Source organism: Aplidium turbinatum, chromosome 10 (assembly GCF_918807975.1).
Source record: "Aplidium turbinatum chromosome 10, kaAplTurb1.1, whole genome shotgun sequence".
Lineage (NCBI taxonomy): Eukaryota > Metazoa > Chordata > Ascidiacea > Aplousobranchia > Polyclinidae > Aplidium > Aplidium turbinatum.
In genome coordinates this window covers 26,801,032-27,089,389 of record NC_137481.1, presented here as the reverse complement: position 1 = coordinate 27,089,389, position 288,358 = coordinate 26,801,032, and the positions used below count along the sequence as shown (strand labels likewise).

Below are 288,358 nucleotides of genomic sequence, written 5' to 3'. Positions count from 1 at the left end.
TGTTTGAAACTAACGTCATTAAAAATTGTATAAGAAAGTTTTTTTACGTACTAAAAGTGAAAATTATTGAAAAAAATTTTCTTTTCAAGAAAAATTTTCAAAAATTTTTCTAAGACATTTCATACAGTGAAAAATAATTTTTTTTTGCGAAACTGTCTAATTCGTTTTGTTTGAAACTAACGTCATTAAAAATTGTCTAAGAAAGTTTTTTTAAGTACTAAACGTGAAAATTATTGAAAAAAAATTGTCTTTTCAAAAAAATTTTTCTAAGACATTTTATACAGTGAAAAATAATTTTTTTTTGCGAAACTGTCTAATTCGTTTTGTTTGAAACTAACGTCATTGCAAATTGTCTAAGAAAGTTTTTTTACTTACTAAAAGTGAAAATTATTGAAAAAAAATTGTCTTTTCAAAAAAATTTTTCTAAGACATTTCATACAGTGAAAAATAATTTTTGTTTGTGAAACTGTCTAATTCGTTTTGTTTGAAACTAACGTCATTAAAAATTGTCTAAGAAAGTTTTTTTACGTACTAAAAGTGAAAATTATTGAAAAAAAATTGTCTTTTCAAAAAAATTTTTCTAAGACATTTCATACAGTGAAAAATATTTTTTTTCTTGCGAAACTGTCTAATTCTTTTTGTTTGAAACTAACGTCATTACAAATTGTCTAAGAAAGTTTTTTTACGTACTAAAAGTGAAAATTATTGAAAAAAATTTTCTTTTCTAAAAAAATTTCAAAAATTTTTCAAAGACATTTCATACAGTCAAAAATAATTTTTTTTTTCGAAACTGTCTAATTCTTTTTGTTTGAAACTAACGTCATTACAAATTGTCTAAGAAAGTTTTTTTACGTACTAAAAGTGAAAATTATTGAAAAAAATTGTCTTTTCAAAAAAAATTTTCAAAAATTTTTCTAAGACATTTCATACAGTGAAAAATAATTTTTTTTTGCGAAACTGTCTAATTCTTTTTGTTTGAAACTAACGTCATTAAAAATTGTCTAAGAAAGCTTTTTTACGTACTAAAAGTGAAAATAATTGAAAAAAAATTTTCTTTTTAATAAAAATTTTCAAAACTTTTTTTAAGACATTTCATACTGTGAAAAATAATTTTTTTTTGCGAAACTGTCTAATTCTTTTTGTTTGAAACTAACGTCATTAAAAATTGTCTAAGAAAGTTTTTTTACGTACTAAAAGTGAAAATTATTGAAAAAAATTTTCTTTTCAAAAAAATTTTTCTAAGACATTTCATACAGTGAAAAATAATTTTTTTTTGCGAAACTGTCTAATTCTTTTTGTTTGAAACTAACGTCATTAAAAATTGTCTAAGAAAGTTTTTTTACGTACTAAAAGTGAAAATTATTGAAAAAAAATTATCTTTTCAAAAAAATTTTTCTAAGACATTTCATACAGTGAAAAATAATTTTTTTTTGCGAAACTGTCTAATTCTTTTTGTTTGAAACTAACGTCATTAAAAATTGTCTAAGAAAGTTTTTTTACGTACTAAAAGTGAAAATTATTGAAAAAAATTTTCTTTTCAAGAAAAATTTTCAAAAATTTTTCTAAGACATTTCATACAGTGAAAAATAATTTTTTTTTGCGAAACTGTCTAATTCTTTTTGTTTGAAACTAACGTCATTAAAAATTGTCTAAGAAAGTTTTTTTAAGTACTAAAAGTGAAAATTATTGAAAAAAAATTGTCTTTTCAAAAAAATTTTTCTAAGACATTTCATACAGTGAAAAATAATTTTTTTTTGCGAAACTGTCTAATTCTTTTTGTTTGAAACTAACGTCATTAAAAATTGTCTAAGAAAGTTCTTTTACGCACTAAAAGTGAAAATTATTGAAAAAAAATTGTCTTTTCAAAAAAATTTTTCTAAGACATTTCATACAGTGAAAAATAATTTTTTTTTGCGAAACTGTCTAATTCGTTTTGTTTGAAACTAACGTCATTAAAAATTGTCTAAGAAAGTTTTTTTACGTACTAAAAGTGAAAATTATTGAAAAAAAATTAACTTTTCAAAAAAATTTTTCTAAGACATTTCATACAGTGAAAAATAATTTTTTTTTGCGAAACTGTCTAATTCTTTTTGTTTGAAACTAACGTCATTAAAAATTGTCTAAGAAAGTTTTTTTACGTACTAAAAGTGAAAATTATTGAAAAAAAATTGTCTTTTCAAAAAAATTTTTCCAAGACATTTCATATAGTGAAAAATAATTTTTTTTTGCGAAACTGTCTAATTTTTTTTGTTTGAAACTAACGTCATTAAAAATTGTCTAAGAAAGTTTTTTTACGTACTAAAAGTGAAAATTATTGAAAAAAAATTGTCTTTTCAAAAAAATTTTTCTAAGACATTTCATACAGTGAAAAATAATTTTTTTCTTGCGAAACTGTCTAATTCTTTTTGTTTGAAACTAACGTCATTACAAATTGTCTAAGAAAGTTTTTTTACGTACTAAAAGTGAAAATTATTGAAAAAAATTTTCTTTTCTAAAAAAATTTCAAAAATTTTTCAAAGACATTTCATACAGTCAAAAATAATTTTTTTTTTCGAAACTGTCTAATTCTTTTTGTTTGAAACTAACGTCATTACAAATTGTCTAAGAAAGTTTTTTTACGTACTAAAAGTGAAAATTATTGAAAAAAATTGTCTTTTCAAAAAAAATTTTCAAAAATTTTTCTAAGACATTTCATACAGTGAAAAATAATTTTTTTTTGCGAAACTGTCTAATTCTTTTTGTTTGAAACTAACGTCATTAAAAATTGTCTAAGAAAGCTTTTTTACGTACTAAAAGTGAAAATAATTGAAAAAAAATTTTCTTTTTAATAAAAATTTTCAAAACTTTTTTTAAGACATTTCATACTGTGAAAAATAATTTTTTTTTGCGAAACTGTCTAATTCTTTTTGTTTGAAACTAACGTCATTAAAAATTGTCTAAGAAAGTTTTTTTACGTACTAAAAGTGAAAATTATTGAAAAAAAACTTTCTTTTCAAAAAAAATTTTCAAAGACATTTCATACAGTGAAAAATAATTTTTTTTTGCGAAACTGTCTAATTCTTTTTGTTTGAAACTAACGTCATTAAAAATTGTCTAAGAAAGTTTTTTTAAGTAATAAAAGTGAAAATTATTGAAAAAAAATTGTCTTTTCAAAAAAATTTTTCTAAGACATTTCATACAGTGAAAAATAATTTTTTTTTGCGAAACTGTCTAATTCGTTTTGTTTGAAACTAACGTCATTAAAAATTGTCTAAGAAAATTTTTTTACGTACTAAAAGTGAAAATTATTGAAAAAAAATTTTCTTTTCAAAAAAATTTTTCTAAGACATTTCATACAGTGAAAAATAATTTTTTTTTGCGAAACCGTCTAATTCTTTTTGTTTGAAACTAACGTCATTAAAAATTGTCTAAGAAAGTTTTTTTACGTACTAAAAGTGAAAATTATTGAAAACAAATTGTCTTTTCAAAAAAATTTTTCTAAGACATTTCATACAGTGAAAAATAATTTTTTTTTGCGAAACTGTCTAATTCTTTTTGTTTGAAACTAACGTCATTAAAAATTGTCTAAGAAAGTTTTTTTACGTACTAAAAGTGAAAATTATTGAAAAAAATTTTGTTTTCAAGAAAAATTTTCAAAAATTTTTCTAAGACATTTCATACAGTGAAAAATAATTTTTTTTTGAGAACCTGTCTAATTCTTTTTGTTTGAAACTAACGTCATTAAAAATTGTCTAAGAAAGTTTTTTTAAGTACTAAAAGTGAAAATTATTGAAAAAAAATTGTCTTTTCAAAAAAATTTTTCTAAGACATTTCATACAGTGAAAAATAATTTTTTTTTGAGAAACTGTCTAATTCTTTTTGTTTGAAACTAACGTCATTAAAAACTGTCTAAGAAAGTTTTTTTACGTACTAAAAGTGAAAATTATTGAAAAAAAATTGTCTTTTCAAAAAAATTTTTCCAAGACATTTCATACAGTGAAAAATAATTTTTTTTTGCGAAACTGTCTAATTCGTTTTGTTTGAAACTAACGTCATTAAAAATTGTCTAAGAAAGTTTTTTTACGTACTAAAAGTGAAAATTATTAAAAAAAAATTGTCTTTTCAAAAAAATTTTTCTAAGACATTTCATACAGTGAAAAATAATTTTTTTTTGCGAAACTGTCTAATTTTTTTTGTTTGAAACTAACGTCATTAAAAATTGTCTAAGAAAGTTTTTTTAAGTACTAAAAGTGAAAATTATTGAAAAAAAATTGTCTTTTCAAAAAAATTTTTCTAAGACATTTCATACAGTGAAAAATAATTTTTGTTTGTGAAACTGTCTAATTCGTTTTGTTTGAAACTAACGACATTAAAAATTGTCTAAGAAAGTTTTTTTACGTACTAAAAGTGAAAATTATTGAAAAAAAATTGTCTTTTCAAAAAAATTTTTCTAAGACATTTCATACAGTGAAAAATAATTTTTTTTTGCGAAACTGTCTAATTCTTTTTGTTTGAAACTAACGTCATTAAAAATTGTCTAAGAAAGTTTTTTTACGTACTAAAAGTGAAAATTATTGAAAAAAAATTGTCTTTTCAAAAAAATTTTTCTAAGACATTTCATACAGTGAAAAATAATTTTTTTTTGCGAAACTGTCTAATTCTTTTTGTTTGAAACTAACGTCATTAAAAATTGTCTAAGAAAGTTTTTTTACGTACTAAAAGTGAAAATTATTGAAAAAAATTTTCTTTTCAAGAAAAATTTTCAAAAATTTTTCTAAGACATTTCATACAGTGAAAAATAATTTTTTTTTGCGAAACTGTCTAATTCTTTTTGTTTGAAACTAACGTCATTAAAAATTGTCTAAGAATGTTTTTTTAAGTACTAAAAGTGAAAATTATTGAAAAAAAATTGTCTTTTCAAAAAAATTTTTCTAAGACATTTCATACAGTGAAAAATAATTTTTTTTTGCGAAACTGTCTAATTCGTTTTGTTTGAAACTAACGTCATTAAAAATTGTCTAAGAAAGTTTTTTTACGTACTAAAACTGAAAATTATTGAAAAAAAATTTTCTTTTCAAAAAAATTTTTCTAAGACATTTCATACAGTGAAAAATATTTTTTTTTTTGCGAAACTGTCTAATTCTTTTTGTTTGAAACTAACGTCATTACAAATTGTCTAAGAAAGTTTTTTTACGTACTAAAAGTGAAAATTATTGAAAAAAATTGTCTTTTCAAAAAAAATTTTCAAAAATTTTTCTAAGACATTTCATACAGTGAAAAATAATTTTTTTTTGCGAAACTGTCTAATTCTTTTTGTTTGAAACTAACGTCATTAAAAATTGTCTAAGAAAGTTTTTTTACGTACTAAAAGTGAAAATTATTGAAAAAAATTGTCTTTTCAAAAAAAATTTTCAAAAATTTTTCTAAGACATTTCATACAGTGAAAAATAATTTTTTTTTGCGAAACTGTCTAATTTTTTTTGTTTGAAACTAACGTCATTAAAAATTGTCTAAGAAAGTTTTTTTACTTACTAAGAGTGAAAATAATTGAAAAAAAATTTTCTTTTCAATAAAAACTTTCAAAACTTTTTTTAAGACATTTCACACAGTGAAAAAAAATTTTTTTTTGCGAAACTGTCTAATTCTTTTTGTTTGAAACTAACGTCATTAAAAATTGTCTAAGAAAGTTTTTTTACGTACTAAAAGTGAAAATTATTGAAAAAAAACTTTCTTTTCAAAAAAAATTTTCAAAGACATTTCATACAGTGAAAAATAATTTTTTTTTGCGAAACTGTCTAATTCTTTTTGTTTGAAACTAACGTCATTAAAAATTGTCTAAGAAAGTTTTTTTAAGTACTAAAAGTGAAAATTATTGAAAAAAAATTGTCTTTTCAAAAAAATTTTTCTAAGACATTTCATACAGTGAAAAATAATTTTTTTTTGCTAAACTGTCTAATTCGTTTTGTTTGAAACTAACGTCATTAAAAATTGTCTAAGAAAGTTTTTTTACGCACTAAAACTGAAAATTATTGAAAAAAAATTTTCTTTTCAAAAAAATTTTTCTAACACATTTCATACAGTGAAAAATAATTTTTTTTTGCGAAACTGTCTAATTCTTTTTGTTTGAAACTAACGTCATTAAAAATTGTCTAAGAAAGTTTTTTTACGTCGTAAAAGTGAAAATTATTGAAAAAAAAATGTCTTTTGAAAAAAATTTTTCTAAGACATTTCATACAGTGAAAAATAATTTTTTTTTGCGAAACTATCCAATTCTTTTTGTTTGAAACTAACGTCATTAAAAATTGTCTAAGAAAGTTTTTTTACGTACTAAAAGTGAAAATTATTGAAAAAAAATTTTCTTTTCAAAAAAATTTTTCTAAGACATTTCATACAGTGAAAAATAATTTTTTTTTGCGAAAGTGTCTAAATCTTTTTGTTTGAAACTAACGTCATTAAAAATTGTTTAAGAAAATTTTTTTACGTACTAAAAATGAAAATTATTGAAAAAAAAATGTCTTTTGAAAAAAATTTTTCTAAGACATTTCATACAGTGAAAAATAATTTTTTTTTGCGAAACTATCCAATTCTTTTTGTTTGAAACTAACGTCATTAAAAATTGTCTAAGAAAGTTTTTTTACGTACTAAAAGTGAAAATAATTGAAAAAAAATTTTCTTTTCAATAAAAACTTTCAAAACTTTTTTTAAGACATTTCATACAGTGAAAAAAAATTTTTTTTTGCGAAACTGTCTAATTCTTTTTGTTTGAAACTAACGTCATTAAAAATTGTCTAAGAAAGTTTTTTTACGTACTAAAACTGAAAATTATTGAAAAAAAATTTTCTTTTCAAAAAAATTTTTCTAACACATTTCATACAGTGAAAAATAATTTTTTTTTGCGAAACTGTCTAATTCTTTTTGTTTGAAACTAACGTCATTAAAAATTGTCTAAGAAAGTTTTTTTACGTACTAAAAGTGAAAATTATTGAAAAAAAATTTTCTTTTCAAAAAAATTTTTCTAAGACATTTCATACAGTGAAAAATAATTTTTTTTTGCGAAACTGTCTAATTCTTTTTGTTTGAAACTATCGTCATTAAAAATTGTCTAAGAAAGTTTTTTTACGTACTAAAAGTGAAAATTATTGAAAAAAATTTTCTTTTCAAGAAAAATTTTTCTAAGACATTTCATACAGTGAAAAATAATTTTTTTTGCGAAACTGTCTAATTCTGTTTGTTTGAAACTAACGTCATTAAAAATTGTCTAAGAAAGTTTTTTTAAGTACTAAAAGTGAAAATTATTGAAAAAAAATTGTCTTTTCAAAAAAATTTTTCTAAGACATTTCATACAGTGAAAAATAATTTTTGTTTGTGAAACTGTCTAATTCGTTTTGTTTGAAACTAACGTCATTAAAAATTGTCTAAGAAAGTTTTTTTACGTACTAAAAGTGAAAATTATTGAAAAATATTGTCTTTTCAAAAAAATTTTCAAAAATTTTTCTAAGACATTTCATACAGTGAAAAATAATTTTTTTTTGCGAAAGTGTCTAAATCTTTTTGTTTGAAACTAACGTCATTAAAAATTGTCTAAGAAAGTTTTTTTACGTCGTAAAAGTGAAAATTATTGAAAAAAAAATGTCTTTTGAAAAAAATTTTTCTAAGACATTTCATACAGTGAAAAATAATTTTTTTTTGCGAAACTATCCAATTCTTTTTGTTTGAAACTAACGTCATTAAAAATTGTCTAAGAAAGTTTTTTTACGTACTAAAAGTGAAAATTATTGAAAAAAAATTTTCTTTTCAAAAAAATTTTTCTAAGACATTTCATACAGTGAAAAATAATTTTTTTTTGCGAAAGTGTCTAAATCTTTTTGTTTGAAACTAACGTCATTAAAAATTGTTTAAGAAAGTTTTTTTACGTACTAAAAATGAAAATTATTGAAAAAAAAATGTCTTTTGAAAAAAATTTTTCTAAGACATTTCATACAGTGAAAAATAATTTTTTTTTGCGAAACTATCCAATTCTTTTTGTTTGAAACTAACGTCATTAAAAATTGTCTAAGAAAGTTTTTTTACGTACTAAAAGTGAAAATAATTGAAAAAAAATTTTCTTTTCAATAAAAACTTTCAAAACTTTTTTTAAGACATTTCATACAGTGAAAAAAAATTTTTTTTTGCGAAACTGTCTAATTCTTTTTGTTTGAAACTAACGTCATTAAAAATTGTCTAAGAAAGTTTTTTACGTACTAAAAGTGAAAATTATTGAAAAAAAATTGTCTTTTCAAAAAAATTTTTCTAAGACATTTTATACAGTGAAAAATAATTTTTTTTTGCGAAACTGTCTAATTCGTTTTGTTTGAAACTAACGTCATTAAAAATTGTCTAAGAAAGTTTTTTTACGTACTAAAAGTGAAAATTATTGAAAAAAAATTTTCTTTTTAAAAAAATTTTTCCAAGACATTTCATACAGTGAAAAATAATTTTTTTTTGCGAAACTGTCTAATTCTTTTTTTTTTAAACTAACGTCATTAAAAATTGTCTAAGAAATTTTTTTTACGTACTAAAAGTGAAAATTATTGAAAAAAAATTGTCTTTTCAAAAAAATTTTTCTAAGACATTTCATACAGTGAAAAATAATTTTTTTTTGCGAAACTGTCTAATTCGTTTTGTTTGAAACCAACGTCATTAAAAATTGTTTAAGAAAGTTTTTTTACGTACTAAAAGTGAAAATTATTGAAAAAAAATTTTCTTTTTAATAAATATTTTCCAAGACATTTCATACAGTGAAAAATAATTTTTTTTTGCGAAACTGTCTAATTCTTTTTGTTTGAAACTAACGTCATTAAAAATTGTCTAAGAAAGTTTTTTTACGTACTAAAAGTGAAAATTATTGAAAAAAAATTGTCTTTTCAAAAAAATTTTTCTAAGACATTTCATACAGTGAAAAATAATTTTTTTTTGCGAAACTGTCTAATTCTTTTTGTTTGAAACTAACGTCATTACAAATTGTCTAAGAAAGTTTTTTTACGTACTAAAAGTGAAAATTATTGAAAAAAATTGTCTTTTCAAAAGAATTTTCAAAAATTTTTCTAAGACATTTCATACAGTGAAAAATAATTTTTTTTTGCGAAAGTGTCTAAATCTTTTTGTTTGAAACTAACGTCATTAAAAATTGTCTAAGAAAGTTTTTTTACGTCGTAAAAGTGAAAATTATTGAAAAAAAAATGTCTTTTGAAAAAAATTTTTCTAAGACATTTCATACAGTGAAAAATAATTTTTTTTTGCGAAACTATCCAATTCTTTTTGTTTGAAACTAACGTCATTAAAAATTGTCTAAGAAAGTTTTTTTACGTACTAAAAGTGAAAATTATTGAAAGAAAATTTTCTTTTCAAAAAAATTTTTCTAAGACATTTCATACAGTGAAAAATAATTTTTTTTTGCGAAAGTGTCTAAATCTTTTTGTTTGAAACTAACGTCATTAAAAATTGTTTAAGAAAGTTTTTTTACGTACTAAAAGTGAAAATTATTGAAAAAAATTTTCTTTTCCAAAAAAATTTTCAAAAATTTTTTTAAGACATTTCATACAGTGAAAAATAATTTTTTTTTGCGAAACTGTCTAATTCTTTTTGTTTGAAACTAACGTCATTAAAAATTGTCTAAGAAAGTTTTTTTTACGTACTAAAAGTGAAAATTATTGAAAAAAAATTGTCTTTTTAAAAAAAATTTTCTAAGACATTTCATACAGTCAAAAATAATTTTTTTTTGCGAAACTGTCTAATTCTTTTTGTTTGAAACTAACGTCATTGCAAATTGTCTAAGAAAGTTTTTTTACGTACTAAAAGTGAAAATTATTGAAAAAAATTGTCTTTTCAAAAATAATTTTCAAAAATTTTTCTAAGACATTTCATACAGTGAAAAATAATTTTTTTTTGCGAAACTGTCTAATTCTTTTTGTTTGAAACTAACGTCATTACAAATTGTCTAAGAAAGTTTTTTTACGTACTAAAAGTGAAAATTATTGAAAAAAATTGTCTTTTCAAAAAAAATTTTCAAAAATTTTTCTAAGACATTTCATACAGTGAAAAATAATTTTTTTTTGCGAAACTGTCTAATTCTTTTTGTTTGAAACTAACGTCAATAAAAATTGTCTAAGAAAGTTTTTTTACGTACTAAAAGTGAAAATTATTGAAAAAAAATTGTCTTTTCAAAAAAATTTTTCTAAGACATTTCATACAGTGAAAAATATTTTTTTTTTGCGAAACTGTCTAATTCTTTTTGTTTGAAACTAACGTCATTAAAAATTGTCTAAGAAAGTTTTTTTACGTACTAAAAGTGAAAATTATTGAAAAAAAATTGTCTTCAAAAAAATTTTTCTAAGACATTTCATACAGTGAAAAATAATTTTTTTTTGCGAAACTGTCTAATTCTTTTTGTTTTAAACTATCGTCATTACAAATTGTCTAAGAAAGTTTTTTTACGTACTAAAAGTGAAAATTATTGAAAAAAAATTGTCTTTTAAAAAAAATTTTTCTAAGACATTTCATACAGTGAAAAATAATTTTTTTTTGCGAAACTGTCTAATTCTTTTTGTTTGAAACTAACGTCATTAAAAATTGTATAAGAAAGTTTTTTTACGTACTAAAAGTGAAAATTATTGAAAAAAATTTTCTTTTCAAGAAAAATTTTCAAAAATTTTTCTAAGACATTTCATACAGTGAAAAATAATTTTTTTTTGCGAAACTGTCTAATTCGTTTTGTTTGAAACTAACGTCATTAAAAATTGTCTAAGAAAGTTTTTTTAAGTACTAAACGTGAAAATTATTGAAAAAAAATTGTCTTTTCAAAAAAATTTTTCTAAGACATTTTATACAGTGAAAAATAATTTTTTTTTGCGAAACTGTCTAATTCGTTTTGTTTGAAACTAACGTCATTGCAAATTGTCTAAGAAAGTTTTTTTACTTACTAAAAGTGAAAATTATTGAAAAAAAATTGTCTTTTCAAAAAAATTTTTCTAAGACATTTCATACAGTGAAAAATAATTTTTGTTTGTGAAACTGTCTAATTCGTTTTGTTTGAAACTAACGTCATTAAAAATTGTCTAAGAAAGTTTTTTTACGTACTAAAAGTGAAAATTATTGAAAAAAAATTGTCTTTTCAAAAAAATTTTTCTAAGACATTTCATACAGTGAAAAATATTTTTTTTCTTGCGAAACTGTCTAATTCTTTTTGTTTGAAACTAACGTCATTACAAATTGTCTAAGAAAGTTTTTTTACGTACTAAAAGTGAAAATTATTGAAAAAAATTTTCTTTTCTAAAAAAATTTCAAAAATTTTTCAAAGACATTTCATACAGTCAAAAATAATTTTTTTTTTCGAAACTGTCTAATTCTTTTTGTTTGAAACTAACGTCATTACAAATTGTCTAAGAAAGTTTTTTTACGTACTAAAAGTGAAAATTATTGAAAAAAATTGTCTTTTCAAAAAAAATTTTCAAAAATTTTTCTAAGACATTTCATACAGTGAAAAATAATTTTTTTTTGCGAAACTGTCTAATTCTTTTTGTTTGAAACTAACGTCATTAAAAATTGTCTAAGAAAGCTTTTTTACGTACTAAAAGTGAAAATAATTGAAAAAAAATTTTCTTTTTAATAAAAATTTTCAAAACTTTTTTTAAGACATTTCATACTGTGAAAAATAATTTTTTTTTGCGAAACTGTCTAATTCTTTTTGTTTGAAACTAACGTCATTAAAAATTGTCTAAGAAAGTTTTTTTACGTACTAAAAGTGAAAATTATTGAAAAAAATTTTCTTTTCAAAAAAATTTTTCTAAGACATTTCATACAGTGAAAAATAATTTTTTTTTGCGAAACTGTCTAATTCTTTTTGTTTGAAACTAACGTCATTAAAAATTGTCTAAGAAAGTTTTTTTACGTACTAAAAGTGAAAATTATTGAAAAAAAATTATCTTTTCAAAAAAATTTTTCTAAGACATTTCATACAGTGAAAAATAATTTTTTTTTGCGAAACTGTCTAATTCTTTTTGTTTGAAACTAACGTCATTAAAAATTGTCTAAGAAAGTTTTTTTACGTACTAAAAGTGAAAATTATTGAAAAAAATTTTCTTTTCAAGAAAAATTTTCAAAAATTTTTCTAAGACATTTCATACAGTGAAAAATAATTTTTTTTTGCGAAACTGTCTAATTCTTTTTGTTTGAAACTAACGTCATTAAAAATTGTCTAAGAAAGTTTTTTTAAGTACTAAAAGTGAAAATTATTGAAAAAAAATTGTCTTTTCAAAAAAATTTTTCTAAGACATTTCATACAGTGAAAAATAATTTTTTTTTGCGAAACTGTCTAATTCTTTTTGTTTGAAACTAACGTCATTAAAAATTGTCTAAGAAAGTTCTTTTACGCACTAAAAGTGAAAATTATTGAAAAAAAATTGTCTTTTCAAAAAAATTTTTCTAAGACATTTCATACAGTGAAAAATAATTTTTTTTTGCGAAACTGTCTAATTCGTTTTGTTTGAAACTAACGTCATTAAAAATTGTCTAAGAAAGTTTTTTTACGTACTAAAAGTGAAAATTATTGAAAAAAAATTAACTTTTCAAAAAAATTTTTCTAAGACATTTCATACAGTGAAAAATAATTTTTTTTTGCGAAACTGTCTAATTCTTTTTGTTTGAAACTAACGTCATTAAAAATTGTCTAAGAAAGTTTTTTTACGTACTAAAAGTGAAAATTATTGAAAAAAAATTGTCTTTTCAAAAAAATTTTTCCAAGACATTTCATATAGTGAAAAATAATTTTTTTTTGCGAAACTGTCTAATTTTTTTTGTTTGAAACTAACGTCATTAAAAATTGTCTAAGAAAGTTTTTTTACGTACTAAGAGTGAAAATTATTGAAAAAAAATTGTCTTTTCAAAAAAATTTTTCTAAGACATTTCATACAGTGAAAAATAATTTTTTTTTGCGAAACTGTCTAATTCGTTTTGTTTGAAACCAACGTCATTAAAAATTGTCTAAGAAAGTTTTTTTACGTACTAAAAGTGAAAATTATTGAAAAAAATTTTCTTTTCTAAAAAAATTTCAAAAATTTTTCAAAGACATTTCATACAGTCAAAAATAATTTTTTTTTTCGAAACTGTCTAATTCTTTTTGTTTGAAACTAACGTCATTACAAATTGTCTAAGAAAGTTTTTTTACGTACTAAAAGTGAAAATTATTGAAAAAAAATTGTCTTTTCAAAAAAATTTTTCTAAGACATTTCATACAGTGAAAAATAATTTTTTTTTGCGAAACTGTCTAATTCTTTTTGTTTGAAACTAACGTCATTACAAATTGTCTAAGAAAGTTTTTTTACGTACTAAAAGTGAAAATTATTGAAAAAAATTGTCTTTTCAAAAAAATTTTCAAAAATTTTTCTAAGACATTTCATACAGTGAAAAATAATTTTTTTTTGCGAAAGTGTCTAAATCTTTTTGTTTGAAACTAACGTCATTAAAAATTGTCTAAGAAAGTTTTTTTACGTCGTAAAAGTGAAAATTATTGAAAAAAAAATGTCTTTTGAAAAAAATTTTTCTAAGACATTTCATACAGTGAAAAATAATTTTTTTTTGCGAAACTATCCAATTCTTTTTGTTTGAAACTAACGTCATTAAAAATTGTCTAAGAAAGTTTTTTTACGTACTAAAAGTGAAAATTATTGAAAAAAAATTTTCTTTTCAAAAAAATTTTTCTAAGACATTTCATACAGTGAAAAATAATTTTTTTTTGCGAAAGTGTCTAAATCTTTTTGTTTGAAACTAACGTCATTAAAAATTGTTTAAGAAAGTTTTTTTACGTACTAAAAGTGAAAATTATTGAAAAAAATTTTCTTTTCCAAAAAAATTTTCAAAAATTTTTTTAAGACATTTCATACAGTGAAAAATAATTTTTTTTTGCGAAACTGTCTAATTCTTTTTGTTTGAAACTAACGTCATTAAAAATTGTCTAAGAAAGTTTTTTTTACGTACTAAAAGTGAAAATTATTGAAAAAAAATTGTCTTTTTAAAAAAAATTTTCTAAGACATTTCATACAGTCAAAAATAATTTTTTTTTGCGAAACTGTCTAATTCTTTTTGTTTGAAACTAACGTCATTGCAAATTGTCTAAGAAAGTTTTTTTACGTACTAAAAGTGAAAATTATTGAAAAAAATTGTCTTTTCAAAAATAATTTTCAAAAATTTTTCTAAGACATTTCATACAGTGAAAAATAATTTTTTTTTGCGAAACTGTCTAATTCTTTTTGTTTGAAACTAACGTCATTACAAATTGTCTAAGAAAGTTTTTTTACGTACTAAAAGTGAAAATTATTGAAAAAAATTGTCTTTTCAAAAAAAATTTTCAAAAATTTTTCTAAGACATTTCATACAGTGAAAAATAATTTTTTTTTGCGAAACTGTCTAATTCTTTTTGTTTGAAACTAACGTCATTAAAAATTGTCTAAGAAAGTTTTTTTACGTACTAAAAGTGAAAATTATTGAAAAAAAATTGTCTTTTCAAAAAAATTTTTCTAAGACATTTCATACAGTGAAAAATAATTTTTTTTTGCGAAACTGTCTAATTCTTTTTGTTTGAAACTAACGTCATTAAAAATTGTCTAAGAAAGTTTTTTTACGTACTAAAAGTGAAAATTATTGAAAAAAAATTGTCTTCAAAAAAATTTTTCTAAGACATTTCATACAGTGAAAAATAATTTTTTTTTGCGAAACTGTCTAATTCTTTTTGTTTGAAACTATCGTCATTACAAATTGTCTAAGAAAGTTTTTTTACGTACTAAAAGTGAAAATTATTGAAAAAAAATTGTCTTTTAAAAAAAATTTTTCTAAGACATTTCATACAGTGAAAAATAATTTTTTTTTGCGAAACTGTCTAATTCTTTTTGTTTGAAACTAACGTCATTAAAAATTGTATAAGAAAGTTTTTTTACGTACTAAAAGTGAAAATTATTGAAAAAAATTTTCTTTTCAAGAAAAATTTTCAAAAATTTTTCTAAGACATTTCATACAGTGAAAAATAATTTTTTTTTGCGAAACTGTCTAATTCGTTTTGTTTGAAACTAACGTCATTAAAAATTGTCTAAGAAAGTTTTTTTAAGTACTAAACGTGAAAATTATTGAAAAAAAATTGTCTTTTCAAAAAAATTTTTCTAAGACATTTTATACAGTGAAAAATAATTTTTTTTTGCGAAACTGTCTAATTCGTTTTGTTTGAAACTAACGTCATTGCAAATTGTCTAAGAAAGTTTTTTTACTTACTAAAAGTGAAAATTATTGAAAAAAAATTTTCTTTTTAAAAAAATTTTTCCAAGACATTTCATACAGTGAAAAATAATTTTTTTTTGCGAAACTGTCTAATTCGTTTTGTTTGAAACTAACGTCATTAAAAATTGTATAAGAAAGTTTTTTTACGTACTAAAAGTGAAAATTATTGAAAAAAAATTTTCTTTTTAATAAATATTTTCCAAGACATTTCATACAGTGAAAAATAATTTTTTTTTGCGAAACTGTCTAATTCTGTTTGTTTGAAACTAACGTCATTAAAAATTGTCTAAGAAAGTTTTTTTAAGTACTAAAAGTGAAAATTATTGAAAAAAAATTGTCTTTTCAAAAAAATTTTTCTAAGACATTTCATACAGTGAAAAATAATTTTTGTTTGTGAAACTGTCTAATTCGTTTTGTTTGAAACTAACGTCATTAAAAATTGTCTAAGAAAGTTTTTTTACGTACTAAAAGTGAAAATTATTGAAAAAAAATTGTCTTTTCAAAAAAATTTTTCTAAGACATTTCATACAGTGAAAAATATTTTTTTTCTTGCGAAACTGTCTAATTCTTTTTGTTTGAAACTAACGTCATTACAAATTGTCTAAGAAAGTTTTTTTACGTACTAAAAGTGAAAATTATTGAAAAAAATTTTCTTTTCTAAAAAAATTTCAAAAATTTTTCAAAGACATTTCATACAGTCAAAAATAATTTTTTTTTTCGAAACTGTCTAATTCTTTTTGTTTGAAACTAACGTCATTACAAATTGTCTAAGAAAGTTTTTTTACGTACTAAAAGTGAAAATTATTGAAAAAAATTGTCTTTTCAAAAAAAATTTTCAAAAATTTTTCTAAGACATTTCATACAGTGAAAAATAATTTTTTTTTGCGAAACTGTCTAATTCTTTTTGTTTGAAACTAACGTCATTAAAAATTGTCTAAGAAAGCTTTTTTACGTACTAAAAGTGAAAATAATTGAAAAAAAATTTTCTTTTTAATAAAAATTTTCAAAACTTTTTTTAAGACATTTCATACTGTGAAAAATAATTTTTTTTTGCGAAACTGTCTAATTCTTTTTGTTTGAAACTAACGTCATTAAAAATTGTCTAAGAAAGTTTTTTTACGTACTAAAAGTGAAAATTATTGAAAAAAATTTTCTTTTCAAAAAAATTTTTCTAAGACATTTCATACAGTGAAAAATAATTTTTTTTTGCGAAACTGTCTAATTCTTTTTGTTTGAAACTAACGTCATTAAAAATTGTCTAAGAAAGTTTTTTTACGTACTAAAAGTGAAAATTATTGAAAAAAATTTTCTTTTCAAGAAAAATTTTCAAAAATTTTTCTAAGACATTTCATACAGTGAAAAATAATTTTTTTTTGCGAAACTGTCTAATTCTTTTTGTTTGAAACTAACGTCATTAAAAATTGTCTAAGAAAGTTTTTTTAAGTACTAAAAGTGAAAATTATTGAAAAAAAATTGTCTTTTCAAAAAAATTTTTCTAAGACATTTCATACAGTGAAAAATAATTTTTTTTTGCGAAACTGTCTAATTCTTTTTGTTTGAAACTAACGTCATTAAAAATTGTCTAAGAAAGTTTTTTTACTTACTAAAAGTGAAAATTATTGAAAAAAAATTGTCTTTTCAAAAAAATTTTTCTAAGACATTTCATACAGTGAAAAATAATTTTTTTTTGCGAAACTGTCTAATTCGTTTTGTTTGAAACTAACGTCATTAAAAATTGTCTAAGAAAGTTTTTTTACGTACTAAAAGTGAAAATTATTGAAAAAAAATTAACTTTTCAAAAAAATTTTTCTAAGACATTTCATACAGTGAAAAATAATTTTTTTTTGCGAAACTGTCTAATTCTTTTTGTTTGAAACTAACGTCATTAAAAATTGTCTAAGAAAGTTTTTTTACGTACTAAAAGTGAAAATTATTGAAAAAAAATTGTCTTTTCAAAAAAATTTTTCCAAGACATTTCATATAGTGAAAAATAATTTTTTTTTGCGAAACTGTCTAATTTTTTTTGTTTGAAACTAACGTCATTAAAAATTGTCTAAGAAAGTTTTTTTACGTACTAAAAGTGAAAATTATTGAAAAAAAATTGTCTTTTCAAAAAAATTTTTCTAAGACATTTCATACAGTGAAAAATATTTTTTTTCTTGCGAAACTGTCTAATTCTTTTTGTTTGAAACTAACGTCATTACAAATTGTCTAAGAAAGTTTTTTTACGTACTAAAAGTGAAAATTATTGAAAAAAATTTTCTTTTCTAAAAAAATTTCAAAAATTTTTCAAAGACATTTCATACAGTCAAAAATAATTTTTTTTTTCGAAACTGTCTAATTCTTTTTGTTTGAAACTAACGTCATTACAAATTGTCTAAGAAAGTTTTTTTACGTACTAAAAGTGAAAATTATTGAAAAAAATTGTCTTTTCAAAAAAAATTTTCAAAAATTTTTCTAAGACATTTCATACAGTGAAAAATAATTTTTTTTTGCGAAACTGTCTAATTCTTTTTGTTTGAAACTAACGTCATTAAAAATTGTCTAAGAAAGCTTTTTTACGTACTAAAAGTGAAAATAATTGAAAAAAAATTTTCTTTTTAATAAAAATTTTCAAAACTTTTTTTAAGACATTTCATACTGTGAAAAATAATTTTTTTTTGCGAAACTGTCTAATTCTTTTTGTTTGAAACTAACGTCATTAAAAATTGTCTAAGAAAGTTTTTTTACGTACTAAAAGTGAAAATTATTGAAAAAAAACTTTCTTTTCAAAAAAAATTTTCAAAGACATTTCATACAGTGAAAAATATTTTTTTTTTGCGAAACTGTCTAATTCTTTTTGTTTGAAACTAACGTCATTAAAAATTGTCTAAGAAAGTTTTTTTAAGTAATAAAAGTGAAAATTATTGAAAAAAAATTGTCTTTTCAAAAAAATTTTTCTAAGACATTTCATACAGTGAAAAATAATTTTTTTTTGCGAAACTGTCTAATTCGTTTTGTTTGAAACTAACGTCATTAAAAATTGTCTAAGAAAATTTTTTTACGTACTAAAAGTGAAAATTATTGAAAAAAAATTTTCTTTTCAAAAAAATTTTTCTAAGACATTTCATACAGTGAAAAATAATTTTTTTTTGCGAAACCGTCTAATTCTTTTTGTTTGAAACTAACGTCATTAAAAATTGTCTAAGAAAGTTTTTTTACGTACTAAAAGTGAAAATTATTGAAAACAAATTGTCTTTTCAAAAAAATTTTTCTAAGACATTTCATACAGTGAAAAATAATTTTTTTTTGCGAAACTGTCTAATTCTTTTTGTTTGAAACTAACGTCATTAAAAATTGTCTAAGAAAGTTTTTTTACGTACTAAAAGTGAAAATTATTGAAAAAAATTTTGTTTTCAAGAAAAATTTTCAAAAATTTTTCTAAGACATTTCATACAGTGAAAAATAATTTTTTTTTGAGAACCTGTCTAATTCTTTTTGTTTGAAACTAACGTCATTAAAAATTGTCTAAGAAAGTTTTTTTAAGTACTAAAAGTGAAAATTATTGAAAAAAAATTGTCCTTTCAAAAAAATTTTTCTAAGACATTTCATATACAGTGAAAAATAATTTTTTTTTGAGAAACTGTCTAATTCTTTTTGTTTGAAACTAACGTCATTAAAAACTGTCTAAGAAAGTTTTTTTACGTACTAAAAGTGAAAATTATTGAAAAAAAATTGTCTTTTCAAAAAAATTTTTCTAAGACATTTCATACAGTGAAAAATAATTTTTTTTTGCGAAACTGTCTAATTCGTTTTGTTTGAAACTAACGTCATTAAAAATTGTCTAAGAAAGTTTTTTTACGTACTAAAAGTGAAAATTATTAAAAAAAAATTGTCTTTTCAAAAAAATTTTTCTAAGACATTTCATACAGTGAAAAATAATTTTTTTTTGCGAAACTGTCTAATTTTTTTTGTTTGAAACTAACGTCATTAAAAATTGTCTAAGAAAGTTTTTTTAAGTACTAAAAGTGAAAATTATTGAAAAAAAATTGTCTTTTCAAAAAAATTTTTCTAAGACATTTCATACAGTGAAAAATAATTTTTGTTTGTGAAACTGTCTAATTCGTTTTGTTTGAAACTAACGACATTAAAAATTGTCTAAGAAAGTTTTTTTACGTACTAAAAGTGAAAATTATTGAAAAAAAATTGTCTTTTCAAAAAAATTTTTCTAAGACATTTCATACAGTGAAAAATAATTTTTTTTTGCGAAACTGTCTAATTCTTTTTGTTTGAAACTAACGTCATTAAAAATTGTCTAAGAAAGTTTTTTTACGTACTAAAAGTGAAAATTATTGAAAAAAAATTGTCTTTTCAAAAAAATTTTTCTAAGACATTTCATACAGTGAAAAATAATTTTTTTTTTCGAAACTGTCTAATTCTTTTTGTTTGAAACTAACGTCATTAAAAATTGTCTAAGAAAGTTTTTTTACGTACTAAAAGTGAAAATTATTGAAAAAAATTTTCTTTTCAAGAAAAATTTTCAAAAATTTTTCTAAGACATTTCATACAGTGAAAAATAATTTTTTTTTGCGAAACTGTCTAATTCTTTTTGTTTGAAACTAACGTCATTAAAAATTGTCTAAGAATGTTTTTTTAAGTACTAAAAGTGAAAATTATTGAAAAAAAATTGTCTTTTCAAAAAAATTTTTCTAAGACATTTCATACAGTGAAAAATAATTTTTTTTTGCGAAACTGTCTAATTCGTTTTGTTTGAAACTAACGTCATTAAAAATTGTCTAAGAAAGTTTTTTTACGTACTAAAACTGAAAATTATTGAAAAAAAATTTTCTTTTCAAAAAAATTTTTCTAAGACATTTCATACAGTGAAAAATATTTTTTTTTTTGCGAAACTGTCTAATTCTTTTTGTTTGAAACTAACGTCATTACAAATTGTCTAAGAAAGTTTTTTTACGTACTAAAAGTGAAAATTATTGAAAAAAATTGTCTTTTCAAAAAAAATTTTCAAAAATTTTTCTAAGACATTTCATACAGTGAAAAATTATTTTTTTTTGCGAAACTGTCTAATTCTTTTTGTTTGAAACTAACGTCATTAAAAATTGTCTAAGAAAGTTTTTTTACGTACTAAAAGTGAAAATTATTGAAAAAAATTGTCTTTTCAAAAAAAATTTTCAAAAATTTTTCTAAGACATTTCATACAGTGAAAAATAATTTTTTTTTGCGAAACTGTCTAATTTTTTTTGTTTGAAACTAACGTCATTAAAAATTGTCTAAGAAAGTTTTTTTACGTACTAAAAGTGAAAATAATTGAAAAAAAATTTTCTTTTCAATAAAAACTTTCAAAACTTTTTTTAAGACATTTCATACAGTGAAAAAAAATTTTTTTTTGCGAAACTGTCTAATTCTTTTTGTTTGAAACTAACGTCATTAAAAATTGTCTAAGAAAGTTTTTTTACGTACTAAAAGTGAAAATTATTGAAAAAAAACTTTCTTTTCAAAAAAAATTTTCAAAGACATTTCATACAGTGAAAAATAATTTTTTTTTGCGAAACTGTCTAATTCTTTTTGTTTGAAACTAACGTCATTAAAAATTGTCTAAGAAAGTTTTTTTAAGTACTAAAAGTGAAAATTATTGAAAAAAAATTGTCTTTTCAAAAAAATTTTTCTAAGACATTTCATACAGTGAAAAATAATTTTTTTTTGCTAAACTGTCTAATTCGTTTTGTTTGAAACTAACGTCATTAAAAATTGTCTAAGAAAGTTTTTTTACGTACTAAAACTGAAAATTATTGAAAAAAAATTTTCTTTTCAAAAAAATTTTTCTAACACATTTCATACAGTGAAAAATAATTTTTTTTTGCGAAACTGTCTAATTCTTTTTGTTTGAAACTAACGTCATTAAAAATTGTCTAAGAAAGTTTTTTTACGTACTAAAAGTGAAAATTATTGAAAAAAAATTTTCTTTTCAAAAAAATTTTTCTAAGACATTTCATACAGTGAAAAATAATTTTTTTTTGCGAAACTGTCTAATTCTTTTTGTTTGAAACTATCGTCATTAAAAATTGTCTAAGAAAGTTTTTTTACGTACTAAAAGTGAAAATTATTGAAAAAAATTTTCTTTTCAAGAAAAATTTTTCTAAGACATTTCATACAGTGAAAAATAATTTTTTTTGCGAAACTGTCTAATTCTGTTTGTTTGAAACTAACGTCATTAAAAATTGTCTAAGAAAGTTTTTTTAAGTACTAAAAGTGAAAATTATTGAAAAAAAATTGTCTTTTCAAAAAAATTTTTCTAAGACATTTCATACAGTGAAAAATAATTTTTGTTTGTGAAACTGTCTAATTCGTTTTGTTTGAAACTAACGTCATTAAAAATTGTCTAAGAAAGTTTTTTTACGTACTAAAAGTGAAAATTATTGAAAAATATTGTCTTTTCAAAAAAATTTTCAAAAATTTTTCTAAGACATTTCATACAGTGAAAAATAATTTTTTTTTGCGAAAGTGTCTAAATCTTTTTGTTTGAAACTAACGTCATTAAAAATTGTCTAAGAAAGTTTTTTTACGTCGTAAAAGTGAAAATTATTGAAGAAAAAATGTCTTTTGAAAAAAATTTTTCTAAGACATTTCATACAGTGAAAAATAATTTTTTTTTGCGAAACTATCCAATTCTTTTTGTTTGAAACTAACGTCATTAAAAATTGTCTAAGAAAGTTTTTTTACGTACTAAAAGTGAAAATTATTGAAAAAAAATTTTCTTTTCAAAAAAATTTTTCTAAGACATTTCATACAGTGAAAAATAATTTTTTTTTGCGAAAGTGTCTAAATCTTTTTGTTTGAAACTAACGTCATTAAAAATTGTTTAAGAAAATTTTTTTACGTACTAAAAATGAAAATTATTGAAAAAAAAATGTCTTTTGAAAAAAATTTTTCTAAGACATTTCATACAGTGAAAAATAATTTTTTTTTGCGAAACTATCCAATTCTTTTTGTTTGAAACTAACGTCATTAAAAATTGTCTAAGAAAGTTTTTTTACGCACTAAAACTGAAAATAATTGAAAAAAAATTTTCTTTTCAATAAAAACTTTCAAAACTTTTTTTAAGACATTTCATACAGTGAAAAAAAATTTTTTTTTGCGAAACTGTCTAATTCTTTTTGTTTGAAACTAACGTCATTAAAAATTGTCTAAGAAAGTTTTTTTACGTACTAAAACTGAAAATTATTGAAAAAAAATTTTCTTTTCAAAAAAATTTTTCTAACACATTTCATACAGTGAAAAATAATTTTTTTTTGCGAAACTGTCTAATTCTTTTTGTTTGAAACTAACGTCATTAAAAATTGTCTAAGAAAGTTTTTTTACGTACTAAAAGTGAAAATTATTGAAAAAAAATTTTCTTTTCAAAAAAATTTTTCTAAGACATTTCATACAGTGAAAAATAATTTTTTTTTGCGAAACTGTCTAATTCTTTTTGTTTGAAACTATCGTCATTAAAAATTGTCTAAGAAAGTTTTTTTACGTACTAAAAGTGAAAATTATTGAAAAAAATTTTCTTTTCAAGAAAAATTTTTCTAAGACATTTCATACAGTGAAAAATAATTTTTTTTGCGAAACTGTCTAATTCTGTTTGTTTGAAACTAACGTCATTAAAAATTGTCTAAGAAAGTTTTTTTAAGTACTAAAAGTGAAAATTATTGAAAAAAAATTGTCTTTTCAAAAAAATTTTTCTAAGACATTTCATACAGTGAAAAATAATTTTTGTTTGTGAAACTGTCTAATTCGTTTTGTTTGAAACTAACGTCATTAAAAATTGTCTAAGAAAGTTTTTTTACGTACTAAAAGTGAAAATTATTGAAAAATATTGTCTTTTCAAAAAAATTTTCAAAAATTTTTCTAAGACATTTCATACAGTGAAAAATAATTTTTTTTTGCGAAAGTGTCTAAATCTTTTTGTTTGAAACTAACGTCATTAAAAATTGTCTAAGAAAGTTTTTTTACGTCGTAAAAGTGAAAATTATTGAAAAAAAAATGTCTTTTGAAAAAAATTTTTCTAAGACATTTCATACAGTGAAAAATAATTTTTTTTTGCGAAACTATCCAATTCTTTTTGTTTGAAACTAACGTCATTAAAAATTGTCTAAGAAAGTTTTTTTACGTACTAAAAGTGAAAATTATTGAAAAAAAATTTTCTTTTCAAAAAAATTTTTCTAAGACATTTCATACAGTGAAAAATAATTTTTTTTTGCGAAAGTGTCTAAATCTTTTTGTTTGAAACTAACGTCATTAAAAATTGTTTAAGAAAGTTTTTTTACGTACTAAAAATGAAAATTATTGAAAAAAAAATGTCTTTTGAAAAAAATTTTTCTAAGACATTTCATACAGTGAAAAATAATTTTTTTTTGCGAAACTATCCAATTCATTTTGTTTGAAACTAACGTCATTAAAAATTGTCTAAGAAAGTTTTTTTACGTACTAAAAGTGAAAATAATTGAAAAAAAATTTTCTTTTCAATAAAAACTTTCAAAACTTTTTTTAAGACATTTCATACAGTGAAAAAAAATTTTTTTTTGCGAAACTGTCTAATTCTTTTTGTTTGAAACTAACGTCATTAAAAATTGTCTAAGAAAGTTTTTTACGTACTAAAAGTGAAAATTATTGAAAAAAAATTGTCTTTTCAAAAATATTTTTCTAAGACATTTTATACAGTGAAAAATAATTTTTTTTTGCGAAACTGTCTAATTCGTTTTGTTTGAAACTAACGTCATTAAAAATTGTCTAAGAAAGTTTTTTTACTTACTAAAAGTGAAAATTATTGAAAAAAAATTTTCTTTTTAAAAAAGTTTTTCCAAGACATTTCATACAGTGAAAAATAATTTTTTTTTGCGAAACTGTCTAATTCTTTTTTTTTTAAACTAACGTCATTAAAAATTGTCTAAGAAAGTTTTTTTACGTACTAAAAGTGAAAATTATTGAAAAAAAATTGTCTTTTCAAAAAAATTTTTCTAAGACATTTCATACAGTGAAAAATAATTTTTTTTTGCGAAACTGTCTAATTCGTTTTGTTTGAAACTAACGTCATTAAAAATTGTTTAAGAAAGTTTTTTTACGTACTAAAAGTGAAAATTATTGAAAAAAAATTTTCTTTTTAATAAATATTTTCCAAGACATTTCATACAGTGAAAAATAATTTTTTTTTGCGAAACTGTCTAATTCTTTTTGTTTGAAACTAACGTCATTAAAAATTGTCTAAGAAAGTTTTTTTACGTACTAAAAGTGAAAATTATTGAAAAAAAATTGTCTTTTCAAAAAAATTTTTCTAAGACATTTCATACAGTGAAAAATAATTTTTTTTTGCGAAACTGTCTAATTCTTTTTGTTTGAAACTAACGTCATTACAAATTGTCTAAGAAAGTTTTTTTACGTACTAAAAGTGAAAATTATTGAAAAAAATTGTCTTTTCAAAAAAATTTTCAAAAATTTTTCTAAGACATTTCATACAGTGAAAAATAATTTTTTTTTGCGAAAGTGTCTAAATCTTTTTGTTTGAAACTAACGTCATTAAAAATTGTCTAAGAAAGTTTTTTTACGTCGTAAAAGTGAAAATTATTGAAAAAAAAATGTCTTTTGAAAAAAATTTTTCTAAGACATTTCATACAGTGAAAAATAATTTTTTTTTGCGAAACTATCCAATTCTTTTTGTTTGAAACTAACGTCATTAAAAATTGTCTAAGAAAGTTTTTTTACGTACTAAAAGTGAAAATTATTGAAAGAAAATTTTCTTTTCAAAAAAATTTTTCTAAGACATTTCATACAGTGAAAAATAATTTTTTTTTGCGAAAGTGTCTAAATCTTTTTGTTTGAAACTAACGTCATTAAAAATTGTTTAAGAAAGTTTTTTTACGTACTAAAAGTGAAAATTATTGAAAAAAATTTTCTTTTCCAAAAAAATTTTCAAAAATTTTTTTAAGACATTTCATACAGTGAAAAATAATTTTTTTTTGCGAAACTGTCTAATTCTTTTTGTTTGAAACTAACGTCATTAAAAATTGTCTAAGAAAGTTTTTTTTACGTACTAAAAGTGAAAATTATTGAAAAAAAATTGTCTTTTTAAAAAAAATTTTCTAAGACATTTCATACAGTCAAAAATAATTTTTTTTTGCGAAACTGTCTAATTCTTTTTGTTTGAAACCAACGTCATTGCAAATTGTCTAAGAAAGTTTTTTTACGTACTAAAAGTGAAAATTATTGAAAAAAATTGTCTTTTCAAAAATAATTTTCAAAAATTTTTCTAAGACATTTCATACAGTGAAAAATAATTTTTTTTTGCGAAACTGTCTAATTCTTTTTGTTTGAAACTAACGTCATTACAAATTGTCTAAGAAAGTTTTTTTACGTACTAAAAGTGAAAATTATTGAAAAAAATTGTCTTTTCAAAAAAAATTTTCAAAAATTTTTCTAAGACATTTCATACAGTGAAAAATAATTTTTTTTTGCGAAACTGTCTAATTCTTTTTGTTTGAAACTAACGTCAATAAAAATTGTCTAAGAAAGTTTTTTTACGTACTAAAAGTGAAAATTATTGAAAAAAAATTGTCTTTTCAAAAAAATTTTTCTAAGACATTTCATACAGTGAAAAATATTTTTTTTTTGCGAAACTGTCTAATTCTTTTTGTTTGAAACTAACGTCATTAAAAATTGTCTAAGAAAGTTTTTTTACGTACTAAAAGTGAAAATTATTGAAAAAAAATTGTCTTCAAAAAAATTTTTCTAAGACATTTCATACAGTGAAAAATAATTTTTTTTTGCGAAACTGTCTAATTCTTTTTGTTTGAAACTATCGTCATTACAAATTGTCTAAGAAAGTTTTTTTACGTACTAAAAGTGAAAATTATTGAAAAAAAATTGTCTTTTAAAAAAAATTTTTCTAAGACATTTCATACAGTGAAAAATAATTTTTTTTTGCGAAACTGTCTAATTCTTTTTGTTTGAAACTAACGTCATTAAAAATTGTATAAGAAAGTTTTTTTACGTACTAAAAGTGAAAATTATTGAAAAAAATTTTCTTTTCAAGAAAAATTTTCAAAAATTTTTCTAAGACATTTCATACAGTGAAAAATAATTTTTTTTTGCGAAACTGTCTAATTCGTTTTGTTTGAAACTAACGTCATTAAAAATTGTCTAAGAAAGTTTTTTTAAGTACTAAACGTGAAAATTATTGAAAAAAAATTGTCTTTTCAAAAAAATTTTTCTAAGACATTTTATACAGTGAAAAATAATTTTTTTTTGCGAAACTGTCTAATTCGTTTTGTTTGAAACTAACGTCATTGCAAATTGTCTAAGAAAGTTTTTTTACTTACTAAAAGTGAAAATTATTGAAAAAAAATTGTCTTTTCAAAAAAATTTTTCTAAGACATTTCATACAGTGAAAAATAATTTTTGTTTGTGAAACTGTCTAATTCGTTTTGTTTGAAACTAACGTCATTAAAAATTGTCTAAGAAAGTTTTTTTACGTACTAAAAGTGAAAATTATTGAAAAAAAATTGTCTTTTCAAAAAAATTTTTCTAAGACATTTCATACAGTGAAAAATATTTTTTTTCTTGCGAAACTGTCTAATTCTTTTTGTTTGAAACTAACGTCATTACAAATTGTCTAAGAAAGTTTTTTTACGTACTAAAAGTGAAAATTATTGAAAAAAATTTTCTTTTCTAAAAAAATTTCAAAAATTTTTCAGACATTTCATACAGTCAAAAATAATTTTTTTTTTCGAAACTGTCTAATTCTTTTTGTTTGAAACTAACGTCATTACAAATTGTCTAAGAAAGTTTTTTTACGTACTAAAAGTGAAAATTATTGAAAAAAATTGTCTTTTCAAAAAAAATTTTCAAAAATTTTTCTAAGACATTTCATACAGTGAAAAATAATTTTTTTTTGCGAAACTGTCTAATTCTTTTTGTTTGAAACTAACGTCATTAAAAATTGTCTAAGAAAGCTTTTTTACGTACTAAAAGTGAAAATAATTGAAAAAAAATTTTCTTTTTAATAAAAATTTTCAAAACTTTTTTTAAGACATTTCATACAGTGAAAAATAATTTTTTTTTGCGAAACTGTCTAATTCTTTTTGTTTGAAACTAACGTCATTAAAAATTGTCTAAGAAAGTTTTTTTACGTACTAAAAGTGAAAATTATTGAAAAAAATTTTCTTTTCAAAAAAATTTTTCTAAGACATTTCATACAGTGAAAAATAATTTTTTTTTGCGAAACTGTCTAATTCTTTTTGTTTGAAACTAACGTCATTAAAAATTGTCTAAGAAAGTTTTTTTACGTACTAAAAGTGAAAATTATTGAAAAAAATTTTCTTTTCAAGAAAAATTTTCAAAAATTTTTCTAAGACATTTCATACAGTGAAAAATAATTTTTTTTTGCGAAACTGTCTAATTCTTTTTGTTTGAAACTAACGTCATTAAAAATTGTCTAAGAAAGTTTTTTTACGTACTAAAAGTGAAAATTATTGAAAAAAATTTTCTTTTCAAGAAAAATTTTCAAAAATTTTTCTAAGACATTTCATACAGTGAAAAATAATTTTTTTTTGCGAAACTGTCTAATTCTTTTTGTTTGAAACTAACGTCATTAAAAATTGTCTAAGAAAGTTTTTTTAAGTACTAAAAGTGAAAATTATTGAAAAAAAATTGTCTTTTCAAAAAAATTTTTCTAAGACATTTCATACAGTGAAAAATAATTTTTTTTTGCGAAACTGTCTAATTCTTTTTGTTTGAAACTAACGTCATTAAAAATTGTCTAAGAAAGTTGTTTTACGCACTAAAAGTGAAAATTATTGAAAAAAAATTGTCTTTTCAAAAAAATTTTTCTAAGACATTTCATACAGTGAAAAATAATTTTTTTTTGCGAAACTGTCTAATTCGTTTTGTTTGAAACTAACGTCATTAAAAATTGTCTAAGAAAGTTTTTTTACGTACTAAAAGTGAAAATTATTGAAAAAAAATTAACTTTTCAAAAAAATTTTTCTAAGACATTTCATACAGTGAAAAATAATTTTTTTTTGCGAAACTGTCTAATTCTTTTTGTTTGAAACTAACGTCATTAAAAATTGTCTAAGAAAGTTTTTTTACGTACTAAAAGTGAAAATTATTGAAAAAAAATTGTCTTTTCAAAAAAATTTTTCCAAGACATTTCATATAGTGAAAAATAATTTTTTTTTGCGAAACTGTCTAATTTTTTTTGTTTGAAACTAACGTCATTAAAAATTGTCTAAGAAAGTTTTTTTACGTACTAAAAGTGAAAATTATTGAAAAAAAATTGTCTTTTCAAAAAAATTTTTCTAAGACATTTCATACAGTGAAAAATATTTTTTTTCTTGCGAAACTGTCTAATTCTTTTTGTTTGAAACTAACGTCATTACAAATTGTCTAAGAAAGTTTTTTTACGTACTAAAAGTGAAAATTATTGAAAAAAATTTTCTTTTCTAAAAAAATTTCAAAAATTTTTCAAAGACATTTCATACAGTCAAAAATAATTTTTTTTTTCGAAACTGTCTAATTCTTTTTGTTTGAAACTAACGTCATTACAAATTGTCTAAGAAAGTTTTTTTACGTACTAAAAGTGAAAATTATTGAAAAAAATTGTCTTTTCAAAAAAAATTTTCAAAAATTTTTCTAAGACATTTCATACAGTGAAAAATAATTTTTTTTTGCGAAACTGTCTAATTCTTTTTGTTTGAAACTAACGTCATTAAAAATTGTCTAAGAAAGCTTTTTTACGTACTAAAAGTGAAAATAATTGAAAAAAAATTTTCTTTTTAATAAAAATTTTCAAAACTTTTTTTAAGACATTTCATACTGTGAAAAATAATTTTTTTTTGCGAAACTGTCTAATTCTTTTTGTTTGAAACTAACGTCATTAAAAATTGTCTAAGAAAGTTTTTTTACGTACTAAAAGTGAAAATTATTGAAAAAAAACTTTCTTTTCAAAAAAAATTTTCAAAGACATTTCATACAGTGAAAAATAATTTTTTTTTGCGAAACTGTCTAATTCTTTTTGTTTGAAACTAACGTCATTAAAAATTGTCTAAGAAAGTTTTTTTAAATAATAAAAGTGAAAATTATTGAAAAAAAATTGTCTTTTCAAAAAAATTTTTCTAAGACATTTCATACAGTGAAAAATAATTTTTTTTTGCGAAACTGTCTAATTCGTTTTGTTTGAAACTAACGTCATTAAAAATTGTCTAAGAAAATTTTTTTACGTACTAAAAGTGAAAATTATTGAAAAAAAATTTTCTTTTCAAAAAAATTTTTCTAAGACATTTCATACAGTGAAAAATAATTTTTTTTTGCGAAACCGTCTAATTCTTTTTGTTTGAAACTAACGTCATTAAAAATTGTCTAAGAAAGTTTTTTTACGTACTAAAAGTGAAAATTATTGAAAACAAATTGTCTTTTCAAAAAAATTTTTCTAAGACATTTCATACAGTGAAAAATAATTTTTTTTTGCGAAACTGTCTAATTCTTTTTGTTTGAAACTAACGTCATTAAAAATTGTCTAAGAAAGTTTTTTTACGTACTAAAAGTGAAAATTATTGAAAAAAATTTTGTTTTCAAGAAAAATTTTCAAAAATTTTTCTAAGACATTTCATACAGTGAAAAATAATTTTTTTTTGAGAACCTGTCTAATTCTTTTTGTTTGAAACTAACGTCATTAAAAATTGTCTAAGAAAGTTTTTTTAAGTACTAAAAGTGAAAATTATTGAAAAAAAATTGTCTTTTCAAAAAAATTTTTCTAAGACATTTCATACAGTGAAAAATAATTTTTTTTTGAGAAACTGTCTAATTCTTTTTGTTTGAAACTAACGTCATTAAAAACTGTCTAAGAAAGTTTTTTTACGTACTAAAAGTGAAAATTATTGAAAAAAAATTGTCTTTTCAAAAAAATTTTTCCAAGACATTTCATACAGTGAAAAATAATTTTTTTTTGCGAAACTGTCTAATTCGTTTTGTTTGAAACTAACGTCATTAAAAATTGTCTAAGAAAGTTTTTTTACGTACTAAAAGTGAAAATTATTAAAAAAAAATTGTCTTTTCAAAAAAATTTTTCTAAGACATTTCATACAGTGAAAAATAATTTTTTTTTGCGAAACTGTCTAATTTTTTTTGTTTGAAACTAACGTCATTAAAAATTGTCTAAGAAAGTTTTTTTAAGTACTAAAAGTGAAAATTATTGAAAAAAAATTGTCTTTTCAAAAAAATTTTTCTAAGACATTTCATACAGTGAAAAATAATTTTTGTTTGTGAAACTGTCTAATTCGTTTTGTTTGAAACTAACGACATTAAAAATTGTCTAAGAAAGTTTTTTTACGTACTAAAAGTGAAAATTATTGAAAAAAAATTGTCTTTTCAAAAAAATTTTTCTAAGACATTTCATACAGTGAAAAATAATTTTTTTTTGCGAAACTGTCTAATTCTTTTTGTTTGAAACTAACGTCATTAAAAATTGTCTAAGAAAGTTTTTTTACGTACTAAAAGTGAAAATTATTGAAAAAAAATTGTCTTTTCAAAAAAATTTTTCTAAGACATTTCATACAGTGAAAAATAATTTTTTTTTGCGAAACTGTCTAATTCTTTTTGTTTGAAACTAACGTCATTAAAAATTGTCTAAGAAAGTTTTTTTACGTACTAAAAGTGAAAATTATTGAAAAAAATTTTCTTTTCAAGAAAAATTTTCAAAAATTTTTCTAAGACATTTCATACAGTGAAAAATAATTTTTTTTTGCGAAACTGTCTAATTCTTTTTGTTTGAAACTAACGTCATTAAAAATTGTCTAAGAATGTTTTTTTAAGTACTAAAAGTGAAAATTATTGAAAAAAAATTGTCTTTTCAAAAAAATTTTTCTAAGACATTTCATACAGTGAAAAATAATTTTTTTTTGCGAAACTGTCTAATTCGTTTTGTTTGAAACTAACGTCATTAAAAATTGTCTAAGAAAGTTTTTTTACGTACTAAAACTGAAAATTATTGAAAAAAAATTTTCTTTTCAAAAAAATTTTTCTAAGACATTTCATACAGTGAAAAATATTTTTTTTTTTGCGAAACTGTCTAATTCTTTTTGTTTGAAACTAACGTCATTACAAATTGTCTAAGAAAGTTTTTTTACGTACTAAAAGTGAAAATTATTGAAAAAAATTGTCTTTTCAAAAAAAATTTTCAAAAATTTTTCTAAGACATTTCATACAGTGAAAAATTATTTTTTTTTGCGAAACTGTCTAATTCTTTTTGTTTGAAACTAACGTCATTAAAAATTGTCTAAGAAAGTTTTTTTACGTACTAAAAGTGAAAATTATTGAAAAAAATTGTCTTTTCAAAAAAAATTTTCAAAAATTTTTCTAAGACATTTCATACAGTGAAAAATAATTTTTTTTTGCGAAACTGTCTAATTTTTTTTGTTTGAAACTAACGTCATTAAAAATTGTCTAAGAAAGTTTTTTTACGTACTAAGAGTGAAAATAATTGAAAAAAAATTTTCTTTTCAATAAAAACTTTCAAAACTTTTTTTAAGACATTTCATACAGTGAAAAAAAATTTTTTTTTGCGAAACTGTCTAATTCTTTTTGTTTGAAACTAACGTCATTAAAAATTGTCTAAGAAAGTTTTTTTACGTACTAAAAGTGAAAATTATTGAAAAAAAACTTTCTTTTCAAAAAAAATTTTCAAAGACATTTCATACAGTGAAAAATAATTTTTTTTTGCGAAACTGTCTAATTCTTTTTGTTTGAAACTAACGTCATTAAAAATTGTCTAAGAAAGTTTTTTTAAGTACTAAAAGTGAAAATTATTGAAAAAAAATTGTCTTTTCAAAAAAATTTTTCTAAGACATTTCATACAGTGAAAAATAATTTTTTTTTGCTAAACTGTCTAATTCGTTTTGTTTGAAACTAACGTCATTAAAAATTGTCTAAGAAAGTTTTTTTACGCACTAAAACTGAAAATTATTGAAAAAAAATTTTCTTTTCAAAAAAATTTTTCTAACACATTTCATACAGTGAAAAATAATTTTTTTTTGCGAAACTGTCTAATTCTTTTTGTTTGAAACTAACGTCATTAAAAATTGTCTAAGAAAGTTTTTTTACGTACTAAAAGTGAAAATTATTGAAAAAAAATTTTCTTTTCAAAAAAATTTTTCTAAGACATTTCATACAGTGAAAAATAATTTTTTTTTGCGAAACTGTCTAATTCTTTTTGTTTGAAACTAACGTCATTAAAAATTGTCTAAGAAAGTTTTTTTACGTACTAAAAGTGAAAATTATTGAAAAAAATTTTCTTTTCAAGAAAAATTTTCAAAAATTTTTCTAAGACATTTCATACAGTGAAAAATAATTTTTTTTTGCGAAACTGTCTAATTCTTTTTGTTTGAAACTAACGTCATTAAAAATTGTCTAAGAAAGTTTTTTACGTACTAAAAGTGAAAATTATTGAAAAAAAATTGTCTTTTCAAAAAAATTTTTCTAAGACATTTTATACAGTGAAAAATAATTTTTTTTTGCGAAACTGTCTAATTCGTTTTGTTTGAAACTAACGTCATTAAAAATTGTCTAAGAAAGTTTTTTTACTTACTAAAAGTGAAAATTATTGAAAAAAAATTTTCTTTTTAAAAAAATTTTTCCAAGACATTTCATACAGTGAAAAATAATTTTTTTTTGCGAAACTGTCTAATTCTTTTTTTTTGAAACTAACGTCATTAAAAATTGTCTAAGAAAGTTTTTTTACGTACTAAAAGTGAAAATTATTGAAAAAAAATTGTCTTTTCAAAAAAATTTTTCTAAGACATTTCATACAGTGAAAAATATTTTTTTTTTGCGAAAATGTCTAATTCGTTTTGTTTGAAACTAACGTCATTAAAAATTGTTTAAGAAAGTTTTTTTACGTACTAAAAGTGAAAACTATTGAAAAAAAATTTTCTTTTTAATAAATATTTTCCAAGACATTTCATACAGTGAAAAATAATTTTTTTTTGCGAAACTGTCTAATTCTTTTTGTTTGAAACTAACGTCATTAAAAATTGTCTAAGAAAGTTTTTTTACGTACTAAAAGTGAAAATTATTGAAAAAAAATTGTCTTTTCAAAAAAATTTTTCTAAGACATTTCATACAGTGAAAAATAATTTTTTTTTGCGAAACTGTCTAATTCTTTTTGTTTGAAACTAACGTCATTACAAATTGTCTAAGAAAGTTTTTTTACGTACTAAAAGTGAAAATTATTGAAAAATATTGTCTTTTCAAAAAAATTTTCAAAAATTTTTCTAAGACATTTCATACAGTGAAAAATAATTTTTTTTTGCGAAAGTGTCTAAATCTTTTTGTTTGAAACTAACGTCATTAAAAATTGTCTAAGAAAGTTTTTTTACGTCGTAAAAGTGAAAATTATTGAAAAAAAAATGTCTTTTGAAAAAAATTTTTCTAAGACATTTCATACAGTGAAAAATAATTTTTTTTTGCGAAACTATCCAATTCTTTTTGTTTGAAACTAACGTCATTAAAAATTGTCTAAGAAAGTTTTTTTACGTACTAAAAGTGAAAATTATTGAAAAAAAATTTTCTTTTCAAAAAAATTTTTCTAAGACATTTCATACAGTGAAAAATAATTTTTTTTTGCGAAAGTGTCTAAATCTTTTTGTTTGAAACTAACGTCATTAAAAATTGTTTAAGAAAGTTCTTTTACGTACTAAAAATGAAAATTATTGAAAAAAAAATGTCTTTTGAAAAAAATTTTTCTAAGACATTTCATACAGTGAAAAATAATTTTTTTTTGCGAAACTATCCAATTCTTTTTGTTTGAAACTAACGTCATTAAAAATTGTCTAAGAAAGTTTTTTTACGTACTAAAAGTGAAAATAATTGAAAAAAAATTTTCTTTTCAATAAAAACTTTCAAAACTTTTTTTAAGACATTTCATACAGTGAAAAAAAATTTTTTTTTGCGAAACTGTCTAATTCTTTTTGTTTGAAACTAACGTCATTAAAAATTGTCTAAGAAAGTTTTTTACGTACTAAAAGTGAAAATTATTGAAAAAAAAAAATCTTTTCAAAAAAATTTTTCTAAGACGTTTCATACAGTGAAAAATTATTTTTTTTTGCGAAACTGTCTAATTCTTTTTGTTTGAAACTAACGTCATTGCAAATTGTCTAAGAAAGTTTTTTTACGTACTAAAAGTGAAAATTATTGAAAAAAATTGTCTTTTCAAAAATAATTTTCAAAAATTTTTCTAAGACATTTCATACAGTGAAAAATAATTTTTTTTTGCGAAACTGTCTAATTCTTTTTGTTTGAAACTAACGTCATTACAAATTGTCTAAGAAAGTTTTTTTACGTACTAAAAGTGAAAATTATTGAAAAAAATTGTCTTTTCAAAAAAAATTTTCAAAAATTTTTCTAAGACATTTCATACAGTGAAAAATAATTTTTTTTTGCGAAACTGTCTAATTCTTTTTGTTTGAAACTAACGTCATTAAAAATTGTCTAAGAAAGTTTTTTTACGTACTAAAAGTGAAAATTATTGAAAAAAAATTGTCTTTTCAAAAAAATTTTTCTAAGACATTTCATACAGTGAAAAATAATTTTTTTTTTCGAAACTGTCTAATTCTTTTTGTTTGAAACTAACGTCATTAAAAATTGTCTAAGAAAGTTTTTTTACGTACTAAAAGTGAAAATTATTGAAAAAAATTTTCTTTTCAAGAAAAATTTTCAAAAATTTTTCTAAGACATTTCATACAGTGAAAAATAATTTTTTTTTGCGAAACTGTCTAATTCTTTTTGTTTGAAACTAACGTCATTAAAAATTGTCTAAGAATGTTTTTTTAAGTACTAAAAGTAAAAATTATTGAAAAAAAATTGTCTTTTCAAAAAAATTTTTCTAAGACATTTCATACAGTGAAAAATAATTTTTTTTTGCGAAACTGTCTAATTCGTTTTGTTTGAAACTAACGTCATTAAAAATTGTCTAAGAAAGTTTTTTTACGTACTAAAAGTGAAAATTATTGAAAAAAAATTTTCTTTTCAAAAAAATTTTTCTAAGACATTTCATACAGTGAAAAATATTTTTTTTTTTGCGAAACTGTCTAATTCTTTTTGTTTGAAACTAACGTCATTACAAATTGTCTAAGAAAGTTTTTTTACGTACTAAAAGTGAAAATTATTGAAAAAAATTGTCTTTTCAAAAAAAATTTTCAAAAATTTTTCTAAGACATTTCATACAGTGAAAAATTATTTTTTTTTGCGAAACTGTCTAATTCTTTTTGTTTGAAACTAACGTCATTAAAAATTGTCTAAGAAAGTTTTTTTACGTACTAAAAGTGAAAATTATTGAAAAAAATTGTCTTTTCAAAAAAAATTTTCAAAAATTTTTCTAAGACATTTCATACAGTGAAAAATAATTTTTTTTTGCGAAACTGTCTAATTTTTTTTGTTTGAAACTAACGTCATTAAAAATTGTCTAAGAAAGTTTTTTTACGTACTAAAAGTGAAAATAATTGAAAAAAAATTTTCTTTTCAATAAAAACTTTCAAAACTTTTTTTAAGACATTTCATACAGTGAAAAAAAATTTTTTTTTGCGAAACTGTCTAATTCTTTTTGTTTGAAACTAACGTCATTAAAAATTGTCTAAGAAAGTTTTTTTACGTACTAAAAGTGAAAATTATTGAAAAAAAACTTTCTTTTCAAAAAAAATTTTCAAAGACATTTCATACAGTGAAAAATAATTTTTTTTTGCGAAACTGTCTAATTCTTTTTGTTTGAAACTAACGTCATTAAAAATTGTCTAAGAAAGTTTTTTTAAGTACTAAAAGTGAAAATTATTGAAAAAAAATTGTCTTTTCAAAAAAATTTTTCTAAGACATTTCATACAGTGAAAAATAATTTTTTTTTGCTAAACTGTCTAATTCGTTTTGTTTGAAACTAACGTCATTAAAAATTGTCTAAGAAAGTTTTTTTACGTACTAAAACTGAAAATTATTGAAAAAAAATTTTCTTTTCAAAAAAATTTTTCTAACACATTTCATACAGTGAAAAATAATTTTTTTTTGCGAAACTGTCTAATTCTTTTTGTTTGAAACTAACGTCATTAAAAATTGTCTAAGAAAGTTTTTTTACGTACTAAAAGTGAAAATTATTGAAAAAAAATTTTCTTTTCAAAAAAATTTTTCTAAGACATTTCATACAGTGAAAAATAATTTTTTTTTGCGAAACTGTCTAATTCTTTTTGTTTGAAACTATCGTCATTAAAAATTGTCTAAGAAAGTTTTTTTACGTACTAAAAGTGAAAATTATTGAAAAAAATTTTCTTTTCAAGAAAAATTTTTCTAAGACATTTCATACAGTGAAAAATAATTTTTTTTGCGAAACTGTCTAATTCTGTTTGTTTGAAACTAACGTCATTAAAAATTGTCTAAGAAAGTTTTTTTAAGTACTAAAAGTGAAAATTATTGAAAAAAAATTGTCTTTTCAAAAAAATTTTTCTAAGACATTTCATACAGTGAAAAATAATTTTTGTTTGTGAAACTGTCTAATTCGTTTTGTTTGAAACTAACGTCATTAAAAATTGTCTAAGAAAGTTTTTTTACGTACTAAAAGTGAAAATTATTGAAAAATATTGTCTTTTCAAAAAAATTTTCAAAAATTTTTCTAAGACATTTCATACAGTGAAAAATAATTTTTTTTTGCGAAAGTGTCTAAATCTTTTTGTTTGAAACTAACGTCATTAAAAATTGTCTAAGAAAGTTTTTTTACGTCGTAAAAGTGAAAATTATTGAAAAAAAAATGTCTTTTGAAAAAAATTTTTCTAAGACATTTCATACAGTGAAAAATAATTTTTTTTTGCGAAACTATCCAATTCTTTTTGTTTGAAACTAACGTCATTAAAAATTGTCTAAGAAAGTTTTTTTACGTACTAAAAGTGAAAATTATTGAAAAAAAATTTTCTTTTCAAAAAAATTTTTCTAAGACATTTCATACAGTGAAAAATAATTTTTTTTTGCGAAAGTGTCTAAATCTTTTTGTTTGAAACTAACGTCATTAAAAATTGTTTAAGAAAGTTTTTTTACGTACTAAAAATGAAAATTATTGAAAAAAAAATGTCTTTTGAAAAAAATTTTTCTAAGACATTTCATACAGTGAAAAATAATTTTTTTTTGCGAAACTATCCAATTCTTTTTGTTTGAAACTAACGTCATTAAAAATTGTCTAAGAAAGTTTTTTTACGTACTAAAAGTGAAAATAATTGAAAAAAAATTTTCTTTTCAATAAAAACTTTCAAAACTTTTTTTAACCCTTAACATACCAAGCCTAGCTCACCAACGTCGTTTACCAAGGTGGGGTCCTCCAAGGACCCCATCGTTTCTATTGCTTAATGTATACAGTATATATAGGGTCATCTATAATTAACGTTATAACTTCAAACAAATGTATTTAACGAATGGTAGATAATAATTGAGTAATAAACATATAATATTATTGTCAAATAATTAAATATTTAGGAAAAACAAGTTTTACTCAATGTGTCAGCCATTTGCGTCGATAACAAGTCGGAGACGCTTCAAAAAGGACCTGCAAGAGTCATGAATAACTTTTTGAGGTATTTTGGCTCATTCTTTTTTCAGACTATTCTTCACTGCTTCCAAACTTTGGTGGTATTTAGTCGAAACCCTGCTCTCCAGGTAAAACCAGATGCCAAAGTCTATGGGGTTCAGGTTTGTGGATGAAGGAGGCCATTCTTCCTTGAAAATGAAAAACGGCAAATTGGCTGAGCCAGTTTTGCGTTGTCTCACTATACATACAATCTGTATACCGGCACACCAAAGCACAAGCCAACTTGTTGTCTACTTTCTTCATCCTTAGGCTACTTAGATTAAAGTTTATACAGCTAATGTAACAAAGGAAGATTGCTGAAATTGTAAGTAAAGCAGATGCCATTTTTATGACACTGTAACAAACCCCTGTTGTTACCCCAAGTGTTATAAAAACTAAAATTTTAGTCTTAGCATCACATATAGTATAACACATGTGTTTCTACAAATTACTTAGACAAAAGATCTTATTCATAAACGCACAGTTCATCCACTGTCATCTTCACATTCTTTTGCACTTGTCACAGTTGGGTTGGTGACTCAGTGCTGTTCGCAAACGAAACGTTTGCATTTGGAGCATATAATGTTAACTTTTCTATCGTTGTTTCAAGGACATTGAAAACATCTTCCTCTCTTCCGTCACTGGCTGCCTTGACGTTGAGGATATATTTGAAGCTTCAGTGTTCCGACCTACAGAAACTCCCATAACTGCAATAGCTCTAACGATGTACAGCTGAAAACCAGATGGATTACATGCTCTGCGCAAGACATTAGGTTTCGTTAATTCTTTGCCTAACTCCATCAAGAAATATAATCCTCGATTAGATTTTCTACTGTTCCAGTCTCTGTTTATGAACATCCAAGTGATATAGGAATTCAGGGCTCCAATGTCAAGCACGTTCATAAAAAGTCGGAAAGGCCACCTTGACATTCGTCTGGCACAAGAATATTCACTCACCAACTTGTCTGCATCATCCACTCCGCCTTTTGTGCGGTTATATTCAAGTATCATGTTGAGTTTTTTGTGATCTTCATTAGACAGTGAATTATCAAGATGCTGAGAAGATAGTAAACGAACCGTCTTGTTTTTTTAGGCACATAGCTTACAACTGACAGTTCATCTGAAAAGATAAAGTTTGACGATAAAACATATCGTCCCTTCGCAACTTCCATAACTGCAGGAATATCTGATTTTTTGCTCAGTGTTCCTGTCTTGGTGATATTTTTCTGGAGCAAAAATTCTGCAGTTGGCACTGGTATAAAAAAAATATCTGTGGTAGCACTTCTTCTAGTTGCAAACAGTGATTTCATCATGTCACACAGTACACACAACCAGACGTCCTTGATTTTTCTCAGGTGCACTCCTAGGAAGTTTTCCAGTATAGACTTGAAGATTCTACAGGCGAGTGGTTTTCACGTCTTCAGCTGCCCACACTTTAATTCCATATCTTGCTGGTTTTGACTTCATATACTCTCTCATTGGACATTTCCCTCGGAAAGAGACTAATTGTTCATCTACCGTTACTTCTTCAAATGGCTTATAGAGTTTTTTGCAGTTTTCTATAAATCCATTCAAATTTCGCGAAAAGCTGCAAGTTTAGCATTTTCTTTTCTTTGACTACGTGTTGATTTGTCATCAAATTCTCAATCTCTGGCAAAATGTAAGGACATTTTTCGCGTGAAGTTAACTGGTTAACATTCAGCATTTGTAACGTAATATACCAAGGGGGGTCCCATCAGGACCCCAGGTAACGTTATGCTGTTTTTTGCATATGTTTCAAATAATTTTTTAATTTTTGTTGCACTATACCGAACTTGCTTAAATTTATGACACATACAAAGATAATGAGAAAAATTGTTGCTATAGGTAAGGCGGGAGATAAAAAAAATCACCTCTGGGGTCCCTACGAGACCCCGCTTGGTATGTTAAAGGTTAAGACATTTCATACAGTGAAAAAAAATTTTTTTTTGCGAAACTGTCTAATTCTTTTTGTTTGAAACTAACGTCATTACAAATTGTCTAAGAAAGTTTTTTTACGTACTAAAAGTGAAAATTATTGAAAAAAATTGTCTTTTCAAAAAAAATTTTCAAAAATTTTTCTAAGACATTTCATACAGTGAAAAATAATTTTTTTTGCGAAACTGTCTAATTCTGTTTGTTTGAAACTAACGTCATTAAAAATTGTCTAAGAAAGTTTTTTTAAGTACTAAAAGTGAAAATTATTGAAAAAAAATTGTCTTTTCAAAAAAATTTTTCTAAGACATTTCATACAGTGAAAAATAATTTTTGTTTGTGAAACTGTCTAATTCGTTTTGTTTGAAACTAACGTCATTAAAAATTGTCTAAGAAAGTTTTTTTACGTACTAAAAGTGAAAATTATTGAAAAATATTGTCTTTTCAAAAAAATTTTCAAAAATTTTTCTAAGACATTTCATACAGTGAAAAATAATTTTTTTTCGCGAAAGTGTCTAAATCTTTTTGTTTGAAACTAACGTCATTAAAAATTGTCTAAGAAAGTTTTTTTACGTCGTAAAAGTGAAAATTATTGAAAAAAAAATGTCTTTTGAAAAAAATTTTTCTAAGACATTTCATACAGTGAAAAATAATTTTTTTTTGCGAAACTATCCAATTCTTTTTGTTTGAAACTAACGTCATTAAAAATTGTCTAAGAAAGTTTTTTTACGTACTAAAAGTGAAAATTATTGAAAAAAAATTTTCTTTTCAAAAAAATTTTTCTAAGACATTTCATACAGTGAAAAATAATTTTTTTTTGCGAAAGTGTCTAAATCTTTTTGTTTGAAACTAACGTCATTAAAAATTGTTTAAGAAAGTTTTTTTACGTACTAAAAATGAAAATTATTGAAAAAAAAATGTCTTTTGAAAAAAATTTTTCTAAGACATTTCATACAGTGAAAAATAATTTTTTTTTGCGAAACTATCCAATTCTTTTTGTTTGAAACTAACGTCATTAAAAATTGTCTAAGAAAGTTTTTTTACGTACTAAAAGTGAAAATAATTGAAAAAAAATTTTCTTTTCAATAAAAACTTTCAAAACTTTTTTTAAGACATTTCATACAGTGAAAAAAAATTTTTTTTTGCGAAACTGTCTAATTCTTTTTGTTTGAAACTAACGTCATTAAAAATTGTCTAAGAAAGTTTTTTACGTACTAAAAGTGAAAATTATTGAAAAAAAATTGTCTTTTCAAAAAAATTCTTCTAAGACATTTTATACAGTGAAAAATAATTTTTTTTTGCGAAACTGTCTAATTCGTTTTGTTTGAAACTAACGTCATTAAAAATTGTCTAAGAAAGTTTTTTTACTTACTAAAAGTGAAAATTATTGAAAAAAAATTTTCTTTTTAAAAAAATTTTTCCAAGACATTTCATACAGTGAAAAATAATTTTTTTTTGCGAAACTGTCTAATTCTTTTTTTTTTAAACTAACGTCATTAAAAATTGTCTAAGAAAGTTTTTTTACGTACTAAAAGTGAAAATTATTGAAAAAAAATTGTCTTTTCAAAAAAATTTTTCTAAGACATTTCATACAGTGAAAAATAATTTTTTTTTGCGAAACTGTCTAATTCGTTTTGTTTGAAACTAACGTCATTAAAAATTGTTTAAGAAAGTTTTTTGACGTACTAAAAGTGAAAATTATTGAAAAAAAATTTTCTTTTTAATAAATATTTTCCAAGACATTTCATACAGTGAAAAATAATTTTTTTTTGCGAAACTGTCTAATTCTTTTTGTTTGAAACTAACGTCATTAAAAATTGTCTAAGAAAGTTTTTTTACGTACTAAAAGTGAAAATTATTGAAAAAAAATTGTCTTTTCAAAAAAATTTTTCTAAGACATTTCATACAGTGAAAAATAATTTTTTTTTGCGAAACTGTCTAATTCTTTTTGTTTGAAACTAACGTCATTACAAATTGTCTAAGAAAGTTTTTTTACGTACTAAAAGTGAAAATTATTGAAAAAAATTGTCTTTTCAAAAAAATTTTCAAAAATTTTTCTAAGACATTTCATACAGTGAAAAATAATTTTTTTTTGCGAAAGTGTCTAAATCTTTTTGTTTGAAACTAACGTCATTAAAAATTGTCTAAGAAAGTTTTTTTACGTCGTAAAAGTGAAAATTATTGAAAAAAAAATGTCTTTTGAAAAAAATTTTTCTAAGACATTTCATACAGTGAAAAATAATTTTTTTTTGCGAAACTATCCAATTCTTTTTGTTTGAAACTAACGTCATTAAAAATTGTCTAAGAAAGTTTTTTTACGTACTAAAAGTGAAAATTATTGAAAGAAAATTTTCTTTTCAAAAAAATTTTTCTAAGACATTTCATACAGTGAAAAATAATTTTTTTTTGCGAAAGTGTCTAAATCTTTTTGTTTGAAACTAACGTCATTAAAAATTGTTTAAGAAAGTTTTTTTACGTACTAAAAGTGAAAATTATTGAAAAAAATTTTCTTTTCCAAAAAAATTTTCAAAAATTTTTTTGAAAAGACATTTCATACAGTGAAAAATAATTTTTTTTTGCGAAACTGTCTAATTCTTTTTGTTTGAAACTAACGTCATTAAAAATTGTCTAAGAAAGTTTTTTTACGTACTAAAAGTGAAAATTATTGAAAAAAAATTGTCTTTTTAAAAAAAATTTTCTAAGACATTTCATACAGTCAAAAATAATTTTTTTTTGCGAAACTGTCTAATTCTTTTTGTTTGAAACTAACGTCATTGCAAATTGTCTAAGAAAGTTTTTTTACGTACTAAAAGTGAAAATTATTGAAAAAAATTGTCTTTTCAAAAATAATTTTCAAAAATTTTTCTAAGACATTTCATACAGTGAAAAATAATTTTTTTTTGCGAAACTGTCTAATTCTTTTTGTTTGAAACTAACGTCATTACAAATTGTCTAAGAAAGTTTTTTTACGTACTAAAAGTGAAAATTATTGAAAAAAATTGTCTTTTCAAAAAAAATTTTCAAAAATTTTTCTAAGACATTTCATACTGTGAAAAATAATTTTTTTTTGCGAAACTGTCTAATTCTTTTTGTTTGAAACTAACGTCAATAAAAATTGTCTAAGAAAGTTTTTTTACGTACTAAAAGTGAAAATTATTGAAAAAAAATTGTCTTTTCAAAAAAATTTTTCTAAGACATTTCATACAGTGAAAAATATTTTTTTTTTGCGAAACTGTCTAATTCTTTTTGTTTGAAACTAACGTCATTAAAAATTGTCTAAGAAAGTTTTTTTACGTACTAAAAGTGAAAATTATTGAAAAAAAATTGTCTTCAAAAAAATTTTTCTAAGACATTTCATACAGTGAAAAATAATTTTTTTTTGCGAAACTGTCTAATTCTTTTTGTTTGAAACTATCGTCATTACAAATTGTCTAAGAAAGTTTTTTTACGTACTAAAAGTGAAAATTATTGAAAAAAAATTGTCTTTTAAAAAAAATTTTTCTAAGACATTTCATACAGTGAAAAATAATTTTTTTTTGCGAAACTGTCTAATTCTTTTTGTTTGAAACTAACGTCATTAAAAATTGTATAAGAAAGTTTTTTTACGTACTAAAAGTGAAAATTATTGAAAAAAATTTTCTTTTCAAGAAAAATTTTCAAAAATTTTTCTAAGACATTTCATACAGTGAAAAATAATTTTTTTTTGCGAAACTGTCTAATTCGTTTTGTTTGAAACTAACGTCATTAAAAATTGTCTAAGAAAGTTTTTTTAAGTACTAAACGTGAAAATTATTGAAAAAAAATTGTCTTTTCAAAAAAATTTTTCTAAGACATTTTATACAGTGAAAAATAATTTTTTTTTGCGAAACTGTCTAATTCGTTTTGTTTGAAACTAACGTCATTGCAAATTGTCTAAGAAAGTTTTTTTACTTACTAAAAGTGAAAATTATTGAAAAAAAATTGTCTTTTCAAAAAAATTTTTCTAAGACATTTCATACAGTGAAAAATAATTTTTGTTTGTGAAACTGTCTAATTCGTTTTGTTTGAAACTAACGTCATTAAAAATTGTCTAAGAAAGTTTTTTTACGTACTAAAAGTGAAAATTATTGAAAAAAAATTGTCTTTTCAAAAAAATTTTTCTAAGACATTTCATACAGTGAAAAATATTTTTTTTCTTGCGAAACTGTCTAATTCTTTTTGTTTGAAACTAACGTCATTACAAATTGTCTAAGAAAGTTTTTTTACGTACTAAAAGTGAAAATTATTGAAAAAAATTTTCTTTTCTAAAAAAATTTCAAAAATTTTTCAAAGACATTTCATACAGTCAAAAATAATTTTTTTTTTCGAAACTGTCTAATTCTTTTTGTTTGAAACTAACGTCATTACAAATTGTCTAAGAAAGTTTTTTTACGTACTAAAAGTGAAAATTATTGAAAAAAATTGTCTTTTCAAAAAAAATTTTCAAAAATTTTTCTAAGACATTTCATACAGTGAAAAATAATTTTTTTTTGCGAAACTGTCTAATTCTTTTTGTTTGAAACTAACGTCATTAAAAATTGTCTAAGAAAGCTTTTTTACGTACTAAAAGTGAAAATAATTGAAAAAAAATTTTCTTTTTAATAAAAATTTTCAAAACTTTTTTTAAGACATTTCATACTGTGAAAAATAATTTTTTTTTGCGAAACTGTCTAATTCTTTTTGTTTGAAACTAACGTCATTAAAAATTGTCTAAGAAAGTTTTTTTACGTACTAAAAGTGAAAATTATTGAAAAAAATTTTCTTTTCAAAAAAATTTTTCTAAGACATTTCATACAGTGAAAAATAATTTTTTTTTGCGAAACTGTCTAATTCTTTTTGTTTGAAACTAACGTCATTAAAAATTGTCTAAGAAAGTTTTTTTACGTACTAAAAGTGAAAATTATTGAAAAAAAATTATCTTTTCAAAAAAATTTTTCTAAGACATTTCATACAGTGAAAAATAATTTTTTTTTGCGAAACTGTCTAATTCTTTTTGTTTGAAACTAACGTCATTAAAAATTGTCTAAGAAAGTTTTTTTACGTACTAAAAGTGAAAATTATTGAAAAAAATTTTCTTTTCAAGAAAAATTTTCAAAAATTTTTCTAAGACATTTCATACAGTGAAAAATAATTTTTTTTTGCGAAACTGTCTAATTCTTTTTGTTTGAAACTAACGTCATTAAAAATTGTCTAAGAAAGTTTTTTTAAGTACTAAAAGTGAAAATTATTGAAAAAAAATTGTCTTTTCAAAAAAATTTTTCTAAGACATTTCATACAGTGAAAAATAATTTTTTTTTGCGAAACTGTCTAATTCTTTTTGTTTGAAACTAACGTCATTAAAAATTGTCTAAGAAAGTTCTTTTACGCACTAAAAGTGAAAATTATTGAAAAAAAATTGTCTTTTCAAAAAAATTTTTCTAAGACATTTCATACAGTGAAAAATAATTTTTTTTTGCGAAACTGTCTAATTCGTTTTGTTTGAAACTAACGTCATTAAAAATTGTCTAAGAAAGTTTTTTTACGTACTAAAAGTGAAAATTATTGAAAAAAAATTAACTTTTCAAAAAAATTTTTCTAAGACATTTCATACAGTGAAAAATAATTTTTTTTTGCGAAACTGTCTAATTCTTTTTGTTTGAAACTAACGTCATTAAAAATTGTCTAAGAAAGTTTTTTTACGTACTAAAAGTGAAAATTATTGAAAAAAAATTGTCTTTTCAAAAAAATTTTTCCAAGACATTTCATATAGTGAAAAATAATTTTTTTTTGCGAAACTGTCTAATTTTTTTTGTTTGAAACTAACGTCATTAAAAATTGTCTAAGAAAGTTTTTTTACGTACTAAAAGTGAAAATTATTGAAAAAAAATTGTCTTTTCAAAAAAATTTTTCTAAGACATTTCATACAGTGAAAAATATTTTTTTTCTTGCGAAACTGTCTAATTCTTTTTGTTTGAAACTAACGTCATTACAAATTGTCTAAGAAAGTTTTTTTACGTACTAAAAGTGAAAATTATTGAAAAAAATTTTCTTTTCTAAAAAAATTTCAAAAATTTTTCAAAGACATTTCATACAGTCAAAAATAATTTTTTTTTTCGAAACTGTCTAATTCTTTTTGTTTGAAACTAACGTCATTACAAATTGTCTAAGAAAGTTTTTTTACGTACTAAAAGTGAAAATTATTGAAAAAAATTGTCTTTTCAAAAAAAATTTTCAAAAATTTTTCTAAGACATTTCATACAGTGAAAAATAATTTTTTTTTGCGAAACTGTCTAATTCTTTTTGTTTGAAACTAACGTCATTAAAAATTGTCTAAGAAAGCTTTTTTACGTACTAAAAGTGAAAATAATTGAAAAAAAATTTTCTTTTTAATAAAAATTTTCAAAACTTTTTTTAAGACATTTCATACTGTGAAAAATAATTTTTTTTTGCGAAACTGTCTAATTCTTTTTGTTTGAAACTAACGTCATTAAAAATTGTCTAAGAAAGTTTTTTTACGTACTAAAAGTGAAAATTATTGAAAAAAAACTTTCTTTTCAAAAAAAATTTTCAAAGACATTTCATACAGTGAAAAATAATTTTTTTTTGCGAAACTGTCTAATTCTTTTTGTTTGAAACTAACGTCATTAAAAATTGTCTAAGAAAGTTTTTTTAAGTAATAAAAGTGAAAATTATTGAAAAAAAATTGTCTTTTCAAAAAAATTTTTCTAAGACATTTCATACAGTGAAAAATAATTTTTTTTTGCGAAACTGTCTAATTCGTTTTGTTTGAAACTAACGTCATTAAAAATTGTCTAAGAAAATTTTTTTACGTACTAAAAGTGAAAATTATTGAAAAAAAATTTTCTTTTCAAAAAAATTTTTCTAAGACATTTCATACAGTGAAAAATAATTTTTTTTTGCGAAACCGTCTAATTCTTTTTGTTTGAAACTAACGTCATTAAAAATTGTCTAAGAAAGTTTTTTTACGTACTAAAAGTGAAAATTATTGAAAACAAATTGTCTTTTCAAAAAAATTTTTCTAAGACATTTCATACAGTGAAAAATAATTTTTTTTTGCGAAACTGTCTAATTCTTTTTGTTTGAAACTAACGTCATTAAAAATTGTCTAAGAAAGTTTTTTTACGTACTAAAAGTGAAAATTATTGAAAAAAATTTTGTTTTCAAGAAAAATTTTCAAAAATTTTTCTAAGACATTTCATACAGTGAAAAATAATTTTTTTTTGAGAACCTGTCTAATTCTTTTTGTTTGAAACTAACGTCATTAAAAATTGTCTAAGAAAGTTTTTTTAAGTACTAAAAGTGAAAATTATTGAAAAAAAATTGTCTTTTCAAAAAAATTTTTCTAAGACATTTCATAAAGTGAAAAATAATTTTTTTTTGAGAAACTGTCTAATTCTTTTTGTTTGAAACTAACGTCATTAAAAACTGTCTAAGAAAGTTTTTTTACGTACTAAAAGTGAAAATTATTGAAAAAAAATTGTCTTTTCAAAAAAATTTTTCCAAGACATTTCATACAGTGAAAAATAATTTTTTTTTGCGAAACTGTCTAATTCGTTTTGTTTGAAACTAACGTCATTAAAAATTGTCTAAGAAAGTTTTTTTACGTACTAAAAGTGAAAATTATTAAAAAAAAATTGTCTTTTCAAAAAAATTTTTCTAAGACATTTCATACAGTGAAAAATAATTTTTTTTTGCGAAACTGTCTAATTTTTTTTGTTTGAAACTAACGTCATTAAAAATTGTCTAAGAAAGTTTTTTTAAGTACTAAAAGTGAAAATTATTGAAAAAAAATTGTCTTTTCAAAAAAATTTTTCTAAGACATTTCATACAGTGAAAAATAATTTTTGTTTGTGAAACTGTCTAATTCGTTTTGTTTGAAACTAACGACATTAAAAATTGTCTAAGAAAGTTTTTTTACGTACTAAAAGTGAAAATTATTGAAAAAAAATTGTCTTTTCAAAAAAATTTTTCTAAGACATTTCATACAGTGAAAAATAATTTTTTTTTGCGAAACTGTCTAATTCTTTTTGTTTGAAACTAACGTCATTAAAAATTGTCTAAGAAAGTTTTTTTACGTACTAAAAGTGAAAATTATTGAAAAAAAATTGTCTTTTCAAAAAAATTTTTCTAAGACATTTCATACAGTGAAAAATAATTTTTTTTTGCGAAACTGTCTATTTCTTTTTGTTTGAAACTAACGTCATTAAAAATTGTCTAAGAAAGTTTTTTTACGTACTAAAAGTGAAAATTATTGAAAAAAATTTTCTTTTCAAGAAAAATTTTCAAAAATTTTTCTAAGACATTTCATACAGTGAAAAATAATTTTTTTTTGCGAAACTGTCTAATTCTTTTTGTTTGAAACTAACGTCATTAAAAATTGTCTAAGAATGTTTTTTTAAGTACTAAAAGTGAAAATTATTGAAAAAAAATTGTCTTTTCAAAAAAATTTTTCTAAGACATTTCATACAGTGAAAAATAATTTTTTTTTGCGAAACTGTCTAATTCGTTTTGTTTGAAACTAACGTCATTAAAAATTGTCTAAGAAAGTTTTTTTACGTACTAAAACTGAAAATTATTGAAAAAAAATTTTCTTTTCAAAAAAATTTTTCTAAGACATTTCATACAGTGAAAAATATTTTTTTTTTTGCGAAACTGTCTAATTCTTTTTGTTTGAAACTAACGTCATTACAAATTGTCTAAGAAAGTTTTTTTACGTACTAAAAGTGAAAATTATTGAAAAAAATTGTCTTTTCAAAAAAAATTTTCAAAAATTTTTCTAAGACATTTCATACAGTGAAAAATAATTTTTTTTTGCGAAACTGTCTAATTCTTTTTGTTTGAAACTAACGTCATTAAAAATTGTCTAAGAAAGTTTTTTTACGTACTAAAAGTGAAAATTATTGAAAAAAATTGTCTTTTCAAAAAAAATTTTCAAAAATTTTTCTAAGACATTTCATACAGTGAAAAATAATTTTTTTTTGCGAAACTGTCTAATTTTTTTTGTTTGAAACTAACGTCATTAAAAATTGTCTAAGAAAGTTTTTTTACTTACTAAGAGTGAAAATAATTGAAAAAAAATTTTCTTTTCAATAAAAACTTTCAAAACTTTTTTTAAGACATTTCATACAGTGAAAAAAAATTTTTTTTTGCGAAACTGTCTAATTCTTTTTGTTTGAAACTAACGTCATTAAAAATTGTCTAAGAAAGTTTTTTTACGTACTAAAAGTGAAAATTATTGAAAAAAAACTTTCTTTTCAAAAAAAATTTTCAAAGACATTTCATACAGTGAAAAATAATTTTTTTTTGCGAAACTGTCTAATTCTTTTTGTTTGAAACTAACGTCATTAAAAATTGTCTAAGAAAGTTTTTTTAAGTACTAAAAGTGAAAATTATTGAAAAAAAATTGTCTTTTCAAAAAAATTTTTCTAAGACATTTCATACAGTGAAAAATAATTTTTTTTTGCTAAACTGTCTAATTCGTTTTGTTTGAAACTAACGTCATTAAAAATTGTCTAAGAAAGTTTTTTTACGCACTAAAACTGAAAATTATTGAAAAAAAATTTTCTTTTCAAAAAAATTTTTCTAACACATTTCATACAGTGAAAAATAATTTTTTTTTGCGAAACTGTCTAATTCTTTTTGTTTGAAACTAACGTCATTAAAAATTGTCTAAGAAAGTTTTTTTACGTACTAAAAGTGAAAATTATTGAAAAAAAATTTTCTTTTCAAAAAAATTTTTCTAAGACATTTCATACAGTGAAAAATAATTTTTTTTTGCGAAACTGTCTAATTCTTTTTGTTTGAAACTAACGTCATTAAAAATTGTCTAAGAAAGTTTTTTTACGTACTAAAAGTGAAAATTATTGAAAAAAATTTTCTTTTCAAGAAAAATTTTCAAAAATTTTTCTAAGACATTTCATACAGTGAAAAATAATTTTTTTTTGCGAAACTGTCTAATTCTTTTTGTTTGAAACTAACGTCATTAAAAATTGTCTAAGAAAGTTTTTTACGTACTAAAAGTGAAAATTATTGAAAAAAAATTGTCTTTTCAAAAAAATTTTTCTAAGACATTTTATACAGTGAAAAATAATTTTTTTTTGCGAAACTGTCTAATTCGTTTTGTTTGAAACTAACGTCATTACAAATTGTCTAAGAAAGTTTTTTTACTTACTAAAAGTGAAAATTATTGAAAAAAAATTTTCTTTTTAAAAAAATTTTTCCAAGACATTTCATACAGTGAAAAATAATTTTTTTTTGCGAAACTGTCTAATTCTTTTTTTTTGAAACTAACGTCATTAAAAATTGTCTAAGAAAGTTTTTTTACGTACTAAAAGTGAAAATTATTGAAAAAAAATTGTCTTTTCAAAAAAATTTTTCTAAGACATTTCATACAGTGAAAAATATTTTTTTTTTGCGAAAATGTCTAATTCGTTTTGTTTGAAACTAACGTCATTAAAAATTGTTTAAGAAAGTTTTTTTACGTACTAAAAGTGAAAACTATTGAAAAAAAATTTTCTTTTTAATAAATATTTTCCAAGACATTTCATACAGTGAAAAATAATTTTTTTTTGCGAAACTGTCTAATTCTTTTTGTTTGAAACTAACGTCATTAAAAATTGTCTAAGAAAGTTTTTTTACGTACTAAAAGTGAAAATTATTGAAAAAAAATTGTCTTTTCAAAAAAATTTTTCTAAGACATTTCATACAGTGAAAAATAATTTTTTTTTGCGAAACTGTCTAATTCTTTTTGTTTGAAACTAACGTCATTACAAATTGTCTAAGAAAGTTTTTTTACGTACTAAAAGTGAAAATTATTGAAAAATATTGTCTTTTCAAAAAAATTTTCAAAAATTTTTCTAAGACATTTCATACAGTGAAAAATAATTTTTTTTTGCGAAAGTGTCTAAATCTTTTTGTTTGAAACTAACGTCATTAAAAATTGTCTAAGAAAGTTTTTTTACGTCGTAAAAGTGAAAATTATTGAAAAAAAAATGTCTTTTGAAAAAAATTTTTCTAAGACATTTCATACAGTGAAAAATAATTTTTTTTTGCGAAACTATCCAATTCTTTTTGTTTGAAACTAACGTCATTAAAAATTGTCTAAGAAAGTTTTTTTACGTACTAAAAGTGAAAATTATTGAAAAAAAATTTTCTTTTCAAAAAAATTTTTCTAAGACATTTCATACAGTGAAAAATAATTTTTTTTTGCGAAAGTGTCTAAATCTTTTTGTTTGAAACTAACGTCATTAAAAATTGTTTAAGAAAGTTTTTTTACGTACTAAAAATGAAAATTATTGAAAAAAAAATGTCTTTTGAAAAAAATTTTTCTAAGACATTTCATACAGTGAAAAATAATTTTTTTTTGCGAAACTATCCAATTCTTTTTGTTTGAAACTAACGTCATTAAAAATTGTCTAAGAAAGTTTTTTTACGTACTAAAAGTGAAAATAATTGAAAAAAAATTTTCTTTTCAATAAAAACTTTCAAAACTTTTTTTAAGACATTTCATACAGTGAAAAAAAATTTTTTTTTGCGAAACTGTCTAATTCTTTTTGTTTGAAACTAACGTCATTAAAAATTGTCTAAGAAAGTTTTTTACGTACTAAAAGTGAAAATTATTGAAAAAAAATTGTCTTTTCAAAAAAATTTTTCTAAGACGTTTCATACAGTGAAAAATTATTTTTTTTTGCGAAACTGTCTAATTCTTTTTGTTTGAAACTAACGTCATTAAAAATTGTCTAAGAAAGTTTTTTTACGTACTAAAAGTGAAAATTATTAAAAAAAAATTGTCTTTTCAAAAAAATTTTTCTAAGACATTTCATACAGTGAAAAATAATTTTTTTTTCCGAAACTATCCAATTCTTTTTGTTTGAAACTAACGTCATTAAAAATTGTCTAAAAAAGTTTTTTTACGTACTAAAAGTGAAAATTATTGAAAAAAATATTCTTTTAAAAAAAAATTTTCAAAAATGTATCTAAAACATTTCATACAGTGAAAAATAATTTTTTCTTGCGAAACTGTCTAATTCTTTTTGTTTGAAACTAACGTCATTAAAAATTGTCTAAGAAAGTTTTTTTACGTACTAAAAGTGAAAATTATTGAAAAAAATTTTCTTTTCAAAAAAAATTTTCAAAAATTTTTCTAAGACATTTCATACAGTAAAAAATAATTTTTTTTTGCGAAACTGTCTAATTCTTTTTGTTTGAAACTAACGTCATTGCAAATTGTCTAAGAAAGTTTTTTTACGTACTAAAAGTGAAAATTATTGAAAAAAATTGTCTTTTCAAAAATAATTTTCAAAAATTTTTCTAAGACATTTCATACAGTGAAAAATAATTTTTTTTTGCGAAACTGTCTAATTCTTTTTGTTTGAAACTAACGTCATTACAAATTGTCTAAGAAAGTTTTTTTACGTACTAAAAGTGAAAATTATTGAAAAAAATTGTCTTTTCAAAAAAAATTTTCAAAAATTTTTCTAAGACATTTCATACAGTGAAAAATAATTTTTTTTTGCGAAACTGTCTAATTCTTTTTTTTTTAAACTAACGTCATTAAAAATTGTCTAAGAAAGTTTTTTTACGTACTAAAAGTGAAAATTATTGAAAAAAAATTGTCTTTTCAAAAAAATTTTTCTAAGACATTTCATACAGTGAAAAATAATTTTTTTTTGCGAAACTGTCTAATTCGTTTTGTTTGAAACTAACGTCATTAAAAATTGTTTAAGAAAGTTTTTTTACGTACTAAAAGTGAAAATTATTGAAAAAAAATTTTCTTTTTAATAAATATTTTCCAAGACATTTCATACAGTGAAAAATAATTTTTTTTTGCGAAACTGTCTAATTCTTTTTGTTTGAAACTAACGTCATTAAAAATTGTCTAAGAAAGTTTTTTTACGTACTAAAAGTGAAAATTATTGAAAAAAAATTGTCTTTTCAAAAAAATTTTTCTAAGACATTTCATACAGTGAAAAATAATTTTTTTTTGCGAAACTGTCTAATTCTTTTTGTTTGAAACTAACGTCATTACAAATTGTCTAAGAAAGTTTTTTTACGTACTAAAAGTGAAAATTATTGAAAAAAATTGTCTTTTCAAAAAAATTTTCAAAAATTTTTCTAAGACATTTCATACAGTGAAAAATAATTTTTTTTTGCGAAAGTGTCTAAATCTTTTTGTTTGAAACTAACGTCATTAAAAATTGTCTAAGAAAGTTTTTTTACGTCGTAAAAGTGAAAATTATTGAAAAAAAAATGTCTTTTGAAAAAAATTTTTCTAAGACATTTCATACAGTGAAAAATAATTTTTTTTTGCGAAACTATCCAATTCTTTTTGTTTGAAACTAACGTCATTAAAAATTGTCTAAGAAAGTTTTTTTACGTACTAAAAGTGAAAATTATTGAAAGAAAATTTTCTTTTCAAAAAAATTTTTCTAAGACATTTCATACAGTGAAAAATAATTTTTTTTTGCGAAAGTGTCTAAATCTTTTTGTTTGAAACTAACGTCATTAAAAATTGTTTAAGAAAGTTTTTTTACGTACTAAAAGTGAAAATTATTGAAAAAAATTTTCTTTTCCAAAAAAATTTTCAAAAATTTTTTTAAGACATTTCATACAGTGAAAAATAATTTTTTTTTGCGAAACTGTCTAATTCTTTTTGTTTGAAACTAACGTCATTAAAAATTGTCTAAGAAAGTTTTTTTTACGTACTAAAAGTGAAAATTATTGAAAAAAAATTGTCTTTTTAAAAAAAATTTTCTAAGACATTTCATACAGTCAAAAATAATTTTTTTTTGCGAAACTGTCTAATTCTTTTTGTTTGAAACTAACGTCATTGCAAATTGTCTAAGAAAGTTTTTTTACGTACTAAAAGTGAAAATTATTGAAAAAAATTGTCTTTTCAAAAATAATTTTCAAAAATTTTTCTAAGACATTTCATACAGTGAAAAATAATTTTTTTTTGCGAAACTGTCTAATTCTTTTTGTTTGAAACTAACGTCATTACAAATTGTCTAAGAAAGTTTTTTTACGTACTAAAAGTGAAAATTATTGAAAAAAATTTTCTTTTCAAAAAAAATTTTCAAAAATTTTTCTAAGACATTTCATACAGTGAAAAATAATTTTTTTTTGCGAAACTGTCTAATTCTTTTTGTTTGAAACTAACGTCAATAAAAATTGTCTAAGAAAGTTTTTTTACGTACTAAAAGTGAAAATTATTGAAAAAAAATTGTCTTTTCAAAAAAATTTTTCTAAGACATTTCATACAGTGAAAAATATTTTTTTTTTGCGAAACTGTCTAATTCTTTTTGTTTGAAACTAACGTCATTAAAAATTGTCTAAGAAAGTTTTTTTACGTACTAAAAGTGAAAATTATTGAAAAAAAATTGTCTTCAAAAAAATTTTTCTAAGACATTTCATACAGTGAAAAATAATTTTTTTTTGCGAAACTGTCTAATTCTTTTTGTTTGAAACCATCGTCATTACAAATTGTCTAAGAAAGTTTTTTTACGTACTAAAAGTGAAAATTATTGAAGAAAAATTGTCTTTTAAAAAAAATTTTTCTAAGACATTTCATACAGTGAAAAATAATTTTTTTTTGCGAAACTGTCTAATTCTTTTTGTTTGAAACTAACGTCATTAAAAATTGTATAAGAAAGTTTTTTTACGTACTAAAAGTGAAAATCATTGAAAAAAATTTTCTTTTCAAGAAAAATTTTCAAAAATTTTTCTAAGACATTTCATACAGTGAAAAATAATTTTTTTTTGCGAAACTGTCTAATTCGTTTTGTTTGAAACTAACGTCATTAAAAATTGTCTAAGAAAGTTTTTTTAAGTACTAAACGTGAAAATTATTGAAAAAAAATTGTCTTTTCAAAAAAATTTTTCTAAGACATTTTATACAGTGAAAAATAATTTTTTTTTGCGAAACTGTCTAATTCGTTTTGTTTGAAACTAACGTCATTGCAAATTGTCTAAGAAAGTTTTTTTACTTACTAAAAGTGAAAATTATTGAAAAAAAATTGTCTTTTCAAAAAAATTTTTCTAAGACATTTCATACAGTGAAAAATAATTTTTGTTTGTGAAACTGTCTAATTCGTTTTGTTTGAAACTAACGTCATTAAAAATTGTCTAAGAAAGTTTTTTTACGTACTAAAAGTGAAAATTATTGAAAAAAAATTGTCTTTTCAAAAAAATTTTTCTAAGACATTTCATACAGTGAAAAATATTTTTTTTCTTGCGAAACTGTCTAATTCTTTTTGTTTGAAACTAACGTCATTACAAATTGTCTAAGAAAGTTTTTTTACGTACTAAAAGTGAAAATTATTGAAAAAAATTTTCTTTTCTAAAAAAATTTCAAAAATTTTTCAAAGACATTTCATACAGTCAAAAATAATTTTTTTTTTCGAAACTGTCTAATTCTTTTTGTTTGAAACTAACGTCATTACAAATTGTCTAAGAAAGTTTTTTTACGTACTAAAAGTGAAAATTATTGAAAAAAATTGTCTTTTCAAAAAAAATTTTCAAAAATTTTTCTAAGACATTTCATACAGTGAAAAATAATTTTTTTTTACGAAACTGTCTAATTCTTTTTGTTTGAAACTAACGTCATTAAAAATTGTCTAAGAAAGCTTTTTTACGTACTAAAAGTGAAAATAATTGAAAAAAAATTTTCTTTTTAATAAAAATTTTCAAAACTTTTTTTAAGACATTTCATACTGTGAAAAATAATTTTTTTTTGCGAAACTGTCTAATTCTTTTTGTTTGAAACTAACGTCATTAAAAATTGTCTAAGAAAGTTTTTTTACGTACTAAAAGTGAAAATTATTGAAAAAAATTTTCTTTTCAAAAAAATTTTTCTAAGACATTTCATACAGTGAAAAATAATTTTTTTTTGCGAAACTGTCTAATTCTTTTTGTTTGAAACTAACGTCATTAAAAATTGTCTAAGAAAGTTTTTTTACGTACTAAAAGTGAAAATTATTGAAAAAAAATTATCTTTTCAAAAAAATTTTTCTAAGACATTTCATACAGTGAAAAATAATTTTTTTTTGCGAAACTGTCTAATTCTTTTTGTTTGAAACTAACGTCATTAAAAATTGTCTAAGAAAGTTTTTTTACGTACTAAAAGTGAAAATTATTGAAAAAAATTTTCTTTTCAAGAAAAATTTTCAAAAATTTTTCTAAGACATTTCATACAGTGAAAAATAATTTTTTTTTGCGAAACTGTCTAATTCTTTTTGTTTGAAACTAACGTCATTAAAAATTGTCTAAGAAAGTTTTTTTAAGTACTAAAAGTGAAAATTATTGAAAAAAAATTGTCTTTTCAAAAAAATTTTTCTAAGACATTTCATACAGTGAAAAATAATTTTTTTTTGCGAAACTGTCTAATTCTTTTTGTTTGAAACTAACGTCATTAAAAATTGTCTAAGAAAGTTCTTTTACGCACTAAAAGTGAAAATTATTGAAAAAAAATTGTCTTTTCAAAAAAATTTTTCTAAGACATTTCATACAGTGAAAAATAATTTTTTTTTGCGAAACTGTCTAATTCGTTTTGTTTGAAACTAACGTCATTAAAAATTGTCTAAGAAAGTTTTTTTACGTACTAAAAGTGAAAATAATTGAAAAAAAATTAACTTTTCAAAAAAATTTTTCTAAGACATTTCATACAGTGAAAAATAATTTTTTTTTGCGAAACTGTCTAATTCTTTTTGTTTGAAACTAACGTCATTAAAAATTGTCTAAGAAAGTTTTTTTACGTACTAAAAGTGAAAATTATTGAAAAAAAATTGTCTTTTCAAAAAAATTTTTCCAAGACATTTCATATAGTGAAAAATAATTTTTTTTTGCGAAACTGTCTAATTTTTTTTGTTTGAAACTAACGTCATTAAAAATTGTCTAAGAAAGTTTTTTTACGTACTAAAAGTGAAAATTATTGAAAAAAAATTGTCTTTTCAAAAAAATTTTTCTAAGACATTTCATACAGTGAAAAATATTTTTTTTCTTGCGAAACTGTCTAATTCTTTTTGTTTGAAACTAACGTCATTACAAATTGTCTAAGAAAGTTTTTTTACGTACTAAAAGTGAAAATTATTGAAAAAAATTTTCTTTTCTAAAAAAATTTCAAAAATTTTTCAAAGACATTTCATACAGTCAAAAATAATTTTTTTTTTCGAAACTGTCTAATTCTTTTTGTTTGAAACTAACGTCATTACAAATTGTCTAAGAAAGTTTTTTTACGTACTAAAAGTGAAAATTATTGAAAAAAATTGTCTTTTCAAAAAAAATTTTCAAAAATTTTTCTAAGACATTTCATACAGTGAAAAATAATTTTTTTTTGCGAAACTGTCTAATTCTTTTTGTTTGAAACTAACGTCATTAAAAATTGTCTAAGAAAGCTTTTTTACGTACTAAAAGTGAAAATAATTGAAAAAAAATTTTCTTTTTAATAAAAATTTTCAAAACTTTTTTTAAGACATTTCATACTGTGAAAAATAATTTTTTTTTGCGAAACTGTCTAATCCCTTTTGTTTGAAACTAACGTCATTAAAAATTGTCTAAGAAAGTTTTTTTACGTACTAAAAGTGAAAATTATTGAAAAAAAACTTTCTTTTCAAAAAAAATTTTCAAAGACATTTCATACAGTGAAAAATAATTTTTTTTTGCGAAACTGTCTAATTCTTTTTGTTTGAAACTAACGTCATTAAAAATTGTCTAAGAAAGTTTTTTTAAGTAATAAAAGTGAAAATTATTGAAAAAAAATTGTCTTTTCAAAAAAATTTTTCTAAGACATTTCATACAGTGAAAAATAATTTTTTTTTGCGAAACTGTCTAATTCGTTTTGTTTGAAACTAACGTCATTAAAAATTGTCTAAGAAAATTTTTTTACGTACTAAAAGTGAAAATTATTGAAAAAAAATTTTCTTTTCAAAAAAATTTTTCTAAGACATTTCATACAGTGAAAAATAATTTTTTTTTGCGAAACCGTCTAATTCTTTTTGTTTGAAACTAACGTCATTAAAAATTGTCTAAGAAAGTTTTTTTACGTACTAAAAGTGAAAATTATTGAAAACAAATTGTCTTTTCAAAAAAATTTTTCTAAGACATTTCATACAGTGAAAAATAATTTTTTTTTGCGAAACTGTCTAATTCTTTTTGTTTGAAACTAACGTCATTAAAAATTGTCTAAGAAAGTTTTTTTACGTACTAAAAGTGAAAATTATTGAAAAAAATTTTGTTTTCAAGAAAAATTTTCAAAAATTTTTCTAAGACATTTCATACAGTGAAAAATAATTTTTTTTTGAGAACCTGTCTAATTCTTTAAAAACTGTCTAAGAAAGTTTTTTTACGTACTAAAAGTGAAAATTATTGAAAAAAAATTGTCTTTTCAAAAAAATTTTTCCAAGACATTTCATACAGTGAAAAATAATTTTTTTTTGCGAAACTGTCTAATTCGTTTTGTTTGAAACTAACGTCATTAAAAATTGTCTAAGAAAGTTTTTTTACGTACTAAAAGTGAAAATTATTAAAAAAAAATTGTCTTTTCAAAAAAATTTTTCTAAGACATTTCATACAGTGAAAAATAACTTTTTTTTGCGAAACTGTCTAATTTTTTTTGTTTGAAACTAACGTCATTAAAAATTGTCTAAGAAAGTTTTTTTAAGTACTAAAAGTGAAAATTATTGAAAAAAAATTGTCTTTTCAAAAAAATTTTTCTAAGACATTTCATACAGTGAAAAATAATTTTTGTTTGTGAAACTGTCTAATTCGTTTTGTTTGAAACTAACGACATTAAAAATTGTCTAAGAAAGTTTTTTTACGTACTAAAAGTGAAAATTATTGAAAAAAAATTGTCTTTTCAAAAAAATTTTTCTAAGACATTTCATACAGTGAAAAATAATTTTTTTTTGCGAAACTGTCTAATTCTTTTTGTTTGAAACTAACGTCATTAAAAATTGTCTAAGAAAGTTTTTTTACGTACTAAAAGTGAAAATTATTGAAAAAAAATTGTCTTTTCAAAAAAATTTTTCTAAGACATTTCATAAAGTGAAAAATAATTTTTTTTTGCGAAACTGTCTAATTCTTTTTGTTTGAAACTAACGTCATTAAAAATTGTCTAAGAAAGTTTTTTTACGTACTAAAAGTGAAAATTATTGAAAAAAATTTTCTTTTCAAGAAAAATTTTCAAAAATTTTTCTAAGACATTTCATACAGTGAAAAATAATTTTTTTTTGCGAAACTGTCTAATTCTTTTTGTTTGAAACTAACGTCATTAAAAATTGTCTAAGAATGTTTTTTTAAGTACTAAAAGTGAAAATTATTGAAAAAAAATTGTCTTTTCAAAAAAATTTTTCTAAGACATTTCATACAGTGAAAAATAATTTTTTTTTGCGAAACTGTCTAATTCGTTTTGTTTGAAACTAACGTCATTAAAAATTGTCTAAGAAAGTTTTTTTACGTACTAAAACTGAAAATTATTGAAAAAAAATTTTCTTTTCAAAAAAATTTTTCTAAGACATTTCATACAGTGAAAAATATTTTTTTTTTTGCGAAACTGTCTAATTCTTTTTGTTTGAAACTAACGTCATTACAAATTGTCTAAGAAAGTTTTTTTACGTACTAAAAGTGAAAATTATTGAAAAAAATTGTCTTTTCAAAAAAAATTTTCAAAAATTTTTCTAAGACATTTCATACAGTGAAAAATTATTTTTTTTTGCGAAACTGTCTAATTCTTTTTGTTTGAAACTAACGTCATTAAAAATTGTCTAAGAAAGTTTTTTTACGTACTAAAAGTGAAAATTATTGAAAAAAATTGTCTTTTCAAAAAAAATTTTCAAAAATTTTTCTAAGACATTTCATACAGTGAAAAATAATTTTTTTTTGCGAAACTGTCTAATTTTTTTTGTTTGAAACTAACGTCATTAAAAATTGTCTAAGAAAGTTTTTTTACGTACTAAGAGTGAAAATAATTGAAAAAAAATTTTCTTTTCAATAAAAACTTTCAAAACTTTTTTTAAGACATTTCATACAGTGAAAAAAAATTTTTTTTTGCGAAACTGTCTAATTCTTTTTGTTTGAAACTAACGTCATTAAAAATTGTCTAAGAAAGTTTTTTTACGTACTAAAAGTGAAAATTATTGAAAAAAAACTTTCTTTTCAAAAAAAATTTTCAAAGACATTTCATACAGTGAAAAATAATTTTTTTTTGCGAAACTGTCTAATTCTTTTTGTTTGAAACTAACGTCATTAAAAATTGTCTAAGAAAGTTTTTTTAAGTACTAAAAGTGAAAATTATTGAAAAAAAATTGTCTTTTCAAAAAAATTTTCTAAGACATTTCATACAGTGAAAAATAATTTTTTTTTGCTAAACTGTCTAATTCGTTTTGTTTGAAACTAACGTCATTAAAAATTGTCTAAGAAAGTTTTTTTACGCACTAAAACTGAAAATTATTGAAAAAAAATTTTCTTTTCAAAAAAATTTTTCTAACACATTTCATACAGTGAAAAATAATTTTTTTTTGCGAAACTGTCTAATTCTTTTTGTTTGAAACTAACGTCATTAAAAATTGTCTAAGAAAGTTTTTTTACGTACTAAAAGTGAAAATTATTGAAAAAAAATTTTCTTTTCAAAAAAATTTTTCTAAGACATTTCATACAGTGAAAAATAATTTTTTTTTGCGAAACTGTCTAATTCTTTTTGTTTGAAACTAACGTCATTAAAAATTGTCTAAGAAAGTTTTTTTACGTACTAAAAGTGAAAATTATTGAAAAAAATTTTCTTTTCAAGAAAAATTTTCAAAAATTTTTCTAAGACATTTCATACAGTGAAAAATAATTTTTTTTTGCGAAACTGTCTAATTCTTTTTGTTTGAAACTAACGTCATTAAAAATTGTCTAAGAAAGTTTTTTACGTACTAAAAGTGAAAATTATTGAAAAAAAATTGTCTTTTCAAAAAAATTTTTCTAAGACATTTTATACAGTGAAAAATAATTTTTTTTTGCGAAACTGTCTAATTCGTTTTGTTTGAAACTAACGTCATTAAAAATTGTCTAAGAAAGTTTTTTTACGTACTAAAAGTGAAAATTATTGAAAAAAAACTTTCTTTTCAAAAAAAATTTTCAAAGACATTTCATACAGTGAAAAATAATTTTTTTTTGCGAAACTGTCTAATTCTTTTTGTTTGAAACTAACGTCATTAAAAATTGTCTAAGAAAGTTTTTTTAAGTACTAAAAGTGAAAATTATTGAAAAAAAATTGTCTTTTCAAAAAAATTTTCTAAGACATTTCATACAGTGAAAAATAATTTTTTTTTGCTAAACTGTCTAATTCGTTTTGTTTGAAACTAACGTCATTAAAAATTGTCTAAGAAAGTTTTTTTACGCACTAAAACTGAAAATTATTGAAAAAAAATTTTCTTTTCAAAAAAATTTTTCTAACACATTTCATACAGTGAAAAATAATTTTTTTTTGCGAAACTGTCTAATTCTTTTTGTTTGAAACTAACGTCATTAAAAATTGTCTAAGAAAGTTTTTTTACGTACTAAAAGTGAAAATTATTGAAAAAAAATTTTCTTTTCAAAAAAATTTTTCTAAGACATTTCATACAGTGAAAAATAATTTTTTTTTGCGAAACTGTCTAATTCTTTTTGTTTGAAACTAACGTCATTAAAAATTGTCTAAGAAAGTTTTTTTACGTACTAAAAGTGAAAATTATTGAAAAAAATTTTCTTTTCAAGAAAAATTTTCAAAAATTTTTCTAAGACATTTCATACAGTGAAAAATAATTTTTTTTTGCGAAACTGTCTAATTCTTTTTGTTTGAAACTAACGTCATTAAAAATTGTCTAAGAAAGTTTTTTACGTACTAAAAGTGAAAATTATTGAAAAAAAATTGTCTTTTCAAAAAAATTTTTCTAAGACATTTTATACAGTGAAAAATAATTTTTTTTTGCGAAACTGTCTAATTCGTTTTGTTTGAAACTAACGTCATTAAAAATTGTCTAAGAAAGTTTTTTTACTTACTAAAAGTGAAAATTATTGAAAAAAAATTTTCTTTTTAAAAAAATTTTTCCAAGACATTTCATACAGTGAAAAATAATTTTTTTTTGCGAAACTGTCTAATTCTTTTTTTTTGAAACTAACGTCATTAAAAATTGTCTAAGAAAGTTTTTTTACGTACTAAAAGTGAAAATTATTGAAAAAAAATTGTCTTTTCAAAAAAATTTTTCTAAGACATTTCATACAGTGAAAAATATTTTTTTTTTGCGAAAATGTCTAATTCGTTTTGTTTGAAACTAACGTCATTAAAAATTGTTTAAGAAAGTTTTTTTACGTACTAAAAGTGAAAACTATTGAAAAAAAATTGTCTTTTTAATAAATATTTTCCAAGACATTTCATACAGTGAAAAATAATTTTTTTTTGCGAAACTGTCTAATTCTTTTTGTTTGAAACTAACGTCATTAAAAATTGTCTAAGAAAGTTTTTTTACGTACTAAAAGTGAAAATTATTGAAAAAAAATTGTCTTTTCAAAAAAATTTTTCTAAGACATTTCATACAGTGAAAAATAATTTTTTTTTGCGAAACTGTCTAATTCTTTTTGTTTGAAACTAACGTCATTACAAATTGTCTAAGAAAGTTTTTTTACGTACTAAAAGTGAAAATTATTGAAAAATATTGTCTTTTCCAAAAATTTTCAAAAATTTTTCTAAGACATTTCATACAGTGAAAAATAATTTTTTTTTGCGAAAGTGTTTAAATCTTTTTGTTTGAAACTAACGTCATTAAAAATTGTCTAAGAAAGTTTTTTTACGTCGTAAAAGTGAAAATTATTGAAAAAAAAATGTCTTTTGAAAAAAATTTTTCTAAGACATTTCATACAGTGAAAAATAATTTTTTTTTGCGAAACTATCCAATTCTTTTTGTTTGAAACTAACGTCATTAAAAATTGTCTAAGAAAGTTTTTTTACGTACTAAAAGTGAAAATTATTGAAAAAAAATTTTCTTTTCAAAAAAAATTTTCTAAGACATTTCATACAGTGAAAAATAATTTTTTTTTGCGAAAGTGTCTAAATCTTTTTGTTTGAAACTAACGTCATTAAAAATTGTCTAAGAAAGTTTTTTTACGTACTAAAAATGAAAATTATTGAAAAAAAAATGTCTTTTGAAAAAAATTTTTCTAAGACATTTCATACAGTGAAAAATAATTTTTTTTTGCGAAACTATCCAATTCTTTTTGTTTGAAACTAACGTCATTAAAAATTGTCTAAGAAAGTTTTTTTACGTACTAAAAGTGAAAATAATTGAAAAAAAATTTTCTTTTCAATAAAAACTTTCAAAACTTTTTTTAAGACATTTCATACAGTGAAAAAAAATTTTTTTTTGCGAAACTGTCTAATTCTTTTTGTTTGAAACTAACGTCATTAAAAATTGTCTAAGAAAGTTTTTTACGTACTAAAAGTGAAAATTATTGAAAAAAAATTGTCTTTTCAAAAAAATTTTTCTAAGACGTTTCATACAGTGAAAAATTATTTTTTTTTGCGAAACTGTCTAATTCTTTTTGTTTGAAACTAACGTCATTAAAAATTGTCTAAGAAAGTTTTTTTACGTACTAAAAGTGAAAATTATTGAAAAAAATTTTATTTTCAAAAAAATTTTTCCAAGACATTTCATACAGTGAAAAATAATTTTTTTTTCCGAAACTATCCAATTCTTTTTGTTTGAAACTAACGTCATTAAAAATTGTCTAAAAAAGTTTTTTTACGTACTAAAAGTGAAAATTATTGAAAAAAATATTCTTTTAAAAAAAAATTTTCAAAAATGTATCTAAAACATTTCATACAGTGAAAAATAATTTTTTCTTGCGAAACTGTCTAATTCTTTTTGTTTGAAACTAACGTCATTAAAAATTGTCTAAGAAAGTTTTTTTACGTACTAAAAGTGAAAATTATTGAAAAAAATTTTCTTTTCAAAAAAAATTTTCAAAAATTTTTCTAAGACATTTCATACAGTAAAAAATAATTTTTTTTTGCGAAACTGTCTAATTCTTTTTGTTTGAAACTAACGTCATTAAAAATTGTCTAAGAAAGTTTTTTTAAGTAATAAAAGTGAAAATTATTGAAAAAAAATTGTCTTTTCAAAAAAATTTTTCTAAGACATTTCATACAGTGAAAAATATTTTTTTTTTGCGAAACTGTCTAATTCTTTTTGTTTGAAACTAACGTCATTAAAAATTGTCTAAGAAAGTTTTTTTACGTACTAAAAGTGAAAATTATTGAAAAAAAATTGTCTTCAAAAAAATTTTTCTAAGACATTTCATACAGTGAAAAATAATTTTTTTTTGCGAAACTGTCTAATTCTTTTTGTTTGAAACTATCGTCATTACAAATTGTCTAAGAAAGTTTTTTTACGTACTAAAAGTGAAAATTATTGAAAAAAAATTGTCTTTTAAAAAAAATTTTTCTAAGACATTTCATACAGTGAAAAATAATTTTTTTTTGCGAAACTGTCTAATTCTTTTTGTTTGAAACTAACGTCATTAAAAATTGTATAAGAAAGTTTTTTTACGTACTAAAAGTGAAAATTATTGAAAAAAATTTTCTTTTCAAGAAAAATTTTCAAAAATTTTTCTAAGACATTTCATACAGTGAAAAATAATTTTTTTTTGCGAAACTGTCTAATTCGTTTTGTTTGAAACTAACGTCATTAAAAATTGTCTAAGAAAGTTTTTTTAAGTACTAAACGTGAAAATTATTGAAAAAAAATTGTCTTTTCAAAAAAATTTTTCTAAGACATTTTATACAGTGAAAAATAATTTTTTTTTGCGAAACTGTCTACTTCGTTTTGTTTGAAACTAACGTCATTGCAAATTGTCTAAGAAAGTTTTTTTACTTACTAAAAGTGAAAATTATTGAAAAAAAATTTTCTTTTTAAAAAAATTTTTCCAAGACATTTCATACAGTGAAAAATAATTTTTTTTTGCGAAACTGTCTAATTCGTTTTGTTTGAAACTAACGTCATTAAAAATTGTTTAAGAACGTTTTTTTACGTACTAAAAGTGAAAATTATTGAAAAAAAATTTTCTTTTTAATAAATATTTTCCAAGACATTTCATACAGTGAAAAATAATTTTTTTTTGCGAAACTGTCTAATTCTGTTTGTTTGAAACTAACGTCATTAAAAATTGTCTAAGAAAGTTTTTTTAAGTACTAAAAGTGAAAATTATTGAAAAAAAATTGTCTTTTCAAAAAAATTTTTCTAAGACATTTCATACAGTGAAAAATAATTTTTGTTTGTGAAACTGTCTAATTCGTTTTGTTTGAAACTAACGTCATTAAAAATTGTCTAAGAAAGTTTTTTTACGTACTAAAAGTGAAAATTATTGAAAAAAAATTGTCTTTTCAAAAAAATTTTTCTAAGACATTTCATACAGTGAAAAATATTTTTTTTCTTGCGAAACTGTCTAATTCTTTTTGTTTGAAACTAACGTCATTACAAATTGTCTAAGAAAGTTTTTTTACGTACTAAAAGTGAAAATTATTGAAAAAAATTTTCTTTTCTAAAAAAATTTCAAAAATTTTTCAAAGACATTTCATACAGTCAAAAATAATTTTTTTTTTCGAAACTGTCTAATTCTTTTTGTTTGAAACTAACGTCATTACAAATTGTCTAAGAAAGTTTTTTTACGTACTAAAAGTGAAAATTATTGAAAAAAATTGTCTTTTCAAAAAAAATTTTCAAAAATTTTTCTAAGACATTTCATACAGTGAAAAATAATTTTTTTTTGCGAAACTGTCTAATTCTTTTTGTTTGAAACTAACGTCATTAAAAATTGTCTAAGAAAGCTTTTTTACGTACTAAAAGTGAAAATAATTGAAAAAAAATTTTCTTTTTAATAAAAATTTTCAAAACTTTTTTTAAGACATTTCATACTGTGAAAAATAATTTTTTTTTGCGAAACTGTCTAATTCTTTTTGTTTGAAACTAACGTCATTAAAAATTGTCTAAGAAAGTTTTTTTACGTACTAAAAGTGAAAATTATTGAAAAAAATTTTCTTTTCAAAAAAATTTTTCTAAGACATTTCATACAGTGAAAAATAATTTTTTTTTGCGAAACTGTCTAATTCTTTTTGTTTGAAACTAACGTCATTAAAAATTGTCTAAGAAAGTTTTTTTACGTACTAAAAGTGAAAGTTATTGAAAAAAAATTATCTTTTCAAAAAAATTTTTCTAAGACATTTCATACAGTGAAAAATAATTTTTTTTTGCGAAACTGTCTAATTCTTTTTGTTTGAAACTAACGTCATTAAAAATTGTCTAAGAAAGTTTTTTTACGTACTAAAAGTGAAAATTATTGAAAAAAATTTTCTTTTCAAGAAAAATTTTCAAAAATTTTTCTAAGACATTTCATACAGTGAAAAATAATTTTTTTTTGCGAAACTGTCTAATTCTTTTTGTTTGAAACTAACGTCATTAAAAATTGTCTAAGAAAGTTTTTTTAAGTACTAAAAGTGAAAATTATTGAAAAAAAATTGTCTTTTCAAAAAAATTTTTCTAAGACATTTCATACAGTGAAAAATAATTTTTTTTTGCGAAACTGTCTAATTCTTTTTGTTTGAAACTAACGTCATTAAAAATTGTCTAAGAAAGCTTTTTTACTTACTAAAAGTGAAAATTATTGAAAAAAAATTGTCTTTTCAAAAAAATTTTTCTAAGACATTTCATACAGTGAAAAATAATTTTTTTTTGCGAAACTGTCTAATTCGTTTTGTTTGAAACTAACGTCATTAAAAATTGTCTAAGAAAGTTTTTTTACGTACTAAAAGTGAAAATTATTGAAAAAAAATTGTCTTTTCAAAAAAATTTTTCTAAGACATTTCATACAGTGAAAAATAATTTTTTTTTGCGAAACTGTCTAATTCTTTTTGTTTGAAACTAACGTCATTAAAAATTGTCTAAGAAAGTTTTTTTACGTACTAAAAGTGAAAATTATTGAAAAAAAATTGTCTTTTCAAAAAAATTTTTCCAAGACATTTCATATAGTGAAAAATAATTTTTTTTTGCGAAACTGTCTAATTTTTTTTGTTTGAAACTAACGTCATTAAAAATTGTCTAAGAAAGTTTTTTTACGTACTAAAAGTGAAAATTATTGAAAAAAAATTGTCTTTTCAAAAAAATTTTTCTAAGACATTTCATACAGTGAAAAATATTTTTTTTCTTGCGAAACTGTCTAATTCTTTTTGTTTGAAACTAACGTCATTACAAATTGTCTAAGAAAGTTTTTTTACGTACTAAAAGTGAAAATTATTGAAAAAAATTTTCTTTTCTAAAAAAATTTCAAAAATTTTTCAAAGACATTTCATACAGTCAAAAATAATTTTTTTTTTCGAAACTGTCTAATTCTTTTTGTTTGAAACTAACGTCATTACAAATTGTCTAAGAAAGTTTTTTTACGTACTAAAAGTGAAAATTATTGAAAAAAATTGTCTTTTCAAAAAAAATTTTCAAAAATTTTTCTAAGACATTTCATACAGTGAAAAATAATTTTTTTTTGCGAAACTGTCTAATTCTTTTTGTTTGAAACTAACGTCATTAAAAATTGTCTAAGAAAGCTTTTTTACGTACTAAAAGTGAAAATAATTGAAAAAAAATTTTCTTTTTAATAAAAATTTTCAAAACTTTTTTTAAGACATTTCATACTGTGAAAAATAATTTTTTTTTGCGAAACTGTCTAATTCTTTTTGTTTGAAACTAACGTCATTAAAAATTGTCTAAGAAAGTTTTTTTACGTACTAAAAGTGAAAATTATTGAAAAAAAACTTTCTTTTCAAAAAAAATTTTCAAAGACATTTCATACAGTGAAAAATAATTTTTTTTTGCGAAACTGTCTAATTCTTTTTGTTTGAAACTAACGTCATTAAAAATTGTCTAAGAAAGTTTTTTTAAGTAATAAAAGTGAAAATTATTGAAAAAAAATTGTCTTTTCAAAAAAATTTTTCTAAGACATTTCATACAGTGAAAAATAATTTTTTTTTGCGAAACTGTCTAATTCGTTTTGTTTGAAACTAACGTCATTAAAAATTGTCTAAGAAAATTTTTTTACGTACTAAAAGTGAAAATTATTGAAAAAAAATTTTCTTTTCAAAAAAATTTTTCTAAGACATTTCATACAGTGAAAAATAATTTTTTTTTGCGAAACCGTCTAATTCTTTTTGTTTGAAACTAACGTCATTAAAAATTGTCTAAGAAAGTTTTTTTACGTACTAAAAGTGAAAATTATTGAAAACAAATTGTCTTTTCAAAAAAATTTTTCTAAGACATTTCATACAGTGAAAAATAATTTTTTTTTGCGAAACTGTCTAATTCTTTTTGTTTGAAACTAACGTCATTAAAAATTGTCTAAGAAAGTTTTTTTACGTACTAAAAGTGAAAATTATTGAAAAAAATTTTGTTTTCAAGAAAAATTTTCAAAAATTTTTCTAAGACATTTCATACAGTGAAAAATAATTTTTTTTTGAGAACCTGTCTAATTCTTTTTGTTTGAAACTAACGTCATTAAAAATTGTCTAAGAAAGTTTTTTTAAGTACTAAAAGTGAAAATTATTGAAAAAAAATTGTCTTTTCAAAAAAATTTTTCTAAGACATTTCATACAGTGAAAAATAATTTTTTTTTGAGAAATTGTCTAATTCTTTTTGTTTGAAACTAACGTCATTAAAAACTGTCTAAGAAAGTTTTTTTACGTACTAAAAGTGAAAATTATTGAAAAAAAATTGTCTTTTCAAAAAAATTTTTGTAAGACATTTCATACAGTGAAAAATAATTTTTTTTTGCGAAACTGTCTAATTCGTTTTGTTTGAAACTAACGTCATTAAAAATTGTCTAAGAAAGTTTTTTTACGTACTAAAAGTGAAAATTATTAAAAAAAAATTGTCTTTTCAAAAAAATTTTTCTAAGACATTTCATACAGTGAAAAATAATTTTTTTTTGCGAAACTGTCTAATTTTTTTTGTTTGAAACTAACGTCATTAAAAATTGTCTAAGAAAGTTTTTTTAAGTACTAAAAGTGAAAATTATTGAAAAAAAATTGTCTTTTCAAAAAAATTTTTCTAAGACATTTCATACAGTGAAAAATAATTTTTGTTTGTGAAACTGTCTAATTCGTTTTGTTTGAAACTAACGACATTAAAAATTGTCTAAGAAAGTTTTTTTACGTACTAAAAGTGAAAATTATTGAAAAAAAATTGTCTTTTCAAAAAAATTTTTCTAAGACATTTCATACAGTGAAAAATAATTTTTTTTTGCGAAACTGTCTAATTCTTTTTGTTTGAAACTAACGTCATTAAAAATTGTCTAAGAAAGTTTTTTTACGTACTAAAAGTGAAAATTATTGAAAAAAAATTGTCTTTTCAAAAAAATTTTTCTAAGACATTTCATACAGTGAAAAATAATTTTTTTTTGCGAAACTGTCTAATTCTTTATGTTTGAAACTAACGTCATTAAAAATTGTCTAAGAAAGTTTTTTTACGTACTAAAAGTGAAAATTATTGAAAAAAATTTTCTTTTCAAGAAAAATTTTCAAAAATTTTTCTAAGACATTTCATACAGTGAAAAATAATTTTTTTTTGCGAAACTGTCTAATTCTTTTTGTTTGAAACTAACGTCATTAAAAATTGTCTAAGAATGTTTTTTTAAGTACTAAAAGTGAAAATTATTGAAAAAAAATTGTCTTTTCAAAAAAATTTTTCTAAGACATTTCATACAGTGAAAAATAATTTTTTTTTGCGAAACTGTCTAATTCGTTTTGTTTGAAACTAACGTCATTAAAAATTGTCTAAGAAAGTTTTTTTACGTACTAAAACTGAAAATTTCTGAAAAAAAATTTTCTTTTCAAAAAAATTTTTCTAAGACATTTCATACAGTGAAAAATATTTTTTTTTTTGCGAAACTGTCTAATTCTTTTTGTTTGAAACTAACGTCATTACAAATTGTCTAAGAAAGTTTTTTTACGTACTAAAAGTGAAAATTATTGAAAAAAATTGTCTTTTCAAAAAAAATTTTCAAAAATTTTTCTAAGACATTTCATACAGTGAAAAATTATTTTTTTTTGCGAAACTGTCTAATTCTTTTTGTTTGAAACTAACGTCATTAAAAATTGTCTAAGAAAGTTTTTTTACGTACTAAAAGTGAAAATTATTGAAAAAAATTGTCTTTTCAAAAAAAATTTTCAAAAATTTTTCTAAGACATTTCATACAGTGAAAAATAATTTTTTTTTGCGAAACTGTCTAATTTTTTTTGTTTGAAACTAACGTCATTAAAAATTGTCTAAGAAAGTTTTTTTACGTACTAAAAGTGAAAATAATTGAAAAAAAATTTTCTTTTCAATAAAAACTTTCAAAACTTTTTTTAAGACATTTCATACAGTGAAAAAAAATTTTTTTTTGCGAAACTGTCTAATTCTTTTTGTTTGAAACTAACGTCATTAAAAATTGTCTAAGAAAGTTTTTTTACGTACTAAAAGTGAAAATTATTGAAAAAAAACTTTCTTTTCAAAAAAAATTTTCAAAGACATTTCATACAGTGAAAAATAATTTTTTTTTGCGAAACTGTCTAATTCTTTTTGTTTGAAACTAACGTCATTAAAAATTGTCTAAGAAAGTTTTTTTAAGTACTAAAAGTGAAAATTATTGAAAAAAAATTGTCTTTTCAAAAAAATTTTTCTAAGTTATTTCATACAGTGAAAAATAATTTTTTTTTGCTAAACTGTCTAATTCGTTTTGTTTGAAACTAACGTCATTAAAAATTGTCTAAGAAAGTTTTTTTACGTACTAAAACTGAAAATTATTGAAAAAAAATTTTCTTTTCAAAAAAATTTTTCTAACACATTTCATATAGTGAAAAATAATTTTTTTTTGCGAAACTGTCTAATTCTTTTTGTTTGAAACTAACGTCATTAAAAATTGTCTAAGAAAGTTTTTTTACGTACTAAAAGTGAAAATTATTGAAAAAAAATTTTCTTTTCAAAAAAATTTTTCTAAGACATTTCATACAGTGAAAAATAATTTTTTTTTGCGAAACTGTCTAATTCTTTTTGTTTGAAACTATCGTCATTAAAAATTGTCTAAGAAAGTTTTTTTACGTACTAAAAGTGAAAATTATTGAAAAAAATTTTCTTTTCAAGAAAAATTTTTCTAAGACATTTCATACAGTGAAAAATAATTTTTTTTGCGAAACTGTCTAATTCTGTTTGTTTGAAACTAACGTCATTAAAAATTGTCTAAGAACGTTTTTTTAAGTACTAAAAGTGAAAATTATTGAAAAAAAATTGTCTTTTCAAAAAAATTTTTCTAAGACATTTCATACAGTGAAAAATAATTTTTGTTTGTGAAACTGTCTAATTCGTTTTGTTTGAAACTAACGTCATTAAAAATTGTCTAAGAAAGTTTTTTTACGTACTAAAAGTGAAAATTATTGAAAAATATTGTCTTTTCAAAAAAATTTTCAAAAATTTTTCTAAGACATTTCATACAGTGAAAAATAATTTTTTTTTGCGAAAGTGTCTAAATCTTTTTGTTTGAAACTAACGTCATTAAAAATTGTCTAAGAAAGTTTTTTTACGTCGTAAAAGTGAAAATTATTGAAAAAAAAATGTCTTTTGAAAAAAATTTTTCTAAGACATTTCATACAGTGAAAAATAATTTTTTTTTGCGAAACTATCCAATTCTTTTTGTTTGAAACTAACGTCATTAAAAATTGTCTAAGAAAGTTTTTTTACGTACTAAAAGTGAAAATTATTGAAAAAAAATTTTCTTTTCAAAAAAATTTTTCTAAGACATTTCATACAGTGAAAAATAATTTTTTTTTGCGAAAGTGTCTAAATCTTTTTGTTTGAAACTAACGTCATTAAAAATTGTTTAAGAAAGTTTTTTTACGTACTAAAAATGAAAATTATTGAAAAAAAAATGTCTTTTGAAAAAAATTTTTCTAAGACATTTCATACAGTGAAAAATAATTTTTTTTTGCGAAACTATCCAATTCTTTTTGTTTGAAACTAACGTCATTAAAAATTGTCTAAGAAAGTTTTTTTACGTACTAAAAGTGAAAATAATTGAAAAAAAATTTTCTTTTCAATAAAAACTTTCAAAACTTTTTTTAAGACATTTCATACAGTGAAAAAAAATTTTTTTTTGCGAAACTGTCTAATTCTTTTTGTTTGAAACTAACGTCATTAAAAATTGTCTAAGAAAGTTTTTTTACGTACTAAAACTGAAAATTATTGAAAAAAAATTTTCTTTTCAAAAAAATTTTTCTAACACATTTCATACAGTGAAAAATAATTTTTTTTTGCGAAACTGTCTAATTCTTTTTGTTTGAAACTAACGTCATTACAAATTGTCTAAGAAAGTTTTTTTACGTACTAAAAGTGAAAATTATTGAAAAAAATTGTCTTTTCAAAAAAATTTTCAAAAATTTTTCTAAGACATTTCATACAGTGAAAAATAATTTTTTTTTGTGAAAGTGTCTAAATCTTTTTGTTTGAAACTAACGTCATTAAAAATTGTCTAAGAAAGTTTTTTTACGTCGTAAAAGTGAAAATTATTGAAAAAAAAATGTCTTTTGAAAAAAATTTTTCTAAGACATTTCATACAGTGAAAATATAATTTTTTTTTGCGAAACTATCCAATTCTTTTTGTTTGAAACTAACGTCATTAAAAATTGTCTAAGAAAGTTTTTTTACGTACTAAAAGTGAAAATTATTGAAAGAAAATTTTCTTTTCAAAAAAATTTTTCTAAGACATTTCATACAGTGAAAAATAATTTTTTTTTGCGAAAGTGTCTAAATCTTTTTGTTTGAAACTAACGTCATTAAAAATTGTTTAAGAAAGTTTTTTTACGTACTAAAAGTGAAAATTATTGAAAAAAATTTTCTTTTCCAAAAAAATTTTCAAAAATTTTTTTAAGACATTTCATACAGTGAAAAATAATTTTTTTTTGCGAAACTGTCTAATTCTTTTTGTTTGAAACTAACGTCATTAAAAATTGTCTAAGAAAGTTTTTTTTACGTACTAAAAGTGAAAATTATTGAAAAAAATTGTCTTTTTAAAAAAAATTTTCTAAGACATTTCATACAGTCAAAAATAATTTTTTTTTGCGAAACTGTCTAATTCTTTTTGTTTGAAACTAACGTCATTGCAAATTGTCTAAGAAAGTTTTTTTACGTACTAAAAGTGAAAATTATTGAAAAAAATTGTCTTTTCAAAAATAATTTTCAAAAATTTTTCTAAGACATTTCATACAGTGAAAAATAATTTTTTTTTGCGAAACTGTCTAATTCTTTTTGTTTGAAACTAACGTCATTACAAATTGTCTAAGAAAGTTTTTTTACGTACTAAAAGTGAAAATTATTGAAAAAAATTGTCTTTTCAAAAAAAATTTTCAAAAATTTTTCTAAGACATTTCATACAGTGAAAAATAATTTTTTTTTGCGAAACTGTCTAATTCTTTTTGTTTGAAACTAACGTCAATAAAAATTGTCTAAGAAAGTTTTTTTACGTACTAAAAGTGAAAATTATTGAAAAAAAATTGTCTTTTCAAAAAAATTTTTCTAAGACATTTCATACAGTGAAAAATATTTTTTTTTTGCGAAACTGTCTAATTCTTTTTGTTTGAAACTAACGTCATTAAAAATTGTCTAAGAAAGTTTTTTTACGTACTAAAAGTGAAAATTATTGAAAAAAAATTGTCTTCAAAAAAATTTTTCTAAGACATTTCATACAGTGAAAAATAATTTTTTTTTGCGAAACTGTCTAATTCTTTTTGTTTGAAACTATCGTCATTACAAATTGTCTAAGAAAGTTTTTTTACGTACTAAAAGTGAAAATTATTGAAAAAAAATTGTCTTTTAAAAAAAATTTTTCTAAGACATTTCATACAGTGAAAAATAATTTTTTTTTGCGAAACTGTCTAATTCTTTTTGTTTGAAACTAACGTCATTAAAAATTGTATAAGAAAGTTTTTTTACGTACTAAAAGTGAAAATTATTGAAAAAAATTTTCTTTTCAAGAAAAATTTTCAAAAATTTTTCTAAGACATTTCATACAGTGAAAAATAATTTTTTTTTGCGAAACTGTCTAATTCGTTTTGTTTGAAACTAACGTCATTAAAAATTGTCTAAGAAAGTTTTTTTAAGTACTAAACGTGAAAATTATTGAAAAAAAATTGTCTTTTCAAAAAAATTTTTCTAAGACATTTTATACAGTGAAAAATAATTTTTTTTTGCGAAACTGTCTAATTCGTTTTGTTTGAAACTAACGTCATTGCAAATTGTCTAAGAAAGTTTTTTTACTTACTAAAAGTGAAAATTATTGAAAAAAAATTGTCTTTTCAAAAAAATTTTTCTAAGACATTTCATACAGTGAAAAATAATTTTTGTTTGTGAAACTGTCTAATTCGTTTTGTTTGAAACTAACGTCATTAAAAATTGTCTAAGAAAGTTTTTTTACGTACTAAAAGTGAAAATTATTGAAAAAAAATTGTCTTTTCAAAAAAATTTTTCTAAGACATTTCATACAGTGAAAAATATTTTTTTTCTTGCGAAACTGTCTAATTCTTTTTGTTTGAAACTAACGTCATTACAAATTGTCTAAGAAAGTTTTTTTACGTACTAAAAGTGAAAATTATTGAAAAAAATTTTCTTTTCTAAAAAAATTTCAAAAATTTTTCAAAGACATTTCATACAGTCAAAAATAATTTTTTTTTTCGAAACTGTCTAATTCTTTTTGTTTGAAACTAACGTCATTACAAATTGTCTAAGAAAGTTTTTTTACGTACTAAAAGTGAAAATTATTGAAAAAAATTTTCTTTTCAAGAAAAATTTTCAAAAATTTTTCTAAGACATTTCATACAGTGAAAAATAATTTTTTTTTGCGAAACTGTCTAATTCTTTTTGTTTGAAACTAACGTCATTAAAAATTGTCTAAGAAAGCTTTTTTACGTACTAAAAGTGAAAATAATTGAAAAAAAATTTTCTTTTTAATAAAAATTTTCAAAACTTTTTTTAAGACATTTCATACTGTGAAAAATAATTTTTTTTTGCGAAACTGTCTAATTCTTTTTGTTTGAAACTAACGTCATTAAAAATTGTCTAAGAAAGTTTTTTTACGTACTAAAAGTGAAAATTATTGAAAAAAATTTTCTTTTCAAAAAAATTTTTCTAAGACATTTCATACAGTGAAAAATAATTTTTTTTTGCGAAACTGTCTAATTCTTTTTGTTTGAAACTAACGTCATTAAAAATTGTCTAAGAAAGTTTTTTTACGTACTAAAAGTGAAAATTATTGAAAAAAAATTATCTTTTCAAAAAAATTTTTCTAAGACATTTCATACAGTGAAAAATAATTTTTTTTTGCGAAACTGTCTAATTCTTTTTGTTTGAAACTAACGTCATTAAAAATTGTCTAAGAAAGTTTTTTTACGTACTAAAAGTGAAAATTATTGAAAAAAATTTTCTTTTCAAGAAAAATTTTCAAAAATTTTTCTAAGACATTTCATACAGTGAAAAATAATTTTTTTTTGCGAAACTGTCTAATTCTTTTTGTTTGAAACTAACGTCATTAAAAATTGTCTAAGAAAGTTTTTTTAAGTACTAAAAGTGAAAGTTATTGAAAAAAAATTGTCTTTTCAAAAAAATTTTTCTAAGACATTTCATACAGTGAAAAATAATTTTTTTTTGCGAAACTGTCTAATTCTTTTTGTTTGAAACTAACGTCATTAAAAATTGTCTAAGAAAGTTCTTTTACGCACTAAAAGTGAAAATTATTGAAAAAAAATTGTCTTTTCAAAAAAATTTTTCTAAGACATTTCATACAGTGAAAAATAATTTTTTTTTGCGAAACTGTCTAATTCGTTTTGTTTGAAACTAACGTCATTAAAAATTGTCTAAGAAAGTTTTTTTACGTACTAAAAGTGAAAATTATTGAAAAAAAATTAACTTTTCAAAAAAATTTTTCTAAGACATTTCATACAGTGAAAAATAATTTTTTTTTGCGAAACTGTCTAATTCTTTTTGTTTGAAACTAACGTCATTAAAAATTGTCTAAGAAAGTTTTTTTACGTACTAAAAGTGAAAATTATTGAAAAAAAATTGTCTTTTCAAAAAAATTTTTCCAAGACATTTCATATAGTGAAAAATAATTTTTTTTTGCGAAACTGTCTAATTTTTTTTGTTTGAAACTAACGTCATTAAAAATTGTCTAAGAAAGTTTTTTTAAGTACTAAACGTGAAAATTATTGAAAAAAAATTGTCTTTTCAAAAAAATTTTTCTAAGACATTTTATACAGTGAAAAATAATTTTTTTTTGCGAAACTGTCTAATTCGTTTTGTTTGAAACTAACGTCATTGCAAATTGTCTAAGAAAGTTTTTTTACTTACTAAAAGTGAAAATTATTGAAAAAAAATTGTCTTTTCAAAAAAATTTTTCTAAGACATTTCATACAGTGAAAAATAATTTTTGTTTGTGAAACTGTCTAATTCGTTTTGTTTGAAACTAACGTCATTAAAAATTGTCTAAGAAAGTTTTTTTACGTACTAAAAGTGAAAATTATTGAAAAAAAATTGTCTTTTCAAAAAAATTTTTCTAAGACATTTCATACAGTGAAAAATATTTTTTTTCTTGCGAAACTGTCTAATTCTTTTTGTTTGAAACTAACGTCATTACAAATTGTCTAAGAAAGTTTTTTTACGTACTAAAAGTGAAAATTATTGAAAAAAATTTTCTTTTCTAAAAAAATTTCAAAAATTTTTCAAAGACATTTCATACAGTCAAAAATAATTTTTTTTTTCGAAACTGTCTAATTCTTTTTGTTTGAAACTAACGTCATTACAAATTGTCTAAGAAAGTTTTTTTACGTACTAAAAGTGAAAATTATTGAAAAAAATTGTCTTTTCAAAAAAAATTTCAAAAATTTTTCTAAGACATTTCATACAGTGAAAAATAATTTTTTTTTGCGAAACTGTCTAATTCTTTTTGTTTGAAACTAACGTCATTAAAAATTGTCTAAGAAAGCTTTTTTACGTACTAAAAGTGAAAATAATTGAAAAAAAATTTTCTTTTTAATAAAAATTTTCAAAACTTTTTTTAAGACATTTCATACTGTGAAAAATAATTTTTTTTTGCGAAACTGTCTAATTCTTTTTGTTTGAAACTAACGTCATTAAAAATTGTCTAAGAAAGTTTTTTTACGTACTAAAAGTGAAAATTATTGAAAAAAATTTTCTTTTCAAAAAAATTTTTCTAAGACATTTCATACAGTGAAAAATAATTTTTTTTTGCGAAACTGTCTAATTCTTTTTGTTTGAAACTAACGTCATTAAAAATTGTCTAAGAAAGTTTTTTTACGTACTAAAAGTGAAAATTATTGAAAAAAAATTATCTTTTCAAAAAAATTTTTCTAAGACATTTCATACAGTGAAAAATAATTTTTTTTTGCGAAACTGTCTAATTCTTTTTGTTTGAAACTAACGTCATTAAAAATTGTCTAAGAAAGTTTTTTTACGTACTAAAAGTGAAAATTATTGAAAAAAATTTTCTTTTCAAGAAAAATTTTCAAAAATTTTTCTAAGACATTTCATACAGTGAAAAATAATTTTTTTTGCGAAACTGTCTAATTCTTTTTGTTTGAAACTAACGTCATTAAAAATTGTCTAAGAAAGTTTTTTTAAGTACTAAAAGTGAAAATTATTGAAAAAAAATTGTCTTTTCAAAAAAATTTTTCTAAGACATTTCATACAGTGAAAAATAATTTTTTTTTGCGAAACTGTCTAATTCTTTTTGTTTGAAACTAACGTCATTAAAAATTGTCTAAGAAAGTTCTTTTACGCACTAAAAGTGAAAATTATTGAAAAAAAATTGTCTTTTCAAAAAAATTTTTCTAAGACATTTCATACAGTGAAAAATAATTTTTTTTTGCGAAACTGTCTAATTCGTTTTGTTTGAAACTAACGTCATTAAAAATTGTCTAAGAAAGTTTTTTTACGTACTAAAAGTGAAAATTATTGAAAAAAAATTAACTTTTCAAAAAAATTTTTCTAAGACATTTCATACAGTGAAAAATAATTTTTTTTTGCGAAACTGTCTAATTCTTTTTGTTTGAAACTAACGTCATTAAAAATTGTCTAAGAAAGTTTTTTTACGTACTAAAAGTGAAAATTATTGAAAAAAAATTGTCTTTTCAAAAAAATTTTTCCAAGACATTTCATATAGTGAAAAATAATTTTTTTTTGCGAAACTGTCTAATTTTTTTTGTTTGAAACTAACGTCATTAAAAATTGTCTAAGAAAGTTTTTTTACGTACTAAAAGTGAAAATTATTGAAAAAAAATTGTCTTTTCAAAAAAATTTTTCTAAGACATTTCATACAGTGAAAAATATTTTTTTTCTTGCGAAACTGTCTAATTCTTTTTGTTTGAAACTAACGTCATTACAAATTGTCTAAGAAAGTTTTTTTACGTACTAAAAGTGAAAATTATTGAAAAAAATTTTCTTTTCTAAAAAAATTTCAAAAATTTTTCAAAGACATTTCATACAGTCAAAAATAATTTTTTTTTTCGAAACTGTCTAATTCTTTTTGTTTGAAACTAACGTCATTACAAATTGTCTAAGAAAGATTTTTTACGTACTAAAAGTGAAAATTATTGAAAAAAATTGTCTTTTCAAAAAAAATTTTCAAAAATTTTTCTAAGACATTTCATACAGTGAAAAATAATTTTTTTTTGCGAAACTGTCTAATTCTTTTTGTTTGAAACTAACGTCATTAAAAATTGTCTAAGAAAGCTTTTTTACGTACTAAAAGTGAAAATAATTGAAAAAAAATTTTCTTTTTAATAAAAATTTTCAAAACTTTTTTTAAGACATTTCATACTGTGAAAAATAATTTTTTTTTTCGAAACTGTCTAATTCTTTTTGTTTGAAACTAACGTCATTAAAAATTGTCTAAGAAAGTTTTTTTACGTACTAAAAGTGAAAATTATTGAAAAAAAACTTTCTTTTCAAAAAAAATTTTCAAAGACATTTCATACAGTGAAAAATAATTTTTTTTTGCGAAACTGTCTAATTCTTTTTGTTTGAAACTAACGTCATTAAAAATTGTCTAAGAAAGTTTTTTTAAGTAATAAAAGTGAAAATTATTGAAAAAAAATTGTCTTTTCAAAAAAATTTTTCTAAGACATTTCATACAGTGAAAAATAATTTTTTTTTGCGAAACTGTCTAATTCGTTTTTTTTGAAACTAACGTCATTAAAAATTGTCTAAGAAAATTTTTTTACGTACTAAAAGTGAAAATTATTGAAAAAAAATTTTCTTTTCAAAAAAATTTTTCTAAGACATTTCATACAGTGAAAAATAATTTTTTTTTGCGAAACCGTCTAATTCTTTTTGTTTGAAACTAACGTCATTAAAAATTGTCTAAGAAAGTTTTTTTACGTACTAAAAGTGAAAATTATTGAAAAAAAATTGTCTTTTCAAAAAAATTTTTCTAAGACATTTCATACAGTGAAAAATAATTTTTTTTTGCGAAACTGTCTAATTCTTTTTGTTTGAAACTAACGTCATTAAAAATTGTCTAAGAAAGTTTTTTTACGTACTAAAAGTGAAAATTATTGAAAAAAATTTTGTTTGAAAGAAAAATTTTCAAAAATTTTTCTAAGACATTTCATACAGTGAAAAATAATTTTTTTTTGAGAACCTGTCTAATTCTTTTTGTTTGAAACTAACGTCATTAAAAATTGTCTAAGAAAGTTTTTTTAAGTACTAAAAGTGAAAATTATTGAAAAAAAATTGTCTTTTCAAAAAAATTTTTCTAAGACATTTCATACAGTGAAAAATAATTTTTTTTTGAGAAACTGTCTAATTCTTTTTGTTTGAAACTAACGTCATTAAAAATTGTCTAAGAAAGTTTTTTTACGTACTAAAAGTGAAAATTATTGAAAAAAAATTGTCTTTTCAAAAAAATTTTTCCAAGACATTTCATACAGTGAAAAATAATTTTTTTTTGCGAAACTGTCTAATTCGTTTTGTTTGAAACTAACGTCATTAAAAATTGTCTAAGAAAGTTTTTTTACGTACTAAAAGTGAAAATTATTAAAAAAAAATTGTCTTTTCAAAAAAATTTTTCTAAGACATTTCATACAGTGAAAAATAATTTTTTTTTGCGAAACTGTCTAATTTTTTTTGTTTGAAACTAACGTCATTAAAAATTGTCTAAGAAAGTTTTTTTAAGTACTAAAAGTGAAAATTATTGAAAAAAAATTGTCTTTTCAAAAAAATTTTTCTAAGACATTTCATACAGTGAAAAATAATTTTTGTTTGTGAAACTGTCTAATTCGTTTTGTTTGAAACTAACGACATTAAAAATTGTCTAAGAAAGTTTTTTTACGTACTAAAAGTGAAAATTATTGAAAAAAAATTGTCTTTTCAAAAAAATTTTTCTAAGACATTTCATACAGTGAAAAATAATTTTTTTTTGCGAAACTGTCTAATTCTTTTTGTTTGAAACTAACGTCATTAAAAATTGTCTAAGAAAGTTTTTTTACGTACTAAAAGTGAAAATTATTGAAAAAAAATTGTCTTTTCAAAAAAATTTTTCTAAGACATTTCATACAGTGAAAAATAATTTTTTTTTGCGAAACTGTCTAATTCTTTTTGTTTGAAACTAACGTCATTAAAAATTGTCTAAGAAAGTTTTTTTACGTACTAAAAGTGAAAATTATTGAAAAAAATTTTCTTTTCAAGAAAAATTTTCAAAAATTTTTCTAAGACATTTCATACAGTGAAAAATAATTTTTTTTTGCGAAACTGTCTAATTCTTTTTGTTTGAAACTAACGTCATTAAAAATTGTCTAAGAATGTTTTTTTAAGTACTAAAAGTGAAAATTATTGAAAAAAAATTGTCTTTTCAAAAAAATTTTTCTAAGACATTTCATACAGTGAAAAACAATTTTTTTTTGCGAAACTGTCTAATTCGTTTTGTTTGAAACTAACGTCATTAAAAATTGTCTAAGAAAGTTTTTTTACGTACTAAAACTGAAAATTATTGAAAAAAAATTTTCTTTTCAAAAAAATTTTTCTAAGACATTTCATACAGTGAAAAATATTTTTTTTTTTGCGAAACTGTCTAATTCTTTTTGTTTGAAACTAACGTCATTACAAATTGTCTAAGAAAGTTTTTTTACGTACTAAAAGTGAAAATTATTGAAAAAAATTGTCTTTTCAAAAAAAATTTTCAAAAATTTTTCTAAGACATTTCATACAGTGAAAAATTATTTTTTTTTGCGAAACTGTCTAATTCTTTTTGTTTGAAACTAACGTCATTAAAAATTGTCTAAGAAAGTTTTTTTACGTACTAAAAGTGAAAATTATTGAAAAAAATTGTCTTTTCAAAAAAAATTTTCAAAAATTTTTCTAAGACATTTCATACAGTGAAAAATAATTTTTTTTTGCGAAACTGTCTAATTTTTTTTGTTTGAAACTAACGTCATTAAAAATTGTCTAAGAAAGTTTTTTTACGTACTAAGAGTGAAAATAATTGAAAAAAAATTTTCTTTTCAATAAAAACTTTCAAAACTTTTTTTAAGACATTTCATACAGTGAAAAATAATTTTTTTTTGCGAAACTGTCTAATTCTTTTTGTTTGAAACTAACGTCATTAAAAATTGTCTAAGAAAGTTTTTTTACGTACTAAAAGTGAAAATTATTGAAAAAAAACTTTCTTTTCAAAAAAAATTTTCAAAGACATTTCATACAGTGAAAAATAATTTTTTTTTGCGAAACTGTCTAATTCTTTTTGTTTGAAACTAACGTCATTAAAAATTGTCTAAGAAAGTTTTTTTAAGTACTAAAAGTGAAAATTATTGAAAAAAAATTGTCTTTTCAAAAAAATTTTTCTAAGACATTTCATACAGTGAAAAATAATTTTTTTTTGCTAAACTGTCTAATTCGTTTTGTTTGAAACTAACGTCATTAAAAATTGTCTAAGAAAGTTTTTTTACGCACTAAAACTGAAAATTATTGAAAAAAGATTTTCTTTTCAAAAAAATTTTTCTAACACATTTCATACAGTGAAAAATAATTTTTTTTTGCGAAACTGTCTAATTCTTTTTGTTTGAAACTAACGTCATTAAAAATTGTCTAAGAAAGTTTTTTTACGTACTAAAAGTGAAAATTATTGAAAAAAAATTGTCTTTTCAAAAAAATTTTTCTAAGACATTTCATACAGTGAAAAATAATTTTTTTTTGCGAAACTGTCTAATTCTTTTTGTTTGAAACTAACGTCATTAAAAATTGTCAAAGAAAGTTTTTTTACGTACTAAAAGTGAAAATTATTGAAAAAAATTTTCTTTTCAAGAAAAATTTTCAAAAATTTTTCTAAGACATTTCATACAGTGAAAAATAATTTTTTTTTGCGAAACTGTCTAATTCTTTTTGTTTGAAACTAACGTCATTAAAAATTGTCTAAGAAAGTTTTTTACGTACTAAAAGTGAAAATTATTGAAAAAAAATTGTCTTTTCAAAAAAATTTTTCTAAGACATTTTATACAGTGAAAAATAATTTTTTTTTGCGAAACTGTCTAATTCGTTTTGTTTGAAACTAACGTCATTAAAAATTGTCTAAGAAAGTTTTTTTACTTACTAAAAGTGAAAATTATTGAAAAAAAATTTTCTTTTTAAAAAAATTTTTCCAAGACATTTCATACAGTGAAAAATAATTTTTTTTTGCGAAACTGTCTAATTCTTTTTTTTTGAAACTAACGTCATTAAAAATTGTCTAAGAAAGTTTTTTTACGTACTAAAAGTGAAAATTATTGAAAAAAAATTGTCTTTTCAAAAAAATTTTTCTAAGACATTTCATACAGTGAAAAATATTTTTTTTTTGCGAAAATGTCTAATTCGTTTTGTTTGAAACTAACGTCATTAAAAATTGTTTAAGAAAGTTTTTTTACGTACTAAAAGTGAAAACTATTGAAAAAAAATTTTCTTTTTAATAAATATTTTCCAAGACATTTCATACAGTGAAAAATAATTTTTTTTTGCGAAACTGTCTAATTCTTTTTGTTTGAAACTAACGTCATTAAAAATTGTCTAAGAAAGTTTTTTTACGTACTAAAAGTGAAAATTATTGAAAAAAAATTGTCTTTTCAAAAAAATTTTTCTAAGACATTTCATACAGTGAAAAATAATTTTTTTTTGCGAAACTGTCTAATTCTTTTTGTTTGAAACTAACGTCATTACAAATTGTCTAAGAAAGTTTTTTTACGTACTAAAAGTGAAAATTATTGAAAAATATTGTCTTTTCAAAAAAATTTTCAAAAATTTTTCTAAGACATTTCATACAGTGAAAAATAATTTTTTTTTGCGAAAGTGTCTAAATCTTTTTGTTTGAAACTAACGTCATTAAAAATTGTCTAAGAAAGTTTTTTTACGTCGTAAAAGTGAAAATTATTGAAAAAAAAATGTCTTTTGAAAAAATTTTTCTAAGACATTTCATACAGTGAAAAATAATTTTTTTTTGCGAAACTATCCAATTCTTTTTGTTTGAAACTAACGTCATTAAAAATTGTCTAAGAAAGTTTTTTTACGTACTAAAAGTGAAAATTATTGAAAAAAAATTTTCTTTTCAAAAAAATTTTTCTAAGACATTTCATACAGTGAAAAATAATTTTTTTTTGCGAAAGTGTCTAAATCTTTTTGTTTGAAACTAACGTCATTAAAAATTGTTTAAGAAAGTTTTTTTACGTACTAAAAATGAAAATTATTGAAAAAAAAATGTCTTTTGAAAAAAATTTTTCTAAGACATTTCATACAGTGAAAAATAATTTTTTTTTGCGAAACTATCCAATTCTTTTTGTTTGAAACTAACGTCATTAAAAATTGTCTAAGAAAGTTTTTTTACGTACTAAAAGTGAAAATAATTGAAAAAAAATTTTCTTTTCAATAAAAACTTTCAAAACTTTTTTTAAGACATTTCATACAGTGAAAAAAAATTTTTTTTTGCGAAACTGTCTAATTCTTTTTGTTTGAAACTAACGTCATTAAAAATTGTCTAAGAAAGTTTTTTACGTACTAAAAGTGAAAATTATTGAAAAAAAATTGTCTTTTCAAAAAAATTTTTCTAAGACGTTTCATACAGTGAAAAATTATTTTTTTTTGCGAAACTGTCTAATTCTTTTTGTTTGAAACTAACGTCATTAAAAATTGTCTAAGAAAGTTTTTTTACGTACTAAAAGTGAAAATTATTGAAAAAAATTTTCTTTTCAAAAAAATTTTTCCAAGACATTTCATACAGTGAAAAATAATTTTTTTTTCCGAAACTATCCAATTCTTTTTGTTTGAAACTAACGTCATTAAAAATTGTCTAAAAAAGTTTTTTTACGTACTAAAAGTGAAAATTATTGAAAAAAATATTCTTTTAAAAAAAAATTTTCAAAAATGTATCTAAAACATTTCATACAGTGAAAAATAATTTTTTCTTGCGAAACTGTCTAATTCTTTTTGTTTGAAACTAACGTCATTAAAAATTGTCTAAGAAAGTTTTTTTACGTACTAAAAGTGAAAATTATTGAAAAAAATTTTCTTTTCAAAAAAAATTTTCAAAAATTTTTCTAAGACATTTCATACAGTAAAAAATAATTTTTTTTTGCGAAACTGTCTAATTCTTTTTGTTTGAAACTAACGTCATTAAAAATTGTCTAAGAAAGTTTTTTTACGTACTAAAAGTGAAAATTATTGAAAAAAATTTTCTTTTCAAAACAAATTTTCAAAAATTTTTCTAAGACATTTCATACAGTGAAAAATATTTTTTTTTTGCGAAACTGTCTAATTCTTTTTGTTTGAAACTAACGTCATTAAAAATTGTCCAAAAAAGTGTTTTTACGTACTAAAAGTGAAAATTATTGCAAAAGATTTTCTTTTCAAAAAAAATTTTCAAAAAATTTTCTAAGACATTTCATACAGTGAAAAATAATTTTTTTTTGCGAAACTGTCTAATTCTTTTTGTTTGAAACTAACGTCATTAAAAATTGTCTAAGAAAGTTTTTTTACGTACTAAAAGTGAAAATTATTGAAAGAAATTTTCTTTTCAAAACAAATTTTCGAAAATTTTTCTAAGACATTTCATACAGTGAAAAATAATTTTTTTTTGCGAAACTGTCTAATACTTTTTGTTTGAAACTAACGTCATTAACAATTGTCCAAAAAAGTGTTTTTACGTACTAAAAGTGAAAATTATTGAAAAAGATTTTCTTTTCAAAAAAAATTTTCAAAAAATTTTCTATGACATTTCATACAGTGAAAAATAATTTTTTTTTGCGAAACTGTCTAATTCTTTTTGTTTGAAACTAACGTCATTAAAAATTGTCTAAGAAAGTTTTTTTACGTACTAAAAGTGAAAATTATTGAAAAAAATTTTCTTTTCAAAAAAAATTTTTTTAAATTTTTTTAAAACATTTCATACAGTAAAAAATAATTTTTTTTGCCAAATTATCCAATTCTTTTTATTTGAAACTAACGTCATTAAAAATTGTCTAAGAAAGTTTTTTACGTATTAAAAGTGAACATTATTGAAAAAATCAAAAATCGTTTCAAAAATTTTTCCATGACATTTCATAACTCATTGCATACATTGAACAAAAATTATTTTCAAATTTTTTGAAGTTTTTTTCATACTTCAAAACTTTATTTTTATGTTCAGTAATATTCTTTTATCATTCCAAAACATGTTAACAGCGCTAAAACTTGGTTTTAAGTTAAAAGTTGTCAATTAACAAAAGTCCATTCAACTGCATATACACGCATTGAGTGATGCGTAGCTGCTTTATTTAACGAGATATTGTAAGTTAAACTCGCAATCTAATTATTTTTTTTGACTACAGTCATTGTAAATTGCCTAAGAAATTTTATCCCACACAAAAAGTTTCGATTGACAACAAAAAAGTTTTATCAAAAATCTTTTTCAAAATTTTTTCACAAAAACAGTACATGTCACTTCATACAGCGAAAAAAAATTTTTTTTGCCAAACTTTCCAATTTTTTTGATTGAAACTAACGTCATTAAAAAAAATCTAAGAAAGTTTTTTTACCTACTAAAAGTGAACATTATTGAATAAAAATTGTCTTTTTAAAAAATTTTTTCAAAAACTATTCTAAGACATTTCATACAGTGAAAAATAATTTTTTTTGCCGAACTATCCAATTCCTTTTATTTGAAACTAACGTCATTAAAAATTGTCTAGGAAAGTTTTTTTACATACTAAAATTGAACATTATTGAAAAAAAATTGTCTTTTCAAAAAAAATTTTCAAAAATTTTTCCAAGACATTTCATACAATGAAAAATAATTTTTTTTTGCGAAACCATCCAATTCGTTTTTTTTTAAACTAACGTCATTAAAAATTGTCTAAGAAAGTTATTTTACGTACTAAAATTGAACATTATTGAAAAAAAATTGTCTTTTCAAAAAAAATTTTAAAAAATTTTTCCAAGACATTTCATACCAGTGAAAATATTTTTTTTTGCAAAACTAACAAATTCTTTTTATTTGAAACTAACGTCATTAAAAATTGTGTAAGAAAGTTTTTTTACGTACTAAAAGTGAACATTATTGAAAAAATCAAAAATCGTTTCAAAATTTTTTCTAAGACATTTCATCACTCATTGCATGCATTGAACAAAAATTTATTTACAAATTTTTTCAAAGCTTTTTTCATACTGCAAGACTGTGCATAAGTGCATATTATACACGCATTGAGAGCTGCATAGCTGCTTTATTTAACGAGATAGCGTGTATTTTATGTTAAAGTCGCAGTCTATTTTTTTTTACTACAGTCATTGTAAATTACCTACAAAATTTTATCCCATACAAAAAGTTTCGATTATCAAAAAAAAAAATTTTTTTTGAAAAATCATTTTCAAAAATTTTTCTAAGACATTACATGTCATTTCACACAGTAAAAAATAATTTTTTTTGTCAAACCTACCAATTCTTTTTGATTGAAACTAACGTCATTAAAAATTGTCTATGAAAGTTTTTTTACGTACTAAAAGTGATCATTATTGATAAAAAATTGTCTTTTCAAAAAAAATTTTCAAAAATTTTTCCAAGACATTTCATACAGTGAAAATAATTTTTTTTGCCAAACTATCCAATTCATTTTGTTTGAGACAAACGTCATTAAAAATTGTCTAAGAAAGTTGTTTTACGAACTAAAAGTGAAAATTATTGAAAAAATTTGTTTTTTCAAAAAAAATTTTCAAAAACTTTTCTAAGACATTTCATACAGTGAAAAATAATTTTTTTTGCGAAACTATCCAATTCATTTTGGTTGAAACTAACGTCATTAAAAATTGTCTAAAAAAGTTGTTTTACGTACTAAAAGTAAACATTATTGAAAAAAAATTGTCTCTTCAAAAAAATTTTCAAAAATTTTTCTAAGACATTTCACACAGGGAAAAATAATTTTTTTTGCGAAACTATCCAATTCATTTTGGTTGAAACTAACGTCATTAAAAATTGTCTAAGAAAGTTTTTTTACGTACTAAAAGTGAACATTATTGAAAAAAAATTGTCTTTTCAAAAAAAATTTTCAAAAATTTTTCTAAAACATTTCCTACGGTGCAAAATGATTTTTTTTTGCGAAACTATCCAATTCTTTTTGTTTGAAACTAACGTCATTAAAAATTGTCTAAGAAAGTTTTTTTACGTACTAAAAGTGAACATTATTGAAAAAAAATATTCTTTTCAGAAAAATTTTCCAAAAATTATTCGAAGACATTTCATACAGTGAAAAATAATTTTTTTTTGCGAAACTATCTAATTCTTTTTGCTTGAAACTAATGTCATTAAAAATTGTCTAAAAAAGTATTTTTATGTAATATAAGTGAACATTATTGAAGAAAATTTGTCTTTTCAAAAAACATTTTTCAAAAATTTTTCTAAGACATTTCATACAGTGAAAAATATTTTTTTTTTTGCGAAACTATCCAATTTTTTTTGCTTGAATCTTACGTCATTAAAAATTGTCTAAGAAAGTTATTTTACGTATTAAAAATGAACATTATTGCCTACGTAGTAAGCATACCATAGGCCTACGACTACGTAGTAAGCCTACCATAGTAGGCCTACGTAGTAAGTCATAGACCAAAGTAAGTCATGCGTTACCACCTCAACAAGCTAGTAATGCACTGCAAAGCGACGTTGCCAACATAATTTCCACAATATCTGCTATAGAGCTCTTATAGTTACCGTCTTCTTTTGTATTTCTTTGAAGAGAAACATGACAAAAAGTGCTTTGCATGCCTCTTCTTGTAACTGCCTCAATTTACTCTCAGCGCCCCCCGATCGCCCACTTTATAACCAGCGCCCCTTCATGGTCGCAAACGTCCCCTAGAGGGGCGCTGGTGCCCACTTTGGGAACCACTGGTCCAAAGTAATTTATTTCTGTATATTTATTTTATACGTTCCTGTTTAATTTGTTAAATTAAATATTAAGAAAACTAATAATAGAATATGTATTAGTTTACGTCACTTCCATTCACTCTCCACTTATTCAGTTCAGTTGTTTTTTTCAATTCAATTCAATTTATTTTTCTTTGTCAGAATGCAAAAGAAATGATATTTTAGTATAGCTTTGGTAGAGAGGTACTTTTTAAAAACCATAGACAGACAATCGATAACAACTTAATAACATTGAATTGCATAATTCAAAATTAATACAGAAATGAAACAGATACATAATTTCAAACGTTTTCGGCAAAACTTTCTGCCCTCTTCAGGAAAATATCTTAATTCATCTAAACAAAACAAAATTATTCGTGAAATGTTAATAATAAATGACTGAAATTCAATAAAACTGCACTGACCTGCGTACAAGCAACAACTGACGAACAAACACAAAAGGTGGTAGCAATCTGTCATAATTATGCCGGAGTGTGGTATTGTGGCAAATGATATTTTGAAAAAGAAATACAGTAGCAAAACCAACAAAAGGAAAAGGTGGCAAAACCTTAATGGTTTAAGACGTGCATGAAAGGATCTAATATTGCGGTATATGCATCAATAAATATAGTTAAGCATGGCCACCAAACCTGATAGCCTACTTTAAAATAAGTTGATGAATTGTTTTGTTTGTTTGTTTGTTTGTTTATCTTTATCCTGCATTGCGGGAAAGCGGACTTGAGCGCTATGCATCGGTATACGCCTTCCGACATACACCTGACCCACGCTGCAGCGTGGGTCAGGTGGGTCAACGCTGCAGCGTGGGTCGGCAATGTCTGTTTCCGGTTGTCTACTCTACTTATGACTTAAATTTGGTACTACCCATTACTCGAAATCGATCACTGGGTAGAGGCAATTATCGTTAAGTTTCTTGCCAAGAGAAACAACAGCAATTGCGGGTGGCTGGAGTCGAACATGCAGGCTCTCGACTGCGAGCCCAACGCGCTAACCACTCGGCCACTGCTGCCGACCGAATTAGTTAAGAATCAGTCGCCTCCTCGTTCCTGGAACAACTGGAGCGCCAATTCTTAAAGCAATGAGAACACGACTGAACCCAACAACATCACAAAAACAAACTAAGTTACAAAGTTACACAGTTACACACACATATTGAAATTACGTAACGGACTATCAAAACAAGGACTACTTACAGATTTTATACAGTTCAGTTGTTTTTATTTGTGACCATCATATCAAAACAATACACGTCAGCATAGCAAAGGTCGAGAAAAGGGTAGAAGCGACAAAACGCAAACGTTAAAACGTGCTTGAGACCGAAGTAAGTTATTGAGTTGAAAGAAATTTGTCACGGTCGCAACACCTTCAGAAAAATTTAAGATATAAAGGGAAAAGAAAAAGAAAAGAAAATGTTACAAAACAAAAACAACATATATTTAGGCTATAGCTTTATTAGCCCACATAGCTTTAGCTGATATGTTTAAGATTTGTATGGACAGTTGCTATGAAGATTGGCCATGGTGCGTTATCAAGAGTGCTGATGGTGGTAAGGCGAACACGTCTTGATGCGTTTAGCTCATAGCAAAGAAGAGCAAGGCAGGCAAAGAAAACCCCACAAAGAAATCCTACCACGGGCAAAGCCATTTCAAGCGCAACGCACCATAGGCCTTGCACGACTCACAAAATAGATAGGCTATAACTTGACAACATGAAAACAATGACAAAAACAAATAAAACAAACTAGCAAAAAAAACATCATCATTTTGCGGAAATTAAATTTTCCCCATGGAAGTTATGTCTTAAAGATATCAAGCGTGCTTTGATAAAAGTTGCGTTAATAAAGCGATAATTTTAGACCCCAGTCAGCTAAACTCGTCACCTCTATACTGATCCAACGTTAGCAAACGTTGAATTAATGCAAAAACGACAGGCATCGCCAGCTGGGATATAGTAGTGGCATGTCACAGTAATATGATAAATTTGGGATACCGTATGTTTTACACGTTAAACCATAACAAAAGTGAAAAAAAAAAATCCAATTCGGCATGTTAGAAAAATAGATAAACAATCAGACAATAGCATGACGATCCAGTCCAAGATATTGATATAAAACAACTGGTTGGAGCACATGGCCACCGCTTCACCGAAAGATGGCGATCGGTCGAAGAGGATGGAAAAACTTCTGCAGACTCTGTAGAACTTCTGTGGACAAAAAAACACAAGAACCAGAAGGCAAGTAGGAGTACTTACAACCTCACTATTTTGCTAATAAATCTACACACATTGGCCTATCATTTCTGGGCAAAAAAAATATTAGTAAGTTTGGTGCATGTAATAGTTAGATAGGATTATTTCAAGGAAGATTTAGCTTGTTCATTTTTGATTTAAAGCCTTTTACAGTTTTGCATTCATTTCTTAGTAGGGAGAAGCTTGTTCAGAAATAAAGTGTTATTAAGTAGCAACGATATTAGGTAGCCTATATATTGCAGAACAAATACATAATATGGCAGCTCATTATCAAGATAAAATAGTTAAAAAAGCTTTGTTTTTTTTAAATTAATTTCCTGCGCATGTAAGAGCATAAAAAGCATGATGATATAGCAGCGTGTTTTTGGTATTTCTAATAGGAGTTAAATCATCTTTTATAGCGTCAGTGAGGGATGGAGTGTTTTTGGTATCGCTAATGAGAGGTGGATTTTCTTTGGTAGTGCTGATGAAGGATGTAGTGTCTGACTTGTTTCAAGCATCTTTTCCAAACCAACTTAAACAATGATCTTACGAAAAGTCAAGCGATCCTCTGAACGAACATAATAGCTTGTAATAATAATCAGGGAGTAGTTAGATGCAAGCTGGTAGTAACTTAGTGATATATTCTTATCTGGCAAATATTAAAATTATGCAATATGGTATAGTAGCTTATTCATGGAAGAGTAAAGATAATAATCATCATCCTTATTTAGTCGGGTTTTGTTTGTTTGCTTGTTTATCTTTATCCTGCATTGCGGGAAAGCGGACTTGAGCGCTATGCATCGGTGTACGCCTTCCGACATACACCTGACCCACGCTGCAGCCGACTGCAATGTCTGTTTCCGGTTGTCTACTCTACTTATGACTTAAATTTAGTACTACCCATTACTCGAAATCGATCACTAAATAGAGGCAATTATCGTAAAGTTTCTTGCCCAGAGAAACAACAGCAAGTGCGGGTGGCTGGAGTCGAACATGCAGGCTCTCGACTGCGAGCCCAACGCGCTAACCACTCGGCCACGGCTGCCGGCCACGGCCACGGGTGTAATCAGGGCCTCTGAGAGAAATTTTCGCTAGGGGTACGAAGAGTCTTTCCGGGCCCCCTTCTCACTCCGGGCCCCCTTTGTCATGGGCTAAACGCCTGATGTGCGTATTGCACACCATACAACATTTTACTGCAGAATTGGACATCTGTGCGCAATAATAGTATCAGGCTGCAATAAAACTATTATTTAGTGTTTTGTGCATATCATGTGATCTGTCCCAAACCAATTTGTGTAGGCCTATCTTGCATTGAATTCGTGTGTTAGTATTGTTGTTGATGGTGCTGTTGAGATGTGTCGCTTGTACAGCTTTAATGAAAAATTTTCAAATTCATTTATTTATTTGTCTTAGATGTAGCCTACAATTGGATCGGAGTGTGTAGCCTCTACGAAATCGGAGTGTCTAGGGAGCTGACTTTGTTCAGCCCCCATCTCCATGGAGATGCCTCAACGCGGTGTAGACTAGAGGAAGTGCTGTGTTAATCCCTTTGTGGGCCCCAGGGCCGGAATAAATTTGGGCCCTTTTATCGTTAAGCAGACCTATAGTATTGTGTATATTTTTACAGCACCGTTATGGAAGTGTGGTTCAATTCAATAGACTTTCTCACCAGTTTAGAAAACAACACAAATGTAAGTAAACACAAACACAGGTCTATCATTTCTTAGCTGCACCTTTGCTCGGAATGAAAGCCAAAATGTTAACAATTTCTAATAAAAAAAAATACTAGCAATAGAGTACCGTATGGTTACGACGCGGTAATACCACCGTACTGCGCGGAATTTTGACTGTTTGAACTTTCTCGCATGGTACCACCCAGATAAAACCAAAACTGTAGAAAATATTAATTTTCATTCAGATTTAGTCATCTGGTAACATTATTGTTTTTCACAATTTTTATGGTTTATCTGGCAACAGTAGCCTACTTGTTCTGTCAACCAATGTAAAAACATAGTAAAAACATTGTGATTGTAATTCGTAAACACAAACACTGTGAAGCGTTTTGAGGATCAATTATTTTTATTCAACATTATTTCATTCCATGGCAAAGCTTTCATTCTTTTATGCAGGCATTCAAGTTAATTAAAGTTTTTAGAGTATGGTAGCCTAGGTTAGGTTAGTAACAAGAATAAACAGTTCACTTGTGATAAGAATGATTTTTGTTTTGGATCAATTCAAAGCATGGCGTACTTAACAGAGGCCAAACCAACGTGCGTGCTGGAGTCTAAACTGGAGGCGAACATTTTCATTGACATATTGCATTGCAAACACAGTATATTTAAACCTAAAACGATTATAATGAAAATTTTGCCTTTAAATTTTAAAATGTAAAATACATTTTCATCCATGGCATTTCATATGCTTGACATAGTCTATTCCAATGAATAGTTGTTCCCGTGTGTGTTACAATAATAAAAACAATTACAGTAGATGTGTAAGGTTTTAACTTTGAAGTTATTATTTTGTATAGAGCTGATTCACAAAAATACAATGTACCTACATGGTCAAAACTACTACATGAAAGGACTGTGGCCAGTAGCGCAACCAGGATTTTAGTAAAGTGGGGGGGGGGCTAAACCAAGCCCCCCTGGTTGCGCAACTAATGTGGTGCTACTTTAGTTCAGATAATGAACGAAAAAATTATCTGTTACGACAACTTTAAATAATATCAGTGCAAGGACTTCTCAGGAATGAAAATGGACATTTAAAGAAGTTCTATAACAGTCCTTACAGAAGTCTCAACAACAAAGAAAAACAAACAAAAAACAAGTTTTTAATGCACAAGTTTTAAAATCTTTTGTTTTACTTCCTTTTCTGATACAGGTAAAAATAGACAACAATAATTTTTAAACTTTAATATTGGCCAATGTAGCTGCATACTTTTTGTTCACAGATAACTGGTATTGATCTGATATAGAGTGAAAAACACGACATAACGAGGTTCTGCAACAGTGGTTAACAACTTCATGAAACATGATATAACCATAAAGTACCCATTGGCAAACTGTGTCACCTGATATATGTATAATTGTATATATATGGTATATTTCTTTTCAGGATTTCGAGGTAAACGAAAAGTTGTTTCTTTGTTTGCCTCATCATAATTTCCATGGCAATTAGTCACACAACATTTTCTACCCATCTTAATTAAATATCAAATAACCTCTTAACATACTTTGAAATATACATGAAAATGAAGATGTAATGAAAACTATGCCTGCACTAACTATAGGCTACACTTTGCAATGGCACAAGTTTGACAAAATTCACAAATGATGCTTTGAGACCGCATAAACTGACCAAATTCAACTTATCAAACTTTAAGCAGCAAAATTTAAATGCACAGTTTTTATAAGAACAATCTAAACATGTTAACGTTTTGCTTTTTTTTTAAAAACTTTGCTGGTCTCAAAATTGGAGACTAAATTTTTATTAATGCACACAAACTTAAACGCGTTTGTTAGACTATTCCTTCTTATACCACATTAGACTATTCCTATTTATACTACATGCACAGTATAGAACAATCGGGTATATTAGACTGCAACAAAATTTTAAAACCAGGTTCGAAAATGAAAGTGTCTCTTAATTCCTGGGTGCCTTCATGCCACATTTTTGCTGTACTGTTCTACAGTGTAGCAAAGTATTAGCCTGCACAAGTCTAGCCAGACTAAGCAATTATTTTTCTAAAGTAGAATTTCAAAATGCTGCATAGGATTTCTAGATTTGTCTGAGCCATGGCGACCTTGAAATACTGACCAGTGACCATGCAAGCAATTTTAGGCTTAAGAGCTGAAGGCTGACACTGCAATCATGCGTTTAATATACTACAGCTCTACTAAAAATAAAAACAGCTACACCAATTTGGAAAAAAAAAACAAAGCTAGCCTCAACAATTCCCATCATTCTCAAAGGTACCGTACAGTACCTACAGTACCGTAAGTTACTTTTCACACAATTTCATAACACTTCTGGGTGTGCCCTCAAGTAGCCTAACATTATTTTACCAAAACCGACGCGGCTACCGGCATTCGCTAGCTGGCCTTCAGCCTCGGTACTCAATATTTGTTTGCATGGCCAGTATTTCAATAAATCAACATTTCATTTATCCAAATATCCTACCCTAAATAACATTTCAACAGCAAGCACCTTAAAAACTACCGCAAAACCTAATTCAATTATTGAACACAATATCAGTGTTGCCAGAAGTTTAAAACAATTAACTTTTTAAAGGAAATGCCATGAAAAGAAGTGCAATTTTCAAAACAAAGCTGAGTAAAATTAAAAAAATTGCTCAATATATAAATTATAAAAACCGCAGATAAAGCTGCTAAATGAAACGTTTAGTAAAGTTTCATCACATAGGAATTATATTAAAATTGAAAGAAAAAAAAAGTATTTTAAAAACTAAGACTTTTCTGCGTTTTTGAAAAGTAAAGATAGTTCTTGTAGATTTTTCCTGTTCAAAGAAGGGTATGTTAAAACAATTGTGCAAATTCAATAACAGAACAACGGGACAGTACCGATTAAAGCACACAGATATCTGTTGGTGTTTTCACACCTGGCAACTCTGCATAGTTTTAGTATGCTTGCGCAAATGGCGAATGAATATACAATTAAAAATTGATTTTCTAGCAAACTTTTTCATGTAAGATAAATATTTAAGGTGAAAAACGTTCACTTCAACTTTTTATACATATCTTTTCAATATGGTATGTCAAAGTCATGAAAACATGTTCGCCTCCAGTTTAGACTCCAGCACGCACGATGACATGGCCTCTGTTGAGTACGTCATGATTCAAAGCAATTTCAATAGGCCACCGTACAACATGTGATATGCCAGGTCTATAAGGTATTTGAAGATAAGAGCAATTTCATGTGCATATGTTTAGAAAAAAGTAAATAGAGAAGAACGTTTCTGCTAAAAGTACCCAGCATTCAACAAAAGGCAACTCAGATGAGCTATCAAAGGTGGATAATAAGTGCTGCAAGTTATTCAATTGCCTAAATAGGCCTTAAATTTTTTCAAAAATTTACTTTTGTTTAATAGATTCCCTTGCATTTGCTCTGCACTTGCAAAAGTGCACTCTTATTTTTTGTGGTGCAGGGGCAGTGTGACATTTTGCATTGCAGTGTACCGGGAGACATGTGCAGTGCGGCAGCGGACAGGTTTTTCCTGCTCGCGACATCACTAGTCAAGGATATTTATAATTACGGTATTGTAAATGTTAAAAATGAAATGATAATTAAACTATCAGAAATGTCATTTTGCCTACACCTAACAATTTTATAAAACAAAACACTTTTATTAATGAAAATAAATTAAATATATATGTGAATTCACAAAGGGCCCAACTCTACTTTTTTTCATTTCACTTTTTGTGCTTTCTGATTTCTTTCAATGAAAAAATTGAATATGTGAATTCAAACTTAGGGGCCTCCAGTTTTTTTTCATTTCACTATTTGTGCTTTCCGATTTCTTCCAACGTCTTCTAAATAATATTTAAAAAACGGCCAGATTTTTCAAACATATTGGTCAACACATAAAAAATACCCTATCAATATTTCCATTGATTTTGAAATGGGCCCAATTACAGCAATTGCACTTCAACTTCTCCATAATTTCTCCACAGAATCTTCACCGAGTGAACGTTTTAGGTATGATGCTTCATACCAGTATGTATAAGCATGTAACATTATCGAAGTTTCACCACAAAAGTAAATGACCAAAATAATTAAAACGGTTGGGTAAAAACACTTTGTGGCAATTGGGCCCTTCTTGAATTCACATATTCAATTGCATCCCACCTATTACATGTTATATACATTTCTGCAGATCACGTTACTAACGTTGTCACATTTTAACTTTCCTTTAAGATAGTAATGGTGTTTTAGAGATGTTTCAGTGTAGTAAGGGCCCAAATTTAAGATGTTTTAGTATAAGTAGACCTAAATCATCTTCCTAATTGACAAGTACACGCAGTAAACTTCAGCAACTCAAAAAAAACTTTACTGAAACGCAAAAGTCTATTATTTGTGGGCCCCCTGAGATGGTGGGCCCGGGGGCCGGGCCCCTCTTGGCCCCCCCTTAACACAGCACTGACTAGAGGTGAACCCAGGCTAAAAACTAGGCTCATTTCTAGCAACTCCTGAGGCTAATAGACAGTAGACACACGTAAAAGTCCACAACGGCAACTTTTTTTGGCGGAAGAGGGCAGTGTCTGATGGGCAGGCATCCTGTAAGGCGGGCGTCGATGAACAGAGCACCCGGCAGCCCGTTGCAACCAGTTGCAACCAGTTTATTGGACCGCAGTAGACATGGAGCTGGCCAAGATTGTGTGGGTAGCCCTCGCGTAGGCTAGTCACGACCACCTTAAACAACCATACAAGCAAATGGCCCTTATTGTCTCAATTTGGACCTGGACCAAACAAATCCCAATGACGATGATATCACGGGTAACGGGGGCAGGCTTGATAGAGTTGGAAGCCCCCAGCCCGGTTTCACACATTGGCGGCGGATCTATGATGATTGTCTCCCAATGAACTGCGGTGACATTGGGTTCAGGTAGCAAGACCCGTGTCTGGGCTAGCCTATCAAGGATTTCCTGCCAGAGTTGGCAGGGACCATCGTATGTGTGTTACGGACAATTGTCATATTAAACGTCACATAGAACTGTTGTCTATTAAACCTGACGTCTTACGACATGGACTGTTGCTAGAAAAAAACAAAGATTACATCATCGTTAAACCTTGAATTGCACAACCGTTTGCAGCTGCAGCATAACATTACATCATCGTTAAATCTTTAATTACTTGAACAGGTGTAAGCCAAACTTGAGCAGGTGTGTGCCAGGCTTGAACAGGTGTGAGCCAAACTTGATCAGGTGTCTGAATAGCTTATCATTGCTTATCATTATTACGTCACAGTAGCTGCCTACGTGCGTTTGAAATATTGATATCTATTCTCGTGATTCTTAAAATTGTTACTTGAGAGTTGGTCGCATACTTAACTGTTTTGCTTAGTGCTTGCCAGTTGGACGAACTTTCCGTCTTTATCCAAGTAATTTGCATTGTAGTGACAAGTTTAGTGGTGCATAGCGTTGCACTCCAGTTTCGACGGCCAGTGGGCTATTTTTTACAGAAATACAATTCTTGAATAGACGTTTCAGAAGAGGTCATTACATACAGACGAACGGATCCGGGAATCTTGTGTTACAATTTTCCCACGAAGAGATTATGGTTTACCGCTGTGACCAATGTGGAAGGGTGTCATAGGCCATCACAGCATTGGGACATGTAATGCAAACGGAGAATGACGACGACAGTTATTCCTGATAAGGACACTATGTGGTGTCGAAAACGTTGGATTTAGTGTTGTTTTTCTTGTTTTTTTGTGTGTTTAATAAAACATGTTAAATCCGTTAACGTTACTGTTACATGTGTCTGGTACAAGCTTGTTAAAACATAACCAAATTAATCATCTGACCAATAACCTTTCGTCATTAACTTTTGCATTTACCACATGTCTAACAGAGGTGAATAAAGTCATTTTTGCTTTGCTCAGGCTCCGCCATTGCTCCAAAAGTATTGACTCCGGCTCCTGCTCCAACTCCTAAATTCATTATGAAGTGAAATAAGCGTGAAACTACCTTTTTCAAATAGTTTTTAAAAACACAAAAAAACTCAAAACCTCCCGGCTTTTTCTCAAACCTGCTTTTTCTACACTATGCCCCTCCCGGACAGGAGAATAACTAACTTTTATGACTTAATTTGGGGTGCTTTTGACAGAACATTTTTGCACGTAAAACATTAAATCACCACTTTGGGCCCCTAATTTGCTCGCAATGCACTCAATTACCTTTTCAGGCCCTTTTGCTACATTAAGGGCCCTCCAAGGCCAAAGAATAACAACTTTTATGCTTGAATTTAGTCGTTTAGGATGGTTTTAACCAAATATTTTTGCGCGTAAACTATAAAATCACATTTTCCGGCCCCCCAACAAACACAGGCCTGGGCCCTCAAGGGTACGCCGTACCCCCTCTCATAGGCCTTGGGTGTAATATATGATAAGATATACGTATAGTAAGATATGTTAATCTATAGCCGGCAGTCGGCAGCAGTGGCCGAGTGGTTAGCGCGTTGGGCTCGCAGTCGAGAGCCTGCATGTTCGACTCCAGCCACCCGCACTTGCTGTTGTTTCTCTTGGCAAGAAACTTAACGATAATTGCCTCTACCCAGTGATCGATTTCGAGTAATGGGTAGTACCAAATTTAAGTTATAAGTAGAGTAGGCAACCGGAAACAGACACTGCAGTCGGCTGCAGCGTGGGTCAGGTGTAGCCTACGTCGGAAGGCGTACACCGATGCATAGCGCTCAAGTCCGCTTTCCCGCAATGCAGTATAAAGATAATAAAAAAAAAAAAAATAATAATATGGTAATATATGATATGTAGGATAAATTTACAAAAGTGGCATGCTATACCAGGATTGCTATACCATGCTATACATGGAAAGGCATGCTATACCAAGATTTGGTGCAACAATCAATAATACAGTCAGATAATTAAAGAGTTGCAGCATAGGTTGTTAGAGTTTAATTTTCAGAACACAAGTGCTTTTTCAGGTTACTGAAAAATATTGAAAAGGTTTCAATTTCAGTGCTGGTTTTCGGGAGATTGTTTCACAGACCACACTTAATATTAACAAACAAGTTAATATTGACAAAGCTAATAATAGAGTATTAGTTTACAACACCTCCATTCACTCTCCACTTATCCGCCCCGATAGCTCAATTGGTTAGCGCGTGACGTCTGGAACGAAAAAGCTTCAAGATCAAGCGGCGCTAGTTCGGCTCTCGGGGTGTGCGCTTGAGCAATGCACGTTAAGGATTGCTCTTCATTCAGCGGCATCCAATGGATGGAATAATTCCACGACAACAAGACTTCAACAATCGGAAACTTCACTCTGTCAATCTCGGTGACCGAGCCTGCGTCAGTGATTCAAAGCCTCTACAAGTATGCGAAACTGCCAGGATTAAGCTCTGCAAGAAGTTTTCCCAGTCCGAGGATAAAGATTCAATCAATCACTCCGTCGTTGGTTGAGAGCTGAAGGTTACCTCAACAATTTTTTGAAACTTTTCAACCTTTCACTAGTTGGCGCTTCAACAAAGAATTGTCATTGGGTTTTGGGTTGCTGTGATGTTTCGGTTTGCTCGCTGGTTGATTTGTCAATCATATAGACAAGAACAATGAATGACATACCCAGTGATTCAAATTGTCCTCGTTTTTTTTGTGTTGTTACCTTAACATAGAGATATGTACGAGGCAAAATCGTATGGCTAATTATTTGTTAGAGTAGGGTTAACTATGTTAAAATTGATGTTTGCAAATCTTGTTGCCTCTCCCATTACCAATTACATTCGCCAGTTTGCACAGCAACAAAACTTATTGGTCACATAGGTTGATATGCAGGCCATCGGCCATTGGCAGTCACTCTATTACAAAACAATTAGGTGAACTTTTATGATGCTAAAGCTAGAGTGAATAGAGGTGACAATTGAAAGAGATGAAACAATAATTTTACTTAACACAAAGAAGTTGAGTGTACTAGGCTATATGTCAGTTACCTACCACTTCAACCAGGGGGAAACTTTTTTAACACAAAGGCCAGTTAAAAAAATGTAATAGATAAATGATCTTTCAGTCTTGTTTGGATACGAAACAAAATATGCATATAAGAAAAGGCAGAGGCTATATTTACCGGGTGCAACCTATTTCGTCCCCTGAACAATTTGCATCCTGATTTCGTCCCCTGAAAAGTGAAATCGGGGTATGAAGTGTTCTGGGGACGAAATAGGTTGAATCCTTGGCTTAAACATTTCTAACGCTGACGTCATTGCATAGCACGAACAATTGTTGCGAGAATACAATTACCAGTACATTCTAGCGCGCATCTAGAAAATGTTAATACTGTATCCCTTACCTTCTATTTAAGCAGTAAAGCTTTGGATTTTTATGTTGCTTCAACGATTGATGACATTGAATCAGCGTAACAAGGGTGAATTCTTTGCTAAGAATCGATGGGAGTACTGTAAGGCCTGTATTACCCTGTAGGCCTATCAACTTTTACACTAATCAGCGCAATTTAGTTCAAGTCTTAGGTACGTCACAATGTCTGGCTTTGATCTCTGAGTAATATTTATAAGACAAGGTTGGTTGCAAAATTAGATTATACAAGTAGGCTAAGTTTTGGTATTACAATAAGAAAAAAAGGCCCAGGGAAAATTTTATAAGTGAGAATAAATATAATGAACCTACTTGCTCTTCATCAGTTTCGCATACATGACACACAAAAACAAATCTAAGGAAAAAAGTCTAATAAAACGTTTAACTCTCCAAGCGCAGGTCCGTTGGTCTGATGGATGCAACCTAGTTAATACCCTGAACAGTTCGTACCCTGAAAAGATCAAGAGAAAAAATTAAAAAAAGCGGAAGTCGCTGATACAGTTTCCGCAAACATTTTCTCCCTGAAAAGATCGAGAGAAAGATAGCACTAAGCTGCAGTCGCAGTTTCCGCTAACCGTAACCCATACCCTAACGCTAACCCTCGCTTATCGTAGTTTCCGCAAACATTTTTCCGCAGTTTTCGCTAACCTTAACTCTAACCATAGACTAATCTATGCTCTAACCCTAACCATCGCTGATCGCAGTTTCCGCAAACATTTTCTTGTAGTTTCCGCTAACCGCAGTTTCCGCTAACCGCAGTTTCCACTAACCTTAACTCTAGCCATAGACTAATCCATGCTCTAACCTTAACCATCGCTGATCGCAGTTTCCGCTAACCGCAGTTTCCGCTAACCGCAGTTTCCGCTTACCCTAACCATCGAGTAATATATGCTCTCCAACCCTAACCCTCGCTGATCGCAGTTTCTGCAAATATTTTTCCGCAGTTTCCGCTAACCACAGTTTCTGCTAACCTTAACTCTCGAGTTTGTTTGCGGAAACTCCGATCAGCGACTTCGGCTTTGTGCTATTAAACTGCGATCAGCGACTTCGGCTTTTTTAATTTTTTCTCTTGATCTTTTCAGGGTACGAACTAGGTTGCACCCTGGTCTGATAGCCTTTCAGAATGACTTCGCTGAAATTTTAAGAAGTCTTCTAAATCATAGACATGGTTCAAGATCAAGTAATTTAAACATGATGATAGAGGTTAAAACTGGTGTGTCCGCCGTGAGACTTAATTTGTCTGCTGAGATAGCTGCTCAGACCGGACACATTTGTCCGCTGTCAACAAAATCGAATTTTGAGGCCTGCAACCTATTTCTTGCCCTGAAAAGATCGCGAGAAATTTTCAAATGTTTGCGCCAACTTCAATCAGTGACTTCGGCTCTGTTGTATTTTTTCTCTATCTTTTCAGGGTACGAAGTGTTCAGGGGACGAAATAGGTTGCACCCATATTTACCATATTATATATTGTGAATAAAGTCATGTGGAGTAAAAAAAAATTTTTTCAGAAAGGTTGTCCTAGATTTTTTAGCTTATCAAGTATGACCACTAAAGTTGGTTACAATATGCAGACCATGTATGTCTATCATTCCACAATGAAAATTTTTAAATCCATTAACTGGTTTGAAAAGTATGCACAAAATACCTGAATTTTTTTTTACCCCAACTTTGGGGTAAAAAAAATACCTGTTAGTATAGCAGCTTCTTCTTCTTTATTATCATAATATTGATTTCATATGTTTTGCTATTGATTTCATATATATACTGTATATATAGTGTAAATGATTCTCCACCAGAAGAAAGAAGCTTTGTGTAACTCATATATCAAGGACTGTGAGAGATGCTGAACCCATAGTCGAAACCGACGGGATGGGTCATAATGATGATGTAAACGATTTTGCCCACAATTTTTGTATGCACTTTTTATTAAAATACATTGTAAAATCACAAAGTCTCATTTCTGTAATAAAAACAGCAGCAAGACAAAAAATGGTGTCTAGTATAGGCTACTTATGCACGCCATGCTGAATTTTAACTGCAGCTCTAGTTTGAACATGCGAGTGGGCAAGTAAATTTTGCGGGTTGAAAATCCTAAAAAATCAACCAGCAGTTTGTGAATAAACTTACAACTAAAAAAACAACAGACAGGAAATCAAACAACAGATTGTGTATGTATGATTGTATGTGTTATGCACTATCAATCGATGGATCACTCTGTGCTCTCAATCTGCGCTATTGATCGACTAACTCGTAACACTAACCTTAACCTCGGACCAGGTATATCTAGAGAAGGGGATACGAAGGCTTTTATTACGTCTGACAATAGAAGGGCTTCTATTTATCTTAAATAATCTCTGTTTATGGTAAAATGACAATTGGCACATATAGTAATTTAATAAACTTTGTTATGACAACCTGCATTGCACTATTACTTACAACCAGGTATGGATATTTAATGAATGCTCATAATCACTTGTTAATTCAACTACCCGTATACTTGCTTTACACCTAGCCAACTGCAAAGATTTTGTCAAAAAAACAGTTAAACTGGTAACCTTTCAAATGTCTTTTCAAACAAGTATTCTTTAAATATGTTCTACATAACACTTGCCATAATGTCTTGTGTAGCTAAGTGTACCTAAGCTAAGTGTACCAGGTATGGATATATAATGAATGCTCATAATCACTTGTTAATTCAACTACCCGTATACTTGCTTTACACCTCGCCAACTGCAAAGATTTTGTCAAAAAAACAGTTAAACTGGTAACCTTTCAAATGTCTTTTCAAACAAGTATTCTTTAAATATGTTCTACATAACACTTGCCATAATGTCTTGTGTAGCTAAGTGTACCAGTTGCAGTACAAAACTTTCTGCAATTTTAAAAAGAACCGCATGTTTAACGCGGTACCAACTACCGCCCTTCTACTGTCATGAGAATCAGCAATCGTTCTGAGCCTTCGTATCCCCTTCTTTAGATATCCCTGCCTCGGACCCCCAATTCCAACAAACATCAATTGATTGTGCATAGCATAACACATGCATACATTGGCACTGATGCATCCAGAAGTTTGTTTTTGTATCGTTTGGTGATATATATACTGCTTGGCAGTTGATGTAGCACCAATATGAAGCCAAAACATTCCATAAAATGCACTGTTTTTTTTCGGAATGGCCCGTTTCGGTGAGTCCGATTCGGTGAGTCTGATTCGGTAAGTCCGATTCGGTGAGTCTGATTCGGTAAGTCCGATTCGGTGAGTCCGATCCCTTAACGGGGGATTTTTTCAATTTTTTTTTTAAATTATCGGGTACCGTAGCCTAATTATCATTGCCGTTTTAGGGTTAGGGTTAAAGGTTAGGAACTCACCGAATCAGACTCACCGAATCGGACTCACCGAATAGTAGCAGACCCGTTTTTTTTACCCCAAATCAACGAAATTTATTGGGGTAAAAAAACACCTCAGTAATAATCTACACAACATTTGAAGGCCCCAGTCTTTGTTGCATCAAATAGCTTCACAACATAGCACTCACAATATAACATTTAAACATTCATACTACCCATCACTAAAACTGAGCAAAAACCTTTAATAAATTCCTCTGAACCTTTGTTTGCACTTTTTGCTGGCCATATTTACTCTATTTAACATATCTCTTCTTTGTCAAATCCAATTTTTTTCCTCTACTCCTCAAAGTATTAACCAGAGACCACTTAAACAAAACTAAATAAGTTGTGAATATCTACACATTTTAGATGTAAAATGGTAAGTGTTTTTTTACCCCAAAACCCCACTGTTTTTTTTACCCTACTAGACTATTATAGCCTTTGAGGCTATCTGCACTTGTTCACTCAAGCAATAGGATGACTTCAATCATGCACTCAGGCGTGTTGTTGCATAATGCATAGGCTTCGTATCTGTTTGCGCAACCATAGCACCAAGCATAAGCGCCGACTCCGGGGGGGGCGGAGGGGTGGCGCCCCCCCGTGAATTTAGCTCGGGGTGGCTGCCCCCCGCAAATTATTAAAAAAAAATCCTAAATCAAATGTTTCTAAGTTCAGATTTGCGTTAGTTTGACCTTCATTGCGGATCGATCTCAATTAAAAAAGAAGTAAACAGAAGTACGGTAAAAAAAAAAAGAAACAGAAGTACGGTAGCTGATAAACGCCAGCATGGTGCCGTTGAAGCAAACAATGATTGAAAAACGTTTTTCTTGATTTCTTCCGCTTTTTTTGTCTTGGGAGTGTCAATAACCAGGTGCAGTTTGCTAGTTTAGTATCTACTCGTATTAAGAGCTAAAGTTCAAAGTGACCAGCATATAATTCGAAGTAGCCTACAGGCCTCGAAATTCGTTTTTGTTGACGGCGAACAAACGTGTTCGGTCTGAGCAGTTACCTCAGCGGACAAATTAAGCAGCCCTCGAAATTAGCTTCCATCTACGACGGCAAAAACATTGCCGTCGCCAAATCAACAAACCTTGGATTACGGCGGCAATTGCTGTATGCTTTAATCAAACGAAATTTTATGCGCTTCTTCTTCATGGTGTGTCACACGGCGGTAGCCCAGAGCATCACGCAAGCTATTTTAAGCGCTGACAATGCTCTTGTAAACCGTAAAAAGTTTGCAACCTTATAAATGCTGGCTTAATTGTTACGCAAAACTTATTCTTTCATCGAATGCTTATTTTTGACCGGTATCGTTGCGAATATAAAAAGTGGTACAAAATTGGATAAATGGTTCTTCGGCAGTAAAGAAAAGTAATGCTTCCGATCATATGGCATCGCGCGTTCATGAACGGGCAGTTTTGCGTCTTCAAGTATTCCAGTGACGACGCGACAACCTCATCCTCCGATGATTCCAATTCTGACTAGTTCTTTATCCAACAGACTTTGTGTTGCTCGCAGTATCCTAATTGTGCCGAAATTATGTTAGTGTACAGTGTACTGTATACGTAAATCAAGGCAATCTTCTCGCAGGAAGCTATTGATTTGTTATCGGTACCTGATTGAGCAATTAACGTTATTTCATGATAATTTAACGTCGCTAGATGTCAAATTAATGTGAACAAACAACATAGTAAATTTCTTATTGGGCATTGTTGTTACGCGATATAACTCGCCGGGAAAATTAAATCGATTTGTGCTGACTCGAACGTAGAATCAACCCAAAATTAACTTACTTTCCCCCTCAATGAGTTATAACGTGAATCACCGTAACAGCGTGCGTATCGCGTTGATCGCTTTATCGTTAGTTTTGGTATTATTACATCACAGCAAATCAAACAGTGCGGTCGTGATAGACTATTCGATTATTTTTTTCTCTTCTCGTTTTACATGTTTTGAAACAATTTTTTCGTAATAAACGTTCACAGCAATTGCCGAGGCAATTTCAACTTTTGCCGTTTGGCCTCGTCAACGTTTTTGTGAAGTAAAAATATGCTAATTTTGAAGACTGAGTATTCACAGCAAGTAAAAGAATCCGAGGTGAGGTCTTGGTGCGATGTTTCTGCTGATTAAACTCCCGCTGCGAGTAAATTAAACAGGAAGAAATTTTGAACAATTTTTGTCGGAATTAAATGCTCATTTTGCGACGGCATTTTTATTGCCGTAGCAGAATGGCCATTATGACGTTTGCGGCGGCATTTACCACGGCAATTGCCGTGTGCCGCCGCTAATTTCGAGGACTGAATTAAGTCTCACGGCGGACACACCAGTTTTAGCCATCGATCGTCATGCTTAATCACTTTATCTTGATAATAATTCTTCGCCATTTCAGAAGTCTAGCTACGGTTTTAGAAGGCTTTTTAAAAAATCAGTAAAGTCACTCTGAAAGGCTTTCATCAAACCAACGACTTGCGCCTGAAGAGTCAAAGCGCCGTGTAGCTGGTCAATACGTCACGTAACTGATTAACTTCCACCGAACGAGGTCGTGTTGCTTATTGCGTCACAATGCTCTGGGCAGGAGTCGGAAAATTTCTACACCAACGCTACTATTTTCTGCTGTGCAAAGTTTCACAGGCTTTTTTCTTTCAGTTTATTTTTGTGTGTCATGTGAGCGAAAGTGAATTTTCCTTGGGTCTTTTCTTTTTTACTGTAATACCAAAACTTAATAAGTTTTGTTACATCTTGCTGTAATAGCCTACTCGTATAATCTAATTTAGCAACCAACCTTGCCGTATCATTATTACTCGGAGATCAAAGCCAGACATTGTGACGTAAAACGTGAACTAAATTGCGCGTGATTAGTGTAGAAGTACCTGTACTCCTATCGATTCTTAGTGAAGAATTTACCTTTGTTACGCTGATTCAATGTCATCAATCGTTGAAGCAACGTAAGAATCCAAAGTTTTCCTCCTTGAATGGAAGCTAAGGGATACAGGATTCACATTTTCTAGATGCGCGCTAGAATGCGCTGGAAAATATATTATCGCAACAATTGTTCGTGCTATGCAATGACGATTTGTATCGCTAGTTCCTGTGCTATTTCTCGGCGGACAAATATGACCGATCTAGATGTTACGGTACTTCCCGCGGACATCATATGCTGGGACGGCGGACATGTCCGCCGTGAATTTCGAGGCCTGAGCCTACATTATAAAGCTTGGCGATATACAATGGCCGATAGACGCAAACAAACATCAATGCTGACAAACAAACATCAGCATTTTGAATGTAAGCAATGGTCGGCTAGAAAGTTTGCCCCCCCCGGCAATTTTCAAAACCCGGCGCCTATGGCACCAAGTGCAAAACGTAAAGTCATGCATAGTTTAATAAATGGATAAAGGTGGCATCATTAAGAAAATGGCAAAACTAAAACCCTTAAACAATATCATACATGCGATAAAACTATTTTCGTAAAATAAGTATTGTCGATTTTTGCAGCCACTAAACTTACAGTAAAAATAGTGTGCATAAAATCAGTCATTTTCGTAAACTTGGGTAGCAAATAACATGAATAGAAATTTGACTCAGTGACCAAGAGCAAACAGTTGAGCACCAAATATCATTGCAAGTTTGTTCGGCAAACGGGGTCAACCCCTTTTGGCAAACAACAATTTACCAAGAGAAATTCTCCAACCATAACAAAATTAAAAAAATTCTAACAAGTAAATCTGATTATTCATACTGTTACAGCTGGAAGCAGCAAAAGAAACAGTATTATCAACAAAATGAAATAAATGCTCTTGGGGGATATCAAACTGACGCCCAATGTTATTTGAGAATGATGCAGTTGGTACGAGCCACATACGATCACTCTAAAAATTGTGGAGTTTAGCTGTTATAAATGCAGCTTTTTTGTTGAGAGAAGAGAAGACAAGGAAAAAACATCACGCTTGAGTAAACAGACTGCGCATATAGCCTCTGAGGCTATATTCATAATATATATAATAGGGTAAGAATAGCCATTGCGTAAAAAAACAAACAGTATAGCCCAATAAGCCCATATATATACTAATTTGCTGCTCTTTTTTCAAGGACTTCTGAAAATCGTATTTGTCAACTTAAATAGTTACTCTTATTTTAATAGAAACATATTTTTATATTCGTAAGCGTGTAATATTTGGTGATTTTGTTGTGTGTATTAAAATTGCAATTGCGCAATTTGGGATTGCTGTTTTGGTATAAATTGCGTTCAAACACCATTGTCATCTGGGAAAACAATTCTGCGCTATCCACCTAATAAAACGACTGGGCACCACTAAAATGCTGAAACTTCCCCAATTTTATTTGGTACATTATCCGCAGAAGTGAAGAATTAATGCCGATGTAGAAAAGGCAGAAACACGATGTTGGCGTGTAGGCTATGCTATATTATACAACATATAGCAATGAAACCGGGTTAAGTAACAACAGGCAATTCAAGATGATTTATCAAGGCAAAAAAAAATCAATCAAAAAGTACAAAGAAGGAAGGTGCGGTTTTTGTGTTTTGGAAATAAAATTGTGGTTTTGCCCGTGATTTACAACTATAGAAAAGTATAGATGCAACCTATTTTGTCCCCTGAATACTTTGTCTCTCGAAATCAGGGGACGAAGTGTTCTGGGGGACAAAATGGGGACAATCCTTATTAAAGGTTAGGGTTACAAATAGAAACATTTCTAACCCTGATGTCATTGCATAGCATGAACTATTGTTACGAGAATATAATTTCTAGCGCGCATCTAGAAAATGTTGATACTGTAGTGTATCCCTTAGCTTCCATTTAAGCAGGAAAGCTTTCGATTTTTACATTGCTTCAACGATTGATGACATTGAATCAGCGTAACAAAGGTGAATCAATTCTTTAAGAATGAATGAGAGTACCAGTACTTCTACACTAATCACGTGCAACTTAGTTCAAGTCATACGTATATGAGTCAAGTTATATGAGTAGGCTATTACAGCAAGATGCAGCAAAATTAGTTAAGTTTTGGTATTACAGTAAGAAAGAAAAGGCCCAGGGAAAATTCTACTTGCTCTTCGACTCTTCGTCATTTTCGCTCGCATGACATGCAAAAATAATCCTAAGGAAAAAAACGTAGTGAAACGTTGCACAGCAGAAAACAGTAGTGCAAAAGTTTTCCAAATCGTGGCCAGAGCATTGTGATGCAAGAAGTCACATGACCTCATTCGGTGAAAGTTAATCAGTTATGTGGTGTACTGGACAGCTGCAAGTCGCTTTGACTCTTCAATGGCCTGGTTTGATGGCCTTTCAGAGTGACTTCGTTGAAATTTTAAAAAGCCTTCTAAACTGTAGCTATAGTTCTCAAATGGTGAAGAATTATCAAGATAAAGTGATTAAGCATTACAATCGACGTTAAATCTGGTGTGTCCACCGTGAGACTTAATTTGTTCGCAGGGATGACTGCTCAGACTGGACACTTTTGTCCGTGTCAACAAAATCCAATTTCGACGGTCCATGACATTAAGGCGCGAACAAAACGGCGCGAGACAAAATGGCGCAGAAAAAACGACGCATAGACAAAACGGCGCAGAGGCAAAACCGCGCAGACAAAACGGCGCCAAAGTCAACGTAACAAGCTCAAAACCTTTTCCTTATTTTTTTCACATGTTTTGGTCAATTCCTCTTTGTCATGAGTTGCCAAGAGTGGTGGGGGGGGACTTGTATACCAGCTCCAAAAATCCTTATTCACACATAAATTTTCGTTATGGTTGCAGAGTATTATCGTTCTATACATTGATTTGGCGCCGTTTTGCCTCTGCGCCGTTTTGTCTCGCGCCGTTTTGTTCGCGCTTTAATGTCCTGCTTCGCAATTTCGAGGCCTGCAACCTATTTCGTCCCCTGAAAAGATAGAGAGAAATTTTGAAAGGTTTGCAGCAACTTCGGCTCTGTTGCAGGCCTCGAAATTCACGGCGGACACCGCGGACATGTCCGTCGTCACAGCATGTGATGTCCGCGGGAAGTACCACCTAGATCGGTCATATTTGTCCGCCGAGAAATAACACAGGAACTAGCGATGCAAATCGTCATTGCATAGAACAATTTTTGCGAGAATATAATTTCCCGCGCATTCTAGCACGCATCTAGAAAATGTTAATTTTGTATCGTATCCTTTAGCTTCCATTCAAGCAGGAAAACTTTCAATTTTTATGTTGCTTCGATTGATGACATTGAATCAGCGTAACATAGGTGAATTCTTCGCCAAGAATCGATGGGAGTACGGTACTTTTACACTATTCACGCGCAACTTAGTTCAAGTCTTACGTCAGAATGTCTGGCTTTGATCTCCGAGTAATATTGATAAGGCAAGGTTGATTACAAAATTTATTAAGCTTTGGTATTACAGTAAGAAAGAAAAGACCCAGGGAAAATTCACTTTCGCTCACATGACGCGCAAAAATAAACTTAAATAATAAAGCCGAGTGAAACTTTGCACAGCAGAAAATAGTAGTGTTAGTGTAGAAGTTTTCCGACTCGTGCCCAAAGCATTGTGACGCAAGAAGCCACACGACCTCGTTTGGTAGAAGGTAATCAGTTATGCGGCGTATCAAGCAGCTACAGCCTACAGGGCGCTTTGACTCTTCCAGCGCAGGTCGTTGGTCTGATGAAAGCCTTTCAGAGTGACTTCACTGCAATTTTAACAAGCCTTCTAAACCGTAGCTATAGTTCTCAAATGGTGAAGAAATATCAAGATAAAGTGATTAAGCATGACGATCGACTCTAAAACTGGTGTGTCCGCCGTGAGACTTAATTTGTCCCCGAGATAGCTGCTCAGTCCGGACACGTTTGTCCGCCGTCAACAAAAACGAATTTCGAGCCCTGTGTTGTATAAAATATTTTGTTTCTCGATCTTTTCAAGGGACAAAATAGGTTGCACCCAAAAAGTATAGCCTAAATCAGGGGTGTTCAAACCTTTTACCAGGCAGGCCAACTTTGATAATGCGGAAGTACTTGCAGGCCAACACTTTCCGACAATCTTGCTTTGCGTAAAGAAAGGTATACATATAGCAATGTTGTAGCCTACTATTTAATGTCATTTTCATATAACAAAGCAATATGCAGGTTTATGTAACTTCTTTAATTTTGTATAATAAAATTAAATGAAAATAAAAATTAACATGAAAAAAAAAGTACCCATAAGAGCAGGGGGTGCGTCTGCACCCCCCTACTCTACGCCTATGTTTCAAATCGTATCAATGAATGGTTTATTTGTCAGTAATAGGAACATATTGTACATGTTTGAAATATGAAAGTGAAGTAATATTCACAATGCAAAAGTTACACAAGTTCCCATACCGACAGGGAGGCAACGAGACGGCCATACGGTCTACTAGTCAATTGCCACCCTACGGAAATGACAATTTTTCCATTTAAAATACAAGAGAAAAAAATAAAAACGTTATCATACAGGGCAGAAACAAGCCAACTCGCACACTCCAACATCTCAGAAGTCATAAACAAGATTATTGAAATTCTGCGACAGAACAACTAGCAACTATGATGTCAATCAGTGCATCATTACAGCATACTTGTGATGCTTGCACAGGGTTCGATCTTAACGTTAGTCCGCTAGCCAATGGCTAATGAAAATTTGCGCGCACTAGTAGAAATGTTGCAGTACTAGCCGGATTGGCTAGTGAAAATATTCGCCTGTGAAAAGTTTTGGTTTACAAAATGGCGATTGGCGACGTCACTCTGAAATACTGCAAAAATTTGCTTGCCAGAAGCGAAATTGCACGAAGAAGGCTGCAAAGTCGGTCAACTGAGCACGTGACTACTTTTTTCGTTTTTTTCCCTCTTTGGATTGCTACCTTGTCGTAGTTGAAGAGCTCATGTGCCTCCGCGACCTAAAGAGTTATGCTCACCCAACAAGCCAGACAGGTCTGATGGTAGAGGCCTAACCAAACGCAATCCATCCAATAGTCCACTTCTTTGACAGTGAACGAATATTATGTATTGTACCACCCTGGCGAGTGGCGTGTCATCTCGTACTACAGATGCACACAATGTAATATCACAACATAAATAAATATTAAGCACACACCGCATGCCACATTTATTTTTTATGTTTTAAAATTGCATTGTTTGCCTCTGTAGTACGAGCAGGTGTTTTTGTGCGTATTGTTGCTCTCTTGTGCGTACTGAAATCTGAAAGCCTTTAGTTAGTTTCAGTCTAAGCCAAAGCACTTATCTTAATACGTCATCAGACAAGTGAAAAGTCAGTAAACTGGTCGGACTAGTGAAAAATCGTGCGGGCTAGTGAAAACGGGAAGCAACTAGTCCGGTGGGCTAGTGAAAAAAAAGTTAAGATTGACCCTTGTTGCATGTAATTAACTAATGATTAATAACATAAATGTGATGCAAAAATTATAAGAATTGATACATACATGGAATCCTATTGCTCGTTATTGAGGATTCAATTTGGCATTCTAAATTGCTCATCCCTGTCTACTATTAAGAATGCATTTTGATTTGCAACATGATTCCTGACTCTTGTATTGTTTTCCATCAGCCTAATTATATAATTCCTTTGCAACAACCAAACCTGGTGAACTGCAGTTTCGTGGTTGGAGTTTGCTAATGAATAGAATAATTCCATGCAATAACATTTGAAATTAATTGTTTACTTGCTGTTTGATTAAACATTGCTTGTTTCTTCACTTTTATATTTGATTTTTCATTTGGTTTGAACCTTTATCCTTGGAGTAAGAAAGTCTCTCTTGGGTTATGTCTGGCAGTTTTTCATACTTGTAGAGTAGTGTTGGGCGATATATCGAATTTTCGATACGATACGATATCTTTTCAATATCGATATTTATTTCAATATCGTTCGATAACTTGTAACTGCAAACCCCTACAAAAACGTTGCCGAAGCCAAACGGCAAAAGTTGAAATTGCCTCGGCAATTGCTGTGAACGTTTATTACGAAAAAAATTGTACCAAACATGGAAAACGAGAAGCGAAAAATATGCTAGAGTAGTCTATCACGACCGCACTGTTTAATTTGTTGTGATGTAATAATACCAAATGTAGCGAGCAACGCGATACGCACGCTGTTACGGTAATTCACGTTGAAAGTAAGTTAGTTAATTTTGGGTTGATTCAACGTTCGAGTCAGCACAAATCGATTTAATTTTCCCGGCTGGTCTCGTGGTTATATTGCGTAACAACAATGCCCAATAAGAAACTTACGTTTGTCTTACATTAATTCGACATCTAGTGACGTGGAATTATCATAAAATAACGTTAATTGCTCAACCAAGTACCGGTAACAAATTAATCGCTCCCTGCGAGAAGATTGCCTCGATTTAGGTATGCACTAACATAATTTCGGCACAATTGGGATACTGCGAGCAACACAAAGTCTGTTTGATGAAGAACTAGATGTCAGAATCGGAATCATCAGATGCTGTATCGGAGGATGAGGTTGTCCTGTCATCACTGGAATCGGACACATCAAGAGGCTTATCGCTTGGCTGTAAATCTACACTGTCTTCGCCGTTCGCAATGAAGCGTCCACGTTTTGCGGCTTTTGTGTTTTGATACCTATCCACACGCCTCTTTCGCAGAGCTCCATCAGGGTGTTGACTAAGGAGCAAATCTATGGCTGTGGCATAACGACTGGGAGGAATGTCTAACCCTAACCTTACAAGCGCTCTTGTGGCCTCGGCATTGTTATTGCCGACGCTAATGCGCCATTCATGCATCTGCGTCGGCAATCACCTCGGCAATTGCCGACACTAATTTCGAAAACTGAGAAACTCTTTTCTTAATTAGTACAAAAATATCGAAAAGTATCGAAATATCGAGTATTTTTAAAAATATCGTATCGTTTTGTTTTTTTCAATATCGCCCAACAAGATATCGCCCAAGAGGCTTTGAATCTCTGACACAGGCCATGTTACCGAGGTTGGTAGAGTGAAGTTTTCGCTTGGTGTCCATAGCCAGGGTAGACGTAAATGCTTGTGATATTTGAATAAAAGAATCTTATATGCAGTATATATAACAGTTTAAACAATTAACCAACTTTTTCAGTTGTCCACAACTGAATAGAATTATATATTGATGGAACGCCTAGACCAGTGGTTTTTAACCGATCAGTTCTCGCACCCACTTCTAGAATGGCTGAAAAATAATAGTCACCTACAGTTCAGAATGTTGTTTGAAAGCCCGGTAAATAAAATTAACATCTCATCTCATTTTATATTGTCATGTTTCTTTCTACCATATCTCTTAACAGGAAAGAGACTTGGGAAAGATTAATGACAAAGTTTATAGTGATATCAAGGTAAAATGGTCGAATAGTTCTACTTGTGAGATGATCAATGAAAATTCTTGAAGGACTTTAACAAATTGTTCAGCACTTTCGACAAATAATCAAAAATAACTATAAACAGCAATAGCTTCCAACACCTGTAACTCTTATATTTGACTTTAACGTACTTCACTCACAGCTTCTCATGCAACTCTAATCTCAATCGAAACTTCTAATAGCACCAACTCTCGTCTACTCGTATTCAATAAATTTAATTTTAATTCAACTCTCGATCAATAATAATCTCTATATGTCAATTACGCCACTATTTATAGCCATTTTTTTGAGTAGTGACTTCCAGACGTTACGATAATGTTACGTCATGTGAACTCATTGTTCTAGTCAGGTTTTACTACCCGTAAACATTAGGGTGGATCAAAAAAAAAACGAATTTTTAGGTTCAGCTTAGTGCATCTGCCAAAAGATGCAGTTTGGGCTATCTTTTACATTGGTACTTGAAAAAACATTTTTTGACCCCGTTTGACCCCTATCCAAGAGCTCTCTAGTGACCGCCGAGGCAAAATTCCTTAAATTGACTATAATTTTTTTTCTAGTGGGTGCAGGCTAGTGGTTTTGGTGTCTATCCCCACTAAATCAAGTCTTGGGAAGTCATTTCTGCAGTCTAAAATCGTCTATGGGCTAGCAAAATGACATCAGAGCCTTTATTCAGCAAAAATGCTTGAAAAAGTTGGAAATTTATTGTTTTTTTTAAAAAAGGGCAAAGAAAAACAAATTCATAATGCTTCTAAAGGTATTGCTGTTAATACACTGAAGCAAACATATAAAAGCAAACAATTACCGTATGAAGTTAATTGCAAAAATGTTGCCTTTAATTTGTCCATCCAATTATCCAGTAGCATTACAGTAATGGACACAAAATGCATGACAACGGGTTCAGGCTAAATCAGTATGTTAGTGTTTTGTTGAGGAGCTTATATCAAATCCTGCAGACATATCATTCTTAAAAGGAATGATGACAGACAGGACAGCCACAATAGCTGGATTTGACTCTATTTTATTCGCACGAGTCAGAAGGAAAGAAAGTAGGATTCTTAGTGCAGAAAAACGACAAAAACACTCTAAAAAAAGAAACGCAAAAACTGCTTCTACTGTAGCTCTTAAGATAAGGAACTTCTCTGGTCAGGTTGTTTACATCACTTTGGTGAAATCGTTGTGTCTTGTATCTTTGAAGATTTGAAGCTAGAGGTTTTAAAATAACCAAAAATGAGCATCTTCATAAGACTCCGCAATAACTGGGGTTCTATTCCACAGTGGCTAACTGCTAAGTACACTGGATATCAACAGCTTTCCAGTAACAACACACGATCTCATTCAGAACCTCAAAGATGACGTTGTTCATTGTTCAACTTGCACAAAGCAAATACAAGTTCATTTGAGGCGACTATAAATAACTTATGAACTTGTGCAATGTGCATTGCTTATATCAGTCCTGGTCTACAAAATGTGAAATTCTACCGTTCTGGGGCCACACACAAGGCCAGATGGATGGCCAAATTGATTCATTCCTATTAATTGGTGCTACTGGAAAATCAAATAGCTAAGTTACCTAAGGGAACTATCACATCAGGTTCACAAGTGGCTAAACTGAAAGATCTCATGAATTTTATTTCCCTCGTCTACTGTATATATTGGTTTCGGTGTAGCGTTGCTGTAGATGCTCCTTGGAACCGTTTGACTATGTACAAGAACATTCTCAGATATGGAGCAGTGCATAAGTTGATATCAGATGCTGCTAAACGTAGCTTCAAACGTCAATTTTGGTATCTCTCTGCTGAGATGGTACCACTGGACTGGCACTGTTCAGCTCTGAAGTTCAGGAAGAGGTAAACATCAGATGGCTGATGAACTTATACATGTAAAACCTACAGATCCTGTTTTTACACCAGCAGATCGGTTTGGCACTGGCCAGCTACGGACCACGTTTTCCATCAGAAATCAACCTGGAATCAAAACTGACAGATTTTATCACAAAGGACTCTCGGTTCTTTTTCTCTGTTTTAGAGATAAATGATGATTTTCTTCCTTTATCAGTAGAGAAATGGTCTGAATCAGAGTCGTACCAGAAAGCTGTTTACAATGTGGCTGAACATGGAGTTAAACTGAGCACCGATTACCTACATTGTGCCAGAAACGAGGAACACTATCAAAACACTTTACAAATAGTGGAAGCTAACAGAAAAGACACACCTAATTTGAGAAAGGAAGAAAACTAATATCCTCTTGCACAGATTAGACTAGTTGATCACATTGCCTTCTGTGACAAAATGTGTTAGTAAAAGTTTACAGTTATATACTGTATACATACAGATTCAATACCAGGCTTTCATGTAGCAAACTTACTAGCCTATATTGGTAACTTTCTATGGTATTTGATCTATTTCGAATGTGAAATTAGAATTTTAGACCACTTCCGCTCACTGGAGTTGTATTTTTAGCTATTCCAACGCGTAAAAAATGTGAATTCACAGACAACTCGTATAGACAAGCATGTTCTTTTAATTCCCTGTACGATAGATAGTCGAACAGGCAAAAGTTTTATGCATATTATTTTGTTGAAACATACAAATTCTGTTGAGAAGCGTGAAAATACCGGTAATTCAATATTTACTCTGGCAAACCTTAAAATTTGAATGGGATGGTGGCCCACATAAACGTGCCCCAATTCTACTGATTTTTGGACCAGCAAAGATTCTTGGCTAGTGGAACAATCTCACAAATCTACAAGTCAATAGTACAATAAAAAGTAAAAAACAAGGGGGTTGAGTGCACACTACCCAGGATGTGTTCAATGGGATGCTTATTCAGAAGCCAAACGCAAGTTTTGCCTCTATTAAACATTATATAAACTCAATTAAGTTAAGTGTGATCAGATACTTACAAACATTGAAATAAACAATATCTAAAGCTGTAATAAATGCAATAGTTAAGTTTACACTATCAAATAAATATATATGCGGCATGCAGCTGCACTAACGTATGCTTCTGTAGTCTATTGGACCTCATATCACCTCATTGGACTAGAGGCCAGTTTGCACACAAATGGTCACATCCTTGTGTGTTTTACCTAGGTTACACTTTTTTTAGTATTTCATCCATAAAACTGCCCAAAATATCTAAAAATGCCATTTCTTTCCCATAAAATGCCTTTTTTAGAGCAAAAATGTCATTATGCAATTTTGGCTGCCCATGCATCATTTTAGACTGCAGAAGTGACTTCCTAAGACTTGATTTAGTGGGGTTAGACACCAAAATCATTAGCCTGCACCCACTAGAAAAAGTATTATGGCTAATTTAAGGAATTTTGCCTTGGCGGCCACTAGAGCGCTCTTGGATAGGGGTCAAACGGGGTCAAAAAATGTTTTTTCAAGTACCAATGTAAAAGATAGCCCAAACTGCATCTTTTGGCAGATGCACTAAGCTGAACTCAAAAATTCGTTTTTTTTGATCCACCCTAGTAAACATCTTTGTGACGTCGAAACAACCTACAACCTGACAAATTGTTTGAGCGTATACAGGATCTTTTAGAAATACATTGCATAGTAAGAATTTCGCATTCAAAGGTCACTACAGGACAGTAAGGTTACTATTTTTTAGGCTCCGGCTCCAGCTCCGGAGCTATCAAGCATTCATCAACTAGCTCCAGCTCCGGAGCTATAAACTTTTAAACAGCGGCTCTGGCTCCATTAAGAGTGTTTTGTAGCATTTGCCACAGTAGGATGCAATGGTTTAGAAGTCTGCACTGCAGCGCTTAAAATTCTGTTAAAAAATATAACACATTTGTTAAAAAATATTATAGACACTAGGGTGGTCATTATTTGAGGGTAAATTTGTTTTTTGTAAAAGTTTCAGGTCTGACCATGCCAAAATGTTCTCATCGGCTTAAAAACACTCTGTGTAAAATATGAAAAAAATATACATATTATGTAGAGGTAGCCCAGAGCCGTTGAAATTTGGAATTTATAGCAAGAATGTGCATTATACTAGATGTCAAAGAAATAGGCTAGAGCACAAGTGTTTTTTACATCATTCCATGATTGCATAGCAGTCATCAGTCCATGCTATCTGTGCTAACGATGAACGGCAAGTAGCAAATTCTGGGGAATGAGTATGCCTGGCTAGTCACATGACCTGTTCTGATTCAACATTTTGAACTTTAGTAGCTAACTGCTCTTGGCTGATGCTGAGCTGCGTCGGAGTCTGCCTCGCTTTCTGACCTAGTCTTATTCTGAAACGATCCCTGTTCCATATCTAGAAAGCTAAAACCTCAATTGCTAAGGTAACAGGGATCAGTTGTCAGTAGATGTTACAGAAAATATATTTCGCACTTATTCAGTGCATCGTCAGTTCTGATAAAGGGCAGTTAAAACCTACAAGTAATGTTTTAAACAACATTACAGTGACGCAATAATGTCAAAACATGAGCGTAAAAAATTGAAAAAGCATAAGCGTAAATATTGAAAAAATGCTGAATGAAAACTAAACCAAGCCGGCAGTAAAGTAAATTACGTATCAAATATAAATTATAAACTAGAATTGATGAAAGAGCGATGAGCAAAGCCTGCAAATGTAGCGTTGTGACAAATTACGGCAAAGAAAATAAATTATATGCGGAACACGGCAGTCAAAGGCAGTGATAAACAAACTAAGTACAGCGATAAATAATTAAATGGAGCGTCTTGGAAAACACAAAATGTAGCGTTGTGGAAAAAAGAGTAGGCAAAGACGGCAGTGAATAATAAGGCAGTAAAATATTGAAAAAATACGAAAAATGTAGTAGAGCGTCAAAAAATTAAACTTGTGGCAGAATTAATTTTTGGATATTTATTTTGGCATGTATCCTATGTATCCATTTATCTTCACAAGCATCTAGATTATCAATATTGGGTTGTTCAACAAATGTGACATTGTAGCATTGGGAAAGTTGTGGTTCAGTACTTAGATCATGAAATACAGCAAAATGTTTTAATAACACAGCCCTGTCATTATTAGAAGAAAAATCGAAAGTGTTCCAAGTTGCACGATGGCCTGACCAGCGAACCAAAAATTTATTAACCGTCTGTCCAACATATTGTTCATGGCAAAGTAAACATGTTGCTACATAAATCCCATAATTGCTGCAATTGAGTTCCTGTTTTAACTTAAAAAGACTTTGCGGAGTGCTCAATGTCGTTGTACGTGAAACCATTGACAAACGATGATGACCATGGTTACCACACAACGCACAGCGACCACAAGGGGCAGAAAACCTCTTTGTAGAACAGAAGATTGGATTTTTTTTGATAGATCTTTGTAGTTTGTAACATAATTTCCAATAGTTTTTGGCCTTGTGTATGTGATCATGACATCAGGTTTAAGTTCCTTTTCTTTTTCACTCATTTTTAATAAAGCTGGGAAAGCAGTAGCCCACACAGTCTTGCTGTTTTTCTTTTGAGGTTTTGGTGGCCTAAGTCTGTCAGTCCAAGTTGAAGCAATTTCAATCATGTCATTTGTCATCGCGATAGGGAAATCTGACCTAGTAGCTTTTTCTTTGAGTCTTGACAAGCTGGAAATGTAATGTTCATGGCACTCATTCAGAAGACGCATTCGAATGGCTTCTCCGTATAATATGGATTTGAAGGTGGATATAGGGTGGTGCGACTTTCCATTTATGAAGCAACGATCTTTTGCTGTAGCTTTGACGAAATCTTCAGTGGTAAATTTAAACTTGTTACCATGGGTGATGCAATGATTGACATCTAAACATTCCACTGCGCCTGTTTCTTGAGAAGTATCAAACTGCTATTCTATCAAAACTGCTAAAGTATTCATGATCTAAGTACTGAACCACAACTTTCCCAATGCTACAATGTCACATTTGTTGAACAACCCAATATTGATAATCTAGATGCTTGTGAAGATAAATGGATACATAGGATACATGCCAAAATAAATATCCAAAAATTAATTCTGCCACAAGTTTAATTTTTTGACGCTCCACTACATTTTTCGTATTTTTTCAATATTTTACTGCCTTATTATTCACTGCCGTCTTTGCCTACTCTTTTTTCCACAACGCTACATTTTGTGTTTTCCAAGACGCTCCATTTAATTATTTATCGCTGTACTTAGTTTGTTTATCACTGCCTTTGACTGCCGTGTTCCGCATATAATTTATTTTCTTTGCCGTAATTTGTCACAACGCTACATTTGCAGGCTTTGCTCATCGCTCTTTCATCAATTCTAGTTTATAATTTATATTTGATACGTAATTTACTTTACTGCCGGCTTGGTTTAGTTTTCATTCAGCATTTTTTCAATATTTACGCTTATGCTTTTTCAATTTTTTACGCTCGTGTTTTGACATTATTGCGTCACTGTAATGTTGTTTAAAACATTACTTGTAGGTTTTAACTGCCCTTTATCAGAACTGACGATGCACTGAATAAGTGCGAAATATATTTTCTGTAACATCTACTGACAACTGATCCCTGTTACCTTAGCAATTGAGGTTTTAGCATTTGAACTTTAGCATCTCTTTATTTACTGTGAGGGGGCCAAGCTAACTGCTTGGTGAAGGACCATTAATGCTTTAAAGTCCTAGCGTCATAGATTTTCATCAGAAGAACATCAACCATCACAGGGTAACACAAAATACTTATTGATTGACTATACAGTGTTCAACAGGTTTTTGTTCAGTCTAGAAATCATACTGACAACACAGCAAATAGTATATATATATATAGTTAATTAGTTATGTACCGATATTCTATATTTCTAATACCCTTAATTTAGGATATTATACTGTACAATGTCCATGTTTTTAGTTAGACAGTATATTCAATATGCCAACCAAGAGTGTCATGGTGACCAACCAATCATTGTTGCATTATTAAGGTCTTTTTGAGGGCTTGTGGATATTTCTTGCGGTGATCAGAAACGACTTGCAGGAGGAATTGTAATTGTACTTCATCTTTTGTCAAACGTCCAGAGAAATCTTGCACAAGAGCAACTCCTCTTTCAGCATGTTCGTTTGTAACAGCCAGAGACTTTACAGTTGTTTTGGCGGTTTGAAAATTACCATCTTCCTCCCACTCTGTTGCTGGATGTTGAAGGAAAGAGTCTGGAATGTTCAGCTTCTTGAAGAGTGATCATGTGTTACATTGTGTTAGTTGTGAAGAATGATGATAACATTTTTCGGTTACCCAATGCTAATGTAACCCGTTTTACCAGGCTTTTCCTTCATTGCTGGACATTGCTTGCACCATCTCATCTTTCATATCTGTTGGAATGTCATCATCAAACAGGGAAAGACCCACTAACTCTTCCGATAAATACCATAAATGAGCAGCCATCTTCTTAGCCGTCACCATTGAAATGCACTTATAATTAACCAAGCTCTTCAAAACACACAGGTCAAACTGTTACGAAGCTTTAACGGCAAGTGGAGCAAGAATCCAGGCTTTTACGTTGATTCTGTACACGAGGCCATCCATTCTTACAATATTTTTTTACTTTTTGTAAACCTGTATCTCGCTTAGCGGCTTCAATAAGTTCACCCATGCGAGATGGCGCAACACACTTGACGATTGATGAGATTGACGAAACTATGTTATGACTTATGAGCTATATGTTGGCTAGGGTGAGGCTGGTGCCCCATTATTTTTCAAACTCTTGACTATCACCTCTACCTTTTTTTTGGTGGTGAGGTTTGATGAATAAAGCAATTTGATGAAGTTTTATAAAAATCGAAGTTTGTTTAGGGGTTGCAATATGGGCATATTTCAAAATTGTGTGACAGGGGAAGAAAAAATAAAATTGTAACGCAGTTAAGTCTGAGTAGGTTCAAATGTTAGGGTAATGTCTCTACAGCAAATATTTAACCTCACTTTGTTTTTATCATTACAGACAAACTTTTTCTTAATTTCTGAAATCTCCACCTGCTTGCAAGCAAATTTTCATTAAAAATTCACTTAGAATGGTACATGGTGTAAATGACTTTTGTTTTATTCTATTCTTCTAATTTCAATGTATCTGGAGAAGTCATATATATATGAAACATTATAAAAAAAATTAGCTCTGTGTTTGATACATAGTTTAGAAAATAGGTATGCAAGTTTGGTAAGCCACACATGTCTGTCCGTTACCACAAAATCTCAAAAAAGTTTTTTTTACAAACAACTATATGTTTTTTTAACTTCTAACATATATTGACTATCTCACATTTGGCAGCACATATCAACCCTATAGCTACACAATTATCTTTCCTCCAATTTAAATCACTACATTTATGGAAGTTTGATATTGTGTCTGTCCGTTACCATATTTTTGATGAATTTGTGTAGATTGTAAATAGGGCTTTACACCAAGACTGTCAAAGATGACTGGGTATGTAGTCATAAAGGGAAGGTGGGAACTAGCCCTAGCGCATTAGACCCCCCTTATATAGATTGAAAAAAACATTTTTGAAGTAAAAAAAAATTATATGTGAATATTTTTTATTAAAAAAAATCATGTTTTAATGAAGATCATGTTTTGAGTCAGGGAAATATCAAAGATGTTTGTTCTAACAATTGTTGATTACTCGCTGCAAATGTCATTGCCAAGTTTTGATTGCAAGTGAAGAGAGAGTAACTGTCAAATGTTATTCCAAAGCCAACATATCAGGATCAATATGGAGATGGCCAAAGGATGAGGACTTCCATGATTACCGTACCCTATAAGTGATGTTGTGCAGGCTATAGCCACTCCACACCTTATTCCTGCAGGAGAGAGAAATGTTTCCTTTTACATACCAGAACTTCATCACATTTGGGGATACTATGACTCAAATTGTGTGAACTAACTTGAAAAAGTCGTAAATTTCCATGAATTAAAGATAATTTCAAGAATTTATATCCAATAAATAAACTGCTTTTATCTTCCACTAGTGAAAATTGACCGCTATAATGATGCAAATATTGATAAGAATATAAAAATACAGTAAGGAATGAAAGAACAAGGGTAGAAAAACACTTCAGCGGGCTGGAAAAAGCAGGGTAGCACCGCTATTTCGAAATGCATGACAACAAATTCGGAAATGTATGCAATTTATGTATATAATTGTAACGGTAGCCTATGAATATTAAAACAATTTTTTTGTAAAAACAACAAACTTTTTTTCAACCAAAATTTTCCGAAATTGCAAACCATAATTTTTCCTATTAGGAAATAAACACTTTTTCCATCACCTTGGTTCAGTGTAGCAAAAAACTTCAGAAATGAGATAGTGTCTGTCCGTTACTTTTTGTAATGTCTGTCCGTTACTTTATATCAAGGTTTTAAACTAATTGTTGCGCAAACACTGCATTAGGGATTAGCAAAAAAAAACTACCTTTAATAAGATGGGGGGTAGATCTCAAATTTAAAAAAACATTGATCTATTGGGTTTGGGAGCTGAATTTAGATAGAAAGTGCATGTGAAGGCTGACTAGTGGTTTTTCCCAATTCTATCTGTCTGTCCGTTACTTTATTTCAATAGTCCGTAAAATTGGTAATACTGAACCCATACCCAAAATTTTTTCCTGCACAAACCATCATACTTAGTAGTTTTAACACGCTGAATATTGTGGAGCTGGGGCTCTTGTGGTCTTCAAATTTAAAGATTTTCGCATCAATGTCTGTCCGTTACCAAATTTTATTTTTGAAATATCACCATATGCATTTTACTATTTTAGCCCCCATGAGATTTGACGCGACTGGTAAAATGTCATATCTCAATTTATGAGTATCATAGGAAGTTGGCTTTGTGCTTAAAAGAACCGCAATGACCTATTTCCTATAGGTGTTATTAAGAATGTTAACCTATAAAACGTTTACTTTTTGAGTTATTGCAAAAAAACTGTTTTTTAGGCATTTTAGAATAATTTTTAGCCTAATAGTAATACCTTATAAGTTAATGTAACAATGAGCCAGTTTGAATAAAAAAAATGTGTAACCTTTTTATTGTTCTTCAAATTTACTGCTGGAGAAGACTGTAATGATGGTTGCATCTTCAAAAGACCCTAGATGTTTTTTCCTGGGGACAGCTCCTATAATGAAGATCTTTACGAATCCCACAACTTTCCAAAATCGCCATGGAACTGGATTTAGAAAACCAAACTTTTCAAAACTGAATAAAGATGATATTGACAATCTAAAGCTCACCAACTTTATTGGTCAAGACTCTGGAAAGTTTTTTTCAATACTTGTCGTCGTGTGAACCTCTGGGGCTGAAGGTTATCCTTTTACCACCCCAGATTCACGATGTTCCCGTACTACACTGGAAGGCTACTATAGAGAGCAGCCAATCTTTGGTTTCATCATCCATGACACACAGACCTTCCACTCCATTAGGTGGCTTGAAGATGGAACAGTCATTGATGATGTGGTCTGCGGTCTGTTCCTCGGCACCACATTCACAGGAGAAGGAAGAGGCTATTCCCCATTGGTGCATGGTTGAGCGGAAAAGCCCGACGCCCGTATGAAGACAGTTGAGGCGCATCCATGCTTGTCTTGGCAGTGTCAGGCCGATGGGGCATGTGTTGGCGTCGGGGATGAACGAATAGAGTCTGGTGGCGTCTGACTTCCATTCAGAACTGCATTTATAGTCCGCCCAAGTAGCCGCAGAGATGTCTTGTACATCAGCTTCATTGATGAGAAGTTGAGCGGCTGGCACGAATGGGTGTCTTGATTTCAGTCGACGGGGGTGCTCGTTTGGGAGAGCAGAGATCTTGTTGTGGAGAAGGTGGTTAAGTTCCAGTGCCCATCGATCGAGGGACAGAGTGGCTTCTTCGTGACGAAGCTCAGCGGATTGGATGCCAGCGAGAATGGGGAGATTGTCCAATGGTGTGGGATGCAGGCATCCGGTCACTGTGCGCATGCACTGTTTATGGCAGTGTCGATGATGGTTTAAGAATTGTAAACTCTCTAAAGTGTGTCAATGATTGTGCTGAGCGGGGAGTTAAAGTTGGTGCAGACTTCTTAACTGCGGCTAAGATCGAGGAACGTTATCAGAACATACTCCAAGTTGTCGAGAATGATCGCAAAATGCTACCAAACCAAAGAAAGCGAAAACTATCTCCGAGTTCTTACCCATTACCTGTTGGTTTTTGATGAGTACCGGTACTTTGGTATTAGTTAGGCTTGGCCAAAATGGGGTTATTTTTAAGAATTTATACTACGAGGTTGTAAGTCACCTAAAAGTTGTGAATGGGTATCAGGAGCAAACCCATGATAAAATTTTTTATTTTTTAATGACGTCTTACGGTCAGACAGTCCGTTACCATAGCAATCGTTACCGGCAAGACAACAAATTGACTAAATTGGTGATTTTTCAGGCTGTGAATAACTGTCAGGGCTCATTTTGGTACCAAAATATGCAGAAAAGACAGCCAAAGAGCATGGAACATATACACGATGTCTGTGAAACAATTAATTCCACTTTTAAATAAAAAAAACATATTTTCTTCACATTTATGGTCAATTATTGAACAAAATGAAAATTAGTTATCCCGAAATCTACCAATGGAAGTCAATTATTTCCAAGTAACATCAGTACACAATACACACTCATACAATAAACATTCATATTAGTCCCAACTGTACAATATGGATGCCAGTGACTTTTTTGTCACAACCTCAGATGACGTTGCCAGTCCATGCAGCTTCTCTCGGACACCCTTCACAACTCTGTATAGTGCCTGGAGCTGCTCTTCAGATTTGGAGGCTTTATTTATGTTCAAATCTGTGGCGAGTCCTAATGCTCGCTTTGCTGTGTCATTGACAACACGAAGGTTAGCCACAAATTTCTCGCCATGATAGTAGTTGTCTGAGGTGGTCCATTGTGCAAGTGGGCTTGACAAAGGGAGCTTGACAAAGCTGGAGTCAATATTCAAGAGCTCAAACATGCTCCAAGAGTCATGTCCAATGAAGTCTTTGAGGGCTTTTGTGCCCAATTGATATGAGGCTGGCATCTCCTGTTTTCTTTTTTGTGTACTGTCTGTCGTGTCATGGTGCCTCAGCAATCAGCATAGCCTTTCTCATCGTCTGTTTGTCAGATGATGTTCGTTCCGAGAAGAGTGCCAAAGAGACCAATCTCTCTGAGAGATACCACATATGGTTTTGTAGCTTCTGTCTGGCCAGAACAACAAAGGAGAGAAATTTGGCAGGCAACTTCATTGGGTCCTTGCTGATACTGGCCTCTGCCTTGAGGAGGTTCTTGAGGAGCAAAACTGGTGAGCGATGATGTCTTCCAATACTTCGGGTGCATATACAATATACATCCCCAAGATGGCATCGGAAGAGTGCCCCCTTAAACAAGTACAAAGTTTTGCTAATCTAACGGGCATGGTGGAATGCCTCAGGCGCTTTGATGGTGATGGATCTCCGACTGGCAGGGACCGGCCCTCCAAGAAACAGAAGTGTTAGTTCTGTCACCTCCAGGTAGTCACGTTGAAGTGTCTCCTTGGTGCTGTTTTCGATCCATGTATGAAGGAAGGTGATGGTGTTATGTACATAGCCTGTCAACTCTCTTTATGGAGCAGTCACCTCGACCAATGTGTAGTTGTTGTGGTTCAATTCGCTCCAATTGTTCACCAGTTGCTTCAACAGCTGTTCATTGGATCATGTGGTTGGGCCATACACAATTGAGCAAGATGCCCCCCAATCAACTCATGGATGTGATGTCTACATGCCAGTTGCAGAAGACTTCTACGAAACTCTGTCTCCAGTCCAAAATGTCTGCCTCGTGTTTGCCAAAAACTCCTCCCTTTTTTTGGCTCTGTATCTGTTGACCTATTCCTCTTACTCTTCCTCAGTTTGTATTCTTCAATAACTGTAAGGATTATCTGCTCTATCGCTTGCCACGATTTAAAGGTAATAGTGTACCAGTATTTGCTCACTAGTCCTGCAAGTCCTTTGTTACAAGTCTGGCAGTATCCAATGCACTAGACTGAAGATGGCTGGCTTGCTACAGTTGTTTATGATACCCATGGTACTGAAGAAGAACCTGTTCCCTTGTTTGGTGGATAAGGGCCAGTGAATCCATGGTTTCCTGTTAGAGCTCGACCGATATATTGTATCGGCTATTTTTTGCCGATAAACATCGGCCAACAAAAGCACACTCAAAACCAGTCATACATGCCTTTAGAAGAAACACAAGTTGCTCAAACGTGCTCGTAAAGAGTGCATTTAAACTCTCTCGTTTTAATTATGTGCAAGCGGCTGCACACAATCCATTTTTGCACGCAGCACGTGGGTATGCTTTTGAATGTCTTGTTTTGTGCACGTGGAAAGACGCTCTTCTCGCTGCCTATTTAACTGGTGCTGCCTGGTTAGAGCTTCCGCTCCAATTGCTGCATTTGTGCTTCTGTTTATCAGGCTAGTGGCGTTGACACCGGTCTTTGTGTGAACCCTAGCAGAAACTCCTGTCGTGTTGGACTGATTGGCGATGACAAAAGGTGTTCTCTTCTTGGCATTAATGCTGAGAAACTATGTTTTTTGAACTACAATTTGAAACTGTTGATCTTTGATTATTGATTTGAACACAAAACAGTATAGCATTTAGTGGTTTTTGTTTTGTTTGATGTTTTTTTTGTGATTAATGTTAAAAATGGTTTTTCTATTGCAGCAACAAATGCATAAACTTTCGCGGACTGGTTTGTTGCTTAATAACTTTGGTAACAAATTTTTCGTAGTTGATGTACAATTGTATATCATATCGATATCGGCCTGAAAAAGTGATATCGGTCAAGCTCTATTTCCTGGTACACTGAAGATGGGGGGACACTTGTCAAAGAGCCACAGCAAGGTCTTAGTTTTGGTATTCATGCCTTTAGAAGTGAGACCCGGCAATTATAAAACAAATATGCCTATTATTACAGAAAGTTTGAATTTTATACACAAAATCTGAAACAAAAATGACTTTTTTGCAAATATTTTTTATTAGATTGTATCACACCCACTGTCTAGTTGTCATATCATTTTTGGCTTTCAATTCTGCATCATTTGGTACCAGCAGCATCTCTGAGGGTCATTCAAAGCATGATAAATCATTATTTTAGGCATTTTATGTAGTTGTCGGTAATGGTTTCCACGGTAACAGACTGTCTTACCGTAAGACGTTAATTTTTTTTTATCAAATTTACGTTTTTGTGTTTCTGACAGTCACTCACAACTTTTAGGAAACTTACATTAAATTCTGAACAACTTGGTTTTTTTGGCCCAGCCTATTAGTACATACAAAACTGTGTACTTTTATTACGACGAGAGTATTATTGTAGATCAGGTGTCAGCAACCTACGGCCCGCGGGCCAGATCCGGCCCGCTAAGGAAAATTATCCGGCCCTCAGCCGCTTTATAAATTATAGTATTATAGCCTATGACCCGCCTAGTGATATATTATTTTATAACCGAATCCTTAATTTTTGATTAATGTGCTTGTAACATAAGCTATGTTTCATTTTCTCCGCTTCTTTGGTGACTTTTATGTCGTTCATAATGCGAATCGTCCATAGGCATCGATTTTTTCTTTGAAGAGAAGAATTTTGGGTGGGCGAGAGTTTTCAAACAGATTTCATTGAATGTGTATGTTCACAAATTCGCAATGGTCAGTCTTTCTCACAAAGACTGCGTTTAGCGTCGATGCAGCAATTAATAAGCTTTAATAGATTTGATGTTTGCTTTCTTGCGTCTCGCGATCTTATGAGCACTGCTAAACTAAACAAACTTCTTTTATGTTTTCCTTTGCAACCTAAAAAGTGCGTGACTCGTGACCTGTTATCTTTAAAGTGACGCCTTCGGATTTGCCGCAAAATGTTCGGACAGGTGACTGCTAACTGTGTGGATAGTGCTGCTGTATAACTTCCGTTGGTCTGCGGCAGATAACCGATTGTTTTCCGAGGCCCACAAACAGCAGCTACAGTAACAAGTACCATCAGGGTTAAGACGCATCCACTGGAATTCGGAAAAAGTTTCCTTTGCAACACACGACCATCCCGAGCGGGAAGCTGATCCGGCAGCATGCTAACGTCAAATGGAGCAGGTAGAGATCCATAGCTCATGCTGTCTTCTGCAACTACTGGTGCATTGCCTGAGACATTGGCTTCACCATCTGCCCATCCTTGAAGCACTGCTTTCTTCATCCTGGGTTTTTTTTTCGGTCATTTATCCGTCATTGACCAATTTTTTAGAAAAATGTCCAAAAAAAATATAGTCAGTTCGGCAAAAATGTCCGAAAAAAACAACCTTTCTCAGCGAAACTTAATGTTGTAGCTAGTCAGGAAGTGCAAATTTTGGTTTGTATCAGCTACTTGAAAGAAAATATTTTCATCAGAAACAATGACCAAAATAAATAAAAAATGACCGAATTTTTTCAAGTCATTTCGGACAAATGACCAAAAAGTCTCAGCGAAAAAAACAACAGTTTTCATCAATGTCATCTCTACGTTCATTCGTGCCGGACGTGGCTTTTTCAGCGTTATCATCTCGATGCCTTTTGGAAGCTGGTTTTAAGAATGCACGAATAGCTGTTTGACTTTGCTTCATGTTTAACTTTTCAAAATGAAATGACAACATCGCGCGGTGCCCCAATATGTACCCAGCAACAAGTTTGTGAGGAAAGATTTCATTTGTAAAAAGCGATTGTTTCAGTACGTCTTTAGTTTGTATCAGGGTTGTCAGACAGCTTTTGAGAAAAAGAGCCAAATAATGTCGAAAAAAAAGGCCAAATTGGGTAAAAAAGAGCGAAATTGTTCAATAATGTTAATAACGTTGTTAATAAAACATAATAACGTTAACAACGTCAATAACGTTACAACATTGCAACAACACATTCTACAAAAACAATTCCAAATCTTCATCTTCTACAGTGTTTCCACTCGAATCTTTGGCATTGGCATAAACATTGTCAGCTAAACTTTGTCTAAAAAATCGTAATACAGACGCAGTCTTCGAAATTAGCCTCGGCAATTGCCGAGGTGATTGCCGAGGCAGATGCATGAATGGCACATTAGCCTCGGCAATAAAAATGCCGAGGCCACACGAGCGCTTGTAAGGACCACAAGATTACAAAAATAACCCTAATTTTCTTAGACCACACCAGACTAGGAGGTTGATTCAATCTTACTATCGCTTGATGTTTTTATTTGGGTTACTTTCTACTTTGCCGGCGCTTAGACACGTGCCCACTGCCCAGCTGGGAGAATTGAATCTTTTATAGAAATATCACCCTATTTGCATTGATACAATGCCAGTAGACGTTGAATTATTGTAAGCGTTTACTCCTCATCGCGCTTTGCCTTCCGTTATCTCGTCCAGCTGTATCAGAAACGATCGCGTCGCTTTCACAACGAACCACACAACATCAACAGACGTCGAATACATGTAAGTAATAGGTTAACGCGTTAACCTTTAGAGTGAGCTTTGTTAATTGCGGTTTGTGATAGATGTCTGGTTCATGGACTTCTAAATATACTACTATTTAGAAATCCATGTCTGATTGCATAACAACAACAGGTGCAATTTTATGCGAAAAAAGTTGGCAACCTTATAAATACTGGCTTAATTGTTACGCAAAAGTTATTGTTTCATCGAATGCTTGTTCTTTACCAGTGTCATTGCCAATATAAATTATGGTAAAGGAAGATACAGTAAAAAAGTGGAATTTACCTGCTATAGGTTATGAAACAGAGGGGACCGAAGGAAAAGTTAGTGTAGTATTTTGCAAAATTTGTAAAGAATTTTATGACGGAAACAAATCGGAATTAGAAAAGCTACGGGGCCCAGTTAAAAAGGTAGTACAAAATTTGCAGCAACGTGACCAACTCATGAAAAAGTTCCAAATGGCCCATTTCTTGGCTTTGAACAATAAATCTTTCAAATGTTACAAAGAACTATATAAATTTGAAAAAAAAACGTTTTTAATGCTGACTTGAGAATTGGATACTCTACTGATAAGGCTTGTAGAGAAATGATTCATTTTTTATCCAACGCATTAATGCAAGACGAGGTTACTGTGCCTTTAAACAGTAAAAGCAAGCAATATTTCAGTATTTTGTACGATGTCGATGGGTAGTCAAATGCCAAAACTATGGACAAAAAGAAGTTTTCGTCATTAAGACGTGTTCTTTGGGAAAACCTACCTGTCACGTGCTATCTGTCGAGGAACCAGAGGACCGTAATGCGAAAGGTTTGAAGGATGCATTCGACGAAGCGTATTGAAGGAGAACTTCGAATTTCCGAAAAACAGCCGACTGATAGGCATTGGGTCCGATAGAGCCAGCGTGAACAAGGCCGCGTTCAACTTGCAAAAGGCAGAAGTAGACGATCATTTGCTTTTAATGTTATGCATTGACGAGACAACCTCATCCTCCGATGCAGCATCTGATGATTCCGATTCTGACTAGTTCTTTATCAAACAGACTTTGTGTTGCTCGCAGTATTCCAATTGTGCCGAAATTATGTTAGTGTAAACGTAAATCGAGGCAATCTTCTCGCAAGGGAGCTATTAATTTGTTACCGGCACCTGGTTGAGGAATTAACGCTAGTTTATGATAATTCAACGTCGCTAGATGTCAAATTAATGTAAAACTAATGTAAATTTCTTATTGAGCGTTGTTGTTACGCAATACGTAAATACAACCGGTCGGGAAAATTAAATCGATTTGTGCTGACTCGAACGTTGAATCAATCCAAAATTAACATATTCCCCCCCCCCCCCCCGTGAGTTATTTAACATGAATTATCGTAACAGCGTATCGCGTTGCTCGCTTTATCGCTACTTTTGGTATTATTACATCACAACAAATCAAACAATGCGGTCTTGATAGACTACTTTAGTATATTTTTCGCTTCTCGTTTTACATGTTGTGGTAGACTACAATTTTTTCGTAATAAACGTTCACAGCAATTGCCGAGGCAATTTCAACATTTGCCATTTGGCCTCGGCAACGTTTTTGCCGAAGTAAAAATATGCTAATTTCGAAGACTGCAGACGAAATCGGTTAATCGAATCACCTATTTGCCAGACGTTTTGATACGATTATACGATTGATTCGTTTAACCAATTTACTAAAAAAAGGTTTATTGTGAATGGGCGTAATGTTGAGAAGATGTCTGTGCTGACTACGCTGCAACGCACATTACAACTGATACTTCCTACAACTGTTTACAATTCTGGTTAAACTTTAAAGAGTTTCCTAGTTCTCTGTTACATACCACTACGCTGTATGTCCCAGCCAGCAAAACTGGTCCTTTTTACATTGATTTATCGTCTGCAGACGTTGAAACAATGTAAAAAAGATCAGCTTTGCTGACTGGGAGAGCATGTACGATCAAAGCATTTTTCTGCAAACTGCAGCAATCGGACTGCAAATCGGCAATCTTTTATATCACCGATCTCTGTGACGTCACAACGCGAACTTTGATGTTGAAGTTTTTGATTCAAGCGGGCTATTTTTAGCTCGTACCAGCTGTGTAGTTTTGAGTATGGAACGTGGCCTACGAAAATAGTGGTATGGTAGAAAAAACACGGCTTACACTCATTGTTTGTTTTGGAATCGCAAAGGTTTTTTTGTCAAGTTTTTTGCGCTGTCTGGTAAAATAATTAATTTGCAATGTTCTTCAACTGAACGAAACTGCACAAATGAAATTACGCACTGCATTTCACAACAGTAGGCTACTTTGTTTCAGCAAGTTAAAAAAAAATTCTCCAAAGTTTTCTGGTTTAAACTTTTAGACATGCTTTCCAACACTTCTCTCTCAAGCCGAAATAATTCGTCGATGTCCTTTTCCTTGGAAGGCCAGTTGCCGACAGATGACATCAAAAGCATTTAAACTTCTTTATTAGGAAGTGTGATTATTCCTTTTGTGTGCTCTTCTGTTTTAATGAAGCCCAGCTGTGCAAAAATTGTTTTTTTTGTAGTGCGATGTCTAGCACAAAAGATTATGGCCTGGGATTACAGACATTTGTTTTAGTTTTGATCGCATGCGTCTTAGGGTGGTCGAAAATAAACTTTTTTTGTAAATGTTAATGTCTCACCCTAAAATATTGTTACCATTGATGAGAAAATGATATATGTGAATTTTCATAAAGATTGGTTGATATTTAGGGGTTGCTACCGGGGTTCAAAGTTTTGTCGTTTGCCCCCATTTTAACGTTTTAAGAGGATGTGATACAGATATGATATGATACGGTACAGTAAAAAATATGGTACAGTGCCATTGTATATTGCAAGAAAAATACAGTTTAATAATTACTCTATATAGTCTGTTTATAAACTCATGTACGTCTGTATTACGAATTATACTAACTGGTCTACATATATATACAAAATGTGCGACTTTGTATACTTGTGTTTAAAGTTCAGAGACTAAATTTGACAATCAATAACAGCTTTAGAAGACAGTAAATAAACTACATGTACAAATGTACATGATGTAAACTAATATACATAGTACATACATAGTTATTACCCTCTAAACTAGGGGTTCTCAACCGTGGCCTTCGGCCCCCCAAGGGGACCACAGAGCGTTCTCAGGGGAGCCACGATAAAAAGCTTCATTAATAAATTATAACATGTATTGATGAATTATAACAGAATTGTGACACAAAAAACACTCATGTAGGTGTTAGTATCGTAAAGCTAGCCCAAAGCATGTTTTTTCATCATATGTTCTATCTCACTGCATGTTGCATCATCTTTTGTGATTGTAACGTAACAATTAAGGATACGCTTGATTTACTAGCGTAGTCTATTACGAAAAAGAAAGCATTAAATCATTTAATCATTCGTTAACTGTTTTTATTGATTTCGTTTCATTGTTCTTTAAACAAATACATTTTTATTTTGCTCAAGGGGGCCATGGTCTTTTAGAGCCACAGTCTGGGGGGCCATGACTCAGAAAAGGTTGAGAACCACTGTCTAAACCCTTGACAGCCTGTTTCACCCTAAAAGGGTAATCATCAGAAAGTCCTCCTTTTAGGTTAAAACAGGCTGTCAAGGGTTTAGAGCAGTGGTTCCCAACCTTTTTGACCTTGCGGCACCCTATCGAAGAGATAAATAGTTTGCGGCATCCTGGCAAAACTGGGTCAATTTTATGAGATTTCTGTATTTCAAGTAACTGTATGAAATAGCACAGAATGAGTTGTACAGTATAGCGCGCATAAATAAATGTATTTATTCAAAATTTAGTGTGAAATTTGGGCTTGACTTCTTGCACAAGTCCCTTAATATCTCGAGGCACATTCGACAAAGCCACCCACATTTCTTCTTCGACTATAAGCAGTCGTTCTCGTTTTTTTAGTTTTAATGTTCGTTTGTACGGAAAATCCACTAATTTGGAGACCCAATTGTAATCGCAAAGCAATTCACAAAATATATTCATATAAGTATAAAGCAGTGCTCCGCAACCGGTGTGCCGCGGGATAACTATCATCAGAACATACTTTTTGAAAAGAAAGGAGTTTTTATGTTTTAAAAATTCTCGCTTTACCACTGCAAGACAACTCAAACTCTAGCTAGACTTCCCACAGTGCATTTATGATTTTTTTGCCTCACATTGAAGTTTTCGCAATGGGAAGGCTGCCCTAGTTTTAAAAAAGGCTGGTTAACGTGGTAGTGCGTTTTTAGAAGTCAGGCTAGGTCATTTTGAATTGTCAGTTAGCAGTGTTTAATGAAAAATTTCGTAATATTGAAAGCACAGCTATTAAGTGTAGTAGCCAACGTTTTGTCAATGGCGAGTCCATAACAAACGAGTAGCCTAATTATTTTGCAAAGAACTTCCAGCCAGGAACGAACGACTGGCCAGGAAATTTTTAGAGTGACCAACGAGTTTTTCATAACCCATGGTATCCATTGGAATAACTGCATCAACGTTTGCACAGATGGTGCTTCAGCAATGGTGGGCGAAGGAAGAAGTTTAGCTGCATGGGTAAAACGTCAAAATCCAGCCATTCAACTTATGTATTGCTGCTTACACAGGGAAGCCTTGATGATCAAACATTTTACAAGGGAGCTGACAGAAACAATGAATGACTGTATCCAAATTGTTAACTTTATTAAAGCAAGAAACAAGCGCAAATATCTCATTAAAAAGATGATAGTTATTTTTTACATTTTGAAAATGTGTCGGCCGAATTGTGCCGCAAAATTTTAAAGAGTTTTTAAGTGTGCCGTGAGTAAATAAAGGTTGCGGAGCACTGGTATAAAGAATAAATCAATTATAACTTAGCCTTTTCTCGATTAGCTATGTAGGCTATCGTGTTTGTATGCGCAGGTATGGTATCCCCCATGCAAAAGTTTCTATTTTATAGTGGTTCGCAAACAATCGTGCAATTTTATAATCGTGCTGGGTCACACAATCCGATAATCCATCACTGCAATTTGACTTTGTGCGCCGTGAAACGCAAAATAAAATCATGAAACCTGGCAATAATGATGCGTTTCAAACGTTTTTATGGAAAAAACAGCAACGATTCAAAATCTCTTTCACGCTGTTATTCCTGGGCGAGAAAACAAAGGCTTATTGTGGATTAGAGTTAAAATAAATAAATAAATTCCACACTTAACGGGTTAAAGTTAAAATATCTCGCGGCACCCTTGAGCATTGCAATTGGCACCCCGGTTGGGACATTGCCGAGCGTGGAGTGGCGTTGATCACGGAATACAACACATTACACACATGTGACGAAGAACAAAAACAGTATCTTTTGCGTGTCGTCGCCGATCACCGTCAGCGATATCCAGACTGCAGTAGAAAGACCCTCGCGCAATAATTCCTGTATGTAGTTTATTTGTTGTATTCTAAAGCTGTTAATGAATGTCCAATTTAGTCTCTGAATTTTAAACACAAGTATACAAAGTCGCAGCGGTGACGCGCTCGCTTTCCAATTATGCAATCCTGGTTTGACTCCCGGCTTATACTGGTTGTTGACAAACATCGCCCACGCCCACCTCTACCCAGGGTATAATATATTGGGTGGGCGTAGTTGCTGAAGTAAAGGCGGCCGAGAGAAAGGAACTGGCCACCCTACTCTCGTTAGTGCCGAAGGCTTAGTATAATGAGAACCTCATCCCTCGATGCTTGTATTCAAGTATGGGACTCACCTTTACCTTATACAAAGTCGCACATTTCGTACATGTACACCAGTTAGTATAATTCGTAATACAGACACATGAGTTTATAAACAGACCATAGAGTAATTATTAAACTGTATTTTTATTGCAATATACAATGGCACTGTACCGTATTTTTTACTGTACCGTATCATATCATATCCTCTCGAAACGTTAAAATGGGGGCAAACGACAAAACTTTGAACCCCGGTAGCAACCCCTAAATATCAACCAATCTTTATGAAAATTCACATATATCATTTTCTCATCAATGGTAACAATATTTTAGGGTGAGACATTAACATTTACAAAAAAAGTTTTTTTTGGACCACCCTAATGCGTCTGTCTCACCTTTGTTTCATTTCGCCTTTGAACATTGCAGACAATAATGCAAAGCAAAAGAGAGACATTCTCTTTTCGCTAACGGGTATAATTATACGATTAAATGAATGATTGAAGTATGCAAACTAGAAGCAAATCCTGATGCTTTTATCCGACTTATTCTTTTAAGCGGTATGCGCTTAACCGATGTTTTTACTTAACATCAGATTGGATTTGGTTTGGGATTTCAGGTTTTGATTCAAATTTATAAACGATTGATACGTTTAAGCAGTATGTATACTATTAACCGATTTCGTCTGTATTCAATACTGGAGTTGGAGCTGATAAATATTTTGTAGCTCCAGCTCCGGCTCCACAAGAAATGTTAAAAAAGGCTCCATCTCCGGCTCTGGAGAAAATGCTTGGCTCCAGCTCTGGCTCCCCAGCCCTGGACTCCTGTAGTGACCTTTGAATCTCGGTTCCGAGAATAACATTTCGTAAGAATTATACAATTAAAGCAGTTGCTTGGTCAAGGCACATAATGTAGCCTGCTGTGAGGCTTCGCATGTTGTTTGTGACATATATCCAACCTTAATGATTTAGCATTTCTGCAACCGCTTGGAGCAGGTCTCGCACTCCTTGCGAAATAGTGGTCAGTGCGGCGTGGGGTCTGCTACTATTCGGCGAGTCCGATTTGGCGAGTCCGATTCGGCGAGTTCCCTATTCGGCGAGAGCCTTTTTCGGAGAGTTCCCTATTCGGCGATTTTTTGAACTTTTTTTTAAATTATTGGGTACCATAGTCTAATTATCATTGCCGTTTTTACATTGTTTTAACGTCACTAAACGTTGAAATTGTGCAGAAAAAAGTAGAAATAAAATGTTTAAACAATTAATGAAAGTTTGTCATGTCAGTTTAGTTGAGTTGTTTTTACTTGTGACCATCATATCAAAAACAATACACGTCAACATAGCAAAGGTAGAAGCGACAAAAGGTAAAATATAGTCATCAAACACACATTATTACCTGATTTGTTGCCGCACAAGTGTCGATGCGAGCCTTGCATTTCTCATCACGTCGAGAACAACGTACCCAATAATTTTCAAAAAAATACGAATTTTCATTTAATTGTTCAAACATTTTATTTCTATTTTTTTCTGCACGATTTCAACATTTAGCGACGTTGAAGTGATGTAAAAGCGGCAATGATAAATAGGCTACGATACCCGATAATTTTCTACTTTTTTCTGCACGATTTCAACGTTTAGCGACGTTAAAACGATGTAAAAACGGCAATGATAATTAGGCTACAGTACCCAATAATTTTCAAAAAAAATTTCAAAAAATCGCCGAGTAGGAAACTCTCCGAAAAAGGCTCTCGCCAAATAGGGAACTTGCCAAATCGGCCTCTCTGATTCGGACTCGCCGAAACGGGCCATTCCGTGCGGCGTGTGCCCCTGGTTAAGCACCCCTGACCTAAGCCAATCTATATTAATGTTTGCTAATATTGTCGACATGTGAATGTTGTTTTCTAAAAGCAGAGTAGATTTATTTTATTGGAACCTTTATATATAAAAGTTGATACTAGTACTGTTGCATCAAGCCAGTATGGAAAGTGACGGTGATGATTGCATTTATGAAGGAGATGAAGTTGATGCCAGGGTGGTAAGTTCTTATGTGGAAAATACATCTTTGAACCAAACAACATCTACTGTACCGGTACTCGCTTTATCACCTTTCCAAAATATTTTTCAAAATTTCAAGCTTGTTTTCAAATAGGATGCTTACAATTTGTTTTGATCCATTGAAACCGGGCTTGGAATTAAAAGTCTAAACTTTATTTAGTTAAAAACATTTTAGCATGGGAAAAGTAGAATTTCTTCCGCTTTTAGTTTTTGTTCTAAAGATGAGATGCATTGGCTACCAAACCCAAGTTAGTTCATGTTTAGAATGTCACACAGATTGGCAACCACAGATTTGTAGTTAGCCTACAATATGAATGGAATGAAATGGCACTCTTTCACTTGAATTAGAATCTGTTTGTTGTTTCAGCACATCATCATACATGTCTTCTTTGTATCTTTTCATTGTGTTATTTGACAAAGAGTTTGTACGGTATTCAATTTTTTACTTTATTACCAATCATTATTTTTACAATTTTTTTCATAACTGGCATTAACAAATCCTCACCATATGTATGACACTTTTTCTCCTTTGCAATTTGGTAGGAAGCAACATACGAAGAGTAGACTACACGGCTAATTTATTTTGTGCTGTGAATGCTATCAAAACATTTCCTGTCCTTGAATTGATTTTAACTTGTGCTAAAAAAATGCAATAGGCTTGTTTGCACAATTTTGATGGTTTGTCTCTAAATGGCACTGCAATTTGTTTTCCATTGATTCTGCAGAGACAACTTTCAGACATACCGTACAAAACATTTTTGGTTTACCATCCAATTCTGTAGACCCAAGATTTAAAAAAGCTTCATTGTATGTTTGTTTTGCGATTTTTTCTGAAGTATAAAATTAAGCACTCAGGCCTTTAAGCTCGTTTATTTTCCGGCGACCAAGCATAGCCTATCGGAGCTTCTTCTCGGTGGCCAAATTCTTGCTCCTTTTAATATCGTGTTATTAAAATTGCTAATTAATATCGTGTTTTTGCGTTCACTCAGGTAAGAACAGGGTAAATAAGGCCCTAAAACATATTTGCAATTGTATTTAAATCAGGGCTGTTGAGCCAGACGAACAATATACGACTCCGGCTACTCGATTTATAGCCTAACTGTCAGACTCCAGACACGCAAAAATCTCCCCGACTCAGCAGTCTTCGCAGGACTGTAGAATCGAGTGAAAAATAGATGAGTGACTGCAGCCTATGCCCTATACCTACAAGATATCACTATCAGCTAATTTACATAATTATGTCATACCTCACTGAAACAATAATCTACCCAAATGATCCCTACAAATTCTCTAAATAAACAGAAGTTATTACTGCATTTTCAAGAAATCGCTGAATCGGTTTTCTCCAAAAAGGCTGTCTATGAGACTATAAATTGGCATTTCTCCGAAACGGTCCTTTCCGGTTTCCAACTTACTACTTTAGTACGTTCAGAGATGGGCAAGATCACCAGTATTGGTGAACTTGAAGATCAAGATCAAGATCACCAAGAATAGGTGATCTTGAAGATCAAGATCACCAAACTAAGTGATCTTGAAGATCAAGATCGTGATCTTGAAGATCAAGATCACTTTCAAGATATCACTTTTTGCGTACTTGAAAAAAAAATGAAGTTTTTGATCAATGATGTTGCAAAAAATAGTTACTACGGTACTGTATAAGCAACCTGGGTAAAGGTGTTGTATAGTTGGTATTGCTGACTTTTATTTTTAACTACTCGATCGCTGGCCTAAGAATTGTAATGAGTTAGTGACTGTTGCTATTAGGCCTATCAATTGTTGACGTAGTTTGCGTAGAATCGCAACGTCACACCCAGGGCCGAGGTTAATTACAGTAGCTCTTCTTTAACAGATTGATCATGTTTGATCAGCTGTGATCTCCCTTATGAACTGCCTCCATTTTGTTCTGTCTTTTGTTTTTGTTAGTGCTTCCGGCATGCTTTTTATTCCTGTAATTTGCTTGATATTGTCAAAATATTTCATTTTTTGTCGTCCTTTTGTTCGTTTGCCTTGCACCATCCCAGTTAACATTGAATTTTCCAACGAATTGCTTCTTGCAATGTGTCCGAAATATCTCAATTTTCTAAGGTTAATGTTGTTTATCAGACTCCATTTATCGTTTATTTGTTGGGAAACAAATGCATTTGTTTTTCTTTCCATCCAGCTGATACGTAATAGTCTTCTGTGACACCACATTTCAAAACTTTTTAACTTTTCAATGTCACGTTTTTTGCATGTCCAAATTTCACATCCATGTGTGGCAATTGGGAAAACGAGAGTTCGCAGCAATCTTAATTTTGTGTTTTTATCAATTGATCTCTGTTTCCACACCGTTGTAAGTGATGTCACAGCTGTTTTTGCCATAGCAATTCGCCTTCTAATTTCCGTGCTATCATCATAAGTGTCAGTTATGACACTGCCAAGATAGCAGAAATATTACAGTACTAGTACTAGTACAAATATTACATTACATTACAGTACAAGTATTACATTACAGTAGTAGCCTACTGAAAAAGCAATTAGTTTTATGCTTTTTATTTATAATAAATTAATAATAATAAAGTTTGAACTGCATCAATTTTTACCAAATTTTTGTCTAGTTTATGTTGGAGTTTTTATTCGTGTTACCAAGTTGTTTTAACTTTCACTGTATTATGTCATTGTTTATTGCACCATTTACCCATCTGGCAACCTTGATACTGTTGTCTGCTATCAAAAAAGTTCCAGAGGTTTGCGGTCAAACAAACCGCTCCATACTCAGACCGTAAACAAGAGTTGGTCTGGTTGATTTGCTGCAATAAACCACTTTACATGACCAAAGTCGGCTAGAGTCCAGATTTTTTAACACCGCCATTCTAGACTTTTGAAACATCTCGAATTGGGTCAAAGAAGGCAAACATTTCTTTAAAATTCACACATGGAAATTGTGAACAAAGTTAAATCATTTTTTATTTTACGTCAACATAAAGTACACGGAAGTTGACTTCTTTATTATGACCAACACCGAAAACTTTTTCAATTTTGAAATGGCAACACTGACCAGATTAGATGGAGATTTTAAATCATCTTTTGTTCGACACATACCATATTAGCAGTGGCTTGATGTTAGTAGTCGCCACTAACTACTTTGTACAGTACGAGTTTTTAAAAAATGCCTCTATCTAGGAAGTAAACTTTAATTTTAAAGTGATCTTGATCTTATTGTTCTTCAAGATCAAGAACACACAAAAAAAAGTGATCTTAGATCAAGATCAAGATCACTTGTGATCTTCAAGATCAAGATCACGCCCATCTCTGAGTACGTTCTCTATACTACTGTAGTACATCAAAACGCTCTGCAATTTCCATGTACTCAAAACGTCTTCACTGCAGAAATTGTTTGTTGAAAGCGTGATACGAAGTAAGTTAAGCGTACTTCAAAATGTAGGCTATTGTAGATATTAACGACCTGTTTTAGCCTGATGCTGCGAGTTCGCTGTTGTAATAGCGAATTGCACTAGCTTTCGGAACACAATTCCTTAGTCAATACAGGCCTTAAAACTCGTGTTTTTTCCCGGCAGCCATCGTGGCCTACCGAGAGCTCCTTCTCGGCGGCCAAATCTGCGTGCTTGGAGGCCAAAATACAAATAACGATAGCACAAGTAAATAGAATTAAACTTGCAACAATGCCAAAATGATCACTTAGTGTTGTTGAAGTCTGGGCGACGTCCTGCTATAGAATCGCTGTACCACACAATAACTGCTTTATCGGGATTGTAATCCGGTATTGCGGGACCATCTTACGGCACTAAATTGTTTCAACTGCTCGCTGTTCAGTAAATTGTTTCAACTGCATACCGCCTTTCATAAAGCCTGACCATTTATTTTATGATGTCACCATTTAGGGTGTGAAGTCACTAACCCACAGCGGAAACTTTTCTCAACTCTGAAGACACGTGTTTTCCCCTCGGATGTCAACTAACCTACCCAGACAATAAAATCCGTCATTTTTACATTGATTCTACGTTTGCAGTCGTTAAATCAGGGTAAAAATGACGAATTTGTCTGGGTAGTTCTCCCTTTTCACAACGATTCAATGTTCGACAACATTGAATCTACATAAACACGACAATATTGCCAGCCGATGTAAAGTAGCACTTCGGATTAACATTTTGCTAAAATAAACATCGGGAATTACAAACAAGACTTATAGCTGGTGATCGCAGCGTGATATTTTCCATACAATAGCAAATGTTTCAGCACAATACAACAGTGGTGATTATGACGCGCTGACCTAATTCTGCGTCACTCTTTGATACTAGACATTTTCGACAGTTAATCCACGATCATTCTATTGCAAAATTAAATACGGTAGTTAGCTAGAAGAAACGGGAGAGAGTTTGTTTTTTTCTACCAAAGACAGGCAAGACAACAATACAACAGGGTTGAGCATTATAACGGTGTATTTTGAAGATTTATTTAACGGTATATTTATTTAGCACATGACTATTGAGTAGGGAGCGTTGTTCCGAAAGCTAGTGCAATTCACTAGTATTACCACAGTGAACTCACAGCTTCAGGCTAAAACAGGTCATTAATATCTACATTGTGAAGAATCTCTGGGTTCCAAGAAAACAAAAAAACATTGAAAAAAGATTATGGTGTTAGAATCGGATGCTGGAATGTGGGAAGTTTGTGTGGTAAAGGAACTGAAATATGTGAAGAACTAAGAAAAAGAAGGGTGGGTATATGTTGCCTAGAGGAAGTAAGATGGAGGGGACAGTCAGCACGGTTTTTAGGTGTCAATGGGAGGAGATATAAGTTATGGTGGTCAGGAAATAACACGGGAATCGGTGGTGTTGGTTTCTTGGTAAAAGAGGAATTATGTGAGAAAGTAATAGAAGTTAGAAGAAGGAGTGACAGAGTGATGACAATGGTACTTGCTTTTGAAGAGGAGGTAGTGAGGCTAATCTGTGCATATGCACCTCAAAGTGGTAGGGATTACTTAGAAAAGGAAATTTTTTATGATGTTTTTGCAGAGGAATGGGATTTACGGAGTTCAAAAGAGTTGGTGTTTGGATTAGGAGATTTTAATAGACATGTTGGAAAACAAGCAAATGGGTTCGAGGGCATTAGGGTGGTCCCGAAAATCGAATTTTAGAAAATGCAATGTGACACTATCTGAAACATCTTCAAATGACCAAAAATGGACCCTGTAAAAATTTCAGAGAGACTGAACTTTGTTTAGAGGTGCCAGATTTACCTTGAAAATTCAGATTTTTTCCCTATGTAAACATATGGGAAGCTACAGTCTGTAAAACCATACTTGATACACTGAAGTTGTAATTATCCAACTGTTGATATAGTTGTAGGCAATGTCCTCTTTTAAACTGGGTTAATCTCTTTTTAACAGCATGATGTTGTTCCATTTCACTGACCACTATTACTTAGCCTACTTGGCTGCCATGTTGATAGCCTTAATTGATAGCAATGTTGATAGTCACAGTCCATTGGGATGGAAAACTCCTTCCAGATATCAGTGGGAATGCGGTAATTGAGTGATTGCCATCACTACTAATAACTTGCTTGGCGTTCCAAGGTTGCTGTCATCTTCAGGAAGTGCAGTTGTGACATGTGTCAGGGACTGGGGTGTTGCTAGTAATGTAAAAGCGATGTGTTTCGACACAACAGCAAGCAATACTGGTCACAAGGTGGTGCTTGTGTCCTAATTTCAAATAAAATGAACAAGGACAATGGACATGCTTCATTTGGCTTGTCGTCACCATATTCTGGAAATAATATTACAAAAAGCCTTCTTGACATGCCTTGGGCCATCATCTGGACCAGACATTCTCCTTTTTAAGCCATTTAAATCAAAATGAAGTACATTGAATAAAGATGGGTATGTGACATTGGAACAAGATGACAGCAGCTTTTCTGATGAAATCATGCAGTTCTGTATCCACCGTCTGCATAACAATAATCAGCCAAGAGACGACTACTAAGAATTTCTAGAATGATCGGTCATAATCCTCAACGGGACACCACCACGTGGAATTCGATTCTGTCATCTTGGTACTCTTCATCGCTCCAGATGGATGGCAACTGCTGTATATGCACTCCAAATCTGGTTATTTCGAATGCAGTTTGATTTGTCAAGTCAGGAGCAACGTGGTTTAAAACGATTTGTTCTGTTTGTTTTGAAGGTGTATGTAAAATCATGGTTCACAGCACCTTTAGCTAAATGTGCACCACGACATGACCTGGAGCTCTTAAAAAGGGTAAATGAGTATGAGCAACATGGTACAGGTTTATCGCAAGAAGCCAAGAAAACATTTTTGAGGCACTTGTGGTATATAAGTGAAGAACTTGTGGGCCTGGCATTTTTTGATGATGCTGTTCTGTTACTCAAAAAAAAGCCATGGTTTCTGCGTTAACAATTCAAAGCAGTACACCTTCACAGCGCCTTTCTCGAGTACCAGATGATATTTCATCGAAAGATCTGTCGCACTTTGTCACATCAAACACCATGAGATTTTTCCAGATTCTCAACTTACCGTGTGACTTTCTGAAGGTGGAAATCACATCATGGAATGTTGATAACAATTATAAGAAAGCCATTATTGCCATTGTTGGTGGGCTCCATGTAATCAATGACTTTGCCGTAAGAGGTGTTGCTTTGATGCAAAATTTTAACAATGTATTAACGAAAGATGAAGAGCAAATTCAATACATTCTACAAGTTGTGGAACAGCACTGGCATGCTCTGCCGACTTGCAGCAAAAAAAAAAATCTTAAGAAAGTGTATCAGTCCACAGACTGTATTTATATTTAGAATGCACTGGTGCATTCTAAATATAAATAAGATTAATAAAGATTAACAGCATGATGTTGTTCCATTTTACTGACCACTATTACTTAGCCTACTTGGCTGTAACAAGATTAACTGGTCAGTTAATCTTGTTGCGAGTTAAACTTCTAGTTTTCAAGTAATATACTTTGGAGTTATAATGACGCGAAGTTATTATTATGCACAAAGCATAGTACTGGAAAATTATATCATGTTTCCTACTGCAGAGTTGGATGAGAGTACAGTATTCTTACATATCATTTTTCTCATGTTTATTGTTCGTTCTGCCATGATGTGTTATGTCTTGTGTTATGTCTAAAGGAGCCAAATAGAAGTGTGTGCACTTCAATTTTTTAAGTTTGAAATTTTTGCATACATTTGAGGACCACCCTAGAGGGCATTCATGGAGGGTATGGTTTTGGGGAGAGAAACATGAAAGGAAGAATGCTACTTGAATTTTTTGATGAAAGGAAACTTTGTATTGCCAACACGTGGTTTAAAAAGAAAGAGAAAAGGAAGGTGACTTACAGCTCAGGAGGACATGAGTCGGAAATTGATTTTATTGTGGTTGGGCAGGAACAGAGAAAGTACTTGAAGAATGTGAAAGTAATTCCTTGGGAGTTGCAGCATAGACTAGTAGTAGGAGACTTAAATATGAAAAAAGTGAAGAAAATTGTGAAGAAAGAACGAGTTTTTGTGAGAAATGTGTGGAAACTGGAGGAAAAAGAAACGAGAATTAAGTTTGTGAAAAGAGCAAAAGAGCTGGTAAACATGAGTGCGCAGGACTTGTGGGCTTCATTTCAGAAAGGTGTCCTAGCAGCATGTGATGAAGTATGTGGGAAAAAGAAAGTGAGGAGGGATCGTGGAGACACATGGTGGTGGGATGAAGAGGTGAAGCATGCGATTTCACAGAAAAGAGATGCATACAAGCAGTGGCGCAAAAATGGGTCAGAAGAGAATAAAAAGAAGTATAAGAGTATGAAAAAGAAGGCAAAGAGGGTTGTTGCAAGAGCTATGAAGAATGGTGCTGAGGAAGAACTTAATAAAATGGGGGATAGCCAAAACAAAGTATTCAAACTCATAAAACAAATGAAAAAGGATGGGAAAGATATTGTAGGGGGAAGATGTATAATATAGTTTTGGGAGAGAGTTTGCTTTTTTATACCACAGGCAAGCAAGACACAACAATAACACAGGGTTGAGCATTACAACAGTATATTACATATTTACAATAGTTCAACATTCAAACGTTTTCGACTTAACTTAAGTCCTCATCAGGAATCTGTAAATATTTATAAACTACAATAAATTTCACTTCTTGACAGTGACTACCATAACTAACTAACTAAAAGCATCGAGAAACATGCAATGATTAAAAGCAATAGAGTGGAAAACATACAGACAGACGAAAAAATTACATTAAGAAAAGGCAACTGCATGACTAAGTTACAAAGGAATTTGCACCACGGGGTACGTGATACAACTAATAAATGTTGAGGAGAATAGAGGCGCCACCCGCAAATAATTGTTTGTTTAAATTTGGGTTGTAGCGTTTGATTAAAAGTGCTTCCTGAATTTTTGTGTCAAATTGGGATCTGCCTTTGCGTAAAATTTTAAATGAGTCAGTGGAGAATTTTCGATCTGTGCAAAAAGAACAATCCATGATATGGTCTTTGATGGCACTTTTCTTTAAGTCTCTAAAGTTCAGATGCTCCCGTACTCTCGTGGTCAAATGTCTGGTGGACATACCGATGTACGTCAATGCCGAATCACACGGACATGTAAAACTGTATACGACATGTCCGTGTGATTCGGCATTGACGTACATCGGTATGTCCACCAGACATTTGACCACGAGAGTACGGGAGCATCTGAACTTTAGAGACTTAAAGAAAAGTGCCATCAAACACCATATCATGGATTGTTCTTTTTGCACAGATCGAAAATTCTCCACTGACTCATTTAAAATTTTACGCAAAGGCAGATCCCAATTTGACACAAAAATTCAGGAAGCACTTTTAATCAAACGCTACAACCCAAATTTAAACAAACAATTATTTGCGGGTGGCGCCTCTATTCTCCTCAACATTTATTAGTTGTATCACGTACCCCGTGGTGCAAATTCCTTTGTAACTTAGTCATGCAGTTGCCTTTTCTTAATGTAATTTTTTCGTCTGTCTGTATGTTTTCCACTCTATTGCTTTTAATCGTTGCGTGTTTCTCGATGCTTTTAGTTAGTTAGTTATGGTAGTCACTGTCAAGAAGTGAAATTTATTGTAGTTTATAAATATTTACAGATTCCTGATGAGGACTTAAGTTAAGTCGAAAACGTTTGAATGTTGAACTATTGTAAATATGTAATATACTGTTGTAATGCTCAACCCTGTGTTATTGTTGTGTCTTGCTTGCCTGTGGTATAAAGAAGATGTATAAGGAGTGGAGATGGGAAGTTGCATTTCAGTCCGGAAAGCAGAGAAGTGTGGAAGGAACATATGGAAAATGTTATGAATAAGGAGAATGTATGGGATCATATGACAGAGGTTGATCTGGTGGAGGGTCCAGTGGGAAAGGTGACTCGTGATGAAGTGGTGGAGGCAATGGGGCAAATGAAACTGCATAAAGCAGCCGGTCCATCAGAAGTGAGCGTAGAGATGATAAAAGCAAGTGGAGAGTTGGGAATTGAAGTAATGCTACAACTTAGCCAAAGGGTATTAGATGGAGAGGGAATGCCGGAGGAGTGGAAGCATAGTACTGTTGTTCCACTGTTCAAGAGAAAAGGGGATGTGAGAAGTTGCAGTGCATATAGAGGTGTAAAACTACTAGAGCATGGAATGAAAATTGTGGAGCGAATACTAGAAAAGAGGTTGAGAACATTGGTGAAATTAAATGATATGCAGTTTGGATTTATGCCAGGAAAAGGTACAGTGGATGCTCTGTTTATATTGAGAAGAATGCAGGAGGAATACCGAGAGAAGCAGAGAAAACTATATATGTGTTTCGTCGACTTAGAAAAGGCATTTGACAGAGTACCAAGGAAAGTGATGGAGTGGGCAATGAGGAAAAGAGGTATAACGGAGGTATTAGTGAGAGCTGTGATGTCTATGTATGAGGATGCAAGAACAAAAGTGAGAGTTGGATCAAATTATTCAAACGAGTTTTTTGTGAAGGTTGGTGTACACCAAGGATCAGTTTTGTCACCTCTGATATTTGCTATTGTGGTTGACGTTGTAAGTAACTGAAGGAGTGAGGGAGGGCTTATTGAGTGAAATTTTGTATGCAGACGACCTGGTCTTGACAAGTAATAGTATGGAGGGACTGGAGAGAAAGTTTGAGAAATGTAAAGAAGCATTTGAAACCAAGGGTATGAAGGTGAATCTTGAAAAACAAAAGTGATGGTGAGTGGAGCAGAAGGAACAGTTGTTGAGAGCAAAGTAGATCCCTGTGGAATATGTGGCAAGAGAGTGATGAGAAATTCAATGCAATGCAAGGATTGTGGAAAGTGGGTACATGCAAGATGTGCTAATGTCAAGAGAGCCGCAACAAGATTGGCGAAGTGTTTTGTTTGTGGGAAATGCAGTAAAGGAAGGAATGAAGTGGAAAGCCATGATGATGAATTCTGCCATGGCATCGAAACAGTGACAGACTTCTGTTATCTGGGTGATCGGATAAATGGAAGTGGTGGATGTGAAGCAGCGGTGACAACAAGGGCAAGATTGGGCTGGGCAAAGTTCAGGGAATGTGGGGAAATGTTGCATGGCAGAAAATTTTCACTAAGGATGAAAGGGAAAGTATATCGGAGCTGTGTGCGGCCTGCAATGCTATATGGTAGCGAGACATGGATATTGAGAGAGAGTGAGCTGGCAATCCTGAGAAGAATGGAAAGGTCAATGGTGAGAGCAATGTGTGGGGTGAAAACGAGAAGGGAAAAAAGGACTGAAGAATTGTTGGATATGCTAGAGTGGTTGACAATTCCTGCCAATTCCCAATAATAAAAGCAACCTTTTTCAATTACTCAAGATTTTGCATTTTGAACTATTTTCCGATTTCAATTGGAGTGTACTGTCATCTACTTTATGCTTTAATTTCTACTTTGTTATCTACTTCATGCAGTAATATTGCATGTCAATGCGTGACAAACTGTGAGGCGGGAATTTATTGGTCTGACATAGGAGTTGCTTGTTAGATCATAGAAAAAATTACGAAAAGTCGTCCTGTAAAAGTTTTTGCCGACACTTCCAGTTTTATTCAGCTTAAAGATGCCACCGAAAAAGCGTTCAAAATTGCAGCCCTCCATTGAGTCATTTTTTGTTGCGTCTACTCAGGATTTCAGCCAGCATGAAAGTGACCAAACGCCTGAACGAAACGAAAGTGTGCCACTGCCAAAAGGCGTTAGCACGATCAGGGAGGTGGAAGAACCGAGCACGAGCAGGATAATCGCTGTTGAAGGGAGAAGCTATCAAAAATCGTGGGAGAGCGAATTCCCGTGGCTAGAATACGATAGATGCAAAGATAGAGCATTCTTTCCGATTTGCAACTATGTCGCAACTGCTTGATCTATTTGCAAGCAATGAAACCATTTCATTAATGCTTCAAACGTGGTCTGCATTGTGAAAATATACTTATCGTTGCCTTCTACCACCTGCGAGGCGGAGCGATCGTTTAGTGTTCTCAGGCGCATAAACACCTACTTGCGATCTATCATGACGCAACAGCGATTGAACCACGTCCTAATTTTAAATGTTTATCAAGCTGAAGCTTCACGGTTACAACTTGACCAGTTGACTAACAGTTGGATTGACAGAGCTGCTGTTCGCAAAAATACTTTTGCCAAATGTTAAGTGTCAGAGCAGCAACGTAACAATCAAATTCACGACATACCTCCTTTGCTTTGTTTTAAAGTTGCTTTGTAAATTATCGAGCTACAAATCAGGTGTGAAAAGCCAATGAGAATCTACGAAACACGCTTAGTAAAAATCAAACAAAAACATGCAGTTTGAAAGTTTTGAGGTTGCCATATTGTGCTATCCGCCACCCCGTGCAAAAATAAAAGTCGGCGCCTATGCAGACGACCATTCATGTATTTTTCCAGTGACTACTGTACAGTCTGTATTTTGTTTTGATTGTTGATGGTGTTTAGGTTGTGTTTATAGCCGCAATTGTAAAATGCTTAAACTATTTTCAAAAACGATGAAAAAAATAACGAAATTCGTTCTCCCCGCTTAATCGGATCAATTTGGCTTGGTTTCGATGTGGTCCGATTACGCGGGTTGACTGTATTTCACTAATAGAATGGGGCGTCCTCATAAAACCTCGTGTCGCTACAGATAGGGTTAAGCATGACTGTTACCAGCTATTCTCAACAATCAGCTGGAAAAAGTGCTTTTACGATCAGAAGCGCTGATCTTGGCTTTTTTTATTTTGGATTTTCTTCTTCAGAAAATGTTCACGAAAAACAAGTGACCCAGAAGAAGTATCAGGTGACCCAACTTGCTAATCCCTGTGCTAATCCCTAGTGCTAATCCCTGAAAACAATGGTAGATCAATAAAGCGATATCTGTGCATCTTCTTCAGGATACCAATTGCAGTGTACTTTTTCATCTATCTCACTTAATCTAATTAATACAGAAACATATATTTTGCAAGCTGTACTGACTTAATGGCATAAAATACTATTGCATTTTCAAACTACATGTCTTTTGTAGTTTGAAAATGCAATAGTATTTTCAAAACTACTCATTGTAATGAGTAGTTTATGAAATCCCATTGTAAACCTTTTTTTTGCATTTTCAAGTGGTGCACTAGCCTACTTTATGTGTATGTTGTTACATGGCTGTTCATCTAATTCTTCTTCAATTGCCTTGCCTGAACCAGGCATCGACGGCCTCAGATGAATTAGACCAAGTATTCCTATTATATGTTGCATGGATGATTGTTTCTGTCTTGTCGTTAAATTGTTTCAAATGTGTTTGTCTTTGTCTGCCAGGTGTTCGCTTTCCAAAAATGTTACCAGTTAAAGAGAGATGCTTCAGTTTTTGCTTTCTTATTACACAGCCAAGAAATTTATATTGTCTGGTTTTCATACTTTTTAACAGATTCTGGTTTGGTTCACTTGGTGTAAAATTTCTTTATTTGTTTTTCTTTGCCAGCCATGAAATGCGTTGCATTCTACGGAAACACCACATTTCAAAAGCATTAATTTTTTCAGCCATTTTTGTTGAGATTTTCCAGGTTTCAGAGTTGTAATGAAAAACAGCATAAATGTAGCATTTTAAAACTCTAGACCTTGTCTTAAAGGAGATATTTTTATTGCAAAGAATTGGTTTCGTTTGTTGGAAGTTTGCTTTTGCTTGGGCTGTTCTTATGCTGAGTTCTGTTTCGTCTCTTGCATCCTAATTCACCACAGTAGCCTACCGAGGTATTTGAATTTTTGGACCTGTTTTAGAATTGTTCCATTAATTGGTAAATTACAAATAGGAGTTTCGGCTGCTTTTTTCTTTATTATGACCAATTGTTTCTGTTTTCTTTTTATTTAATTTCATTCCAAATATTTTGCTTTTTGTACACACAATATCTAAGATGCTCTGCAGTTTTACGTCCGAGTCATCTATCAAAACGATGTCGTCAGCATCATAGGCGCCGACTTTTATTTTTGCACGGGGTGGCGGATAGCACAATATGGCAACCTCAAAACTTTGATTTTTACTAAGCGTGTTTCGTAGATGCAATTGTCTTTTCACACCTGATTTGTAGCTCGATAATTTACAAAGCAACTTTAAAACAAAGCACAGGAGGTATGTCGTGAATTTTATTGTTACGTTGCTGCTCTGACACTTAACATTTGGACAGAACTGACAGAATGCTCTATCAGAATGCTCTATCTTTACATCTATCGTATTCTAGACATGGAAATTCGCTCTCCCATGATTTTTGATAGCTTCTCCCTTCAACAGCGATTATCCTGCTCATGCTCGGTTCTTCCACCTCCCTGATCGTGCCAACACCTTTTGGCAGTGGCACACTTTCATTTCGTTCAGGCATTTGGTCACTTTCATGCTGGCTGAAATCCTGACTAGACGCAACAAAAAATGACTCAATGGAGGGCTGCAATTCTGAACGCTTTTTCGGTGGCATCTTTAAGCTGAATAAAACTGGAACGTCGGCGAAAACTTTTACTGGACGACTTTTCGTAATTTTTTCTGTGATGTAACAAGCAACTCCTATGTCAGACCAATAAATTCCCTCCTCAGACTTTTACAGGACGACTTTTCGTAATTTTTTCTATGATGTAACAAGCAACTCCTATGTCAGACCAATAAATTCCCGCCTTACAGTTTGTCACGCATTGACACGAAATATTACTGCATGAAGTAGATAACAAAGTAGAAATTAAAGCTTAAGTAGATGACAGTACACTCCAATTGAAATCAGAAAATAATTCAAAATGCAAAATCTTGAGTAATTAAAAGAGGTTGCTTTTGTTATTGGGAATTGGCAGGGGTAGCTTTTCTCGAATAGAATCACGTAATCGTGTAAATTTGCAGAACGTTAAAACCGCTACTTTACTAAGTGCACTTTTTAAATAAAACTTAAAAAGTTTTTAAAATTGCATTTTTTTAATGAAATTTGAAAATATATATTCATTTAGGTGGTGGAGCTATCAATCATCGAGATAATTTTATTTCCAAGTATTATATAGCTGTCATAATTTATAGCGATATTCGATATAAAATATCGCTATATTAGCAATATATTACTTGGAGCAGTTTAAAATTTTTCAAAAAAGATTTTTGAGGAAGGCAATGGAAAGATCGTATTTTATTGATTAATAAATCCCATTGTAAACCTAACAAATGTAACAATGACTTATGACAAGTAACAAATAAAACGATCGCAACAACAAGGAAAAAACTTGTAGCCACATGTTGCGTAATCTTCACGTAGCTTGCTTGATGTTACGCGAGTATCATGCTTGTGACAAAAACAAATATTGTCTTCGCAATGCTGTATTGGTTCACCTCTTGCTTTATGTTGACTTGAAGCAAAAACCAATGATCAAAAAAAGATTTATACGTCCGACGTCCGTTCAAATTACATTTAGTTGCAGTAAGTAATGTAACCTAAACGGGGTGGCCGTCACCCCGCCACAGCCGTTACGGTGGCGTGGCCACCCCGTAACCCCGTAAGTCGGCGCCAGTGGTCAGCATATCGTATGTGGTTAATGTTGTTTCCTCCAATACTAATACCTCTGTCATCTTCAATATGTCTTAAAATTATTTCGCTTTATAATGAGAAAAGGTCGGGTGATAGCACACAACCTTGTTTTACTCCTTCCTGAATGGGTGTGTAGTCACTGCAGTCATCATTAATCCTGATAGCAGCTGATTGTTCGTAATATAAAGTTTGATTGATTCAATTCCAATTCGGTCGAGCAAGAATAACCTTTCATTGTGTTGAACTCTATCAAAAGCTTTTTTATAGTCGATGAAGCACAAGTACGGGTCTTTTTGCATTTCGATTGATCTCTGAGCAAGTTTTTTCAGAATGAAGAGTGAAGACCGCATTCCTTGTTCCTTTATCAGGCATATACCCATATTGGCATTCGTTTATTTCTGCGTGTAATTTGTTTCTAACTCTGTTCATGATGACTCTCAGCAGTAGTTTAATAATATGGGACATCAGACTAATTGTGCGATGTTCTTCGCATTCTCTTGTGTCAGGTTTCTTCGGGATTGTAATGAAAATAGATTTTGTCATTTCGGTTGGAATTTCACCGGTGTCATATATTTTGTTGAAGAGTGCGTGGAGCATGTCAATGCCAAGGATCCACATCTTTTAGGCGCAGACAGTTAGGCGCTGGTCAAATAGGCGCGCACACTGTGGCGTCAGGATATTTAGGTGCGGAGCACTGTGGCGCCCATTCATTTAGGTGCTATTCCTAGTAAAGTTTGCAGATTGTATCAGCTCAGCTTTGGCAAAACCTAGTCAGGGTTTTGACGGAAAACTAAGTTACTCTTCACTCAAGCCTACCCATAGGCGCCGGGTTTTGAAAATCGCCGAGGGGGCAAACTTTCTAGCCGACTGATTGCTTCCGTACATTCAAAATGCTGATGTTTGTTTGTCAGCATTGATGTTTGTTTGCGTCTATACGCCATTGTATATTGCAAAGCTTTATAATGTAGGCTCAGGCCTCAAAATTCACGGCGGACATCGGACATGTCCGCCGTCACAGCATGTGATGTCCGCGGAAAGTACCATCTAGATCGGTCATATTTGTCCGCCGAGAAATAACACAGAAACTAGCGATACAAATCGTCATTACATAGCACGAACAATTGTTGCGACAATATAATTTCCAGCGCATTCTAGCACGCATCTAGAAAATGTGAATACTGTATGCCTTAGCTTCCATTCAAGGAAGAAAACTTTCGATTTTTACATTGCTTCAACGATTGATGACATTGAATCAGCGTAACAAAGGTGAATTCTTGGCTAAGAATCGATAGGAGTACAGGTACTTCTACAGTACACTAATCACGCGCAGTTTAGTTCAAGTTTTACGTCACAATGTCTGGCTTTGATCTCCGAGTAATAATGATACGGCAAGGTTGGTTACTAAATGAGATTATACGAGTAGGCTATTACAGCAAGATACAACAAAATTTCTTAAATTTTGGTATTACACTTACAGTAAGAAAGAAAAGACCCAAAGAAAATTCACTTTCGCTCACATGACACGCAAAAATAAACTTTAAGAAAAAAGCCTGTGAAAGTTTGTACAGCAGAAAATAGTAGCGTTAGTGTAGAAATTTTTCGACTCCTGCCCAGAGCATTGTGACGCAATAACCCAAACAACCTCGTTCGGTGGAAGTTAACCAGTTATGTGACGTATTGACCAGCTACACGGCGCTTTGACTCTTCAAGCGCAAGTCATTGGTCTGATGAAAGCCTTTCAGAGTGACTTTACTGAATTTTTAAAAAGCCTTCTAAAATCGTAGTTATAGTTTTGAAATGGCGAAGAATTATTATCAAGATAAAGTGATTAAGCATGACGATCAACGGCTAAAACTGGTGTGTCCGCCGTGAGACTTAATTTGTCCGCCGAGATAGCTGCTCAGACCGGACACGTTTGTCCGCCGTCAACAAAAACAAACTTCGAGGCCTTGTAGGCTACTTCGAATTATATGCTGGTCACTTTGAACTTTAGCTCTTCATACGCGTATATACTAAACTGAGCAAACCGCACCTCGTTATTGACACTCCCAAGAAAAAACAAAGGAGAAGAAATCTAGAAAAACGTTTTTCAATCATTGTTACTATGCTTCAACGGCACCATTAGGGTGGCTCATTTTCCTTGATGTTCTTTAAAATTTTTGTCAGTTTGGAATAATGTTCCATTTTGCTCACTGATATTTGCAAACCAAAAATTTTTGTTAGGTTTTGACCTTTGACCCTGGTTCACCCAAGGAAAAGTTCTGAATTTTTCTGAAAAATCAGTATATTTCGAAGTGGTTTAGCAGTATCTGAAGAGGGGATTTATCAAAATTTCACCACGTGATTTTGACGTCACTTCCTCTGTCAACTTCCACATGGAACATCTTCTTCCTACTCCAAGTCTTAGAGTCACTAATATTGCATGCTTTTAGTGTCATTTTAGTTGATTTTACAGCCTTTTCGCAGTCAGTGAACGTATAACATATAGACCAACAAAAATTTTTGGAACAAAAGATGAGAGTCATTTTAGAGTATTTCAGGGCCCCTGATTCCGAAAATGCACTTAGTTTTTTCGAATTGGCTCTAGTTTTCGAGATATTCAACAATGAAAATATTTTTGAAATCGTTACTCAAAACCTTTTATCTGGACATTACTTATTTTCAACCCTGCTTTCTATTGTGATGTCATAATTGCACTTGTCTAGTTCAATTGGTTCATATTGCACGAAAGTTCAAGACGCAAGCAAAGGTTGAAATGAACGGTGCTCTAAGGGAAACATAAATATTCAATGAAAACAGTTGTGAATCAGTAGGCCTACATCCTACATCACAAAAAAAATATCCCGAAAGTCATGTGTTTATGAATGCAGCTTTATATTGAAAAGGTAGGCCTACTGAAATCGATACTGTACAAATGAAATTGTATTCTAAGCCTTTGCTAAGGCCAAGTCTTTGCTGCAAGAAGTTTTTTTCTGGTCTATAGGCTAAATAAATGGCATATAGGCTAATAAAATACGCCTTTGACAAGTAGGATGCTGTACAAACAACCCAGATATATTTCACTGCATGAGGCAACGCAGAGGTGCAACGCATTCTGCGATAGACACAGCGCTATATAAAAACAAGCATTATTATTATTACTTTGACATGAAGCTGGGTGATCAAGATAAGTCCTGGGTTCCTCCTAAAGTATGCAAACATTGCACTCAAACCCGTTTCTGGGCTCAAGGCTAAGAAGTTGAGAGTGCCATGGCATAAAGAGAGCCGAGGAATTACCATGAAAATTGATTCTTCTGTACGGTGAGCATGTTCGAAGGAAGTTGGAACATCATGTTTACATGGAGTGTGCAAGGCAGTCATTGCGTGGACGTTGCTATTTCTGTTTTTTGTTTGCCCTCTCTTGTTTCAAGTGATGATTTGCTTGAAACAATAGGAAAACGGGCATGACTGAGAGTAACCTCAATACCTTCAGTAATATTTTGGAGCAAGGTCAAGCTTTTTTCTCAAAACCATTTCTACCACCTATTGTAGTAAGTTAAAGATTTAGTTATCAAAAGTGGTAGCTGGAATCTTGGCTAACTCAAAAACTAGAGCTAATTCGATAAAACTTAGTGCATTTTCAGAATCAGGGGCCTCGAAATACCTTAAAAATGACTCTCACATGTCCTGCCTTTATATAAAAAAAATTTTGTTGGCCTCTGAAAATCGATAAACATCGTCAAATGATTCAAGAAATTGAAAGCAGTAGATATTTACTACAGTGAACGGTGCACAAAGAAAATCATGTCTGAAATGTGGTAAAATTCGACATTTTGAGAGTAATACACGTGTCAGTGTTCATGGAGCTGCTAATTAAACCACTTTGGTTGCTACAAGTTTGTGTTACTGCCTCTTATTGTGTCCATTAAGATGCTAGAGTGCATTAGAAGATAGCGAGTGAGCAGTTTTAGGGTTAAGCGAAAATTCGATATTTTGAAAAAATTCAAACCAGGTGAACCAGGGTCAAACGTTAATATTTTTTTGTGAAAATTGGTATTGGAGATACATTTACCAAAAGGAACAATATTACAAACTGACGAAAAAATTAAAAGAAAAAACATTTTTTTTCGAGATTTTGCGCCAGCCTAGGCACCATGCTGGCGTTTATCAGTTACCATACTTACCGGTATGTTTCTTTTGTTATCTTAGGACTAGCAGCGCTCTTGTTGCAACAAGTAGATCTTTTAATTGAGATCGATCCGCAATGAAGGTCAAACTAACGCAAATCTGAACTTAGAAACATTTGATTTAGGATCTTTTTTAAATAATTTGCGGGGGGGCAGACACCCCGAGCTAAATTTACGGGGGGGCGCCGCCCCCTGGAGTCGGCGCCTATGAGCCTACCACCCGCTTGAATATAGGCTACGGTATATTTTTTACTGATGTTTAGTGTCGTTATTATTTAACTTTACTAAAAGTGAACTCAGTCATGCCGAATGCGCACATTGAAAAAACAATATATTTTTCTGTTCAATGTGGCGGTGGCGGATGACCAACACTAGCCCCCTAGATCGTGATAAATGGAGACTGAGGAGTGAGGATGTGCCTTGCCAGACCCTGTCCTACCCTGATTCTAGGAAATGAGACGTAAAACAGGAAGAAGAAGAAGAATGTAACATTTTGTGTGAAAAGCATTGTCGGATAAAGCAGCTTCACTCACTGAAGCCATGACTAACAACAAATAAATGTACACGCATTAACAAAACAATACATTTTTCTGTTCAATATAACATTTTGTTTGAAAAGCATTGCCCTACCTGCCAAGCTGATACAATCTGCAGACTTTACTAGGAATAGCACCTCAATGAACAGGCGCCACAGTGCTCCGCACCTAAATATCCTGACGCCACAGTGTGCGCGCCTATTTGACCGGCGCCTAAAAGACTTGCTCCCGTCCCCGATGCCAATGTCATCTAGTGCTTTTATCATTTCTGTGCTTATTTCATCTGGGCCTACTGCTTTGTGTGTTTTTGTTTTACTTAAAGCAAATGTTATTTCACTTTTTAAGATGGTTGGTCCTGAAAGTGGCTCAGAGAATTTAAACGGTTTTGTTGTTCTTTCTGGGTCCCCATATAACTCTTCAATGTATTATTTCCATCTGTTAAGGATCTCGTCTTCTTCCAAAAGTATTTCACCTGATTTAGATTTTAAACACCCAGATTTGTGTACTGATTGGAATTTTCTTGTTATAGCTTTAATCGTTTGGTGTGCTACACTTGGTGTGAAATTGTATAGATTTTTTCAATGGGTCTGCTACTATTCGGTGAGTCCGATTCGGTGAGTCCGATTCGGTGAGTCCGATTCGGTGAGTCCGATTCAGTGGGTCCGATTCGGTGAGTTCCTAACCTCTAACCCTAACCCCTAACCCTAAAACGGCAATGATAATTAGGCTACGGTACCCAATAATTTTAAAAAAAGATTAAAAAAATCCCCCGTTAAGGGATCGAACTCACCGAATCGAACTCACCGAATCGAACTCACCGAATCGAACTCACCGAATCGAACTCACCGAATCGAACTCACCGAATCGGACTCATCGAATCGGACTCATTGAATCGGACTCATCGAATCGGACTCACCGAAACGGGCCATTCCGTTTTTCAATAGTAGCACATTCGTTATTGAGAAAGTTTTCTTTTGATTCGTTGCAAGCCTTCTTTATTTTGTTTTTAAGCGTTTATATTCCAAGTCATTCTTGTTCATATATTTTCTTCTCTCTTTGATCAAATCTAGAATTTCGGGTTTCATTCAATTCTTATGCTTTGAGGTTTCAACCGTGGGCAAAATTTTAGCTGCCTTAATTAGAGAATGTTTAATCACGTTGAAGTCTTCCTCTGTTAATGTTGTGTTTCTGTTGTTGATTTTTGAGCTGATCATTTCATTTTCGAATTTTTGTTGATATTCATTTTTTAGGGTTACATCCTTACAGAAGTTCCAATCAATTTTTTGTTTCTTTTCAAGATTCTTAACTTTTTGTAGTCTGAGTCTAAACTTGGCAACCAGTAAGTTGTAATCGCAGTTGGCTGTAGGAGCTGTGGTAGCATCTGTGATAGTATTTTGAAATTTTTGAAATGTCAGAATATAGTCAATTTGATTTCTCGTATGATTATCAGGACTCTTCCAAGTCCAATGCTTTTCAGTTTTTTTCATAAACCAGTTGATGGCAATGTACAAGTTTTGTTTGTAACACCATTAAATCAATGTTGTGCCTCTTTCATTTATGTATCCTAAACCGTTGTTTCCAGTTGTTTTCATGATCAATATTCCCGACCTTAGCATTGAAGTCACCCATTATAATTGGTATTTCGTTGTGTTTACAGTTTTGTAGAGCTCTTTCAATGTCGCCGTAAAATGCGGTAATTTCTACATCCTGTGCAGTACTTGTTTGCGTTTATACTTGTATTAGACTAATGTCATGTTGTAAGTTCTTTAGTTTTACGAGAAGAACACGGTCTGAAATTGCCCAGAACCCAGACAAATTAGCACAAACTTGGGGGTGTAGTATTATTCCAACTCCATTGGAGTGTTTTTGATTTCCTGAGTAAATTACATTGTAACTACTCTTGTTTATTTGACCACTATCGTTCCAACGCATTTCAGCCAAACCAAGAATGTTAATCTTCAATCTCTCCATTTCTTGAATGATATTATCAAGTTTTTCCTTTTTGGTAAAGTGTTCTAACGTTCCATGTTCCAATTTTTAAAGTTTTGTTTTTCCATTTTTTTCTGAGTTTCTTTTTCATTTGTTGCTGTGTTGTTTGTGGGGCAGTAGCATTGTGACGATCTGGTCCAGCCTGCCCACAAACTGGAGTCCTACCGAGCGAGGAACCTCCCAAAGAGATTGTTCTCTTTACGCTGTTCTTGTTATACTTTATCTGTGTAATATTCATGAGGTATGTTGAGCCATGATTTGACTAGCACAGGCCATTGCTAGTGCCAGAGCTCCGTTGGCCTACTAGGGCTTTGCCCCAGCGTTTCCCGATCCTTACTACGAGGAAGTGGAGTTGGTCTTCAAGGATCATCTTAAAGGTTCATTTGATTACTAGTACTGGTACAAATCATTAAAATAGCAGGTAAACATGACATATTGTGGAGGTCAAAATTAGTTGTCAAAGTTAGGAGGTCAAAGTTAGTTGGAAGTAAATCTCTCATTGGCACACTTTTTAGGATTTACCATCATTCATTCATTTACCCTTTTTAAAAGAACATCATCAAGCCGCAAACAAGTTTTTTTGGCCATGTCATGAGGAAGCAACTACACACTGACTTTTGTGGAACGATCAAGGGAAAACGAACTTGTGGAAAACAGTGTCCCATTTTTCTCAATAATCTCAAGGATCATCTTCACATTACAACCACAACAATTTTTAATACAGTCAAATACCAGGATAAATGGAAAGAACTATGCATGAATGCTTCAGCCTGGAACAGGCATGGTACATAAAGAAAAAGAATAGGCACATTGAGTAAGACCCCTGCTTATTGAGGTGAAAAAATCTCGTCACTTGCAAAAATCTCGATGTGCCTTGGCATGAAAAAAGGAAACGCTGTCATATACGTTTGCAAATAGGCCAAGTTAGAAAGGCAAAAATATCAAGGTTTTACAGACGAAATCGGTTAATCGAATCACCTATTTGCCAGACGTTTTGATACGATTATACGATTGATTCGTTTGACCAATTTACTAAAAAAAAAGGTTTATTGTGAATGGGCGTAATTGTTGGGAAGATGTCTGTGCTGACTAGGCTGCAACGCACATTACAACTGATGCTTCCTACAACTGTTTACAATTCTGGTTAAACTTTAAGAGTTTACTAGTTCTGTGTTACATAACGCTATGCTGTATGTTCCAGCCAGCAAAACTGGTCCTTTTTACATTGATTTATCATCTGCAGACGTTGAAACAATGTAAAAAAGACCAGCTTTGCTGACTTGGCTGAGCAGGTATGACCAAAGCATTTTTCTGCAAACTGGGCAATCGGACTTCTTTTAATCTCACTGATCTCTGATCACCGATGGGTAGGCAGTAACGTCACCGATCTCTGTGACGTCACAACGCGAACTTTGACGTTGACGTTTTTGATTCAAGTGTGCTATTTTTAGCTCGTACCAGCTGTGTAGTTTTGAGTATGGAACGTGGCCTACGAAAATAGTGGTATGGTAGAAAAACACGGCTCACACTCATTGTTTTGAAATCGCAAAGTTTTTTTTCAAGTTTTTTGCGCTGTTTGGTAAAATAATTAATTTGCAATGTTCTTCAACTGCACCTGCACAATGTAACCTGTAACCTGCTAAAATGTAACCTGCAACCTGCTAAAATGTAACCTGTAACTGCAACCTGCACAATGTACTTCAACTGCACATTAATTTGCAAATGTTCTTCAACTTCAACTGCATGTTCTTCAACTGAACGAAACTGCACAAATGAAATTATGCACTGCATTTCACAACAGTAGGCTACTTTTTTTCAGCAGTTTAAAAAAAATTCTCCAAAGTTTTCTGGTAAGAACTTTTGGACATGCTTTCCAACACTTCCCCCTTAAGCCGAAATAATTTGTCCATGTCCATTCCTTAGAAGGCCAGTCGCGGACGGATGACATCAAAAGCATTTAAACTTCTTTAGTGTGATTATTCCTTTTGTGTGCTCTTCTGTTTTAATGAAGCCCAGCTGTGCGAAAATTGGTTCTTTGTAGTGCAATGTCTAGCACATAAGATTATGGCCTGGGATTACAGACACTTGTCTTTGTTTTGAGCGCATGCGTCTGTCTCACCTTTGCTTCATTTTGCCTTTGAACATTGGAGACATTCTCTTTTCGCTAACGGGTATAATTATACGATTAATCGAATGAAGTATACAAACTAGAAGCAAATCCTGATGCTTTTATCCGACTTATTCTTTTAAGCGGTATGCGCTTAACCGATGTTTTTACTTAACATCAGATTGGATTTGGTTTGGGATTTCAGGTTTTGATTCAAATAAACGATTGATACGTTTAAGCAGTATACTATTAACCGATTTCGTCTGTATCACAAATGCGCTGATTGGATAATTGGAAAATTTCAATAGGCAGACCAAAAATTTCCTAAAGCCAAGCTAAACTTTCATGTCAAGTTAAATATTTTTGCTTCAGGAGTGCTCTCCCAATCAATTGAGTTATGCTATGTCACTGTTATACAGTACGCATGAATGCCTAAGCATGGTACACAAAGTAGAAGAATAGCCTCACTGAGGATTTAAATAATTTTTTGTACTTGTTTTTAAAAATAAAAAGGAAAAAATCTATTTTTAGCACAAACAATCTGTCTAAAATTTAAATGCTGAAGCAAAGTTTGAATGTTTTGTAGTTGTTCAGTTTTAATCCAGTGATGTCACCGTTACCGAGGGTGGCCGGATTCACCTCCAATTGTCTTCACACCCTGCCTCCACATCGATATGTCTAATTCGTCCTGTCTTGTCAGACAACCTGGACTTCTGTGAAATATCTTTTCTGAAATAATCAAGATATTGATAAGTTAATCTGCATCAAACACTAATCTAAAACTAACATATCACTAATAAAATAATTATAAAATAATAATAATCTAATCTAACACATCACAAACACTAATCTAACACATCTAACACTAGGCCAGAGCTCTGCAACCTTTTTTCACATAGTGGCACACATAAGCTCTTGTAAAATTTGGCGGCACACTTGGACTAAAAGTTTTATTCAAAATATAAAAGCGACAAAGCATGTGTGGTAATATGTTGGCGTTATTTTTACGAAAACAACTCCTAACAGTTTTTAAACAACTTTTCAAAGTTTTTTATTTGCTTCTTTTAAGTATGATTATTTCTTGCTTTTGGCCAAGTGCAAGGATGAGAATTTTACCCAATCCAAAACACATCATGAATGTATGCCAAGCATTTTCTTTCAGGCAAGAACATTTTTGCCTTAATATTTTAACTTTGACAGCAAATAGATTTGATGATCAGGACATTCTGTCACGGCTGACCTGTAGCATTATAACTGACTTGCAGCAACTAGAATTTGCATCAAGTAGTCTGACGGTGAGATGACCTTGTGAATGTCGCGTACCCTAGGTTTTGACTCCTGTGGTAGCCTATAGTTTAGCGTCAATGATGAAAATGTCTGTTCCGATAACTTTGTTTGATTAAATACCAGATCAGGCCTTGAAGTTTGTACTTTTTTTCCGGCGGTCAAGCATGTCCTACCGGACTGGCCCTTTCAGCGGACATTTAATATCTCAACCGGACATATTTTTTGCATGTAGATTTTGCACAAAATCACACTACAGTATTGTGTAGTCGTGTTTGTAGAAGAAGATTTTCTACAACAGAATAACTCTGCAATGGTTGATGGCTTAATTAACCGACCCTGAAGTATACTGGAGCAGATTGCTTTCAAATAAATCAGTCAATGACAGTCATGTAATGACGCAATAAACACAATTGAAAACAACAATCCAAATTTCCTTATTACAAAAGCAACTACGGTCACTTATTCCGTAGTTTTTGCGTTATAGAATTGTTGTGCTAAGCGATTACTACCGGCACGGGATCGTAAATCTGCTTCTCTGAACGCTGAGCGGAACAGCTGAGACTTGCTTCTCTGTGACGTTTCTTTTTAACAAACGATCAATGTAACACAATAATCCTCATTGTTAAAATTAGAATACATATCCTGCCGAAGAGTTCAGACAACTTTATTTCAAGGCAAAGGTAACATTGCAAGGCGTTGAAATGATGTAAAAATGGCTACTTTTGCCACCAGCTCGTTAACCACGCCACTCTAATGTGATCTTTAAAGCAATTGCCTGATACTATTATTGTTTCAGCTCCGTATTTGTTCGCGTTAAACAAACAATTGTAACAATTCAAATTTAAAATATATTTTTGCTGCATTACCTCTATTTTTGTCAAGCATTTTGCAGCGGTCATTTACGACCGACCAATGAGTCGACTTCGGCAGACATTCGAGGTCATTTTGAAGGTCATGACCGCCGGATATTTCGAGGCCTGCAGATGTTGTAAACAAACAGTAAATTTAACAAAGAGGATTTAACATTTGGGGTTGTGCGCTTGAATAACAAATTTAAGGAAGTTCTAACTTCAAGTGGAAAAACACAAGTTAACAAGTTCATAAAGCATTTCTGACAGAATTTGTAGCGTCTTTTGAAAGCATACCAAGCTTATGCTAAATTGTAAACTACAATTTTAATAATTAGTACGATAAATGTTCCTTTGAAAAATATTCAAACAAAAGAAAAACTAATATTTTATAAAATTTCCTTCAAAAACAGCAAACAAAACAAAATTGCAAAGTAGGCTGGACATAACAAACACTCTGTGGGTGTCATCGACTACCATAATCCATAGGTGAGAGCAACTTATTTCTGTAAAACAAACTCAGGGCTTTCAGTGTTACGGTGACTAAATGAGTTGTAATATGTTATGTTCATGCACCAAACATTTGTGTTTTATTAATGGCCTGTCCTCAAAAATAATGCTTGTCTCTGGCCGGTCCATAGTGTGAAAAAGATTGCCGAATGCCGACCCCTGCTCTACACTATTTAGGTAGTAATGCATTTAAATACCACTCCAAATTTTTTCACGTCCTCATTTTCATTGTTCTTATCTATGTAAACGCTAAAACACATGTTAAGCTGTCTTAATTCAAATTGGAACACACATTTTTGACACTTACCTGACTCTAACAAGGAAGTAAAGGGTGATTTTAGGGACAATTTTTATTGCCCAATTTTCTAGCCCAAAGATATCAATCTCTGCATTTATTAAAAAAAAATATATTTTAGCTGCCAGGAAGGGACTTCTAGGCCATGCTTGGTTACTAGAAAAAAAGAGTTTGGAGGCCTGGTGATAAAATTTATCCAGGCATACCGGTAGTTTTACTTCACCTCTACCACAACATTTTGAATTACTAAACCCACTTGCGACAAAATGTACTCTTGTAACATATATCCCATGTGATGAACAATTTCATGGCTGCTAAATGTTCTCCAACCTCTGTCTGTTGTTTATCATAAAAAACAATGTGCTGCAGTACTGTAAAATAAAACAAATATTTCTGTAAAAAATATGGTTTAAAAAGAATTTAATGATGTGTGCATTGTTTAAGTAATTTCCTATCTTTTGGACAATTTGAGTATTTGTGTTGCATATTGTGCAGAGCTCTGCATCCCCACAACAAATGGATGTTGCTCCTTCTAATCATTCTCCACTTGATGACTCGTCGCATGATGAACAAATGGAGGAAAACATCTCATCAGTGATGAACTTGCAGGTTACTACTCAGTCTCATTTATTTCTTTTAGAATTTAGCATTCATTTGGTCATTGTTGATGTTAAATATAATAACCAGTAGGTGTCTTGTATGATTGCATCATGGCAACCTACGTACACGGCCAATTGGCCATGCCAATGTGCAAGCTTCAGATTTGACTGGAGGCTGATCTGCTGTGCTGATAGTAGTCGGAATTGCTTGTAAGAATAAATAGTCTGAGTATTAGTTGATAAATACTGTCTGTATTTTGTGTGATTTGGATTCTCAAAATTATCATATTTATTCAGTTGTAGTGCATGTAACCCAGAGTTCAAATTTAAAATTACATCGACCTCCACTCTCCAGTCATTATTGTGAAATGTGAGTTGGCAAGGCCTGTGTATATACCGGAATGGCCCGTTTCGGCGAGTCCGATTCGGCGAGTCCGATTCGACTAGTCCGATTCGGCGAGTTCCCTATTCGGCGAGAGCCTTTTTCGGCGAGTGCCCTATTCGGCGAGTTTTTGAAATTTTTAAAAGGAAATTATCGGGTAGGCTACCGTAGCCTAATTACAATTGCCGTTTTTACATCGTTTTAACGTCGCTAAACGTTGAAATCGTGCAGAAAGGAATAAAAAGAAAATGTTTGAACTATTAAATTACAATTCGTCATGTCAGTTCAGTTATTTTTATTTTTGACCATCATATCAAAAACAATACACGTCAACATAGCAAAGGTAGAAGCGACAAAACGCGAACGTTAAAACGTGCTTGAATTCATCATGTCAGTTCAGTTGTTTTTATTTCTGATCATGATATCAAAAACAATTCACGTCAACATAGCAAAGGTGTAGAAAAAGGTAGAAGCGACAAAACGCGAACGTTAAAACGTGCTTGTGACCGAAGTAAGTTATTGAGTTGAAAGAAATTTGGCAAGGTGGCATCACCTTCAGAAAAATTTAAGATATGAAGGAAAAATAAAACAAAGAAAATGTTAGAAAAAAAATAATGTTTATGTCTATAAGTTAGTACTTTTGAATAGTTAAAATCATAGGCGCCTAACTATTTTTTTGGCCGTGGGGGCGAAAGCGTGTTTCATCAGCAGCAACGTAAATTCAGCGAAATGTCACGCAGATGGATGACGTAATTATGTCGTCACACTAGGATTGCTTTTATTGCCACACTCGGAGTTATCGCTACGTTCGACCTGCCGTTAATTATTATAAACAAAGCTCGACCAAAACACATGCTATGCGTCTGCGTTGGCTAGCGGTTGATGGACTGCGACTCTTTAAGCTAAGCACAACATAAAGTTTAGCAACGAACTAGATTTATTAGCATGAAACAAGAGACGAAAAGGTTTACTAAAAGGTATACTGTAAATGGAATGAAAATACTAACTTGATCATAATTATGCTTGAAAATATACCTGTTGAAAGCAAAATCATTCATGTTTACATCAATTCAACAGCACGTCACCTTTAATAAATTTAAAAGTTGCTGACATCCGTAAACAGTCCTTGAAAAATAGTTACAGAGAGACGTTTGATTAAGTTTTCAACTTGACATTGCTCCCTTTTCACTACAATATCGCAACTTATGGCTGACCAGCTTTCAAGTTCCAATTCGTTGTAATACGCCCGTTTTCGTGTTGCAGATGAAACAAAAGATGCGCATATTCCCCGCCTTTGATCGGATTTCCATGGCAACGGACGTGTGTGCGCCATGCAGTTTGCGCGAGTCCGTTGTTGTGTTGATTATGCCGCTTGTGCGACTGCGGGCAGTGCGGTTTGTACCAGCCCTTGTTACGTTGGTTAGTGGTAACCTCGGGCCGAGACTTCAAATTCATTTTCACAGCAAGCGATTCACTGCCGCGACAATTCTCTGCAGAGGTTTCGACTTTCGAAAGCGACAGCGAGGCTGTTTGCAAGCGCATTAAGTTAAACGCACGCTGCGTCAACGTAGCAAATTATGTTGTTTTTGAGTGCATTCAACATCTGATGACATTGAATCGACGCAAAATGGTAGATTTTTGCTATGTCACAGGCAGCAAAATCAGTCATTTTTACATTGATTCAACGTCTGCAGACGTTAAATCAACGTAAAAATGACAGATTTTTTTTGTCTGGGGTGGGATTGTAGCATCGCTACTCGTTCTAGTGATTAGCCTATTTACTGCGAAGCTGTTGCGGTTTGCATTTAAAAATGTTTTCCTGCTGCCGATCGCTAGTTCATCTATTGTTTTATGTATCAATGCCGCATAAAAAGTTGCTCCCACGCGGAAATATGCGTGGGGGCCTGGTCCCCACGGCTTAGGCGCCTATGGTTAAAATGATTAGTTTGGATCAACAACTGTGTGACCTACACTCCTACAGCTTAGATTGAAAGGAAATTATCGGTTAGGCTACCGTAGCCTAGTTATCCCGACCAGCAAAAATTTGTTCCAAGAACCCAGTTAGCCTAACAGTTCATTTTTACATTGTAGTAACAGAATGAAAAGGCTAACCAAGTGTGTGGCCTATCGTTTTAACGTCGCTAAACGTTGAAATCGTGTAGAAAAGGGTGCTTAGGATACGTTGAAACTGAGAAACATTCACAGAAGCCCTACGATACGTTGCATTTTTAAGATAATGTATTCAGACGTTGAATCAATGTACAAATGAAATGTTATGCTAAATGGGTTCTTGGAACAAATCGTAGGGCTTCTGTGAATGTTTCTCAGTTTCAAAGTATCCTAGTCAGCAAAAGCTCCCTTTTCTACACGATTTCAACGTTTAGCGACGTTAACACGATAGGCCACACATTTGTTTAGCCTTTTCATTCTGTTACTACAATGTAAAAATGAACTGTGTTCTTGGAACAAATTTTTGCTGGTCGGGATAACTAGGCTACGGTACCCGATAACTTCCTTTCAATCCAAGCTGTAGGCCACACATTTGTTGGTCCAAACTAATCATTTTAACTATTCAAAAGTACTAACTTATAGACATAAACATAATCTTTTTTTTTTTTGTAACATTTTCTTTGTTTTATTTTCCTTCATATCTTAAATTTTTCTGAAAGTGTTGCGACCGTGCCAAATTTCTTTCAACTCAATAACTTACTTCGGTCACAAGCACGTTTTAACGTTCGCGTTTTGTCGCTTCTACCTTTTTCTACACCTTTGCTATGTTGACGTGTATTGTTTTTGATATCATGATCAGAAATAAAAACAACTGAACTGACATGACGAATTCAAGCACGTTTAAACGTTCGCGTTTTGTCGCTTCTACCTTTGCTATGTTGACGTGTATTGTTTTTCATATGATGGTCAGAAATAAAAACAACTAAACTGACATGAAGAATTTTAATTTAATAGTTCAAACATTTTCTTTTTATTCCTTTCTGCACGATTTCAACGTTTAGCGACGTTAAAACGATGTAAAAACGGCAATTATAATTAGGCTACGGTACCCGATAATTTCCTTTCAAAATATTCAAAAACTCGCCGAATAGGGCACTCGCCGAAAAGGGCTCTCGCCGAATAGGGAACTCGCCGAATCGGACTAGTCGAATCGGACTCGCCGAATCGGACTCGCCGAATAGTAGCAGACCCGTATATACAGGGTCACTGGCGCCGACTTACGGGGTTACGGGGTGGCCACGCCACCCCAAACCGCTGTGGCGGGGTGGCAGCCACCCCGTTTAGGTTACATTACTTACTGCAAATAAATGTAATTTGAACGGACGTTTAAATCTTTTTTTGATCATTGGTTTTCGCTTCAAGTCAACGTAAAGCAAGAGGTGAACCAATACAGTATTGCGAAGAAAATGATTGTTTTTGTCACAAGCATGATACTCGCGTAACATCAAGCAAGCTACGTGAAGGTTACGCAACACGTGGCTACGAGTTTTTTTCTTGTTGTTGTTGTGATTGTTTTATTTGTTACTTGTCATAAGTCATTGTTACATTTGTTAGGTTTACAATGGGATTTATTAATCAATAAAATACGACCTTTCCCTTGCCTCCCTCAAAAATCTCTTTTGAAAATTTTTAAACTGCTTATAATATCGCTATAAATTATGCCAGCTATAAAATACTTGGAAATAAAATTATCTCGATGATTGATAGCTCCACCCCCTAAATGAATATCTATTTTCAAATTTCATAAAAAAAATGCAATTTTCGAAACTTTTTGAGTTTTATTTAAAAAGTACACTTAATAAAGTAGCAGTTGTAATGTTCTGCAAATTTACACGTTTACATGATTCTATTCGAGAAAAGCTACACTCCCTGCCAATTCCCAATAATAAAAGCAACCTTTTTCAATTAGCCTACTCAACATTTTGCATTTTGAATTATTTTCCGATTTCAATTGGAGTGTACTGTCATCTACTTCATGCTTTAATTTCTACTTTGTTATCTACTTCATGCAGTAATATTGCGTCACCGTGTCAATGCGTGACAAACTGCGAGGCGGGAATTTATTGATCTGACACAGGAGTTGCTTGTTACATCATAGAAAAAATTACGAAAAGTCGTCCAGTAAAAGTTTTCGCCGACGTTCCAGTTTTATTCAGCTTAAAGATGCCACCGAAAAAGCGTTCAAAATTGCAGTCCTCCATTGAGTCATTTTTTGTTGCGTCTACCGTCTAGTCAGGATTTCAGCCAGCATGAAAGTGACCAAACGCCTGAACGAAGCGAAAGTGTGCCACTGCCAAAAGGCGTTAGCATTATCAGGGAGGTGGAAGAACCGAGAACGATAATCACTGTTGAAGAGAGGGGCTATCAAAAATCGTGGGAGAGCGAATTCCCGTGGCAAGAATACGATAGATGCAAAGATAGAGCATTCTGTCCGATTTGCAACTATGTCGCAACTGCTTGATCTATTTGCAAGCAATGAAACCATTTCATTAATGCTTCCAAACGTGGTCTGCATTGTGAAAATATACTTATCGTTGCCTTCCACCACCTGCGAGGCGGAGCGATCGTTTAGTGCACTCAGGCGCATAAAAAACCTACTTGCGATCTACCATGACACAACAGCGATTGAACCACGTCCTAATTTTAAATGTTTATCAAGCTGAAGCTTCACGGTTACAACTTGACCAGTTGGTTAACAGTTGGATTGACAGAGCTGCTGTTCGCAAAAATACTTTTGTCAAATGATAAGTGTCAGAGCAGCAACGTAACAATAAAATTCACGACATACCTCCTGTGCTTTGTTTTAAAGTTGCTTTGTAAATTATCGAGCTACAAATCAGGTGTGAAAAGACAATTGCATCTACGAAACACGCTTAGTAAAAATCAAACAAAAACATGCAGTTTGAAGGTTTTTAAGTTGCCATATTGTGCTATCCGCCACCCCGTGCAAAAATAAAAGTCGGCGCCTATGTACTGTACAGGGTCATCAATAATTACCGTTACAACTTCAAACAACTGTATTTAACAAATGGTAGACAAATTTTGAGTAATAAACATATATATAATATTCTTGTCAAATATTTAGGAAAAATAGGCTAAGTCTTATTCAATGTGTCTGCCATTTGTGTTGGATAACAAGTCGGAGACGCTTCAAATAGGACCTGCAAGAGTCATGAATAACTCTTTGAGGTATTTTAGTCCATTCTTTTTTCAGATTAGCCTTCAGTGCTTCCAAACTTTGGTTGTGTTTAGTCGAAACCTTGCTCTCCAGGTAAGACCAGATGCCAAAGTCTAAGCTGTTCAGGTCTGGGGATGAAGTAGGCCATTCTTCCTTCGAAATGAAGAACGGCACATTGGCTGAAAGCCAGTTTTGCATTCTCTTAACTCGATGTGAAGGGGCAGAATCTTGTTGGAATGACCAATTACGTTTTTTGAAGTGTTTCTTTGCTCAAGGCAACAATGAACCCTCAAGAATATCATTTTGGTAGTTTTCTTTGTTCAATTTCACTCCTTGGTCTACAAAAATCAATGGACTCCTTCCTGATTCGTTAACTGCATGTTAGGCACTTTAACATAGGACAGTTTTCCGTGCGAACCAGCTACCACCATTGCGCCACTGCGCATTGGTTAAGAAAGGTAGGACAATTTTCCTTATAAACTCAATTCATTACAGTCATTAAGATCCTTCTTGCACTCAGTTCAGTTGCAGAAGAAAAAAGAACATTAGCAGAGGGTGGGAATCGAACCCACGCAATCAAAGTGACTATTCCCTTGCCCTAACCTTAACCCATTAGGCCACGCTGCTTGTGGCGATACATTCACTTAATTTTCTTTGTATCAAAAATCTTTCGAGTAGATCGGTCAGAATATCACATGCTGAGTCGCATGACTGAAATCAGCTGATTTGCAAGGAAAACTGTCCGATGTTAAAGAGCCTACCCACACCATCAGTGCCTACCCCCTTTGTCTCCGAGTGACTACCCGGGGTTGGATGTCACCATCTCTTGACCAAACACGATTCTGACTGTTAAAGTGCGGAATGGCCTGTTTCGGTGAGTCCGATTCGGTGAGAGCCTTTTTCGGTGAGAGCCCTATTCGGTGATTGTTTTTTTAATTATTGGGTACCGTAGCCTAATTATCATTGCCGTTATAGGGTTTGGGGTTAGGGGGTAAGGATTAAGGGTTAGTGGTTAGGAGATAAGTGTTAAAGGTTAGGGGTTGTGGTTAAGGGTGGGGTTTGGGTTAAGGGTTAGGGTCTTATTTCAACGTTTAACGACGTTCAAACGATGTAAAAGCGGCAATGATAATTAGGCTACGGTACCCAATAATTTTCAAAAAAAATTTCAAAAAAATCACCGAATAGGGCTCTCACCGAAAAGGCTCTCATCGAATCGGACTCACCGAATTGGACTCACCGAATAGTAGCAGACCTGTTAAAATGATGCTAGACATCAAATTTCTTTTCATCGCTGAACACAAGGTTTGGCAGCGTGCCTCCTTCAATGCAGGAGAGCAGAATTCTGGCTCTGGAGAGACGTTTCTCAATGGTAATTGGCACTTAACAATTGTTTCTTCATGTGTTTAAATGGGCTCATCTTCAAATCCTTCTTGGGAACTGTGAACATGGTTCCATAGGCCACGTTCGCCTCCTTTGCCAGTTTTTGAATGGATCTCTTGGGATTTCTTTGCACCTTTTCTCTTGTTGCTTTTATCAATTTTAAAATTCTGGCACTTCGAGGGCGACCTTGGCCAAGTCGATTTTTGACATTTCCAATTTCTTTGTGCCTTTTAAAAGTTCTCCAGACCAACATTCTTTTAACTTTTAAGTCCTTTCAAATATCGCTCCTTGACTAGCCCGATTTGAAGAGCTCTACAATAGTCAATAGCTATTCTTTTATTTAAATTTTCATTCCTGGCCTATAAAATTTAGGCCTAAAAAATGTAAAATCGAGAAATATTCAATTCATTAACATTGTAACGCTAAATATTGATGTTAAATACAGTTTTGTAAAGTTGTAACGTTAATTATTGATGACCCTAGGCTATGCTTTACATCAATTGATTTAGTCCGCATAACCTAAGTAATTGTATTTTTTTAGGGAGTTCCTGTTTCTCGTGCAACAGATTCTGCTGAAATGTCTACCCACCATCCCATCACCCTATCAATTGTATCCAATCATTCAAATCTTCCTTCAATGCCCCCACCCGGTTTGACAAGCCCCTACATTACCCAGATGAGCCCCAATAACTCTTATAAATTAGCACAAACTGTATTACCAACTTGTACAATTCGAAATATAAGCCACCAGTTTAGTTTGAGTGAAGATTATAAAACGGAGCGTGACTCTTGTACAAAGCACTTCGATAAGTGGTCGGAGCAAGAACAGGTAACTGTTGTAGGCTACTCTAATTCATAAAATGGTGTAACTTGGGTGTTCTTAAAACTTTTTGAAATATATAAATAGTTTTTTATTTCTCTAAAATTACCATTCTCTGACATAAAATTTTGCGATCTTTATGACCTCGTCTGAAGATACTTTTGCATTCCAAAATTGCACATAGCACTTCTTTTATTGTCGCACTTGATTCCAAGCATTGACTGCATCTTGCATGAAAAATTTCCAAGATCCTCTGTTGTTTGCTTTGTGTATTAGGTGTATGTTGTTGTTGGTTTTGTCGGTTTAAGTAGGTTAATCTTTGTCTACCTTGGGCACGCTTCCCTTCAATTTTGCCTGTGAGAGAGAGATGTTCTAATTTTCCTTTTCGCAGCACGTGTTCTAAAAATTGAAGTTGATTTTCGAACAACTAACAAAAAACTTCTGTTTCGCTTGAAAATCGCTACAAAAATTCAAATGTTTAATGCATGTAACTACCAAACCAGCTACTTAGTAGTTAAGATCTTATCACTGGCTGACCTAGTGACCTACCGCAAATGTTTACAATATTCAGAGACTGGATTGTGTGTTGCAAAATAATGTGTCAAGATGATGTCACAATGCAAATTAACATCAAACATCATCATCATCATAATCCATCGTCGGTTTGTTCCCCACTAGTGGGGGTGGCCGATTGTTTCCGCGCAGCAATTGTTTTAATCCCTTTTCTCCATTTCACCCTGTCCCTTGCATCTTCCTCTTTCAGTCCGACTTTTTTAAACTCATCCTTCACTTGTTGTTTCCACGTTCTTCTTGGACGACCGCGTTTCCTCTTCCCATCCACCTTTAGATCTAGTGCCTTTCTAAGAAAACTTCCTTCCTCCCTCCTTATCACATGTCCATACCATCTTACTCCATTTGCCCTTGCCAGTTGGTCTATGGTCTCTCTCATCTCTAGCATATCCAACAATTCTTCAGTCCTTTTTTCCCTTCTCGTTTTCACCCCACACATTGCTCTCACCATTGACCTTTCCGTTCTTCTCAGGATTGCCAGTTCACTCTCTCTCAATACCCATGTCTCGCTACCATATAGCATTGCAGGCCGCACACAGCTCCGATATACTTTTCCTTTCATCCTTAGTGAAAATTTTCTGCCATACAACAATCCCCACATTCCCTGAACTTTGCCCAGCCCAATCTTGCCCTTGTTGTCACCGCTGCTTCACATCCACCACTTCCATTTATCCGATCACCCAGATAACAGAAGTCTGTCACTGTTTCGATGCCATGGCAGAACTCATCATCATGGCCTTCCACTTCATTTCTTCCTTTACTGCATTTCCCACAAACAAAACACTTCGCCAATCTTGTTGCGGCTCTCTTGACATTAGCACATCTTGCATGTACCCACTTTCCACATTTCTTGCATTGCATTGAATTTCTCATCACTCTCTTGCCACATATTCCACAGGGATCTACTTTGCTCTCAACAACTGTTCCTTCTGCTCCACTCACCATCACTTTTGTTTAAATAAATAAATAGGCTACAATACCCGATAATTTTCTATTTTTTTTGCACGATTTCAACGTTTAGCGACGTTAAAACGTTGTAAAAACGGCAATGATAATTAGGCTAGGGTACCCAATAATTCTCAAAAAAAATTTCAAAAAATTGCCGAGTAGGAAACTCTCCGAAAAAGGCTCTCGCCGAATAGGGAACTTGCCAAATCGGACTCGCCAAATCGGACTCGCCAAATCAGACTCTCCAAATCGGACTCGCAAAATCGGACTCTCCAAATCGGACTCGCCGAAACGGGCCATTCCGTAGTGAAAGTGATGTACCAACAACCTCTCGGTTGGAACATTGATTATATATGACGTAGATATTCCCATTTACCAAGGCCGGAAGCTCTGCGAGAGTTGCAACTCTCAAGCTGAAACATCCCGCCTCCTGCCAAGATCTTGCCTTCGGTGCATTGCTAGGTATCTCTCATGTCTTGCATCTTAATGCTACAAATTTTATAACACCTTTGCTGCACTTTTTTTTGGTTGTATCTCAGTTTTTTTGTTTTCCAACATCTCTCTTTACTCCTAGTTTTATTTTCTGATTCTTATGTTGTCACGTCTTGTGCTTCTCGTATTTTTACTTTGTTTGTGCCACTATCTTGTGCTGTGCTTCTGTCCATCTTGCGTAATCTGCTTGAGACCTTTTCTGAACAATTAATTAATTTTACCTCTCAAATACTTGACACGTTGTGCTGCCTAATTTTCAGTTATCAGTTTGTGTGAACTAGTTAAGCAAGTTTCTCAAATGTTTAGATTTGTCCATATTTTTGTTGTGACTTGTGGTAGTGTATTATTCTTTAGTAATTCTTTTTAAAAATATGTTTCTTATAGGCTTGAAAAGGGCTGTATGACTAGCCGAAAACGTTAGCTTATTGTTTTTGTTTTAATAATGTTAAATGTAGTGTCGTTGCTGGGTTATGTCTGTTTATGGTTTAAAAAAGTTACCTCTTTACCCAAATTGGATTCTTATGTTGGTTCATAATGTCTCTAACTTTTTATAACTAGATCTCAGCTCAAAGTTAATCATTGATGAACGCCCATTACACAACAGAGAAAGTCTGCACCCATCCAAACGTTTAATGTATTTGTAAATGTTTTGAGATATCTGAATATGTTATATAGTTATGGTACTAATGATGCACCGAAGGCAAGATCTTGGCCGAAAAGTCTTAACATCCGATGTTATCCAGTTTTCCATTCTTTTTTGCCAGTAAAGATGTGCCAGTAAAGATTGCCAATACGTAAGGTTACATCATAAAGAACCATTGTTCTATCAAGCAGCATTTAAATGTAAACAACAGAAGTCTCTAGAATGTCACGTAGGGAAAATGATTCCAGAAAACACATTTTACATAATACAGATTTCGTAATCAGAGGTTACTTCAGGTCATAACCGATAATAACACATCGCACCAGAATTCTACAACCAAAACAACACGCTCGTTGAAGATACAAAGCAAGCCATCGCGAGGCATTGCACCTTGATTGTGACAAATAAGTTATCCGTATAGAATGACCTCATAAAATCCGTGATGAATTACGGTTACGGTACTTTGCAAGTTTGGTTGAGTTTTGAAATTTCGGTTAGTACGGTACTACAGTAGGCCTATGCATTTACTGCACAATGTTTTATAAAAATGACATTGCAAGACATGTGGTAGCTGCTAGCCGCATCGGCGCTACTGTTGATCATTTCCTTTGTCGAAGGTTGACTTTGTCCAGCACGTGATATCCCGGATGTGTCATCACCAGCAAGGACAAATCAATTTATTCCTCAAGCCGATGTTGCAAAGAGACTTCATCACCGCTCTCCCAGGTGACTGTTGAAACCATGGACTAGATGTTAATCGTGTTCCCTGTCTATTTCATGCTGATACGATTTAATTGCTGCGTCACAAGACGTAAGCACATTTGCACAGAGGCCATTAATCGGATGACAACGAATAATTAATTTCAAATTCTACTGAACGTATTTTCTTATAAAAATCTGTTGGAGTGATCGAATTGTATGCCACAGGAGAAAGTTGTTGCTTTTGAGGTCACGTTGTCCATTGAAATGTTTTGCTGGATGTTCTACAGTTTTATTTTGCAGATGAAATTTTAGCTAGTTTGATGGTCTAGATTCCCTAGAATAACTTTAGCTTTACATTTTTAAATGAAAACATTTTGTTAGAAACTCACAAGTGTATGACTAGTTTAAATTATGATTTAATTGCACCTAAGACTCAATTAGTTTTTTGAACTGAAGCTAAGGATCACATGTTTGATACATCTCGGCAATATGCAATCCACTTCTATTAGAATAGTTTTTACACCATTTATCAATTCACCCCACCTAGCAGGTTTATTTACATTCATCATCATCGGCCATGCCTGAATAAGACATCAGCTACCGTGAGTCTCTACAATGATCAAATGTTGATAGCTCTTATTAAGTTTACAAAATCTTAGTTTGTCCATGTTGAAAGATTTTTGAGATTTCCATACGTGGACGCCCCGGATGCTCTGACCAAGAAGTCGCCGAATGTTCAATTCCGCGTTTGCGGAAGGCATGCCTGATAAATGTGATTTGCCTTTTTTTGATAGTTGTGATGAGGACGCCAAGGGTACACCCAGAGCGTCACACCTTTTCATTAATGATCTTATCCATCCAGTTAATCCCATCATTCTCCCAACATTGGTGCTCCATTAATTGAAGTTTTTCATAATGCAGTAGTAAATTACACACTAACTTATTTTGCCTCTGTTGTATGTGCACTTGTGCAGTGTGTACTTGCGTGTCTTGATTCGTGCCAGAACGTGCCAAAACCGACACAAGGTCATCGGAAACCTGTAATCTTGCTGTTCACAGATAAAACTTCCTAAATATCACCCAGCTCAAACTACTATAACATTTTATACCACTTTTTGTAACAAATTCACCCTGTTTGTGAGTTCAGTTTTATAACTGATCTATGGATATACGCCGGCAAACAGTTTGCTTCAAGTTTTGTTGTGGTCATATTGAAATTGTTAGAAAAGTGTTGCAGATATTAAACAATAAATTTGAATTTACTGAACATTGTCGACAACCCTTTGCCTACTGGTTCTGTCCGTCTGTTAATAATGGTATATTTCCTCAGGGCGAGGATTGTCACACATTGCCGAAAACATTTTAACTTACTTGGACGCAAAGTCTCTTGGAGCTGCTGAGCTTGTGTGCAGAGAGTGGTACCGGGTCGTACAAGATGGTCACTTATGGAAGCGCCTCATAGAGCGAATGGTGATCACAGACACCCTCTGGAAGGGGTTGGCCGATAGGATGGGGTGGTGAGTGAACAACCACATAGAATTATTTTTGTAGAGTTCAAATTTTTTCTATTGGTTGACAGCGCGTATGTTGCAGGAGCCGCTATTTGTTCAAAGGCAATCCTGATGTTCCTGATTCTTTTTTCCGCACCCTCTATCCGAACATCATCGCAGATATCGAGGTAACGCAAATTGTTAAGAGGATTTATTTTATTGTTCTTGTCACGGTTCTTTCTATCTCTTACCAGGAAAGAGACTTGGGAAAGATTAATGACGTAGTTTATTGGGATAACAACTTAAAATGGTCGAATAGTTCTACTTGTGAGATAATAATGAAAATTTTTGAAGGACTTTAACGAATGGTTCAGCACTTCCAATAATAATCAAAGTAACTGTGAATAACAATAGATTCCAACACCTGTAACATCAATTTCCGTACTTCACTCACAGCTTCTCATACAACTCTATTCTCGATCACAACTTCTAATTGCACCAACTCTCATCCCCTATTTAATCACTTCAACTTCAATTCAATTCTCAATCAATAATCATCTCAATAATAATCTCTATCTCTATCATCAATTACGCAAACTACGCCACTATTTATAGCAGGTTTGTTTTGACCAGTAGTGTGGAAAACAGACAGACAGAATGCTTTTAATCGCTGCATATTTTTGATGCTTATAGTCAGTTAGCTAGTTACCTTCAAGAAGTTGAAATTTATTGCATTTTTGTAAATATTTTCAGATTCCTGATGAGGGCCTAAGTTAAGCCGAAAACGCTCGACTGTTAAAACTATTTGTACATATGTAAAATATAATCTTATAATGTTTAACCCTGTTGTATTGTTGTGTCTTACTTATTTTTGGTACAAGAAAGCAAACTCTCTCCCGAAACTATAATAAGGCTTTCGCCATCAAAGGTCACTAGAGGACAGTAACCGATAATAACATTTCTTGATAATTATACAATTAAAACAGCACGTGTGGTCATCGTGAGGCTTCGCATATTGATTGTGACAGTTCTCTCTTGATCTTATATCAGGGGTAACCAAACTACGGCCTGCGGGCTTGATCAGCCTGCCAAATTGTGCGAAGAATGTGATATATAAAATGAATAAAAGCCCTATTCAAAGTTAACTCTGTATGAAGTGTTTGATTTGCCGTTTCCTGTTTTGTTTTTCTATAAAAAGTTTTGGAAGTTTGAAAGTAGCTATATCTGAAAGATTAAGTTTGTGTGACTTTGGAAGTTTGGGATAAAATAATGAGTTTTTGTCTGCAACCTACTCGTCTGCAACAACCGAACGTGTCAATTGTTGCATATGTGCGCTGAATAAATCACACCCACTTTGTTGAATCACCAACACAGGTTGCAGACTGGGTCGATCAAAATAATTATCCGCCCCGCGAGTCTTCTCACAAGTCATCTGGCCGTTTTTCAAAAACGTTTGATGACCTCAGTCTTAAAATTCAAAGAAACCGTCATTTAATCACATTTGTAGCATCTTCTTCTTCTTCTTCTCTCGTATTGTCGCTATATGTCAGGTCATCCGTTGGTTAGCCACTGCCTGGTGTCGTCATCGATGGAAATTAGGCCTTCCATACCATGGGGTGGTCTATATAGCCGGCAATCTTAGATAATGTGGGCTGCCGTCTGCATTTCGCCACACTCACAAGCAGCACTCTCTGCCAAGCCCCAACGCAACATGTCTGCACCATAGCGTCCAACACCAGTGAGCAAACGGTTACGCCTTGATGAGGCAAGTCTAAAGAGGCCATGTCCCAGCTGGTTTTCGGACAGGGATCTGAATACTTGGCGAAGTGGGGATGTGCTGCTTGACCATTGTTCACACCACGCCGCATGGCACCACTGTTTGCTAGGGCTTCCACCAGAGGCTGCCAAAAGGTCTTGTGCAGCGCGTACAAATGGCTTTCTTGATTTTAGACGCTGCTTTGGTGGATATCTCAGCGTGGTTATGTGTAGCGGATGGCCAGGGTTTAGGGCTTTACGGCTCAGGGAAAGAACAGCACGTTGGCGCCGTAGTGCAGCTGGCTCAATGTTTGCAAGGACAGGCAAACAGTCAGTTGGAGTTGGGCGGAGGCAACCTGTGACAGTTCGCAGGCAGTTGTTGATTGGTACATCGACAAGGTCAGTATGGGCACTTCTGCACCAAGTAGCAGCACAGTATTCAGCAGGGGCGTAGACTAAGGCTAAACCACTTGTTCTCAGCACTGAGAGGCTAGCACCCCACCTTGTACCAGCAAGACGTTTCAAGAGAGCAGTACGAGCTGTCACTTTTCCGCGTAAGTGTTCTAGGTGTTTGCGGTATGTAAGGGACCGATCAAGTCGAACTAACTGAAAAATCGAATCTAACTGGCGATTTGTGGCATGAAGTTGGCGGACTCATGTGATAACTTGTCTATCGCATTTTTCGTCAAAGCTCAAATGGGGATTGACGATGGCCTGACTCAACCATTTCATGACGTCAGTGATGACGTAGGGGAATGATCAGTCATGCCACAATAGTTACAGCCGATGTTGGTTGTTCAGACTAATCGAGCAACGCGATTATCGGTTGCGCCAATCTAAACTTTGTTGAAGCCCATCTTCTGACCAGTGTTGCCATTCTAGAAAATCGAATCTAACTGGCGATGTGGGCGTCACGATTTGAAGAGAATCATGTGTCGCAGCGACAATAGCAAGGGAGTATATTGTCTTCAGTACGATGACGAAAAAATCGTGTCTGGATTGCGAGATAACACAATCAAGCTTTGGGATAGGAAGACACTTGAAAACATTAAGGTAAGCGTTCTTTGTCTCGTAAACTACGTAAACCACGTGATGTTTAATCATCGACGTTCTGCATATCAGCGTGCGAGTGCAATGCGCAAACTCTCATCTCGGGTAAGAAGATAATTGTAGTCGGTTAGGTATGTACAATCTCATGCAAGTGGCGCACCGATCATTCCTTAGTAGTTGGCACTGTGCTGCACTGAAACTACCTGCATTGTGTATCAGCGATGGCAACAAAGCCATATGAGAAGCCATGACACTGTTGTAAATCTGCTTTACCCAGCAACATCCATTTGCTTTGTACCCAGGTGCTGACTGGACATACAGGGTCGGTTTTGTGTCTGCAGTTCGACGACAGGGTTATCATGACCGGATCGTCCGATTCAACCGTCAGGTGCTTTCTTTTGTCTGATTAGTTGGTCTGTTTATCGTTTTTGAAGGTTGTAGGTTGCTGTAGTGTAAACCGTAGGAGAATGATAATACAAAATTCTCTAAAGAAGATTTTTTTCTTTGAGAAAAGAAGTTTTGAGTACGGTACACCATCCGAGGTACTCTCGGCCGATTTCTTTTTGTAAAACATGCCTTTCATGCTTTCGACCTGATTTGTCACATTTTGCAGATTTTGATTACTGCTAGTGTCTCAGCTCCACTACGAAAGTGAAGACAGCCTGGGCTAAATTCAAACAACTACTGCCCATACTCACCAACAAAGATATCCCCCTTTCCAGTAAAGGCAGGGTCTACAACAGCTGTGTCAGGAGTGTGATGTTGTTTTCGAGTGAATGCTGGGCTGTGACAAAAGAGGTACTGGGAAGAATCAAACGAAATGACAACGCAATGATACGGTGGATCTGCAACATCAGACCACAAGAGAACCAGTACACCAGCTCAGACACTCTACTCGCCAGGCTGGGCTTGCAAAAGATTGAAGATGTCCTCCGATTCAACCTCTCCGCTGGTCTGGACATGTTGAAAGGAGCGGCGGATGGATAAATCAATGCCGAGATGTGCCAGTTGCTAGTACAAAGAAGCCTGGACGTCCCAGGAAGACATGGAGTGATACCGCAAACGATGACAGAAAGCGGTGGCAGATGACCAACACTAGCACCCTAGATCGTGATGAATGGAGACTGAGGATGTGCCTTGCCAGACCCCGTCCTACCCTGATTCTAGGAAATGAGACGTAAAAAAGGAAGAAGAAGAAGTCTGACATTTTCTGATGTTTTTTTTCTAATTTTTGCTCACCCGTAATGACATGAAAGCTTTTGGTTGCCTTAGGGAAGCAATAGAAAATGAGAAAAAGTAAGTTGAAAAACGCTCAGACTGTTAAAAAGCGATTAACAGTCTGACTGAAATTTTCGGAATCAGACTGTCTTTGTTTTATAACGTCTAATGGCGTTAAAACTAGTGATACACCGGAGGCTGTGTAACATTTAGGCCTACCATGTTTTTAAATAACAAATTTAAATTTGTGAGAACGTTTTGCTTAAACTTATGAGAACTAAAATTTGAAAGTGCACTTCAACTTTAAAAATTCAAAACCTAAATTCCGCTCTCGCGGAATCTAGGTCACGCTTCCCCACAAATGCCACTCTCACGATAGGCTATTACTGATAAAAAGGTACTACCAGTATATCATGAAATAAGCGGGGAATTGAAAAATGCACACACTCAGAGAAGACTTTCAAAGAGAATAGACTGAACGACTCAAAAGGAGAAGGTAAATTTCACGACGAGAGAATGTCGCTTTTCTGACACCCGTCGCAATGAACTAAATTGGTTAGAGTTAGACATATTTCTCAATTTCCCGAATAAGAACTTGTAGCTTTGATTAGCGAGGTCCATAGTTGCAATTGTGTCACTAACGTACTTATAGTTCACAACGTGGTTGATCAGTCTTTGGCCAATAATAAATCCCAAGCCATAATGAACTGATTTGTTTTGTTGCAGCAGGACAAGTTTGTGCCCTGTTTGTAGGTTGACTTCTTAGTGGTCCTTTATCATCATCATAATCCATCGTCGGTTTGTTCCCCACTAGTGGGGGTGGCCGATTGTTTCCGCGCAGCAATTGTCTTAATCCCTTTTCTCCATTTCACCCTGTCCCTTGCATCTTCCTCCTTCAGTCCGACTTTTTTAAACTCATCCTTCACTTGTTGTTTCCACGTTCTTCTTGGACGACCGCGTTTCCTCTTCCCATCCACCTTTAGATCTAGTGCCTTTCTAAGAAAACTTCCTTCCTCCCTCCTTATCACATGTCCATACCATCTTACTCCATTTGCCCTTGCCAGTTGGTCTATGGTCTCTCTCATCTCTAGCATATCCAACAATTCTTCAGTCCTTTTTTCCCTTCTCGTTTTCACCCCACACATTGCTCTCACCATTGACCTTTCCGTTCTTCTCAGGATTGCCAGTTCACTCTCTCTCAATACCCATGTCTCGCTACCATATAGCATTGCAGGCCGCACACAGCTCCGATATACTTTTCCTTTCATCCTTAGTGAAAATTTTCTGCCATACAACATTTCCCCACATTCCCTGAACTTTGCCCAGCCCAATCTTGCCCTTGTTGTCACCGCTGCTTCACATCCACCACTTCCATTTATCCGATCACCCAGATAACAGAAGTCTGTCACTGTTTCGATGCCATGGCAGAACTCATCATCATGGTCTTCCACTTCATTCCTTCCTTTACTGCATTTCCCACAAACAAAACACTTTGCCAATCTTGTTGCGGCTCTCTTGACATTAGCACATCTTGCATGTACCCACTTTCCTTGCATTGCATTGAATTTCTCATCACTCTCTTGCCACATATTCCACAGGGATCTACTTTGCTCTCAACAACTGTTCCTTCTGCTCCACTCACCATCACTTTTGTTTTTTCAAGATTCACCTTCATACCCTTGGTTTCAAATGCTTCTTTCCATTTCTCAAACTTTCTCTCCATTCCCTCCATACTATTACTTGTCAAGACCAGGTCGTCTGCATACAAAATTTCACTCAATAAGCCCTCCCTCACTCCTTCAGTTACAACGTCAACCACAATAGCAAATATCAGAGGTGACAAAACTGATCCCTGGTGTACACCAACCTTCACAGAAAACTCGTTTGAATAATTTGATCCAACTCTCACTTTTGTTCGTGCATCCTCATACATAGACATCACAGCTCTCACTAATGATACACTCTCACAGCTCCTTGATTTTGGTTTCTTGAATGCATAAGAGGTCAATATTGTAGCTTTGGCAGTCTTTGCACAGAGTTTGCTTTTTGGTCTCAGCATTAAGGCCTCGTACATTCCATGTGCCGATGGTGATTTTCCATGGTATAGTGTTGGGCCTTGAAGGTGCTTGTTGAAAGTTAGACATCTTTCCGAAGGTGGGCCGAGGGTTTATCCTTTTACCACCCACTCGGTGTTTATGCGGCTGTCAGCCCGCAAGCCTAGACGATGATTAGCTTCCTGAAAAATCAGTACTGACAGGGTGAACTGCGAGAAGGTTATCGTCTTTCCCACCCACATGTTTGGACATATTCTGAGACTTCACCAGGGCTCACCTCCCCAGAAAGCCCTTGAATTTGCGATAATTGGCAGCAAAAAGTACCAAGGTCGAACCGGACGTCACCGTACCAACTTATTACAACTGCTGAGATCTGACATCAGAAAAGCTGGCCTGGGATCCCTGCTCAGCACACCACATCTCCATCGATTGCAAAACATCGCAAAGGACAAAACAGAATGGAGATCCTATCAACCTTGTTGAAAGACTGATCGAAGCCAGCGGGTGCCAAACGATTTGGCTACACTGGCGTCCGAGACAGTTACAATAATAATAATAACTTTGATTAATAATAAATATATTTAATATTACATTTGACATGTTTAATTTTTGTAGGTAGCCTAGTCATACCCCTAGAGCAGTGGTTCCCAACCTGGGGTTCGCGGACCCCTTGGGGGTCCGTGAAGAAGCATTTGGGGATCCGTGATTACCTTGATGAATTTTGGAAAAAAAAACGAAAAGCGATCTTTTTACTTTCATTTCTCTGTTTAAATGCAAATGTGTCAAGTACACAGTACTTTTAAATCGCTCTGTCAAGAAGTAGGGTCAGATTACGAAGTACTTTTGTATCATTTTGAGGTACGTTGGTTATCCAGAAGAGAAGTTTTAAAACGATTGCAGCAGCTAAAAATTGAGGTATCAAATCTTTGAAAGCAAAAGGAAGTCCCCTTTCAAAATTGTTTGAGAGTAAAAGTTTTCTATACGGCATGGCCTACTTAGCCGATATTTTCGGCCATATTAACAATGTTAATCGTGGCATTCAAAGACCAGGTGTGACAATAATTGATGCAGCTGAAAAACCGAAAGCGTTTTTAGCCAAGTTGCCGGTTTGAAGACGCAGATTGGAAGCAGGTAATCACGCTTCTTTCCAATGTTAGAAGATCTTGATGGGTGAAACTCAAAGAGAATGTACTCTTTTGATCACTATGAGAGAAAAATTTTGCGCACACTTGCGTAAGAAAAAAGGTTATCTTGGTATCATAACCACTTACCTTTGCGAGGAAGGATTCTCAGCTCTTGTTACAATAAAAACTAAACATCGAAATCGCCTGGACGTTGAAGATAACATGCGTGTTGCATTGTCAAAAACTCAACCACAGTTCAGTCGTTTAGTTCAGGAAAGGCAACAACAGCCCTCTCATTAAATTTGCTTACGTTGAAAAAGTTTCGGCATGGCACTTTGGGTCACCTTAATACTCAAATACTGCTGACATTTCTTGAACAATTCATTGATTTTCTTATTTGAGCAACTGTTTAACCTGATATTTGCCGCAGGGCGCAGGAGTCATAGCTGCAATGCAATATGACACAGTACAGTCGTTGAGTAGCATAATTATTACAATAGTCAATAGTATGTAAAGAAGGGGTTAAACTGACTGGTAAAGCAGCGGTCGATTACCCAAGTGGCAAGAATACGGTGCGATACTGATGAGCCCAGCCTCATGGGCGAAACACGTGTCTATCGCTGTCTATTCGATGCTACAATCGGCTGCCCAGAAACTTATAGTCAATAGTATGTTAATTGTGTTTCAGGCAAAATTTAGGTAGGGGTCCGCAGAATTAATAATTTGTCTAAAGGGGTCCGTGACAACAAAAAGGTTGGGAACCACTGCCCTAGAGTCTAGACAGACTAAATCATCCTTTTAAGAACCACAAGACAGCTTCAGATAGCCAAAACCATACACTGGAGGCTCGTCCTAAAAAAATTTTTAAGACAGCATTCGATAAGGTTTTATTTCAGTAGGGACAGGTAAAGGTTACAAAGTAGGTTGCTAGCTGTATATGAAGTAAAGACGTACAAAAGAGAAACCAAGAGAACGGTAACGTATTGATATTTTATATTTACTTATATTCAATGTCCACTTTTGTAAAAGCAACCAGCGAATTTCTTCCATTTGCCGCCAAAGAACGAGACAGCAGTCTGACCCAGTCCCGGTTGTAGAGAACCAAACAATCTTACCCCAAACACTGTGGTAGAGAACCAAACAATCTTACCCCAAACACCCGAGGACTTAACCACTTTCTCCGCAAAAAGTGCCACTACCTCTTTTATAGATACACCCGCTAATTCGCATGAAACCGCTGTTAAACTTCCCACCACTTTACTAAGCACCCGACCACATAACTCGACCGTGAACATCGAGATGAACACCGAAAACGCGACAACCCGCTCACCGGAATCAGGCCGGGGAAATCACGATTTGCCACCGATGTCGCAGACCGCGATTCATACTCCAAACGCACCGCTTAACAACGCCATTTTTCAATACGGAAAGCACACAAAGCGACACATTTTCTGCTGCTAGAAATGACCCATCGCTGTATTTAACTAATAAGGTACCTGCACGCCCGGTCAGTAATAAGGCCCACCCCGGGATCTCCGTTGTTACAAGTCTTTTAAACAAAAGTGGAAACTTTTAAACGCTTATTTCATAATATACCGGTAGTGCCTTTTTAGTTTTTATGAGTAATAGCCTATCGTGAGAGTGGCATTTGAATTGTGGGGAAACGTGACCTAGATTCCGTGAGAGCAGAATTTAGGTTTTGAATTTTTGAGTAAGATGGTATGGACATGTGATAAGGAGGGAGGAAGGAAGTTTTCTTAGAAAGGCACTAGATCTAAAGGTGGATGGGAAGAGAAAACGCGGTCGTCCAAGAAGAACGTGGAAACAACAAGTGAAGGATGAATTTAAAAAAGTCGGACTGAAAGAGGAAGATGCAAGGGACAGGGTGAAATGGAAAAAAGGGATTAAAACAATTGCTGCGCGGAAACAATCGGCCACCCCCACTAGTGGGGAACAAACCGACGATGGATTATGATGATGATGATGATGAATTTTCACTGTTGAAGTGCTTTTTCAAATTTTAGTTCTCATAGGTTTAAGCAAAATGTTCTCATAAATTTAAATTTGTTAGTTAAAAGCATGGTACATGTTACAGCTGTTCCGGCTAGAGAATGGCAACTTTGGCCGTTTATTAATGTCTACCTTATATGAATCAATGTTTTAACCATGCGATTGTTGGCAGTAGCGTTGACAGGGAAGTACAGAGGGTATTTTTGGATCCGGGATAATTTTAAGAGCGGTTCTAAGAGACCCGGGAGCTTGAAGAAACCACCTCGTACTTGTTGAATATGGTGCGTTTTTGTTAGACATGTCTGATTTTGGGGCTTGAGATTCTCATCGGTACCGGGCCCAAGTTATCCTCTCAGCGGCACTGGTTGTTGGTACAGCACTCTTATCAAGAACTGAAGCGATAGTCAGGCACTCTTAAAGAAAGTGCTTGTTTGTTTGTTTTGCAATTTGGTCCCCTTTCCAGGCTACCAATGTTAACATTACATTCAACATGTGTAATTGTGTATTCACTATTCTTGCATTACTACAATACCACAATGCTACAAAAGATTAGATTTACCCACTGTCATGAACTTGACCACAGCCTCACACACCTAGTTACTAGTTAAAACCCATTCTGGCACCTGGGAAAGACAGTAAAGAAAATATTAAAGTACAATTTTAGAAAAAATCATTCAGACAGTCACCAAATGTTGGCAAAATCTGGAAAATTCTGCAGGATGTGACAAACCAGGCTGTATCTCTAGGTAGCCATGATCATTTGTTTTGAGAAATTAATATCCTATTGGAGAATTGAAAAATTGCATGACAATGAGAGGAAATGTACTCCGCCACCACATACGCGACCTTGCGGCAAGTCATTTCTTAGTAACTTGACACTCGAATATTAGACTTTGACCTACGTTTTTTGCTTAACACTTATTCCTGAACCTTAAAAAAGTACGCAGGTTTTTACCTGCGTACTTTTTTACCTGCGTACTCTAGATTAAACATCAAGCCAAAATGCGCATACAAAAAAACATTTGATTTTACTTCCGAGTATTTTAAAGTTACTAGTTTGCATCAGCTAATGTAACTGTAAAGGAATCCATTAAACCTAGTTAAGTTTTCTGGTATTTTTGTAAACTTTTTCAACATACAGAAAGGTGTTCACCTTGCTTCAAAGCAACGCTGGTTCGACTTTCAGGGTGTGCGCTTAACCAACGTTTTTGAAGAGTCGCTCTCCGTTCAACGGTACCTTCTGGATGAAAGATTTCTCAAACAACTACTCGGTGACTGACCTGTGCCAATGCTACAAGTATATTGCCAGGATTAACCGATCTGAAAAAGCGTTCTGAGTCCGAGGATTAAGATTCCCACAACCAATCAATGTATCTTTCAGTGGTTTAATTAGAAAACACTATAATCGATTCCATTCGTATCGATTGATCAAAATTCCACCTTACGGCTTGCACCAACCAACGCACAGATCGTGTCCTATTTTGTGCAAGTGCAAGCCCCCTGATCACATGGAATGTTATGTGTTATCTCTGTTCCAATGATTTTCTTATGTTTGTGACCCACTGTCTTTGCTACTTGCGTTTGGTACAAGACCAACCTCGCCAGGTCACGTCATCACCATGTTACGTCATCAGGGTGTGGGATGTCATCAGCGGGGAATTGGTGAACACGTTGGTGCACCACTGTGAGGCAGTGCTGCATCTCCGATTCGATTCTGGAATGATGGTCACCTGCTCGAAGGTAGGCGCTTTCTTCGCTGTTGCCGCTCCAGTGTCAGAACGTTTGAGTTGAGAATTATTTCAAATTGTTTAAGCGCTTTGTTTTTTGTTCAGTTTATTGATACCTGACCACTTTCATTATTGGTTTTGTTAACTGAGACATGATATTATCCAAAATATAACTCCTCATGGTCTGTTCTGTCACAGGATCGGTCCATCGCTGTGTGGGACATGGTGTCGGCGAAGGAAATCAACATGAGACGAGTGCTGGTCGGACACAGAGCTGCTGTGAACGTGGTCGACTTTGACGACAAGTACATAGTTTCTGCTTCAGGAGACCGGACGATCAAGGTGGGCTCATAGCTTACATACTGACCTTTGTTAACCTCTCCAATCTCCATTTACAACCAACTTGGCAATCTTGTTGACTGATATTGCTTTAGTGCATGGGTGGGTAAACTTTTTATCTCGAAGGCCGTATTCATAATGTGAATTTGTTCGAGGGCTGCACTATAGTAGGCCTATAATTAAGGTTATAAGCCAAAACATAAAATCTAAAATAGTCAAAACACAAGCTTTTATTTAGTTTTAAAGTGACCAAAGAAATGGAGATTTTATATACAGTACATGTGTTGTATAAAAGTATAGGTTACAAAATGTTTGTCCCAATTATTTATTTGAATGCAACACACATCAAGATAACAGTAACACGTTGCCAGACGCACTTTGAGCGAATTAAACAGAACACATTTGTGAGCGAATTAACATCATCAGAAAAAATTGCTAAAACTGCACATCACTAAAGAACACAATGCGACAAAAAAACTATAATTTATCTTTATCAAGATGAAATGTATCAAGAAAAAGTTTAATTAAGTCAATGTCATTGTAGTAATTAAAATTTTCAAGCAATTTTATTATTAGTTTTTTATTTGATTGCTTCAGGCTTTCGCGGGCCGCACAGAGAGTTGTTTCGGGCCGCGTGCGGCCCGCGGGCCGTAGTTTGCCCACCTCTGCTTTAGTGCATTACAACTATTACAACCAACTATTATTAACCATGACCGTGAGAATCTTCTTATACTAAGCGTTAGAGGGCATTTTGACAAACATTGGGTACTTTATGTGGCAATCAAGGTTTGGCGTCGGTCGAGCGGCTCGTCAGCCTTTCCCTGTCGACCCTGCTGCTCGTCGAAACTTTAGCTCCCCTGTTTTGACGCAGGTATGGAACACTTCCACGTGCGAGTTTGTGCGGACGTTGAACGGACACAAACGAGGGATAGCCTGCCTGCAGTACAGGGACCGTCTGGTGGTCAGTGGATCATCGGACAACACCATCAGGTAGATCCCGGATTGACATCTCTTGGAGGGAGGATAGTGATCATGTTTGCATCCCGAAGTATTTTAACTGAGCAGAAAGAAAGCGACGGCACAGAGGCTTTGTTTTGCATAGCTTTTGTATTAGAGGTGCACAAAAACGACTACCGGTAACCTTAACGTCGAAAGCCGAAAACTTTGTAAGGTTGGCAGCTTTAGCTCTTGAATCATTTTGGCGTTTCTTCTTAACTTTGCTGATTGCAGGCTGTGGGACATCGAGTTCGGAGCGTGCTTGCGCGTTTTAGAAGGACACGAGGAGCTTGTTCGATGTATCAGATTTGATAACAAACGCATCGTCAGTGGCGCCTATGATGGAAAGATAAAAGTATGGGACTTGCAGGCGGCCCTCGACCCCCGATCTCCTGCAAGCACCCTATGCCTCCGCACACTCGTGGTATGATTTGCTTATTGGTTCAATCTTGATCGCTTCAACCTTATGACGGGTACTGGCTATTACGTGTAGCGTATGATGTAGATGAATATAAATTAAACATGTTGTAGTCACTTCATGTTGCTTCATTGTATTGCCAAAGCTTTGACAGAATTACCTTGATTTTACTGCAAATACGTTTCAACTCTATGTTCATCTATTTTTCAAATAACTTTAAAGTAGCTTTATGTTGGTGGGGTTTTGTTATATCAGTCGCTACATATCTTGCAGGAGCACACTGGCCGTGTTTTCCGCTTGCAGTTTGATGAATTCCAGATTGTAAGCAGTTCGCATGATGATTCAATTCTTATTTGGGATTTTCTTGATGTGCCTCAACCTAACGAAGGCCTAAAGTAAGTGGTGGTTGTCGTGCGATGCTCAGTCATAACTAGCGCTCGAAACTATTTACTTTACACTCGATTGAGAGAGGACATCTGAGAGTTTATCAACTGAAACCGCGCAACTATTAAGAACAAGCTGGATTAAAAAAGGTTTTTAAACCAAGGACCATGTTTTGAAGAATATTTACATGAAGGACGCTTCCGTGATTCGATTACATAAAGATTCCAAACCTTACTGGTCCAAAGAGCCAAATCAATTTTGACATACTGTACTAACTAACCCTAGAACTTCTAAAGATTCTAAACCATTTAGTAAAGGAGTACGTCAAGGTAACACAATATCTCCAAAATTATTTACAGCAATCCCAGAAGAAATTTTTAAACAACTAATTTGGAAAACAAAGGAATCAGAATACAGTAAACGATTAATAAATACATCATCAATCATTTACGTTTTGCTAGTAATATAGTTATTTTATCTGAACAGTGAACAGTCCAACCAGCTACAAACAATGCTGAAAGAAATCGCGGAAAACAAGAATGTTGGTTTTCAAATTACCAAAATGTTATGTTTTGGCCTCATACAGTCAGTCATACACTAGTCGCATGTGCCGCTGCCACTCTGCTTGCGAACCGAGAAGTGAATAATAGTGTTATTGTTTATTTATTGTCGCTCTACAACTGCTAAGGTCTTTTAGCGACAGGGCTTATTTTTAGTTTTGTATCATTTGTATTATTACCCGACTTACCCTCACTGCTTTATGCAACAAAGTATACAGTCGGTACCACTTTTAAAGTATGATGTGACCCGACCTGCAATCGATCTCAGATCTGCCAGCACCAGAGGCGAAGACGATTACCACTCGGCCACTGAGCTGCTCCAAGCGTACTACAGCGACACTCTGGTAAAGCAGTTGAAAGCAAGATTGTGAAGTAGGGCTGCCACTGAGCTGGTTCGAGAAGTGAAGATTTTTATGAAATCTGCTTACACAATTTCATCATCATCCGTTTGTCCCTTCTTCAGTACCTGACGTTTGTCCCCGCCAGCAGGGGTCCGCTAGTTTGCAACCCTTTCGCCATACTTACCTGTTGGGATTGATTCTTTTCAAGTTTCTTGCCCTGAACCCAGAAAGCGCTGATTGTGATGCAATCAAAGAAAATGACAAATAAAATGCAACGTAACTGAAAGTATTGGAAACAAAAGTTATGTTTACGCACAGGCAGAAAGAAGCAGCAATATCTTGCTGCGTGGAATCACTAGACAGCTGGTCGATACATTTACTTCTTTTATAAACTCATTAACCGACTCTGGCCAAAAATTAGAGTACGTTGGTGAGTTTTACTTCCTTTGTTCCCCGTAGTGCGAGGGTTGGACGTCAGTAAATCTCGATCAGGCTTGATTTCCACGAAGAATAATATCCTAGATATGACAAGCCTTCGGTAGAGCAAGTTCAATGTTTAAGTCAAAATTTCCTCTTTCAAAAACCAAGTTATGAATAAGGCATCCTTCCAAATTTTCCGAAATATTGTATTTGTAAAGGTAATCCCATGATTCAAGTGTCTGGTATAAGATAAGGTTCTCATTATACTAAGCCTTCGGCACTAAGGAAAGTAGGGTTCATTTCTCTCGGCCGCCTTCCTGCAGCAACTACTCTCACCCAATTTATTACGGGTCTGCTACTATTCGGTGCGTCCGATTCGGTGAGTTCCTAACCTCTAACCCCTAACCCTAACCCCAAACCCTAAAACAGCAATGATAATTAGGCTACGGTACCCGATAATTTAAAAAAAAATTGAAAAAATCCCCCGTTAAGGGATCGGACTCACCGAAACGGGCCATTCCGATTTATTACACCCTGGGTAGAGGTGAGCGATGTTTTCAACAACCAGCTGAAGCCGGGAGTCGAATCAGGTTTGCATAATTGGAAAGCCAGCGATTTGTCATGAACAGGTCGTGTGGCAAGATATCAGGGCAACAGATGGACTAACAACTTGGACACCCTGGGAAAACAAACGCATACGAGGAAAACCAAAAATGAGATGGAGAGACGAGATTGACTAAGTATGTGGAACAACAAACTGGTACATAAAAACACACAATCGACTGGAATTGACAAGGAAAGGGAAGGCCTTCGCTGTTACCTGGGTTTACTGAGGGTTACCACAGGCTGAAAATGATAATAACATCGTTCTGGTGTGATGAAAGTCTTATCTCACTGACCGTTCAATTGTTGTTCCGGGGCACATGTGCCCAACTTTAAACTGCAACTTCACTGACCAGCTTACTACTCCTTGCGTCCAACCTGACGAACTACTAAAGACGACCGTTATGCACTTGACTTGCAAGCAAAGCCTCTGTCACCTGCTTCATAGGTTCCACTGAGAGTCTTCCCCCATCACTGAAATGGAGACATCTTTCTGTGCCAGGTGCTTGAGTTGAAGCAATTATTCAGCTTATGTTAGCAACAGCGCACCACACTGGATGGATAGCAGAATGGTGTGCCATCGACGCCAGACTCCCCACTTGTATACCTTACACAGTAACACGACGTGCTTTAATTAGTAGGTTAGCAGTAGACTAACAGTAGCCAAACGTCGGATATAAATCCAAGTACCGCTTTGACATTATGTGGGAGCCCAGCTCCCAGCAGAACTCAAGAAATTCTAATACCTGTTTGCTTTGCAGATCCCCAAATCGCACCTACACTTATGTTCCCCGGTGACGTAACTGTGACATCAGAACGTCATTGTCTTGTGGATGTTTTTCAATTCTCAGTTTTAAGTCTATTTTACGAATACAATATATGCTGTTTCGAGCCCCGCGTGTTCGCTAATTTCTAACAACATGTTGATGAGCCTCTGCCGCCACCATGATGCTCAAAAGCATTATTTGCAGTTCCGCACGAGGGGGCTTGTTCATTTGTTATTGTTTAGCCGCCATTTTGTGATTAGCGTTCCTATAAGTTAATAAAGTTGGGCTTGACCCGAGTGCAGTGTGTTGGTTGAGCAGGGATGAAGACGCTTCCCGCCTGCAACATGGTTAGATGAGGAGTAAAAGAGATCATGGCTACCATCTCCAAACAGATTGAACCTCATTTCCATCTTTATGTGTAGGCTACGGTAGTTGTTAAACCAACTAGCCATAATTTCGATCTTTATTAGGCCTGTTCCACGTGTTAGCCTACATTGCAGACCACCTATCATAGTTTTACTACTCAACTATTACTTTGTCATTGAAAAAGCATTGTAGCTATCTCATTCTATTTGCAGTCAATTTTAGCGGAGTCGAGATTTGCGATTTCGTATCGCAATTGTTTAACCAGCTTGTTATATTTGTTTTACACAGGGTTTCCTACAAGGCAACATCAAAACAAGCAAAATTGGATAATTTTATAGTGATACAGTTCAGTAACGTTAGTTTTGCGTTCCGGTTATTGCCTTAGTGCATTGCACCGAGTCACGTGCGCCAGGGCCGTAGCAACAAAGAACGTGGCCCCCTCCGAACATAAGTCCGGGGCCCCTTCCAACGCAGAAAATGTAATGTATTTATTTTACACAACATGCAGGGTTCATATTATGTATATACACAGTAGAGGGCACTGTAGCTTGAGGAATGTGTGTTAGAAAACACTTACTGATGGGCTTAGGTATTGGACTCTAACTCAGACCAAGTAGGATAAAGCTCTGTCTAACTGTTCACACTGTCAGGCACTACAACTTCAGCACAACAATAATATGTCCAAATGACTTGTAATGTACTGAGTTTAAACACTAACAACAGCATGCAACACAAACAAAATAAGAGAGCACTTACCACACCTTGATTACAATCTTACCGACTGGTTAAAACATAATCCAGAATTTAAAGTCTACATACAACGCACCATTTGTAAAAAATATTTTCCCTTACAGTAATTTTGCCTGTCGAGTCACGCACACTTTTCAAAAGAACGAAATTTAAAGAGCACTACGGTTCAATGATAAATTTAGACTCGAGGCAGTCGCATTACAATTTAAAATAAACGGGGACAAAATTATCGTTTGTTACACACCCACCCCCAAAGGCGACAGTCAAATAACGGGAGCCTTTAATAATAAAACAAACCTACTGAATTTTCTCACCTACGTAAAAAATATACACAATAGCGGTGATCGGTACAAACCACAAGCAACAGGTAACACAAATAATAGATTTCGCATGAATATCGTGCACACAACAAAGAGAGCACCAAGTTAATTAAAGCAAAGTTGGTACTGCACAGTCCTACAAACACTAATTAAATTACAGACACTCTCCTGACACGATTCATTCATATGCATGTCGTGAAGACAACAAAATTGGACAACGCATTACAACAGCGACATATGTTATCATGAAACCATATCTAATGACGTACACAAAACAATAAGCCAAAAAAAAAAGTTGGGACCAGTGGTTTGTGGAGCAACGAATACAAACACACAATATAATTCACTCAAGCAAATATTAATAGAAACGTAACACATGGCAACCGAGCATGCAAATCGATCACCACCTACTGCGGCTGGCCACTTCGACTATGAGTGAACAAGCAAAAGTTTATTTAATTAACTAATACTAAAACAGATATTAATTAGAATTACTACCGCGACTACGACGGCACGATGATGGCATCAGATACAAATCACAAATTAAAAAAAAATCGAGGGCGCGCGAATCCCTGAGTAAGTTCACGTGGAGAGTAATAACAGTCTGTAAACAGTCCTTCAAGAGTCCTTTTTCTCATCGACACTGCCTTCAAGCAGACAAATCTTTCGAATATCTCGCACCAAAGTCGTAGCATCGGCAGTTCTCAAGCGCACTCGTCTCACCAGCCCGTTACGATCAGGCATTGCCTCTAAAACAATAGCTTTGGGCCATTGTCCTCGTTTTGTAGCTTCATCTGCCACAAGCACCAAGTCTCCGTCTTGAGATTGGGCGCCGTGGCAAACCATTTTTGACGTCGTTGGAGCAGTGGGAGATACTGTTTCAACCAGCGTTCCCAGAAAACATCTGCCAAGAACTGGGTCTTTCTCCAAGATTTGCGATATCCGTCGGCCTTAGCAAATTCATCAATAGCACATGCGTCTGCTATGGAGCCTGTGAGAATCATGCTCGGTGTTAGCACAGCCAAATCATCAGGCGAAGAAGGAAAGTCTGTTATTGGTCGATCATTTAAAATTCGCTCAATTTCTGTTACAAGGGTCAGTAGGTCGTACTCGTCCAGCGTAGTATCGCCGACTAGAGATCTTGTCAACTGGCGTACAATACGAAAGAAACGTTCATAAAATCCTCTTTGGTGAGATGCTCTCGGAGGATTGAAGCGCCAAGTAATCTCGTCCTTGACCAAGGCATCACTGACAGTTTTGCTGTTTAAATTTCGGATACCTTCACGGAGTTCACGATCAGCGGCGACAAAGTTGCCACCATTATCACTATAGACGGTAGTAGGTTTTACATTCTTACGGTTGTAAAACCTCCGAAAGGCTTGCAAAAAGACGAAAGCTTCCAATGACTGGACAACTTCAAAATGGACGGCTCTAGTCGGAAGGCAACTGAAAATACACACGTATCGCTTCAACGAATTGCGTCCACTTTTAATAGACAGAGGTCCCATCAGATCGGTGCCGACAGCTGAAAAGGCAGGCTTCTTGTTGACACGCTCCGCTGGCAGATTTCCCATCTGTTATCTGCCGACAGGTGCTTTCCAATAGCGGCAACTTACACATCTTCTCTCGTTTGACTTGTAGTAGCTTAGATTGGCAATGCCTCATCGTGCAGCCATGATACGGTAGTTGGGTCCAGTTTTCGAATACCAATGATTCCACCAACGAGAGAAGTCAAACGAGAGAAGAAGAAGAACTTACACATGGTTGCACCACTCTCCCCACAACCGATCTTCCCTTGATGATCCAATACTGGTATTTCATTGCTGCTAGGACTTGTGAACAGCCCATATGTCCCTCTTTTTCGTGAAAAGACATGATTAGGAGATCTGTTACTGGGTGCTGTGGAGGAAGTACCATGGGATGCTTAGATTCAGCTGATAATGACGATGAGGCTTCCAACCGGCCTCCAACTCTAAGCACACCTTTGACCAGATAAGGCAGGGGTGGGCAAACTTTTTGTACTGAGGGCCACATTTGAAAAAAATGTTGCAGCCGGGGGCCGCACACTCTCATTACAAATGACTCATAAGATCGTCACTTATTTTTCCAACACGTCTAACCACAGTTCTCCTCGATAAGGCAATGTTATCCATTTTGGTTTTCTGTTCTGGACACATGATATTAACTACGTCAGAAATGCATTCCTTGATAAACTCACCGTCTGAAAACGGCTTGTTCGTTTTTGCAAGTTTGTAAGAAACCATAAACTGGCTTCCGTTGCAGCCTCTTGTATGGTCGACTGTTCGGTGAAAACACTTTGTTGTTTTTTCAGCTTGTTCACTAGCTCTTGGCATTTCCGTTTTCTTTCTTCACTGGTGAAATTTTGTCCAAAGTTTGCGTGCTTGGTTTGGTTGTGTCTTTTTAAATTGTACTCCTTGAAAATAGCCACGGACTCACGGCACAACAAGCAAACTGCTTTATTCCCAATTTTGATAAAATAGTATTTATTCAAACACTGTGCGTCTCAAATAACAATGAAAAGCTATTTGGAGGAAAGTAGAAGTACTGGTAGGCAAAGGCGCGGGAAGTAGGGGTGCTCAAGGGGCTTCAGCCCCCCCTAGAGATAATTCAGCCCCCCCCTGGCATTTTCGATAATTGCTTCAGCCCCCCCTAGAAAATTCTGACAATTCAAGTCCTACATAACATATTTTCAGAAAATTATTCGAGCAATAATTGCTACGATGAATCGAGTTCCTATTACGTGTGATCGAGCTCATCATTCACAATACAGAGTCGTCAATCACAGTGAGCTATACCTCGCAGTAGTGGTTCCAGCCACCCTCCTTACTGACACGGCGTTCCATCGTTTATTGAACATCATTCTGCATAAACAGCATAGAATATCATTCCACACTTACAGCATAGAACAGCAAGAGATCTGGTTGTTATAAAGGAGTGCGGGCCAAACTTAAAGCATTATGCCCTGGATCGTTATACATTCACTGCGGTAATCATGCTCTCGATTTGATTTTGCAAGATGTTGTAAAGGAGGTGAGGCTTATTGCCGATGCCTTAAACTTCGTTCAAAGTTTTGCAGTTGCAATTCGTGAATCGTCAAAACGTAAATCTTTATTCATGTCGCTTTTTGGTTCCGATGAAGTTTCCTGCAATTTGCTGGGTTTGTGTCCTACTCGTTGGAGCGTTCGTGCTTCTACCCTCGCTCGTGTTGTTAAGTGCTACCCTACCCTGTTGCAATGTCTGACTGACATGACAGAAGATAGTGCAATGGAAGGAGACGCGCGTGCAAAGATATTCAGCTTGGTAAAATAAGTACGCACGATGCGGCTTTATTTTGCGATTACCTGCAGAGGCGAAGTTTTTCAGCCTGCAGAAGCCGTCGCTAGACAGCTCCAAAACAAGAAGATCTCCGCTTCTTCAACTTTGGATCCATCACCATTTTCCGCAAACGGATCAAAAATCTCAGAAAAGATGAATCCGTTTCCAAGCTTGTGGAAGCAGCGAACGTCTTTGCGTCTGCCAATAACCTAAAGACGCCAAAGGATCCCCGAGTAAGCAAAACTCCTGCAAGATTTCGAAACAAGATGCTTTGTCGTCTGCAGGAGAAGGAGCGTGGAAACGGCAATACATCGGAGCCCTTGATTTGGTTCAAGCTGAGCTTGATCGAAAATTCGACCAGGTGGATCTGCTTATACAGCAGCCAACAGAGAAAAGGCCCTTCTGAGCTATGCAAGCGGTGAGGAAAGATCTGATACTGAGATCAGCTTACCCGATGCCATCAGAAAAGATCGCCTAAAAACGGAACTTAGACCTATCTTGCTCAGCGATGTTGTAAGTGGAAAAACCGCAAACTCCGTTCAAAAGGTTGCTGAGATACTATCGCAACAAAACCCTCGAACACTAGATCTTATCAAATAAACGTGAAAATTCGTGGAGCTCTTCCTTTGCCTCCTGGTATCAGCTGCATCATCAGAACGTTCTTTTTCTGCTCTAAGAAGCCTGAAAACGTGATTGAGAAGCTCAATGACACAATAAAGACTTACTCATCTTGCGTTGATGTATGTCCACCAAAACATTTTGAACACTGTCAATGTCAAAAAACTCACGACACAGTTCATGCAGAGAAAAACCTGAGCAAAAAGCAATCTTCGGAAGCGTGTGAGAACTCATTTCCACAAACTATCGTTTTCATATCACTTTCTAATTTGTTACGTTTTCTTTTTAATTTCCTGAACAGCTGCTTTGTTGTTGCCGTTCTTCGTTTCTTACAACTTACAATGTGTGTGTTTTGGCGTCGTTTTACACACAGGAGGGACCTATAAAAGTTTCTACCAGTTTCAAACGTTCTCTTACATAAGGGGGGTCTGGAGGGCGAAGCCCTCCAGAAGCTCACGACACTACAGCAGCCTCAGCCCCCCCTAGAGAAAAATAGTTCCCGCGCCACTGCTGGTAGGCCTACGGTAGCCGCTACCGTATTTGTATTTTATGATGAAACAATTGAATCAAACAATGCGTGAGAGCATGTTGCAATAGCCTACATACGCGACTGACGTGTGTGTGTTTACGCACTGAAAGTGAAGAGAAAAACACACTCGTAAAGGGAATAATATTTTGTCATGTAACCTGTTTAATTAAAACAATAAGTGATGAGTAGGAGTTTCTGCAAGTGCCGGCGGGCCGCATAAAATGGTCTCGCTGGCCGTAGTTTGCCTACCCCTGAGATAAGGGTTCAGTGTTTGTAGCTCTTTTAGAGCTGGTGTCACGCACAGCTGCTGCTCCGTTAGCAGTGACAAAGGCTCATCGAAACCAAGGTGATCCACTAACGAACTGAATGCCGCAGGATAAGACTGGTGCTGGGTAACCTTCACTATGGCGAGTCGAGCTTCTTTCAATTCTTCTGCAAGAAGGGGACCAACGCGAGGAGCAAAAAAAACTGTCTTAAATTTCCAATTTTGAAACTGCATATAGCGAAGTAACCAGGCTACTGACCGCTGCAGGGCGTAGAAGTCTGAATGCCAAGAGAAAAGCCGATACAACCAGTGCTGTGTTAAGGGGGGGGGGGGCAAGAGGGGCCCGGCCCCCGGGCCCACCATCTCAGGGGGCCCACGAATAATAGACTTTTGCGTTTCAGTAAAGTTTTTTTGAGTTGCTGAAGTTTACTGCGTGTACTTGTCAATTAGGAAGATGATTTAGGTCTACTTATACTAAAACATCTTAAATTTGGGCCCTTACTCCACTGAAACATCTCTAAAACACCATTACTATCTTAAAAGAAAGCTAAAATGTGACAACGTTAGTAACGTGATCTGCAGAAATGTATATAACATGTAATAGGTGGGATGCAATTGAATATGTGAATTCAAGAAGGGCCCAATTGCCACAAAGTGTGTTTGCACATCCGTTTTAATTATTTTGGTCATTTACTTTTGTGGTGAAACTTCGATAATGTTACATGCTTATACATACTGGTAAGAAGCATCATACCTAAAAAGTTCACTCGGTGAAGATTCTGTGGAGAAACTATGGAGAAGTTGAAGTGCAATTGCTGTAATTGGGCCCATTTCAAAATCAATGGAAATATTGATAGGGTATTTTTTATGTGTTGACCAATATGTTTGAAAAATCTGGCCGTTTTTTAAGTATTATTTAGAAGACGTTGGAAGAAATCGGAAAGCACAAATAGTGAAATGAAAAAAAACTGGAGGCCCCTAAGTTTGAATTCACATATTCAATTTTTTTTCATTGAAAGAAATCAGAAAGCACAAAAAGTGAAATGAAAAAAGTGGAGTTGGGCCCTTTGTGAATTCACATATATATTTAATTTATTTTCATTAATAAAAGTGTTTTGTTTTATAAAATTGTTAGGTGTAGGCAAAATGACATTTTTGATAGTTTAATTATCATTTCATTTTTAACATTTACAATACCGTAATTATAAATATCCTTGACTAGTGATGTCGCGAGCAGGAAAAACCTGTCCACTGCCGCACTGCACATGTCTCCCCGTACACTGCAATGCAAAATGTCACATTGCCCCTGCAGTACAAAAAATAGGAGTGCACTTTTGCAAGTGCAGAGCAAATGCAAGGGAATCTATTAAACAAAAGTAAATTTAAAAAAAAATTTAAGCCGGGGGCCAACTGGCTTCCGGCCAGTTGGCAACTGGCTTCCGGCCTATTTAGGCAATTGAGTAACTTGCAGCACTTATTATCCACCTTCGACTGGCTTCCGGCCTATTTAGGCAATTGAGTAACTTGCAGCACTTATTATCCACCTTCGATAGCTCATCTGAGTTGCCTTTTATTGAATGCTGGGTACTTTTAGCAGAAACGTTCTTCTATATTTACTTTTTTCTAAACATATGCACATGAAATTGCTCTTATCTTCAAATACCTTACAGACCTGGCATATCACTATCACATGTTGTACGGTGGCCTACTGAAATTGCTTTGAATTGATCCAAAACAAAAATCATTCTTATCACAAGTGAACTGTTTATTCTTGTTACTAACCTAACCTAGGCTGCAGCTAAGAAATGATAGACCTGTGTTTGTGTTTACTTACATTTGTATTGTTTTTCTAAACTGGTGAGAAAGTCTATTGAATTGAACCACACTTCCAAAACGGTGCTGTAAAAATATACACAATAGGTACTATAGGTCTGCTTAACGATAGAGGGCCCAAAATTATTCCAGCCCCGGGGCCCACAAAGGGATTAACACAGCACTGGATACAACACATCATCCGACCGGTGCATTTGGGCAGAACATGTCTTGATTTTCTTTACCTCTGGATCTTCAACGAATTCTTCTACGAAGTCCGGTTGCTTAGGCCATTGGAACTTCTTCTTTTAGTTCAGGCCCTTAGGGGAATCTTTAGGCTAAACGTGTTACACGTTATTTTTTTGCATATTTTTGCAGTTGATCAACCCAACTTTGATTTTAGTGGGTGCCGCAACTTTTTGGGTCACGTGATCACCCCCAAATCGGGGATTTCCCCAGAAATCACGTTTCAGCTCTTTTTACGTCATTTTTGTGCAATTACATATTTGATTTTTGTATATTTTAACTTAAAAAGCACATACAAATAAGTGAGACAAAATAAACACAAAATAATTTGATGGATGACGTGATTGTGACGTCATCACATATATTTTTTTGCTTTTTTAACCTATTTTGGTCGTTTGCTGTTGGTTTTAGTTGGAGTACCGGTTACTAAAACCATTTCACAATTCCTAAAAGTAGTTTCGTCATGATTGCATCTTTTATGACGTCATCATTACATTACTAAAACTAGACAACTTCAAATTCAGGAACCAAAGGTAAGTTTATTCCGAAAAAAGCGATCAAATGCTCTCATTATAAGTTTTGCAAATGCTTAAAATTTTACAATTGCAAGCAATAACAATAATTCCAGTACAGTATGACGCAATAACGACGTCATCAAGGGAATAACCAGAAGAGCAGCTACCAGGAAAGAATTTCCCTTTTGGTCATGCCACTTTAAAATTTAAAATAATATGTAGGCCTAATTATGATCTACAAATCAAATTAATACACGACCCCAGATGATGCAATGTCAGAGTCTTAATAACACTGTTAATTCAAGATGAAAAAACTAGCGGTTTTCGATGTTAAATTCCTACCATACGTAATTTGATGTTAAAAAAATTCGTGTACGACAAGTTTTTTCAAGTTACAAGATAGAGTTTAGAAAGCCAAAAGCATTTCTTGAATGATCAGTGTGGATTGGAGATGAAACGTCAATGTGGATTGAAGATGAAACATCAGAGAGGATTGGATATTTTGTGGTCGAATTGCATGTTTCGTACTCGCATGAACAAAGACTTGTGCATTTTATGGATTTTTTCTTACAGGAACATCGAGAGCCACAAGTAGACTGAGAAAACGGAACAAGCTGATTTGCATCATTATGTTTCCAACCCCAAGCTAAAGGAGAAGGTAGTTGCTGAACATTTACGAGGCTTGATTTCCGTATTTCAGCTTGATGTATCGCTCTGCGTGTATGTTGCATCAGAGCAGCTGACGTTGGTGGCAGCTTTTCAATAGTGCAACCATTGGTAAACATCATATAACGGCATTCGTCTACATCCGTGATAGTAGGACCATTGCCATAAAGAGCTATGACATACTTTTGTATGTCATTTATAGAACTAGGTGAGCTTGAGAAATTCAGAGAGTTAAATAAGCCACACATTGCGGTAAGATTAAGCATCCAACAATCCCAAGCCTTTTTTTCCAAAGACGAAACAGTACCACAGATTGTGATAGCATAAAACAAAGGTAAAGAAGCGCAAATCATCGGAGATTGAGGTAAAGATGAAACAATATCATGGATTGGAATGAAGCGAGTTTTTTCTCCAACTCCAAATTCAACCCATAGTTTACAGATTTCTAACTTGTCAAAACACGAAATTGCAATAATTACCACATTAGTATCTACTGTTTTGACTATGGCATCGGATTTTCCATGTTTCACATGGAGAAACATACGGGTGTCTGCCTCTTCGTGATCACATTGGGGAAACCTCAGACATGTCCAATGTTTGATTGTTAAGAGCTGTATCAAACGATGTTACAACAATCGTAAACAAGTTTGGATCGACTGAAGTTATCACAGCTTGTTGAACCAGTTGATATAACGCAGTTTTGTTGCTGTCATTTCCCAAAAACTCAGACTAGTTGAGAGGAAGACGAGTATTACTTGTGACAGCCACGTAACATCCAGACCCTGTTTCTTGCAGAAGATAAGCCTCAAATAGCTACTGCCATCACAGAACATGCCAACAGTGTGATGTCAGCCGATTATGAAGTAGTGAAAGAATCTGCCTCGAAAATCGATCACTACGTCCTTGATGGAGGGTTCTTGTTGCATCGAGTGCCATTGAAACTGGAGACAGTTATGGGTCTATTGCACAGTCGTATGCAGATTTTACCATTGGTCATTATTGCTTAGCAACGGTGGTCTTTGGTGGATATGGTGGTCCGTCTATCAAAGACAATACCCATCAAAGACGCGGCATGAACGTCCACCCGGTTGTTCACTTTACTGTAGACACCAAGTTCATTGGAAAGAAGGAGCAGTTCTTGCCTCGAGCTTCCAACAAGGAAGGATTAACTTCTGCTCAACTGAGGAATAGGAGCTGCAATGTGAGGAACGCTCCAGGTGATGCAGATGTTGACATCGTCAAGACGGCAGATGGACAGCCCTCATCGACATAGTACGACTTTAATTGGTGAAGACACGGACCTTTTAATATTGATACTACGCTATGCTGACACTGACCCAGACATTAAAGACCTCTACTTCCGCTCCGAAAAGGCTTACGCAACCAAGATACACGACATCAACAAACTTAAAGCAATCATCGGACCAGACATAATTATGCTCACAACTCCTCTTCATTCATGCATTCACCGGTTGTGATTCAACATCAAGGATATTTGGTATCGGGAAGAAGACGCTTTCAAGAAACTAGTGAAAAGTCAACCAATATAATCAAAGAATGTGCAAATTGCTTTATTCTCCCAAATCAGACAGACCACATCATCTTGGAAACAAAGCTATGACCGTTACGTTTGGCAACGATGGCAGTAGTAACCTAGAAACACAGCGATACAATACATTGGTCAAGAAAATTAAAACAGCCAAATCCTTTGTTCACCCTGAACTTTTGCCATCTACATCATCCTATACCAAACTCCACTGCCTCAGAGTTTACTACCAGATTATGGTCAGGATGGGTAGGCTACTGAAGATGGTATGGATGCTCTAGACTGGGGATGGAAAGTAGACAATAATCAGATGGTTCCAATCATGACGGACATGAAAGCTGCCCCGGACAACCTACTGAAAATGATCACTGCATTTGCGAATCGTGTGCACCTCACTGTAGTTGCCGGAGATATGTGCTACCATACCATGCTGGATGTGGACCATGCCAAACTGGTTCATGTGTCCATACAGCAATCACATAATTACAGACGATGACATCGAGAGTGACAGCGATGAGCATTAGTAGCCTAATACTTGATCCATTTGCTTTCTTTACGCTGATTATGTCAAGAGTCTACATGACCACATCGTATGAGCTCTTTATGCCTGCTCAGTTAACATAAATATATATAGAAATCCCTGTGATAGAAATTTACTGGGTTTTTTAATAAACAATACATTGTTATTGTACATTTTTAATTGTTTTGGCAGCCATCTTGGATTGCCATATTGAATTTATAGGCTATCAGATAATTCAACAATTCTGATAATAGTCTCATTGACTTCACAGGGTATAAAAACCTAGATATAGACACCAAAACTACATGTTTTGGTCATATGATGACCTAGTTATGGTCAATTTACTATGTTATTTTAATGGTTTAGCGGCCATCTTGGATTGCCATATTGAATTTATAGGCTATCAGATAATTTAACAATTCTGAGAATGGTCTCATTGACTTCACAGGGTATAAAAACCTAGATATAGACACCAAAACTACATGTTTTGGTCATATGATAACCTAGTTATGGCCAATTTACTGTTATTTTAATGGTTTAGCGGCCATCTTGGTTTGCCATATTGAATTTATAGGCTATCAGATAATTCAACAATTCTGATAATAGTCTCATTGACTTCACAGGGTATAAAAACCTAGATATAGACACCAAAACTACATGTTTTGGTCATATGATGACCTAGTTATGGTCAATTTACTATGTTATTTTAATGGTTTAGCGGCCATCTTGGATTGCCATATTGAATTTATAGGCTATCAGATAATTTAACAATTCTGAGAATGGTCTCATTGACTTCACAGGGTATAAAAACCTAGATAAAGACACCAAAATTACACGTTTTGGTCATATGATAACCTAGTTATGGTCAATTTACTGTTATTTTAATGGTTTGGCGGCCATTTTGGTTTGCCATATTGAATTTATAGGCTATCAGATAATTCAACAATTCTGAAAATAGTCTCATTGACTTCACAGGGTATAAAAACCTAGATATAGACACCAAAACTACATGTTTTGGTCATATGATGACTGAGTTATGGTCAATTTACTGTTTTGTTCAATGGTTTGGCGGCCATCTTGGAAGCTATCTTGAAAATAACCACCTTCCGGAAGTTGGATTCCTTAACATTTTGAATATGTTAGTACTGACACTCAATACTAATCAAATCAGTTGAAAAACCATTGGTAACTTATTGTAACCAAAAAGGTAACACCAACAACAAACAAGCGACTACAATAAGAAAAAAACAAGCAAAAAATTAATACATGACGTCACAATGACGTCATTAATAACATAATTTTGTGTCATTTTTATCTCGTGCATTTTGTAGTGGCAGTCAGTCCAAATGTAAAAAAATAACGTATCTAATTGCATAAAAATGCCGTGAAAAGAGCTCAAAATTGACTTGGGGGGAATCCCCGATTTGGGGGTGATCACGTGACCCAAAAAGTTGCGGCACCCACTAAAATTGAAGTTAGATTCATCAACTACAAAAAAATGCAAAAAAACAACGTGTAACACGTTTAGCCTAAAGATGCTCATTTTTGCCCCTAAGGGCCTGCACTATTTCGCAAAAAATCAGGACCGCAAAACCACAAGCTCGCTGAAGCGGCCTGATCCGGCCACACACCCCTGGATGCAAGATCAGCAGGGTTTTCGGCCAATGGCACGTAATGCCATTGTTCGACAGAGGAGAGCGTGTGCAGCACCTCCAAACGATTAGCAACAAACGTGGTGAACCGTGTTGATGTATTCGATTTCTCGAACAACGAAATTACTTAGTTTAGCCGCCAAAACGGCAGCAACAAGCTCAAGCCGCGGCACACTAACAGGCTTTATGGGGGCAACATGAGCCTTCCCCATTACAAACGCACAAGATACAATGAAATCAGCATACAAAACACGTAAATATGAACACGCTCCATAACCACTGATGCTCGCATCAGAGAAGGTGTGCAGTTCAAAATTTAGCACCTTCTTTCCCAATTTAGTAAAACTTCTCTGCAGCTTCACATGTTCTAAATGTGGCAGAGCTTGGGCCCACTTATCCCATTCCACCCCAACCCCAGGAATTGATGTTATGTCGTCATCCCAGCCTAAAGAGGCAGAACAAGCCTTCTGCAGCAACTGCTTAGCTGGCAGTAAAAATGGTTGAAGCAGACCAAGGGGGTCATAAGTTTGCCCTATCATGGAAGCCAAACCTCTCCGAGAGCACGATTTTTGGGTGACGTTCACACGTACTCTCATTTCATCCGATTCGGGTTCCCAGAAGACCCCAAATTAAGGGCCTTCTGCACTGGTAACTGGGCACCCTGCAACTCTACATTTGATGCAAGGTCTTTCTCAGGCAATGAACGGAGTGTGGTTACATTTATTTAGGTAACTTATAAAAATGTGGTAATATTTGTTTAGGTTACTGTATATTCAACGTATAAGGATAGTTTATATTTAAGTATGAGAATGGTTTGTTTATCAGTTGAATTAAGATTAAGGCTGTCGGACTATCTGATAAATATTCTATCTAACTAATTTATCTAGTTTGACTATCTGACTCCATGAACTAATTTCCACACAATTTGTTTCTCGGCAGCCGATTTGTAGCAAGAATTGACAGCGACAGACACGTGTTTCGCCCATGAGGCTGGGCTCATTAGTATCGCACCGTATTCTGCCACAAATTTATTCGACCACCGCTTTACCAGTCAGTTTAACTCTTATCTTTGTGGAAACAAAGAAAGAGCCAACAAAACCAGCAGGCGCCAGGGCAGAGGACATTGTGAAGAAAGGGGCGTTCTTCCCGGCTATCAGCACAAGGCTGAGCACTCACTAGTACAGCGAGCAGCTGCGATTCGCCAACCATAACGGTGTAGCTTCCACGCTAGCCATTCAGACCATCCAATCAACAATATGTTTCTCGGCAGCCGATTTGTAGCAAGAATTGACAGCGACAGACACGTGTTTCGCCCATGAGGCTGGGCTCATCAGTATCGCACCGTATTCTGCCACAAATTTATTCGACCACCGCTTTACCAGTCAGTTTAACTCTTATCTTTGTGGAAACAAAGAAAGAGCCAACAAAACCAGCAGGCGCCAGGGCAGAGGACATTGTGAAGAAAGGGGCGTTCTTCCCGGCTATCAGCACAAGGCTGAGCACTCACTAGTACAGCGAGCAGCGAACAAACCATTTTATATTCTGTTCCCTTTTTTGTATTTACTTCGGGAGCAGTTTACATGGAAAATTACCGAAACACTAGGAAATAAATTTAAGTTAAAGTAGTTTACTTTAGTAAAAGAAAGGGAAACTTATATGACAAAATAATGGATCGCTACAGGAGTACCTGTTTCTCATTGGAGCAAAATTTTGTTAAGTGAAAACTACCACTCATTAACAAAGTACGTAGTTGATCAACCAGCTTAAGTCGGCAGCCGTGTCTGTCGGCAGCCGTGGCTGAGTGGTTAGCGCGTTGGGCTCGCAGTCGAGAGTCTGCATGTTCGACTCCAGCCACCCGCACTTGCTGTTGTTTCTCTGGGCAAGAAACTTTACGATAATTGCCTCTACCTAGTGATCGATATCGAGTAATGGGTAGTACCAAATTTAAGTCATAAGTAGAGTAGACAACCGGAAACAGACATTGCAGTCGGCTGCAGCGTGGGTCAGGTGTATGTTGGAAGGCGTACACCGATGCATAGCGCTCAAGTCCGCTTTCCCGCAATGCAGGATAAAGATAAACAAACAAACAAACAAACAATTGCTGCATCAATGGAAACACATGATTTGCACAAATCATCAACATAGATATTACGCATGTGTTGAGAGTTTCAGCATCTGCTCCAGTCGCATTCTCCGATGCTGTTGTCCGAAAAGCATATGCTGCACAGGTTGGAGATGACTTAGCTCCGAATACATGCGTGCGCATGCGATAGTCAACCGGCTCTGCATGGACATCGTTGTTTGGGAACCACAAGAATCGAAAGGCATCTTGGTCCTTTACATCAACCCGAACCTGTGAAAACATTGCCTTTATGTCACCGATTACTGCAATAGGATGTTGTCTAAATCGTAGCAACACTCCTACCAGATTATTCATTAAATCTGGTCCCTGTAAGAGCATGTCATTGAAGGATTGACCATTGCATTTTGCGCTACAATCGAACACAACCCTGAACTTCGTGTGAATGGCCGTGCAATGATGCGGCACATAACAAACTCTTCCCTCATGACCAGGAGAGTCTTCAGGAATACGAATGGCATAACCTGAATCAATATAGTCCGACATTTTGGCGCAGTACTTTTCGAACAAGTTTGGGTCTGCAATAAACCGCTTTTTCAGGTTGTTTAGTCTCTTTAATGCCATAAAACGATTATTGGGTAGAGAGGGCTTTTCCTCTTTCCACAACAGCCCAACCGAGCAATGGCCATCAACCTTTTTGATAGTTTGTTCAAGAATACCCAAGGCACGTTTGTCCTCGATAGATGGGCATTATACTTGAGGGAGCTCTACATCCTTAAAATCTTGATTAAGTATTTGTAGAATATCTCTACAAGAATTGTCTTCGACATCATTGTGATGAACAAAATTAACCATCACACGTCGGCACCCACGTTGTATTTCCTGATCACTTACATTGTTACCGTAGATGGTCCATCCAAGTGCACTGTGCAAGCCACATGGCTCACCAGGTGCACCCTTTTTAATATCCTGTAACAAATATGCTTGGTGAAGGTCACTTCCCAGCAAGAGGTAAATTTTCCTATCCTGCAAGTGGGAAAAATCTAAATCCTTTAAGTGTGGATAAGGACGTACAAGATTCTCCGTGGGAATACTTGCACTGACGTCAACGATCTCGTCAAGGACTAATGCATCACGTACCACAAAGGCCGCTGACTCTGCGAAACCTTGTGGTAGGCCTACCTATACATTTTACCTTTTTATTTGCAACTGTTGATGCATTAGTCGTGACGAGTTCAACATTCGTCTCCGCGACTGGAACACCAAGCTTTTCTGCTAATCTAGCAGAACACATGTTGACACTGGACCCTTCATCGATGAAGGCATAGGTAAAAACACAGTGGCCCGGATCACCAGACCATACTTTGACTGGCACAACATTGAAGATAGTTGGAGAATTGTCCTTTATGTGAGGGATCACAGTAGAACATGATGTTCCCACAACAGAGTCTGCGTTCCCTGCAACACTATGTCTCTCTACATGTCCTTTCTGTTCTGCATTCCTGGTACCATCCGCCACATGAAGAAGAGTATTATGGTCTCCTTTGCACGTTTGGCAATGAAACTTGCTCCTGCACAGTGCAGCTTGGTCACCTGGTCGAAGGCAGTTAAAGCACAACCGATGTTCTCTGGTCAACTTTCTCTTTACCTCCACACTATGTTCCTCAAATGTAGCACATTTCCAAATGTCATGTGACTCCTGGCACACACAACATACCTTTTGCGTAGATTCTGACCACTTGGGCAACATGGTCTGCTGAGTAGCAAACACACTTGCTTTACCATGTGCCTGCATACTTCTACCACTAGGTTGACCCTTAGGCTTTCTTTCACTTCTATTTTGAGACAGAAGTTGGCTAAACTCACTGTCTGCCTCTGACGCTGCATTCTCAACCAGCTCACGCAGGTCTGTAAATGAACCACACCCTTTACGGTTGCTGATGGTGACAAATTGGGACCGTAGGGGAGATGTGGGACCTACGAACAGGGTGGGACCTATGAACCATGGCGTTATTTGGCCACCAAATGGATAAAAAATTTTGTAATTGCAATGGTGAAATCGAGATTTGCTTTCTTGCTGCCATGTGCGTTTTGGTCAGATTTGGTTCACTGTTTTGTCTTTCGTGCTCAAAAGTTACTTTTCAAGAAAAAAAGTAAAATTTTTCATTTAAATTTTTTTTAAGTTTTGAAAAGCAGGTATATTTTTCGAAAGAGTTTGTTGGTTACGCTATAGCCTATACTCGGGATAGTAGCAGTGAATAGGTGACAAGATGAAGTCAGAAACTTTAAAGAACCCCACCAATTCTGAGAAGGGGTTCATGATTCCTACATGAGTGGTACATAGGTCCCACAGGTGTGGGACCTATGAACCACTTTTCTAAAAAAAGTTTAAATGCACTTTTGAGGTATTTCATATTATTCAACCCATTCGTTCTTTTTAGTGTAGTGAGGTAAGGTAGTTATCAATTTTCCTGCCAAGTTTCAGGGTCAGGTTAGTTTAACTTTTTGAGTTGGAAGCTAAACTGCAAAAAGTGGTTCATAGGTCCCACATCTCCCCTACTTTGTATGGAAGGCGATGAAACAACTTCTGTAAAAGGTCATCGCTGTTGAGTAACCCAGCCTTGTCCCAAGTAGAAAAACTTGTTTCACAGCGATATATTTTATCGCACAACTCTAGCAAGGCCTCTGAATCCCAATCCTTGAGTGTTGGTCCATCTACTAGGTCTTGCTTTACCTTGGCCATTCAGTGCTTCCACTTTTACAAAGCTAGATTACCACTTGTATTACCACATTTGTCCTCAGATTACCACATTTTTTACTGTGATTTTTTACCCGAACTTAATCGTATTTTGAAAAATTACTTTAAATTTGGTGCATTTTGAGAGCATTTTCAACAAAAACGTGTGTATAAATATTCCTGTAAAATGGTGCTGTCTGGTGGCATAGCAAAAGAATAAGATCATGTTTTCTTAGGCATTTTTCGGTAATAAAGCTAAGTCTCTATGTTTTCTTGTTGCTAATTCCTGGCTGAGATATTTGAATGTTTAGTATTCGCAAAACTCGCTCTTTTAATGCAGTTTCGTTTAAAATTAGGCAAACTTTGTTTTAGAGACATAGAGACTGAAAGCATCATTCTCAATATCGTGACGTCACACGCGTGCCAAAGGGGGCGTTGAAACCCCCAACCCCCCCCCCTGGTTACGCCACTGCAAAGTACTGTACTTGACACCGCAGCTAGAATCTGAAAGACATCTTGGCTATGAATATGATCACATGGTCACCCTACCTTCAAAGTCAAAAGTCAGGACGCATTCCAAAATCAAACCGAAAACAGCGGAACATGCTAGTCACATACTGTTATAAGTAGTTTTTTGCATATCTGTTCGATTTTGGAGGACAACAGTTTAAATTCTTTTATTTATTGATAGTATTTTAAGTCAAATTTTCAAAATTTATAATTTCCACATTTTGGCAACATTTCCACACAAAATTTCCATATTACCACATTTTACCACAAATTTTTCATTACCACATTTTTACCACAAGCATGATGAAAATTCCACAATTGTGGTAATTACCACAAAAGTGGAAGCGCTGTGGCTAGGTAGCCACTTTAACAAGTCGAAATTCTGCCACTGAAATTGACTAGAATGAAACCACCAACCAATCATAAGCTACGGTTTAAGTGACGTAAAAAATGGCGAAAAGAAGATCATAGAAAGTAAATTAAGTGATGGATTTTTTGTCAGCTGGTTGGCTTAGGGGATATGGTTAGGGCTAGAAAGTAGTCATTTCATTGACGCGTGTTCGATTCTCACCACTGCTATTGCTCTTTTTCTTCTGTAATTACCAAATAAAGTTCAAAACAAGCATTAACTCTCTGGATGAGTGCTAGAAGGGTCACAACTGGACGGTAGCCTCTTATAACACGTTCTGATTGGTTGGCGGTTGCATTGTAGTCAATTTCAGTGGCAGAATTTCGACTTGTTAAAGTGGCTACCCTGTGGCTATTAGCTTACCAGAGTTGCCAAATCTTTTTTCTAACCTTTCCCATGCCATCCTGTATGCCTGTTCTCGATCACCCAAACAGCTCAGACCAGCAATGACATCTTTGGCTTTCCCACGACAATACTCTTCCAAGAAAGCCATTCGCACATGACTGTCATAGTATACACTCTCTACCTACTCGGAGAAACGCCTTTTAAAGTTACCAAATTCTAAAATGTCACCGGTGAAAGGGGTTAAAGTTAAGCGAGGACCAGAAGGAAAACCAGGAGGAGCACTTGTGCCTTGGAGAAAGGGAGAGAACACGTGAGGATTTCCTACATGTGGGTACATAGCGGGTGGAGCACAATTGAATTGTGGTGCATTTGGATCTAATCCTCACCAGCCTGGCAAGTTTCCTTGATGATTTTAAGCACGTTTTGATGAAACTTCCACGTGATTATCATTTCCTCCACTATTGATAAGTCCACTGTTATTACCAGACTGATGCAATAACTCTTCCTTCTTAGACACCTGAAACTCATGCTGATGCAATTCTTTCTTTAGCTGACTGGTGGTAGGCTTTAGTTCAATCAGTAGAGAAGTTTCCGGTTGATTTAAATTTGGTGATTTGTGCACAACAGGAGGAGTTGATAAACTTATGGAGTGCATTGCTTTTAGGTTGCTTGCTGGCTTGGTCTGTTGCAAAGCCCTACACCTATCCAACAAGCCATACACAATATCTTCTAGTTGGCTAATGCGTTTTTCTAATGGTGCTTCCACTACCTGATTAGCCTCTAAAACTTCTAAATGGAGCTCGGACAGTGCTTCAACAAGATCCAAACACTGATCATACAGTACATCACTAGGCATTTCTACGCTCTTTCTTTCCAAAGTAGATAACTGCACTTGCAGTTTGGCCAACTGCCTTTTGGTGCGCAAGGCTGCAGATTGATTAGTGACAGAAACTACCGGTAGGTGTTTGTTTTGTTTGTTTTATTATCTTTATCCTGCATTGCGGGAAAGCGGACTTGAGCACTATGCATCGGTGTACGCCTTCCGACGTACACCTGACCCACGCTGCAGCCGACTGCAATGTCTGTTTCCGGTTGTCTGCTCTACTTATGACTTAAATTTGGTACTACCCATTACTCGAAATCGATCACTGGTTAGAGGCAATTATCGTAAAGTTTCTTGCCCAGAGAAACAACAGCAAGTGCGAGTGGCTGGAGTCGAACATGCAGGCTCTCGACTGCGAGCCCAACGCGCTAACCACTCGGCCACTGCTGAGTGAAGGTGAAGAAGTGGCACCTTCATGTTGATCTAATATTATGTGGGAAGGTCGCTCTGCTGAAGATTTTGAATCTGCAGTATGAGTACCTTCACCTAATAATAATAATAATGTTATGGTTTTATTTATTGTCGCTCTACAACAGCTAAGGTCTTTTAGCGACAGGGCTCATTTTTAATTTTATACCAGGTTTACGATGTTATCACATTATTACCCGACTCATTCTCTCTGCGTTATGCAAGAAAGAACACAATCGGTACCGTTTTTAAAGTCTTCGGTTTGACCCGACCTGGAATCGATCTCAGATCTACCAGCACCAGAGCCGAAGGCGAAACCACTCGGCCACTGAGCTGGTGTTTTCACCTTCACCTATTGAAGTTTCCAAGTCCCTATCAGCATGTGTGGTGTCGTCAACCGCTGGCGTCTTAACTTTCTTATTATCTAATTTCTTCGGAGGTATGTTAATTACAGAAACAAATAAAAACAAACTAGGCAACTGTAGGCTACCAGTGCACTAAGAAATTAAATATTTCTACTCAGTATGATAGCTCGGCCTACTGTCAACTTAATTAATAAAACTACAGTAGCCTACAGCTGTACGCCAACAAACAGCACTAATAGTATAATATGCTAGTAACCACTTAATCTAGCACAGACTGAAGCACACTAACCCACTCACACTTCCAGGTAAGGGGATAAGGCAACAAAATGCTGTAGCACAATACAACAATGAAATGAATATTTTTTACAAATCTAATGTAGCTTAAGGAATGTGTGTGTGACTCGACAGGCAGAATTGCTGTAAAGGAAAATATTTTTTACAAATCTAATGTAGCTTAAGGAATGTGTGCGTGACTCGACAGGCAGAATTGCTGTAAAGGAAAATATTTTTTACAAATCTAATGTAGCTTAAGGAATGTGTGTATTAGAAAACACTTACTGATGGGCTTAGGTATTAGACTCTAACTCAGACCAAGTAGGGTAAAGCTCTGTATAACTGTTCACACTGTCAGGCACTACAACTTCAGCACAACAATAATAGGCTATGTCCAAATGACTTGTAATGCACTGAGTCTAAACACTAACAACAGCATGCAACACAAACAAATAAGAGAGCACTTACCACACCTTGATTACAAACTTACCGACTGGTTAAAACATAATCCAGAATTTAGAGTCTACATACAACGCACCATTTGTAAAAAATATTTTCCCTCACAGCAATTCTGCCTGTCGAGTCACGCACACATTCCAAAAGAACGAAATTTAAAGAGCACTACGGTTCAATGATAAATTTGGACTCGAGGCAGTCGCATTACAATTTAAAATAAACGGGGACAAAATTATCGTTTGTTACAAACACAGTTCCGCTAATTCAAAAATGGCTGTCAGGGGACCTTTCGAACAGAAGTTTTGAAAGGTGCCCGAAAGGTCACGGTTGCAAAATATAAGTTATGATTTTTACAGTTGTAAAAATGTTAGAAATGAGAAAGGAAACTTGTCTAAAAGTGACATGTTTAAGTAAAGCTAATAACACTATGTAACACAAAATTTGTCATTGGGTTAAAACTATTATTTTCTGATTTAATATGGCCTAAATCAACAAAAATGAGCATTCATAAAGTTCAAACTTCGGTTTTGACTTAATGAGATTCATTTATTGGATTTTCTGGCTAATTGTGCCTTTTTAATGCAATGGCTCCCACTAGACTATATCTTTTTTAAATCAATATAAAGAAGTTAAATCTAAGATTATTTATTGTTGTCTGTGTTGTTATTCTAAAATAATGACGATGAACGTTGTTTCAGAGATTCTTTAAATAAGCAAGACAAAAACATGCATAGAACGCGATTTTAATTTAGGCTACAAACACGATAGAAGACCTAAAGGCCTGAATAAGTGAATATAGCCTACCCTGCTAAAGGCCTTTGGTCAAAATTATTACAGAACAAACTTATACGTCGTCACTTAAAGCACTTACAACTTATAACATAATTACAAAGAAATGTTTTTTTTTGAGATTGGCGATGATATATCAGTTTTCTTTCACGTAAACCAGGGGTCACCAAACTACGGCCCGCGGGCCGGACTGATTTCATCCCGCCCGCCACGTGCTGCGAAAATAACAGCTGCACTACATCTGTTAAGAAAAAAAGTTACCAAACTTTTTGTAAAGGACTGACGTTGCTGTTTATCATTAGGCCACCACAAACGGGGACAGTCTAGGCCAAATTTGGAAAGATGTAATGTTTTTTCAAGAGCACGATGCCCTGTAGTGTATCACAGCAGGGGATAACTTTTCCAGCAATCTTTCGATTTTCATCACAACTTTGCTATTCTACCGCTGACTTTGTTATTTATTGTGCTCAATTCAAGTCAATGGAGATTCTCAATATGAGAAGAAAGGCGTTCTTCCCGGCTATCAGCACAAGGCTGATTACTCACTAGCACAGCGAGCTGCAGTGACGCTTCGCTAACCAGAACGGTGTAGCTTCCACGCCAGCCATTGAGACCTCCAATTAAACGTTTAAGTTATTTTGGCAGCCGATTGTAGCATCGAATAGACAGCGATAGACACGTGTTTCGCCCATGAGGCTGGGCTCATCAGTATCGCACCGTATTCTTGCCACTTGAGTAATCGACCGCCGCTTTACCAGTCAGTTTAACTCTTATCTTTGTGGAAAGAAAGAGCTAACAAAACCAGCAGGTGCCAGGGGTAGGTCAATGTGAAGAAAGGCGTTCTTCCCGGCTATCAGCACAAGGCTGATTACTCACTAGCACAGCGAGCTGCAGTGACGCTTCGCTAACCAGAACGGTGTAGCTTCCACGCCAGCCATTGAGACCTCCAATTAAACGTTTAAGTTATTTTGGCAGCCGATTGTAGCATCGAATAGACAGCGATAGACACGTGTTTCGCCCATGAGGCTGGGCTCATCAGTATCGCACCGTATTCTTGCCACTTGAGTAATCGACCGCCGCTTTACCAGTCAGTTTAACTCTTATCTTTGTGGAAAGAAAGAGCTAACAGGGAAGAACGCCTTTCTTCACATTGACCTACCCCTGGCACCTGCTGGTTTTGTTAGCTCTTTCTTTCCACAAAGATAAGAGTTAAACTGACTGGTAAAGCGGCGGTCGATTACTCAAGTGGCAAGAATACGGTGCGATACTGATGAGCCCAGCCTCATGGGCGAAACACGTGTCTATCGCTGTCTATTCGATGCTACAATCGGCTGCCAAAATAACTTAAAGGAGATTCTCAATAGTTATATATCTTTTCGCAATTTGTATCCGGCCCGCAGCTGTTAATCTCGCAGCAATCCGGCCCTCAGAGAAAAAAGTTTGGTGACCCCTGACGTAAACGGTTCATATGTAGTCCTCCATCTATATACTTTCATTGTAGGCCAACTGGCCTTTATATAGCGTTCCTCAAAAACCTGATATCTTGATCAAATCTTTCACCTTGTTTCTCTGAGGAGCCGCCCTTTTTATTTTTGCATTGATCAAGGCGAGCATGTAGTGTGTGTAGTTTCAGTGACATCCTGCATCCCATATTTTAATACGCATCCCTGAGTTGATCAAAAAGCACCCTGTAGTTCTCTGTCTTGTGATTGCCCACAAATCTGTTAACTACAGAAATGAAACAAGTCCAAGCTGTCTGTTAAACTTCAGACAGCATCTCGATCAGGAAAATAAATGCAGTTTATCAGTCGCTTCACTTCCAATCACTTAAATACTCCAGCTTTGGTTTTTGCATCTTGCAGTTTTTAAAACAGCTCTTTAATTGCTTGAATGCTCCACCCTCTGTTGAGTTGTTTAAGACCTAGTTTTATGTGCAGAGAAGACATCAGTATTTTTGTTGCATCTACCAGAGATTGTTGCTTTACATTATAAGGTCCAATCTCATAGCTGGTTCTTGGAGGCCAATTCCTCTTCCTATAGTAAAAAACTGTGTTTCTGCTATCCCAGAGACAAAGGCAGCATTGAAACTTGATAGAACCACCCTGAAGGGCCATGATGAAGGCCACTATCTTGAAATCACCAACAACCTCCCAATTGTAGAGGTCCTACTTCAATGCACTCATCACGATTTTGATGTTTTAATATTCTTCCTTCATATAAACTGAGTAAGCCGGAAGAATGGAGGGACACTTGTCTGCGTTACTCAACAATACAGCTGAGAGACTTCTAGATGAGCTGTCGATGAAGAGCTTCCACTCAAGGATTGCAGGAAATGCCTATTTAGCCTGAAAAAGTTTTTCTATAGCCTATCATGGCCGTAGCATAAACCGTCTTTAAATGTGTAGAACACTGAAAAACTTCTTTGTGAAATAAGTTGAACATCGTTTATATCTTTTTATTTGCGGTAGTAAGTGCGCTTTTTACCAGTAACTCGGAGTTGAAGACAAGACAAACACATTGTGTAGGGTTGTATCTGGTGTGGTTACATTTTTTATTTAGGTTATTTAAGTATAAGTTTAAGTATGAGAATGGTTTGTTTATAAATTGAATTAAGATGAAGGCTGTCTAACTACGTGATGAAATTTCTATTTATCTAATTTAGCTAGTTTGGCTATCTGACTCCATTATCTAATTTCCACACAATTTTAATTGCACACAATCCACACAATCACACAATCTAATTTCACACAATCTAATTTCCACACAATTATCTAATTTCCACACAATTCGAATTATAATTTTAAGTTATCAGAAGGTGTTCGCATAATGTTGTAGGTCTATAACACAATTTGAATTTAAACAGTACAGAATAGTGAAATTGCAGAACAGCAAAACATTATCACAAATTATTAGATTTTAAGTAAACAAACAATTTAATGTTTTCTGAGAGCTGAACTGGTCTAACTGGGCTGGTTTGATGTGATCAAGCTGGTCCGATTTGATAGAGCTGGTTTGATATGAGCTCTTTGTCTAATTGAGCTGGTTTGATGTGATAGAGCTAGTCCGATTTTATAGAGCTCTTTGTCTAATTGAGCTGGTTTGATGTGATAGAGCTCTCGTCAAAGGACGAACAAACCATTTTATTGTGTGCGCCCTTTTTTCTATTTTCTTTGGGAGCAGTTGCATGGAAAATTACAGAAACTTTAGTAAAAGGCAGGAAAACTTATATGTTGAAATAATGGATCGCTACACTGGCAAAGCAGTAAATGTGAATAAATTGATCAAGAAAGGTATGCGACTGCAAAAATGCTCAGCCTTTTTTGTTTCATCGCAAAAGCAAAACCTTGCAAGGCTTTGTGTGCAAACAGAATCCAATTGTTACTTAAAGTGCCCCTGACAGGTTGGACCCAAGTATAGTAACTTTTCTAAGCATTTCCTAGCGCAGAATTATGCTTAGCAAACTTTTTAATCTTAACCTCGAAGCTCGACTGGTTAGGGCAAAATTTATACAAAACGACAGTTCCGCAGCGCCACCACAGGCGAAACTCCACATTTCACTGCTCTGGGACGACTTTGGTGGTGTTACGTCATCCTGGGTGGGCGTCGTTAGCGACGGATGAAACAAATGCTTTTTAAATGTAATTGGTGGATCACAGTTTGGTCGGAGTTGGTACAAGCGGTTGCTTTTTTCAAAGATTTATTGTTTTTTGCAGTTAATAAAACTGTACTGGATACGTTCCTACAAAACCTAAAATATACTTGAAGTGAAAAATGAAGAAATTGTACGAATTATCATTCATATTGCTGGAAGCAGCTGACACTAAATTTTCAACGTTATGTATATGCCTATTTTCATGAGAAATGAGAAAAAATTCAAACTAATCTGAGGAACACAAACCTGAAGTTATTGTGGTACAATAAAGATTTTTTGTGTTTTTTTGGCAAAAGCAAACAGAAAATAGCAATTATTTCCCAAGGACAAAGAATTTTTCTTTTTTTGTTACACTTCTTCTTCTCTCGTGTTGTCGCTATATGTCAGGGCATCCGTTGGTTAGCCACTGCCTGGTGTCGTCATCTATAGAAACTAGGTCTTCCATACCATGAGGTGGTCTGTATAGCCGGCAATCCTTGATAATGTTGGCCGCCGTCTGCATTTCACCACACTCACAAGCAGCACTCTCTGCCAAGCCCCAGCGCAGCATGTCTGCACCATAGCGTCCAACACCAGTGAGCAAACGGTTACGCCTTGATGAGGCAAGTCTAGAGAGGCCATGGCCCAGCTGGTTCTCGGGCGGGGAACTAAATACTTGGCGAAGTGGGGATGTGCTGCTTCACCATTGTTCACTCCACGCCGCATGGCACCACTGTTTGCTAGGGCTTCCACCAGAGGCTGCCAGAAGGTCTTGTGCAGCGCATACAAATGGCTTTCTTGATTTTAGCCGCTGCTTTGGTGGACATCTCAGCGTGGTTGCGTGTAGCAGATGGCCAGGGTTTAGGGCTTTACGGCTCAGGGAAAGAACAGCACGTTGGCGCCGTAGTGCAGCTGGCTCAATGTTTGCAAGGACAGGCAAGCAGTCAGTTGGAGTTGGACGGAGGCAACCTGTGACAGTTCGCAGGCAGTTGTTGATTGGCACATCGACAAGGTCAGTATGGGCGCTTCTGCACCAAGTAGCAGCACAGTATTCAGCAGGGGCGTAGACTAAGGCTAAACCACTTGTTCTCAGCACTGAGGGGCTAGCACCCCACCTTGTACCAGCAAGACGTTTCAAGAGAGCAGAGCGAGCTGTCACTTTTCCGCGTAAGTGTTCTAGGTGTTTGCGGTATGTAAGAGATCGATCAAGTCGAACCCCAAGGTATGTGGCTTCAAAAGGAAGTGTCCGGCCGTTATTTTGGATGTTAATTTCCCTGTTTGAGTGTCTATTATATAGGTGGAAGGCAGAAGTCATGGTTTTCGCTTCACTCAACTTGAGGCGCCATTGGTGCAGATAAGAAGATAGAATGTCCATATCCTTAGTCAAGGTGTTCTGCACTGCTTCCCATTTGCGGTGAAAATAAAGAATAGCCAGGTCATCTGCGTATGCGTATTTATTAGAGCAAGTATTTGGAAGGTCATAAATGTAGATGTTGAACAACATTGGGGAGAGAACAGATCCCTGCGGAACTCTATTTCTTAAACGCCTCTGTCGCCTTTTCTTTCCGTCGCTGGTTTTGAGGATGAAGCTGCGGTTGGAGATGAGTTCGACAATAAACTTAACCATGTGTCTATCTGGGATTATCTGCAGCAGTTTGTAAGTGAGACCCCTGTGCCAAACCGTATCATATGCCGCAGTAAGGTCGAGGAAGACCGCTCTCGACATCAGGTTGGCCTCAAACCCATCTTCGATGTTTTGTGTAAGCAAGGTTACTGGTTACTTGGTCGACTGTTGATCTTCCTCTCCTAAACCCGCCTGTTCTTGTGGGAGTTTGGGGTCAATAACGGGTTCCATTCGTCGGTGTAAGACGCGCTCCAGTAGTTTGAATGGCACGCGCAATAGGGAGATTTTGGGTCAGTTACCGGTTTGTTTGGTTTTGGGACTGCAACAATCAATGCTTTCCGCCAGAGTTTAGGGATCTTTAAGGTTCGCATGCAATGAGAATAAAAATTTCGTAGCCAATTAATTGTTTCCTTTCTTAAGTTTTGTATGAATTCGGGGTGAATCAGGTCTGGACTTGGAGCCTTCCCTGCTTTCAGTAACTTTATGGCTTCAGTCATTTCTTCGGTCGAAAAGTCTTCGGTTAGTTCGTTGTTATGCGTGTCATCCTTCCACATTTCTGATGTGAGGCTTGAGATTCTACGTTGAAGTTTGCGGTTTGTATTTTGTTGGTGTTGTCCATTTTCCACAACCTGCGATGCAATGGCATTAGGTGTTACAGGGAATTTCGAACAAGTTCTAGAACTTCTTCCAGTCAGGCGATTGACCGTGTTCCATGCTTTACGACTGGAGTGGGTAAAGTCTATGGCTTCGACTGTCTCAATCCATCGCTCCTGGCGTTTGGTGTTCTTCGTCGTATGAGCTGTTCTTCCGGACTATATGTTTGGGCATGATGTCATCAGCCACTCGACAGTCTCGTCATCCAGGGCCTTCAGTCCAAGCGTTCCATGTGGTGGTTGATGGATTGGGCAGTCATGGACGACATGATCTACTGTCTGGTCTGTGGCGCCACACTCGCATCCCGGTGAGGGAGCCAGGCCCCATCTGCACATGTCTGAACGAAAGCGACCGACGCCGGTTCGTAGGCGGTTAAGCCAGACCCACGCAAGTCTTGTGAGGGACATTCCCGGAGGGTGGGGATCGACGTCGGGTAGGAAATCACGGAGTCTGGAGGTGTTGTTTTGCCACTCCATGTTCCATGTGTAGTTCGTCCAGTGTGCCGCACTTATTCCAAGATCTTCAACGTTGTTCAGAAGCTGTCGTGCGGCGGGCACAAATGGGCGTCTTGATTTCAGTCGCTGCTGTCCTCCAGGTAGGCGCTGGAGTGTACTGTGGAGGAGGTGGCCGGGTCCAGCGCGCGACGAGCAAGGGAAATCATGGCTCCTTTACGGCGAAGCTCAGCAGGTTGGATGCCTGCAAGGATGGGAAGGCAGTCTGTTGGAGTGGGACGCTTTTGTGATTGATTAACATCGGTCAGAAGCATTGCCAACGTTGTGCCAATTCATAACAATTTCGGTGTTTTTTTTTTAAATTAAGCAAATGTAGGCTATGCCATCATTTTGCTACAATTTTAAATTTTAATAATAGGCTATCAATGCTGTTATTATTTTCTGATACCGTACAAGTATACTATGAATATTTAAGACCAGCGTTGGTCAGAAGAGTAGCCAATGCTTTTATTACTTATTTCCATTTTTAAAAATATCAATAGCCTACACACCTTTTTTATGCGGTTTTGTTAAAAAATATGTTTGTGTGAGCAAACATCGGTTAGAAATTAAATAATAGGAGATGTTTTACTGGTGCAAATTGAGCTAAACTATCACAAGATGTATACAGTGACAATTTGCTTTTATTCCGACGTTTCGTCAATCAGACACGACTGACTTCTTCAGGGGCTAGACCAGGTAGTGACTACCTGTCTAGCATGGCAAAACAAGTCAGTCGTGTCTGATTGACGAAACGTCGGAATAAAAGCAAATTGTCACTGTATACATCTTGTGATAGTTTAGCTCAATTTGCACCAGTAGAACATCTCCTATTATTTAATTTAATGCCTGGTGAACAGCCTCATTCAATTTTCATCATCGGTTAGAAATGTTGCCAACGTTGTGCCAATTGAACAACTATTCTAAAGTTTTCTTTCAATTTATGCAAATGTACACCATCATTTGCTACAGACCAGGCCAGTGAGAAGATAATTTGGGCCTGGTACCAATGAGATCTTTGGGTCTCTAAACAGTTTTAAGAATAACGCACTACATCTAAATATACGCGGTAGTTTGTTTGTTTTTCCGGACACCTTGAAGAAGTTACGGGCTCCTAACATTATCCAGGGCCCGAGTTCAAAAGTACTCCCTGAACTCCCCTGACACCGCTACTGGTGGGCAATTCCCAGCTTCAGGAGCAGTCATGTTGCGTCGAAATCTCTCCTCAGTTTCTTGAAGCGAGATTTCACAAAACGATCGCTACTTTTACTTTCAACGATCCGGCGAATCGTTTTTTCTCCTCCCGCGGTGCATAGAACAACACTGCAGGCACAATAATTGTTGTGAAAACTCCATTATGACGTCACTACTTAAACTTTGACTGGTCAATATGACGCGTTGAAGTGAAATAGGCAACAAAGCTTTAGAATGCGGCGATGTGTTATATCAACGTGAGGAGATGCAATTTAGCAGAAGAACTTGGTTTGTTTTGATGAAGGAAGACAAAGGCCATGACTTAATCCTTTGCTAAAGGGATTATGACGTCACTCGATTCACTTCGACTGTTCAAGCATGGCGGTTGTGCGCAATACACAATTACGTGGGGAGCCGAAAGCACAATGCTTATGTGAACAGCGCTAAGAGGAATTTTCGCTTCTTGCATCGAAAATATAAAAAATCGAATTCAATTGAGATATGAGTTTTAGAAATGATCAATAAGAAATGAGCCAAAAGAAGTTTTAGAAATGATCAAAATGAAACTATAGGAATGACTTACGACAATGTTTATGAAAACCTGGTAAGTGAATGTCTTTTATTCATTGAACCTGAAATAATTGTGTAAAGTCGTTTTTGTCACTAGGCTACGTTTACACAATTTAAAGAAAGTTATAAAACTCAATTTAGAGAAAGTTATAAAACTCAATGACCAATGGAAAACTTTCATATGAAATATTCTCGTGACAAATTTAGTGCCAGTGCTCCTAGATGAGTGCTAAGAAGATATCAGCAAAGTAGCAGAGCTTGTGATGTCCCACAACATGTGTAGGGTTTTGCTCAATCTTTGATTCTGCTGCTTCGGCAGTGTTTGCCTGACTGCTTGAATGTGTTTGTATTTTTATGTCGTGTGGATAGGTCTGTGATGGTTGTAGAGTATTTGCAAATGTAGCTTTCATTGCCGTCAACTGAATAATAATAATAATAACATGTTTTATTTTGCGCCCATTGCGACAACGTAGCCTACACTGCGACCTACATACGCAACACACGACTGGAATCCCAAATAAAACTTTAAACGTTGGCTGTCATTTGTAACAGTCGAAAATTTCTGTAACAAGTGCTGAAGCTTTTTAATATGATGGATGAAACCCCTGTCATTACATTCGATTTACATTTTGCAGGTGGCAAATTTAAGTCAAGTTGTTGGCAAAAATGCAAGCGATTGTATCAGTGGACTTATTTCAACTATTATTATCGAACACAACACAGTTCAAGTCATGTCGAGAACCAAGAAAGAAAAAAAAACATCGTGAAGCCTAAGCACTCGTTTGATTGTTTAAAAAAGAATCTGAAAAAGGTTGTTCTTGGTGAGTACGGATAAATGTTTCTACTACGACTAAATGATTATGTCATAACTATGCCATTTTGCTCTTTTGATTAATGTATGATGTAATTGTGAAGAGTATTGAGTAATGTATGAAAATTGTATGAGATTTTACGCCCTTTATTTTTTATTATTGTTCCGTAGTTGCGGTTACCACATTTTAGTTGTCGTTTGCTGCTGCGAAACCTTCCGAAGTTTACCATGACAGAATTGTTTTGTAAGCAAGTTAGCTAATATTTTTTTATGTGCAGTTTTTTATCTGTAAATATCAGCAGCCGATTTGAGGTAGTAAGGGAATTCTTAAGTTTATAGTGAACTTATTTTACAGTAGTTTTGTTAGTGAAACCCGTGTGTGTTCGGTTTCAGTGCACTGTACAGTTAGCCTAATTATTTTGTATTCTATTCTTTGAAAGACAATTAGGCTGTGAATTGTGATGTGATTCAATGTGATCAGTACGTGTGGAGCGCATAAAAGTTTGGTAAGTGCACTGGCATGTTTGGTGGTAACCGCTTAATTCGTTGTTTTATGTATTTATGTTCGTTGTATTATTATTCCACAGTAAACCGTCCTGCAAAAATCTACTGAGTGTGTCCAGTGTTGCCAGGTCGCGTTTACTCACAAAAAAGGAAAATCTTATCAGAAAGCGAGCGTCACGCTCCACGGCGCTGTGCGCGAAGCTGATACAGTTTACAAACTTTTCATCGAGACGAAGAGGTGTCTTTCGCTCAGTTTACAACCTTGGTCGATACGAAGAAGTGTCCTTCGTTCAGTCTACAAACTTTTCATCAAAAACGAAGAGGTATCTTTCTCTTGCGGATTGAACAATAATTTATTCTTGTGCCTTTATATTGATATTCTTGTGCTTTTTGTAGCTTATTGTGTATTTTTGTTCTTGGTGTAATTTATCTGTTTGGGGGCCATGGCTGATCAAGTGACTGCAAAAGAGCGTGGTTCGGGGGAAGTGTTGGGTAGGACAGATGGGCCTGGTTCGGAGGTGGCGGTGCATTCCACAGGGAGGGATTCAAAATCCAAAAGCTTGGTTGAAGGTGTTTCTCAGGCTCACTCAACCAAAAGCCATCATTCTAGTCATAGTTCAATTAGTATTAAACGTAGAGAAGGCCGCATAAAAGTTGAATTGGCCAAACTCGCTTTGAAGCACCTCGATGAGGAAGAAGCTGAGAAACGAAATCAGATAAAAAGAAAAATTGAAATGGCAGAAGCCGAGGCTGAATTGTGGGATAGCATGTCGCAAAGGAGTAGTTATATCACCCTAGACTGCTATCAATCAGAGGATAACAAGTCTCCTCACATAGATCCTGTCGTATCTCAGTCTCCCCATATCAATCCAGTTGTTCCCCAGTCTCATCACATGGATCCTATTGTACCTCAGTGTCGTCATATTGAAGTTGGAGATCGATTTCTCCCCAAACCCTCTGTGGAGAAATTCGAAGGTGACCCCATGGACTATTGGGCCTTTGTAAATCGATTTGAGGTTCATGTGGCAAATAAAGTTTATGATGATGATCTTCGATTGGTTTATCTGTTCCAACATTGCAGTAAATCTGTATATGAAAAGGTGAAGCATCTTGCCAGTGAACGAAACAAGTCTCGAGCGTACAGTATGGTGTGGCGTGAGTTGTATAGTAGGTACGGCCAACCACACGTTGTCTCACGGTGTTGTGAGCGTCGTCTTTTAGATTTTTCTAGAATTTTGCAAAATGATGCAGAAACATTAGAAAGTTTTGCAGTTTTAATGAAAAGATGCTTGGCGGCAATAGAGGATGCTGGAACACCTTCGCCCATGAATTCTGTGGACTTTATTAGTTCTCTTGTTAATAAACTTTCTGTGGATCTAAGAAAAGATTGGGTAGATAAAGCTATGAATGTGCAAGAGGATTACGGGAGAGTGGCTGAATTTTCAGACTTTGCAGAATTTGTTATTCATCAATCACTGAAGGCTAACTCAGTGTATAGTAAAATGCTATTTCCAAAAATTGTAAGGAGTAATACAAACGACAATGGCCGTAGTCACCGGGTATTGACAGCTCTAGCTGATGAATCATCCAAACCCATCCCACATTCAAAATTTGATCAAAAGCGTTGTGTTTGTTGTAATGCAGAGCACAAATTAGATAAATGTGCCCTATTTAAACAAAAAACTCCTAGGGAGCGAATAATGTTTGCATCGAAACTTGGGTTATGTTTTAATTGTTTATACCGAGGCCACAGAGCAAACCAATGCAAACTTACTGTGAGATGTAACTTAGATAAATGCCATGGCATGAGTCACCATCGCTTGTTACACTTGCCTCCCACTGGCCCAAGAAGTGCTTCGATGGTAGCGAATAATCCCGAAGCAAGAAATTGTATGCAATGTTCACTTGTTCCTATGAATTCCTTACCTTATTTGGATATCGTACCTGTAAGGGTACGTAGTGGTGAAAAAGAGACACGAACCTATGCTTTATTGGACTCCGGCTCCAACAAATCATTTTGTGAACAAAGTTTGCTTGATGAGTTGAATGTGAGTTGTGCTGATAATGTGGAAACTCAGTTTACTTTAAGAACTCTCACCACTAGCCACCCTGAAGTTATTAATACTTCATCTGTTAATTTAACTGTGCTTCCTTTGGTAGAAGAAGGAGAATATGAACTTAATGGCCTTGCTGTGTTGGATGAGATTCCAGCCAAACCCAACAATCTGCCTGATGCCACTTTGTTGAGTGAGTTAGATTATTTGCATGATGTTTCTTTTCCTAATTTAGTGACTGGAGATGTGACGTTGCTGTTAGGCAATGACAATGTGATGCTGCATCGGTGTCTTGAAAGTAGATTCTCCCCTGACTCAACAAAGTACCCAGACGCAGTGAAGACGCCATTAGGCTGGCTATTGAAAGGTCCTGCCTTGGTTGAGCAGCAAGAAATTTCCAGTTCTGGATTCTTTTCATCGGCATATGACTATAAGGATTCTCAATTGCTGTCTGATGTAATTATTGATGATGAAGGTACTATGTATCCTTCACCGTTGGAGCATGACATACCCCATGTTGAAGATTTGCTCGCATGGATTGGTAACAACAAAGAAGCAGCAGAGTTTGGGTTGAAATACTCAAAAGAAGATGTAATTGCTCATGAAATGATGAAACGCCATATTGTCCATTCTGATGGGCATTATGAGCTACCTCTTCCCTGGAAAAATGATGCCGTTGAAATGCCTGAAAGTAAAAGCATGGCTGAAAAACGTCTATCCACATTAAAAAAACGGCTATTGCGAGATGATGAGCTTTGCAAACGTTATGTGAAACAGATGGAAGATTACGTTGAGAAAGCTCATGCTGAAATTGTGCCTGAAAATGAAATTAACACCCAAAATAAAACATGGTATCTGCCACACCACCCAGTCATAAATCCAAAAAAGCCGGATAAGACGCGCATTGTGTTTGACTGTGCTGCAAAATCACATGATCAATCTTTAAATGATTATTTGATGAAAGGTCCCGATCTTGTCAATTCTTTGGTAGGTGTGCTGATGAGGTTTCGCAGCCACCGTGTTGCAATTGTTGCTGATATACAAGCGATGTTTCACCAAGTGAAAGTGACAGTGCGAGACCGTGATGCTCTCAGATTCTTATGGTGGCCTCATGGCGACATCAAGCAAAATCCTGTCCCTTATCGAATGCGAGTGCACTTGTTTGGTGCTCGTTCATCGCCTAGTTGTGCCGCCTTTAGCTTGCGCACATGTGCTCGAGAGTATGGTAAATTTTTTGACCCTAATGTTGCACAGAACGTGTTGAATTCTTTTTATGTGGACGATTTTCTTTCCGGCGCTAACAGCAAAGATGCTGCTATAAAATTGGCCAGTGATACAAAACAGCTCTTATCTCTGGGCGGCTTCAATCTCACAAAATGGGTGTCCACTTGTAATGAAGTGACTAACTCCTTTCAAGAACCAGATGCGCCGAAACCTATGCAAGAATTGAACTTGGCCGGCAAGCAAGAGAGAGTTTTAGGGATAGTTTGGAATGTAGTTGATGATGACTTTCGCTTTTCCGTAAACCCTCCTGATAGAATTCTGACACGACGTTCAATGTTGTTTATTATGAATTCCCTGTTTGACCCCTTAGGTTTGGTCGTTCCAGTAGTTCTAGCCGCACGATTGTTGTTTCGTGAGACACGTAGGCTGGCTTTGGACTGGGATGAAAGAGTGCCCATTTCTATTAGCAAGAAATGGGAAACTTGGGTTCAAAGTCTAGCACAGTTGAGTGATGTACGCATACCACGTTTTTATGAGATGAGGTCTGACAACACGCCTATTGTTGGGAAGCAACTGCACATATTCGCTGATGCTTCTAATAATGCCAGAGGTTGTGTTTGCTATTTGCGTGCAATATATTCGGACGGAAGGGCTCAGTGTAACATTGTGACTGCAAAATCCTTTTTAGCCGACTCCGAGAAACGCACGATTCCACAGCTTGAACTTGAAGCTGCATTGGATGCCGTAAGAATGGCGCAAAACGTTAAACGCCAGTTACAGTTAAATGACTGCACCTGTATATTTTGGTCTGATTCTGCCGCAGTGTTGCGTAGCTTGTTGGCAGATTGTAAAAGTTTTCCTGTTTACACCCGAAACCGTTTGTCAAAAATTCAAGCACATACATGTGTATACGACTGGCGATATGTCCCCACAGAGTTGAATCCAGCTGATCAAGCTTCTCGTGGACTCACTGCTGAAGCCATGTTAAAGTCCGGTATGTGGTTGGAAGGCCCTGACTTTTTAAAATTAAACCCAGAGAGTTGGCCTAAGCCATTGGATAATCTGAAGCCAAATTCCTGTACTTATAAACTCTTTGATGCTGTCAATGAAGCTAAGGTTTTTTCTAGTCTATCTGAGGTTGACTGCAAACCAACCGATCGATTACTTCTTCAGTTTTCATCTTTACATAAACTGAATGTGTCGACAGCATGGTTGTTACGTTTCAAAAACTATTTGAGATCGAAATGCAATGGAGTGAACTTCGCTGTGAATGGACCAGTTTCGGCAACCGAATTATATAACAGTGAAATTGCACTCTTCAAATATGTGCAACGTAATCAATTCCCTTTGTGGTTCAAACACTCAAATAACTTGAATGTAAATGCTCAATTAAAGAAATCAGATGCTTTGCACAAGCTTGACCCCATTTTGGTTGAAGGAGTTCTGAGAGTTGGTGGACGACTTGACAACGCCAACATGTGTTACAATGCAAAGCATCCAATGATTGTGCCACAGGACTCGCACTTTACCAGATTATTAATTGACCATTATCATCGCAATGTTGGACACTTGGGCGTCACCTCTACTCTAAATGCTATGCGTCAACGTTATTGGTGCGTGAACTCTCGAGTTATAATTCGCCGTTTTATTGGTGAATGTGTCTCTTGTTTGAAGAGAGAAGCCAGATTAGGTCAACAAGTTATGGCTGATCTTCCCTCTGCCCGACTGCGAGTACATGAACCTCCATTTAGTCATTGTGGCATTGATTTCTTTGGCCCACTGCGCGTCAAAGTGAAGCGCACCGAACACAAGCGCTATGGCTGTATATTTACCTGTATGACAAGTAGAGCTGTTCACCTCGAGCTTGTTCCTGATATGACAACCAGCTCCTTTATCAATGCTTTGAGACGTTTTATTTCAAGACGTGGACCAGTGTCCCAAATCTACACAGACAATGGTACCAATTTTGTCGGTGGCGAACGTTTGTTGCGAGAAGCAATAGCCGAATGGAACGTGGTTCAGATACATGATTATCTTCGCCAAAACGCCGTAGAATGGAGTTTCAACCCACCCACAGCCAGCCATTTTGGAGGTTGCTGGGAGAGAATGATTAGGACAGTGCGTAGGATATTAACGACTGTACTAAAGGATCGAGTAATCACCGACGATACCTTGTGTACCGTACTTACTGAGATAGAATGCATAGTGAATTCTCCTCCATTGACTGATGTGCCGTTGGAGGCAGGAGAAGAGTTACCTTTGACTCCCAATCATTTGCTAAAATTGAACACTGTTGTTGCTCTTCCCCCTACTCTATCGAATGAAAAGGATTGTTATGCTAGAGAAAGGTTCCGTGTCGTTCAGTACCTTGCTGATCAGTTTTGGGATAGGTGGCTACAGGAATACCCAAACACAATTATGACCCGCCAAAAATGGCACGAACTGAGACGAAATGTCACAGTGGGCGACATTGTTTTAATTGCTAGTGAGGATTCCGCTAGGTGTGATTGGCCTCTGGGTAGAGTAATTAGTGTTAATCATGATAAACATGGCGTCGCTCGTAGCTGTTCTGTACTTACACAAAAGGATGTACGTGAACGACCTATTGTGAAACTGTCCGTACTAATTCCTGCTAAAGAGTAGAGTTGATGTCATCGTTTTTCTATTGTATTGCAATGCTCTTGCTACACGATCCGCCTTCTTTGTCGTTTAGTCATTGTGATGCGGTATGTGATCGTAAAATCTTGTGTATCGTGTTTGTAAAAATGTGTACTGATTCTGCAGTCCCCATTTTGGTGGGGGAGTGTATGAGATTTTACGCCCTTTATTTTTTATTATTGTTGCGGTTACCACATTTTAGTTGTCGTTTGCTGCTGCGAAACCTTCCGAAGTTTACCATGACAGAATTGTTTTGTAAGTAAGTTAGCTAATATTTTTTTATGTGCAGTTTTTTATCTGTAAATATCAGCAGCCGATTTGAGGTAGTAAGGGAATTCTTAAGTTTATAGTGAACTTATTTTACAGTAGTTTTGTTAGTGAAACCCGTGTGTGTTCGGTTTCAGTGCACTGTACAGTTAGCCTAATTATTTTGTATTCTATTCTTTGAAAGACAATTAGGCTGTGAATTGTGATGTGATTCAATGTGATCAGTACGTGTGGAGCGCATAAAAGTTTGGTAAGTGCACTGGCATGTTTGGTGGTAACCGCTTAATTCGTTGTTTTATGTATTTATGTTCGTTGTATTATTATTCCACAGTAAACCGTCCTGCAAAAATCTACTGAGTGTGTCCAGTGTTGCCAGGTCGCGTTTACTCACAAACAAGGAAAATCTTATCAGAACGCGAGCGTCACGCTCCACGGCGCTGTGCGCGAAGCTGATACAAAAATGTTTTAGTGGTGTACTCGCATTGATGTGAACAACGAACATGGTGGTTAGTAGGCTATGTCGGCATTTATATACTGATTTAACACTTCTTTTTTTACTTTCATGATTAGACATGGTGATGGCGCACGACAAAGCTGCTGCCGTGCAGCAAATTGATGAAGAGTTTCAGAGTGATTTCGAAATTGGAAGGACAGACAAGGTGGCCGAAAACGGCAAAAACTAACTTTTGGTGAGCTTGTTGTATGTTTGAAAGACAACTGCGAATGTGTTGCTTTAGTTGTTGAATAACTATCTGTACACGCAATTAGAATGTATTGGAACTTGATTATCGCTCTGCGTGGCGCAGAATCAAATGATAAGTTTTTTGTCACGCACGTTGGAGAGAGAGATATTACATTGATATTGCAGATTGTCAATTAACTTCGTATCTTATCCTTATCTTATCCTGGACGACAACTGATCAAAATTCTACACTGTTGCCAAACAGCCCTCTTGAATTAAATATTTTTATTCATTTGCAGGAATTCAGAATGATAAAGATACGCAAGAAAAAGCTGCTGATGTGCAATGAATAACCGTGATCTGTCATTACGAATTGACCGTAATCTGTCAATACGATTTGATGTGGCTTGTTTCTAATAAATGTGAAAATTTAAGAAGCTCGTCTGTTACTTTGCTTTGTCACAAAGGGAGTAGTGTTGCTTATAAATCCGTGTTGCTGCTGTTCTTTCGCCCAAGGATTAGCTAGGTTCAACAATAAACTTTTGGTGATGAGCGAAGTTTAGGTACAGAGACGTTTGGCAAATGTAAATGCCAATGCTGTTCAGATTTTTATGCACCAGCTTGCTTCGCATGGCCAACCTTGGTCAAAGCGCGGGCATCACAATAGTCAATAGGTCAGATGAAGCAGCGTCATGGTGCATAAAAGTCAACCAGAATTTAGGCGCCAGATGAAGCAAAATGATGCACAAGCCATCTTGCCAACGTTGGCCAGATACAGATGCCAACGTTGGCAAGATGAAGCAAAATGGTGCATAAAACATTTTGCCAACGTTGGCAAGATGCAGAAGCCAATGTTGGCAAGATGCAGAAGCCAAGGTTGGCAAGATGCAGAAGCCAGCGTTGGCAAGATGCAGACGCCAACGCTGGCCAGATGCATCCAAATGGTGCAAAAAACATCTTGCCAACGTTGGCGGCTGCATCTTGCCAATGTTGCGGCCACCTTCTTGCCAATGTTGCCCCAACAATCAATGTTTACTGGGTTGTGTAGGCCCAGTGGCGTACCCAGGATTTTCTCAAGGGGGGGGGGAGCCATTGAGAGTAGCGTAGCCAAGAATTTTGAAAGGGGGGGTTTTGACGACTGGCGGGAGAAGCCCGACGGCATTTTCGCTTAAGACGACACCCAGCGGCGGGGGTCTGGGGGGCCTCCCCCAGAAAATTTTGAAAAATTACTTTGAATTTGGTGCATTCTGAGAGCATTTTCAACAAAAATGTGGGTATGAATATTCCTGTAAAATGGTGCTGTCGGGTGGCATAGCAGAAGGATAAGATCATGTTTTCTTTCAACTTAGCGTAATAAACGCTGGGTTGCTTGATACTTTTTCAACCCGATCATCAACCTTTAACGCCTTAGCAATCTTTTTAGCCTCAGTATTGATCGTGTCACTGATAGCAGGATTCACCTTTTTGTATTTTGCCGATATATTATCATTAAGCAATTTTTTATAATCCTGGGTTTTAACTTTGTATAAGTTAGTAGTTTTATCTGCTGATATCAACAGATCCGGAGAGTTAATAATGTTCTTAATGTCATTAGTTAGTTTTCTCTGAATTAAGTAAACCGTATAAGTAAACAATACTTGGATTCTATTAACGTAACCATCCGTGATGCATCACAACTGAATCAATGGAAAAACACAGACTCTGTGTTATCCTGGTTTAAGGCTATTCCATCTAAACGTCAATGCACCTTTATGAAATTTGACATTGTTGATTTTTATCCATCCATTACGGAGGAACTTTTGTGTAAAGCAATTGAGTTTGCCAAACCATTTATGGATTTGGATGATTGTATCATACAAACAATTTTCCATGCTAGGAAATCGTTGCTTTTTGATGGTGGTGAAACTTGGGCTAAAAAGATGGTTTGTTTGATGTTACAATTGGGCTCATTTGATGGTGCTGAGATTTGTGAGTTGGTCGGCTTGTTTCTTTTGAACGAACTTTCTGCTATTGTTGACAGAGACATGCTTGGCTTATATCGTGATGATGGTCTGGCTATTTTGCGTAATTTATCTGGCCCTAAAATTGATCGTTTGAGAAAAAATGTCATTCAATTATTTAAACAACATGGCTTAAATATTACTGTGGATACTGGACTAATTGAAACTGATTTTCTTGACGTCACTTTGAATTTGCTATCTGGTAAATTCTGGCCTTATAGAAAACCCAATAATGACCCAATTTACATTCATGCCCAGTCAAATCACCCACCCAATATTAAGAGACAAATTCCGACCATGATTTCAAAGCGATTGTCCGCCACATCATTTGGCCAAAATGAATTTGATTAGACCGCATCTGTTTATAATGATGCCCTTTTGAAAAGTGGTTTTGCGGAGAGAGTTTGCTACAACCCTGCTAATAACTTACGAACATCTAGGAAAAGGAGCCGGAAAATTTTATGGTTTAACCCTCCTTTCAGCTTGCAGGTTGATAGCAATATTGGTAAGGAATTTTTTTAAACTTGTTTCCATACACTTTCCACCCCATCATAGATTGCACAAAATATTCAACCGTAATACTATTAAGCTGAGCTACAGTTGTACTCCGAATGTTGCAAGTGTCATATCCTCCCACAATAAAGCAATATTGCAGGCTGATAATGTACCATCGCAGCCTGGTTGCAATTGTAGGGTGAGGCCAAATTGTCCTTTGAATGGGCAATGCTTGCAGAAGGCCGTTGTTTACAAAGCTACTATTGATAACAGCCCGAAGGTTCTTAATTACATTGGTTGTTGTGAAACTACTTTTAAAAAACGTTTTTCCAACCATAAATGTACCTTCATGGATAAGGTCTAAACGAAACAGCACCGAGCTATCTAAGGCGGTTTAGGACCTTAAGGATAAGGGTGTTGACCCTAAAATAACTTGGTCCATCCACAGCTGTGCTCGGCCTTATAGTGGAGGTGGTCGTAACAATTGTGGCCTATGTTTGGCTGAAAAGCTGGCCATTCTGAAGGCTGATAGTGGCCACCTTTTGAACAAGCGTTCGGAACTGGTCGGCAAATGTCGTCATAGAAACAAATTTAAACTCAAGTACTTCAAAATAAAATAAATTTCTTTTGATTTTCACAGGTTTTTTTAAAAAATTTCATTTGATTTTTGCAGGCTATAAATCTCATTTAATTTTTACAGGTTTATAAACAGATTTTATTTCATTTGTTCGGGTTACTACAGGTTACATCATCACAATTTCTTGGGATTTTCACAGGTTATAATTTTGAAAAAATTAAATTTCATTTGATTTTTACAGGTTATAAATCTCATTTAATTTTTACAGGTTTAAAAACAATTTTTATTCATTTTGTTCAGATTACTACAGATTGCGCTGATCATCACATATGCATTTTGCTTCTTTGTGATGTCATAGATGTTGCCATCATGTTGTTTGGTTTCCATTGGGACAAATTGATTGAAGCTTTGTCGTGGCGGATGGATGTTGTCCTTAGTGATTCTGAGGTTTTTTTTCTGCAGATTGGATTACGGTTATAATATTTAATATCTTTTCAGGAATTCAGGTTTTTTTTACAGATTAAATTACAGTTGCAATATTTAATATCTTCTCAGGAAGTACAGGTTTGGAGATTTTTTTGGCAGGTTAAATTACAGTTGTAATATTTAATATCTTTTCAGAATTATCGATTCTTTATTGTTTGCATGTTTTTTTCAGACCTTTCAGACCAACTATATTTGATTAAATTCGCTCTGCTTTGCCTTTTAGCTTGGCATTGAGCACTTTTTGTAGTATTAATAGTTTTCATTGTTTTAGGGTATTTTTTATGTGTTTATCGATATGTTTGAAAAATTTGGCTGTTTTTTTAGTATAATTTACAAGACATTGAAAGAGATTGGACAACACAAATAGTGAAATGAAAAAAATACTGGAGGGCCCTTTTTGAATCCACATACCGGTATTCAATTTCTTTTGATTAAAAGAAATCGGAAAGCATAAAAAGTAAAAAAAAAATGGAGTTGGGCCCTTTGTGAATTCATATATATACGGTATATATGTGCTGGTCCTGGGTATGACGTTAAACTGCATCCTCAATATCAGGAGGAGAGGTAGCACCTTACTCCAGGTCTAGGCCCGTTGGCACCGGAACATGTCCCGCTGGTAGTTCTGGACCTCACTTCTGACATTGATGCCCGTGCCAGGCAGGTTGGCGAATGATAGCTACATGCTACAACGGCTACAATTTGGCAACATCTTTCAAGAAGGAAAACTTAAGTCAAACCCGGGTTGGCCGAACTCGTTAGTTGTCGTGCAGAGGCATCCGGTCATCAAGACCACTCCGGTCTTTAAATGGAGATTGGGGGTAAGCAAGGGCATGCTCCCTGTAGAAAAACATGCACCAAAAAATCCTAATGATAAGTGTCAAAAATAGAATGGCCCCCAGTCCCCGGCAGTCCTTAAATGGGCAGGGGGTGCGAAGAATCTCCGGGTTGTCTGACATTTCTGTTAAAAATTTAGGGATACGACTGGGAAGTCTAAATGTTGGAAGTTTGCGTTGTAGAGGTACTGAGGTGAGTGAAGAGCTGAGAATGAGGAAGGTAGATGTTTGCTGTTTACAGGAAGTCCGATGGAGGAACAAAGGGGCCAGGTTTTTGGGTGTCAAGGGAAGGAGATACCGTACAAGCTGTGGTGGTCGGGCAATGATATTAGGACCGGAGGAGCTGGGATTTTGGTACCGTAAAGGAAGAGCTGTATGAAAATGTTGTTGAGGTTCGTAGACAGAGTGATGGCGATAGCGATGGTGGTCGAGAATGTAGTGATGAGAGTAATCTGTGCTTATGCACCACAAAGTGGAAGATCCGATGCAGAAAAAGAAAAGTTTTATGACGAAATGGCCTATGAATGGAGCACAAGAAGTGATCAGGAAATTGTATTGGGTCTTGGGGACTTTAATGGCCACGTTGGTCAACAAATTGATGGGTTTGAAGGTGTTCATGGAGGGTTTGGCGTGGGAGAAAGAAATCGCGATGGAAGGCGACTACTTGAGTTCTGTGATGAAAAGGACCTGTGTGTTGCAAATACCTGGTTTAAGAAAGAGGAAGGAAGAAAAGTGACTTTCAGTGCAGGTGGAAATGAAACCGAAATTGACTTTGTGTTGGTATGCAGGAAAAACAGAAAACTGATCAAAGATGTGAAAGCGATACCATGCGAACTTCAGCATAGGTTGGTGGTTATCGATTTGGACAAGAAAGGTCTGAAGAAAACTGTAAATAAAAAAAGGGTGATCAAAAGAAAAGTTTGGAAGTTAGAAGATGCTGACACAAGAGAAAGGTTTAAAAAGAAAGTTGAAAGTCTTGTTCACAACGACAACAATGTGAATGATGTATGGGGATCCTTCAAGAATGGAGTTCTGCAAGCTTGCGATGAAGTTTGTGGGAAAACAAAAGGCAGGATGGATCGAGGAGATACGTGGTGGTGGAATGAAGATGTCAGGGAAGTAATTGGGGAGAAAAAAGTCGCATACAAGGCTTGGTGCAGAAATAGATCAGAAGAAACTAAGCTCAAGTACAAGCAATTGAAAAATCGGGCAAAGAGAATAGTTGCAAAAGCTATGAAGAAAGAAGCTGAGCAGGAATTGACCAAATTAAAAAACAGTCCTAACGAAGTATATAAGTTTATGAAGGTTATGAAGCGGGATGGGAAAGATGTAGATGGTGGACGATGTATTAAAGGAAGGGATGGAAAACTTGGTTTCAGTGAGAAAGATCGTGGAAGAATTTGGAAAAAACATATGGAGATGATAATGAACGAGGAAAACGATTGGGATCAAAATGTGGAAGCCGACGTGGTAGCAGGTCCATTAGAGTTACTCGAGAGGAGGTGACGCAAGCAATGAAGAAAATGAAATCGGGGAAGGCTCCTGGACTATCTGAAGTCACTGTGGAAATGATACGCGCAAGTGGAGAGACAGGATTGAAAGCAATGCAGGAAATCAGTCAACGTGTGTTAGATGGAAAAGGAATGCCAAATGAATGGAAGATGAGTGTGGTGATACCCATCTTCATGGGAAAGGGTGATGTAATCGATTGTAGGTCATATAGGGGAATAAAACTGCTGGAGCATGCAATGAAGGTAGTGGAAAGGGTGTTGGAGAATAGAATAAGATCTGTGGTGAAGCTGGACGAGATGCAGTGTGGATTTATGCCTGGGAAGGAAACGACAGATGCTATTTTTATTTTGAGAAGGTGGCAAGAGGAATATCAGGACAAGGGTAAGAACTTGTACATGTGTTTCGTGGACATGGAAAAGGCGTTTGATAGAGTTCCAAGAAGAGTGATGGAATGGGCAATGAGAAAAAAAGTAATGCCAGAAGCTCTCGTGCAAGCCGTAATGGGTCTTTACGACGGTGCAAGGACGAGAGTTCGCGTTGGATCTGCCCTCTCAGACGAGTTTTCAGTGAAGGTCGGTGTACACCAGGGTTCTGTCCTCTCTCCTCTAATCTTTGCCATTGTGATTGATGTGATTACCGAATGTGTAAAAGAAGATTCATTAATGGAGATACTGTACGCCGATGATTTGGTTTTGTTGAGTGACACAATTGAAGATCTGAGAGGGAAATTTGAGAAGTGGAAGGAGTCGTTTGAATGTAAAGGTATGCGTGTGAACATCAAAAAGACAAAGGTCGTAATAAGCGGAACGGAAGGGGAAATTACAATGAGCAAAATTGACCCCATGTGGCGTCTGCGGAAGAAGAGTGATGGCAAATTCTGTTACATGTACAAAATGCAAGAAATGGGTGCATGGAAGATGTGCAAAGATGAAGAGAGTGACATGCAGATCTGGAGATGGTTTTGAATGTGAAAGATGCAAGAAGATTGAGGAAGGAATGATTGGTCCTGTTGAAAAGCTGAATGACGAAGTTGAATCAGTAAATGCCTTTTGCTATCTAGGAGATAGATTGAATGCCAGTGGTGGTTGTGAAGCGGCAGTGACTGCAAGAGGAAGGTTTGGTTGGGTGAAATTCAGAGAGTGTCGAGAGTTGTTGTGTGGTAGAAGATTTCCGTTGAAAATGAGAGGAAGAATTTATACTAGTTGTGTGAGATCTGCAATGCTGCACGGAAGTGAGACATGGTGCTTACAAGAAAACGAATTGGCGATTTTAAGAAGAACTGAGAGAGCGATGGTGAGAGCAATGTGTGGTGTAAAGCTGATGGACAAAAGGAATACCGAAAAACTTATGAGCTTGCTTGGGTTGAATGAGAGTGTTGATAAGTTGGCAAAAGCGAATGGAGTGAGGTGGTATGGGCATGTTTTGAGAAGGGATGAAGATGATGTTTCGAGAAGAGCGCTGGAGTTGCAAGTGGAGGGTCGTAGAAAACAAGGAAGACCAAAGAAAACATGGAAAAAGCAAGTTGAGGAAGAAAGCAGCAAGATGGGCTTGACAAGAGAGCAGGGTTGCATTCCTGGGGGGGCCAAGGGGGGGCTCAGCCCCCCGAAAAACGAAAAGGCTTGATGTAGGGGGGGCTCGTTCAAGCTTCCATTTTTCAGCTTTTTTGGCTGAACAACAACTTCTCGACTGAACAAGTAGCACTTTAACAGCTTTCTCACAACAGAACTGCAAAAAAACACACGAACATAAGTTGATAGCAATCGCCAATTATCACTTTTGTCAGAAACTCTCCAGACTGGGAATATCAACTTTGTAGTAGCTAATCGTCATGTCAAATGGACTGTTAATTCTCTACTTCAAATAAAAAAAGCTATTCAAGAAGGAAAGTATTCGTTTGATGAAGTTGTTAACTTGAGTCCCGGAAGTACAAAAAACTACTCCTTTAAAGGCACAACATTGGACCAGTTCAAAGCTCGACGTAGAGACTAGCCTACCCTTCTTTTGATCGTAATCAGTTTATTTAAGCTTTGGTTGAGAACATTGGAAGCAGGATGGTGGACACCAACAATGAAAATTCTGTGAAGAGCTTGGGAATTATTGTACCAGAGTTATGGCCTGCTGCAGTCGAAGTTCCATGGCAAGAAGGGGAGCAGAGATTACGAAAAATAGAGGAGAGATTTCATGTCATCACTCCTATTTCCGATTGTATGTTGACAATCCTTGTCATATACCAGATACGATAAAGTTGCTCAAGAACGTAGTACTAAACATGATTGCTATAAGTTCTGCTGAAGCCGAACGTGGATTTTCACAAATGAACTTGGTCATCACACAGCTACGATCACGGCTGACCATATCACTTGTTTCAGCATTGTTGTTCATCAGCATCAATGGACCACCTCCTCATTTATGGAATGGCACTGCGGCAACTCAGAAGTGGTTGCAGACTCATCGGTCGGCTGTGGATGTTCAAGTTAAGCATTCTAAGCTGCCCACATTGAATGAACTCAGATCTCCGCAAAAACTGTTTGCTGGCTAAAATCAAGGACTGTCGTGGTGCTTTAAACTTAGCCCATAAAACCAAAGACCTGGCAGACAGGCTGTTTGTTTTGTGTAATCTCGTTTGCACCAACTTGGAATATACTTTTGCTGTAATTGGAGTTTTTTAAACTGTTCGTTAATAACTAAATGAGATTTTAGTGTAACTGTCACATTGGCAGCTTATTGGTTCTTATATAGCAAATCTGCAACCACAAGCGCTCATTTCAAGAATTGCATTTCCTTACTTTCCTATTGCAGTCAATGTTTTTGCAAGTGTACTTAGGATTGGCTCATACAAATAAGTTTACAATTGAGTTAAGAGATTAGAATTAGCTCATGCAAATCGAGTTTCAAGTGTAGGCCTACGCAGTAAAAAAAAAGCAAAGGAGATTGCAGTGTAGCAACCAAGCCAAATTTCAAACTTATAATTTTATATCGGATTCAACCACGCTTTCACGTTTTGTTGCTTCTACCTTTTTCTGTACTTCGAGCTATGTTTTAGCATGGGTTGTTTTTCGACATGATGTTCAGAAGTAAAAACATACTGAACAGTGTTTCCTTTTAAAAAAGGTAAACATTGTTGGCTAACCTACACCGATTACTTATACATACTTTGTCTATAACAACACAGCTAAGTGTTAGAGCCCCCCCAAAAAATTTTTAGGAATGCACCCCTGCAAGAGAGGACGCGCTAGACAGATCGATGTGGAGGCAGGGTGTGAAGACGATTGCGGCACTTGGAGGTGAATCCGGCCACCCTCGGTAACGGGGACATTACCGGATTAAAACTGGACTACTACTACGGTACGCTACCTATACATTCAATTTATTTTATGATTTATCATTTCATTTTTAACATTTACACTACCGTAATTGCTGAATACTTTTAGCAGAAACGTTTTTCTGTATTTACTTTTTCTGAATATATGCACATGAAATTTCTCTTATCTTCAAATACCTTATATGCCTGGCATATCACATATTGTATGGTAGCCCACTGAAATTGCTTTGATCCAAATAAAAATCATTCTTTCACAAGTGACATGTTTAAATGTTTATTCTTGACACTAACCAAGGCTACCATACCCTAAAAACTTTAATTAACTTGAATGCCTGCATAAAATAATGAAAGCTTTGCCTTGGAATGAAATAATGTTAAATAAAAATAATTAAACACCTGATTCTCAAAACTCTTGACACTGCTTTTCTTTACAAATTAAAATTTACAATCACAATGTTTTTACCTTGGTTGACTGAACAAATAGTGTTGCCAAATAAACCATAAAAATGGTGAAAAACAATAATGTTACCAGACCAGATCTGAATGAAAATTAATAATTTCTTCAGTTTTGGTTTTATCCTCAGATTTCGCGGTACCGCTACGCAAAGTTCAAACATTCAAAACTCTGCACGGTACGGTGGTATTACCGCGTCGTCACTATACTCCATTGCCAGTATCTTTTTTATTAGAAATTGTTAACACTTTTGGCTTTTATTCCGAGCAAAGGTGTAGCCAAGAAATGATAGACCTGTGTTTGCGGTTACTTACACTTGTGTTGTTTTCTGAACTGGTGAGAAAGTCTATTGAAGTGAACCACATTTCCATATCAGTGCAGTGAAAGTATACACAATACTATAGGTCTGCTTGACGATATAGGGCCCAAAATTATTCTGGCCCCGGGGCCCACAAAGGGTTTAACACAGCACTGCCTCCACGTGGTGTCTTTAAATTTGCTTCAGATCTTTCTTGTGCAGTGAATAAACCTACCTGGTAATATGCAATCGGACTCCATTTGATCAGTTTAATGTGACCATTGATTTGGGGCAAAATGGCAAACTTTATTTTGTGCTAACAAAATTCAAAATCGATATAATAATCCTGGGTTGCAAATTCCTCTATGAATAAATAAAATGTCATTTCTGCATTTTGTGCTTGTTTCCATGTGTTTGTTATTTCATTCTTGTAAATACATTTTGTGCCACTATGTATACAACATTAATTGAGCAGTTATGCACTTCACCAATAGGCTACTCGGCGCACTTTTTTTTAGATCCAGTCATGCTCTGTTCCATAGGTCCCATGGGGTGTTCTATAGGTCCTAGAGAGTTCGTGGAAAGGGGCCACAAACGTTGAGAGTCCATGAAAGGGGGCCACAAGTCATGGAACGTTAAAAATCACTGGCTAAGGGTGTTGCAGAGTCACCTTTTACTTAATCTAAGAAGCATGTAAGTAATTCCCAGTTTAATCCGAGTAGATTAGAAACATTTGTAAGGGATCTAGATGAACCTCGTTAGCACCAAATAAGTTAGAAAAAATGACAACCGTATAAACGCAGCTAAGAATTCAAAATTTAGATTTTCTCTTCCGGCCAGTATACTTTGTGGTTGGACGAACTGTTCGTCCCTGTCTTTTCCTTCTCTCTTTCTTTGCCTCGATCCATTCAAAGGATTTTTTAAGAGGTTTTCTTGGTTTTCCTTCCGATCGTGCACGTCGGCTGTACTGAACTCGACTCGTTTCCGCTTCGGGGCCGAGTCCTTGCGGAAGCTCCTTAGGAGCGAAACCGCAGAACAAACAAAGAAATATCTTCTTCGCTTTAGTGCTGTTTGGGTAGTCAACCACCACGCCTCCACCAAAGCCGGCACGAATGGCATTAGTTGTTATTAACTCGAGCTGCTGCGGAGTCTCAGGATACACCTGAAAATACAAAGTGTTTACAATATGATGGAGAACGCGTAACGGTTCATGATGAGCAGTAGCACAACTGCGAGCTCTATGGCGCGAAAGCGATGAGAGCTTTCATTGTTGACAGAGTGACAAGATTGCTTGTCGCATGAGAAATTGTTAACTATGGTAAGTTTTTTAAACTTTCAAAATATAATAATTAGAAAGTGGTTTTCAGACCCAAAGTATTGTATAATATGTAAGTTAGGAATCTTGGAACACTTAGCGTACTTGGAACACAGCTCTGCTTCCGTGCTTCATGCAGGCGTAGAGGGTGGAAAAGAAGGTGTAGAGACGCTTGGCTGGGTTGTGAGACTTTCGGTCAGCATTGCAAAGCCATTGCAATGCTGATATACTGATGACACCATCAAACATACCGGGACGAAAAAACATGCCCTCTCCCACGTCACTGAGGATAATGTCACCTTCTACTTCCCGGCTGAGAGCGACATTAAGCATCGATTGACTAATGTCGATACCGACCCATTCGTGGCCTTGCTCAGTGAGACAGTCCCCGCTCAATCCCGACCCGCAACCCACGTCCAACAATAAACATGAGGTGTCGTCGGGAAGGGAGAGCAACTCGATTGCTCGTTCAGACATCTCGCTTTGGATTTCAATTATTCGCGAGTTGGTTGTATATTTCTTAGCTTCTTCATCGTCATAGAATAAATAAGGAGGCCCACGACACTCCGGACGATGCTTTGATGACATTACAGTTAAGTATGCAATCAAGCTAATAACTTCTTCACTGCACAGCTGCAAAATAAACATTACATAAACGTCATTATAAAAATTTATTTGTGGTATAGAATTTAAAAATAGCGAGGTTTTTCATAGCTCGTAGCTGCAGTTTTTCATCTGAAACCTAAATGTGGTGAAGTACTTATTGTTAGAAGGACAGAAGAAAAACAGTATGGAAATTTTTGCTGACTTCAGATGAACGAAGGAGCTTTCAAGGCATAGATGATTTCATTTTGGCGACACAAGACTGGATTGAAAGTTTTGATTATTGCTTGCAGTGCTGCCAGGTGAAACAAAGAATAGTCTTTTGCATGAATGGAAAACATTTCAAGTCAAAAGTTTAATGACGCACATTTTTCATTGTCCACCAGGTGCTCTACAGAGTGAGCAGAAAGTCCTTGGACCAACTTATGAACGATTTATTAAAAGAAAATAAATAAAACTTTATCAAAAAGATATCACAATGAGAGCTTACAATACTAGGAATAAATTTATTTATTTTCAATGTGGCTCCCCTTCACATGGATAACTCTCTCAATTGTTTGTCGGAAGTTTTCAATCGAGGCACGTAGCTCATCCTGGAGTATTTTGCAGAATGGCCTGTTTCGGCGAGTTCCCTATTCGACGATTTTTTGAAAATCCAACGACACCTTCTGTTTATTTAGAGAATTTTGTATTTTATTCCACAAGATCGTTTCTTTTGCATTCCGACAAAGAAAAATAAATTAAACATGAAATTTAGCGAAAAATGTTTAAACTCATCATCACCACCATCAACTAATTTTGATTATACATGCCATGAATTAATCCTCATGTCGAGGGTTTGGCCTGTCCGTCTGTCGAGAACGAAGTCTTCTCCTCCACACCTCGCAATTTATTGGGTTGGCAGAGTCCATGTTCAATTGTTCATGGCTACAAGGTCACGTTTTACAAGTTCTTTCCAAGAAAGTTTTGGTCTACCTTGACCCCGCTGTGCTGCGATGTTGACAACAACAAACTATTAATTTTTTTAAGATATAACATTTAATAAAACATTTAAAGTGCACCAATATTTTCAACTGAAGTCGCCTACCCCCTTTGCTCTTTCTTCAAATGTTGTGTATAAATTTAGTTGTTTGCGTGACGCAAACCAGACATTTGTTGACAAGGGCCGGGGAGCACTTAAACCCAAACCTAACAACTAAAAGTGCAATTAAAGAGCACATCGCCTCTTGTGAAACGTGCACTGACAATGTCTCAATCGACCAATTTAAAATCATCTCTCAAGGCAGATCTGATTTTCAGACTAAGATCATGGAAGTAGGGATGTGCCAATTACAGAATTTTTGCCGATGCCGATTCTTAAATATTTGCCGATTCCGATGCCGATTCTTTGGTTAAATGATTAAAGCTGCTTTTAGTTGGCGCTCTACAAGTGGTTGCGATTTTGTTACAAGTTGCTGCCTTTGAAATGTCTAAAAGCGTTCACTTTGTCGCCTGCTCTAGACAGCGTGATTTTTTACGGTAGTTCTTCGCTTCTTGTGCGCTACAAAGTGGTGATAGACACGCGTTTTCTTTATTGCGGAAATCAGTGAAAATTAAAGGAAAAAAGATATGCGAAGCGAAGCTTGTCATACTCGAGCAAACCAGGCCCAGGTTCAGCGCAGGGTGGATAGGGAAACGCCCTTCTCAGGGCGCGGCAGCTCCTCTGTCGAAAAGTACCGACGACCCACCGTACTGCAGCTGAACACCGAGGGCATTACGGCCAGCAAGCTCAGCATCATCGAGTATCTGGCCACAAAACATCAGGCCCTCGTCATTCTCCTCCAGGAGACCCACTGCACATCAGTGGATAAGTTGGTATTACCCAACTTCACACTCGCAGGCGCAACCATCAGCAGGAAACACGGCCTCGCTACGTTTGTCCATGAGCAACTGAGCTGGACGCCAATAGATCAGTCCAGTGCCCAATCGGAGATAGAGTGGCTATGCATAGACATATCAGGCTATCACATCATCAATGTCTATAAGCCACCACCCTCACGCTTAACACCAACAGCCATCCCAGTGTTCCCCCAACCCAGCCTCTATGCTGGCGATTTTAATTGCCACCACGTTGACTGGGGCTACAACACCACCAACTTCGACGGAGAAAGCCTGGCCTCATGGTCAGCCAATAATAACCTCACCCTACTGCACGATCCCAAGGGTGCAGCGAGCTTCTTCTCCGGACGCTGGAACACTGGTACAACCCCCGATCAAACCCGAAGCCGTTGAATCAATCGACTTCACGCACTCCAGCCGCATAGCATGGAGTACACTGAACAACCTAACTAGCAGATCACGTGCCTCTCGTCAACAATGTCCCGTTTCAGCAAATTCCATCGCCTCACAACTTGTGGAGAACGGAAAATACAAATCGAGAGACCGTGAATCAGATAGATCCGTCTTGCAAGAAATGACGGACCTCTGGAGGGTAACAACCCCAGACGGGGACAACATCTCGGGTGAGTTCACCCCGGAAGAATTTTCCGCCGCCCTCCAGCACATAAAGCCAGGTAAAGCCCCGGGCCCTGACCACCTTTGCCCGGAGCTGATACTCCATGCTGCTGCCTCCTTAAAGTCGTGGTTAAAAGACTTCCTTTCCTGCTGTTTGCGCCACCTGAGAATTCCCAGAATCTGGAGAAGAGCCCTTGTGGTTGCAGTTCCTAAGCCGAATAAGCCCCCAGGGGACCCGAAGAGCTACCGTCCAATCTCACTGCTCTGCATCCCCTTCAAGATCCTCGAGAGACTCATCTACGCCCGTGTCGAACCAATAATAGATCCGCAGCTCCCCCGTGAACAAGCTGGTTTCCGACACGGACGATCAACCGTAGATCAGGTCACACTTATGACCCAAGACATTGAGGACAGCTTCTCGGCTAAGAAGAAGGCTGGCGCCGTGTTTGTTGATCTCACGGCTGCCTATGATACCGTATGGCATAGCGGCCTTACCTGCAAGTTACTCCGTCTGCTCCCTGACAGACACATGGTCCATATGATGATGGAACTTGTGCAAAACCGCAGTTTTACCCTCACAACCGGTAGCGGTCGTCAAAGCAGACTACGTCGACTTAAAAACGGCGTCCCACAGGGCTCAGTCTTGGCTCCTCTCCTGTTCAACATATACACCTACGACTTGCCCCCCACCATCTCCAGGAAGTATGCTTACGCAGACGACCTGGCACTCCTGCACTCAGCAGGAAACTGGCAGTCAGTGGAGAGGAACCTCAGCCAAGACATGCAAACACTATCAGCATACCTCCAGAAATGGAAGCTACAGCTCAGCAAGTCAAAGACAGTGTCGGCGGCCTTCCACCTTAACAATCGGGAGGCACAGCGTGAGATAAACATCAACATTGATGGGGAACGCCTGCCCTACTGTGCCGAACCTACATACCTCGGCATAACCCTGGACAGGTCACTCACGTACCGCCGGCACTTGAAGTCACTGCGCAGAAAACTATCTACACGCGTCGCACTTTTGAGGCGATTGGCGGGTTCCGGCTGGGGAGCTGGTGCTAAAACTCTTCGTACAGCTACCCTAGCCCTTGTTCATTCCACCGCTGAGTACTGCGCGCCGGTCTGGTGTCGTAGTTCTCACACCCACCAGATTGATACCGCCATCAACGACGCACTGCGTACTGTGACTGGATGCCTGCGTCCCACTCCAACGGACTGCCTACCCATCCTAGCAGGCATCCAACCCGCTGAGCTACGCCGTAAAGGAGCCACGATTTCTCTCGCCCGCCGCGCTTTGGACCCCGACCATCTCCTCCATGCAGCACTCAAGAGACCACCACCTATAAAGCAGCGGCTGAAATCAAGACGCCCCTTTGTGCCTGCCGCACAACAACTACTTAAGAACGCAGAAGAACTTGGTTTAAGTGCGGCACACTGGACGAACCATATGTGGAACACGGAGTGGCAAAATCACACCTCCACGCTCCGTGACTTCATACCCGACGCCGATCCCCGTCCACCAGGGATGTCCCTCGCAAGGCTTGCGTGGGTCAGGCTTAACCGCCTGCGAACTGGCGTTGGCCGCTTTCGTTCGGAAATGCACAAGTGGGGCCTGGCTCCTTCATCAGAATGCGAGTGTGGTGCCACTGAACAGACTGCAGACCATGTCATCCATCACTGCCTAATCCACCGGCCTCCACACGGTGCGCATGGTCTGAGGGTCCTGGACGACGAGACTGCTGAGTGGCTGAAGATTTCCTGCCCTCCAATCTAGCCTGGAAAGATCGCTCATACGCCATCATCATCATCAGTGAAAAGAGAAAAATTGCCATTGCTCACAGAGTGCAAAACAAACGTAGCTTAATGCAGTGTGCAAAATATTATCTTGTGCGGTTTGCAGTATTTTTCTCGCAGAATTCAAGAAGGTGCCAGAAACAAGAAGATAAAAAGACTAGAGTGTAAAAGAAAATGAACGCAGCGGTATTGAATGTACAAAAACCTTTAAAAAAGTAACACACCAGCCTTGCATTCAAAGTGCATCAATAGGCGAAAAAAGAAAAACATCTTGTGAAGAAATTAGTATTGTTTTCGAACGCAGAGTTGCAACCAATCTTGTTGCTTAGCAAACACGTGAAGATTACCGGGTTTGATTACGTTTGCGCAATCACACGATTGTTTGTTGAACGCATTAAGCGTAATAGGCTTATACTTGGAGTTGGAAGTTACTTCTCTCTGCTTAGTAAATTAACATTAAGCAACTTTCAGTGACTACAAATTTTACAACGATTAAACAATAATTACAAAGAACATTTCCGCTTTTCAATATTCAAAATTAAAGGCACGTAAATTAAAATGCAATAACATCAACTTTTCTCCAGTTGCTGGAGTAAGTCTGTTCCGTTGAGGCGTAAAAATATTGCCACCTATGCTAAAAATTCGTTCGCTTTCGATCAACGATGGTGGTGACAAAAGCAATTTATTTGCAATTTTGCTCAGCTCAGGAAACATAGTATTGTTTGATTTCCACCAAATCATTTCTCTTCTTGCTGCGCTAAAAGTGTCTGCATTAAGGTATGTATATTCTACAGATCAAAGAAAACTCCCTAATTTTGCCGAATGCCGACTAGAGTTGGGACAGCATTTGGCTGTAACATAGTCCGTTTCATGGGTTGAACAAACAATCGAGTGATTATTGCGCAAACGAGGTAATCTTTTTTCACGTGTTTACTAAGTGACAAGATTAATTCACTGCAATTCAGCGTCTGAAAATATATAACTTGCAACTTCACACGTTGTTTTCCATTGACGCCCTTTGTTTTGTTTTTTCTAAAAGCGTTTTGAATCTTTCAGACAGTTGTTCTCATTTTCTTTGCAGTTTATACTCCCTCGCAGTAGCGTAGCCAGGAATTTTGAAAGGGGGGGGGTTTTGACGACCCAGCGGCGGGGGGTCTGGGGGGTCTCCCCCAGAAAATTAAAAAAAAATTACTTTGAATTTGGTGCATTCTGAGAGCATTTTCAACAAAAATCTGGGTATGAATATTCCTGTAAAATGGTGCTGTCCGGTGGCATAGAGAAAGGATAAGATCATGTTTTCTTCGGCATTTTTCGGAAATAAAGCTAAGTCTCTATGTTTTCTTGTTGTAATCAACAAATTTGTTGATTTTATATATTTCAAATATATTTTACATCAAAACAACCTTTTTCACAAAACGATGCTGTAACCCAAAACAGTCAAAGAATTTTTGATGTCACAAAACTTTTGAATGTAATGTAACGTAGAGATGCAGCAAACCCAAAATTTTTATCCGCACACCACACCGCAACTGACTCATCTATCCGCACACCGCAATTTAACTGGAACTTTAACACTGCACCGCACACCGCAAATTTTCAAAAAATATTTTAAAACGTTATTTCTTAGAAAGTCATTTGTGGCAAAACGCACCCATGGCATATAACTGATACTGTAACCTATCAGTACAGTTGTGCACTAATCGATTAGGCTAACCAGATCATATTCTCTTATCAGCAATGCATCTAAGTTCTAAGACATAATACAAACTAAAAAAAATAGAATGTTCCATTGTTCCTGGATCCAATATCAAGACTTTTGAATACTTTTTGTATAGTGCAGGCCTTTAGGGGCAAAAATGAGCATCTTTAGGCTAAATGTGTTACACGTTGTTGTTTTGCATTTTTTTGTAGTTGATGAATCTAACTTCAATTTTAGTGGGTGCCGCAGCTTTTTGGGCCACGTGATCACCCCCAAATCGGGGATTCCCCCCAAGTCAATTTTGAGCTCTTTTCACGGCATTTCTATGCAATTAGATATGTTATTTTTTTACATTTGGACTGACTGCCACTACAAAATACACGAGATAAAAATTACAAAAAATTGTGTTATTAATGACGTCATATATTACACTGGTCTACAAATTTCAACTTTTTTTTTCAGGTTTGGGTTTTGACAACTGATTTTGGCTAACTTTGGGGCGCTGAATCTGAAAATGAACTCAGATTTTCTCTATCACATCAAGTTTTCTTTCTATCGTTGCCATTATTAATGAAATTGACCAATTTTTACCCTTTTTAGTGCAGTAAAATGTCAAATAAAATTATTTTCTGACAGCTATAAACTTTCAAACATAGAGATATTTTTACACTAAATTCATAAATTGGTTCAGATTTCCTTTAAAATAAAAAAATTCCTGTTATGATAATAATCGTAATATGACATAGTGGAGATTGGTAGCGTTGAGTTTTTCCATGCTGGCTTGAACTCCCTGTCTTGGCTTCTCAGGCGTTATCTGTGGGTCAGCTGCTATCTCTGTGCAGCAGGGTTACCAGATGTAAATTTGGCAAGGAGCCAACTGCACGTTCAAAAAGGGCCAAAAAAGAGTCAACTTTTTAAACAAGGGGCCCAATTTCGTTTATTGTAACAATATAGAAGGGCTTCATCTAGAAATGGGATTACCACAGTATGATGCAGACGAATGGAGACTTTTCATTGATAGCTCCAAACAAAATTTGAAGTGTGTTCTACTTCACAATGGTAACGTGTACGGTTCTATTCCGATAGGACATTCGGTGACAATGAAAGAAGAGTATCAGGACATCAAAACCTTTCTTGAAAAGTTAAAGTACCATGAGCATGGTTGGCTCATCTGTGTAGATTTAAAAATGGTGAACTTTTTGCTGGGGCAACAAAGTGGCTACACCAAATACCCATGTTTCCTATGCTACTGGGACAGCAGGGCCAAGGATCAGCACTGGAACAAAGAAGAGTGGCCTCCAAGGCTCACCTTGACACCTGGAAACAAAAATATCATACGTGATCAGTTAGTTGATATCAAAAAGATCCTCTTACCTCCTCTTCACATCAAATTTGGTCTCATGAAACAATATGTAAAAGCTTTGGATCATGAAGGAGAGTGTTTTAAGTATATATGTTATGCTTTTCCTGGTCTCAGTGAAGAGAAAAAAAGAGCTGGGATTTTCAATGGACCACAAATCAGGCAATTGTGAAAGGATAAAAATTTTGTAAAATCAATGTTGCCATTCGAGGCTAGAGCTTGGAATGCTTTCGGTGCTGTTGTGAGAAATTTTTTGGGAAACAGAAAAGCAGAAAATTATAAAGATCTTTTAAGGGAGCTACTGCTTAGTTTTGAAGATTTGGGATGCAGGATGAGCATCAAAGTTCACTATTTGAAAAGCCATGCGGATGAGTTTCCAGAAAACCTTGAGAAAGTTAGTGAAGAACAGGGTGAACGTTTCCACCAGGATATTAAAATTATGCAGGAACGTTATCAAGGTCGGTGGGATTGTCATGATGGCCGACTATTGTTGTAGTTTTAAAAGAGAAATTCCAGATGCTGCTCATAAAAGAAAGTCCCTCAAAAGAGCCTTTTTAAGCTTATAAGTGAAGAGTTCATATTTATGAAAGCTCTTTTTTTGACTGTTTCTGAACTCGCCCTGCCCAAGTCCCTTTGAGTCAATCTTTATTTTGGCACTTTGCTATTTCTGTGTGTGTCTTCAGAATTTCTGCACTCCATTGGAATGTCTATGTGCATATTGTGTGAACTGTAGGCTATAATTCAGAAAATACCTTGTCACTGTCCTATCGACATGTTCGTCAGCATAATGTAGCGTAGTAATGTTATTATGGTTGCTCTTTTGCATGCCTATTTTTTATTCCAAGGCATGAAATTTTAATAAAGACAACGCAAATTTGTGTGAATATAATATAGAATGCTTGTTTGTTAATTAAAGCTAGATTATTGCAGGTAAAACAGTGTTTATTGCATCAGAATTCCTTGTTTTGACAACAGAGGGGGGGCAAAAATTGATTTTTTTCAAAAATTAGGAATATTTCATATCTCAAAAACGTGATGTGATAGAGAAAATCTGAGTTAATTTTCGGATTCAGCGCCCCAAAATTAGCTAAAACGGGTTGTCAAAACCCAAACCTGAAATTTTGTGTAGACCAGTGTTATTTTTTGCTTGTTTTTTTCTTATTGTAGTCGCTTGTTTGTTGTTGGTGTTACTTTTTTGGTTACAATAAGTTACCAATGCTAAAATAATTACCCCTTCAAATATGACGTCATAATTTTGTTATGTGATTTTTTTCCAGATGTTTTTCTTTGAGGTTAGTATGGGAGGTAGGCAATAACTATAGGTAGGGGCATATATGGTTTGACCCCAAAAAATTGCAACAAAAGGTTTTTCAACTGATTTGATTAGTAGCCTATTGGGTGTCAATGTCAGTACTAACATATTCAAAATCTTAAGGAATCCAACTTCCAGAAAGTGGTTATTTTCAAGATAGCTTCCAAGATGGCCGCTAAACCATTGAAATAACAGTAAATTGACCATGACTCGGTCATCATATGACCAAAACATGTAGTTTTGGTGTTTATATCTGGGTTTTTATACCCTGTGAAATCGATGAGACTATTCTCAGAATTGTTAAATTATCTGATAGCCTATAAATTCAATATGGCAATCCGAGATGGCCGCCAAACCATTAAAATAACAATAAATTGACTAAGTCGGTCATCATATGACCAAAACATGTAGTTTTGGTGTCTATATCTAGGTTTTTATACCCTGTAAAGTCAATGAGACCATTCTCAGAGTTGTTAAATTATCTGATAGCCTATAAATTCAATATGGCAATCCAAGATGGCCGCCAAGACAATTAAAAATGTACAATAACAATGTATTGTTTATTAAAAACCCGGTAAATTTCTATATATATTTGGGTAAACTGAGCAGGCATAAAGAGTTTATACGATGTGATCAAGTACAGTAGACTCTTGACATAATCAGCGTAAAGAAAGCAAATGGATCAATTATTACTAATGCTTATCGCTATCACTCTCGATGTCATTGTCGGTAAATATGTGATTGATGTATGGACACATGAACCAGTATGTCATGGTCCACATCCAGCATGGTATGGTAGCACATATCTCTGGCAACTGTAGTGAGGTGGACACGATTCGCAATTGCTGTGTATCATTTTCAGTAGGTTGTCCGGGGCAGCGTTCATGTTCGTCATGATTGGAACCATCTGATTATTGTCTACTTTCCATCCCCAGTCTAGAGCATCCATACCATCGTCAGTAGCCTACCCATCCTGACCATAATCTGGTAGTAAACTCTGAGGCAGTGGAATTTGGTAAAGGATGATGTAGATGGCAAACGTTCAGGGTGAACAAAGGACTTGGCTGTTTTAATTTACTTGACCAATGTATTGTAGCGCTGTGTTTCTAGGTTACTAACTGCGATCGTTGCCAACATAGCGGTCATAGCTTTGTTTCCAAGATCCTTAATGATGTGGTCTGTCTGATTTGGGAGAATAAAGCAATTTGCACATTCTTTGATTATTGGTTGACCTTTCACTAGTTTCTTGAAAGCGTCTTCTCGATGCCAAATATCCTTGACGTTGAATCACAACCGGTGAATGCATGAATGAAGAGGAGCTGTGAGCATATGTCTGGTCCCATTATTGCCTTAAGTTTGTTGATTATTGCCTTAAGCACAAGAACACACAACCCATAGTCAAATATAAATCATCCCTTCTTCATGGAGTGTTTGTTTCAAGCTATGTTTGTGGCAAAGATGCTTTAAAGCTGTTCTTTAAGCACAAAGTAACATTGTACCCTATAGCATTATCTGCAAACGGTTCTTTGAGATCTACAACAAAATCGGCTCTCCTCACAATTTTAGAACGCTTTGGATGTCCACAATGTACTGCACCAAGTTGCAACGTCTATGTTATAGACGGTTCAGCACTCATGCAAATAATAACACCCAGAGGTAATGTGAAAACATTTGAAGAATACATTTTTCAAATCGTTATCCCTTACGTTACTGGCAAGGCAACAAGGTACAATCGTGTTGACTTTGTCTTCGATATATATCTGAAAAATAACATCAAATCTTCTACAAGAAACAGGCGAGGATCTGGATGTTAAGTGGCTGTCACAAGTAATAGCCCACTCGTCTTCCTTTCAACTGGTCTGAGCTTTTGAGAAATGACAGCAACAAAACTGCGTTATATCAACTGGTTCAACAAGCTGTCATAACTTCAGTCGATCCAAACTTGTCTACGATTGTACATCGTTAGATACAGCTCTTAACAATCAAACATTGGACATGTCTGAGATTTCCCCGTGTGATCACGAAGAGGCAGACACCCGTATGTTTCTCCATGTGAAACATGGAAAATCCGATGCCATAGTCAAAACAGTAGATACTGATGTGGTAATTATTGCAATTTCGTGTTTTGACAAATTAAAAATCTGTAAACTATGAGTTGAATTTTGAGTTGGAGAAAAAACTCGCTTCATTCCAATCTATGATATTGTTTCATCTGTATTTCAATCTCCGATGATTTACGTTTCTTTGCCTTTGTTTTATGCTATCACAGGCTGCGATAGATACGGTTTCGTCTTTGGAAAAAAAAGGCTTGGGATTGTTGGATGCTTAATCTTTCCGAAATGTGTGGTTTATTTAACTTTCTCAATTTCTCAAGCTCTCCTAGTTCTATGTATGACATACAAAAGAATGTTATAGCTCTTTATGGCAATGGTCCTACTATCACGAATGAAGACAAATGCCCTTATATGATGTTTACTAATGGTTGCACTATACAAAGGCTACCACCAACGTCAGCTGCTCTGAGGCAGCATACACGCAGAGCGATATATCAAGCTTTGTAAATGTTCAGCAACTACCTTCTCTTTTAGCTTGGGGTTGGAAACATAATGATGCAAATCAGTTTGTTCCGTTTTAGACCTCTAGCTAATCCTCATCATCGATTCACGAAAGGATACATCATTGTAGTCGTCAGTCTACTTGTGGCTCTCAATGTTCCTGTAAGAAAAAATCCATAAAATGCACAAGCCTTTGTTTATCCGAGTACGAAACATGCAATTCGACCACAAAATCTCCAATCCTCTCTGATGTTTTATCTTCAATCCACATTGACGTTTCATCTCCAATCCACACTGATCATTCAAGAAATGCTTTTGACTTTCTAAATTTTATGTTGGAACTTGAAAAAACTTGTCGTACGAATTTTTTTAGCATTAAATTACGTATGGTAGGAATTTAACATCGAAAACCGCTAGTTTTTTCATCTTGAATTGACAGTGTTAAGACTCAGACATTGCATAATCTGGTGTCGTGTATTCATTTGATTTGTAGATCATAATTGCATATTATTTTAAATTTTAAAGTGGCATAGCTAAAAGGGAAATTCACCCCTAGTAGTTGATCTTTTGGTTATACCTTTGATGACGTCATTATTGCATCATAGCCTACTGTACTGGTATTATTATTATTGCTTGCAATTGCAAAATTTTAAGCATTTACAAAACTTATAGCCTAATGATAGTATTTGATCGCTTTTTTCGGAATAAACTTACTTTTGGTTCCTGAATTTGAAGTTTTCGAGTCTTAATAATGTAATGATGACGTCATAAAAGATGCAATCATGACGAAACTACTTTTGGGAATTGTGAAATGGTTTTAGTAACCGGTACTCCAACTAAAACCAACAGCAAACGACCAAACTCAGGTAAAAAAGCAACAAAAAAAATTATGACGTCATCAATCAAACTATTTTGTGTTTGTTTTGTCTCACTTATTTGTGTGTGCTTTTTAAGTGAAAATATGCAAAATCAAATATGTGATTGCACAAAAATACCGTAAAAAGAGCGGAAACGTGATTTCTAGGGAAATCTCGATTTGGGGGTGATCACGTGACCCAAAAAGTTGTGGCACCCACTAAAATCAAAGTTGGGTTGACCAACTCCAAAATATGCAAAAAAACAACGTGTAACACGTTTAGCTTAAAGATTCCTCTAAGGGCCTGCACTAGTAAGCAATAATGCAATTTTAATGTCAGTGGCTATATGAACTACACAGTACACACACAAGATTAAAACTTATAGCCTGAACTCACTGGGCTAACAGTTATAGTAACTAATGCGGTAGTTGCGCTAGGCCTATAGCCTGGTAACTGAGCTTATCAGCTAGGCTATTAACCAAAAACATTCGTACAGCTTCCCTCACAAACCAGCCCCAAAACTCTGTCAACTGCAAGGTGCAAGCCATTTGCAATTTGCATTTTGCATAGCTTTCCAGCTTATGGTTTCCGAAGGAAAAAAAGCTGATCCGTGTTTCCAATTTAAATTTGAAGTTTCATAACTGTTTTTCTTGAAAAGTTGAAAGTTTACTTTTACAAAAGTTTAATTTCTTGAAAGTTTACGTTTACGAAAGTTTAATTTCTTGAAAGTTTACGCGGCAAGCGGCGCAGCTTTGTCATTTCAACCTTCCACGCGGCGCGGCACGCGGCAAAAAGTCAAAAGCGGCCGCGTACGCGGGGCTGCGCGGCTTGCATCACTAATGTAAAGGCAATTACTGTACATCGTTTTAACGTCGCCAGATGTTGAAATCGTGTACAAAAGGGAACTTATGCTGACCAAGTGTAGGTTGTACCTGAGAAACATTTACAAAAGCCATTCGATTTGTTCAAAAAACCCAATTAGCCTAACAGTTCGTATTTACATTGAATCAATGTCTAAATATTGAACAATTCTCAATCGTTGGATTTACAGAAGGCGTCGTTGGATTTTCAAAAAATCGCCGAATAGGGAACTCGCCGGAGTCGGACTCGAATCTAAAGAGCAAGACTTTTAGGTGTAAGAAACTTGATAAATTTCAGCATGCCTATGCAGTAGTGGAATGGGACAAGGGGCCTAAAGGCCTGTACAGTGTACAACTGTACATGCATAGTAATAATATTAGTAATAATAAATATTAGTATAATAAATATTACGTAACACCTTCGAAGGGGAGGGGGGGGTTTATGCAAAGCGTTACGTTAGCGTCACATCGGGGGGGAGGGGGTTCAAGCAAAACGTTACGTAACGCTTTCGAGTACGGAATGGTAGTTTTTTGTGCTGAATTCGTAGTGAAAAAGCGTTACATGGGGGAAGGGGGGATTGAAAAAAGCGTTACGTTGGCGTTACATGGGGGAGGGGGGGTCAAAAATTCGGAAAAAAAGCGTTACGTAATATTTGAACGTTCCCTTACTTTATGGTATTTGTTATGGCGACTATAACAGTAGCCTATTCATCCTTTACTTTAAATTACTTTTTACAAAACAGTGACTGTAAATAAATTTTGTACTGAAAAAATGATAGATTGTCTCGCATGATTTAAGGTTGAGATTTTTGAAAGAATGAAAAATTCTAGGCAGTACTTACAGTGAACAAATCGCTATGAAACTTTAGGAACTTAACTTTTTAACCATTTGAAGCTCAAAAATAAATGAGCACTTACAAAAAAAAAATTTTTTTGGTCCACCCTAGTGACTACACAGACGAAATTGGTTAATAGTATACTGCTTAAACGTATCAATCGTTTATTTGAATCAAAACCTGAAATCCCAAACCAAATCCAATCTAATGTTAAGTAAAAACATCGGTTAAGCGTATACCGTAAAAGAATAAGTTGGATACGTTGGATACCGTTAATCAAATACCGTAAAAGAATAAGTTGGATAAAAGCATCAGGATTTGCTTCTAGTTGGCATACTTCATTCATTTAATCATATAATTGTACTCGTAATAGGGTGCAACCTAGTTCGTACCCTGAACAGTTCGTACCCTCAGTTCGTACCCTGAAAAGATCGAGAGAAAAAATTAAAAAAAGCCGAAGTCGCTGTTCGCAGTTTCATAGCACAAAGCCGAACTCGCTGATCGGAGCTTCCGCAAACAAACTCGAGGGTTAGGGATAGCGGAAACTGCGGAAAAATAAAACAGCGGAAAAATATTTGCGGAAACTGCGATCAGCGAGGGTTAGAGCATAGATTACTCTATGGTTAGGGTGAAGGTTACCGGGAACTGCAGTTAACGGAAACTGCAAAACTACGAAAAAATGTTTGCGGAAACTGCAATCAGCGAGGGTTAGGGTTAGAGCATAGATTACTCTATGGTTAAGGTAAAGGTTAGCGGAAACTGCAGTTAGCGGAAATTGCGAAACAATGTTTGCGAAAACTGCGATCAGCGAGGATTAGGGTTAGAGCATAGATTACTCTATGGTTAGAGACTTAAAGTTAGGGTAAGGGTTAGCGGAAACTACGGAAAAATGTTTGCGGAAACTGCGATCAGCGAAGGTTAGGGTTAGAGCATAGATTAGTCTATGGTTAGGGTTAGTGGAAACTGCGGAAAAATGTTTGCGGAAACTGCGATGAGTGAGGGTTAGCGTTAGGATAGGGTTACTGTTAAGGTTAGCGAAAACTGCGATCAGCGACTTCGGCTTTGTGCTATCTTTCCCTCGATCTTTTCAGGGGAAAAATTTTAAAATGTTTGCGGAAACTGCGATCAGCGACTTCCGCTTTTTTTAATGTTTTCTCTCGATTTTTTCAGGGTACGAACTGAGTGTACGAACTAGGGTACGAACTGTTCAGGGTACGAACTAGGTTGCATCCCTCGTAATACCCGTTAGTGAAGAGAATGTCTCTTTTTCACTTCGCATAATTGTCTGCAATGTTCAAAGACGAAATGAAGCAAAGGTGAGACAGACGCATGCGATCAAAACAAAGACAAGTGTCTGTAATCCCAGGCCATAATCTTATGTGCTAGACATCGCACTACAAAGAACCAATTTTCGCACAGCTGGGCTTCATTAAAACAGAAGAGCACACAAAAGGAATAATCATACTTCCCAATAAAGGAGTTTAAATGCTTTTGATGTCATCCGTCGGCGACTGGCCTTCCAAGGAATGGACACGGACAAATTATTTCGGCTTGAGAAGGAATGTGTTGGAAAGCATGTCCAAAAGTTTAAACCAGAAAACTTTGGAGAATTTTTTTTAAAATTGCTAAAAAAAGTAGCCTACTGAGGTGAAATGCAGTGCGTAATTTCATTTGTGCAGTTTCGTTCAGTTGAAAAACATTGCAAATTAATTATTTTACCAGACAGTGCAAAAGACATGAAAAAAAAACTTTGCTATTTCAAAACAAACAATGAGTGTGAGCTGTGTTTTTCTACCATACCACTATTTTCGTAGGCCACGTATTTTGTCCTGGGTATGACGTTAAACTGCATCCTCAATATCAGGAGGAGAAATAGCACCTTACTCCAGGTCTGGGCCCGTTGGCACCGGAACACGTCCCGCTGGTAGTTCTGGACCTCACTTCTGACATTGATGCCCGTGCCAGACAGGTTGGCGGATTAGGCGGATGATAGCTACATGCCACAACGGCTACAATGGCAACATCTTTCAAGAAGGAAAACTTAAGTCAAACCCGGGTTGGCCGAACTCGTTAGTTGTCGTGCAGAGGCATCCGGTCATTCTCTGGGTAAGTTTCCGTTCGTCATCTCGTTGTTTGATTTTTTTTTGTATTGGTGGTAAAGTTCTGTCATCCCCGCATGGCGTCATCAACTGGCACTCCTTCACAAGGATGCCAGCGAAAAATTTCCAATAAACTTAGATCATGTGTTCAAAAAAACCCAGATGAGGCAAGAAAAACCCAGGTCCAGAAAAGATGTAGTGAAGCGGTTAAAAGTACCGGGTGCAACCTACTTCGTACCATGAACAGTTCATACCCTCAGTTTGTACCCTGAAAAGATTGAGAGAAAAAATTAAAAAAAGCCAAAGTCGCTGATCGCAGTTTCCGCAAACATTTTAAAATTTTCCCCTTAAAAAGATCGAGAGAAAAACGCAGTTTCCTCAAACAAACTGAAAAGATCGAGAGAAAAAAATACAACAAAGCCGAAGTCGCTGATCGGAGTTCCCGTTTTTCTGCAAACATTTTAAAATTTCCGGTAATCATCCTAAGAGTTTGCCGAAGTCGTTGATCGCAGTTTCAGCAAACATTTTTTAAGGGTTAGGGTTGGGAAAACATTGAGAATAAAAAATTAAAAATAGCTGAAGTTGCTGATAGGAGTTTCCGCAAACAAACAAACTGAAAAGATCGAGAAAAAAAATAGAACAAAGCCGAAGTCGCTGATTGCAGTTTCCGCAAACATTTTAAAATTTCTGGTATTGATCCTAAGAGTTTGCCGAAGTCACTGATCGCAGTTTCCGCAAACATTTTAAAAGGGGTTGGGGATAGGAAACAATCGAGAAAAAAAAATTAAAAAAAAACGAAGTCGCTGATCAGAGTTTCCGCTAACAAACAAACTGAAAAGATCGAGAAAAAAGAATAGAACCATTTTTCCGCAGTTTCCGCAAACGTTTTAAAATTTCCGGTAATGATCCTAAGAGTTTTTGTTTGTTTGCGGAAACTGCAATCAGCAACTTCGGCTTTTTTAAATTTTTTCTCTCGATCTTTTCAGGGTACGAACTGTTCAGGGCATAGGCGCCGACTTTTATTTTTGCACGGGGTGGCGGATAGCTCAATATGGCAACCTAAAAACTTTCAAACTGCATGTTTTTGTTTGATTTTTACTAAGCGTGTTTCGTAGATGCAATTGTGCTTCACACCTGATTTGTAGCTCGATAATTTACAAAGCAACTTTAAAACATAGCACAGGAGGTATGTCATGAATTTTATTGTTACGTTGCTGCTCTAACACTTAACATTTGGCAAAAGTATTTTTGCGAACAGCAGCTCTGTCAATCCAACTGTTTATCAACTGGTCAAGTTGTAACCGTGAAGCTTCAGCTTGACAAACATTTAAAAGTAGGACGTGGTTCAATCGCTGTTGCGTCATGGTAGATTGCAAGTAGGTTTTTATGCGCCTGAGTGCACTGAACGATTGCTCCGCCTCGCAGGTGGTGGAAGGCAACGAAACGATAAGTATATTTTCACAATGCAGACAACGTTTGGAAGCATTAATGGAATTGTTTCATTGCTTGCAAATAGATCAAGCAGTTGCGACATAGTTGCAAATCGGACAGAATGCTCCATCTTTGCATATCGTGTTCTAGCCACGGGAATTCGCTCTCCCACGATTTTTGATAGCTTCTCCCTTCAACAGCGATTATCCTGCTCGTGCTCGGTTCTTCCACCTCCCTGATCGTGCTAACGTCTTTTGGCAGTGGCACACTTTCGTTTCGTTCAGGCGTTTGGTCACTTTCATGCTGGCTGAAATCCTGACTAGACGCAACAAAAAATAACTCAATGGAGGGCTGCAAATTTCGAACGCTTTTTCGGTGGCATCTTTAAGCTGAATAAAACTGGAATGTCGGCGAAAACTTTTACTGGACGACTTTTCGTAATTTTTTCTATGTTGTTACAAGCAACTCCTATGTCAGACCAATAGATTCCCGCCTCACAGTTTGACACTCATTGACACGCAATATTAGGCTACTGCATGAAGTACTGTAGATAACAAAGCAGAAATTAAAGCATGAAGTAGATGACAGTACACTCTAATTGAAATCGGAAAATAATTCAAAATGCAAATTTTTTAAAAAAAGATGTTTGAGGGGGGCAATGGAATGATCGTATTTTATTGATTAATAAATCACATTGTAAACCTAACAAATGTAACAATGACTTATGACAAGTAACAAGTAACAAATAAAACGATCGCAACAACAACAAGGAAAAAACTCGTAGCCACGTGTTGCGTAATCTTCACGTAGCTTGCTTGATGTGACGCGAGTATCATGCTTGTGACAAAAACAATCATTTTCTTCGCAATACTGTATTGGTTCACCTCTTGCTTTACGTTGACTTGAAGCGAAAACCAATGATCAAAAAAATATTTAAACGCCCGTTCAAATTACATTTATTTGCAGTAAGTAATGTAACCTAAACGGGGTGGCTGCCACCCCGCCACAGCGGTTACGGGGTGGTGTGGCCACCCCGTAAGTTGGCGCCAGTGGTTCAGGGTATGAACTACCCAGCAAACATTGATTGCTGGGCCAGCATCGGCTATATGCTGGGTATGTTGGCACAAGGTCGGCAATTTCGTCCAACATTTTGCCAACATTGCCAACAATACGCCAACAATTTCAATACATCTTATTAAGCGTTCAAAAAGGTTTCAAAGATTTTATTTCAGGTTTATTTGTTTTAAACTTGAAAAATACTAACACAAACCTCTTTTCATGTGGTATTGCTTCTAAACACAGTTGTGTGATTGGTTAACATCGGTCAGAAGCATTGCCAACGTTGTGCCAGTTCATAACAATTTTGGTGTTTTCTTTCAAATTATGCAAATGTATGCCATCATTTTGCTACAATTTAAAATTTTAATAATAGGCTATCAATGCTGTTATTATTTTCTGATACCGTACAAGTATATTATGAATATTTAAGACCAGCGTTGGCCAGAAGAGTAGCCAATGCTTTGCCAACAAAGTACTTTCATTTCAGTTTGTTTATGCCAAACTGAGCAGAGGTCTAGAAAAAGGTAGGAGCAACAAAACGCGAACGCGATAACGTGCTTGATACCGAAACAGTTTAAAGTTTCCATTAGCCTACACGTTTCCACAAAATAAACAATTGCAACGTTGGCTATATGCTGGATGTGAGGGCACAAGGTCGGCAATTTCGTCCAACATTGCCAACAATACGCCAACAATTTCAATACTTCTTATTAAGCGTTCAAAAAGGTTTCAAAGATTTTATTTCAGGTTTAAGCTTATTTGTTTTAAACTTGAAAAATACTAACACAAACCTCTTTTCATGTGGTATTGCTTCAAAACACAGTTGTGTGATTGGTTAACATCGGTCAGAAGCATTGCCAACGTTGTGCCAATTCAAAACAATTTTGGTGTTTTCTTTCAAATCAAGCAAATGTATGCCATCATTTTGCTACAATTTAAAATTTTAATAATAGGCTATCAATGCTGTCATTATTTTCTGATACCGTACAAGTATATTATGAATATTTAAGACCAGCGTTGGCCAGAAGAGTAGCCAATGCTTTGCCAACAAAGTACTTTCATTTCAGTTTGTTTATGCCAAACTGAGCAGAGGTCTAGAAAAAGGTAGGAGCAACAAAACGCGAACGCGATAACGTGCTTGATACCGAAACAGTTTAAAGTTTCCATTAGCCTACACGTTTCCACAAAATAAACAATTGTAACGTTGGCTATATGCTGGATGTGAGGGCACAAGGTCGGCAATTTCGTCCAACATTGCCAACAATACGCCAACAATTTCAATACTTCTTATTAAGCGTTCAAAAAGATCTCAAAGATTTTATTTCAGGTTTAAGCTTATTTGTTTTAAACTTGAAAAATACTAACACAAACCTCTTTTCATGTGGTATTGCTTCAAAACACAGTTGTGTGATTGGCTAACATCGGTCAGAAGCATTGCCAACGTTGTGCCAATTCATAACAATTTCGGTGTTTTCTTTCAAATTATGCAAATGTAGGCTATCCCATCATTTTGCTACAATTTTAAATTTTAATAATAGGCTATCAATGCTGTTATTATTTTCTGATACCGTACAAGTATACTATGAATATTTAAAACCAGCGTTGGTCAGAAGAGTAGCCAATGCTTTTATTACTTATTTCCATTTTTAAAAATATCAATAGCCTACAAACCTTTTTTATGCGGTTTTGTTTAAAAATATGTTTCTGTGAGCAAACATCGGTTAGAAATGTTGCCAACGTTGTGCCAGTTGAACAGCTATTCTAAAGTTTTCTTTCAATTTATGCAAATGTACACCATCATTTGCTACAGACCAGGCCAGTGAGAAGATAATTTGGGCCTGGTACCAATGAGATCTTTGGGCCTCTAAACAGTTTTAAAAATAACGCACTACATCTAAATATACGCGGTAGTTTGTTTGTTTTTCAGGACACCTTGAAGAAGTTACGGGCTCCTAACATTATCCAGGGCCCGAGTTCAAAAGTACTCCCTGAACTCCCCTGACACCGCTACTGGTGGGCAATTCCCAGCTTCAGGAGCAGTCATGTTGCGTCGAAATCTCTCCTCAATTTCTTGAAGCGAGATTTCACAAAACGATTGCTACTTTTACTTTCAACGATCCGGCAAATCGTTTTTTCTCCTCCCGCGGTGCATAGAAAAACACTGCAGGCACAATAATTGTTGTGAAAACTCCATTATGACGTCACTACTTAAACTTTGACTGGGCAATATGACGTGTTGAAGTGAAATAGGCAACAAAGCTTTAGAATGCGGCGATGTGTTATATCAACGTGAGGAGATGCAATTTAGCAGAAGAACTTGGTTTGTTTTGATGAAGGAAGACAAAGGCCATGACTTAATCCTTTGCTAAAGGGATTATGACGTCACTCGATTAACTTCGACTGTTCAAGCATGGCGGTTGTGCGCAATACACAATTACGTGGAGAGCCGGAGAGCCGAAAGCACAATGCTTATGTGAACAGCGCTAAGAGAAATTTTCGCTTCTTGCATCGAAAATATAAAAAAACCGAATTCAATTGAGATATTAGTTTTAGAAATGATCAATTAGAAATGAGCCGAAAGAAGTTTTAGAAATGATCAAAATGAAACTATAGGAATGACTTACGACAATGTTTATGAAAACCTGGTAAGTGAATGTCTTTTATTCATTGAACCTGAAATAATTGTGTAAAGTCGTTTTTGTCACTAGGCTACGTTTACACAATTTAAAGAAAGTTATAAAACTCAATTTAGAGAAAGTTATAAAACTCAATGACCAATGGAAAACTTTCATATGAAATATTCTCGTGACAAATTTAGTGCCAGTGCTCCTAGATGAGTGCTAAGAAGATATCAGCAAAGTAGCAGAGCTTGTGATGTCCCACAACATGTGTAGGGTTTTGCTCAATCTTTGATTTTGCTGCTCCGGCAGTGTTTGCCTGACTGCTTGAATGTGTTACTATTTTTATGTCGTGTGGATAGGTCTGTGATGGTTGTAGAGTATTTGCAAATGTAGCTTTCATTGCCGTCAACTGAATAATAATAATAATAACATGTTTTATTTTGCGCCCATTGCGACAACATAGCCTACAGTAGCCTACACTGCGACCTACATACGCAACACACGACTGGAATCCCAAATAAAACTTTAAACGTTGGCTGTCATTTGTAACAGTCGAAAATGTCTGTAACAAGTGCTGAAGCTTTTTAATATGATGGATGAAACCCCTGTCATTACATTCGATTTACATTTTGCAGGTGGCAAATTTAAGTTAAGTTGTTGGCAAAAATGCAAGCGATTGTATCAGTGGACTTATTCCAACTATTAGCCTATTATCGAACACAACACAGTTCAAGTCATGTCGAGAACAAAGAAAGAAAAAAAAACATCGTGAAGTCTAAGCACTCGTTTGATTGTTTAAAAAAGAATCTGAAAAAGGTTATTCTTGGTGAGTACGGATAAATGTTTCTACTACGACTAAATGATTAATGATTATGTCATAACTATGCCATTTTGCTCTTTTGATTAATGTATGATGTAATTGTGAAGAGTATTGAGTAATGTATGAAAATGTTTTAGTGGTGTACTCGCATTGATGTGAACAACGAACATGGTGGTTAGTAGGCTATGTCGGCATTTATATACTGATTTAACACTTCTTTTTTTACTTTCATGATTAGACATGGTGATGGCGCACGACAAAGCTGCTGCCGTGCAGCAAATTGATGAAGAGTTTCAGAGTGATTTCGAAATTGGAAGGACAGGCAAGGTGGCCGAAAACGGCAAAAACTAACTTTTGGTGAGCTTGTTGTATGTTTGAAAGACAACTGCGAATGTGTTGCTTTAGTTGTTGAATAACTATCTGTACACGCAATTAGAATGTATTGGAACTTGATTATCGCTCTGCGTGGCGCAGAATCGAATGATAAGTTTTTTGTCACGCACGTTGGAGAGAGGGATATTACCATGGATATTACATATTGCAGATTGTCAATTAACTTCGTATTATCCTGGACAACAACTGATCAAAATCCTACTGTTGCCAAACAGCCCTCTTGAATTGAATATTTTTGTTTCATTTGCAGGAATTCAGAATGATAAAGATACGCAAGAAAAAGCTGCTGATGTGCAATGAATATCCATCTGTCAATACGATTTGATGTAGCTTGTTTCTAATAAATGTGAAAATATAAGAAGCTCGGCTGTTACTTTGCTTTGTCACAAAGGGAGCAGTGTTGCTTGTAAATCCGTGTTGCTGCTGTTCTTTCGCCCAAGGATTAGCTAGGTTCAACAATAAACTTTTGGTGATGAGCGAGGTTTAGGTACAGAGACGTTTGGCAAATGTAAATGCCAATGCTGTTCAGATGTTTTATGCACCAGCTTGCTTCGCATGGCCAACCTTGGTCAAAGCGCGGGCATCACAATAGTCAATAAGTCAGATGAAGTAGCGTCATGGTGCATAAAAGTCAACCAGAATTTAGGCGCCAGATGAAGCAAAATGGTGCACAAGCCATCTTGCCAACGCTGGCCAGATACAGATGCCAACGTTGGCAAGATGAAGCAAAATGGTGCATAAAACATTTTGCCAATGTTGGCTAGATACAGAAGCCAACTTTGGCTAGTTGCAGAAAGTCGACGTTGGCTAGATGCAGACGCCAACGCTGGCCAGATGCATCCAAATGGTGCATAAAACATTTTGCCAACGTTGGCAAGATGCAGAAGCCAATGTTGGCTAGATGCAGAAGTCGACGTTGGCTAGATGCAGACGCCAACGGTGGCAAGATGCAGATGCCAACGCTGGCCAGATGCATCCAAATGGTGCATAAAACATTTTGCCAACGTTGGCAAGATGTAGAAGCCAACGTTGGTAAGATGCAGTAGCCAGCGTTGGCAAGATACATAATCCAACGTTGGCAAGATGCAGAAGCCAACGCTGGCCAGATGCATCCAAATGGTGCATAAAACATCTTGCCAACGTTGGCGTCTGCATCTTGCCAATGTTGCGGCCAACTTCTTGCCAATGTTGCCCCAACAATCAATGTTTACTGGGTAGGGGATGCAACCTAGTTCGTACCCTGAACAGTTCAAACCCTCAGTTCGTACCGTGAAAAGATCGAGAGAAAAAATTTAAAAAAGCCAAAGTCGCTGATCGCAGTTTCCGCAAACAAACAAAAACTCTTAGGATCATTACCGAAAATTTTAAAATGTTTGCGGAAACTGCGGAAAAACGGTTCTATTTTTTCTCTCGATCTTTTCAGTTTGTTTGTTTGCTGAAAGTCCGATCAGCGGCTTCGGCTTTTTTTATTTTTTTCTCTCGATCATTTCCTATCCCTAACCCCTTTTAAAATGTTTGCGGAAACTGCGATCAGCGACTTCGGCAAACTCTTATAGGATCATTACCAGAAATTTTAAAATGTTTGCGAAAACTGTGGAAAAACGGAAACGGCGATCAGCGACTTCGGCTTTGTTGTATTTTTTTCTCTCAATCTTTTCAGTTTGTTTGTTTGCGGAAACTCCGATCAGCGACTTCGGCTATTTTTAATTTTTTCTTCTCGATCTATTCCTAACCCTAACCCTTTTAAAATGTTTGCTGAAACTGTGATCAGCGACTTCGGCAAACTCTTAGGATCATTACCGGAAATTTTAATATGTTTGCGGAAAAACGGAAACTCCGATCAGCGACTTCGGCTTTGTTGTATTTTTTTCTCTTGATCTTTTCAGTTTGTTTGTTTGCGAAAACTGCATTTTTCTCTCGATCTTTTTAGGGGGAAAATTTCAAAATGTTTGCGGAAACTGCGATCAGCAACTTTGGCTTTTTTTAATTTTTTCTCTCGTTCTTTTCAGGGTCCGAACTGAGGGTACGAACTGTTTCTGAGTCCGATTCGGTGAGTTCCTAACCTCTAACCCCTAACCCTAAAACGGCAATGATAATTAGCATAGGCGCCGACTTTTCAAAAAACTTTGGGGGGCGAGAATAGTGGTGACGTCATAACCATAACCCTGTTTTACTGAATTAAAATAGTCGTTGATTAAGCTTATTGTTTTGTTTACATTGACATCTAAGTCTAAAAAAAAGTGGAAACCGGCCATCAGTTTTATTAACCACGTTTCGTTCGTTTTGCTAATTACTTACCTTCAAAGCGTTAACAACGGCGAAGTGTTTTATCTTCTGTTTTTTTATCGAAAGTTTTTATAGTCTTTTATCGAATACCATATATACTCGAGTATAGGTCGAGATGTTCGCAAGTGATTTTCACCTCAAAAAGGCAGGTTCAACTTATGCAAGAGACAAGTTGTTGTCTCCAACTCAGCAGTTTTCAAAATGAGCGCATTTTTGCAGCGGCAAAATCATTTGCCGACTTAGATTATGGAGTGTGAAATGGCGTCGGCCGAAGTGAAGTGATTCAAACTTAATTTTCAAATTTAATGATTTCTTGTCAATTTTAAACTTTATGCACTTGTTGAGCAATATGCAAAACGGCAAAAAGAGCTGTTTTAAGAGATCAATTTTTTTATTTTTGCTTGTAGAATATAGTCGCTTTTATTACTAAACATTTCATGATTGTTGAAGTCGATATCAAACCTAAGCGTCCGCATAAAACAATATCAGGTTGGCTAGGTGATAATAGCGGTAAGAGACGTCGTTAATGCAGGCAATATCTGGCTCTGCGACCAAGACCATTAAATACCTTTTTTTATCAGTTTTCGATGTAATTCTCACTGAATAAAACAATGCGTTCTGTTAAATCATAATTGATCTCACAGCGGGAGTCGGGAAGACCTCGTTGAAAATAGCGCGTCTAATTTAGCTGGTTTACTTATTATTGCCGTGAATAGTGTTGCGTGACTATTCCAGCAGCGTAAGTTGCTCTACGCTCTACTTTGAAATTTCCTCACCGTATTTGACTTTGAAGTTGCTCCTCACACGCGGAAAGATAAGCTGTGTGTGACTGTGAGCGTGCTGCCGTGCTGTGCGCATCTCAGTAGTAATTCACGTTCCAGAGAAAGCCATGCGATCGGCTGCTGTTTTGCGGGCAAGAGCAACGTAGGCTGTTTTTCGCTTTCGGCATTCTTTATGTCCGTTTAAATGATCTGAATCTCTTTCGCGAAGTATTTTATCTTCGAAATACCACTTGTAATAGCCATTTTTGTTGCCCCTCAACCATAAATTTACGGGGGGCGCCGCCCCCCCGGAAGTCAGCGCATATGATAATTAGGCTACGGTACCCGATAATTAAAAAAAAAATTGAAAAAATCCCCCGTTAAGGATCGGACTCACCGAATCGGACTCACCGAAACGGGCCATTCCGGAACTGTTCAGGGTACGAACTAGGCTGCACCCTGAACTAGGTTGCATCCAAAGCACCTGTATGTGCTTTTAACACCATTTTATATCATTATACAGAAGCCTCAAAAAACTGCAAATAGTAACACGTATATATAGGCTAATTAGGCTATACAAATATAGTATATATACATGCTTACGTTGGTAGTTATTATAGCATATACCCATAGGCAGGGCCTCTGAGAGAAGTTTTCATCAAGGGTACGAAGAGTCATTCCGGGCCCCCCTCTCACTCCGGGCCCCCTTCGTCTTGGGCAAAGCGCATGATTTTTGCTTAGGCGTATTGCACACCATACAACATTTTACTGCAGAATTAAACATCTGTGTGATATAATACTATCAGGCTGCAATAAAACTATTACTTAATTTTAATAGGCTATGCACAATAATACTGAATATGAAAGATAAATATGTCACTTACCTCATATGAATAGGCCTACCCTGCCCTGCTGCCAGATAAGATAAGACTGAGCATCATAAAATACAAGTTAATAGGAACAGAGAATGGGATTGGCCTATTCTAAATTAAATTCTATTCCCATGCATCTGAATAATGACAGTTCAGTTTATTTTTGTTTTGTTGGCGAAAAAGAAAAGAACAAAAATATATTAAAACACAATAAACACAAATAATTCACACAACAAGGATGGCAGCGAAAGACCAAAAGGTCACCAAAGTCAGCTGCCACCCAAACATTTAAACAAAAGACTCAAAATTAAGAATATTAACACATATAGCACAATACCAGCACTTTACATAATACATTAACAGTGGAGTAACACAGGGCAACATCAAAAAAAAAACTGTGCAGAGAAATAAGCAGATGATATGTATCAGGAGTGATCATTGTACAAATTTTTTAATAAACATTTATATTTAAATTTAAAAGCATTATAAGACTTTTCCTGTATTTCTTTTGGTATTTGATTCTATAGTTTCACTCTATTAAAACATAGCATCTTCTTACCAGAGTTTGACGTTGCAGAACATAAATGACCGGGCGCCACAATGCTCTGCACCTAAATATCCTGACACCACGGTATGCGCACCTATTTGACCGGCGCCTAATTGTCTGCACCTAAAAGACGTGGACCCACATACAGCCAGTAGGCTACTATTGTACAAAGAGGATAATTTGTATATGTACAGTTTAACAACTACATAACAGTCATCATCATCATCATCATCATCCGTTCAGTCGTTTACGACTCTCGGTCACTCTATACGTCATCTTTCTCCACATCTCTCGATCCCACGCAGCCTCCTTCAATTCATGCACTCCCATGCCACTGTCATTTACAATCGTGTCAAGCCATCTTGTTTTCGGGCGCCCCCTTCCTCTTCCTCCGCTCACCAAACCAAGCATGATGTCTTTTTCCATTGATTTGCTTCTCATTATGTGGCCAAAATATGAAAGTTTCTGCCTGACGATTCTAGCTTCCAGGGATATGTCCGGTTTAATTTGTTCAAGAATTTTCTCGTTTGTTATTTTGGCTGTCCAAGGAACACGCAGTAACCTTCTCCAACACCACAATTCAAATGCGTCAATCTTTCTTCTGTCTGCTTTGTCCATTGTCCATGTTTCACATCCGTAAGTTGCAATTGGGAATATTATAGTTTTGATTAGCTTCTGTTTTGTTTCTAATTTTATATCCTTGCTCTTCCAAATGCCATTCATTCCAACAAATGCATTTCTTTCCAGCGCTATTCTTCTCCTTATCTCTGGTGAGTTATTAGAATCCCAGCTTATTTTTGAGCCTAAAAATATGAATTCATTCACTGTTTCAATTTCTTGATTTTCGATCTTGATGTTTATTTTATCTGCTTTACCAGTTGTTATAATTTTTGTTTTTTTGATGTTGAGTTTCAATCCAGCCCTTTCACTTTCCTCTTTCACTTTGATGATTAAGTCTTCAAGATCTTGTGCGTTCTCGGCCAAAAGGGTAGTGTCATCTGCATATCTCAAGTTGTTTATAATTCTGCCACCGATTTTCACTCCTATATTGGAATTACTCAACCCTGCTCTCCTCATGACCATTTCTGTGTACATATTAAATGGAGAAGGAGATAAAATGCACCCTTGGCGTGTTCCTTTTTCAATTTTAAACCATTACTGTAGCTATATTTTATAGCTATTACTGTAGAATTCTGATGTAATGGACCAACACTCTGGTCTTTTTTTTTCTCCAAGGCATTTGGATGTAATACTGTATATGTCAAATTTCTGATACAGAAAAGGACAAAAAATGCTGCCCATGAATAGTCCATTATATCCAAATTCTGCTGAACATAAAAAATTCACTATTTATAATTATTAAACAATCAGTCCGTCATTTAACTTGAGCATATACAAAATTTTGCTGAGATTGAGAATGACAATGACCGTCCAAAAGCAAAAAAGCTCAAGTACTTTCAAAAGTTCACGCTTCAACAGGCTCAAGAGCATCAAATTAGTAGCTGTAGTATGGTATGATTGCAAGTTAGCCCACAATCAAAACTAAGACAATATACTGTAATACTTGTACTAAGTTACAATAACTTCATGATCGGTATTTATAGTTACTAGTTAGCATAACAGCTTGTCTGGACTTTTCTTTCAAAAACTTTTATAACTTGGCCAAAATAAACTTTGTCAGGGTCTTCTTTGACTCTTAGGCAATGCTTGCATGTCAACTATATACCAAAAGCAGTATTTTGTACATCGCTGACTTCATTTATTCAGCAAAACAGATTTTTCTTGCCCTTTTTTCTGCAAAAACTTTAATAACTTTATCAAAAATAACTTGTCTGACTAACTTTGATTTTATGCTGAGCCTTGCCAGATTGACTAAACGCTCTTCACCTGTTGTTGATCTTAATAATTTTTGATCAGCTTTAGTTTACACAAACTTACCATCTTGCTTTGCGTTTTTAATTAGTGTTTTGTGTTGTGCATGTCATGTGATTTGTCACTCGCCAATTTGTGTATCCTGCATTGAATTCATGTGTCAGTTGTTGATGGTGCTGTTGAAAGGTGTGGCTTGTACAGCTCTAATGTAAAATTTTCAAACTTAGTTATTTATCTTAGATGTAGCCTATAATTGTTCCAAATGAGGACACTATGTGGTGTCGAAAACGTTGGATTTAGTAGTTTTTAATGTTTTTTTTGTGTTTAATAAAAAATGTTAAATCCGTTAACGTTACTGAGTGTTATATGTATCTCGTACAACAAGTCAAGCTCTCTACCAAGGCTCAAACACAACATCAGGTCAAAACATAATCAAATTAATCATCTGACCAATAACCTTTTTTTCATTAACTTTTGCATTCACCACATGCTTAGCAGAGGTGAATGAAGCCACTTTTTTTTTACTTCGGCTCCGCTCCAGCTCCGAAAGTATTGACTCTGGCTCCTGCTACAACTCTTAAATTCATTTTGAAGTAAAGTAAGCGTGAAACTACCTTTTTCAAATAGTTTTTAAAAAACACAAAAAGCCCAAAAACACCCGGGCTTTTAAAAAAAAAATCTGGCGGGTTAGGCAATCTTAACCTTGCTTTTGCTACGCTATGCCCCCCCGGACAGGAGAATAACCAACTTTTATGATTTAATTTAGGGTGCTTTTAACAGAACATTTTTAACGTAAAGCATTAAATCACCACTTTGGACTCCTAATTTGCGCACAATGCACTTAGTTACCTTTCCAGGCCCTCTTGCTACATTACGGGCCCCCCCAGGACAAAAGAATAACAACTTTTATGCTTGAATTTAGTCGTTTAGGATGGTTTTAACCAAACATTTTTTTCCTTAAACTATAAAATCACAATTCTGGGCCCCCCAACAATCACAGGCTTTGGTCCTCAAGGGTACGCCGTACCCTCCGTACCCCCCTCTCATAGGCCCTGGCTACCATACGTCCTCTTTCAAAAGGATTTGTCTTCTTTTTTCAAGAAAAATGAATTGTCCTCCGAGGACACTAAAAAATGCTCAAATGGCCTCTTTTTTGACAGTTTGGGTTTTCATGCTTATATTTTCAACGGGATTATATTGCTTGATGACGTTTCAGCGACGGCGTGTGGTCTATTTGTTTTCTAAACATTTTAAACGACATTTTAAAGGCCATGCTCACACTTTCACAAGAAAATATTCTTTTGTCTACATACGTTTTATATTGATACAACGTTTGTAGACGTTGCTGGTTACCAACTGAGTGTAGCAAAAAACCGAAACGAATGTCCGAAAGTGCAATGTGTAGACCTATAACACCAAAGCTATAGCAAAACGAAATCGTAGCATGGATATTGGATAGGCCTACAGCTTTGCAAGGAAACGAACAGCTTTTTAGTTCACGTCGTTTTTAGCATCTTAACGGTAATGGCCAGCCTACTGTTTTCGTCCCTATTTCTTGCAAATAATTTAACAATTTCGTTAAGGCTTACCATTCCTTGTGTTCCTTGAACACCTGCTCTCCTGGGCGACATCGAAACGGGCTTTTGCCTGAAGATGGGTTTCTTTTATGTCCGGTTTTCTTTCTCCATGCTCATCCACATCAATATTGGAACTGGCAAATTCAGTCCACAACATTTTTCATTAGGCTGCCATTCATTACTACATGTGTGCTTCTCTCTGTTTTTGTTGTATTTTTTGTTCTTTGTTTTTTGGGTTTTGTGGCCGCTCGTGCTAACTACTGATATATAGCCTACTTCATGATTTTCCATTCAGGCACGCGTTTTAAACCTTTCAAGGTTTTGCCACCTTTTTCCATTCATTAACGTGCTATGGTAGGTCTATAGACTATATCGATTTTTGTAGTTAGTAGCCTTTATTTTTCGTCCCGGACGCGTTAATGACGAAAAATAAAATGATTGATTGAAAAAAGTTAAGGCTTGACCTGGAGATCGTGGCTGATTTGTCACATTTTGCAGATTTTTGCGATCATTGCTGTCTGACTGAAATTATCTAAAAATTAGGTCTTTTTTCACTTTTTGCCTACTGTAGGCCTACTTTTAAAAATATACAATCATTTGTTGTCTTAAGGAAGCACTAAAAATGAGAAAAAACAAGTTAAACGTTCAGTCAATCTGTTTTCTTGTTTTTTTTGTTGTTTTTTTTTCGGTAACTTTTGCTGCACAGGCCTATACTGTAATGATCTAAAAACATGTAAAAGATTTTTCACGCGTAAAATTCGACTTGCTGGTGAAACGTGTCCTCTTTTTAGGCGATGGAAATATGGTAGGCCTATTTACTCGCGGCCACGCCCTGGCTAAAAACACACCTACAAATCTATAAAATAGTGGTAGTCTACCAAACTGGGAAGGAATTCCTCCCCAGAAAGGAACTTCATGATTTCAGAAGAGGACTTTTAACAGTATGAAAATTTTTCGTTTAAAATTGACATTAACATTATCAATTAGCCTAATTAGCCTACACCACTTTTTATTTGCAATTGGAAAAGTTTTTGAACTTGTTTTGTCATATCTTGATTTAGGCCTGTAGGTGGCGGTATAGTTTTGACGTAAACAAGACTGCAATCTATATTTCATAAGTGCCTTCCATAGGCGTCGATTTTTTTCTTAGAAGAGAGGAATTCTGGTTGGGTGAGACTTTGCAAACAGATTTCATTGAATGTGTATGTTCGCAAATTCGCAATGGTTAGTCTTTCTCACAAAGACTATGCAGTATGCAGCAATTAAGCTTTAATAGGTTTGATGTCAGCTTTCTTGCGCCTTGCGATCTTATGAGCGCTGCTAAACTAAACAAACTTCTTTTATGTTTTCCTTTGCGACCTAAAAAGAGCGTGACTGACTTGTGACCTGTTACCATTAAAGTGGTGCCTTCGGATTTGCCGCAAAATGTTCGGACAGGTGACTGCTGACTGTGCTGACGGAACCTTTCCGAGCCGGAAGCTGATCCGACAGCATGCTAACGTCAAATGGAGCAGGTAGATTTCCATGGCTCATGCTGTCTTCTACAACTACCGGTGCATTGCCTGAGACATTGACTTCACCACTGTCCATCCTTGAAGCACTGCTTTTTTTTATCAATGTCACCTCTACGTTCATTCGTGCTGGATGTGGCTTCTTCAGCGTTATCATCTCGACACCTTTTGGAAGCTGGTTTTAAGAATGCGCGAATAGATGTTTGACTTTGCTTCACGTTTAACTTATCAATAATGAAATGATAACATCACACGTGCCCCAATTTATACCCAGCAACAAGTTTGTGAGGAAAGATTTGTAAAAAGCGATTGTTTCAATACGTCTTTAGTTTGTATCGGTTATTTTATTGTCATGTTCATTATGATGTCATATTCATATTCCCTTACGCTGACCGGGAACTGAAGTTTGATTGTGACGTAACCAAAGTGAGACCATTCGGGGAAAAGATCACACGTGGCTTTCTCTCACCAGGAATTGCCAGCATGTGGCAGTTGTCATAGCAACAACAATGCAGTAAGTATCGCCCTTTTTTCAACGCAGCGTTGTTGCGGAATTGCTTTGTTCTGTCGGATACCTTGCGAGAGACATAGCGTAAAACAAGAAGTTACGCTGCAGTTGGTTGGATAATTCAGCGTTTAACAGAAACGGAAATAATTGTAACAAATACTTCATAAGTGTCATGAAAACAGGGTGGGTGAAACATATTTTGCCCACCCTCGTTTCACGGCAGGGTGGGCACCGCCCACCCGGCCCACCCTATTTCGACGCCTATGCATATACCGTAACTATATACAAAAACACATGGGGTTCCTGTATCAACAGGGCTATTGCTCGTCCACCAAGGTGCACAGCTGACATGTTCCTATGATTTTCAGCATTGCTTGGATCTATTTCTCCTAATTCTCTGTCCATGATGTAATCTTCTCTGATGAAGAGACTCAAAATATTTGTATATTCTGTAGAAACCGTAAAATACAACTTGTGCACTGTGCAGATGAAAATTGTCACAATGGAATTCCAGGTTGACACTATTTACCTTTTTAAGAAATATATAGTTGCAAAAAAATGAGCATATGCTTTGTTTCATGATTAACAAGTGCATCATCAATCCGTTTTGCACCATCAACCTTGCCAGTCTTACATTGAGACTGAAAATACAAAACCAGCACTTCCCACCGCTCTAATATGCTGCTGATGACTTGTTCTCGAGAAAGCCATCATGTTCGTGCTAGTTTTGAAATTTTATGTTGAGTTGTATCAGCAACTTTTTGAATCAAAGAAAAGTTTCAAACCAAAAAACCTAGATTTACCCAAATTTGAAAAAAAACAACTTAAAACCCAGATGTGGTAAAAAAAAACAGATCTAGGTGGAAAAACCTAGCGCTGGCATCCTTGCTCCTTCAGTTGCTTTAGGGATATGGGAGCCAACTGGTTCTTTCAACTAATTCATCTATTTTAAACTGTTAGGTTTGGTGGCCATGCTTAATTTACTTTCATCTACGTAACCTTTAAATCTGTATCGCATGCACGTTTTAAACTTCTGTCGTTTTGCCACCTTTTTCTTTTGTTCCCGTGCATTATTTGTAACTTTATCATCGCTATTGTTTTCCGACAAAGAAAAAATAAATTGAATTGTGTCACACTGCACCTTCACCGCAATAAATCTGAAGGACTAAAAGGGTTGCCATACCTCAGAATTTTTTTTGACATGTTAGGGAATGTAGTGTTCAAATCTGCGTCAGGGAGAAGTGTAAACACTTCAAGTGTTAAAACGTGTTTGAATTTACGAGATTTTGACACTCAAACTACCAAGCACGTCAATTGAATGCATTTCAAGTATATTCATTCTTCTGTATCTCCTTCGAGCATTGTAGCGGACGTCGAAAAGTCTGAAGCATCTGCCCATACTTAGCTGTAACTGTTACAGGCCGAGTACATATCTATGTACACATATACACATATGTAGGCCTAACTGTTGTCCCGAGTACAAGCACAGCAGTGGGGATTGTAATGTTACACTTCTGAGATGAACATTACAGGGATGATCTGAGAATGGTATCAAGAAAATGAAGTATCTTCTGACAGGTGTCAAACTCACAACAATGCTTGATATGAACGACTCGGTTACATGTCTTGTAATGCAAAGAAATTTACTGAAGATGATCTAGCTTCTAGCTGATCGAAATTGATATTTAGCTATATATATGATTGAACTGACTAGTGTGAGAATTTCTTTGCATTCTGAGAATGGTATCTTGGTTTCTAAAAGTATGAGTTTGTTGGAAAGAAAAAAAAAACAAACCTCCAGATTGAAAAACGTTGCAGCCAAATAATTCCTAACTTGATTACAAGCAGAATGAGATGAACTGAATCAAAGTCATGATTCAGAACATAAATTCTTACTACAACCACAACTGAACTGATACCGTAACTTTCAAGAAAAAAATCCGTAGCCTATTAAACTGACCGAAAACAACGCACCACCCAATGACTGAGAAAAACCATACTATCTTTAGATTAACTCTTGACGGGCTGGTTTAAGAGAAACTCAGTGTGATTAGAATGCTCCAAGCAATGCAGTATTGTGGCATGCGGCAGATGCGCACCACAAAAAAGACGAAAAACTACATATGTGTGCATCAAGCTGCCGATTGCAAGAGAACGCACAATTGCTGTCAGCTTTTCAGACCCCTAATAAACGCCACAAATTCTTAAGGATGTGGTAACATATATTGGTTGAGTAAGGGTAAGAATAGTTTTATTGAGATATTATATGTTAATTGGCCGTCTAATGAAATTCTGTCTGCCTGATGGACATTCAAACTAATTTAACTCCATCAAAGGGATACTATAGTTTAAAGGAAGGCACTTGTTGCCAATGGAAATTGACCTAGACTCAAGATTAAACAATAGGCTACTTTTGTCTATTCAAAGTTTATAAATATATTATGTACGGTACAGGTATTTCTTCTGAAGAATTTTTGATTAGATTATTTATTAGACTATGTAAATCTAGATAAGGCTACATCAGACATGTGCAAATTATGATGCACTGTTCAAATCTGTATTACTTCATCATCATCATCATAATCCATCGTCGGTTTGTTCCCCACTAGTGGGGGTGGCCGATTGTTTTCGCGCAGCAATTGTTTTTATCTCTTTTCTCCATTTCACCCTGTCCCTTGCATCTTCCTCCTTCAGTCCGACTTTTTTAAATTCATCCTTCACTTGTTGTTTCCACGTTCTTCTTGGACGACCACGTTTCCTCTTCCCATCCACCTTTAGATCTAGTGCCTTTCTAAGAAAACTTCCTTCCTCCCTCCTTATCACATGTCCATACCATCTTACTCCATTTGCCCTTGCCATTTGGTCTATGGTCTCTCTCATCTCTAGCATATCCAACAATTCTTCAGTCCTTTTTTCCCTTCTCGTTTTCACCCCACACATTGCTCTCACCATTGACCTTTCCGTTCTTCTCAGGATTGCCAGTTCACTCTCTCTCAATATCCATGTCTCGCTACCATATAGCATTGCAGGCCGCACACAGCTCCGATATACTTTTCCTTTCATCCTTAGTGAAAATTTTCTGCCATACAACATTTCCCCACATTCCCTGAACTTTGCCCAGCCCAATCTTGCCCTTGTTGTCACCGCTGCTTCACATTAAGGATTGTAGATCATAGGGATGCGAAACTTCATCCGCTTTTGGCTTATCCGCAACACTAGAAGGGTTACGTTTTTTTCTAATTTACAAAATGTTTTACTTTTTATGGGTTATATAAGAAGAGTTAAGTTGGTTTTGAAGTAATAAGAGGTTTTTAGTTGAAAGCAAGCCTGCAGTAAAGCGTAAAAAAAATGTCAAATTGGTAATTGACCCTTCTAATGTTGAAGAAACAACGGAGTTGCGCGTCTCGTAATGTACCGTCCCTACTTCACATCCACCACTTCCATTTATCCGATCACCCAGATAACAGAAGTCTGTCACTGTTTCGATGCCATGGCAGAACTCATCATCATGGCCTTCCACTTCATTCCTTCCTTTACTGCATTTCCCACAAACAAAACACTTCGCCAATCTTGTTGCGGCTTTCTTGACATTAGCACATCTTGCATGTACCCACTTTCCACATTCCTTGCATTGCATTGAATTTCTCATCACTCTCTTGCCACATATTCCACAGGGATCTACTTTGCTCCACTCACCATCACTTTTGTTTTTTCAAGATTCACCTTCATACCCTTGGTTTCAAATGCTTTTTTCCATTTCTCAAACTTTCTCTCCATTCCCTCCATACTATTACTTGTCAAGACCAGGTCGTCTGCATACAAAATTTCACTCAATAAGCCCTCCCTCACTCTTTCAGTTACAACGTCAACCACAATAGCAAATATCAGAGGTGACAAAACTGATCCTTGGTGTACACCAACCTTCACAAAAAACTCGTTTGAATAATTTGATCCAACTCTCACTTTTGTTCTTGCATCCTCATACATAGACATCACAGCTCTCACTAATACCTCTGGTATACCTCTTTTCCTCATTGCCCACTCCATCACTTTCCTTGGTACTCTGTCAAATGCCTTTTCTAAGTCGACGAAACACATATATAGTTTTCTCTGCTTCTCTCGGTATTCCTCCTGCATTCTTCTCAATATAAACAGAGCATCCACTGTACCTTTTCCTGACATAAATCCAAACTGCATATCATTTAATTTCACCAATGTTCTCAACCTCTTTTCTAGTATTCGCTCCACAATTTTCATTCCATGCTCTAGTAGTTTTACACCTCTATATGCACTGCAACTTCTCACATCCCCGTTTCTCTTGAACAGTGGAACAACAGTACTATGCTTCCATTCCTCCGGCATTCCCTCTCCATCTAATACCCTTTGGCTAAGTTGTAGCATTACTTCAATTCCCAACCCTCCACTTGATTTTATCATCTCTACGCTCACTTCTGATGGACCGGCTGCTTTATGCAGTTTCATTTGCCCCATTGCCTCCACCACTTCATCACGAGTCACCTTTCCCACTGGACCCTCCACCAGATCAACCTCTGTCATATGATCCCATACATTCTCCTTATTCATAACATTTTTCATATGTTCCTTTCACACTTCTCCTCTGCTTTCCGGGCTGAAATGCAACTTCCCTTCTCCACTCCTTATACATCTTCCCCCTACAATATCTTTCCCATCCTTTTTCATTTGCTTACAGTTAACTTACAGTAACTTACAGTAACTTACAGTTACTAATCACTTGTGATCTGCTTGACATACGGTATGTTAACAACTATAGGCTATACATATACTTGTCAAAATCAACAATTTTACTGATCATTAAGAATATGTGAATTACAGTTAAAAAATTGCCCATTCTTGTGGCTAGTTTTCTAGGTTAGGCCCAATAAGTTGATTCTAACTTGCCATTGAATATTTATTGTTTGTCAGTGTACACTAGAGACTGAAGATGTAGGCTACTTGCAAAAAAGTTGTTTGTTTATTACTGCTAAAAATATAAAGTTACGTTATGTATGTAATCTCCTTTCTTGTTCCACTTAAGATATTTTGCACCAAAATGAAGAAGTGCATTTGACATGACACATTTGTAGGTACCCGGACATTTTGCCGAAAGACATTTTGCCGAAAGACATTTTGCCGAAACCCATTTTGCCGAAACCCATTTTGCCGAAAGACATTTTGCCGAATGGACATTTTGCCGAAACTCATTTTGCCGAAAGGACTAATTGCCGAAAGGAGTAAATGCCGAATGGACAAATTGCCGAAATTATACAAATGCATTATAATGTATTATCATAACCTAATAACACATAAATGTCATTCACAAACAGATTTCACTCACAAATTATGTGCGACAGCGCGTAAGTATCCGTTAGAAGTGTTATATAAGCAAACGTCTAATACTGATCTCCAAAACCTGTGGAGACTGCATATATACTTATAGATGGGACTTGGTGTCACTTAAACTAATACTGATTTCCAAAACTGTGGGGACTGTATATAAAGCAATTTTTAGGCAAACAACAGTAGCAAAGTAATTCCTACTTCAAAGCCACTGCTTGCATGGTGTTCCAGACGGTTGTTCGCCTGGTCAAACGTCATAAAAAAACCGTTCAAGTCTACTGAATATTACGTCATGGAAATTCCTAAAACATGAGCCAAAATTGCACCATCGTTCGTAAGACTGTGTCAAACCGGTTTAAACCTGTTTCAGTTTGAGACCTGTTTGGACATGAAATATTGCGTCACGAACTGCTCTCGTGCCTTTAAGTTATCACAAATTTTTCTGATTCATTCTCGAAGTTGTTTGTTGGAAGTCGGTCGCACATTTAACTGGTTTATTTGGTGCTTGCTAGCTGGACAAACTCTCCGTCTTTTATCCAAGTAATCTGTATCGTAGTGACAGTTTTAGAGGTGTAAGGCGTTGCATTTCGATTTCGATAGCCGCGGGCTAATTTTACAGGAATACACTTTTGAAAAGACGTTTCGAAAGAGTGTTTATTTTTCGGTCACCTACATGCAGACGAACGGATTCGGGAATCTTATGTTACAATTTTCCCACGAAGAGATTATGGTTTACCGCTGTGACCATAAAAAATAAAAGACGAGTTCTTGTCAGTTGGTAGGTCAAGAAGAAATTAAAACACAAAAAATAAAAGACGAGTTCTTGTCAGTTGGTAGGTCAAGAAGAAATTAAAGCAAGAAAAATAAAAAACGATTTGTTAGCTGGTAGGCCAAGAAGCACTTGAAGGCATAAAAATAAACGACGTGTTTGTTGTCAGCTAGTGCAGAAGAACTACTTAGAAGCAAAGAAATAATAAAAGAAGATCTTGTTAGTTGGTAGTCTACAGAAGCAAAGAAAAGTAAAGACATTTTTTCTCAGTTTGGTACAGAAGAAAAATAACTTTGACATTCATTGGCAAGAAAGAAGATTAAAGACAATCCATCTGTGCTTGTAGATTCAAGTGGAAGAATCCAAGCAAGTTTTGTGGACTTTAGGACTTCATACCCGTACAGCTACGGTATCGTGCATTTAAATTCTTTTTTGTATTTTTACGGTCTTGGCAGTTAAGTTTTTTATAACTACTGTAGCCTAATAATTTCGTGTGTTTGTGTAACTTCATTTTTTTTAATTGTTAAGCCCCAACATTTAATATGTCTACACTCGGTGGCGACAAGGACTCGACCTCCGTAGACTCGACTGAGTTTAAGCCTGATGATGTTCTTTGCGGTCGGGCAGGCCATTCTGGGGAGGGACCCAATAACGATGAGGCTAAGTCAGTTCGAGAGGCCCGGCATCTTAGACGGGATATTTTGACTCAAATTGGGGAACTTTCTGTAGCCCTAGGTTCTTTGAGTGATAAGCAGGAACTGTTAATTTTTCGATCTAACTTATCTACTTTAGAAGAGGAATTACGGCATTTCCATGCTCCTTTGACTACAATCTTTAACTCTGCAATCTTGGCAGAACTTCGTGATAGGGTAGATCCCGAATTTAACTCGTTAAAAATAACTTTGAACAAAAAGAAAGTGAGTTCTCAGATATGTTGGATGCTGACATACATCCTGAGGATAGCGCCTCAAATGTAAGCACTAGGATGTCTAAGAGTTCGTCTCGGATAGTTGCACAAATTAACCTACAGCTAAGACGAGAGGAGCTCCAGATCCAAGCTGAGGCCGAAGCAAGAGCTGCTGAGGCCATCGCGAGAGCTGAGGCCATACGAGCTGAGGCTGCCGTGAGAGCTGCTGAGGCTGCCGCGAGAGCTGAGGCCGAAGCGAGAGCTGCTGAGGCCATTCGAGCTGAGGCTGCCGCGAGAGCTGAGGCCGAAGCGAGAGCAGCTGAGGCCGCCGCGAGAGCCGAAGCTAGAGCTGCTGAGTTCGCACTCAAAGACGCTCAGTTGAGGGCTGAACAACGTAAAGAGGTAGTTTTAGCTGAATATCGATCAGAGGCGGGCTCCCGGCGTAGCTCTAAGAAGAGCTCTTCTAGGCATTCCAGAAATGAACATCAATCGCAGTTTAATTTACATAACCTTTTCCAAACGCCCGTTCAACCTGTGAGTGGACCAGGGCAATCCACACGTTTTCCAGCTGTTTCAGGAGGTCTCGGGGCCGCGGCTAAGGGTCTTCCGAATGCTGTAGAGCCAAGGTCTGCGAATTACAACCGAACTCCTCCCCCAGAGCGTACAGGTCACGGGGCCGCCATTAGCAGTAATGCTTTGCCCCCTTCAAAGTTTTCTGCGCCGCTAGTTGTGGATCGCCCAGCTACACGTAATTTGGGTGGTTGTGAGAGGCGTATCGCGTCTCCTGATTTTAACGTGTGTGAGGATCGTGATCGGGCTGTGCATGTGACTGAGCCCACTCAGCCCCTTAAGGGATATAGCTTGTCTTCTCCCGCTAAATCGAGTTCTCAACAGAAGGATTGCTTTTTTGAATACCAAAATAGTAGGACATTTTTCGATAAGGCGGCCTTGATTGGTTACGATGGTAATAATATGCCATTTATCTTCTTTAAAAATCGTGTTACGGCCTTAATGGCAGCTTCGCCCTTTAAGGGGACTCGTTTGACTTTGTTACAAGCACCTTGTGTTAGGACAGCTGCGCAAACGATTGCTAATTTGGTTTCTGACACCCCTGGCTTGTCAGAGGAAGACAGGATAGAAATGTCGTTAGCTCGCTTGTCCCAGCGTTTTGGGGTTCGTGGAGGTCTTTTTGCAGAACCAGAAATTAGAAAGTATCGCTATGGTAGCAAATTGACTTCGACCTCTTCCAGTGATCTGAAAAAGTTTAAAGATGAATTGTCGCAGTGTTTGCTTTATGCGCAAGCTTATGGTCAGCGTGATAAATTAGAAGGACGTTTTGTTTTGGATTTGGCTAAGCGACTCCGGTTTGACGCTAAGCAGCGTTATCTTGACTTTTTAGGTGATCAGTATGGTGGCACTGATGAGCCTACCTTTCTGAGTTTGTTTGAATTTGTAGTACGGGAGGAAACGCGTAAGTCGACTGATTTTAGCATTATGCTAATGGGCGATTCTGGTGAGTCGCAGCAATTTAAAAAGTTTGGCAAAGGAAAATTGCCTTCATGTCCGGTTAGGCAGACGTCTGTAAAACCCCATGATAATGTCATGTCAGGAAGTTCGCAGTACTCGACTGTTGTTGGCGCACCGCGCGGTGGTGAAGCCAGACGTAAAAACCTACCGGCATGCACTTGTTGTTCGTCACGTGGTCAAGTTGAATATCATTTTTTGTCTAATTGTAAAGAATTTTTGCGCTTGACACCTAAAGATCGGAGAGATGTCATTGTGAAAGCTGGCAAATGCTTGAATTGTTTGCGCCAGCATATGGTTAGGGATTGCGTTAATGCAAATAACTGTCGTAAGTGTGGGCCTAACAACGATAGGAAACACTATTTTCTTCTGCATGATTTTTATGTGACGTCACGTGATTCTCTGGATTCGGTTGGCAAAGATGATACTGGTGCCAGAGTTCCTGTGCGTAATGTTAAGATTGGAAATGTTAAAGCAGCCTTTAACCGCGTTACTGCTGCTCGTGTTTTGAATCCAATGACTGGCAAATCGAAGTTGGTGTATTGTCAGCATGATCCTGGTTCGCAGTTGACGTTTGTTTCGAGTGATTTGGTGTGTGAACTTGATCTTAAACCGTACGATAAAGCGTCGTTTAAAATGGATACCCTGGCTGGTCAGAAAGCTACTTGTGCTGACCTTATCAAACTCAACATCCAGTCGTTAGAGACAGATGAACTGTTTTGTGATATAACTTCGGTGGTTAACCCAGCTTGGGCTGACGATGTTAAAACTTTACCGCATAAACAAGATTTAAATGGTTTCCGTCATTTTCATGACGTGAATATGTTTCATTTGAATGATTGTAGTACTGTAGATGTACTGATTGGCAACGACAACGCTTATTTGATGTGTGCAAAAAAAGAGCGTGTTGGTGAAAATCGTAGTGAACCACATGCTTTGCTCACTCCTCTCGGCTGGTTGGCTTGTGGTGGTAAGTCACCCTTAGATGAAAGCGTTGCTAAAGTGTGCAGAGTGCAGACGTCTTCAGAGTCGGATGTCATCTCTGGCTTTCAGCGTAAAATTGAGTCTCGTGATATGGAAATAGCAGACCTGAATAAAGTCATTCAGGATTTGACCTTGCAAAATGAAACCTGTGAATTGTCTCGCAATGATAATTTGGCTAGAGAACTTGTCGAACCGAATATTGAGTTGAAAGATGGTCGATTTGAGATACCTGTTCCGTTGAAGGAAGATATTGATCTACCTAACAATTTTGTGTTGGCGTCAGATAGAGCTGCTGCTTTAAGAAAGAAAGCTTTAAAACAACCTGAACTTCGTGATTTCCTTACTGACACCATGAAAGATCTTAAATCAAATGGCTATATTGAGCGTACTGGTGAAGCAGGAAATGTCAAGGGATTTGAATGGTATTTACCATACTTTGTTACGTCACAATTAAAAAAGCGCATTGTTTACGATGGAAAGTCTGAATTTCGAGGAACTTGTGTTAATGATGTAATGTTTTCGGGTCCTGACTTGTTAAACCCTCTGGTAGATGTCTTGGCTAGATTTCGGCTTGGTAGATTTGGTCTCATGGCTGATGTGACTAAATGCTTCTTTCAAATAAAGTTACCCGAGTTGATAGAATCAGCTGAATTTCACAACGCCCTGAGACAGAGAGAGATAAACTGGAAATTTATACCTCCGTATGCTCCGGCGCAAGGTGGCGCCTGGGAGGCAATGGTTAAACAATTTAAAATCGCATTTTTTCACATTTTGGACTCTTCAATTCGTAAGCCCAATTTTATTGAACTGCTTACGTACACAGGCAGTGCCGTTCGGATCGTGAACGAACGCCCTTTGGTACCTTTGAGTGACGACCCTAGGGATTTTACTGTCATCACCCCTGCCTCACTTTTGACCCCATACTTAGACCCATACTGTGCTGTTGGGCAACCACATGATCGTGACCAATTAAAGTGCCTCTTACAGGTAAATAAATTCGCTAAATTTACCTAAGATACCAAAGAGATGACACTAACAAACTTTCCTGACCAGTAAATCGTAAAAAATATCAACATGCTACTAAGTTACACGCTTGCAAACTTTCGTTCACTTTCGGCAAATCTGGCAATCAGTCAATTACAAAAATAAAAACGGCAACACCGCTGTGACGTCACAGCAAGCGGGAAGGATACATTCTTTCTCTGTGGTGACTTCGTAAAGTATAGTACGGCTACTGCAAAACGTGAATGTGTGGGGCTCTGTAGGTCTATAAAGCATGTGCAAATTAAGAATTACCGAAATAAAAAAGTGAACTTATTATTACTATTAGGTTTCGATCAAATAGGTTCAGTTTATTTTTATCAAACAGCATCTCAATTCAATTGAAATTGCAGTTTCATAGGGCTACAATTTTGATACTTTTTTATTTGTCCTAATCTGGCTAGGCTATAGCCATTTGCAGTGTAACAATAGTTATCTCCCAAACAGTAGCCTACCTTTAATTTATGGTTGAGGCAATGCCTACAAATTGCTGTTTATGTGACAGTGACAAAGACTGTGTGCTTTCTTTTCACGCATTCCCACAAAACAAGGTGCTAAGAAAATGGTCAAAGTTTTCTTCAAGTGTTCGAAAGTGGGATGGGCCATACAAAACTAGTCGTATTATGTTCTCTTCACTTCAATGAAGATGATTTTGTTAATACCACTGAAGTAAAAATGGGCTTGAGCGAACTTTACATTTT

General features: G+C 33.9%; 6 protein-coding genes across 6 annotated transcripts; 3 read left to right on the top strand and 3 right to left on the bottom strand.

The window, feature by feature from the left end:
* Nucleotides 1-138,389: 138,389 nt before the first annotated feature.
* Nucleotides 138,390-194,589, top strand: LOC145778869 (uncharacterized). The gene is made up of 14 exons (XM_082590460.1): nt 138,390-138,518; nt 165,809-165,922; nt 173,404-173,691; nt 176,953-177,061; nt 178,368-178,554; nt 178,631-178,715; nt 181,165-181,335; nt 181,635-181,720; nt 189,373-189,478; nt 189,664-189,807; nt 190,676-190,794; nt 191,035-191,224; nt 191,492-191,613; nt 194,288-194,589. Exons 1-14 carry the CDS (start codon nt 138,462-138,464, stop codon nt 194,322-194,324), a joined length of 1,815 nt encoding a protein of 604 aa, XP_082446586.1. The 5' UTR covers nt 138,390-138,461; the 3' UTR covers nt 194,325-194,589.
* A 1,889-nt stretch (nt 194,590-196,478) lies between these two features.
* Nucleotides 196,479-197,303, bottom strand: LOC145779110 (uncharacterized). The gene has a single exon (XM_082590681.1). The coding sequence runs from the start codon at nt 197,301-197,303 to the stop codon at nt 196,479-196,481; it is 825 nt and encodes a 274-aa protein (XP_082446807.1).
* A 10,199-nt stretch (nt 197,304-207,502) lies between these two features.
* LOC145779109 (uncharacterized) lies at nt 207,503-213,852 on the bottom strand. Its single transcript, XM_082590680.1, has 5 exons — nt 213,726-213,852; nt 210,710-211,422; nt 210,409-210,540; nt 209,523-210,207; nt 207,503-207,918 (listed from the first exon to the last, which is right to left on the bottom strand). The coding sequence occupies exons 1-5, from the start codon at nt 213,850-213,852 to the stop codon at nt 207,503-207,505; spliced, it is 2,073 nt and encodes a 690-aa protein (XP_082446806.1).
* Nucleotides 213,853-226,611: 12,759 nt separating this feature from the next.
* LOC145779108 (uncharacterized) lies at nt 226,612-232,089 on the top strand. Its single transcript, XM_082590679.1, has one exon. It carries the CDS (start codon nt 226,612-226,614, stop codon nt 232,087-232,089), a length of 5,478 nt encoding a protein of 1,825 aa, XP_082446805.1.
* Nucleotides 232,090-237,852: 5,763 nt separating this feature from the next.
* LOC145779106 (uncharacterized) lies at nt 237,853-238,950 on the top strand. Its single transcript, XM_082590678.1, has one exon. The coding sequence runs from the start codon at nt 237,853-237,855 to the stop codon at nt 238,948-238,950; it is 1,098 nt and encodes a 365-aa protein (XP_082446804.1).
* Nucleotides 238,951-242,542: 3,592 nt separating this feature from the next.
* On the bottom strand, nt 242,543-244,970 carry LOC145778195 (18S rRNA (guanine-N(7))-methyltransferase-like). The gene is made up of 2 exons (XM_082589640.1): nt 244,451-244,970; nt 242,543-244,192 (listed from the first exon to the last, which is right to left on the bottom strand). Exons 1-2 carry the CDS (start codon nt 244,931-244,933, stop codon nt 243,842-243,844), a joined length of 834 nt encoding a protein of 277 aa, XP_082445766.1. The 5' UTR covers nt 244,934-244,970; the 3' UTR covers nt 242,543-243,841.
* Between the last annotated feature and the right edge of the window lie 43,388 nt (nt 244,971-288,358).

Coding starts and splice junctions, on each gene's coding strand:
- LOC145778869 (XM_082590460.1), top strand. CDS start 138,462: ATGGAAAGTGACGGTGATGATTGCATTTATGAAGGAGATGAAGTTGAT. Junction 189,808..190,675: donor CAGGAGACCGGACGATCAAG/GTGGGCTCATAG, acceptor GTTTTGACGCAG/GTATGGAACACTTCCACGTG. Junction 190,795..191,034: donor TCATCGGACAACACCATCAG/GTAGATCCCGGA, acceptor TGCTGATTGCAG/GCTGTGGGACATCGAGTTCG.
- LOC145779110 (XM_082590681.1), bottom strand. CDS start 197,303: ATGGGAAATCTGCCAGCGGAGCGTGTCAACAAGAAGCCTGCCTTTTCA.
- LOC145779109 (XM_082590680.1), bottom strand. CDS start 213,852: ATGTACCCACATGTAGGAAATCCTCACGTGTTCTCTCCCTTTCTCCAA. Junction 210,541..210,709: donor CAACAGTTGCAAATAAAAAG/GTAAAATGTATA, acceptor TCCCACTTGCAG/GATAGGAAAATTTACCTCTT. Junction 210,208..210,408: donor GGACCATCTACGGTAACAAT/GTAAGTGATCAG, acceptor ACTATCAAAAAG/GTTGATGGCCATTGCTCGGT.
- LOC145779108 (XM_082590679.1), top strand. CDS start 226,612: ATGGCTGATCAAGTGACTGCAAAAGAGCGTGGTTCGGGGGAAGTGTTG.
- LOC145779106 (XM_082590678.1), top strand. CDS start 237,853: ATGGCGATAGCGATGGTGGTCGAGAATGTAGTGATGAGAGTAATCTGT.
- LOC145778195 (XM_082589640.1), bottom strand. CDS start 244,933: ATGTCATCAAAGCATCGTCCGGAGTGTCGTGGGCCTCCTTATTTATTC. Junction 244,193..244,450: donor GAAGCAGAGCTGTGTTCCAA/GTACGCTAAGTG, acceptor TTGTATTTTCAG/GTGTATCCTGAGACTCCGCA.